We start from the raw sequence: 288,358 nt of genomic DNA, 5'->3' as shown, positions 1-288,358 counted from the left end.
GAAACATGGGATTTTAAAAGATTTACATGACTTTGGATTACGAGGCCGTTTGCCTCAATTTATATCCAACTTTTTAAATGACAGGTAATTTCAAGTCCGAGTGGGTTCAACCCTGTCTGACCATTACAATCAGGATCAGGGTGTCCCGCAAGGCAGTATTTTGTCTGTCATATTGTTTAAGTATCAAGATAAACAGTTTATCAAAGGTTTAAACGATTCAATTGATGGATCACTTTTTGTGGATGATTTTAATATTTCTTGTCGTGGTAAAACATGCATACTATTGAACGGCTATTGCAGTTGTGTTTAAATAAAATAAATAAATGGTGTCTTGAAAACGGCTTTAAATTTTCCAAGTCCAAACGTAATTGTCTACACTTTTGTAGAAAATATAAGCCGCATAAAGACCCAGAACTATCTGTAAATGGCACTCCCATCAAATTCTTGGGTCTAACTTTTTGCCGCATATTAAATCACTTAAAGCCAAATGCCTGAAGGCACTCGATTTGTTGAAGGTTGTTTCCAACTCAAAGTGGGGAGGGGATCAAGCTACCCTCGTCCACCTATATTGATCATTGGTCCGCTCGAAACTTGATTATGGCTCCATCGTATACGGTGGAGCCTGTAAAAGTAACCTAAACCTTTTAGATTCTGTCCACCACCAAGGCCTAAGACTTTGTCTTGGGTCTTTTCGAACTTCTCCTGTTGACAGTCTGTACGTTGAGGCAGATGAGCCATCTCTTGCACAACGCCGTATAAAACTATCTTTACAAAAGTATATTACAAAACTTTATTCCAGCAAATCAAACCCTGCATATAACTGCGTCTTTCATCCTCTTTTTGAAGGTTTATACAATAAGAAATCTTCTCTTGTTCCGCCTCTTGGGCAGAGAATTAAACCTTTTCTTTCTGCTGCCAGCATTGGTCTTGCAACTATATCTCCTTCCCGTCTTCTTTCTTCCCCGCCTTGGCAATTGGTGAGGCCACAAGTTGACCTAACATTAACCACATTTAAAAATCAGAAACAAATGAATTACAGTATAAACAAGAATTTAGTCAATTAAGAAATAAATATGATACATATAAATCCTTCTTTACACATGGGTCCAAGGACGGTGGCGCGGTTGCTTGTGCCACTGTCATTGGATCCAGAACAATATCTTCTAGATTACCAAATAACAGTTCTATTTTCACAGCAGAAGCTCACGCTATATTAACAGCTCTTAGATATATCAATAAACACCGTAAGTATAAACAATACATAATCTTTTCCGATTCTCTTTCGTGCCTTCAGGCCATTAAAAACCTTTCTTGTAAACATCCACTTTTATTAGAAATTATCGAATTGTATAATGAACTTGCTACTGGCCAATGCGACATCGTCTTTTGTTGGTTACCCAGTCGTGTTGGCATTTCTGGGAATACAATGGCTGATCTTGCTGCTAAGGTGACACCACTTCTTATTCCGTACTCTGATTACAAAGCTAGCATTAGAACCTACATCCGTGATCTGATGCAAAAGAAGTGGGACACCCAAGTAGGAATTAACAAATTACATGAAATAAAACCATATATTGGTTACACCTACTTGGGTTGTCAGTCCAGATTTGAAGAGGTCATCATGCGACGATGTCGCATAGGCCATACGAGGTATACTCATGAATGTTTGTTAAAAGGCGAAGATCCTCCGTTTTGCATTCCTTGTGATGAAAGAATCACGGTCAAGCATGTCCTGCTTGACTGTATTGATTTTTCCATCACAAGGGATAAATATTTCACTGTAAAAACTGTTAAGGATCTTTTTAGTACTGTTAATTTTCATTTAATTATTGAATTTTTAAAAGAAATAGAATTATTAGATAAATTTTGTTCAATAGTTTGTAAATAGATATATAAACTCTGTCAAAAAAGAAACGCAACCCCTGTATTTTAGAGATTTTGATCTGAAGTTTTAAGACGACACAGCATTTTTATTATTTAAGACAGAAGTCTGAAATTTGGCAGAATAATAACCAAGATGGGCATGTTTAAAATTGTCATTTCAAAAGTCATCTCACAGACACCAGTTTGTCACCAGGGGGGCGTCTTTCTCAGTATCTCGTATGAGCACCACGAGCTGCAATCACTGCACGGCATCTCCTTGGACAAGAACGGATAAGACGCCGGATTCTTTCCTGGGGAATGGCTTTCCACTCCTCCTGCAGTGCAACGCCGAGCTGTTGCAGCGTCTGTGGCGGCGGCTGACGTTGACGTACGCGTCGACCCAGAGTATCCACAGGTGTTCAATAGGGTTGAGGTCTGGTGATTTAGAGGGCTATGGCAAGACATTGACGTTGGAATTCTGCAGAAAGTTCATTGTTGCACGTGCAGTATGAGGCCGGGCGTTGTCTGGTTGAAAAATCTGTGTCTGTTGGTCAATAATCGGGAGAAGGTGAGGCTGTAATACGTGGTTGATGTAACGTTGGGCTGTCAGGTTCCCTTCAACGATCACCAAGTCTGATTTCTGGTTGTATGAGATGGATCCCCAAACCATAACGCTTTCTCCGCCAAATCTGTCCCCTGTCGGACGCAGATGGGCGCAAAACGTTCATGACGTCTCCTATACACGTTTTCTTCCGTCGTGATGTTGCAAAAGAAAACGGGATTCATCAGAAAACCAGATGCGCCTCCAGTTTTGTAAAGTCCATATCCTTACGTTGATGCACCACCTGAGTCGTCGGCGGAGATGTAGGGGCGTAGTACAGGTCCAACAACTGGTCTACAGGCACGTAAACCCGCTTCTTTCAGACGGTTCCTAATCGTTTGAGCTGACACTCTCCTCAAACCTGGTATTTGTGTGGCAGTCACGGTTGGTAGGGCATGCCGATTACGCAGGTGATGGACCCGGATGTACCGATCTTGAAGGGGGTCGTGATTCTTGGCCTTCCACTTCTCGGGCGATCGTTGGTCAAATTGAAGTTGTTGTAGCGGCTCCAAAGTCGGGATATCGTTGTTTTGTGAACATTTAGGTGCCGTGCAACAGTTCCAAAACTTTCTCCGGCTTGAACACGACCAATGGCGATATTTCGGTCGGCAGCACTCAATCGTGGCATTTTCACACAGCTTTTCATGCGACAAATGAATGAATATATTACGAAAGCACATGGGCTTTTATACACCCCTACATTAACTGCCATTTTCATGATTTGCATGTGTTTTTTTTGTGCGAAGTCACCATGAGGGTCATTTCATGCGTTGTGACGGAATAAGCAATAAAATACACTTATGCGTACAAATGCAGTTGTTTGGATGGTAATCTTCATTAATTACGTGTATAATTTCAATACATTCGAATAACATTTAGTTTGGAAGCAATAACTTCATTCAAACGAATTTTTCATATCTGAGGACAGGGGTTGCGTTTCTTTTTTGACAGAGTTTATGTTATTATTGGTAATTTGGATTAGTAACTGAGATTATGGGTGACTGTACCCTCAAAGGGGGTTGAAGTAGCGTAACATTATTGTCCTCCTGAGCGGGTACGGAAGTCCCAATATAGTTCAAAGTTAATATTTCAACATACCACTAATTTTAATCGTAGCATATATGTTATTTTAATGTAAATTTTCCAAAATTGTCAATAGCTGAAAGGATGGTGTAAATCCAGCTAGGGTCCATGCAGGAAGCAAATGTACTGTAAGTCCCCATGGTTCCTAGTATGGTGATCTACCTTCAGTTGTTGGCTATCTATGGCCCGTGTTTTATATTGTACTGTCTTCAATTAAAATGTTTTAGATTTACATTCTAGTTTTATATTCATATCTGTGATACTCTAGGATTTTTACTGTCCATCGTCGACAGATTTTACTCTTTATAATGTTGTCATTTATATTGTATAAATTGTTTTCGTCACCATATGGCTGAGATATTGCCGATGTGACGTTAAATACTAACTCACTCACTCACTTTTGGTAGTACTTAACTACGTATTGGTGAAAATGTATCTCAGTTACCTATTCCTTTTCAGAAAATCTTCCAGAAGAATTTGGTGCATATCCTCGTGCGATGCCTTTCTCTGATTTTCAGAAGGAAATCGGAATGTCCCCTGTAATAGCTGTTATGCAAGAAATAGAAGGTAGTATAGATGATTTTACAACCTGTACACATGTAGTGAGTGCTTGAAAGTGCTTGACCCGTTGTACTAATTCGAACCGTGGTTTAGCAGTTTGCGACAAACTATTCTAAACAAGTGAAGCAGCAAAAAGCTTTAAAATATATACTCGGCGTCATTAATGAAGGGTCAAGCTATTGGTAACACTATTTACACAGTTGTAAAATCTTCGTTTTTGTTTGAAATATATACAACTGAATGTTTTACTTTCTTTACAGTATGGAAAAACACATCAGGCCGTTCAAATTGTCAATATAGAAACCCACCTGGCGCTTAATGTCAGTGATTTGAACGTGCAAGTCGCTCTCTCCTTGGAAAGTGGAGGACAATACACATGCATTTATGCACTTTTCAGGTACTTGTTTGAAATCGCAGCTTTAAATGAGACGTTTTTTGACACCGAAAGCGGTCAGGCTATAGCCCTTTTGGCAGCTGGTCAAACTCTGGGGCCGGTTGCTATCCGCTTTAATGTGAGTCAGAGTGCTCTTGGTAGACTGTGGCAGAGATTTCAAGCCAATGGTTCCGTGGAATATGCACGTTGACCAGGTCGCCCCAGTCAGAACAGTCCGAGATGGTATGTACAAGATTAACACTGCGTTACGTAACAGATTCCTTAACGCAGCGGATCTTCAGACAGAAAACTTCAATGTTAACAATGTAAAGATATCCAGGAGCACCGTTCGTCGACGTTTAAGGGCAGCCGGACTCCACTGTAGGCGACCTGCAGTTCGTCCACCACTAACACCACGTCAGAGGCAGGTGCGTCTGATATGGAGTAGGCATCATGGAATCAACGTCAATGGTCTCGTGTGCTCTTCACAGATGAAAGCAGATTCAATTTGTCCTTCCATGATGGTCGGCAGAGGTTGTATCGTCACAATGGAGAGCGAATCACAGATGCGACTGTTGCCACACATAGCCGATTTGGCGGGGGGAGGGGGGGGATGGGCGGTCATGGTTTGGGCAGGGATAACTCCTACTGGACGTACTCCACTGCACGTGGTCGACGGTAATCTTACAGGACAGCGTTCTCGGGATGATATTCTGGCACCTTTAGCAGTACCATTCCCGCAAGCTATGCATAGCTTTTATGGTCGACCTTCTTTACTGTAAAATGACAATGCTAGGCATCACAGGGTCAGGATTGTCATGGAATCCCTCAGGCAGCAGGGTGTAGAGTGGGCATCATGCTCACCAGACCTCAACCCATTTCAGCATGCCTGGGATGAACTCACTCGACGTGTGTACACACGTCACCCAGCACCATTGGTTCACCCCGGACTCTGCAGAGCTCTAGTAGAGGAATTGAATGCGTTTCTGCAAGCTTTTTTATGAACTTGATAAGGAGCATGAGAACAAGGTGCACCTGTGTTTTGGACGCGCGAGGAGCGTACACAAGATATTGAATGACTGAGTTCTTCGTGTTTATCATTTTCATTTTGGGGTGTTGGTCTGCACAACTGATGTTTGCTTGTGCTGTTTGAACTTTTTGTCTGCATGTCACGATGTGTCACGTTTGTCAACACATTCAACATTATGATGACACTCTTATTTCTATTATTTCTGGGAAACGTTTTTTTACATGTGCTATAAATCATTTTACCCCTTATAAATGACGCCTAGTATATTTTAGTGGTCTATACTATGTATGCATGTGGTGAGTTTTTAAAAAAAGGAAGCATATTCCTTTACAAGATATTAAAACACGATATTTGAAATATTAACAATGATTTATTTCAGACAATAGGGTGCATACAATCATTCGATGTACCTCAGATGAAGGATTGTCCGTTATTTTGAACTTCGAAGATTTTCCAAAAACCATTACATCAATGATGAACACTGAGCAAGTTTCGGTTCTGCCGACCAGTAGATTTGGATTCAACTTCTTGATATTCTCAGATGTTGATGGACTATATTCAGTTTTGAACGAGGTAAAATTAAAATCGACATGTGGTCAAAAGTGTTGACTTGTTACTCTCTTTATTTCTGGTATAACAAATGTTCGACTACGAACAAAACTGTTATTCCGGCGCAGTAAGCAACGCTATGAGTACATGCTTTTCTGAATTGTTGACTCCATTTTCGGCTTGTTTAATGCAGCATAAAACTAAATATAAAATCACATGCAATAATCGTGAATACGATTTCAACTACACGTCACTTCACATCTATTTAAGAAAATGTCGGTCAATTGAATTGTTTCATCGTAATCAAATGAGATATTGAGTTAGCTTAAAACATTCAGCCTTGAGCCAATCCCCGTTATCCGGTATATCAGGTTTGATTCCGTTCCATTTAAGATGGCGAGGAATGTTTGAACCATTTTAGTCGCAGGCTCCTGAGGGCCAGGAACCCAGGATTACAATTACGAAGTCACTATTTAAAACTGCATACAAATCAAATTGGTTGCAGGTCCTTCAATGAAATGATGACCTTTTAACCACAGTTGATACATCTGTTACATAATGATTTAGTTAGTTTTATACACTTTATCTTAACTGATTGAACAAGCGTTGATTTCATGATAATGTTTACACAGGCTCATCAGATTGACCGACAGTTTGGAGCAGGCTCACTTCTCCGTCACTTCTCGAAATGGTTGATTGTGCTGACCCGTGGAGAGGTGGACTCACTGATACTTGACGATGTTCTGTTTGACAACGTGGCTGTGACGACATTACAGGCAATGGGAATGCCAGTGGAAATGGTTTGTTCTGAAAGCTTCCTCATAAGCTTTTGACAACTTCATTGTACTAGACAATGTGCTATTCCGTTACAACGTGTACGGCAGAATTGTCATTTCTTTGCGATTCCATAACTTGAACGATTTTGACTAAAACAAATGTACCTATAATAAAATGGACACACGAGATGTAATTCCTTGTTTGGTAGTTGCCGTGTCAGCTCTACACACTGATGTGGAAGAACAGTTCTCGACATCTACAGCAAGTTTCACGTTCACCCACTGAACAGATTCTTACTCGAGTCTTTCCAAACACAAAACATGGATTGAATGGCAGACTCTTGAAAGCTGCAGTTCTTCAGGTAGGCAGCATGCAATGCCTATTGACTACCAAATATATTTACCAAAGGCCCTGTAAATATAAACATTGCCCATACGATGTGCGATTTCCTTGTTGCAGTGGGAAACATGTGAGAAGAAAATCGTCAATGGAACATTCACCTATACCGGATTTTGTGACTACATCCTGTCTTACCTCTCTAGATCTATGAATTTCAGGTAAATATTTAAATTTTTGTGCAAAAGAAATGCAAATGAAGGTGTATTTATGATGTACCCCTTTAAACAAATTAACACAGTATATGCACACGTCCTTGCTGACTTCCAATGATTGGTCAGGAGTGTGTTTCATATTTCAGTTACACGTATATTGAACCAGAGGACAAATCCTGGGGCGTGCAGCATGAGGATGGCACGTGGGATGGAATAATAAGAATGCTCATCGATGGGGTAATGATTATAATATTGTCAATTTAAATACATCTTGAATACAGTTGTGTGTTGTAACTGGACATGTCTGTGTATGGATTAAGTTAAAGAATACAGTGGTGAAAGTGGAGGTTATTATTAAAGTAGAGTTTTAAAATTGCTGTTGCACCTGTCTATAGGTAGCATTATCTTATTGTTTGTTAATACTCCTTAGATGTCGTATTTTTTATTTACAATTGCGCATTGCTCCAGAAGGATATAGCGTCATTGTGTAGCGTTGTCTTTCAATAAAGGGAAGCTCTGCACAAGTGCCACTATTGTCTCTATCAAACGGTAGAGATGCACATACAAATACCACATTAACATTTTGAAGTGTATACGTTCATATTGCACATATTAGTCTGTAGAAGTAAATATCCCACATGCAATACCTTAAAACACGACTATAACGATCCGTACGTGTAAGTTACATATACAGTTTAACATGTATCTATTTTGCTTTCAATGCTGGTAATACTTTCATTGCGAATTTACATTAAATTTATCGAATGTTGTTTACTTACAGACAGCTGATTTATGCCCAGTTCAATATGAGTTTGACCATCAGATATCTCAGTACGTTACCTTTTTGCACGAATTTGGTATCTCTTCTACCAATATCATCTACAAGAAGCCAGAGTCACGGATAAACCGGACAGTTCTACTGGACTGCTTTCAGTGGCCGACATATGTGTGTGGACTCGTGGTATTTGTTGGGGTCAGTGTTCTGCTAGTCATCTTTAAGAGAGTTAGTGTATGGATACCTATGGAAAGCCATCGGAATACATTCCTGGACACAATCATGACGAACTCTGGTGTGCCGTTCAAACAAGGTTTGTACAACCTGCTGTTCCAATATGAATGGAAAGGACATGACATTTTCTTCATAAACATGTGCTTATGCATGTGCGTGATGATGATGATGATGATGATGATGATATATATCATATCAGTTTTCACATATTCGTTCCCAATCTGTTTTATACTCTTTGAAGCACAAACACAAACATAAAAAATTAGTTAGGTTTCTTTTACATACCTTGAAGACAGGATTCAGGTTTTAAATATTTATCTGTGCAGGATCGCCTACATTACCAGCCACAGACTCACAGCGTACCTTGCTATGTTTCTGGTGGATATTTTGCATCCTCATCACGTCTGTATACTGTGGGAACTTTGCTGCCTACCTGTCTGTTGCCAAAGAGGACATCCCCTTCACAGGGCTGGACGACCTGCTGGAAAGCGGATATGACGTGGGTGTTAGCAGTGGTGTTGTAGCAGAAGCAATATTTAAGGTAACATAAAACATGTAATCTTTAACCTAGTACACCACTTCGATATATGTCTTCTTAGAATCACCTGTATGATGTTTGTACAGAAACACTTTATACATGGAATAGGCATTCGTAACATTTTATTTAATGTCAAAACGATTTCAGGATTCCGATCTACCTCTCTACCGACGAATAGGGCAGAAAATTCGAGAGCATCAACGTGAGAACATGACACCTACTGAAGATTTCAAGTACCACTATGACAGGCTGATACAGGGTGACTATGCTCTCATAGCAACCACAATCCGCATCAGAGGATACACTGCTAATAGATGTGACATTGCGGCAACAGATAATCCCTTTTTCCAGAGATATCTATCATTTGTGATCCCTAAGTACTCACCTCTTGCTGGACTCTTAGATCAACGGTAAGTGCTGCATTCCCTTTGTTGTTTAAATTGGTCAGAATATCTTGGGTCATATATGAACCTTGCCTTTATAATTGAGAAAATTAATACAGGTGTTTCAAGGGGGCCACCTTTTGTTGGTTCCTCTTATCCTGAATGTGTTTTGTATTAAAAAGAAAGCAGAGGAGAGTTTGATAACTGTTCATCCATTTTCATGTCTTTTTCAGGATAATGTCCCTAGTAGAACTTGGCCTTGTTGATTACTGGAGGGATCTTGTTCTACCAGAAAAGAAGCAGTGTTCCCCATTGAAACAGAGGATTTTCAAAATTGATAATTTGTTCCTGGTTTTTGTGGTTTCTGGAATCGGAGTAACCATAGCGACAGCCATTCTTGTTTTGGAAATATTTGGAGTTTGCCGTTATTATTGAGAAAATACACAGAGTTAGTGGATTTATCAGTATTCCAGCAATAAAGACATGCAGGTGTGGACGTTTATCACGAATACTTGGTGCAGACAAACCTACATGTAAAAGTACAATCGGAACGACCGGAGATATTTGATTAGAAATAAAGTTACATTCGATGTATAAAAAACATAATCCTTTGAATGTATTATGTGCCACATTGACATGCTCAGTTTTCAGATTTCAGAACAATGCTCCTGACCTGATGGATTCACGTGCAACTTAGTATGCATGTTTGGTATTTTGAGTGGATTCACATTTTGTTCCAGGTTCAAGATATCATGATCTGGAATGAAAAAGGCTTCATTAGTTTGTAGGATGTTCTTTGGGGAAAGCATTTTCACAAACAAGTTTCAATATGGCCCCCACATGAGCCATATTGTAATTCTTTATCATTTAAAAACAAAACACAACAATTACGGAAATATCCTGAATAGCGTCTTGCAGACCAATAAAAAAGCGTTATTTTGTCTATATCACAACTACACATCACCATTTCTTAATCAAATCGCCTCGTGGCTAAAGCGTCCGCTCGTCACATATATGACAGGCACCGTTATCAACTACACAGAGTTCAACTCGTGCAGTTTCGGTAGCGATGACGTTAATGTAGTAACATAATACAAACTAGAGTCACACGTAAGTCTGTAGAGCTGTATCTTGTATTACTCTCCGACCCTCATACTCATTGCCAGTACTAGATAAACATGACATTTTCAATATAGCTGTCATAGCGGCCATGGGGCGGTGGCGCAGCCTAGTGGTTAAAGCCTTCGTTCGTCACGCCGAAGACCCGGGTTCAATTCCCCACATTTCCGGTTTTCTCAGCCGTGATATTGCTGGAATATTGCAAAAAGCTGCTTAAAACCTCACTCACTCACTCTCATACTTGGTGTAGGCAACATGTAATGTTATGCGTCTCAAGTGTGGGGTTCGCATAAAGGCAGATAGTATTGAACAAGTATTGCAGAAGAATGGTGTAAATGGATCAAATTTTGATGATGATTTGACATGATCAAATATTGGGGTAACATATTAGTCACGACAAACTTCTATAACATAGTTGTGCATTACTGTATGACAGAAGATATACAATGGGTCAGTGTATTAGGTCCCTATACCAAAGCCTGGCCGGGATCATACTGATCCATCTAATTACAGACCAATCTCTTTAACGAGTGGTGTCTGTAAAACCATGGAACGAATGGTAAACAATAGATTAACTTGGTATCTTGAAACCAATAACCTTATAACAAACATTCAATGTGGTTTCAGTAAAAATCGTAGTACCATTGGTCATTTGTTACGATTAGAATCCTTTGTTAAAATGTTTTAGTAAACAAACAACATGCAGTATCGATATTCTTTGATCTGGAGAAAGCATATGATACCACGTGGATTTTTTACATGACTTTGTAAAATATTGAGAGGTCGTTTACCTCTTTTTATATCACAGTTTTACCAGACACTCAATTTCAAGTCCGAGTGGTTTCGCTTTAACTTTGGCACTCCTCACAGGGACATTCAGTGGGAATGCTACCACATTTTTTAACAGACAGACAATTTCAAGTTCGTGTTGGATCAACCCTGTCTGACCATTATAATCAGGATTAGGGTGTACCACAAGGCAGTACTTTCTATGTCCAAAACTAATTGTCTACACTTCTGTAGAAAATATAAGCCGCATTTAACTTTTCTTCCGCATATCAAATCCCTAAAAATTAAATGACTGAAGGCATTTGATCGTTTCCAGTTGTAAGTGGGAAGGGGATCAATCTTCACTTGTTCCGTTTCTTGGGCTAAGAATTAAACCATTCATTTCTGCTGCCGGCATCGAGCTGGAAAATATATCTCCTTCCCGTCTTCTTTCTTCTCCTCCTTGGCAATTGGTTCGGCCAGAAGTCGACCTAACATTAACATCATTTAAAAAATCAGAAATTAATAACAATATAAACAAGAATTTAATCAATTATAAATCAATATAATACATACAAATCCTTATTTACAGATGGGTCCAAGGATGGTGGCGCAGTTGCGTGTGCCACTGTCATTGTATCCAGAACAATATTTTCTAGAATACCGGATAACAGCTTTATTTTTACAGCAGAAGCCAATGCCATATTAACTGCCCTAAAATATATTAATAAACACCCTAAATACGAACAATATATCCTCTTTTCCGACTCTCTTTCGTGTCTTCAGGCTATTAAAAACATTCCTGTAAACTTCCACTTTTAATAGAAATGATTGAATTATATACTAAGCAACAAAAGAAACGTCAGTTTGGAATTTTCCGTCGCAGAAACAGATAACTGTAAACTCATGTAATGTTTTGATCGTATATTTTTTACAACATCTCCAACTTTACCTGAGCAAAGACATTCCTTCCCAAACTCAGAATGGAACCCAAGAAATGGTATCAAAAACGCAACTGATGCTGCAGCCCTATAAAATGCACCCCCAAACCTGGTTTAAACATTCACATTACAACGTCAGCAGGATGCCGCGACTCGCGACAGCTCAGAGAAACCAGGCATTAGGAAGACTTGAAGCTGGCCACACTGCACAAGCCGTTGCCAATCACTTCCAGGTCAACGTTCGGACCATCTACAGGCTGCAGCAACGTTTCCGGCCACCAACACCACAAATGATCGCCCCCGTACTGGCAGACCAAGGGTGACCACAAGAAGACAAGACCGCCATGTTGTGCGACAGCATGATCAGAATGCCTTCATGCAGGCATCCGAAACAGCACGCCAGACAGTGGGTACACACGGAAGACCAATCAGTACAGTACGCCGACGTCTTAACAGCGGGAACCTCCATTGCTGTAGACCTTACCGTGGACCTATCTTCACCCCTCGTCATCGGCGTGAACGTCTACAGTTTGCCGTACAACACCAAAACTGGCGATACAGGTAATGGAGAACTGTTCTGCTCACAGATGAGAGTCGGTACAGCGTATCAACTGCAGATGGCAGAACAAGAATATGGCGACGACGTGGCCAGCGTTCCTCAGACCAATGTGTTATGGAAAGAGACTCATGGTGAGGTGCAAGCATCATGGTATGGGGTGGAATATGCCTGAACCAGAGAGTGGATCCTGTGGTGTTCCAGAATCTTGGTCCAGGGAGAGGAGGCGGCATCACAGCGGTGCGCTACATCGACCAAGCTCTCAGACCCCACGTCATACCACATTTCGCACGTCACCGGAACAACATTTTCCAGCATGATAACGCCCGGGCCCATACTGTCAGAGCTACACGGGACTTCCTACAGCAGAACGGTGTCAACATTATTCAGTGGCCAGCCCTTAGTCCTGATTTAAACCCAATTGAACATCTTTGGGATGAAATTCAGAGGAGTCTGAATAATGTCATACCAAGGCCGATTTATTGCGACAGGCCTTTCTCAGAGTGTGGTTCCAGGTGCCAATGGCCTTCATCAATCGATCGGTGCACTCCATGCATAGACGCTGTGCCGCAGTTATTGCCGCTCGTGGTGGTCACACTAGATACTGAAGTCAATAGTCTGAATGGACTGCAAACGTTCACGTAATGTCTTGAAATTGTGCTGAGATATTCATTAATGTGTCAAGATATTGTACACAAAAACTGTATTTGATCCGCTTATTATGTCCACTTCCGGAGAGCGGAAGGTCGCAGGTTCGATCCCCGACCGCGTCATACCAAAAGACGTTAAAATATGGTACTTGTTGGTCCCTGCCTGGCGTTCGGCATTAATGGGTACAACAAGGACTGGTTGGCTCGGAGTCAGTATAATGTGTCTGAGTGGGGTATTCATGCTTCACTGCTGCGTGGTATCTCAGTGGGCTAGCACTATAAAGCCAGCTTAAGTCTGGGCTAGTACAAGCAGCCGCACCTACACATACACATGCATGCACGTCGTCATATGAGCGAAATATTCTCAAGCACGACGTTAAACCCAATTTCGCCTCACCTCACATGCTCTAAATCCCTATATTGGATACACCTACTTGGGTTGTCAATCCAGATTTGAAGAGGTCATTATGCGACGATGTCGCAGGCCGACGAGTCTTTATAATACGTTTATTGTGTAAATACTTTTGTTTATTCGGCTGTCGAGCCGTGATAATACGGAATATAAGTTTGTGTGTACAGTACGATCATAAATTTGATTTACATGTAAATAACGGAGCTGTATTTCTGTTCACATTGAACTGAGGATTTGTTTTCCCTGCTATGTTGTATGGTACACTTCACATTTTGCATTTATGGCATGTTCAGTACATTAAAGGTTAAGCAGTAAACTTCCCAGTAAGGAGCCGTTGACTTCATTGGGAGAACACGGTCCAGTGTAATTTTCTTTCAAATGCAGTGTTTGACCTCTGGTTTAGTTGTCCGGCAACGGTACCGCATTTGATGATGTAATGTTGAAGTGAAGTTTGCGAGTTTTATTGTGTTTATGGAATGTTGCTTGTGTGTGTGGTACACCTCTTGTGAATAAGCTACCATGTGGCGACACTGCGACCGGGCCAATATTCATTTTCATGTTTGTTGTTGGTGTATGGGTATGTAATGTTATCATTGCATGGTGTGAACAGGAGAATGGTGGCGGATCTGGTGTTGGACCTTCTGACAGAAGTTCTCAAATAAAGGGCCTAAGTCCTTTGTGTTTGCATTTGACATTGTTATTGATTTCCATAATCTGTAGTCTGAAACATTCTATAGGTTCGACCTCTTTCAAAAACATTTTTTTCCGGAAAAAAACTCGAAAACATTGTTCGCTGCAAATCTTCGATGTTCGTTTCATTCAATCTTTCATAATCTAAAAAGACCTTTAGAACCGTGAAAAAAGTATACTCAACTAAAATTAGAAACTTGACTTATTGATAAGGGCAGCATTTTTCATGTGCTTCACTATGAAATTGAAATTTCACTACACACGATTGTTGATTACCTGGCTGTTCTACCCGCAAGTGGTCCCCCCCTTGTAGAAAATAGGGAAAAGTTACAACAAAAAGAATGATCGTTTGTTAAACAAATTTTTATTCTGGTGTCCAAAATTATGAGACAAATCATCAGAGTTGGTCTGTCGATTTCACGTGAATGTTCAAAACATTGTTTTGTTGCATTTATTAGATTTTGTGTGAATTCAAACCGACTGCAAGGGCGTCACATGTCACTCGAGACCCTTTCGTCAGAACGATTGTGTTAATAACGTCATCAAAATGCCTCTCGAGTTGGAGATTAGCTTCAGAGAGATACTGATGAGTGAGTGACTATTCATTATAAGCGGCACAGGTAGAACCTGCATGCCTGATCCACGTGTTATCCCACGATTGACGGACCGACACATCACTGTAAAAAGCGGCAACGTTAGACCGATCGTCATTGGGCAAACGTTATGTTTTCTGGTTAATCAATCTTAACGTGAGAGAGAACGATCATTTTGGGGTTTGTCAGTAATGATGTGGGGTGCGATTACTGTGACAAGCAGAAACTCTTTCATGTTGTTCACGGACGTGTCACAGGGCAGTACTATACTAGCCACATAAAGAAACTGTGCATTGTCAAAATATTATCCCAGTTGATAAGTACGATAACAATGTCACAGGTACATATAAACTTTAATGGAGGGATCATGAGACCATAACAAGTCGGGAGAATTTCCATTGAAAAGTCAATCACAATGACGTCACGAGTCCACAAGCGGGACAGGGGTCAAACGACTATGTCACAAGCTCAATAACGGGTATGTCCACCATCGGCATTGAGAACAGCAGTGCATCGACGACGCATAGAGCCTATCAAACGTGCAAGGAAGGCGTGTGGGATGTCACGCCAGATTCTCTCAAGTTCTGTTGCAAGGTCAAGGACGTTATTTGGCGGATGAGTAAGCAGCGTAGACGTTGATCCATCTCGTCCCAAACATGCTCTATCGGGGAGAGATCCGGTGAATTTGCAGGCCAAGGCAGTAAGTCAACGTTGTGGTGTTGCAAGAAATCCATAGCAACCCTTGCCGTATAGGGCGGGCATTGTCCTGTTGGAATGTTAACCCAGGGCCATGACGTTGCAGAAAAGGAATTGCCACAGGTCGAAGAATCTGATCCCTGTAGGCCACACCAGGTAAGTTGCCCTGAACAATCACCAAAGGAGTTCTATGACATGCTGTTATTCCACCCCATCACGGAACCACTACCAAAGCGATTCCTCTCCAAGACACAGGCCTGTGCATACCGTTCTCCCACGCGTCTATAGGCACGTTGACGTCAATCACTATGGGAAATGTTAAATCTGGACTGATCTGTAAAAACAACATTTCTCCACCAAAACAATGGTCTGCGGACATGATTTCGGCACCACATTCGGCGAGCTTGTCGATGACGTTGTGTTAGGATAGGCCGTATGGCGAGACGTCGTGGTCTGATCCCGTGATGACGTAAACGTTGTCGAACTGTGTTGGGGTGGATACGGCGAAGTCCAGGGATGGTTCGGGCAGTCATCACTGCTGTCTGAAACCTGTGACGAAGATGGGTCACCCTTATCCATATGTCCTGTCTTGGCGTTGTTACACGTGGACGTCCAGAACGTGCCCGATCGATGACGTCATTTGTGTTCTGGTAACGTCTCACCAGTGCAGAAATGGTGTTCCGGTGGCAGTGGAAATGTGCAGCCGCTTGTCGTTGAGACATTCCCCCACGGACCACCCCAATGGCCTCATGACATTGTGCACACGTGAGTTCTGGCATGCTATGCGTTTCAATAGCCGTTTAATTTTTTGAACGATCGTAAGGGCAGGGGGTTGAGCTTTCCAAAGTGACAGTATTGTGTGGCATTCATTTGCTCTGTTTCTCCTTCCCGGAATGCACGTGCAACAACGTATTGCACGTCTCAAGGACGAACCCACTGACATCACGGAACGTGGCACGTGCATGCATGTTGGATACATGTCACTAATCTCTGAGTTTAAATCCTTATGTGTCTACACAGGTTTGATAAATTTAGATTTTAAATTTTTGTATGCACAGTTTCTTTATGTGCCTAGTATACAATGGCAACTTTCTGGAGGTACACCATTTGCACGCTAATATGGACACAGTCGGGCTTCAGGAATATTGCTCAAAGCGGTATAAAAATCACTCACACAATCACTGTTTCACTGTTTAAGAATTCATTTCATTAACAGTATAAATGGCAATAGTTGGCACACCAGTACCCGTGAAGGTCCTGGTTAGAATATTGATCTTCAGTAACCATTTTTGTCGTAAGAGGCGACTAACAGGATCGGGTGGTCAGGCTCGCTGACTTGGTTGACACATGTCATCGCGTCCAATTGCGCAGATCGATGCTCATGTTGTTGATCACTGGATTGCCTGGTCCAGACTCGATTATTTACAGACCACCGCCTTATGGCTGGAATGTTGCTAAGTGCGGCGTAAAGCAAAACTCACTCTCTCACTGTCAAACCAGTTTATTGAATATACCCGTCTAAATAGCATTATTGTAATGTTTCAAAGGGAATAAAGATCATAGTTAATATATAGTCATGCGCTGTTGTGTTGAACATGCGGTTGCCTCCAAGTACGAAGTATACTGAACAGCAAAAGAAACGCACGTCGGGCTTTTTTGTCAATTTTTTTAATAGAAGACAACCAAAATCATGTCTAATCATTTATTCTATAGAAAACACTGTCAATTTAACAGTTGAAAGTTGCTGTTGACATTGAATTGCAATAAGTTCAAATTGATCACAGTCCATCAAATGGAGATACCCCTGAACGCGAAAAGTGACAGTCTCTTTAGTAGCGCGTAAAGCCACCTTGAGCTTGCACACAGGCCGTGCAACGTGGCCTCATTGAGTTCACTAGAGTCTGAAAGACTGCCTGCGGCAACTGGTTCCAGAATGTTCAAAGGGAGCCATATGCGGGAAAGAGACGGCCATGGAAAAATGTTAACGTTGTTCTGAGCCAGATGATCCATCAACACCTTTGCTGTGTGAGGGCTGCTGGCGTTGTTGACGTGTCAAAACTGGCCCCACATATGGCCGTCGGCAGTGGATTCCAGCAGCCCGAAGACGACGCCTAATCGTATCGCTGGACACTGCTCCACTTGACCCAAGAACTAAGGCTGCTGTTACTGTTTCTGCTTGAGTTCGGTTCTTTAGATGAGTGACCCGGATGAAGCGATCTTGCGTATGAGTTGTCACTCGTTGCCGTCCAGTACGGGGACGATCAGCAGCAACCCCGGTTTGCTGATGACGTTGAGCAAGTCGTGTAATGTGGTAAGATGACAGCCCAATTGCCTAGCTACAGCGGTTGCAGAGCTACCTCCGTGCAACGTTCCAATGGCCACTCCCCTCTGCTCAGTCGTTAGTCTAGGCATCGTTTGTGTGGCGTGTACATCTCCTATCGTCAATACTGAACTGTTTTTTGACACAAACCTTTTATAAAGAATACCTCAGAGTGAAATGCATGCTTTCCATCCAGAACCGTCGACGCACGTGCTAAAATTATGGTTTTGCTGCACTCTTGGTGTGTTTGTGCGAATGGTTCGTATGGACGTCAAATTGCATGACATCATCTCATCTGGGATCATTACGTCACTTTACCATGAATGTTCCATAAACATGAACACTTACCTTCATGAATTTCATTTTTCGAAACTTGCGTTTCTTTTGCTGTTCAGTATATTTACATAGGTGTCTTTAACTTTGCTTATACCATGTCCTTTTTCTGATTTGCAATAACACATAACTGTGCTACCTCTTAATGTCACTAAAGGATGACTGAGTGGTTAAATTTGATGTTATACAAATATATTTGTAATATATACCCGAACTCGGAGACATAAACATGGGAAAGTCAACACTTCAACCTTTTGTCTTAAATACGAATCACACGGCTGCACAAACCAAGCAATGTTTGGCATTTGTCAACCTGAACCATATGTAAGATCGGGTTTAATAATTGTTCAGCGACTATTGACTTCATCAATATACGGATATTTGTTGTGGATAAAAGTCGACATGAATCAATGTTCGTCAGTGTAACAAAACCTGGTAACAAACAATTCAAAGACACATTTAATCTGCTTGTAAATGAATAAACTCTATTCAAGTATCCAATGAGAAAATCTAGCTTTAACACAGACTTTCTATGATATGGGTTCTGCGGGTAATGTTCTCAGATCTTGAAGCCGTAGGGCACAACATACTGCATTTAGGTACGACCCCTTCCTGAGTGGTATTGATGTATAGCATACTCCAAACCTAAGACGACAGTTCCTAATGCTATACCGACACAGGACGTCACAAACACCAGGAACAAATCTTCTATTTGGATTCTGTCATGTCTTTCAGTCGCACATCGCTTTCTTTTGGATGTTGAAAGATAAAACCAATATCTTGATATACCCCTCTCCACCAGGGACATTATTCTGCAGGGAAAAGAAAAAATGAATTCTAAAATACCGTATATACAAACTGTGTCCTTGTTTTGTGTTTGTGAAAAGCTAGACTGGTCAAGTTATCTTTCTCTAAGACTGTAGTTCTTGTATAGGAAGACTAATCATAAGAGAACGATCCAATCACTGATAGACACATGAGAATTAACCGAACGTATGTAAGCAAAGAAATATATTCACTATCCAGGAGCCATCAACCACCGTCAAGCCAATATGGTTGTGAATAGTCACAAATGGGAATATAAAGATTAGAAGTTCAGGGCACTTACTCAGGATCAAACAAACCAACCAGAGTTGAATGTTTCGGAAAGGGAACCGACACATAGGTTGGGAACATTTTCTCTTCTGTTCTCACGATGTCACATCTTTTGGCCATATATTTGTGGATGTTATGCACACTTGTTATCAAGGCATATCCACCAGATTCCAGTTGATTGTTGTTGAAGGTTTCATCTTCAGAAACCGTCATATAGTTAGGTCTGTCTTCTAGTATCTTCCGCCATAGCCGTTTGTAAAGCGAGATATTTGAATTCTGAAAAAGCGGTTACATCCGTTACACAAATTCACTCACCATTACAGAATAGTTGATATAGTTTTCCTATTCCATTCCCGAAACCCAAATTGTATTACAGGTTAACAATAACAAGGTATACTTTTCTCAATTCCTCGGCCCTATAAAAGATAACATGTCAATTAACGTAAGCACCAAAACTTTCTGGAATCATAAGAAAGCGCCACTGAAAACACATCCTTGTACTCGTCGAACTATATCCTGAGCCTATGTTTATGTGAATATCTGTCTATAGGTGGTCTTTCAAGGTATTAGCGGAAATAAACATATTTGGTAGTTAGCAAGTTGATAACATGTACAGTATCGAATATTAATGCAATATACCTTCAACGTTGACTCTTGAAGACTTCCTGTATCTACTCCCAAATTGTACCCACTTTCCAGAACATCGCCCATCCCCGTGAATGGAACATTATCTTTGGCGGCAGCTCGATTGGCAATGAGGTTACCGGAATATACAGACGTGATGAGAATACAAAATATCCACCAGAAACTGAACAGGACACGGTGCGAGTCTGTTGATGGTAATACAGGCGAACCTGTAAGATATATAACCGATTCATAATAACGCCAGATAAGCATAATTTAGGTCGACATTCAGACATTCATAAATTTTGGACCCATCAACTGATATTTTTGTATGTGTGTGTACATACAGACTCGTTCTAGTACTTATCCTGACGCCAGAAGTCACAGATTTATCATCACTTCTAAAAAGCTTGCATTCAAATTGTTACAATGGCAACTTAAGCTATATGTAATGAATATTTGTACAACCCACGGACAAGTTGCTACCCTTAAATAGAAATTACAATATATAAATAGCTTTTTTCTACCTGAGATTGTATAAGATCTTTATTTCAATCTGGGTTTTCGATATATGGTGCAAAGATTTTGAATAAACGTTAACCTTTGTAGCAGTTGACAGATAATGAATTGTTTGTAAAAGAAAATCGTACTTACCCTGTTTTAAGGGAGCTCCGAAAATTATTGCAGCCTTTGATACAAACAGATTGTCTTTTTGCATGTCTACTTGGGGAAACCGACACTGGCTGGCCTTTTTTAAAATATGAAAAACAACAACAACCCAAACCATCACAACAAAGCCCAGCGCATATATCTGCCATTGGAAACAGAGCAGCAGAACACCCCACTTCATGCCGTTTACAGGTTTCTTGTAGATCATATCACTGTGAAAGTAGTCGAGTGGATGCAAAAAGGTCAGATCTATGGACCTTTCGTAGGATAGGGCATATGGAACCGGTGATAGGTCGGCATTCTGCAAACAAGATTATGAAAAGATGGTTGATGGATACTTCAATGAGAGTACAGGGGCAAGACTGTGTTGATATGTTCTTCACAACTCACACCGATGTATCTTAAGACATTCATATTCGTGAAAAGGAATCGAGTTCAAGCAAAATGATAACACATTAGACCAAGACTTACAATAACGTTTATGTTTTCTCTTTAAGGATAACTTCAGGTGTTCCAGTTCATGGGGCTGGTGATAATGTTACATGCACCAATCAACATCAATCAAAGACCAAAGAAATTGACTGAAAGTTTAAAGTTATATTAACTGGAGTCCAGTAGATTTCAGATGCATAGGGGCAATATTAATTCTCAAGTATGGTTTTCTATTCCCTGGTTACTGGTGTAAACAATACAATGACATAGTACTGAAAACATTAAATAACGAAAGGTACAGTAAAGTCTTCTCACAATCATAGCATGGATCATGAAGGGTCTCCATTGACCTATGTTACAGATTAGCTCACCATAGACCAATATGTCAGTGTATTATCAATTAAAAATGTTGCTCACTTGTTCCGTGAAGAAACGTATGCAAAAATAACAGGTTTTAAGCATTGCCCTTAATAACATGACCATACGAAAAATAGTAGTATAGACAATGGGGGTATTGGGACTCCGCCCATTACTTAGCATTTGCACACCAATTCCTACACTCACCACTAAAACAGGGTAAATTTGGTGGAACATATTTTGATGTCATCCACACATTAGTCTGACTGTATAGTAGTATAGCCACTGCCAATCGCATCATAGTGGATGTTTTCTCATGGTATTTCGTCCCCCCTGACAGTGTATAAAACTGAGATAAAACAGTATTAAACAGTGGGATGAGGGTACAAATGTTCCTCCTTTAATGTGTAGTCCGGACGAAAATGCAATTTTCAAAGAACTAGCTGTGTTGCTAGCTGAATTCTCAACCAACCAGTATGTGCTAAGGCTTGGCATACGGACCACAAATGTTGACCAACAATACAGAAGCAGTCGGAGAATAGATAATTTAAATTTAAGTCTAAAACAAACATACTTGGAGAATAGATAATTTAGGATCTTAAGGTGAACAAAATCTAAAACCAACCTTATCTATTACAGTACCATGACGTTTGCATGTGAAACCAACCTAAAGAAATAAAGAAATAACAACTAAGGAGTTATAATTTTACTTATTTAGCATTCTCGTTTCAGCATATGGAATATAGTGTTTGGGTACTTACACAAAAATTCAGCCCTGACTGTGATTCATGGGAGGAAAGTCTCAGCGAAAAATGATGTTATTTCTACCAAGAGTGAGCAAGATCAAATGAGAAATCTGTAATCAGAAACTAAGCTAATACTAAAAACTGACCAACCAGCTGTGTATGCTGTGTATAGCAACTGCTTGGCATACTGAACTCTAACAACCATTTATATATACTCAGGGGGAAATTATACCACTGAAGAAAATCAAACCAAACAAACAAACTTATCTCTGTGAAGCCATGGATGAGGATTCATTTATCAGGCATGGTTTCAGTGCAGTAATCTGTGAGCTTTACCATTGATGCTAAGTGTTCTTACCACAATTTACTGCTGCTATAATAACTGCCAAGTTCAGCCAATTAAAACATAAGTGCCCACCTAGTAAACGTCTACAACTTAAATCACCACTGTAACACCACAAGCTGTGGTGGTTCAACAATTAAAGATAGACCCCCATTTTATGTTATGAAATATGACTACTCAAGCTACAGACGGAAAAAAATGTTGGCAAACGCATATTATTCAGCAGTTGTGAGCAGGTTAACTAAAGGCTATGCTAAAATATATAAAATGATAACTAAAGCACAAGCCCCTAAGCTAGGTTTAATGGATAAGGCATGATGTCCAAGATGTATGCTTAGGCCACAAAAGATATGCTTATCAAGCAAGTATTTATCCCAGAAAACATAATGAAGTAATTAAACATTTGAGGCCTATGCTATAATTGTGGCCACAATTGCCAAAATGGTTGGTGGGGCTATTATTAATGCAATAGCTTTTTTGGATAGTTCTTATTTATTCTCTACATTGAGAAAAATGAATAGTAAACAGATTGAGGAGGAGTGCAAACACCACCATAAGGTTGTAGAACAAGTGAAAGCAGCCCAGTCTTAGTAGGCTGGGCAAAGAACGCAGAGTCTTGATTTTATAAATGATGAGTTTCATGGACAAAATCATGCAGTTCAAACTTTTAACAAAGTTAAATCTGCATGCATGAATGCTATATTATGTTTGGAAAGCTGCTTGATCCAATTGGTCCCAAGCCAACATCTAAGTTCTATACACCGTCAGACAGGCCATGATATAACATTCAGAGGAGTGGGATTAGCAGTGGTCACACTCATCACTATACAGTTTGACTAATCCAATGATATTCCACTACATTTATTCTGTTTTAGTGGGAGTGTAGGAACCGAAATGGGGTCAAAATGCTTAAGAATGGCAGGTGTCCCAGAACTCCCATTGTCTATACTACTGAAATTTTCAATACCCCATCTATCAGCATCCCAATTATTCCATCCCACGTGCCATTGGGATGTTGTATTCCCCAGGACTGGTCTGTTGGTTCCACATATGTATAACTGAAAGAACAAAACAATTTGCCAATTTCAATTCAAACATATTTTAAAAATCAGTTGTATGGAAAAATGTGTCAACCCAAATCAATTGAAAGTTTGTATACAATATCAGTCTAGAGAAAGAATACTGAATTTAACATGTTATATTTTAAACCAACATCAGAGAAACATTTTATCGGTACATCATCTGAAAGCTCTCAATGAGTTGTTATTACATTCTTACTCTACCCTCTTAGTTCCCTAGTTTTATGGATTGGTTTGTTGTTTAAAATATATGTCCATACTGGCCATGGATAAGAAACTTTGCATGATAACAACAAAGGGAAATCAATGATGGGAAATAGTTTCAACAACATTGTATTTCGGAGGTATGAGTCGTTTTTTTCAAAATCCGATGTTCAAAACGTATACATGTGTAGTCAAATTATCAAAACACATTACGAATATGGAAATCATTAAGAGTGGGTAAATATGAGCTGGATGTAACACCGATTTGAACAGTCTTCCAGTTATATCACAGGATATGTCTACTGTGGGAGGAAATCCCGATGTGATGTAAGTCGTAGACGTTTACCACTTTAGTGAAATTCACATGCACGAGGGTATGCATCTAGAAACATCAAACCGATCAAAGTTTCAAACTATGCACAGTGACTTGGGACGCCATACACGTCTGCCCACGTTTTAAATTGCAAAAATAGACAGATGTCTTTGACGATAATGAAATATGTACCTGAAATTAAAGGCTCTGGATAGGTGTTTGAGAAGATAATGACAAAATCCTGAATAGGTGAAGGTACCGTTGATGAATTTCTTTTCACACGTGGCCCACTGTAACAGAGAAGATATGCGTGTGGTGTCAAAAGAATTGTAGTAGTGATAATGTTAGCAATATCAGGGACGTGTACAAACGCCTCTACATCATATGTTTAACGCCGCACTTGGCAAATGTTCACCAATATGACGTTGGTCTGTAAATATTTTAATCCGGGTCATACAATCCAGTGATATGCATCATGAGCATCAATCTGAGCAACTGAAATACGATGACATCAACCAAGTCAGGGAATCTGACAGATAGTTATACAGATAGATTGTATAGGGAACAAAAGTAAATGGACATTACAACTTTAAACATAAACATTATTGTAGCCTGTTTCTATAGTTGTTAGAGCGTGAGATGCTTACGCTGAGAACTGCTGCCCTTAAGACTCTGCCATTCAATCCATGTCCTGTGTTCGGAAAGACCCGTGTAATGGCGTCTTCTGTCGGAGTCTGTGATACCTGTTGCAGTTTTCTCGAATCTTTCTCCCACATCAACGTATAAACCGAGGAGGTGATCTACGAACAAAGACAAATGGAGTCTTTGAATACAGAACAGCTTTGTTCAGTGTAATCAGTATACAATGTTATGAATTCTGGGCTGAAAACTTAAAGTATACACAGATTTATTATATTTTACACCTATTCTCACCAAAATGTGCACCAACTGATAACTGGAACTGATAAAAAAAAGTTGTTTTGTGTTAAATGATAATTCAGTTTATTGTAAGAACAACATGTATTATTCACAATATTCAAACTATCAAAAATCAGATGTCCTGGAGAAAACGAAGATCGCCAATCATGATTAGGTAAACTACTTTGCATAAATTGATCATCAAACTTATTATATTTGTGTTGTAGTACCTACACCGAAACGTCGCACTTATTGTAATAAAGAAGTTGACTATCCATAGAACTTGGTTTTCCTTCATCTATGCAACTTTTAAAATGCCTCTCAAAGAAGTTACATACGGCGGTTTTTTAAGTGTTACTGGAAATATATTTCACACAAGTTTTATTTGTATTGCATTGTGATAAACAACAAAACTTGGCCATTATACAACTTGAATACAAGTCTTGTTACTGTAACACTACCATATCTATATAGAAATTTACTGGTGAAATGTTGCTATACTATTACACAGAGTTACATTAAAAGATAGACAAGTGATTAACTGATTCTTCGTTTCATTCGTTATTTAAAGTACGGGCAGTTCAGAAGCACAGTGAAAATTCATCCAAACTGTAATCACGTTACCTGTTTAGTTTGATGTACAATATCAACAATGATAAGCCGATTAAAAGTAAATAATCATTTAATGTACAGAAGAGTTCATGCTATAACTTTAGATGAATGTAAAATGTCACTGGACAATCGTGCACATTTCATTCACGCCACTGAACAAAATGTCCGTCATGTCATGGGCTGGATGACTGCGCCAATATTAATTCTGGAACCAGTGGACGATCAGTGCCAAACGTACGCTTACTCTTGTGTGCATGCCGAGAAAAAGATGCTTTTTCCTTCTAAATGAGGTCACGTAGATTACATAACGTAGATTACAAAGTGTAAAGGAAGAGCATCTCCTTCATCAGTTATTACTACTGAATAGGTCCATTCATTTCAAAACCCTTTTGGTGACACTGGGTGTACAGTTTTTATCTTATGGTGGTCACGTAGGTTACGTCCTTAACAAATCTCTACAACTTTAAACCTGTGAAGCATCATGGCGATAAATCGGCTGAAATGTAGTGGCTATGAGACTGATATTGTATTGTCCCAATATAAAACTGTAAATAAGGCATAGAATCTAATGAATACATATAATGTTTAAAATAATTATATGGTCCTTTTCATGGGTAACCGTGGATTACACTTTTTGGGAGTCATCACATATTTAAACATAATTCTGAAAAAAATAAACCATATGAAGATATATTCTGGGTATGGACGATGGGGACAATACCTTATGTCGAAAATGTCATCTTTTTTGTTCACACTAGATGAATATTTACTTTTTGAAATATTCACTCAAAATGTTATACTATCATTGAAGACATGCACATTTTGGTGATTGTCACTCACGTGAATAACAGATCATTAACAATTTCTATGTCTCGGATACCTACCAAGCCTTCTCTTAATATAAACATGAAATGAACGGGTGAAATCAGAAAAAAAAAATTAATGCGGATACACGTATAATTACAAATGGTGCACATTTCGTCAGAATAGGTGTTAAGCACATGTGAAATTAAGCACTTAGACCTAAAATTTCATGTCCACGGTTGGTCTATGATTATGTATATTTTGACTGTGCTCGAAAATCGTACCAAATCCATTCGATGTGTGCAGTTCCCGAATTAAATCCCTCGGCATAACTATGGTATTATAATTTGATTACCAAAGGGATCATTTGTCAGTAATAAGCCCGGTATATAGTAAATGTCAGTATCATGGAATCGTAAAACAAATTATATGTAAAACTTATATAAATATATCTCTGAAACAATTTTGCCTAGGTGGCACCTGCATAATTGTTGTAACAGTGTAATTGTTGGAACAGTTGACACTAATGTGGAACTGAAGAACGCACCTTCTCCTCCGTGTAATTGCCACCTATATTTCCTTGGGACGTCACGGCCACGTTGTCCAGTAGGATGTCGTCCAGCATCAGGTCACCAGCATCCCCTCCGTCCGACAACACAATCAGCCATTTAGACATATGTCGGAGTAACGAGCCCCATCCATAATAACGGTCAAGGCGCTGAGCCTACAATGAATCACAAGCTACATCAAATGAGTGTAAGATGAGTTCAAGTATTCAGATGTGATGGTCTATTGTCATTACTCCATCCAGAAAGTTATTACATCTGACGTTAATGTTAGTGGTAGGATATGTATTAATAATCATAATAATTGAGTGCAGCAAAGACAGATGATCCTGGCACAATCATCAACTCAGGGCTTTTGCAGCCAAAGCAAATTCTCTCAGGAAGCGCTTCCTTGTCAAACCCACAAGACCTTCTCGGAGGATGTGGAGATCCCCTAACACTGCAGTCTTCTGCATTACTTAGTGTCAGAAGGGATGGGTTCCTGGCAGCAAACCCGGTACTCTTCCAATGTCAGAAAATAGATTGGTGTGTACCAAATCTAAGGCACCAAGGACAATGGGGATTTCGACATCTTGGAACTTTGGATGCAAGCCTTCATTTTCCTCAAACTTGACAATCACATTGCTATCATAAGGGACATATAATGCAGTGATGTGTATAATTTCATCACTTTTCATCAAAACGGCTGTTGTTCAGGTCGTGTCATTTTCTAGGTTAACGTTTGGTTCTCTGCTTTATTTGTTAACGTTCGCGATTCATCTTGGGTATCAACACTCAACAGAAGTACATACCTGGCCTAGTATCACATTGACACCATCAACATCTGAGAAAACCAAGAAGTTAAATCCACCCCCATTTGCAAGCCTCTTCCCATCTTGTCTTACTGTCCTCATCCGAGAAGCTATTGAACTTTGAAACTCTTCAAAGTTCACCACAACAGACATTCCCTTTTCTGAAAGGGATCTGATGATAGCATCAGTTCTGTAGTCTGAAATAAACACCAATGGCATTTCGTTATCTGATTTCAATAAAAAAGCGTGAATGTTAAGGTCCCATCTTAGTAAGTCCATAATAATCACTTTGTTTACATACCGGTCTTATTTGTCTGATGATCATTTCTGGTAATATCTTATAGTTAAATGTTGCAGTGGAGCACGATTTAAGATATCCTTGCCTGACATCCATTAATCATATTTTATTTAATATATTAAAGAGAATTAACTCCCTCACCTCCTTCATTTTGCTGGACAACAGTTAATGGGTACATTCCGATGTGCAGCTGGAAGTCGGAGAATAGCCCTGAGCACGTGCAAAGACAACAGTATAGTCTGAAATATGATCTGAGGCTAGACCAAGATAGTCGTATGTGCATATGAACGTAAGAAGGAACTAACAGCACCTGCGTTTGTGTGTGAGTGTCTTTGAGTGTATGTGTATGTGGTTGGTGCATGTGTGTATATATACGTCTGTATGTTCGTCTGCGTATATGTGTGTGTGCGTGCTTGCGCGTGTGTGTGCGTGCATGTTTGTGTGTTGTCTATGTGTGTGTATACATCTGGTGAATTTATGAGTTACTTATTTTCCTTTTTACGTTGAAGAAATGGCAATCTATTGGCAATTGGCAATCGCTAGGGTAACGGGGCATTTCACCCAAAACACGTTCACCCCAGCACAGTTTCTCCCCAAGTCGTTTCACTGGTTGTTTCACCTATACAGTTTCACACCGTTAAGAGGTTGTTTCGGCCCAGCAAAAAAATATTATTATCAACTATAAAATTGTTTTAATATTTTAATCATCTATGTATAGTGTCGAAACAGCATATTCAGATTGTTTCAATAATTATATCAGTTCATATTGGCTGTGTTGGATCGGGTGACGTCCTTCAGAGACGATAGCAAGTAGCTGCCTTAGACAGGAATGAACGAGTTCCTTGTCTGTGTACTGTGTGCAGGTGAAGAAGCTTCTCGTGGATATTTTTGATTTTCTGGGGGCTGTGTGGTAGCCCAGTGGTTAAAGCGTTGGCTCGTCACGCCGAAGACCCGGGTTCGAATCCCCACAGGGGTACAATGTGTGAAGCCCATTTCTGGTGTCCCCCGCCGTGATGTTGCTGGAATATTGCTAGCGCGGCGTAAAACCAAACTCAGTCAGTCAGTCAGTCAGTCAGTCTTGAATTACTGTCTATTGTCTCTTGATAGAAGACAATTCTGAACCAGGCGCAGTTGGGTTTTCACTTCTCAACTCTTAATTAGGGGTGAAACGACCCCTAATGTGGGATGAATTAGGGACACGTTGCTAACTTGGTTTGAAAGCTTCCTATCTAACAGAACTCAAAGAGTTGTCATTAACGGTCAGACATCCGATACTCAGTCTGTATTAGCTGGTGTACCCCAAGGCTCCATACTGGGTCCCCTTATGTTCCTTGTTTATATAAATGATTCACTCAATGGTATCTCAAGCAACATACATTTATTTGCTGATGATACCTCCCTTTACATAACAATAGGTAACCCCGCCGATGCAACAAGAATATTGAACAATGATGTTGCTAATCTGTCTGAGTGGACAAATGAATGGCAGGTATTGTTTAGTCCTGAAAAATCAGTGGCTATGTTATTCACTAAAAAAGTAATACCTAGTTCTAAAACAGATTTATTGATGAATGACGTAAAAATTAAAGAAGTCGACTATTATAAATATTTAGGGCTATGGTTTCAAAGCAATGGTAAATGGGATACGGAAATCGAATATCTAGTCAAACAAACTATAATAAACAGCTTACGGAGTCTTAAATATAAACTAAACAGAAACTGCTTAGAAAGACTGTATAAATCATTCATCCTTCCTATCTTTGACTACTGCGACTTCATTTGGGATAATTGCACCCAAGAACAAGGACTAATCCTAGAAAAATTACACCTTGATGCTCTTCGTACCATACGTGGGGCCGTCAGGGGTACCAGTCATTAAACAATATACGAAGGTACTGGTATACCATCTCTCTTTCAAAGAAGAAAGAATCATAAGTTGTGTATTTTTTATAAGATGGTATATGGCTTAACACCAGAGTACTTAACAAGATTAGCTTCACAAAACGTGGGCCACAAAACTCACTATTGCCTTCATAATGCCAGAGATATTCAGGCAGAAAAGAACTAGACTAGTACAACACTCTAAACCTTTTCTTCCATCAGTCACACAAGCCTGGAATAAGCTCGACGAATCTGTTAAATCGGCAGAATCATTGTCTAAATTGAAATTATATCTGACTAATTACACTCTTACTCCCAGAGCTATTAAAGTCTTTAACTTTGGCAAGCGCTTTTTCCAAATCATAATGTCCAAGCTGAGACTAGAATGTAGCGATTTAAACTTACACCAATTCGAAAGACATATAAAAGAAAATAGTTCATGCTAATGTGGCTTTTAAACAAAAGATATCTCACACTTCTTTATTTTTTGTCCGCTATATAGTCATATCAAACATAACCAGATCTTCTACGGGGAATATACCGCAATGGATTTTCTGTTGACGATATACTCTATGGCAAAGATAACTTATCCAATACTGAAAAAGAATTACTTCTTAAAACCATTTATCATTTCATAATTAACTCCAAACGTTTTGTTAATAACACATAAAATACAATAAGTACTAACTCGTTAGTTCGTTGTATGAATTTTATATCCTTTTTGCAATCTCTTAATTTTGTTTAATTCGATTAAGTCGTTTCCTCTCGGGAGGGGCATTAATATAGGCCTTGTTCGGCCTGTTTGCCAATCCGTTTTGTTCGTTTTGTATTGTCTTTCTAATGTATTGTCTTTATTTTGAATAAATACTGTTTAAACCGGATGGATTGACCTAGTTTGAAACTGGGAGGGAAAAACCCGGGTGAAACGACTTGGGGTGAGACAACCGGGAACCATTGCTAGTATGGCAATGGTAAGAGAATCAATTATTTTTTATATCGACAATTCACAAACTTCAGCAATTGAAACATTCACTTGGATGAATTATATGGATTGAAAAGGATCAACAACATACATGAATACGTACTATCAGAACGAACGACGTTCACTCCGTGGTTGGCCAGGACGATAAGGAAAATGCACATAGTGGCTTCTGCTATCATACCCGTGGCGTCAACCCAACGTTGTTCTTCGGCAATGTCCCTTACAGCAGTCCAATACCAAAACAAATACACATATCACTGACATGACACTAATGCATCATAAACCGCGCTGTTTCAGCACAGCATACGAGAGCATCGATCAGGGATTTCCACAGGCTGAACCACGGTGCTGACATATAGCCATGGAAAATATCACTGAAATCAATATTGAACAGTTTACTTTCAGGGCATGTCATCAAGTCCAGATCATGTTTTGGCAGCACAGTATCTGCAAAGACCAATAACGTGAAAACCATTGGTTTCATTTAAAATGCAATCGGAAATATATTTTTTGTTCTCAGTAGTACCAGAGTTTGTGTAAACAACGTATATGTATTAGAATGCTCACCTATTAGGAATGTTCACCTACGAGGTAAATTTGATTCATCACTACTGCTCTTCAGGTTGGCTATTGCATTAACTGAAATTAAAAGCCACACAAACAGTGCAAACGTTGTATAAATTCAAGGTAATGGGCGCGAATGTATGTATGCCATGCTTGATTAACGCATCCATAAATCACAGAAGTAGTCTCCCCACTTCTTTTTGCCAGTTTCAACCCTTGACGAATTAGGTTGGAAGTTTGGACCAACGATTCTAGGTATATTCTAGTCAAAATTACTTAACGATAACGACATCCGGTTTGTTAACTGCCCTGCAGTTTTCTGTCGATTGTGGGATTTTCAAAGCAGTAATCAATAGTTTTAGGTTTTACGCACCAGTTCGACTAATATAGTAAGTTAACACCCTCGCTGTTGAAGATGCACATAGGTATCGTACAGGCAGTCCAGGAATCGATATCTCATGGATTTTAGTTGACATGCGATCACCCGGAATCAAAACCTTGAAGAATCTCACAACCCGACCCATCTCGTGGTCTACCATTAACACTGAACTATTATAGTGCTCCGTCAATACAATAGTGGGAACAAAATACGTTCCTCCATCAGTCGTGTATACAAAGGACCGCACTGTGGTATAGCATGCATGGTTCCAGCGAGCAGACTGCTCACTTTACACCGCCTGCTTACATTTCTTGCTTGACATCGTGTGTTTCAAACATGTGTAATAGCCTTGTGCTCTCTGCTCAACCAATGACTACTCATTCTACAGAGCACACACCAACACCGTTTTATTTCACGCTTGACATCGCGTATAATATGTTAATGCTTCGTCGTCCTGTGGTATTGTGTCACAACAAGTTCCAGACACTACAATAAGCTGTAATACGTTTCCTTACCAATGAGGTATGCAAAGTAAAAGAAATCCATGATCGCATGTGTAAAGTGATGGGTAAGGATGCTCCTGATTATCCCATAGTCTGCCGTTGGTCTCTACAGTTTTATAAGGGGTAGGGAGTCCATAGACGATGACCCAAGCCTTCAGATGACACCCAACCAGAAACCATAGCCGCTATAGAAAGAAGAATCTTGTCTCTGAACTTTCTGAGGAATTCCAAATATCAGTTGGAACTGTTGAAACAGAGAGAGAGTCTTTATTTCCTCCAGGCGACCATCCGAAGATCAAGCATATTAAATACATGTAAATACAAGAAAGGAGGGAGTGTCACAACATTGATATAGATGAATATACAATTATTTAATCAAGATGTATACCTAAAGCTACAATTTACATAAGAACATACATTTACATGTGTATACAATTAATTTATACAAGAAACTTCCGAAAGTAGACATACATCATTATACATCTGCAGAGATCAATTAGTGTAACATTGTAGGAGATATCGTCATATTCGGTAAATGTATAAAGAAAATCGTAAAATGATTGTTTCCCATGTCCCTTGATCAACATTATCATTAAAAACAGTTTCACCCATCTGTGTTCTTCATAGCTATGTACAGATGTATTTACAATTTTTCGCCATTCGTACTTTGGACGGAATACACCTTCTTTAATATATTTTTCTATGTGTACATGTAAATTATAATTGTAGAGTACTGATAGTAGATCATCACAGATTGCTACACAAAATATGTTTTGGGCAAAATTATTACAAGAGATTTTGCATAGACATCCCAGAAAGATGAGTTTACATTTGTCGATTTAACCAATAAATATACACAATCCCAAATTTGCAATAGTAGAGTCTGTTGATGATCGTTTATCAAGCCCCTGCACAATACAAGCAAAATATCGTTGTGTAAGTTCAAGTGCATCGGCTTGTTGACCTCTAATGTAAGGTAATATTTCACAGCCATAGAGACACCTCCATATGTTGCTGATTCAGATCGGGGGATATGCGTATCACCAAGGCGGTATTGGAAGTTAGAATAAGTGCATTTTCTTTTGCTGAAGACAACTCTAGTACTTTTAGTTGGGTTGTAGGTCAAACGCCATTTAGAGGCATATGACGACACGATGTCTAATGATGACAGCAAGCAAGACTGCAGGAACATGCATACCGTATACACAAATACCTCAACTGGCTTCTCTGAGAGAAGTGATAAGGTCATTTATAAAAATAAGGAAGAACCAAGCTGAAATAACTCTTCCTTGGCCAACACCTTGCTTGACACAATATGTGTCTGATCTCTCACCCTGGTAACAAACAAAGGATTCGCTATGAGTAAAACAGTGATGTAAAAGATTCCAGGTATTACCGCTTATACCAATTTCATGTAATTTATAAAATAATCCACCGTGCCAGATTCTGTCAAAGTCTTTTTCGTTGTCAAGAAAGGCAGAGAAAACAGCAGAATTTTTATGCATATAAAATTGAATGCTTTCCATGAGTGGGAATACAGACATAATGGCTCCATGTTGGCGTCGAAAGCCAAATTGTAACACATCCGTAAAATCTGGCCTTGCTTTTGTTAATTTACGTTCGATTCCTTTAAGAAGGAGCTTTTCAAAAAGCTTACCGAGACAAGAGGTTAGGGTGATACCTCTGTAATTTCGTGGGTCACTTTTGTCTTTTTTGCCTTGATATATTGGTATAACCATACCGAGTCTATATTCCTTTGGGGCATATTGAGAGGTAGTGATAGCATTGAATAGTTTGCATAGGTGGGTGGTGATCAAGTCACCTGCAAAGATGATGTGTTCATTTGTAATTCTATCAGCGCCAGGTGATTTGTTTTTACTCAGAGATGTAATGGCATCTTTAACTTCACTGAAAGAGAAATCCTTTTCCAGTTCTTCATCATAGTCGTGATGGGATTTTTTTTAATATCAGTAACATGTTTAGATACATGATCTTTAAAGTCAGAATCAAATTTCTCTGACTCATGTGGTTGAGCTAAATCTGAGAAATATTTCCCCAAATTCTACAAATGTCAAGGGGTGTTGATCCACTCTCTTCCACATAGGTAAGAACAGGGACATAAGTAACAGTTGCTCTCTGTTTTCGAATATTTTTATAAAAAGAGTTCACATCCATTTCAGCTGAAACTTCGATTTCTTTCAGCATTTCAGTTCTATTATCCCTTTTGGATTGTCGGAAATGTCGCCGAAAGTTACGTTTTCCCTCTTTATAGGCTGAGCGTGATTGAGATGCTGGATCACGAGGTTTATCATTGTTTACCCATTCGCGTCGAGCAACGCGCATGCGGTAGTGAGCATCATTTAACCCGTCTGATTTCCAAAATGGTTTTAAGTATGGCTTATAACTGCTATGTGGTATGGTGTTGACACCTGCATGTAATAAGGCAGTGGTAATCATATCATTATACGTATCAATGGTGTTTTCCTGATGTTCGTCTACAAGGGAAGGATAATGATATTGTATGTAATATTCAATTAAATATTGATAGGAGCCTATATCATTTTCACTGGCTCTTCCTTATTTAGGAATACCGTAGTAATCTCCACTGCTGTACTGTTTAACTACGGGCAAGTCAATGGATATTAGGCAGGGTAGGTGGTCTGAAACACTGTAAGGACACGCATCAATGATTTGAACATCACTAATATAATCAGGCTTATACATGAGGAGACTAGTATATAGTCAATAATGCTGTGATGTAAGTTTTCTTTTGATCATTAGCTATATGTTGGTATGTAAAAACTGGTTGTGCCTAAAGCGTTTACGAGATTTCTCTCCGATAGCGCACTTTTTAAAATCGCCTCTCTTTGCGATAGAAGAGATTTACATACATCAGAGTTAAGGTCACCAAGTATAATTGTTGTTCTTATCTCAGATAAGTAATCAAACACATCAAATATTTCATTGAGAGCATTGCAGTAGGTAAACGGCAACCAATTACATAAACATCACAGTAGCCTTGTCTGATAAGTTTAACCGCTATTGCGTAATCCGAGTGGACTGTTAAGAGATTTCGCCCTCCACGGAGAGTGGGCATTTACTAAAATAGCAAGTCCGTGAGATCCACGAGAACACGTTGAGTTAGCTTTCATACAGTTATATGTTATTAGATTGACATTACTAAGACAGTGTAGATGATGTAACTTGTCTAGGGGAAGCCAGTGTTCTTGTAAGGCCACTACATTCTGAGGTATTATCTGATTGATGTATTCATTACCATAGAGAACACCGCGCACATTCCATGTTAATAACGAGAGAGTCATGATCACAGCTGTAAAGTTCATAACTAGTTGATTGTTGCTATTGGAGAGTTTGAACATGAAAGTTAATAGCTGTTGTGGTTGTCACCACTGTCACTTTATGTCCTCTTCCTGGTTATATAGTCTTTGACACGGATTCCTGGGGGCCAGAAATCTCTAACACCTGCCACATAATCTTCATAGTCATCAAGGTCAAGATTCACTTGCACTGTATAGGTGTCAGGGTAGTTTTTACGAAAGTTTTTCTTCATCAGTCTCACAAACGTTACTCGAACATTCTGATCACGGGTATAGTCACAGATTCTTTCGCACTGACATTATATAACACAAGACGTTTCGTTTTCACCCTGGGAACACCTTGTAGTGCGTGATACTGCTTAGAGAGGGACCTGATAGGATGAGCGATATCATTCTTTACCTTGTCAGTGTTGTTCGACCTCCGTGAAGAGGGGTGAGTGACTTTCTGCCAGGAGTTGGTGTCGTCTACTTGCTGAGATCGCAGGGAAGGAAAGTCGTTGTGGAAGTCGTTGTAACTGGGGTCGATGTCAGCGTATTTGGATGCAGTGTCTGTGCTGGTGTCGGATGTATTGTTGGTCTCTCCATGTTGTCCTGTTACCACTGTGATGTGGCGTGGTTCGCTGGATTCTGTCGACGTTGTCTCTCTCCCCGGCGTTGTTGTCTGTGACGGTGACGTTGACACATCATGCGTTATCTTTCTTTGCTGTGATGGGGCTCTGGGGTTGTCATTAGATTTGTTCATATCCTTAGAAGTACTGTAAGGTTAATTTCAATTGTCCTTAGTTTCGTATCAACTGAGAAGTTTGTTTTCAGAAGTAAATTTTCCAAGTGTAGGATACGATCCCGATATGACTTGTTATGCTGATTTGACAACTTTAATTCTGCCCTTAATTCTGACCTTCTTTCTTCTGATTCGGTTAGTTTCTTACCCTTTTCTTAAATAGTTTCATGCAGGCGTCTTATATCTTCTTTAAGTTTCTTTACAAGTTTCTCAAATCTTTGCTCTAATAGTTCTTGCCCATTATTAACAACTTGCTTTAGTTGAACAATATGGCTGAGCACCAATGATATAAAGTCATTTTGCTCACCTTGAGTAGTTGACGTAGTGGAGGTAGTAGAAGTGGTGGATGATGACGTGGTGTCGGAGGTCTCGGACGTGGTGGCATGCATGTTGACGTTGGCAGCCGATGGCGTAGACGGTGGCGGTGGAGTTGAGATCGATAGATGTCGAACACTAGCTCTGCTGAGTACTTTGTTCTGGAGTACATAGTCAGTAATAGAGCCTTTAATAAAGTAAAAAAGAGATAATACACATCCAGTGCGCAATTGTAGATCACTGAAGGTGTTGCTCCCTGTGTGTTCCTGCGCCTAACAAGCGAGCCTCGAGGAAAGTTGACACGCGTGTACTTTCCATAATCATATAAACTTTCTCTTATGTCGTTTATCTCTTGGATGTTGTAATTATAGATGTCTTGGATACTATCAATGAAGCGGACTTTGTCTTTTGACCCAATCTTTCTTTTGATTTCTAAATAGATAAGGAACACACTTTATGGATGAACAACTTTTTTATTCGGAAGATGCGTCGTTTCGATGCAGATTCTTGTATCGTTGTCAAGTAAGTATGGCACAGGTAAAACACAGGGCTACATATATATACAGTAAATAATTAACAAGAACAAGAAGAAGTAAATTAGATGTACAGTAACAATGTGATGATAAGGGATTACACGTGGAAGCCAGTGACAATGGATACATTTAGAAGCCCGTGGGCTGTACAGGGCGGGAGTGATAGAACATGTTTAAACAAGTATACAAGCAGTTAGGGGTGGTTGATGAGGTCATCGTATGCCGAGGGGATGAAATAACCTTGATCTCTGTTGATCTCTTTCGAACAGTTAAATCACCCACCCTAGCCCACAGCGACTATTTCCTCTTCAGGCAAATGTAATCTGCTCTACGTCCAAGAAGACCAGGCGTGGTTCATGGGCCAATCTGCGGATTTCTATAAAGTAGGCATTAACAACTTGAAGCACACTTGAGGTGAATGATGACTATATTGAAAATTATACGTGCGACTTGGCCTATAGCTTGTATTGAACGCTCATTGTAATTCACGCTTGACATCGTGTATAACATGCTAATGCTTCGTAGGCTTGTGGCATCTGCTCTTCCAATGACAGTTCTCTTTACATCGCACACGCAGTTATATTTCTCGCTGTTCCGTAGTCATGTGGTGTCTGCTCTTCACATTGCGTCAGTGTCAGCCAGTGAATGACATAGTTCGCATAAACGGAAGGACGTACCAACCTCCGTTTTAATACGGCTTCATTTTGTTATCTTGCTAGAACTTGTCATCAACAAATGAAGGTCTTTTTGGTTCGACTAACGGGATTAGGCGACGTTAGGCTCGCTAACGTTTCACTTTGACATTTGGTCGCGATGGGATAGCCTTGAGGTTAAAGTGTTCGCCCGTCACGCCGAAGACCTATTCCCCACATGTGTACAATGTTTGAAGCCCATTTCTGGTGTCCCCCGCCGCGATATTGCTGGAATGTGGCTAAAAGCGGCGTAAGGCAAAATTCACTCATTCACTCTTTCACATTCGAAGTATCGATGTGCTCAGAAACGAAAACAATACAGCTGGAAAACTGAGTGTTGTTGAACAGCAAACAAAGCCCAGTATTACCACGCGTGATGTAGGAAACATGTATGCGTAACCTGTGAATTCTGTCGATGATTACTGAGTCGCCGTGTTTCTAGCTACCAATAATCCCCGATAAGTTCGATCTTCGTGTGTTGATATTTAAACAACGGTTCCATCAAACTTGTGAAAACAATGTATCGTGTCTGGGGCAATTTAGCTGCAAACACTCGTTTAGAATATAACAGAATGCATAAATGATTGATAAGGCAGGGTGAATGGTTTAAATGAATTTCGACACTCCTTGTTTAACAAACATAAATATTCTAGTCGTATTCAGCTATTAGCATTCGAACCCAATTTATTTTTTCTCGCAGATTCGACTCTGCCCGGCGAATTGCGGCAACACGGAGGACGAGACGGACGAAGAGATCCTCCCGCGATACAATGGCGAATGTTCATCAGGGTTTATTGGCGTCACGTATGCAGCGGCCTGTTGATATCGTGTAAGTGTATTGACTGAATCGATACAGCTACAAGTGTTTTGAATACGCAAGCAGTGACTGAAACCCTCTACACGGTGCACAGAACAGTCCTCACCTTCCACAAATGCCTCGCTGCAGTACACATCAAACGATGTAACCATGACTCCAATTTGAACAATGATAATTATATCGACATTCCACTCAGTACTTTTTAGCTTGCTCTTACGGCGTTGGTCATCAACAAGGCTACACCCCCGATGGTCAAACCCAGTGATGCTCCGAAGGTGAACGGTGCCGCAATGAGACCGGCAACAGTGAGACCAGTGGCTACAATGCCAGTTGAAGCGAATGTCAGATTGGCGATTCTGGCCATGGTATTGAAGGAATGTTTATCGAGTTCATCAGCTAAGGCAGACAGTGACACGTTTCTTCTCCTCAGTGACCTTCTTTATAAGTGAGATCAGTACCTCGGACAAAGCTTCTGTATCACTCGAAGACATCTGGACTCGTTGACTTGGATGATTACAGAGTCAGGGTTAACCTAATGCGGTCAGATACTATTTGTTTGGTTGGTTGTTGTTTAACGATCCACTCAGACCTATATTCAAGCTATGTGGCGGCGGTCTGGAAATATCGAGTCTGGACCAGACAGTTGAGTGATCAACAACATGAGCATCGATCTAAGCAATTGGGATACGGTGACACGTGTCAACCAGCCGATCATGTTAGTCGCCTCTGGGTTGCAAGCATGGGTTGCTGAAAACCAGTAGTAATCCGGATCTTCACGGGTGTGGTCAATTACTAAATAGTCCAATTACTAAATAGCCAGGTCATACAAAGTCATACATCTTAACTGAAGCGGATGCAGTACCCTAACAACTGGAGATAACCTCTGTTTTATTTTGTACACCATAATCGATTATTCATAACAAAATACTCGTCTTTGTGATTGATATCTGCCATAAATGTGTTTGGTTAGTACCTTCTCAGACACCTCAGAAAAAATCCATCAGCAAACTCGACCAGTAATCAGCCATTTCTGGAAACATCAGCACGAAACAAATTATCATTTAGGAGGCTATCAACGTCCTGTCCACCATCAGCAACAAGGCAGCGACAACAGGACAACTGGAGGATACAACCAGCAATCAACCAGGGAACATACAAGCTTCGCCCTCAGCTTAAAGCGCACTTACTACCTTGCCATTCCTTTGTCACTAATTACCTGTCACTGCTTTATTTCCAATAGTGGATTTACTCCTGGCTTCCATTTGACAATACATGTACTTTATTACACCTAGGGGAATTCTTTTTACATTTGAAAGTGATCACATAATCAAATATTAAAAATGACATAAAGGTTAAGAACACACAAAACAACACTATAGACAAACAAAGCTTGATATTACCAATCAGCGCCAGTTAACAACTGCTTTCCTTTGAAAAGTGTCCATCTTTGTTATCTTCTCACTTTTTTCTATATTGATATAGATAAACCTGTTGCCTATCTTTCATTCACTTGATAAAGGAGTAAGAATATACTCTGAACGGTCGTGTATATTCAAACCTACCCCAACCCAATTTAAGCACATTATACCACATAGAGACCATTAAAGCGATTAAGTTGTAAGAAACTGTATATAAACCAGGCTGCGGATCACGAGCAAACCTAAGTTAGACTATGGGCTGAAGCAAATGTTACGATTACTGTAGCCGGTGGTAGTGCCGTACAATTATTTTACTTTACTTCAACATCCTCAAAGAGCTTCGCCCAATAACAATCTCAGTTACTTGTTAGACACTACCTATATATATATATATTATTCTAAACTTCTACATAAATTCATGCAACAAAAATCTATCATATAGACCGATATCTTTTTAAAAGTGTAATATGAAACGATGATTAACGTTATCACAAAACACGTCATTGATGTTTCCTTGATATATGTATTTTCAGATGGACAAATCACTATTGTCAAACACACTCTCTCTAGTCCTTTTATCTCGTACCTTCATACATATACCTTGACTGCAATAGAGAACATGATGCAAAACATTTGGGTAGAATCAATGTACTGTGTACAGAAACTGAGTGAAACCAATAAACATGAATTACCAATTTCCAAATTCTTGACATCTTGACATTCTAATCGTCCAATGATACTTCAAGGAGACGGTATCCGTGTAGGAAGACTGGGAAGTAGGTGAAGTTTAGTTTCATGGGCTAAATGGTCAAACATGAAAGCATATGTCATAGAAAACAATGTGTGAATTTCTGGACTCGTTGAATAAAATCGGTGTAAAATTTGAGGGTAGACAAGAATAGCATCCAAATGGACACCAATTGTGCTCCCATCAAAATAGCACTGATAAGTTATGATATCTGGAAAGGAAAGCTGTCAGTGGTGGTTTGGGACAGTGACTCCTGAATCTCGGTGATGACGATGTATGTAGACATCCGGTTTCCTTTAAAGAATCAGAAAGGGGAGGAGTATCATCAATGGAATTTTCAGCTCAATTCAGTACTTCCTAAGACAAAACGGCAAAGACATAAACAATTTTAGTGATTATAAATTTGCTGCTGTTCGCCGAATTTTGGGCCCAAAACTGAAATCCCTTTGCGCGAAGAGGCATTGGAATTCAGAAGCGGAAAGCTGATGTGTTGACGCGTAGCCAGGAGGAAATGCTATGGGAAATGGGGATCCTTGGCGAAGACATACCGCAAAAACTGCTAGACACAGTGTTCTAGCAAAATGGCATCTGTTTCTGTTCAAGGGGTGGAGCTGAGCACCATGATGTATCGGTAGGAGAATTAGGTAATTTTGAAATCGTTATGGAAAATGGTGCGAAGTATTTGAGGTATTTAGAAGTGTGACTAAGACCACCAACGGTGGATTGAAGCACAAGAATATCCCTAGGAAGTATGTCACAGTTGGACCCAATACAGAAAATCCTCTCAGATGTCCAGTCCGGCTTCATGAGAAGTACATGTCACTCAGGAAACTATTACATTAGCCGAACTGCACTTTGTGTATTTTGGCGATATGCTGACTCTGAAAAAAAATATCTAATTATGTATCTGTTATTCATTCTTGAAGATTAGAAATTATAACATATTTCTCATTGCAACCCTTTTTCAAACCAAATAGGGTCACGGGTGACATATTCGTCTAAGACGGCGCGTTGTGCTGTGCAGAGTTGCGTCCCTTGGGCACGCAAGAAACCAATGCCCGTGGTTTCGAATCCCGGATCGCCGCGATTATGGTTCTGAGTTTGTGGGTTCCACCAAAAAGGCAAACGTGAAAGACCTGCTTCACTCCGGGCTTTGTTTCTTCATTAAGCTGACAAAAGCGTTCAACTAGTTAAATCCAACTTAATTACTCGCTCACCCACTCAAAAGATTGAAAGCTGTTTAAAATAAGAGGGTGAACAAAAATGTATCTGGTACTGTTAGATATGTTAAGCCATGTGTCCTTAAATGTTTATCGTTTGACGCAGACCAGCAAATTGTAGCGCATTCTACCTACGACCCCTCAAGTACCAGACACCGGGTGTGTGGTAATGCGCCTCACCCACTGGCAGGCAGACGCTGGGAGGGACCCTGCGAAGACTAATTGCGGGATTTGAGGGCTACGATACTAATCATTCACTGCGAGCAACCACAGCAACTCGATTGTATGAGAGCGGGCTTGGTGAGCAGCTTATTGCCGAGCGGACAGGTCATCTGCTATCCGAGGGTGAGTGGGTATTTTGAATGTGAACTTATACTGTACAAACCCACATAACCTTAAGACAGTTGCACTACATTCTCTAGCTATCTACGAACGTTTAAATTGAAAACACAAATGTACAATACAGAAAACACTATAACAGCTTAAACGTGACGGCAAATGTGCACATCGCAATGATCGCTGTCAGTGTAAGATGTCAATGTCAGTGGCGTAATCTAGGTTTTCCCAAAACAATATTTAGGATAATTCACGTTTGGTGTGATGACGTCATATATCCATCGAGGGCGTCATCGTATTTCCGGTGATGTCATACTAGTTACAACGGATTAACAGCCCAGCCGCGCTGTCATTATATTTAAACAAAATAACTGTGAAATAACTACTGTCTAGTTGCTTTGGGAGGATAAATAAACGCTAAAGATTAGCCAGCATGTTTAACAAGGACGAATATACTTCATGTTCCCATGGATAAACGATAATCAAATGAATGTTTCAGGTACAAACGAATAAGGGAAGAAATACTAAAGGTTGTCGACGATGTCGTGCAGGGTAATGTGACTAATAATTCAGACACCTATCCTCTCGCACCGAAATTTGTTGTGGTCATCATCGACGTCCGTGACGGCAAAACGTTTCCCAGCGCTTCCCAACATCGGCGCCGTTGTCTCAGAAGTCGGTGGAACAGCGGAAAGTGCCGTTGGCGACATCTCGAACGCTCCTATTAGCTTCACCTTGGAAAGGCGCGGAGATAAAGTCACATTCCAGATGTAAACATCTGCTTGTAGTGACGGAGTAGAATACAAACTGAAATAACATCGTTGTGTTTTTCATGTTCGTGGGCATTCCACCTCCCCCATTTCAACACTCAGATAGTCTTAATCGACTAACTTCTGCAAATACAATAATGTCCAAAATAATGCAGATACTTGTACTTGAACCCCCGTTTAATGGATTATTTTGCATAACGCGGGCAAATTCACAACGGCCCCCATATGTCCTTTATGAAAAGTAGTCGGTCAATAGCTGCAAACAATTGCATGGTTTAAAAAAATATTGAAGGTCTTTTGGAATCTATTGACGATCCAGTTACGTAATGAAGATTCACTGATCTCCAACTAATGAAGCCTAATTTAGGTTTAAATGAATGGATAACTGACATTAGATGATGGCATCGGGTATTCGCGAAGAAGGAAGGCATGACCTGCTCTATAGGTAGCATCCGCCACTCAAACAAATATTTGTTTCCATTTTACCTATTCCTGTAGAAGAACAAATGTTTTCCTGTGAAGTCTCACTTTTTCGCCAATGCGTTAATCCCCTTTTGGTTTCCGTCCCACAATACTGACGAACACAAATATTAAGTAGTTGACAACAATCCAGTATAGACGTAATGCAGTATTATTTCTGGTGCATTGGACAAATATGGATGGCATACAACCACGTCTGATAATAGGACATGTGGGACTTTAATAAGTAGAGAAGAAAAGTTGGTCAGGGACGGTATCTATAAAATATCTTCAATAACCTTTGCTACGTTTAAAAGGTTTAAATGTGTATGGTATTTGTTTAACATAATATGTAAATATGTTAACTGTAAAAGCGTTCTACAGTGGACAAAACCAACAGCTGTATATAAAGCCAAAAGAATGTTGGTTAAGAGTGTTTTCCGGTGGTATGAGTCCATTAGGCAACCGGGAGTACATTAACTCGGGACAGAATAATACCAATTAACAAGAAGCTGAAGAAAAATCAATTATCTTGAATTTATTTGAAGTGTTGTAAGAACAAGATCGCTGGATCGATATCCACATTCATAATTTAGCGTGGGGCTTGGGGGTGTTGCGATCTTTACAGATGCATTTTGTGTTGAAGCAAGTGATACATCGGAGACTTCAATGAATAGTCTGTGAACTTCTGAGATGGAACTGCAGTGTGTTTTGTGTGTATTTATGTTCGTCCTAAAGGATTCTGGAACGAACTGCATGTTCCCCTTCAGAAGTAAGTAAGCAGTTTTATTATGCCATTTTCACTTTGACTGGAGATAGCCATGTACTATGTTGCATATCTCTATAATTGAAGATTTTCATTTTAAAATTTTGATTCCTTGTCAGTTCGCTTTCCTGATCATCAATCAGTCGTATCTGTCAGAAGCGAAGCCGATATAACGTCAAATTTGCGGCTATATAACAACCGGTATACGTCCCCAATTCGTCAAACACAGTACAGTTATCCCTATTCTAATTCAACTCGTAATACGCTGTTTTGTCTTGAAAGAAATTCATTATTTAAACCAGGTCAAAGTTCCTCTAGGTCAAATGTTAATCATACCACTCTTTAAACTTACACCACCGCCAGAAAAAGTTGTTCCTTTTCAAACTTCAACACGTTTATTATGTGCACACTGACTAAATCTGACAATGATGAATAAATCAAAGCGTTATAGGTAAAATGGCGGAAACCGCCCTCTAGTCCTTAGAAATGAGCAGGCCGCTGCAAATGATAATGGCCCTCTGATTCCTCAACTACGGGCCATTATCAGTTCTGTTGTCAAATGACGTCACAGCAGGTGAAGTCCCGCTTCATAATGACTTCATAAATCTTGTTTCATGATCTAACAGTGTTGGGTTACCGTTACAATTAAATTTATGATACTCTTTTGTCTTTTTTAACATAAATTCCATCCATTTTAGCGGGATAGGGGGGTTAATTGACCTAGGGCTTCTGCAAATGACAATGCCCTGAAAAAAGCCTTACCCCAATAGTGTAGGGATACATTCAAAGGTTTTGGTGAATCGGTTTCCAAATTGCGACCGTGTATGCTGATTATACGGTCGGAAATTTATAGCATTGACCAATCAGAACTCGTGTTACATACAAAGTTGAATTACAATTAATAAATAAAGATAGACATTGAGTCAAAAGTAGTTGATATTTAATCATATGTGGCCCCGGATACTATTTCACAGGTAACAAAATAAGGGATTCAAGGGGATTTCTTCTACTGAAACAATAGGAGTTGAGTAAGTGGGAAGACCCCAATTCTGCACTTAATTTACTTTCCACGACATTTTCGTGCAATCTTTAAAAATCAATGTATAAAACTTCAGAAGTTGCATGTGTGTAGTGTGCGAACATGAACATGTGACTAACATTGTTCGACCAAAAATCTTGCGTTTGTATTGAATTCTTCATAAACATACAGAATGAACATTCTCATTATCCCCTTTAAGAAGTGCATTATTGGACTTCTTTTGAAATCAGATATCTTGAAAATGATTATACCCAATGCCACCCAGAACAGAGCAGCTGAAATGCAAACTCAACTGAACATAGACGTTTTTGCAAGAAACAGATCAAATATATGGCGTTCTTTCTTTGAAGTTGTTCTTGACATTGGAACTATTTTTTATGATTATCTTTTCATGGTGTTTACAGAAAACCTGACAGAAGACGCTGGAGTAACTCCTCGTGCAACACCTTTCGCTGATTTCCAGAAAGAAATCGGGATGTCACCGGTAATAGCTGTCATGCAAAGAAAAGAAGGTAGCACAGATGATTTTACAATACGTACCCATGAAGTGCATGAGTATGACCATGAAGGCAAACACCTTTGTGTCGAAGTTCACGGGGACCAACGTTAAAGGTCACATGCAACGTAAAACACAACTTTGCAGATTCTGATACCTTTCGGTATGGACTTACCGAAACAAATCATCAAAAATGCAAATTCAACTTATAAAGTTAAAAAATAACGCGATGACAAAAACGCGCGAAATCGGAGTTCAAACGATTCACTAATTTTCCCCCAGCGCTTGGGGGAAAAGTGGTTTCAACAGCTGGGCTGCGCTGCGCTGGGCTGTGCCCATAGCGGTACCCTCATAGCACTTGCGCAGTGAAATAGGTTCGCGCAGCTTGGAAGCGGGTTGTCCGGTGAATAGTCGGTGAAGGCTTTGGTGTGAGCTATTTTTCTAATGTTTTGTTGATATTTCACAGGCGCGAGCTTTTTATATGTTATGACAGTAGATTACCGATATAACTGTTTATATAAATTTCATTTGTCTATTTCACCACACGTTCTTCTTACCGAGTCACTTTCTCAGTTCGATACTTAAAAGCAATGTCATTATTTAGCGTTGACAGAATTTCTAACTGTGATATAGATATGTCGTTGTCACAGACAAGCTCAATGTCTCTTTTATTGACACCTATGTGTCTGCCTGCCTGTCTGCTAATGACAATATTCAATACACAACTTCGATCACTGACCACATGCAATTTGAACTTAACACCTATCAGGCTATACACCATAAACAAAACGCATTGATTTATGGCCCGAGTTCGGTCTCTGTCACAGTATGTATTACACAGACAGGCAGGTGTGATACTTGTACACATGACATGTTATGATGTCTGTTGATTGCAAAATGTTATACACAAAAAATGAGCATGTATTTACAAACACCAACATCTCTATATGTACACACACAATGAGCCGTGAGGGCTTCTGCAAATGAACCCGCCGTTACACTTGAGTGCACACCCATCCGGTCTGACTGGGTTCGGTATCCCGGCTGCTTCGTTTCTAGGGAAGTAAACCCATGTAGAAAATATTACACTTTGCTTATAATTTTGTTTATATGTTTTTTCATAATCAGCAATGTATATTATATGTCATGAATAAGTGATAATTGTGTTTTAATTATGTTTGATTTTTTTGGTTGCATGTGGCCTTTAATACATCGAGTTATTCAAAACATAATAAACAGTGATGACTAAAGAAAGCATACGAAGGGAACAGGCTTTCACTTCGAGACAATCGCGATCACAATTCGAGAATCGACAGTACGACACATCAAAGTTCGACACAAAGGTGTTTGACTGTAATGTACTGACTTGGGCATTCGAATTCGGTACTGTGAGCCAACATGTACACTATACACATACACATGTATAGAGCAGTTGCATGACAAAAACATGATTCTTTTATATATTCTATATTTAAGATATCCGAATACAAGATAGTAAAACTCCCTTATTTCAGACAAAAGGGTGGATACAATCATTCAATGGATCTCACATGAAGTAATGTCCATCATTTTAAACTGTGAAGACTTTCCGAAAGCGATTTCTTCCATGGTGAACAGCATGGTGCAAGTCTCGGGATTGCCAACCAGTAAACTGGCACTCAACTTCTTGATTTTCTCGGATGTTGATGGACTCCGGGACATTTTAAACAAGGTAAACCTAAAGAGGACACCGACTCCAAAGTGTTATATTTCTGGATAGCTAGGGACCAACAGGGCTGGTATTCCATCATGAAGGTATATGATTGCTCTAATTAATGACACCATTTCTGGTTTTCCTAAGGCAGTACAACAATTGAACGGCAAGTTCACGCCTTCCTTGATTGGATGGTTGTGACCTGAAATTCGATATCAAACATATAGTCCAGGAGGAGAATCTCAAAAGGGGCCTAGAAATAGGATTTCGTAGCCTCCCCAGTACTGATTTTGTTTGACACAATTTTCAGTTAGTATGATGTCTTGGGCTCATGAAAAGGCCTGTAATACTCTCAGGTTGTGGGATCAGTTTTTTTTTTACAGGCCATTATATGTGGTGGGGGTCTGCGAGCATTTTCGTCACATTTGGTTTGCTGCCCGACAACACCTCAAAGTTAATCATTAATAGCTTTAATACTATCAATCTGATCACTTTCAATTTGACTGCTGTGTACTGCTAAAGGATGTAGAAATTATTTGACGTCATTTTGTTTTGAAAACAAAATCAAAATGGCCGCCATTTTGTTTTGTCGTGTTTTGCCTTTTCAGCACTTAAATCTACATAAATATGAACACCGAATGTTTCCATTTACATCCAAAGTTGATACTTTTGATGTGTTTTGACACTTGTTCCTCCTAGAGTGATGGCTTGGACACAAAACAAGTCATTTTGTATGGTCATATCGTGGTAATTTAATGTTTTACAGCTTATTCTTTGAGACAGGGGTATTTTTGCAATTCTCCGACTTTTCATGGAAATGTGTGTGAGTGATTTATTTAATGGCAGTTGACATTAGTTTTGTTACTAAAACAAGTTGTTTTTGTTTTTTGTTTACTTCAAGAGTGACGGAATGTTATTAGGGATTTTTATATATTACCCAGAATTCAAAATGGCCGCCATAGTAGTTTAACTACATATACTTAGTGGAGGACTAAATTTGTACTGATATGAAATCCAAGCAAATCATTTGGTGTCTAATTTTTAATACAGTATAGGAATAGAGCCAAATTTCAATGATAGGGTCAATCAAAGCTTCACAGTCCTAAATGTTGATGAATTAACATTATCCAAAAGTGTTTGAAAACTACGCTCCAGGGCCGATAACTACGTATAAGCTTTGGTTGTAGGCATTCAAATTGTTCTATCAGATAACTTTTAATCACTTTTCATACATCCATAAGCTTGCAATTAACCCTCCTTTTCACTTTCTTTCATTTCATATGTTACTTCATGTCAGAATCGGACCTGTGAAGGTCCGGGTTAGAATTGATCTTCAATAACCCATGCTTGTCGTAAGAGGCGACTAACGGGATCTGGTTGTCAGGCTCGCTGACTGGGTTTACACATGTCATCGTATCCCAATTGCACAGATTGATGTTCATGCTGTTGATCCCTGGATTGTCTGGTCCAGACTCGATTATTTACAGAAGACCGCCATATAGCTGGAATATTGCTGAGTGCGATGTAAAACTAAACTCACTCACTCACTCATGTCAGAATCGGAGTCATCTACTGGCAACAAGTCAAAGGTGTTCAGGCAACAATCATCTGCCATACAAAAAGACATGCCTATGGGCACACTATATCATTCTTTCTGCTGGCATGCTGACTTTTTTGCATTTACACGATGTCAGTTCAACCAATCCATGGGGAGCAGGATCTCTCGACATCAGAATAGGGATAAGCTGACCATCACAAATGCTCCAACCATGGTCAACTGGTGAAGGAATGTTCATGATTGGTTGCAGAAACTGTTTCCAAACATGGACTTTGTAGTTTACTCGTTCAATGTGATGTTTTAGACTGTTGGATGTTGGTGGGAGGTTTTCATTCAATATCTTGTGTCATCTACAGACATCACTGGATTATTTGGTACATACATAGAACTCACAAACTGGCCACAAGATGTAATGAGTGTTTCTTGAAGATCCAAATTGTCATCGATTTGTTGTGTGAAGCTTCTCATCCCTGGGCTTTACAGCCTTTTGGGAATCAATGTACAAAAGGTTTTCAGGTTCAGTCGATATAAAGGTGACCACAAGTTTGTCCTGGAAGAGTTCAATCGACTACTTATGAAGTTATCCCATTGCTCTGCCCCAAACTGTTCAACGTGCAAGAGGATGTGAATCATATCCTTTGGGACAACAACTCCACTTCCAATGTTCACAAGATGCAGACATCATTCATTTTGAAGATTGAATGGATTTGTCATCAACCTTGATGTGAACATGGACATTTCTAGTGTTCATTTTACAATGGCCCATTCAGATGGAACATTAAGAAAGAACATCAAAAGCGGATTGTTAAATGAACTTTAAAAGGAAGCTTTTGGTCCTTCGCTGCTTATACTAGCAGAAGAGAGAATGTTGCCAGTTCATATAGTTGATGGAATGGCAAAATTGCAAATGTTCAGAAAGGAGCTGCTTCCACATTTGGACACTTGGCTGATATGCATTGGGACAACTTCACTTCAATTCTGAATCGAACAGACTGCATTAGAGTTGATGTTGTTTGGGACAGGTATGCCAGACAAGAGTCAATCAAAGCAAGGGAGCAAATCAAAAGAGGATCGCCAACGGCGCTAGAAGTCAAGATTGTTGGCAAAAACAAACCACTGCCAAGACAATGGGACAAAAACCATGAGCAGTCCTGTCAACAAGTCTAGTCTTGTTGCATGTATGAACGAACGATGGTATTCTGTTGGTCCAGCCATGCTACCTGTTGGTAAAGCCTGAGTCACACCAATGTAGTTCTTAGGACGTCCTGCCCTGTCCAAACAATAACTGTAAAGTGACCTCGAACGGGATAGAACGTGTAACTTTTGTATAAATTACAATGCTAGTTTGATCATAAACAGTTCTCAGTACGTCTGTCTGGTCTTTACCCCGTCCCCAGACAGTTGGTGTTACGTTTAGAGTGGGTAAAATTGCCCGTTCACCCCATGTGGACAACGTTTTCAAGCAGTCCAATCCCGTCCATAGTCACTTTATATCCCTTCTGAACTAAACCTATCTCGTTCGTAATACGCACAACCCCGTTCTAACTCATTCTTCTAAACCAACTCAATTTCAGGCACTTCTTCCCGTTCTCACTACTTTCTCACTCCGTTTCTAGTGCGTGCAATCGTAATAGCAATCACTTCCTGGTTCGATTTGTATAAATACCCTGCCCATTCTTATTCCGTTCTCAGTTTCAAGGTGGAAACATTGACATCACCATGCCTTCAAGGAAGAAGAAGGGTGAACATCTAATGTATAAAGGGGTCAATGCGTTCAAGAAGTTCATCAAACATGGGAGGGGTGATTCTCAAGAAATTGTAGAAGGACTCATGATCATCAAGGCGGAGCTCCTCCATCAGTTGATGATAATGTCCCACAGCTATTCACCTCTCAGGTTTAAGCCAGTTCCTCACCCAACACGTTCTTGTGTTTTCCTTCTTTCTTGCTCTACCAACTCATTGTACCCTTGCTCTGCTTCTGATAAAAAATTGCAGGAAACCAGCATTCAATATTTTGACAGCTGCAAACTTGTTCATAGAAACTCTATCCCAAATGACGACCATGTTAAAAAACGCATGTATATGTACCCTACCTTGTCATATCGTAATGCACACAGAGTTGACATAGTAAGAACTGCATGAGAACTACATAAACATACTAACAACGAGTAGAAAGTGATGAGAACCCATTGCAAACTGTTAGAACCGTGTACTACAAGCTTCTTCAGAACGATTCATTTTGTTTTGAACATAATTGATTGGAATAGCGACTAACTAGAGTTCAGTAGAGTTCTGCAAACGGGATGGACCAGGTGGAATCTGCGTACAAACGTATTGCAATTGATGCCGGACTGCACTACGTCTGCACACGTACCCAATAAGATTGAAGCGCCGCGATTCCGTTCATAGCATGGCAATTCCGTTCTTAGTATGGCAATGCCATTTTAAGTACGTTATTACTCCGTCCCATTTTAGAACGTGTAGAACGTTCGACATGGGGAATTGACTTACAGAAGTCCTCTGAAAATCACCAACAAACATTGTCACAATTGGGTGACAATTTGGATGTTCAAGAAACACTCATAACATATTGTGGCCAGTTTGTGAGTTCTATGTATGTACCAAATAATCCAGTGATGTCTGTAGATGACACAAGATATTGAATGAAAACCTCCCACCAACATCCAACAGTCTAAAACATCACATTGAACGAGTAAACTACAAAGTCCATGTTTGGAAACAGTCTCTGCAACCAATCATGAACATTCCTTCACCAGTTGACCATGGTTGAAGCAGTTTTGTGATGGTCAGCTATTCTGATGTCGAGAGATCCTGCTCCCCGTTGATTGGTTGAACTGACATCGTGTAAATGCAAAAAGTCAACACGCCAGCAGAAAGAATGATATAGTGTGCACAGAGGCATGTCTATTTGTATGGCAGATGATTGTTGCCCGAACACCTTTGACTTGTTGCCAGTAGATGACTCCGATTCTGACATGAGTGAGTTTAATTTTACGCACTCGGTGATATTCTAGCTATATGGCGACAGTCTGTAAATAATCGAGTCTGGACCAGACAACCCAGGGATCAACAGCATGAACATCAATCTGTGCAATTGGGATACGATGACATGTGTCAACCCAGTTAGCGAGCCTGACAACCAGATCCCGTTAGTCGCCTCTTACGACAAGCATGGGTTATTGAAGATCAATTCTAACCCGGACCTTCACAGGTCCGATTCTGACATGAAGTAACATATGAAATGAAAGAAAGTGAAAAGGAGGGTTAATTGCAAGCTTATGGATGTATCAAAAGTGATTAAGAGTTATCTGATAGAATAATTTGGATGCCTACAACCAAAGTTTAGACGTAGTTATCGGCCATGAAGCATAGTTTTCAAACACTTTTGGATAATGTTATTTCATCAAATATTTTAAGAGTGTGAAGCTTTGATTGACCCTTTCATTGAAGTTTAGCTCTATTCCTATACTGTATTAAACATTAGACACCATATGAGTTGTTTGGATTTCATATCAGTACAAATTTAGTCCTCCACTAAGTATATGTAGTTAAACTACTATGGCGGCCATTTTGGCGGCCATTTTGAATTCTGGGTAATATATAAAAATCCCTAATAACATTCCGTCACTCTAGAAGTAAAGTGAAAACGAAACAACTTGTTTAGTAACAAAAATAATGTCAACTGCCATTGAATAAATCACTCACACACATTTCCATGAAAAGTCGGAGAATTGCAAAAATACCCCTGTCTCAAAGAATAAGCTGTAAAACATTAAATTACCACGATATGACCATACAAAATGACTTGTTTTGTGTCCAAGCCATCACTCTAGGAGGAACAAGTGTCAAAACACATCAAAAGTATCAACTTTGGATGTAAATGGAAACATTCGGTGTTCATTTTTATGTAGATTTAAGTGCTGAAAAGGCAAAACACGACAAAACAAAATGGCGGCCAAAATGGCGGCCATTTTGATTTTGTTTTCAAAACAAAATGATGTCTAATAATTTCTACATCCTTTAGCAGTACACAGCAGTCAAATTGAAAGTGATCAGATTGATAGTATTAAAACTATTAATGATTAACTTTGAGGTGTTGTCGGGCAGCAAACCAAATGTGACGAAAATGCTCGCAGACCCCCACCACATATAATGGCCTGTAAAAAAACCCTGATCCCACAATCTGAGAGTATTACAGGCCTTTTCATGAGCCCAAGACATCATACTAACTGAAAATTGTGTCAAACAAAATCAGTACTGGGGAGGCTACGATTTGAAATTTTTCAGCTGCCTCCTCCTGGACTAATAGGTTCAGTACCAATTGTTTCAACTCTCCCAGCATTTTACTTTAGACTTAGAGCTGTATCATAATGACAACAGAGGCCATTTATGGACGTTATCTTATAATATACGGTTATAGAAATCAAGTTAAGATCAAGCGGGACATCAACCCTAATGGTTTGAACTCCCGTTGGACAAGTATTGCGTGGGAGAGGACGTCATTAAGTTGGATAACTTGTGCCCAATCCTTTTCCTCAATGAATAAAATACGTTTAAATCAACAAGTATCTTCACGCCTTGGAACTTGGATTTAAGTGTTTGTCTAGTCACACGTATGTATCAGATCATTAGAGTTATATCAGAAATATCAAATTTGAGCAAACTTGATCATCATAGTTCTCTTAAGGGAAAAATGTTCCGCATCTTGTCGTTTTAGTGTATTTCCGGACCTTGCAGTTAGCAGTCATTTGGCAGCCTTGTATTTCTGTGATTATGTGATTCATTTGTCACATATGTCGCAGTTTTTTATTCGGAAATAACCCTCACTATATTGAGTGAGTGAGTTTAGTTTTACGCCGCTTTTAGCAATATTCCAGCAATATCACATTGTACCCATGTGGGGAATCGAACCCGGTCGTCGGCGCTCACTATATTGAAATAATATACATAATAATAAATAATGTACTGCCTTTTGTACATATACCTCATAATATTATTTACACAGGCTCATCAGATTGACCGACGCTTTGGAGCAGGTTCACTCCTCCGTCATTTCTCGAAATGGTTGATTGTGCTGACCCGTGGAGAGGTGGACTCACTGATACTTGACGATGTTCTGTTTGACAACGTGGCTGTGACAACATTACAGGCAATGAGAATGCCGGTGGAAATGGTTTGTTCTGAGAGCTCCCTCATAAGCTTGTGACAACTTCATTGTACTAGACAATGTGCTGTTCCGTTGCAACGTGTACAGCAGAATTGTCATTTCTTTGCGATTCCATAACTTGAACGATTTTGACTAAAACAAATGTACCTATAATAAAATGGACACACAACGAGATGTAATTCCTTGTTTGGTAGTTGCCGTGTCAGCTCTATACACTGATGTGGAAGAACAGTTCTCGACAACTACAGCAAGTTTCACGGTCACCTACTGAACAGATTCTTACTCGAGTCTTTCCAAACACAAAACGTGGATTGAATGGCAGACTCTTGAAAGCTGCAGTTCTTCAGGTAAGCACGATAAATTGACCCTTGATATATCTTGTGAGATTTACCCAAAGTGCTGTTTGTGATCATTTTGGTCATACGATTTACATTTTCTTTTTTCAGTGGGAAACATGTGAGAAACAAATTGTCAAGGGAACTTTCACCTATACAGGATTTTGTGACTACATGCTATCGCATCTGTCGCGATCAATGAACTTCAGGTAAATGTTTACACATTTACATGCATGAATATAAATATGGTTTGCCTTAATTATGTATCAAGGTTTAGCTCTTATACAGGGATATTGACACAGTGTAGTGATGGTTAAGCACTTTTACAGTCAATGATACCTTAAAATACTGCAGATGAGGGATTAGCAGTCATATTGGTTTTTATATTTCAGTTACACGTATATTGAACCAGAGGACAAATCCTGGGGCGTGCAGCATGAGGATGGCACATGGGACGGAATAATAAGAATGCTCATGGATGGGGTATGGTGATAATAGTATGTCACTGAAGTCCTTAATAAACTCCCAGACAAATTTAGTATACAATCAAGTTTAGTAGTTGCTATAAAGAAACAAACACGATTTTGTGATGTATTTGATCCTGGTAACGTGGATGTGTTTTGGACCTTAAGTTTGCTCTGTTTCGTTGTTTCAGCCTAGTAAAGCTTTGATGACAGGTTCTAAATATTATATAAAATTCAGTGGTGGTATACTTTCCATTGAGAGCTGAATGTAGATGTACAACTGATCATGTCATGTTGTTTTTTTTGTCCGGAGGTAACATTATTTTAGTGTTTGTTTGAACAACCTATTTGGCCAATGACGGGGAAGTAGCAACTGCCTAGTAAGTTGTGACTTTCAAAACGTCATCCATTTTCAACATATTTAGAATGTATTCATTAATTAAGGACCTATATCTTTAAATAATTGCATTTGGGCCTCTGCATAACAAGTAATGCCATGTATGAGTTCTGTAGTGGTTGTGTGAATTTTGTGTAGGGTCTGTTTTGTTTCCGTATTAACATTTCTCATGTGGTAGAGATACACAGATAACTACCAAACTGGAAAAACATTTTCACTTGTGTATACGTGTATATTGTTTAACCCTTTACAATATTTTGTCTTGAACACAGTGGCCAGAACACAGGTGCTCACGGATACATTTTACTATGTTTATAGTGTGTAGATGGTTAAAGCTAATAAACATTCCTTACCAATTTACAGATCAGTTATCCAATGCTATTTCCTTACAGACAGCTGATTTAAGTCCAGTTCCATATGTGATTAACTACCAGAGAGCTCAGTACGTGACCTTTTCGCACGAAGTTACCACCCTTTCAACCAATATCATCTACAAGAAACCAGAATCCAGCGTGATATGGACAGTTCTGTTAGACTGCTTTCAGTGGCCGACATATGTGTGTGGTTTTGTTGTATTTGTTGGGGTCAGTGTTTTGTCTGTCATCTTCAAAGAAGTCGCAGAACGGATACCTATTGAAAACCATCAGAAGACGTCAGTGGGAACATTCGTGACATTCGTTGGAGTGCCATTCAAACAAGGTTTGTATGACATATGAAGGCACTCGAACATTTCTTCTTATGCAATGTGTAGGGAAAGAGCAAAGAGTTAAATTTGGGCGGAGTGATCTTAGAGACTGGAAATCCATCATGTAAGTGTTTCAAAAGACACATTTTCATGTTTGGAAGATGGAGCTAGACGGCACTGACAACTAATTGTTTCAGAACGCCTAGCAAGCATGATTCTAGTTTGGAAATATGTCGCGAAACATATTTTACTGCATTGTCCCTAGCATATTTTTGCCTGAGGGTGTAAGGTATAACTGGGGGTATATCCTAGCATTCACTTAATTTTAGCCATTTGGATCTATGACCTTCAGAGCAAGATGAATGTGTCCACTTGATGGAAACAGCGTGTTTAGTATCTGCACCCCTTGTTCTTCCCTTATTGTCAAGCCTTTTTGAAAGCTGGGTACGTTAAAGAGAGGGTCTCATATTTTAAATCTGACATATCTTACCTATGCAGGATCCCCATCATTACCAGCCACAGACTCACAACGTACCTTGCTCTGTTTCTGGTGGATATTTTGCATCCTCATCACGTCTGTATACTGTGGTAACTTTGTTGCCTACCTATCTGGTGCCAAAGAGGTTATTCCAATCACAGGGCTGGACGACCTGCTGGAAAGCGGATATGACGTGGGTGTTAGCAGTGGTGTTTTACTAGAAGCAACAATTAAGGTAACATAAAACAAATATTCCCTTGACCTGAAAAAACCCACTTCAATCTGTACCTTTATAGAAGCTTGTTCCAGACATCTCTCTGTCCATCTATTTTCATGAATCGAATGACTCTCTGCATTTTTTCATTGACCCTCAAAGAAAGTACAATTTTCGCAGACCGTTGTATCAAGGAACAAGTCATGCATATGTGTAGTACATAATTATTTTTGTAAACATGTCCGAAGAAGTGGTATCTTTTGTAAATACAATTAAAACGTGATTACTCTGTGCATTATTTCCATGACATTGACCCACGAACGTTCAATTTCCGCTGAGTGTTTTGTTAAGGTAAGTGTTATTCAGAATACACTTCCAACAATTTCAAAAACTGTCAAACCTATTCCAGGGTTCTAATCTATCCCTCTACCGACGAATATGGCTGAAAATTAGAGAGCATCAACCTGAGAACATGTCACCTACTGAAGATGACAAGTACCACTATGACAGGCTGATACAGGGTGACTATGCGCTCATGACAACCTCAGACCGCATCAGAAGATACGCTGCCAACAGATGTGACATTGCAACAACACATATTCCCTATTTTCAGAGATTTGCATCGTTTCTGCTTCCTAAAAATTCACCTCTTGCTAGTCCAATAGATCATGAGTAAGTGCTGCATTCTTCGTTGTATTTGTTTGAGACAGAACACCCGAGGTCATATCATAGCATAAGTCCGTGTAATATAAAGTCAGGGATATTCCAATGATGATGTCGTTTTTGTCTTTGGCACTCCAGTAGGGATATTTAATGGGAATTTCGCTTTATCTTTGGCACTCCTTACAGGGATATTCAATGGGAATTTCGCTTTAACTTTGGCACTCCTCACAGGGATATTCAGTGGGAAGGCTACCACAGATTTTAACAGACAGACAATTTCAAGTTCGTGTTGGATCAACCCTGTCTGACCATTATAATCAGAATCAGGAGGTTCCACAAGGCAGTATTTTGTCTGTCGATTTGTTTAGTATAAAAATAAATAATCTCCCAAAAGTATTAAATGCCTCAATAGACAGGTCATTGTTTGTGGATGATTTTAAAGTTCATGTCGTAGTATAAATACAAATGGTCACTTGAGAAGACCAACAGTATATATTTCTCTCGAAAATATAGGCCACATAAAGACCCCGAATTATTTTAATTGGTGATCCAATTATGGTTGTGAAGAAAGCTAAGTTTTTGGGCTTGATTTTCGACCATCATTTGATATTTTTGCCACATATAAAATATTTGAATACCAAATGCCTGAAAGCCTAAGATATGTTAAAAGTCGTCTCAACCTCAAAATGGGTAGGGAATCAGACAAACCTCTGATTCGTTCTTACTTAGACTAGGGGTCCATTGTATATGTTGGAGCCTGCAAAGAGTAATTCAAAGAAACTAAACACAATCCACCACCAAGGACTCAGACTATGTCTGGGTGCCTTTCGAACATCTCCCGTTAATAGCCTTTATGTTGAAGCAAACGAGCCTTCTATAAAACAGCGTCGCATTCAATTATCTGTCCAATATATTGCTAAGTTACGTGTCAATCCCTCCAATCCTGCATTCTGTTTTTAAGCCTCCTCATGAAGAACTGTTTTACAGGAATCCCAAGCTGGTTTCCCCCTCTTGGGATTCGGATCAAACAGCATATTGTGGCTGCAATTATTAATTTTGATATCTTCTCTCCATACCGACTTCTGCCAACTCCCCACTGGTAGCTACTCCGACCAGTGATAGACCTTTCCCTAACAAATCTGAAACAAACAAATTTATCAGCAGTAATACTTACAATTGCGGTGTAAATACAATCTTCACCGTGCGATTTATACCAATGGATCCAAGGACGGTGACAAAGTAGCTAGTGCTGCTGTCATTGGGACAAAACAATTATCTTCCAGACTACCACACAAGAGCTCAACTTTTACCGCTGAATCTCATGATATCCTTACTGCCTTGTTATACATTCAAAGTCTGTGTATAAACAGTTTGTAATACTTTCTGAGTCTGAGAATCTCTTTCATGTCTTCAGGCATTATGTAATGTGTCTTCAACTCATCCACTTATTTTAGAAATTTTAGAGCTATATACTGACCTTTTAACTGGCCAATGCGTTATTGTCATTTGTTGGTTACCTAGTCTTGTTGGCCTAGTGGGTAATACAATGGCTGCTGCTGCAAAGACAGCTCTTACCAAATCTTTGACACCACTTCGTATCCAATACAGTGATTACAGACCAGTCATCAGATGTTAAACTCGGGGACATCCAAGTAGGTATCAATAAATTACAAGACATAACTCCAACTATCGGTTACACCTACTTGGGTTGTCAGTCGAGATTTGAAGGGGCCATATTAAGACGATGTCCTATTGGCCATTCCAGATATGCTTATGAATATTTGTTGAGAGCTGAGGATCCTCCATTTTGTTTCCTGTGTGATGAAATAATGTTTTGCTTGACTGTATTCATTTTTCCATTACAAGGGGTAACTGTTTCAAGGTTTCATCCATGAAGGATCTATTTTTTAAAAAGAAATTGACTTAATTGATGAATTTTGATAAGAATACTATAATGTAAATAGGAAATAAATGTTTTAATTGGGACGAATGAATACATAACTTTGATTGTTAAAGGTGAGGTGAGGTGAGGTGAAATTGGATTTAACGTCTTCCTTGAGAATATTTCGCTTATATGACAACGTGCATGTGAGTGTATGTGTATGTGCGGCTGCTTGTACTAGCCCAGACTTAAGCTGGTTTTATAGTGCTAGCCCACTGAGATACCATGCCGCAATGAAGCATGAATACCCCACTCAGACACATTATACTGGCTCCGAGCCGACCAGTCCTTGTTGTACCCTTTAATGCCGAGCGCAAGGCAGGGACCAACAAGTACCATATTTTAACGTCTTTTGGTATGATACGGTCGGGGATCGAACCCGTGATCTTCCGCTCTCCGGGCGGACGCTCTAACAACTACACCACGGAGGCGGTCCGATTGTTAAAGGTTGTACCTTCAATGGGGGATGAAGCAGCATAAAACAATGGTCCACCAGAGAAGGTACTTACCTCCCATGACATTGATAGTACTTTTCATCCTCCGTGTTCTTAATCGTAGCATTTCTGGTAGTTTTAACTGTTCACCGTCTACAAATCGCCAGTAGCCAGATGGGTGGTGCAAATCCAACTGGGAACTATGCAGGTTTGCAGAAGTATCGAAAGCCCCCCATGGTCCCTGGTTTGGTGGCCTTACTTTGGCTCCTGATGATCTCTATCTCAGTTTTAGATTGTACTGCTGTGAGCAGTCACCTTTTTATGTTTACATACAAGTTTTAGATCTGTATCTGTGATCATCTAGTTATTTTACTGAACTTTGTTTTACTTTGAAATTATATAACTTGATCAAGTCACAACATGCAGAGACACCGCCGACGTGACTTAAATCAAACTCACTCACTCAATGGGAAATTCGCTTACAGGGATATGCAATGGGAATTTCGCTTTAATGTTGGCACTCCTTTCGGGGATATTCAATTGGTATGCTTAGTCTTTGGTAGTTCTTAAAAGTTCAGTTTTAGTTCACTCAGCGTGAGTTCATTTCATTTATCCTGTACAATATGGATGAAAGAAATGGGAGGAGAGATTTAAAGAACTGCTGAGCCCCTCTGCATGTCTTTTCACAGGATAATATCCCTTGTGGACCGGGGCCTTCCTGCCTACTGGATGGATCTGGTCTTACCACAACAGAAGCAGTGTTCCTCTTCAAAACTGAGGATATTCAAAGTGGAAAATATGTTCTTGGTCCTCGTCGTTTCTGGAATTGCAATAACAATAGCAGCAGTCATTCTTGCGTTGGAGAAATGTGGAGTTTGCCCTTATTAACGAGAAATAGTGACTTCGTGGTATACAAAATCCGAGTCCTTGGAACTTACCAATGTATCTTGCTCAGATGCAATGTTTAACAATGCTCCTCAGCTGGTACAAACTGACAACATTGACCCCAAAGATCAATGATATTAACGCCGGAGAGGCTGTCCTTAATTGTATTGTAACAAAGAAATTGGTAGGGCTTCATTGTCTGAAACACTTCCACTTGAAATTGTGTGTGGATGTTTGGTTTATGTAAAGGGCGGTGGGGTTCGATTCCCAACATAGGAACAATGTGTGAAGCCCATTTCTGGTATCCCTCGCCGTGATATAGCTAGAAAATTGCTAAAAGGGTGTAAAACTAAACTCACTCACTCGAGTATGCCATAAATTTGAAACGGTTTACGACTGACGTTTTGACTATTTTCCCTTCTTTGTTCAATCAGACTGGTTCAAGATTTGAAGACTAACGCAAAAGCATATAACATTTCTTTTACATGTTTCATATTTAAATATATAGTTTGTTCAATAAGTTCGAATCCACGACAGCAATTTCGAAAATGCTTTCGAGGGCCGTTATGATAAAAAACCAAGAGATGTAACAGAAGTGCACTCAGTAGTGAATATATTTCTTTACACTGAATCTTTCTGCCGACAATATATTTCTTTACGCTGAATCTTTCTGCCAACCATACTCTGAAAATAAGGCAAGGGAAAGGAATGATGATCGAGTAACCAGAGACAAAAGATATTCTTTGAAATTGGAAAGCTATTTTTTATCTTACGTCATACATTTGTGTAATACATAGTTATTTAATGTAAACATGTCTGAAGAAGCGGATCCATTTCCAGATACTTGTACTGTAAGTCCCCATGGACCCTAGTATGGTGATCTACCTTCAGTCGTTGGCAATCTATAGCCTGTTTTTATATTGTATTGTCATTTATAGATCCAATATTTTAGATTTAATTACTAGTTTTAAATGGATATCTGTGATATATTAGTAGTTTTACTGTTCTTCGTCAACAGGGTTTTAATTTCTAACCATATTGATCTTTCATATAAATATAAACTGTTCTCGTCACGATATGGCTGAAATATTGCCAATGTAACGATAAATATTAACTCACTCATTCACTCAGTCATTTCTAGATACAATTAAACCGTTACACTGTGCATTACATGTACTGATTTTGGTCTGAATGTAAAAATATTGGTGGATATAAATAAATATATACTCTTCAAAAAGTATGGGAACTTCAATTTAATTTACGATTGAAAAATTGGGAGTCTATCAAAGCTGATATGAAAATAATGAATGTTTTGAGAGTGCATCACCACTTGCACTTCCCTATGGCCATAGCTGGTTTGTACAGTAATCACTCACTAAAACTGATTGGTGTATTACGTGAATTTTCATGTGTACGATTTTCATTTTCAGACAAACAAAAAAAACGGCTAGAAACAAACACTAACACTAACTGTGTGATGCAAGATGATTGTCAAAATTAATGATCTACAGTGATTTATCGACCTCCTTGAAAAATCGTCAAAATCAAGAATGAAACCTCAATGGCAACCCCAGGCTTGTACCTGCTGTCATTTTCAAGTAACACTGGACCTCGGACCAGTTACTTCACTGACGCCCTGTACAGCAATGGATCTGGTTTAAACTCCTCTGTTTTGCCTTTAAATGCCATTCACAAACGGCTTCAACACATTTGTCAGATCTTCTTCAGCTTTAGGTTCAAGGCAGCCTCCGTGGTGTAGCGGTTAGAGCGTCCGCCCGGAGAGCGGAAGGTCGCGTTTTCGATCCCCGACCGCGTCATACCAAAAGACGTTAAAATATGGTACTTGTTGGTCCCTGTCTGGCGCTCGGCATTAATGGGTACAACAAGGACTGGTCGGCTCGGAGTCAGTATAATGTGTCTGAGTGGGGTATTCATGATTCACTGTGGCATGGTATCTCAGTGGGCTAGCACTATAAAACCAGCTTAAGTCTGGGCTAGTACAAGCAGCCGCACATACACATACACGCGCATGCACATCGTCATATGAGCGAAATATTCTCAAGTACGACGTTAAACCCAATTTCACCTCACCTCACCTTTAGGTTCAATCCAGATCGCTTCGTTCAGAGTCCAAGCACCTGTTTCTTATACCAAAAGTGAAACAAATCAGTTATGGGCAGATGTTTATCCTTCACAACATCATGCCATTGAAACAGTCTCCCCCTTGAACTCAACCTATTCCTACTTTAGAACTGCACTCAGACAAACAAACTGGCCATTATTAGTATGTTGATGTTGCAATATATGGGAGGCTAACAGACAGATGATGCAATGTTCATCTATGGTTCACAATACGCATGATTCCAATGTGAAACTGAACTCATAGTACTGTATATTGAGGTAACTAGACATAGATGTTACTTATAACAAACACTGTTGACGATTACTTATGTGTTCCACGTGTGCATAAGGTCCGTCTATCACAGAGTTAGTGAGTGAGTGAGTTGGGTTTTACGCCTCTGTAAGCAATATTCTGGCAATATCACGGCGGGGGACACCAGCAATGGGCTTCACAGATTGTACCCATGTGGGGAATCGTACCTGGGACTTCGGCGTGACAAGCGAACGCTTTAACCACTATTCTACCCTTCCGCCCTTTCTGTTACAGAAATACATGTTCTGTTGAACAGTCCATTGGACAAAAGAAACTTTCTTAGTTTTCAGATACCTTCTGTGTCAGTCTGTGTATATAACTATTAATATTGAACTCTTCAGTGGTTTGGTGGCATGTATCACATTCTTTAAAACTGTGGATCCGCTTCTTTACTTCACATGTAATTTATTCGATATCCTAAAGTAAGGTTTCACAAATATACAGCTATCCCTTGAGCTGGTTAGAAACCTAGAATTGACTGAAGAGACTATCCTCCAAAGGTGTGTCTCGTTTTACTTGTGCCTATATAGATGTAGAGGTTGTGAAAGGTATTTGGTTTGGAAGGTTGATTTTGGCGATGAGGGTTACCGTTATCAGCTGAAACATCCTTCAACTGTACATAAAGGTTTTGAATGACTTCAATCATATTTAGGACTTTTAACGTACCGCGCCCAAGTCCCAATTATATTATTAACCTAGAGACATTTATGACATGATAGTACGAGATAACACGACACAATACGACAGCATATTGTCGCTGACAGAGCTAACAACTCACTTCACCAGAGATGCTTATGTTTGCCATCACTTGACAATTTTTTGTTCTTGTGTAACTCATGTAAATATTAGACCATTTAGCCCGCTAACTGAAATGGATTACTTATTTAGAACGGAGTATCTAAGTGCAATATTGATATATCAAAATAATGATATTGACAAAGAAATGTACAATAGTTTGACTACACTGACTCCTCAATACAAGGATTGCAGAGTAGATATGGAAGGTAAACAACATTCGCGCTCAACTGTCATGGTCTTAATGAGGTTTGAGTAATGTGGTCTCGACATCAGTAGAAATTAAATCGAAGGTAATGGTATTCCTGAAAGTGGAAAACTACTGGAAAGGGCAAATTACATAAGCGTTTTAGGGCATTTGTTTTCAGCTGTTATTTCTTGAAATTTCAAGACACTCAGTTGAAATATCAAGGTAATAAGCTACCTGGAAATATATTTGTATAGTGCACACATTTTGTTGCTTTGTTACATTAATTTCATTACAGATCTTAAACCTTCAACTTTGTATCTTACATTTTTTATTAAATAATTTAAAAAAATAAACAAAGCAAAACAAACTGCCTTTCAAGGCTTCCGTAGTGGATCCCAAGAGACAACAAGTGTTGTAACCAGAGGTATTGAGGACTATATCCTCAATACCTCTGGTTACAACAAACAAGGAAAGTTGGCAAGTTCAACTATCCAGAGACTTCATACTAGCAACATTTCTGTGTGGTTGGTTGGTTGTTTATTGCCGCACTCAGCAATATTCAAGCTATATGGCGCCGGTCTGTAAATAATCAAGTCTGGACCAGACAATCCAATGATCAACATCATGATCATCGATCTTGCAGCTGAATATTGCAGCCGGAAGTAAACAAATCTCAGGCTACAAACCGGCACCGAATAGTAAAGCGAGTGTCTGATTGGATAGCGTCTTCTATTATTCCCACCTCTTTTAACGTGCAACTATATTATCCAATCAGAGACTCGCTCTACCATTCGGTGTGGGTCTGTAACCTGAGATTTGTTTACTTCCGGGCATATGTCCTGACTTCGTGCGAGTATGGACGGCAAAATTATTGAAAGCTTTAAATGGGAATAAAATAACCAGGTTTGTGATACGCAAGGTACTTTACAGAGGTCAACTGAGTATAAATTGTGCAGTTTATTCAACGGTCAAAGCGATGGAAGCGTTTGTCAGGACGAAACAGAGCCGAGCCGAGCCGGGCCGCCATTTTGTTTCGATTTACTGACACACCTTTCTTATATCTGATACATATAGGTCATACTTATAAATATATCAGAGTCGGGCGCCTATGAGATAAGCAATATAGCATGAGTTAGGATAAGGAAAAATAAGACATTATGACCTCAGTAGTACACAGAAGAGTCCCTGCAGGTGCTTGACACTTTGTTTGAGAATGGTTGTCGAGCTTAAAATGTTGAATTAAACATATTATACGTGAGTAATTATTAAATATGAGGTTGGAAATCTGAGAGCACAACCCTGTGAGGAAATGGGTGTTTACCTTTGATGGGGCCATATCTTATTTTTGATAGTAAAATATTTTTTCAAACCGAAGCGAGGGAAGTACGTTGCCAACCTTTCCTTGCTTCGCTCGCACATAGAAAGACTGGTCGTTTTTCTCTCTGTTGCGCAGCCCTATTTGCGCTACAGTTTGCCTGTGGTACAACACATCGAACGATATGTTGCCATGACTCCAATTTGAACAATGATGTTCAAACCAAGTGATGCTCGAAGGTGAACGGTGCCGCAATGAGACCGGCAACAGTGAGACCAATGGCTACGATCCCGGTTGAAGCGAGGTCAAGTTGAAGATTGTGGTATTAAAGGAACGTTTATTGAGTTCATCAGCCAACGCAGACAGAGTACTGGTGACACGTTTCTTCTCCTCAGCTTCCTTCCTTTTAAGTGAGATCAGTACCTCCGACAACACTTCTGCATCACTCAAAGATGACGTCCGGAATCACATCGAGACATTTCATTAAAACATTACATGGTTAGTGTTCCCTCATTTTAGGGTGTTTTTGTGTGTGATGTTTTGAAGTTGTTTTTGTTTTGTTTTCCTTCTTTATAAGTGATATCAGTACCTCGGACAAAGCTTCTGCATCACTCAAAGACATCTGGACTCGGTGACTTGGATGTCTACATGGCATTTAACAAAGATATAACTACACAAGACGGGACAACATGCATTTGCATACTTTTGCTTTATTGATAAAATCAATGATTACAGAATGCGGTCAATTACTATATATTTGGTTGTTTGTTGTTTAACGCTTCACTCAGCAATATTAAAGCTATGTGGTGGCGGTCTGTAAATAATCGAGTTTGGACCAGACAATCCAGTGGTCAACAGTATGAGCATCGATCTACGCAATTGGGATACGATGACATGTGTCAACCAAGTCAGCGAACCCGACCACCCGATCCCTTCAGCCGTCTCCTACGGCAAGCATGGGTTGCTGAAAACCAGCTGTGATCCGGATCTTCACGGGTGGGGTCAATTACTAAATAGTCCATTGGTGCAGAACAGGTCATACAAAGTCATACATCTAAACTGAAGCGGATGCAGTACCCTAACAACTGGCGATCACCTCTGTTTTATTTTGTACACAATAATCTGGTTATTCATAGCATAATACTCGTCTTTGTGATTGATATCTGCCATAAATGTGTTTAGTTAGTACCTTCAAAGGCGCCTCAGAAAAATCCGTCAGCAAACTCGACCAGAAGTCAGCCATTTCTGGAAACATCAGCAAGAAACAAAACCATAATTTAGGAGGCTTCCAACGTCCTGTCCACCATCAGCAACAGGGCAGCGACAACAGGACAACTGGAGGATACGACCAGCCATCAACCAGGGAACATACAAGCTTCGCCCTCAGCGTAACTGTGCCATTCGCTTTTGTATCACCATTATCACCAATCAGTGGTATTTTCACGCACGCACGCACGCACGCACGCACGCACGCACGCACGCACGCACACGCACACATACGACTTTTCATTCCTTTGTCACTAATTACCAGTCAGTGCTTTATTGCCCACAGTGGATATACTCCTGGTTTCCATTTGACAATACTTTAGTACCCCAAGGGTAATTCTTTTAACATTTGAAAGTGATTACATAATTAAAAATTAAAAAAGACATAAAGGTTAAGAAAACACAAAACAACACTATAGTGAGTGAGTGAGTATGGTTTTACGCCGCTTGTAGAAATGTTCCAGTAATATCACGTTGGGGGTCATCAGAAATCGGCTTCACACATTATACCCAGGAGAAACACATTGTACTTAGCGTAATATTGCACATTGGACTGACGATGATATAATTGTGTAACTGAATATAGGTGATGACATCAGATGTTGGCGAAAAAGAAGAGCATGACTTGCTCTACATCGGCCACTCACACAAGTATTTGTTTACAATTTGGTCAGGGGCGGTACCAAGAAAAAAACTCCAATAACCTTTGCTACGTTTAAAAGGTGTGAATGTGTTTTGTATTTGTTTAACAAAATATGTAAATATATAAAATGTAAAAGCCTTCTACATTTGTCATAAACAAATAGTGCAAACCCAACAGCTGAATATAGAGCCAAAAGAAAGTTGGTTAACCCTTATCCCACCAAGCGTTCTTCATATCCATTACCGCCAAGTGGGCCTGTGAGGCCCGGTCACCCCCTTTTGATTTATATAAAAGGACCTGACAGGATATTACGTTCTTCTTTACTATTAGAACAGTCACTGCTGTCACTAACACTTTCTTCAAAGGGAGGTTCGAACTCAGAATCTGATCCACTGTCAGAAGGGAGTGAATCAGCACCACTACCATCATCATCTGCAGCGGCAGGTGGGAGCAAAACATCGCGAAAATTGCTTCTCAAACTTCCTTAAGTAGAAGCTGGTATGATGAAGAGGAACACTTTTTATAGATAGACAACTTCTTTATTGCAGTGGATGCGACGTGTCGGTGTAGATCCTAGCACCGTTATCTAGCAAATGATACACAGCATCTGCACAAGGAGAAATATATACATGAAGGGTATTTGGGTTTATACAACAGGTTGATGTGTGTTGACATGAGGCTTGTTGTGATAAGAAATGATTGAAGCCAGTAGACAAAGGGTGGGTTATTCTTGATTAGTTGATCATAATCTGTAGGGATGTAATAACGTTGATCTCTGTTGATTGTCGGGTTGAGCCGTTTGATGTTGATCTATTCACCAATGTACCAAGAGACGAAGCCCTACCCATCATTAGAAGAAAAGTTGAAGACATCCGCGCTAAACCCTAAACACCCATCTCATAGTAGAAAGCATAATCCGCCTCATCCATTCCTGTTTAGGTTCAACATACTTCACCCGTACTGATAAAATCTACCAACAAACCCATGGTCTACCTATGGGATCACCTCTCTCCCCTATCATCACCGGGATCTACATGACAGAACCCTGAAGACAAGACCCTCCTCACCTTACCCGCCACACCAATATGCTGGTTCCGGAAAGAAGACACTTTTGTCATAGTCAACCCAACCGATGATCCCATCTGTCTTCTCAAACACCTTAAGGCCCAACATCCACGCATGAAATTCGACGTCCAAGTAGAAAAAGACAACAACCAACTCCAAACAACTGTCTACAGGAAACCAACCCAAACAGACCAATATCTTCATTTCTCATCTAATCATCCACTGCAAGTCAAGAGAGGTATAATCGCCACCCTAGCCAGAAGAGCAAAGAACATCAGCTCCACAACCTAAGGCCTTGAAGTCGAGTTAGAACACCTTCGCCATGTCTTCATAAACCTTAATCAGTACCCAGCTAATCTAGTCAACAGAACCATCAAGACCATCCTCAACCCAAAAGACAAACCACCACGTCAACGTTCATCACCTGTATACCATATGTCGATACAACCAGCCACCATATCCTCAGATTACTAAAGAAGCAAGCCAACATAGATGCCGTGTTCCAGAGAGGAACATCAATTCAGCATATCCTACAAGCCAACAGTAAACCAGCTACAAGCAGCAAAGAAGACCCTTCAGGCGTTGTCTACTACATTCAATGTAAATGTGGAGATTCGTACATATAAACCCAAATACCCTTCATGTATATATTTCTCCTTGTGCATATGTTGTGTGTCATTTGCTTGATAACGGTGTTAGGATGTACACAGAAACGTCGCATCCACTGCAGTAAAGAATTTGTCTATTCATAAAATGTGTTCTTCTCAAACGTGCTCGACGATTCATCTTTGACTGGCAGTTACTATGCAATGTATTCATAAGGAAGCTTTATCAAGGGTGTTGACTGGAAGCTGAGGGGTGGGGTGGGGTGGGGTGGTTGAAGCAGTTTATGCAATAATATTTGCTTTTTAAAATTAATGTTAATTATTTTTAAATAATTAAACTGAAACTCTTTCACAGCAATCAGTATTGTAATTTTCAGGAATACAATGAATACTGAACATTTATATAAAGAACTGAAGTTTTGGCATACCATCAAAGTGCACTTCAGGCCTCAAATGACCCAATTGGTGGGATAAGGGTTAAGAGTGTTTTCCGGTGGTATGAGTCCATCAGACAACCGGGCGTACATTAACAGGGGACAGAATAATACCAATTAACAAGAAGCTGAAAAAAAATCAATTTTCCTGAACATATTTGGAGAGTTGTTAAAACAAGATGTTATATCGATCCAGAGATATCCACATCCATAAGTGTCGAGGTTGGGGGCGTGGGGTGGGGCTTGCGGCTGTTGTGATCTTTACAGATGCATCTGGGGTTGAAGCAAGGGATACATCGGAGACTTAAATGAATAGTCTGTGAACTTCTGAGATGGAACTGCAGTGTGTTTTGTGTTTATTTATGTTTGTCGTAAAGGATTCTGGAACGAACTGCATGTTCCCCTTCAGAAGTAAGTAAGCAGTTTTATTATGCCATTTTCACTTTGACTGGAGATAGCCATGGACTATATTGCATATCTCTATAATTGATGATTTTCCTTGTCTGTTCACTTTCCTGATGATCAATTAGTCATATCTATCAGCAAGCCCCGAGGTATATATTTTCAAATATAATACACAATCATTTGTGAAATAAGTTTACGAAATGTCAATTTTGCATATTCGAAGGTAATCACCTAAAAGTTTTACCTCTAACTTTGAAGTGTTTGGCATCATCAATATGACGTCATAGCCACGTTAGGTGACGTCACTTTACAATTGTCAACTCTAGACGTTTCTTGATGCTTGATTCTTGCTCATTTTGTACTATACGAAAACATTCCGTAAGAGCTAGAGTTTTGGGTGATTTGTAACTTTTGAATCAAACTCAAATTCGTTATGTAGTTTGCGAGAATTTATGCCAGCGAAATAGCTCGTAAAAGTTTCAGTTAAAATAAGAAGGCGTATCTCAATGTTTGGTTTGCCGAAACGGAAAATATTCAAATAAAACCCTCAAAAAGACTTTCCACATCTATAAGAAATCTCTGCAAAAAAGTTGTACAAGTATTCCTCTCGTAAACACAAGGGAAAAAACATTCAAACTTTGAAAACCTTGAACTTTCTGAGTACAGTGTTGCTCCATCGTGTGTTGTTATCGATATAAACATACCAATACTGGGACAAATACCACTTTTCTTGGTCAAATTCCCCAAGTCAACACAAGTATGACACAGTGTTGACTGAATTTTGAATTTGAATTGTCACGGCACACGAGTGTCAAAACTTACACGTGAAGTCTACACTTAATTTCCTTTCCACTTCACTTTCGTGCAATCTTATAAAAATCGATGTATAAAACTTCAGTGGCCGTATGCACAAGTTGGGCGTAGCTAACGTCAGGCGTAACACACTACGTCGGGCTTAGCTGCGCCCTCCTCTTACACGTCATGCACAACGCCGGTTAGCCTAGGCGTTCCTACGCCCGACTTAACGGATTTACTATGAGACGCAGTGTGCTTTTTTCAGATTTTCAAACGTTTTTAAACCACCGGTAAAACTTCGCGGTACATCCCTTTCAGCCGTAATCATGGAAAGCCAAAGAAAACCGAGAAAACCCAATTTTACCGATGGATCCTGGTGGAAAAATAACATGGACTTTCAAAATAAGCTTAATCATAAATGTCGCCACTTTTGACACATTACGAAATCACGATTCACAGCGTTATTTGGTGTATGTTTTGAAATGTTCAAATCGGATAAGGCACCCATGAAGGGCCACCTCCTCGTGGTGGGTGCTGGGTAACGCTAAGCGCCCTTCAACCCCCCGTTGTGGACCCGGGGGGATATTTGGTCCACCAACCCGTTTGCCGTGGGTTGCGCCCCTGTGTCGGTGGAGGACGGTAGTCTGGTGGTTGAGGGCAGTAGGATCCTGGAACCGTGTTCCTGTTGCCCAACACACCACCTTGGCCCTTACTTCACCTAGACGGGTGGTAGAACTGGCCCGGTTCTATCAATCGGCTGGTCACGCCGTGCCCTGTGCATGGAAACATTCATATTGAAATTAATGTGCATTTTTGGAATGCTACTACTGAATGTTATAATTTTGAAATTATATGATACATTTTTGCCTAGAGTCCTATGCCAGAAGGCGGTGGCTCATGGGCCAATCTGGTGATGTTGACCGCTGAATTCTGTATGTTTCTAAGTTATTGTTATGGGCCGAACCAGCCTGACAGTGAACTTAGTGGACAAATATAGCTATCCATGTCATATTTGCTGGAGTATATCCGCCCTGTATCCCTGGTGTTTGCGTCTTGGATATCCGATGCAATTTTGCACTGTCCTTGTTGACACTCCGTGGTGGGTGGGGGGCAGGGTTGCTGAATGTTTTTTCTTTCACTATGGCTTTCAATCAATCTGGTTCAAAAAGAAGACATTTAGAATCAAGTTCATCTGATGACACTAGTCCAACTGTTGATTCCTGGGCTCGATTCCTGGTGATCGAGGCAAAAGGCCATCTTCCTATTAGACTAAACCCATTTGCCATATCAAAAGCTATTCATGGGTATTGTGGTGAAGTAAAAAATGTCACCCGACTTCGTTCTGGTGCCCTTCTTGTAGAGTGTGTGAGGAAACAACAGTCCATAAACCTGTTATCAATCCATCAATTTGCCAATGTTGAGGTGGTTGTTTCGGAACACCGGACACTTAATTCCTGCAGAGGCATTGTTCGTGACAGGACCCGTTCCTTGTCCGACATGTCAGAACAAGAAATTGCAGTAGAGTTACAAAATCAAGGGGTTTCATCTGTGAAACGTTTCACACGAAAGAAGGAGGATTCAACTATTGAACCCACACACACGTGCCTGTTCACTTTTGCGCTCTCTAAATTACCAGAGTCTATCAAAGCTGGCTATGTAAACATCGGAGTGGAGGTGTATGTCCCCAATCCACTCCGATGTTTTAAATGTCAAAAATTTGGCCATGGTTCTAAGACCTGTACACGCTCAATGGTTTGTCAACGTTGCGGTGACAACCATGACAATCCTGACTGCCAACAGGTCATGAAATGTATCAACTGTGATGGCCAGCATATGGCATCCTCTAAACTCTGTCCTGTTTGGCAAACAGAATCGAAAATTCTTAGACTGAAGTGCGAGAGAAATATCACATTTGGAGAAGCCAGAAAACTCTTAAACTCTCAATCGGCTACAGCACCTACACGTACTTATTCTGCTGTTGTTTCGAGACCAACTCAGACTTCATCTGTTTCATGCCAGACTGAGCTGACATGGGTCAAATCTGTTCAACCCTTGTCAACTGAACCAGTCATCGAGCTTGACCTAATTAAGGCATCAGCTTCAACACCAGCCTCAACATCATGTACAGCGAGTCAGACACAGTCAACACCAATCTCTGAGCAATCGTCCGCAACAAATCTTGCAAAAGAAAAGAAAGAAAGAAAAAAAGTTTTAAAAAAAACACCTCAAGACTCTCACTCAGTCAGAGGTGCCTGTCCAGAACTTTTTATAGTGCTCTGGACATGGAAGTCACTCCTTCATCACAGAGTTCTGTGAAGAGTGCTTCGTCGTCACGTTCGCGTGTACTCACACCTATTGACCCACCATGAATCATTTATCAAATCTAATTCAGTGGAATTGCAGAGGACTTAGAAATAATTTTAATGAGATACAGTTGATAGCTCAAGACTTTAAACCGTCAGCATTATGCCTACAGGAGACTTATCTTAAATTTAATGATACATTTGATCTAAGGCAGTACACATGTCACCATTCATTTTCTCCTAAAGGGGACAAAGCAACTGGGGGTGCTTCTATATTAGTCAGAAATAATGTCATTCATAGTGACATTCCCCTGAATACTAATCTTCAAGCCGTAGCTATCCGCATTACTTTGCACATAGCATTTACCTTGTGCTCACTGTACATTCCACCTTCATCTGCTCTTCAACAATCTGATCTTCAGAATCTGTATGATCAACTACCTAAGCCCTGTATCATCATGGGCGATTTGAACGGGCACAACCCTCTATGGGGCAGTACCAGTATAAACAATAAAGGTAAGGCAATTGAAAATTTTATTTCTGATAATAATTTATGTGTGTTTAATGATGAATCAAGCACCTATTTGCACCCTGCTACAGGAACCTATTCTTCACTTGATCTGTCCCTCGAAGATGCGAATGTTTACAACGAGTTTGAATGGTCTGTTCATGATGACCTTTGTGGAAGCGATCACTTCCCTACTGTCCTGAAAGCTATCAGACCGGATGATGATTCCCCCTTCATCACGGTGGAATTTCTCGAAGGCCAACTGGTCCTTATTTGAAATAATGTGTGTGAACAAAATAATACCGGACAGCTTTAATAATGTATCAGATCCAATACAGCTGTTTTCCGCTGAACTGAATGAAATTGCTGACCAAACACTTCCTAAGTCCTCTGCAAATCCTCACATTCGTAAACCATGGTTTAACAACGAATGCAAACAAGCCAGGAAATGTAGGAAGAAGGCAGAAAAATATTTTCGCCGACACCCTACTGTTCATAATTTGAACAATGTTAAAATTACCAGTGCCAAGGCACGAAGGGCATATAAGCAAAACAAGCGCCTTTCTTGGAGAAACTATGTCTCCAAAATTAATTCGCGCACACCTATGTCTAAGGTGTGGAACATGGTCCAGAGAATAAAAGGCAAAGGCTCCAAATCTGCTGTTCATCATCTTAAAGATGGTGACAATTTAATAACTGATAAATGCAACATTGCAAATAAAATTGGCGAAACCCTTGCCAAAAATTCATCATCGGCAAATTATGTCCCTGAGTTTCAGAGATATCAGAAACAACAGGAAAAGAAAAAACTTAATTTCGACTCAAATAACGGTGAAGATTATAATGAAGTGTTTTCATTACATGACCTACATACTGCTCTTGAGCAAGCTCATGACACTGCAGCGGGTGATGATAATATACATTACCAGCTATTGAAACACTTACCAGAACCATGTCTGATGACACTTTTAGATATATTTGACAAAATATGGACGTCTGGGGAATTTCCTCCTTCATGGCGTAATGCCATTGTAGTCCCAATACCAAAACCTGGCAAGGATCATACTGATCCGTCAAATTATAGACCGATCTCTCTAACTAGCTGTGTCTGTAAAACCATTGAACGTATGGTGAATAATAGATTAACTTGGTATCTTGAAACCAATAACCTCATAACAAATATTCAATGTGGTTTCAGGAAAAATCGTAGTACCATTGATCATTTGGTACGCTTAGAATCCTTTGTTAAAAATGCAATCGTAAATAAACAACATGCTGTATCAATTTTCTTTGATCTTGAGAAAGCTTATGATACAACCTGGAAGCATGGCATTTTGAAGGATTTACATGATTTTGGTTTAAGGGGTCGTTTACCTCTTTTTTATTTCACAGTTTTTAACCGACAGGCAATTTCAAGTCCGAGTGGGTTCAACCCTGTCTGACCATTACAATCAGGATCAGGGTGTCCCACAAGGCAGTATTTTGTCTGTCATTTTATTTAGCATTAAGATTAACAGCTTATCCAAGGTTTTAAACGATTCAATTGTTGGATCACTTTTTGTGGATGATTTTAACATTTCTTGTCGCGGTAAGAATATGCATACTATTGAACGGCAACTACAGTTGTGTTTAAATAAAATACATCAATGGTGTCTTGAAAACGGCTTTAAATTTTCTAAATCCAAAACTAATTGCATACACTTCTGCCGTAAATATAAACCACATAAAGACCCAGAACTGTTTTAAATGGCACTCCCATCAAGGTTGTAAAAGAGGCCAAGTTCTTAGGTCTCATTTTCGACTCCCATTTAACTTTTCTTCCGCATATCAAATCTCTCAAAACTAAATGCCTGAAGGCACTTGATTTATTGAAAGTCGTGTCTAATTCAAGGTGGGGAGGGGATCAAGCTACGCTCCTACACCTTTACAGATCACTTGTCCGCTCGAAGCTTGATTATGGCTCCATCGTTTATGGTGGAGCCTGCAAAAGCAACCTAAAACTCTTAGATTCAGTCCACTATCAAGGTCTGAGACTTTGTCTTGGGTCCTTCAGAACATCTCCTGTTGACAGTCTCTACGTCGAGGCAGATGAGCCTTCTCTTACCCAACGCCGTATAAAATTATCATTACAGTATATTACGAAGCTATATTCTAACGAGTCTAATCCTGCGTTTCACTGCATCTTCACTCCTCTTTATGAGGATTTGTATAACAAAAAGCCTTCTCTTGTTCCGCCTCTTGGGCACAGAATTAAACCATTCCTTTCTGCTGCCGGCATTGAGCTGGAGAATATATCTCCTTCTCGTCTTCTTTCTTCTCCTCCTTGGCAATTGGTGAGGCCAGACGTTGACTTAACATTAACCACATTTAAAAAATCCGAAACTAATGATTTACAGTATAAACAAGAATTTAGTCAATTAAGAAATAAATATAATACCTATAAATCCTTATATACAGATGGATCCAAGGATGGTGGCGCGGTTGCTTGTGCCACTGTCATTGGGTCCAAAACAATATCTTCCAGACTACCCAATGACAGTTCAATTTTCACAGCAGAAGCAAACGCGATACTAACAGCTCTTAAATATATTAATAAACACCGTAAATATAAACAATATATCATCTTTTCAGATTCTCTTTCGTGTCTTCAGGCTATTAAAAATCTTTCTTGCAAACATCCACTTTTATTAGAAATTATTGAATTGTATAATGAGCTTGCTACTGGCCAATGCGACATCGTCTTTTGTTGGTTACCCAGCCACGTTGGCATTTCTGGGAACACGATGGCTGATATTGCTGCTAAGGCTGCACTCAACAAATCTGTGACACCACTTCTGCTCCCATACTCTGATTACAAAGCTTGCATTAGATCTTACATCCGTGATCTGATGCAAAAGAAGTGGGACACCCAAGTAGGTATCAATAAATTACATGCAATAAAACCCTATATCGGTTACACTTACTTGGGTTGTCAGTCCAGATTTGAAGAGGTCATCATACGACGATGTCGTATTGGCCACACAAGATATACGCATGAGTACCTATTGAAAGGTGAGGATCCTCCGTTTTGTATCCCTTGTGATGAACGAATCACGGTCAAGCATGTCTTGCTTGACTGTGTTGAGTACTCCATCACAAGGGATATTTATTTCAAAGTAAAAAACTATGAAGGATATTTTTAGTCATATAAGTTCTCATTTAATTATTGCCTTTTTAAAAAAATTAGACTTGCTAACTGATTTGTAAATAGATATATATTTTATTATTGGTAGTTTAAATTAGTAACTGAGATTGTTAGTGGCTGTACCCTCAAAGGGGGTTGAAGTAGCGTAACATTATTGTCCTCCTGAGAGGGTACGTAAGTCCAAAACATTTAGTCAATTTAAGTGTACCAGGTTTTTTAATCGTAGAATATGTGTACTTTTAATTTATGGCTAGGTTTCTCTTCTATCGCCAATGGCTGAAGGGATGGTGTAAATCCAGCTAGGGTCCATGCAGGAAGCAAATGTACTGTAAGTCCCCATGGTCCCTAGTATGGTGATCTACCTTCAGTTGTTGGCGATCAATAGCCTGTTTTTTATATTGTATCGTCTTGTATAGTTCAAATGTTTTAGATTTAGTTACTAGTTTTATATCTATATCTGTGATAATCTAGTTATTTTACTGTCCTTCGTCGGCAGAATTTTATAATTTCACGTAAATTGTTGATATATTTATAACTTGCTTTAGTCACGATATGGCTGAAATATTGCCGATGTGACTTAAAATCTTAACTCACTCACTCACTCAAATCGGATAATTACTACTCAGAAGTATTGAATTTTAAAGAATAGCATATTAATGATCACTGATATCAGGTTTTCATGAAATCACTAATGATAATTCTGAAAATACACTTATACTTACGCCCGGACTAGAATTTACGCCCGACATATGCATACGGCCACAGAAGTTAAAAACAGTTGCATTTGTGCACTGTGCAAACATGACTAACATCGTTCGATCAAAATCTTGCGTTTGTATTGAATTTTTCATAAATTTACAGAATGAACATTCTCATTATCTCCTTTTTGAAGTGCATTATTGGATTTCTTTTGAAATCACATATCTGAAAATTTATAATACCCAATGCCACCCAGAATAGAGCAGCTGAAATACAGACTCAATATATGGCGTTCTTTCTTTGAAGTTGTCCATGACGTAGGAACTATGTTTTTTAATTATCTTTTCATGGTGTTTACAGAAAACCTGACAGAAGACGCTGGAGTATCTCCTCGTGCAACACCTTTCGCTGATTTCCAGAAGGAAATCGGGATGTCACCAGTAATAGTTGTTATGCAAGGAATAGAAGGTAGCACAGATGATTTTACAATATGTACCCATGAAGTGCATGAGTATGACCATGAATGCAAACACCTTTGTGTCGAAGTTCACGGGGACCTACGTTAATACATCGAGGTATTCAAAACACAATAAACAATGATCACTAAAGAAAGCATACGAAGGGAACAAGCTTTCACTTCGAGACAATCGCGATCGCAATTAGATAATCGACATTATTACCCACATTGTCAACGTATGGGTAGTTCTCGTACGTTACACGACTGTCGTATCGCGTTGACCTGTGCCGTTGCGACTTGACCTGACCTTCTAACGATTTGATTGGATAGCCGATGACCTCTCAGTTATGGAACTACTTTCTCATTCAACACGTGAATTCAATCATTCTACAACTTATAATACACGTTACAACAGATCAGGGCAAAAGAGTACTTTATTACGCTATACATGGGAGTAGAGCGAACCGTATTTCGTTTCTAAGATGCCAAATGATATACATGTTTTAGACGATAAATCTAAGGCAGAAAACAAAAAGAACAGCTTTGGTGTCGGTGACCTAAATTAACAATTCTCGTTCAGGGATAACTGACGCGCCGTTATATTGACTCGTGTGCACGTTATAATAGATCAGGGCAAAAGTGTACTTTATTACACTATACATGGGAGTAGAGAGAACCGTATTTCGTTTCTAAGACGCCAAATGTTACACGATAAATCAAAGGCAGAAAACAAAAAGAAAAGCGACGGTGTCGGCGACCTAAATTAACAATCCTCGTTCAGGGATAACTGAACTATTGACGCGTGTGCACGTTATAATAGATCAGGGCAAAAGAGTACTTTATTACACTATACATTGGAGTAGATCGAACCGTATTTCGTTTCTAAGATGCCAAATGATATACACATTTTCAGACGATAAATCCAAGGCAGAAAACAAACAGAAAGCGACGGTGTCGGTGACCTAAATTAACAGTTCGGTAGTGTGAGCCAATATGTAAGTACACAACTACACATACACATATAAGGACCAGTAACATGACTAATCTTAAAAGTTTTATTGTGATCCAAATACATCAGATAAAAACATGATTCTTTTATATATTTTATATTTAAGATATCCGAATACAAGATAGGTAAACTCCATTATTTCAGACAAAATGGTGGAGACAATAATTCGATGGATCTCCGATAAAGTATTGTCCATCATTGTAAAATCTGAAGACTTTCCGGAAGCCATTTCACCCATGGTGAACAGCATGATGCACGTCTCGGGATCGCCGACCAGTAAACTGGGACTCAACTTCTTGATTTTGTCTGATGTCGGTGGACTCCATAACATTTTAAACAAGGTAACCTTGTGTCAAAGGTGTGGATTCAATTATATACTTATGTTTCTGGACCAACAAAACTGGTATTCCAGCATGAGGTTATATATACTGAGTCAAAAAAAAGAAACTTCACATTCTTTTTTCAGGGCACTATCAAAGAAAAAGAGATGGTAAGATGGTTAAATTGTTATTATTTCATTGCTGAGATCTGTGTGATGTACTCGATACACTGACAGTGCCTTAATCAGTTCCATTAGGCTACACCGCCGTTCCAAAACATGGGTATACAGAATGTCAAGTCACAAGAATAAAAATGCAAAATTTCTCAGTTCAATATCGTGTATGGCCGCCCCGCGCATTCACCACTGCCAAACACCGTCTCCTCATCGACTGCCTGATGCTTGTGAACACGTGGTTGGGGATTCTGCGCCATTGCTCTTGCAAGGCAGCGCCAAGTTCCTGCAAATTCTGAGGTTGGTTCCTAAGACCACGAAGCCTTCTCCAAAGTGCATCCCAAACGTGCTCTATTGGATTAAGCTCGGGGGACCTCGATGGCCAGTCCATGACGTTGATTCCAGCATTTTGAAGGAAATTTCGTGTCAACATCGCGATATGCGGCCGAGCATTATCATGCTGGAACTGTAGACCTGGGCCATGAGCCGCCATGAAAGGAACGAGTTCAGGGGTGAGCACCTGGTCGCGGTAAGCAGCAGCTGTGAGGTTTCTACGGATGACCAGAAGTCGGGAACGGTTGTTCCCACAGAAAGCACCCCACACCATGCAACTTCCGCCCCCGAATCTGTCGACTTCCTGTACACAACACTGGGCATACCGTTCATGACGTCGTCTCCAGACTCTATGCCTGCCGTCCGCGAATCTGAGGGTAAACCTGGATTCATCGCTAAAACGACTCGATTCCAGTCTCTCTGGGTCCATCGGAGGTGACGTTGGGCCCACAGCAGACGTTGACGTTGATGAAACGGCGTCAATATTGGCCCACGATATGGACGTCGAGAATGGAGATTGGCAGCCCGCAACCGATTATGAATGGTCTGTGAGGACAGTCGACCTCTAAACATCTCAGCCCTGGTTCGTGTAGCCGGCAATCAGAAGTGGTGCCAGTTTGTTGTAGACGACCTCGCAAGTCATACACAGTACGACGGCTGCATCCCATTGCGACGTCAATAACTGATCTTCCCTCTTGCAACATGCCAACGGCACGTTCACGTTGCACATTTGACAATCGTAGCATTTCAAGTACCGTTAGAACTGTGGTTTAAAAGTGTTTTTTCAATTCTTGAGGCCAATGCAAACACGTCCATATGAAGAAAACTTCGATGCGAAGATCACGTGATCGACTGCACGTGCAAAACCTGATTTGGCACTAACGTCATTTGCACGACGAATGGATGGGTTTGAGTGGGTTTTGCTCACGTTTTTCTAGAGTCGAAAGATAGGGATCCCATTTCGGATACATAGATGTATCATCAGAGAAAAATTATTCATTATTTTTCAAATTACATTTTGTGAAGTTTCTTTTTTGACTCAGTATATTAGTCACAAGCCTTCCCTGATTGGATGGTAGTGTACGCAGAGATTATTTCACAAGTGTCTGTCACATACCATTTACTTCACAACCAGAGCTAAGAGTAACACGTGTTTTTTGACAACGTGATTATATCTGACTTACACTCGTGTAATAATCTGTTTCTTACACACCCAAGAATCGCACCGTTTTAACATCGAATCGACAAACGTTTTGTCTATTCTCATAATTCCAGTGGCGCATTAATATCACACAATTGTCATTTGTGACGTCGTGTTGCCTGCTATTGACTACTCATATCTAGTGTGACCCTTGACACTAACCAGTCGGTTGTCAAGGTGACAGTGAAAACGTGGTAAGACCTTAGAACATTTATCGAAATTCAACCCGAGAATTGATCTTCAGTAACCTAATATGCTTGTCGTAAGAGGCGACAAACGGGATCGGGTGGTCAGGCTCGCTGGCTTGGTTGACACATATCATTGTATCCCAGTTGCGCAGATCGATGCTCATGCTGTTGATCACTGGATTGTCTGGTCCAGACTCGATTATTTACAGACCACCGCCATTTAGCTGGAATATTGCTGAGTGCGGCGTAAAACTAAACTCACTCACTCACTGTCAATATTCAAAACCCATAAAGTGTTGACTCAAATGTAAGTGAGTTCGACAAAGGCAGGACTAATTTATCACTATCCTTCATTATCAGACCTTGGATTGAGGGGCCTGGAATCCCATCTCAAACAAAGGTTCAATACCACGTATTTAACTTGGTTTTTCTCCCTCAACTGTGAGAAACTTGTGATTTATATTCGATCGTAGAAATCATGCTGAGATCAAACGGAATACTTTGATAAAACATGTTATCAGCCCTAATCATTTGAACTCCCATGGGAACTGAAGACCAGAAAATATCACGTGAACAAGTTTTTTCACACCTTGGATCTTGACTTTAAGTGTTTGTCTTGTCACACCGTAGGTATCAGATCATTAGAATTATATCAGAAATAGCAAATTTGAGCAAACCTTGAATCAGCTGTTGAAGGGAAATGTTCATGCGCAAAATCAAAACATCTTGCATACATAGTTTATCCTGAAAAATGTTCCGCGTCTGGTACTTCCGGACCTACATGTAGCACCACGACAATAATAAAACACTGTGACAATGTAGCAGTATTTGTTTTACCTGTATTTCTGTGACCCATTTGTCACATATGCACCCTCTCATTTTAAATTTGGACCAACCTTACATTGAAATATTCCCGGCTGTGCCTCTCGTACATATATACGTCAGAATGTTATTTACAAAGGCCCATCAGACTGACCAACACCTTGGAGCAGGTTCACTCCTCCGTCATTTCTCGAAATGGTTGATTGTGCTGACCCGTGGAGAGGTGGACTCACTGATACTTGACGATGTTCTTTTTGACAACGTGGCTGTGACGACATTACAGGCAATGGGAATGCCAGTGGAAATGGTTTGTTCTGAAAGAGATTCCTCATAAACGTTTGACAACTTAATTAAAGGTAAAGCGATGTTTCGTTACAACGTGTAGAGCTACATTGTAATTTCTTTGCAATATCATTACTTTAACTTATTTGGTTAAAACAAATGCTCTTGTAATGAAATGGCAAAGGACATACTACGAAATCTAATTCCTTGTTTGGTAGTTGCCGTGTCAGCTCTACACACTGATGTGGAAGAACAGTTCTCGACAACTACAGCAAGTTTCACGGTCACCTACTGAACAGATTCTTACACGAGTCTTTCCAAACACAAAACATGGATTGAATGGGAGACTTTTGAAAGCTGCAGTACTTCAGGTAAGCACGATAAAAAAGACCCTTGATATATCTTGTGAGATTTACCCAAAGTGCTGTTTGTGATCATTTTGGTCATACGATTTACATTTTCTTTTTCAGTGGGAAACATGTGAGAAACAAATTGTCAATGGAACTTTCACCTATACAGGATTTTGTGACTACATGCTATCGTATCTGTCACGATCAATGAACTTCAGGTAAATGTTTACACATTTTCATGCATGAATATAAATAATGGTTTGCCTTAATTATTTATCAAGGTTTAGTTTTTATCCATTTAGGCATATTGGCACAGTGTAATGATGATTAAGCACTTTTTACTGTCAATGGTACCTTAAAATACTGCAGATGGGAGATCAGGGGTCATATTGGTTTTCATATTTCAGTTACACATATATTGAACCAGAGGACAAATCCTGGGGCGTGCAGCATGAGGATGGCACGTGGGATGGAATAATAAGAATGCTCATGGATGGGGTATGGTGATAATAGTATGTCATTGAAGTCCTGGTAAATAAACTCCCAGACACATTAAAGTATACAATCAAGTTTAATAGTGGCCAGAAAGAAACAAACAAGACTTTGTGATGTATTTGATCCTGGTAACGTGGATGTGTTTTGGACCTTAAGTTTGTAGTGTTTCGGCGACTGTTGTCAGCCTAGTAAAGCGTTGGTTACGTTTGTATGGTTTTTTTTCTCAAATCTAGTTTTAAGTGTATATTTTATTTTGCCTGGCAATTTATATATTTGTCCTTCATGCAGTTCATACCGTAATGGGACAGTTTCTAAATATTGAATAAAATTCAGTGGTGGTATACTTTCCATTGAGAGCTGAATGTAGATGTGTAACTGATCATGTCATGTTGGGTTTTTGTCCGGAGGTAACATTATTTTAGTGGGGCTTTTTTAACTATCTATTTGGCCAATGCCATATCAAACATCATCCTAGTGAGTAGCAACTGCCTAGTAAGTTGTGATTTTTAAAATGTTATCCATTTAGAAAGATTTATTCATTAATTAAGGATCTATATGCTTGAATAATTGCATTTGGGCCTCTGCATAACGCGTACCAGTGACTGGGCATGACACGTCGTCACGTTTCAAGACCACGTAATGTCGTGTATGAGTTCTGTAGTGGTTGTGTGAATTTTGGTGAGGCTCTATTAACTTTTCTCATGTGGTTGATATATACAATTACCATGGAAAAACACTCTGACTTGTGTGTACGTGTATATTGTTTAACCCTATATGGCATATTCAATTAACTTTAACTTCTATTTATAATATTATGTCAGATGACTTGAACACAGTGGCCAACGGGCAGGTGCCCACAGATACATTGACTATGTTTATATTGTAACAATGGTTTAAAGGCTAGTAAACTTCCTTACCAATTTACAGACACTGTATTCAGTGCTATTTGCTTACAGACAGCTGATTTAAGCCCAGTTCCATATGTGATTAACTACCAGAGAGCTCAGTACGTGACCTTTTTGCACGAAGTTACCACCCTTTCAACCAATATCATCTACAAGAAACCAGAATCCAGCGTGATATGGACAATTCTGTTAGACTGCTTTCAGTGGCCGACATATGTGTGTGGTTTTGTTGTATTTGTTGGGGTCAGTGTTTTGTCTGTCATCTTCAAAGAAGTCGCAGAACGGATACCTATTGAAAGCCATCAGAAGACGTCAGTGGGTACATTCGTGACATTCGTTGGAGTGCCATTCAAACAAGGTTTGTATGACATATGAAGGCACTCGAACATTTCTTCTTATGCAATGTGTAGGGAAAGAGCAAAGAGTTAAATTTGGGCGGATTGATCTTAGAGACTGGAAATCCATCATGTAAGTGTTTCAAAAGACACATTTTAGAAGATGGACCTAGACATTTTATCGGGTCTGACAACTAACTGTTTCATGGCGTCCAGCAAGCATCATTCGAGTTTGGAAATATGTCGCGAAACATATTTTACTGTATTGTCCCCAGCATATCTTAGCCTGGGGATGTAAGGTATAATTGGAGATATATCCTACCAATCACTTGATTTAAGCCATTTGGATCTATGACCTTCAGGGCAAGATGAATGTGTCCACTGGATGCGAATGGTCTGCATCCAATGTTCTTTCCTCGTTGTCAAGCCTTTTTGAAAGTTGAGTACGTTAAAGAGAGGGTTCGTGTTCTAAATCTGACATATCTTACCTACGCAGGATCCCCATCATTACCAGCCACAGACTCACAACGTACCTTGCTCTCTTTCTGGTGGTTATTTTGCATCCTCGTCACGTCTGTATACTGTGGAAACTTTGTTGCCTACCTGTCTGTTACCAGAGAGGACATCCCCTTCACAGGATTGGACGACCTGTTGGAAAGTGGATATGACGTTGGAGTCAGCAGTGGCTTTTTAGAAGCAACATTTAGGGTAACACAATTCAAATATTCCCTTACCCTGAAAAAAAATTCGATCTATATCTACAATAAGCCAGTTGAATATGTCTTCGTTTCCATCATTTTCCATGCCATTGATCCACGAAGAAAGTTCAATTTCCGCAGACTGTTGCATCAAGGAACATGATTATCAGATACAATTTCAAAAACTTTTACACCTATTCCAGGGTTCTAATCTGTCCCTCTACCGACGAATATGGCAGAAAATTAGAGAGCACCAGCCTGAGAACATGTCTCCTATTGAAGATGACAAGTACCACTATGACAGACTGATACAGGGTGACTATGCGCTCATGACAACCTCAGACCGCTTCAGAAGATACACAGCTTATAGATGTGACATTGCAACAACACATATTCCCTATTTTCAGAGATTTGCATCGTTTCTGCTTCCTAAAAACTCACCTCTTGCTGGTCCAATAGATCATGAGTAAGTGCCGCGTTCTTCGTTGTATTTGTTTGAGACAGAACACCTGAGCTCAAGTCCGTGTAATATGAAGTCAGGGGTATTCCAATGATGATGTCGTTTCTGTTCTTGGCACTCCTTATAGGAATAGTCAATGGGAATATGGTGTTTGTCCTTGGCACTCCTTACAGGGATAGTCAATGGGAATATCGTTTGTTTTGTTTTTTTATTTGGCGCTCCTTACAGGGATAGTCAATGGGAATATCGCGTTTGTCCTTGGCGCTCCTTACAGGGATAGTCAATGGGAATATCGCGTTTGTCCTTGGCGCTCCTTACAGGGATAGTCAATGGGAATATCGCGTTTGTCCTTGGCACCCCTTACAGGGATAGTCAATGGGAATATCGCGTTTGTCCTTGGCGCTCCTTACAGGGATAGTCAATGGGAATATCGCGTTTGTCGTTGGCACTCCTTACAGGGATAGTCAATGGGAATATCGCGTTTGTCCTTGGCACTCCTTACAGGATAGTCAATGGGAATATCGCGTTTGTCCTTGGCACTCCTTACAGGGATAGTCAATGGGAATATCGCGTTTGTTCTTGGCACTCCTTACAGGGATAGTCAATGGGAATATCACGTTTGTCCTTGGCACTCCTTACAGGGATAGTCATTAGGAATATCGCGTTTGTCCTTGGCACCCCTTACAGGGATAGTCAATGGGAATATCGCGTTTGTCCTTGGCACTCCTTACAGGGATAGTCAATGGGAATATCGCGTTTGTCTTTGGCACTCCTTACAGGGATATTCAATGGGAATATCTTTGGTACTCGTCAAAGGGATATTCAATTGGTATTTCCTAAAGGCTCGTTTTTGTCTTTGGTACTCATAAAAAGTTCAGCGTGAGTCGATTGTTTTCATCCTGTACATATTGTATGAAAGAAATGGGAGGGGAGATGTACATAACTGCTAAGCCCCTTTGCATGTCTTTTCACAGGATAATATCCCTCGTGGACCGGGGCCTCCCTGCCTACTGGATGGATCTGGTTTTACCACAACAGAAGCAGTGTTCCTCTTCGAAACCGGGAATATTCAAATTGGAAAACATGTTCTTGGTCCTCGTCGTTTCTGGAATTGCAATAACCATAGCAACAATCATTCTTGCGTTGGAAAAATGTGGAGTTTGCCCTTATTAACGAGAAATAGTGACAACGTCCTTGGAACTTACCAATGAATCTTGTTCAGAAGCAGTTTTTAACAGTGCCCCTCAACTAGTACAAACTGATAGCACTGGCCTCAAGGGTCAATGATATCAACGCCAGAGAGACTATACTTGTTTTTTTCATGTATTGAAAAAAAGAAATTACTACAGTTAGGCATCACTGTCTGAAACCAGTACGACTTGCAATTTTGTGTGGATGTTTCGTGTATGTATAAGTATGCTATCAATTTTGAAACGGTTTACAACAGACGTTTTGACTACTTTCCCTTCTTTGTTCAATCAGACTGGTTCAAAATGTGAAGACTAACGCAAAAGCACGGAACATTTCCTTTACATGTTTCATATTGAAATAAAGTTTGTTCAGTAAGTTCGAATCCACGACAGACATTTCGAAAATGCTTTCGAGGGCCGTTATGATAAAAAACCAAGAGATGTAACAGAAGTGCACTTAGTAGTGAGAATATTTTTTTTCACACAGAATCTTTCTGCCGACCATAGTCTGAAATTAAGGCAAGGGTAAGGAATGATGATTGAGTACCAGATCCAAAAGAGATTCTTTGAAATTGGAAAGCTAATTTTTATCTCACGTCATACATTTGTGTAATACATATTTATTTAATGTAAACACATCTGAAGAAGTGGTATCATTCGTAGATACAATTAAAACGTTACACTGACATGTACTGATTTGGTCTGAATGTAAGAATAATGGTGGATACAGATAAATATAAATATGGTCCAAACCCCAGGCTTGCACATGCTGTCATATTCAAGAAACACTGGACCTGAAGCCAGTGGCTTCACTGACTTGCTGCAAGGTGGGCCGAGTACAGAAGAGATAGCATGGGAAATGTGAGTATATAAGGTGAATGTCAGGTGTAGTAAGTGCACACATGAGAGAGCACATTTGCAGTATGGCTGGTTCAAGGACGTATATACGTCTTTGGCTGGTTGAAGAAGTGTCTGGTTATGTAGAAATTGCGAAGTATACCTCGGCGTCATTAATGAAGGGTGGGTGGTTGTATGGTGTTGGAATCAGTGAAAGGCATCCATGGTGGTGCAAGGTGGGCCGAGTACAGAAGAGAAAGCATGGGAAATGTGACTATATAAGTGAGTGAGCAAGTGAGTGAGTTGGGTTTTACGCCGCTTCTAGCAAATGTTCCAGCAATATCACGGCGGGGGAACACCAGAAGTGACTATAAGGTGAATGTCAGATGTAATAAGTGCAGTCATGAGAGAGCACACTTGCATTATAGCTGGTTGAAGAAGTGTCTGCTTGTATCTCATTACGTGAGATTATTTGTAAATGTTTATAATTATGTACCGCGTTGCTTTATAATGTTCCATAATTATAGGTATGTATAGATAGTTGTGTTGTATAGTTAATTATCAAATGCAGTAGCACTTATGTGTAAATCTCACCATTGAATTGCTGTACAGTTGGCAGTCGTACAAGTATGTACGTGTACTACATGGTAGTGACAATGATGTATTCAGATGGTTATTAGCATAATTACTTGTCTGTGTGTTGAATAACGTTCGTTATTCTGAGTGAAATGTAATACTGTAACCATTCTGTAAAGTGTAATGATTCTGAGTATGTAATATGTTGCAACTCGTGTGTTTATCTGTTGCCAGTTTGTTGCAACTTCGAAGTCAATTTAACTCTACCAAACTTTTAATCATAGAATATTTGTTATATTTAATACTGACTAAAACACAGCACAATCGCCAGCAACTGAAGGGATGGTGTAAATCCAGCTAGGGTCCATGCAGTCTTCAGTTGTTGGTGATGTATAGCCCGTTTTTATGTTGTACTGTCTATAGTGATTAAAATTTATGATAGCGGACTAGTTTTAAATTTATATCTGTGATACTCTAGTATTTTTACTGTCCTTCGAATGTTTTCTACGTTCTAAATTTATTGATTTTAATATTGATATAAATGAAATTGTTCTCGTCACGATATGGCTGAACTATTGCCGATGTGACGCTATATATTAACTCACTATTTGGTGTTTGGTATTTGGTTTGGAAGTTACACCAGGATTTTGGCGATGAGGGTTACCCTTATCCGTTGAAACATCCATCAATTGTCCATTAACTAACAAAGAGGTGTCTTTTATATACACATGGAAATTAATTAAGTGACACCCGATACATTTTGTAATAATTTTGTACCTTCTAAATATTGCGATGTTTAGATTGCGTGCAGATTTTGAATGGCGTTTCCTTTAACGCATGTTCAGTTTGGGGATTACACCCATCGTGCGAACACAACATGACATGCATGGAATTCAATGTAACAAATGCCCCGCAAAAAGCACTCTCAATCGGATTTGCCAAAAGGTATAAAATGAGAAAACTTCGTGATAATTAACTCAGAACTTATCAGTACTGCACGGCGGCGATATTCACAAACGAGGAGATGGGAAATTATTGGCATGCATAAACAGGAATGTCCGCCAGAGCGATTGGTCGTCAGATGAACATTAATCACTCTATCAATAGCAGACTTGTGAGAAAATTCATCGCCATCGACCATGTGAGGGATCGTCCAAAGCCAGGCCGACCCAGGAAGACTACCATTAGAAGATAATGCCCTGGCACGTCTTGTGCGACGTCAACCCTTCACCACAAGTGGCGTATTGAAAACCCGTTGACTTCCAAACACAGCTGTGTAAACGCCGCACCCAGCAGTATTCAAGCTAAGCTATATGAAGGCCGTGTGCAAATAATCGAGTCTGGACCAGACAGTCCAGTGATTGACATCATGAACATCGATCTACGCGATGACATGTGTCAACCAAATTAGCGAGCGTGACCACCTGATCCCGTTAGTCGCCTCTTACAAGCATGGGTTACTAACCCGGATCTTGTGCTTAGCAGTAAGGAAATATACCAGGGACTGCACTTGGGAATAATGATGCAAAAGGCCCCAGCAGTCAAGAAGCCATTATATTTTTTCTGTAAGACATGTTTGGAGACTTTTTTCTATTATTTCTAGGTTCACTGATATAATCCCTGTGTTACTCTCTGAACAGTACTCGTTAAATTGTACACTTTATAGTTTCACCGACTGAATGCAATTTCGTGTGCATGTTTCTATGGAACCCCTACATAAACAGCGATATCAATATGACAACAATTTTGAACTTGCCAGGAGGGTCGCTGACATGAGGGTGCAGCCCCCGACGAGCCTGAGAGGAGCCGCCTCCGGTGCAGATCTTGGTGGTAGCAGCCATTGGTAATCAAACCAATTCTAGACGATCAGTATCTATGGTAACACCCAACAGAAATGGCCTAAATTTTTATTACTCTTTCTCAGTAAACTACAGATGTCTGTATTTTTTGTGGTTGGGTCCCGTCCGGATTCGAACCTACAAACTGAGAGTTAGGTAACTAACCGCCAACACACAAAATCAGTAATCTAACCCACTCGGCTACCGTTGCTTCCACAAAAAATGGAAGTCTGACAACTGGTGGTCTTGATCACGGACTTTGTGTACCCAGGGGCTGTGGGGTAGCCTAGTGGTTAAAGAGTTTGCTCGTCATGCCTGGGTTCGATTCCCACATGAGCGCAATATGTGAACCCAAATCTGCGGTAATTTTGCTAGAATATTGCTAAAAACGGCATAAAACCTGATTCACTCACTTTGTGTACCCCCCTGACAAGTGTAAATTGGCATGGTTTCCACGCAGGAAGGTTATGAATACACAATGCCATTTAGTGGTCAAATGTAACATGTCATTTGGGATTACACTTCCTCCATAAAGTACAAATTCTAGTTCTTCTTTACACTTGTCACCGTCGGTGATTAGGCTCGTGTGTTATATTATGAAACATGAATCAACCAAAGTTTTTGTTCAAAACATGATTAGCTGTGAAATCAATATGTTGCCCAACAGCAAATACTTTCGAGTTTGACAGGATTATTTTTTTGTTGATCACCATCAAACAGAAAATGTAAGGAAGGATACATGTGTTTACTTTCATACATTATGTCAATAACACCGTAACCCTATTTCCTTAGTTACATATTGTCAGTGTCAGTAGTCAGTCAGGTAATCTCACAACACAGCCACATCTCATCAAGATGGCGACTACCAGGATCGGGTGGTCAGACATCTTTCTCACCACCTCACCCAGACCTGTGAAGATCTGGGTTAGAATTGGTCTTCAGCAACCCATGCTTGTCGCGAAGGGGCGACTAACGGGATCAGGTGGTCAGGTTCGCTGACTTGGTTGACACATGTCATCATATCCCAGCTGCATAGATCAATGCTTATGCTGTTGATCACCGGATTGTCTGGTGCAGACTTGATGATTTACAGACCGCCACCATATAGCTGGAATATTGCGGAGTCCGGCATTAAACAACAAACAAACAAACCCTACAACACGATGGAGATGGAGTAAGGGTGTGACCAGGCCAAGTATTACAAGAACCTGGAAACTTTGTTTCAGGGCTTCCACTCCACGGTTTAAAGAACAAAGGGAAGTGCATAACAGAACAAAGGGAAGTGCATAACAGAACAAAGGGAAGTGCATAACAGAACAAAGGATAAACATTATAAATATACCATTTATGGCTAAATTTTCACTTTTTACCAAACAGAGAGAAATAAAGATTCCTCCAATTTTTTAACTGTTCCATAAGTTTAAGTAACTTTACAAACATTACACAGGATCACATTTTGAAGGACTTCAGTAGATGGAACAGATTCAATCAAACACATACACAGCTTTTAGCTGTGAGCCAGACCTCTGGTGTCTGTCATGACCAGAATTGCTGTACATTAATGTTTAACATTTAACTTAAATCTTAAGTCCATATTTGCCCTGGCCCATTCCCTCCTCTAGATTACATTACAATCTGACATGCTCAGAAAGGCAACTACTGAATTGTATACACAGTCTGACATGAAATATATATCGACAGCTGGTGCTTCAAGTGTCTATTACCCCTCCACAGCCCTCATGGCTATCCAGTTCTCAGTATATTCCAGGAGCAGAGTTAGGTTTGGCCTGGAATCAACCTAATGAGCTGGCTCAAGTCATCAAAAAATCACTGCTCAGTCTCTCTTGCTTCTTCTTCATCTTCCGCACCTGCCTCTGTATACAGAGCCTCTTGCCCGGCCCAGAGACTGGCCGTTTCTTGGGTCCTGCAGCAGCTGGTCTAGAAGACTTCACTGTAAGACCCCTCGCTGTCCGAGCCTTCACCGTCCTTGGCATCACCGCCAGCCTCACTTTGGTTGTCCATTTCCTGAAGGAGGAAGTAACAAAGTGGTTCATCAAGAAGAAAAGATTGCTGTCAATAAGTACTCCTCAGTTACCTCACAATAGTTTATTTGAACTGAGCAAGAACACATATGAAAAATATGGAAAAATTCAAAGATAATAGTTGGAGTAAAATTATTAACTGAATTGAAACCCTCTGAATTTTGCCTGACCACTGCTGAGATTCGTATTCGCGTATAAGGGGCAATCATTCCATGCCCATGATTTGTTCAAGTATAATTGGTAATCTGGGTGATTAAATTTGATGTTCTTTGAGGACTAACAGGCTTTCCATGTCCCCTAACAGCAGTCAACACTTTCATACATGACATACCACATACTGAATAAGAAAGGCATTGCTAACTTAAAGACTTATGACATATATATACGGGGGGAAAGGTGAAAACTCCCAGCGATCTGCGAGAGACAAATATGAGGCAAATAACTCTAAAATAGAGGAGGAAGTCCAATGAAACAGTTTTTCCCTTGCATTATAATATCAAAGAATACAGGAAACTGCTGTTGTATCAAGATTAGAAATAATTTACAAAACTGTTAACATACTTTGAAACAGTTGCAATAATTTTAACTAATCTGTGTCCAGTAACCCAGTCCAGGGTCACAATCCACAAAACGTTCGTAGAGCTACGACATTTGTAAGCCTATGATAAACTATAGACTTACGACAGGTCGTAACGTTACGAACGCTTTGTGGATCGAGACTCTGTATACTATTAAACCTTTAAGAATCTGCATAATAAAATAATATTGCAATTATGATTTTACAATAGAGACTAGCATTGAATCTTGCATATTGTTCTGTTTGAACCAGGATTTGTGTTAGTATGGCGTGAACAAAAATATTTCAAGGTTTATTTCTTTAAGGAGTTATCAGGCATTGTAAGGCTGGACTTGCAAACCTACTGTATGAAGATTGTTGAATGTACAGTGAAAACACTGTACAAGTGCTTCCATTTGTTACCCCAATGAAATGATTGTCACCTACCACGTCACTTTCCTCATCTTCATCAGCAGGGACTGCATCGCCATCTTCTTCATCACTGTCATTCGTCGCTACAGAGGCTTGGGACAGGATTTCTTGTCCCTGAGAAATAAACCATATACTATTACATGTCAAGTTCTACATCTGAACCACTTGGTTATCTCATGACCAGCTTGCACCATGTCATTGTGGGTAAAGCATATCTCCTGCAAAGATTACCTCACACATATCTTCTTCCTATACAGTTTCGATATTTGTAACCTTACCTGAATATTTCTTTGAACTTCATATTTATTACTGTTTAATAAATGGTACAGTTTCCTGTAAATTGTAGTTTGTTTGTTTGTTTATTTGTTTATCGATCTACAATGACTTGTCAACAAAGTCAGTGAGTCTGACCACCCGATCCCATTAGTTGCCTCTTACGACAAGCAAGGGTTGCTGAAGACCAATACTAACCCAAGTCTGTAAATATTGAGAGAGCGAGTAATTGTAGATGCATTTGCAGGTGGTGATATTCCTTCCATATCACTGTGGTCTGTAAATATACAGCACCAACGATAGGATGACACACAATCAGCTCAGCTACCAGATCCTAATCTGTAATATGTCACCAGTACTGGCATCAAAGTTATACCTGCAGATCCCTGTTCTTGAGGTTACCCATCCAGAATGCTTCCAGACACTTGTTGACAGTCAACATGGCCTTCACTTGGTAGACAAACGCTTCCAGTCCTCGTTTCAACATGGGCACCTGGTTCGTCAGGGAGATGTCACGAATAATCTGCAATCAATATAACAAAAAGAATGCAATTTGCATATTACAAAAATATTGCAGAATTATTTTATTACCTTTAGAACTGAAGTCTTCAGCCAATATGATGAAATACACAGTGAAAACCACCAGGAAAATGATACAAATGCCATCCATATATGTGATCAAACAAGATTGACACTTCTTGTTCTACTAAGTGTTTACTATTGAGGGTCCTTTGAGAATATAGGGGTGACTTAAGATGGAACTCAAGACCGTAACTATGACAACAGTCTTGTAAGCATTGATTCCTGTTGTCATATGGGATGTTTTTACATACCAGTTCATATGAGAAACTGAGCTAAATCTTTAATCAAAGGATACCAGTGAGTGAGTATTTCAGAGATATACATACTGTGTTTTCAGTGTGGAGCTAGGTTATATGTAGAATTATCGACAGTTTGCACCCAAGTCACAGTGACTGGATACATTAGGGAGAAGCACTTTACTAGGTACTACAGACTGCACCCTTACTGCGTATAAGAGAAGGTAGGCTGTCTCGCATACATGGTTCATCTTTGACTGTATGAGGCAGCCATTGACAGCATGTATTACTACAATAAAACAGCTAAAAGAGGCATCTTTATATGAAATTACAAAGAACAGGCTAGACTGAATTCTGCAATACACTTCACTACTATGGCATTACTATGATATCAACGACCATCAATCATGTGCCCCTGTACAATTACATGACAGTTTGTGTTTATGAACCAAACAGCCTCCTATTCATCACAAGAAGCGTCCCTGACCTTGGAGTGGCTGGACGCATGGTGGAGGGCCCGGGTGCTCATCTGGAAGCTCTTGAGGAGATTCTGGACATCCTCCCTGTTGGTCTTGAACATACAGTCCAGCAGCGGCATGCCCTGTCTGAGGAACACCTCCAGGAACATCCTCCCGTACTGCCGACAGTAGACGGTGAAAGGCAGGTAATATAACATACAGGGTAATAGTCCCGTCCTTAAATCAAAGGCAGTCTTAATAGTCACATCCGCCCGTACTGACGACAGTAGACGGTGAAAGGCAGGTAATATAACATACAGGGTAATAGTCCTTACATAAGAGAGTCTTAAGCACATTTCTTTTGCTTTTTGTAAAGTTATACCATAAATGTCCTGAAATTTAAGCCAGAATTCACAATGTGACCTCTTGTGACCATGACCTTTACTGGGAAGTTGTCCATTATGGAGCTGAGATCCCACTTTGTAAGAGCAGTAAGTTTTGTCAAATTTCAATCATAAATACTCTTTTCAAATAATACCAAGTAAAAAAGCTTATTTGATTCACACCAAAGAATCTTCACCTTAAATGTCGAGAATATTGGCATGGTCATAATTAGGAATTATGTTTAACAAATGCAATAATTATATAATGAAAATGAATAGAAATATCAGCTCAACAGAACCCTAACATCAAACTCTTACCTTCAAAGCGGTACCCATGTTGGATCTGCCATCGAATGTCTGAAAACAGGTTTACAGCTTTAGTTTGCTTGTTTAATTGTTCTTTACTAACATAATAAGCATCAGTTTACGCAGTTGGGAAACAATGCCATCAACCAAGTCAGTGAGCCTGACCAACCAATCCAGTTAGTCGCCTTTTTCCAAAAAGCATGGGTTGCTGAAGACCAGTTCTAACCCAGATCTTCACAGGTTTTTACATCTTTAGATCTTTCTTCCAATATCGAACAAACTTTATGGCTCAATATCTTTTTATTCTTATGATTGGGGTTATTAGATTCTTGTGAGTGAGTGAAGCATAATAAAGTTTGTTCTATTGTACTTTTAGCTAATATTCCAAAGAAATCTTTATTCTTTCGTCACTAAAAGGCTCGTATATCTTGCATGCTTATCATTGGGGTTATTAAGTTCACATTATTCCAAATCACTGTTTAATTAAGTCATTGGAGATATCATCTGTAACAACAACATCTTGTCATTAAGATTTTCCGGAACATGACTATTTGAAACATCATTCACTGCTTTATATGACAAGCACTGTTGTACCCGGATGAGGTTGACGAAGATGTGCAGGATCTTGACAGCCGAGTTCCACCGCAGCAACCTCTCCACTTTCAGCTGTGGAACATCAACAAAGGTGCACCATTACATGCTCTGAACATCAGGGTGTCATGTGAATAATCTAATCCTACAATGCCATTGCTTGACTATATCTAACTTGTCTCGAACAAACACATTTTACATTTAACAGTTACACAGTGCAACAACCGCACGATCCCATTAGCCAAGGTTAGTGAAAATATACTATGTAGGGTACCACACAGTCCCTATTTTAAACCAATGAATCAGGTAAAATCCTGATCCGAGCAAGAGGATCCAGTGGCACATGAAAGCTCAGATTACAATGTACATCAATATTAATGGTTCTTGCTTGACAACATCTGCCTTACATACTGCCTGTCTGGCAGTGGGAAGGGTTTGGACAATGTTCATGCATAGAGTGGTTGCTGTCTCTGAGTTATAACAACTGTGTTTAATTTTTATCTCAATAACCTACATCTCTTGACTCATTAAGCTTCCCAGCTGGGAGTCGCTTGATGACCTCAATCAGCTCACTGAACAGCACTCGGTAGTACACAGAGAAAGAGTGCCTGAAACAAGACATGATGATGTCAGCAGAACACAGAACAAGACATTGTGAATTCAGTCGTAAACAGTAGAAATCCTGCAGTTACTTGACGCCTTGTTTGAGAATGGTTGTAACGCACTTTAGCTCACCTTGTTCTGGAGGGGTTCACATATTCTGCAAGTCAGAACGTCTGAAAGTGGATCTCACATACTGTAGCTCACCTTATCTGAAAGTGGTTCTCATATACTGTAGCTCACCTTGTCTGAAAGGGGTTCTCATATATTGTAGCTGACCTTTCCTGAACGTGGTTCTCATATATTGTAGCTCACCTTACCTGAAAGTGGTTCTCATATACTCTAGCTCACCTTATCTGAAAGCGGTTGTCATATACTGTAGCTCACCTTGTCTGAAAGTGGTTCTCATATACTCTAGCTTACCTTATTTGAAAGTGGTTATGATATACTGTAGCTCACCTTGTCTGAATGTGGTTCTCATATACTGTAGCTCACCTTGTCTGAAAGTGGTTCTCATATACTATAGCTCACCTTATCTGAAAGTGGTTCTCATATACTGTGGCTCACCTTGTCTAAAAGTGGTTCTCATATAGTGTAGGTCACCTTATCCGAAACTGGTTCTCATATTCTGTGGCTCACCTTAATGTGGTCTCATATACTGTAGCTGATCTTATCGGAAAGAGGTTCGAATATACTGTAGCTCACCTTGTTAGAGAGGGGTAGGAATTGGAGCATCCATTCTTGCCTGCCTCAATCAGCTCCCGACATCCTATTGTTAGTTCCTCAATGGCCTCCACTGGATCAGCCGAGTACACCAGGAACATCCTAGAAACGCAAGATGTTGCATACTCACTGCTGATCCTTCACCACACACATCCAGGCATCAATATACAGGGACGGGAATGTTCAGGCTTGATGATAAAAGATAAGGTGACAAGGTGACATTTTACAATATATCCATGTTTTGTTTTGTCGTCTTACTTGATGACAATCTGTAGCTGTTCGTTGTGTTTGGCTCCCTTCTCTCTCTGTCCATCTGGCCCTAACCATTCCGCTTCAGAAACTCCTCAGCAAGAACAGCTGTTTTCAGGTGAAAGAGGCGAGACATTGTTAACTCTATAATGTAAAGTCATGTTTATGCATGCTGGAATAACCCTTGATGTTAAACATAACAATGACACTAGATTATCATATCCATATAAGCAATTACCATATTTTTTTCTATCTTTCTAATCGAACTGAACATTTTCATCTTTGGTTTTGTGATTTTATAAAAGAATTCTGGTCATTGTACTTTCAAGCAAATAAATCCAAGTGTTCTCACCAACTTTCCCTTTAAGCTCTGGTAAGGTTGTCTTCTCCACCAGTGTCGTCAACAGTCTCAGCAGTGTCACTGCTGTAGGGAGATTCGACACTGTAGCTGCAAAGTTCTGGCAGTAGTTGAAGGCTCCCCTGTAACAGAGGTTTTGTACAATCAAGTCTACGCTTCAAGACATAAAGGAGGCAGTGGGGTAGCTTATAGTGGTTAAAGTGTGCACTTGTCATGCCGAAGACCCAGGTTCGATTCCCCAAGTGGGTACAATGTGTGAAGCCCATTTCTGGTGTCCCTGCCATGATATTGCCGGAATATTGATAAAAAGCGGCGAACAAATTAAACTCACTCACTCATTCATGACATAAAAATAGTTACATATGTATATTATAGATGCGATGCTGTCTCTCGTGATGAAAGGAAAGGAAATCTGCCTCAGCAGACATTTCTATACAATATACTACACACAAGTGAGTTATCACATAACACTTTCCAGGGTTCCTACAGATTATCAGATATCAAATTTAAGGCCATTTTAGATCCTTTTTCAAGGGCCATTCAATAATTTTAAGTCCAAAAAGAAACATATAATTAGGGGTGACTATTGAGGGGAAACAACTATTGCGATAGCGACAGTCCATTGCAACATACTATTGCGATAGCGATAGTGTATTGCGACCCATTATTGCAATAGTTTTTCACTCCTTTAATTGTCTCATTTGAAGTGATTTCCAAAATGAATGTATAGTTTATATTAAATAAAAACAAGATGAAGTAGTATCAGTCTCTCTTAATAGCTGACAAGAAACTTGAAGCCCAGATCAAGTAAACAGTTAAAAACATAAACTCAATGAAGCTGTAGGTCTTCATTATGTATCATTACACGACATATTTACACAAACACAAACAGGTAAATGACATCCATCCATCCCTCCTTCCTTCATCCATCCATCCCTCCATCCATCCATCCTCTCCCTTCCCATCCATCAATTCCTGTCGCTCCTTCCCTATCCCTCCACCCCCTCCCTATCCATACATCCATTCCCCTCCTACCCCATCCATCCATCCCTCCACCCCACTACCTCCCCATCCATCCCCTCTCCCAATCCATCCATCCATTCCCCTCCTTTCCCATCCATCCATCCCTCCACCCCACTACCTCCCCACATCCATCCATCCCTCCATCCATTCCCTCTTCCTCCCTCCCCCATCTCTCCCTCCCATCCATCCATCCATAAATGTTCACCATTCATAACTACTCGCCTCTTTCCATGACCTACAAGAAGACTCGTACCTGTATAGTACGCCATTATTGTCAAGAATCGTGGCAAACCAATTAAATCACACATAAGGAAATGTGAAATACGGTCAAATAGTTTCCTTGCAATTATCGATTTTCATTATCATTTCCATGATTATAAAATCATCTTGTTACTGATATTTGTTAATGACATAAGAAACTTAAAGTGACTTTCGTGTTGGTGTTTTCTAGGAGTAGCCATGTTTGGAATTTCAGAGTTATCCTTCCTTAGAAACAGTCCAAGACTATTTTCATCTCTGTATTCGTTTGCGCTTACAAAAGGCCCAGTCGTGAACATGGCCAGGGGTACGAGTTGCCATCCGGCTTGCCAGAATGACACGAGTAGTTACGGATGAAATGTTCACCTGACAAGGTCATGGAAGGAGGACTGTGAGCTGCTGCTGGACTTGATGCGGGACACCAGGGCATTCAGGCCATCCTTCAACAGCTGCCGGTTCTCAGCCATCACAAAACCATTCCTGGAAGCAGAACATACCTCTCATAGCTGCATCTGTATTGGTAAATCAACATACTATTTCCAACCAACTGCCAAAACACTTCTACTGAAACAAAACCAGTTTATCAGATGATATTTGTGTCTTTTAGTTTCCATTATCGAAGACAAAAGCCCCAATTGAAATATAAACTAAACCTAGTCTTAATCATAAAAAAAATGAAAGTTACTAACAACTTATTAAACGATTGTGGATCATCTATATCGCATACTGTAGCTGGAAAAAAAAAAACAGATAAAAAAATATTCTGTAGTAAATATGTGTAAACGTTAGTTTAAAGAAAAAAGATTATACGGTACGAAGATGTATTTTTTTAACTTCATCTGGGTTGACTCCATAGGACTTTCCAACCATACATAGGAACCCAGTAGGAATGTAGGGTTACCATGAGAACAGAGACAGCAGTGACTGCAGCAGGAGCTTGAAGCAAGATCCCATCAACACGGCCTCTGGGGAGTTGCTGCCCGGGGCCGTCTAGCATGCCGTCGTTCTCGGATATCAGGGTCTGTACACATAAACATCAGGACTGGAATAAGTTACACATGCTCCACTCTGAAATCTGGACACATGGAATTCAGAATATCAAATTACATTCTACCATGACATTTAAGTATGCTCGTTTTTGATTGGCTGTTACTAAAAAATTAGAAGTGAAAAAATTTCAATAGCTACTTCTGAGAGCCAGTTCACCTAGCGTAGTGTCAAAATACTATGCAAGGGTAATGAGTGCATATTTACAACATGTTTTATTCATGGTGCATATGTCATGGTAGAATGGAGATAATCCTATTGCGTTTACATTTTGGAAGTGATTATAGTTGGTTGAACGCTGCTAAATGTCATTTAAAACCGAACGCGTTAGCGGCCCAAAACGTAATAATAGGATTATCTCCTAATTGATCATCAGTCGGGATTGGTCCAATTCCACAAAACAACTGGTAACACATTGGTGTCCCCTTCCCTAAGTTAACCAGAGCTGAAGAGTGCATTTTTGTCCCTCCCTTCAGTTGACCTACCTGGAAGAAAGCACTGGTGCCCTCCAGGTGCTCACACAGTGGCGGCAGCAGGTGGATCATGTTGGTGGTGATCTCAGTGGCTGTGTACTGGTCCAGGTGGGAGAACCCAACACTCTTGTCAGCCTTGGTCTATAACACAAGAAGTTATTCTCTTCTTCCACTACCTACAAATAATGTCAGTGAGTGAGTTGGTTTTACACTGCTTGTGGCAATATTCCAGCAATATCACGACAGGGGACACAAGAAAGGGCTTCACAAATTGTACCCATTTGGGGAATCGAACCCTGGTCTTCGGCGTGACGAGCGAACGCTTTAACCACTAGGCTACCCCACAGCCCCCCTACAAAGAATGACACCCAAGGACATTCATCATTGACTACCACATGTATCTCTATAGCACTGTGTTGTGCCCTTGGTGTCAGTGAGTAGCTGTTTGACAGTCAGCAAGAGAGTATAACAATGACCATTATTTCCCTAACTGTTATAATCTATACAGCAATACATATAAACAACTCTCATAGCATGATTATTTTGATATAGTCATATCTTTTCCAGCCATATGGCAGCATCATAAACTAGTGGCTGATACAATGAACATCATGGTCCGGTTGACACACACTCATCTGACTCAAAGCAGGGATACACACATTGAGGAAAGTCCTGCGTTTGGCAGCTGAGGCCAGTAGTGAGTGGTCCAGTTTTCTGGTCAAGTCCTTCAACAGGAACTCCAACTGTGGCGGCTGAATCTGCAGATTCTCAGTGGCCTGCAACACCATGCACAATGTCAGCTATATATGTCAATAAGGGTCATGTTTCCAATGAAGGCTTACATATGATGAAATTAACCTTTGAACAACTATTTATTGTTGATGATGACCCACACTCAACTCTGTTGAGAAAAAGTGACCACAGCCAATGTACCACTTTTATCAGCCATTGTTGCCACCAAATCCCCATTTCAGCTGCCTCTACCCACAAGGGTGAGGTGGTTTGTTTGTTTGCAATATTCCAGCTATATGGCAGTGGTCAGTAAATAACAGTCTGGACCAGACAATCCAGTGGTCAACAGCAAGAGCACTGATCTACGTAATTGGGATATGATGACGTGTCAACCAAGTCAGCAAGCCTGACCACACAATCGGGTTAGTCGCCTCTTGTGACAAGCAAGGGTTGCTGAAGATCTTCACAGGTCTGGGTGAGGTGGTAGGAATGATATATCTGCCACAGAAATCTTGAAAACAAATGCAACAGGTGTTTGCCACTGATATGGCAATGTCCCCCTGCCGCTAAAGAATGGAATATTAATAATACATTTACTCCTTTTCTTTTGGTCACATACAAGATGCTTGAAATGAATGGTGTCTGCATAATCACCCAATGTAGGCTGTCGACATACTTGAAGACATTGGGTACAACAGTTCATGAGATATTGCTTTAACAAGAAACGGGACGTATGTAGGGATGCCACTAAATACATACAGTGCACTCTGTCTAATTCGGATTGGTTTGGGACCGACTAAAAAGTCCGAATTAGACAGCAGTCCGAAGTACACAGATATTAATGGAGTTATCTCCCTTTGACGTGCATACGCTTGTGCATGAAGCACATATTACATGACTGACTGAGTTTAGGTTTACGCCGCTTTTAGCAATATTCCAGCAATATCACGGCGGGGGACACCAGAAATGGGCTTAACACACTGTGCCCATATGGGGAATCGAACCCGGGCCTTCGGCGTGACGAGCCAACGCTTTAACCACTAGGCTACCCCACCGCCCCTACATATTACATGAATGCGTATAAAGACGAAAGACTTACTGACAAAGTACATGTACATTTGTTTATTACATATGTGCATATAAAAGCTTTAGTTTGTGAAGAAATCAGTCATCAAAGACTGTGACTGACTTTTAAGTGAGTGTTTTAGGATCATAGTTTCTGTACTGGCTTCGAGTGTAGCCACAGGATTCAACAGTTCAGGTGAGTTTTGCACCATGGCAAAATGTTTTATTTCCCTCAGCATCTCTAGAACCTTTGGATATGTGAGGTTGGTAGTCAGTGAATCACTTCTGAATAGCTCAAGATTCATTGATAAGATTTATCTTGGTTACAAGTGACAATTCAGTACGCGGGCGTTTTCGTGGTCACTCAGACATTTTGACCTGATTTGATATCACACTGTGTGTGAAGGCCTCTTAAATGCATAGTGACATTGACACTGAGTTTACATGATTATAGTTTACAAATTAGTGTTAATCGCATCAAAGGTAAATACGCGTTCACTGCTAGACCAAGTGGTCTTGGCCAAGCAGACTTCCTGCTCAGTAAATAAGACAAAATACACAAACCAATCAACGGATTGTTTATTCAAGGTTTATTGGCCAGCGGACTTCCTGCTCAGTCCGGATTATAAAGCAATGTTTTTACGTGTAACTACCTTTTTGGGCCGACACTTTGGTCCGAAATCCGAAATAATGAGAGTCCGAGATACAGAACTTTTTGATTATGACAACAAAGAAGGATTACTTCAGGGCCCCGTTCCTCACAACGATCGTAGCACTAAGGTGATCGTAACTCCCATACCTTAACATAGACTTACGACTGTCGTAGCGCTAAGATCGCTTTGAGGAACGGGGCCCAGGACCGTAAGTTCAGTCCGGTTTATACAGCAATCCGAGAAAGACAGAGTCCGAGTTTGACAGAGTGCACTGTAGTCCCCCCAATAAATGTAAAACTGATCAACCTGTACCTTTGTGTTCATCTCGGAGTCAAGAGCAGCCTTGGTGATGAGGCCAGCGTTCAGGATGGTGAACACGCTCACATCTAACTCCCTACAAGGAAAACAAGACAAGTGGTGATTGTGAGTTTTCAGGAGCAGACATGATTCACATTACATCAAAGCTGGCCAATTGAAGAAGACTTAACTCAATCAGGCATATTGTAAAACCCCACCAAAACACTGCATGCAGAAAGCTAGACTGACCTAAAGTACTGAATGAATACTGAACTGCAAAACAAACACTCGGATGCCAATTTCAGAGTGTTTAATTTCGAAATATGATGACCACAAACTGAGAAATAAGAAACAGTTATGACCAGTACATGTCAAAGAATGTTGTGAAATATTCTCAGTAACAAAATCACCACAACAGATAAGAACATGCAAACTCAAAAGAGTCTTGTGTAACTATGGACAACGATTACAGACATTCTTCTCCTCTACATGGAGTATAGGGCTCACACACTGAGAAACACCTGAGCAGCTGTGAACCCATTGCCTGTTCTCCGACCTTAGTTCCTGGAACACTAATGGATCAACTTTCTGACTGAGATCAACTGCACCCAACACCATGATCCTTGAAAGAGCCCAAGAATCTCTTTTCATCACACAGACATCTGAATATAGTTCCCCATGTCTATATTACTCTCTGCCATCTGCCCTCAAAACATAGTACAGTGGAAGCCCTCTAAACCGGCATTTGGTTTGTCCAGCAAAAAATGCTGGTATAGAGGGCATGCTGGTTTAGAGAACGTTTCCCTTTTCGACCTGAGAATGATCTTCCGTGTACTGCTTTGAACTGCTTGATGTCGTATCGTGTCTTCCATCGTGCCACCCAACCATCTGATGCCTTAAACTCATTGATATTTAATTCTGAAGCAAACTGAATAGCATTCTCTTTCAAAATTGGGCCAGAAATGGGCATATTTTTACTGCGGGCAGTCAAAAACCTATCATGCGTCAGTGTGTTAATTTTGTCAAATTTATTGTTTTCATTCACACAATTAATTTATAATCTACAATCAGCCAATCAACAGGAGAGCAGAGATATCGGATGCCGGTTTGGAGAGCATTAATTACTGTACAAACAGTCAATTGGGAGGTCCTTTGTTGTGCCGAAATACGGAATATAGACTAACGCCGGATTAGAGGGAGTGTAATGATCATAAATTAACTAACTTCTGCCTGAACCAAATTCAAGTGCCGATATTGACAGCATGCCGGATTGGAGGGCTGCCGGTTTAGAGGGCTTCCACTGTATAGGCTTTCAATCATGAAAAGGTGATTTTCTACAAACGGAAGCTCCAATATGATCATGTTTCATGGTCCACTGTAGTCGGTCAAGTCTGACAAGGTGTTAGAATTTGCCCTGATAGAGTCTCATCATGCAGATTGGCCAGCTTCCTAAAGTCTAGTTTTTCTAATTCCATGCAAGTCTTGGCACTGAGCTAGTATCGATTCAAGCTGGATCTGCGTATTATGGTGCCTTAAAAATGTATTGATAGATTCATGGAAACTTTCTTGAACTACAATTTAGAGGCTATTTGCAGTTCAGTCCCTATTGGCGGACAGACTGACCTGAAGTACTGCATGTAGGTGGACAGACTAACCATCTTCTCCTCCTTGTCCCCCTCCTTCAGCTGGGTCCCTGACTGGCTCGGCTTCTGGGACTCCTGGGGATAAACTCTCAGCTTCAGCAGAACATTGCAACACTATGTCACTATACAACAGCATAAAGTACTCTGTGCAGAATGGAAACTCCTGTTTCTACAAGCAAGGACATTGTGACTATGACTAAAGACATACAAAAATGTCTAAGTAAATCATACAATCAAGAAATCAGGCAAATATATAGTGATGCGGAGAGGTCAGCATCCAGTTAAGTGTCGGATGTCTCCAAGCAGTGTCAGATAATCTGAACCATGTTATATTGTTTGTAAACCACCATCGCTGAATACCACAACATGCCACACAATTGCGATGATGTACCATCACAATATACTCACAGACTGTGTGGAATCTCGGCTGTTCTCGTCCATGTCTGCAGAAATATTCTCCTTCTCGGACTGTTTCCTGTTACACATCAATGGGTGTCACTCATTTCAAACAACACAGAGTACAAGAGATGGAGACAACTGGACTGTCATGTACAAAATCAAAAACCCAGGTATTCGAGATGAGTGATCCATGACCAAATCCATAACTATCTGTCCGCAGTCATCATCATTACCAATACATGCAAACAACGATTCAACTATACTTAAGCAGAAGAAATCAAATGTTTCCTTCACTTCACAATATGACTACCTACAGGTCACCAGTCTACAAACTTGGTGATGGCCTGCAGTCTGTTTGCTGTTATTAAAACACCAAGAATTACATGATCGCTTGAAAAACAACTCTTTCCCTTTAAGTTATGATGACGAGTATACATAGGAAAATAAACAATTTCCATGCAATTTAAGACAAGCTGCTGCTTTCAGATGGATATTTCATTGGCACAATTTTGCAGCAAATGGACTGAATATCAGACTGTTTTGTTTAATCCTTACTGAGCTGTTTCAATCACATAAAATCAAGTCTTACTTCTTTCCTGGTTTTCTCCCCTTCTTCTTGCCCTCTGCTCCACGAGAACCACCACTAGAGGGCTCCACCTGCTGGGTCTCTTCAAGGTCAAAGTTTGCAACTGGAGGTCGGAACCCTGGAGTAACTGTCAATCACAAGTTAGAGACAATTACAGATGTTTTTCCAGCACAGAAAAATTAAATGTCAGTCAAGTGACAGGGAAAAAATATATCATTTGACATCGTTCATTAAGACCTTCTTTTCTGAAAGTTTTATGTATTTAGCCTTGTACATTAAACAATATTGTAAAACAAGATATTAAATTCATTTCCTTGACAAGAGTGAGTGAGTTAATATTTAACGTCACATCGGCAATATTTCAGCCATATTGTGACCCTTGACAAGATCCTGATAACGCGTGACATACAAGTCCCATTTGTGAAGCTAAAACAATTATGTATTGGCATAAACTATTGAATTGTGAATATTAGTTTCAATCGCAGAATTACAAAAAAACATTTGCTGTGGATCCAATGCTGAACATCATCCTAGAAGAAACCTTGATTACCACACAATGTCATTATGGACTATATACAATCTGTATGACACCCACAGAACTGTACGTACCTGCCAGCAGTCTCTCCAGGGTGTTCTGCACTTCCGTGATGTTCTGCAGCCTTACGATGACCTTGCCCTTCATCTCCGGCATAGTCTGCTTGGCGAAGCAGTTGGCCAGCTGACCAGGGAAACAAAAGTTTAGGGTGGACACAGGTATATCTACATACATATTCTTTTTCAGAGAGATCGTCCTTGGGGTACATATTATGCATTTTCCGGCTGAAAAATGTCCTGTGACAGTTGTATCAATGTTTTTTGAATAAAAAGATTGTACAATAAATAAACTCTTTTATTTATTATACGGACCCTACCTCACGGAGTTACCTCCCTTAGCGCATGCGCACCAACTGGGTAGGCTCCTAGACCCGTATCATCATTCCTTCTGCTGTCACGGCCGTGAACAGACGTGTTTTGATAACCCATTCATGAGCCGTACGGCGCTGTTAAAAGAGACTATGTCTGAGACACCACCTGTATGTATGGTCTTTATTTGTCTAAAACAAGAACAGTAAAGCTTTACAGTTGGTTGTTTCATAATTGTGACTTTGTATTAATACAAAATCTGTGAACTTTCCGTGGTTACATGCGTGTTGCTCTGCCATGGCGGGAAGTTTAGCGTGCCATGTGGTCGTAATATTGGTATTAAAACCAACTATTACTTTCCGTGGTAACCTTCACGTAGTTTTTCAATGTTTTCTACGTGTTTATATGCTGCTGGCCGCCGTTAACTAACATGTTTGGCGTGTTTGTTTCAGGCCTTTTCATGCTGTTCGGTCTGTGAGGGTATCCCCGGGCCGACAGTCATACCTGTTCTGCGTGGCCTGTCTGGAGAAGACAGGCCATGAGGCTGACTCCTGCCCTATTTGTCTGGCCTTTTCCCCCAGGCCCAGAAGAGGCGGCTGCCGACACCTTGTTCTATCGCTGAAATCGTGGCGTGGCGGGAGGGACCTGGCGCAGGTTCCCCGTCTAAGTCCAAGCGTGTGTCAAAAAGGGAAAAAATCCCGTGGCCCTTCCCCTCTCCTGCCACTTCGGTGGTTTTGACATGTCACTGATGGAGTCTATGTTTCAGCAGCAGATGGACTCGATGAAGTCCTTCGTTCGGTGAGTCGGTTGGAGGTCTCCGGCAGGAGTTCCTCACCCACTCCGGACGGGGCGGAGAGTCGGGGGTGGGATCGCCGGCTCGGCTCGATCCCTCAGCCTTGAGGCGTCTGTAGATCCGTTGCCTCTGGCTTCGATCCGGACGCCTCGGCTGCTGCTCGGAGAGGAGGTGCTCCCAGTCCCCTCTCGGAGCTCTCGCTGCGAGGGCCGTTGAGTATTCCTGGTATTCCGGTCCTTGCGCACACCGCCGCCCCATGAGGCCCGGAGGCACCAGTTCTGCCTGGCCTGCCTCCAGCGTCTGGGACCGGGTCCACGCGCGCCGGCTGGCGCTGGCGACGGAGCAGTCTGTCTGTTCTTCCTTCCTGTGGTTCCTAGCGTTAGGCAGTCCACCGGGTCGGGGTTAGGGTCCTCTTACGCAGGAGACCCAGCCTCTGACTCGGGCTCGGGACGCCGAGCAATGGAGCTTGGGGAGGTCGAGGAGCATGACGGCTGCTTCCGTTTTGCTTCGGCCTTGCGGGAGTCCGGCAGAAATTGCCGAGGGCCTACCCCAGGCAGCGGTGCCTGCTGGTTGCGTGGACTCGACTGAGTTCCGCTTGCCTGGCGAGGCGTTTGCCCTAGGCAACCCTCACAGACGCAGCTCCGCATTCTGCCATCGTTGGTCTCGGACGTGGTCGATCCCTCTTGTCTGGTGCCCGAGTAAGGTTTGACTTACCTGAACTCGTCGGCGGCGCTACCAGCTTGGGGAGGATTCCTGTTCGTTGTACCGATTGTTGACGAATGTGTTTTCACTTCCGTCGCCCTGGGGGCTCGGCTTCCTCGGAGCAGCTCGGCTGCTCGGCAAGGGCGCCCCCTAACTCCACCTTTTGCCCTTTCGCTGGAGCCTTCTGCAGCACGCGCGTGCCCGGACCTCTGAGGAGGTCTACCGAACGCCGATGCAGCAGGTGCGGGTGGTGGTCCATGAGAGCCTACCTCTCCTCGGTTCAGAGGTCGGCCCTGGAGGCGGGGCATGCTGGCGGCGCGTGTCGCCGCGCATGTCGTGCTGCTCCGTCAGCTTTCGAAGTGCAGGCTCACCTCGCCGACTCTTTGCGGTCTGCTGCGTCGACGGTGATGTGCGCAGTCATGGGGATGCGCCGGCTGTGGCTGTCGGCGTCTAGGTACTTCGGCAGCAACACAGCAGACCTTGCTGGCCCTCCTTTCCGTCTGGGAGCGACCCTCTTTCCAGGGGCCCAGCAGGTCATACGGGAGGCTGCCGCTGCAGCTACCTCCTTCAAGGACTCTAAGGCCTTGTTGGAGCACCCGCTGGTGTCTCGCCCCCCGGCTCCGTGCCACCTTCCTCCGCCGGGTGCAGCCTACACCGAAGTCTGCCGGGCTGGCCCGGCCGCTTGGTAGGGGTAGGCGGAGGAACAGGTCCGCCAAGGGTAGGGGCAAGGAGCAGTCCTCGACTAGCTCCCAGCCTTTCGCTGGCTGGAGGTCTGCCCGACCTCCCGTTAACCCATCAGGCTGCCGCTCAAGCCGTGTGTCACGCCCAGTCAGCTCCGCTACCGGTACTACACGTGTGCTCCTACCCATATCCCAGTGGGAGGCGCTTCTCTCTATTCCTGCCGGAATGGGAGAAGGCTACCAACAACGGCTGGGAGCTGGCCACGGTCAGCATAGGCCATCTCCCACTGTGGAAGCGAGGTCCGCCCGTTTCACCGGCATACGCCGCACTCGGTGCCGTCATGTCAAGCCAGGGCGGACATATTGCCGCGACGTTCAGGCTCTGCTGGACAAGTCCGCAATCGAGCGCGCATTCCACCGGAGAGGAACAGGCGGGATTTTATTCCACGCATTTCTTCCTCGTCGAAGAAAGACGGCGGGTTCCGTCCGATTCTCAACCTCAAGGGGTTGAATCGCATGCTCGAAGTACCATCCTTCAAGATGGAGACACTGCGCCGGTGATCTCATCTGTTCAGCCCGGCGATTGGCTCCGTCAATCGACCTAAAGGATGCGTGATCTGCATGTACCCATACATCCATCGTTCAAGCAGTACCTTCGGTTCTCTTACGACGGGATGTATTACCAATTCAGGGTGCTCCCCTTCGGCATATCGACTGCCCCAAGGGTGTTCACCAAGCTCATGTTAGTCCCAGCTACCCTAGCTCGCCGCTAAGGAAGGCGTTGTTACCCTTACCTAGACGACTGGTTGCTCGAGCACTAACACAGCCAGCGAAGTCAAGATGCTACTCACACAGTGATAGACATTCTAACTTCGACTGGGGTGGATCATCAACCTCAAGAAATCCGACCTGGTACCCACCCAGGACTTGGTTTTCTTGGAGCGGCGATTCAAGCGAACAAGGATCTCGTTTCCTTGTCGCCCCGACCGGGTCACCAGAGTTCGGAGATGGTCTCTTCATTCCTCTCCCAGCCCCAGGCACCAGCACGGACTTGGCTCCGTCTACTGGGCCATATGGCGGCGACGATCTCTGTAGTGTGGCGGCGCGGTTGAGGATGCGTCCCATACAGCAAGCTTTGGCTGGGCTGTGGACTCACACGGAGGATCTGGAACGCAGTCTCACAGTCCCCAGTGGTTGACACCTCACCTTCAGTGGTGGACAAATGTCGGGAATCTCACCAGGGGTTCCCTTGGAAATCCCGGCGCCAGCTCTCACAGTTCAGACAGATGCGTCCCTCACGGGCTGGGGGCGTTCTGGGCAGTCTGTCGGCTTCGGACTCTGGTCCGGCCGAAGCTCACCTTCACATCAACGTGTTGGAACTGAGAGCTGTGCGGTTGGTATTCGAAATGCTTCAGAGAGCATGTCCGTGGCCAGGTAGTCCGTCTTCAGTTAGACAACCAGGCGGCCATGTCGTACATCCTGAAGCAGGGAGGCACGGTGTCCCCAGCTCCTCGGGGAAGCGTGGGACTTTCTCCTCTGGAGCGACCAGTACGATTGTCAGGTACTCCCTGTTTATCTCCGGGCTGGAGAGCGTCGCGAGCAGATGCGCTCTCGCGGATCCTGGCCCCGCACGAAAGTGGATGCTCGACAGGCAGATATTCACAGTAATCTCCCAGTTGTATGCGGTCGTTCGAGGTGGATCTGTTTGCGCCCCGGGCGGACGCATCAGACACCCGCGTGTTCTGCTCTCGATACCGGACCCAGGGCGTTGGCTGCGCCTTCCTGCTGGATTGGGCGGGCAAAGTGCTCTGGGCGTTCCGCCGTTACCACTCATTCCCCGTGTCCTTTCACAGCTGTCCACCCAGCCAGCTCGGCTACTTGTGCTACTGGCACCGCTTTGGCCGTCACAGAGCTGGTTTCGGTAATTCTCAGGTTTCTGGCTCAGCCTCCTGTTCTATTACCTTTGGCGACCGGACATTCTCACTCAGAGCGGGCGCCCCACCCAAATCCACGGATTCAGTGGGTGGCTTGGCCTCTGTCAGGTCTAACCTCGAGGCACGCGGAATTCCTGCAGCAGTTGCAGACACAATTCTGGCTTCGAGGGGATTCGACAAACGCTCAGTACGAGGATAGGTGGTCCCGCTATGCGCCGCTGGTGTTCAGATAAGGGGATTGCAGATCCCTTTTCTGCGGATTTAGTCCGGTATTGGAGTTTTTAAAGCTCGTTTGGAAGAAGGCCTGGCGGCCCGACCATTGGCGGCTACTCCACGCTATTTCCACTTTTCACACCCCTGTCGATGGTGCTCTTCTGGGGCAGCACCCTCTCGTGCAAGCGCTTTCTGGCTGGCGGAACGGATTCGACCTGCTCTCAGGCGAACCAGTCCACCTTTGGGATTTGTCGATCGTGCTTTCGATTGGCTGTCCGGTCCCACTTTCTCACACCTATCGGCTATTTCCATTCAGTTGTTGACCTGGAAAGCTGTTTTTCTGGTGGCGGTAACATCTGGTCGAAGGGTCGGCGATTTACATGCTATGTCGTCCGACCGGCGCTGACTGTGTTTCACACGGATCGTGTCAGTATTAAGCCTCCCAGATACTTTACCGACCGAAGGTCGATCACGCTTTCCATGTGACAGCTCCTATCGAACTTCCTACTCTTACCCAGCCTTCCACATCGGGGACCACTCCTCGAGCACTCACCCGTTGGATGTCCGTAAAGGCGCTCAAAGTCTATCTCAAACGAACGCAGGGGATCCGTCACGGGTACCCAGCTGTTCTGTTGTTACGGTGGCGGGAAGGCTGGTCTGCCAGCGAGCAAGCAGACTTTGTCTCGCTGGCTAGTATCGTGTATTTGTGCCGCTTATCAGGCTAAGGGCAAGCCTCCCCTGAGGGTTGAAGGCTCACTTTCGGTCAGGGCAGTAGCAGCATCAAAAGCTTTTGCATCGGCACTCCCATTGAAGAGATCTGCTCACCGCTATTTGGAGCCGACCAAAGCACGTTATATCGCCATTATCAGCTCGTCGCATTCCGTAATCGTGCAAACTTTGGCGTTACTGTTCTCTCCAGTGGACAGTGTCCTGCCACCCTGACCGAGTGAGTCTTGGTTTATTGGTTTGTTTTGACGCTACTGTACAATAAGATTCCATTATTGACATGTCTGCTAATGTGAGCTCACTCAGAGAACCTGTACCCCTTCGATTCTCTCACGGAGTTACTGTATCGTTAGTGAGTGGTATTTTGTTTTCCCCTCACGGTGCTCTCATGAAAGAAGCCACTTAGTGGGTCGGATTTAGTTGATATTAGCACTACGTGCAATGTCTCATTATGCTAGAGGTCGTCTTTGAGCACAAATCCTCCCTGTCAGTTCCCCTCCCATAATGCCTCTCGCGGAAGCGCAACTGGGTCAAGTGACAGGTGAGTGTTATGGCGTCTGTTCAATTTTTTCCCTGATACGATCACTATATTTGAGTGTGTGCTTGGACAGAATTCCCTCCTCCCTGGCCTCCGGTCTTTGGGAGTCTGTGTTTATGCATAATATGTACCCCAAGGACGATCTCTCTGAAAAAGAATTAACCAAACCTGCAGAGGTTTTCAATTCTTTGAAGAGAGTAGTCCTTGGGGTAGGGCCTCCCACCTCCCCGCAATTCTGTTCACTGATAAGAATTCAGCAGAAGGAATGATGATACGGGTCTAGGAGCCTACCCAGTTGGTGCGCATGCGCTAAGGGAGGTAACTCCGTGAGGTAGGGTCCGTATAATAAATAAAAGAGTTTATTTATTGTACAATCTTTTTATTCAAAAAACATTGATACAACTGTCACAGGACATTTTTCAGCCGGAAAATGCATAATATGTACCCCAAGGACGACTCTCTTCAAAGAATTGAAAACCTCTGCAGGTTTGGTTAAGTTTCACACTGTCTTAAAACATTCCAAGCATAATACTTGTTAATACTGGGCCACCTAAGAGGTACAGCAATAATTAAGTAAAAAATTAAGGTACAAAAAGATTAATAGAGATACATGATAAATCTACAAAGAGAAATCTTAGTGATTCAGTCTTCTGTCAAAGTTGAAGAGACACAATGCTGTTTGGTGTTAACATATCCTGTTTATAGCATATGGTTTCAGATACTCTGTCTAAGAATCATCCTCCCTATCTATATTTATAATATGCAAATACCAGGCAGGGGCAGAAGTTGGAAGAACTTATCCCACAATTCTATTCACGTCTTGTGAATAAAAATGTATGTATCAACATTTAAACTGACTAGGGTGAAACAAAAACAACAATTAACTTGCACAGCTAAACACAATTTCTACTTTGGTTGGTATAATGTTGTTTGCATTGTTCATGTGAGAAACTGAAAACACATTTAAATCACACAAAAAAAATTCTAATGCCCCAAAAGTCCATACAAAACTTACATCAGAACATGTATCAGGAACCATTCTGATGTCACCAAAACAGTGACAGCTGATGTCACACATGCCAAATACATTAGAACTGTGAAAAAGTGTTTGCCACTGATATGTTAATCTCCCAATGTAGTCTGTCATTAAATGTGAAGACATTGGGTACAACAGTGCATGAGATATCACATTAACAACAGTTTGAAAAGTGGTCACGGTTTCGTGGTGACCTTGAAAAAAGGTCAAGGTCACACAAAGGAAACAGTGTCTGCGTAATCTCCTAATATAGGCTGTCACCAAATTTGAAGACATTGAGTACAACAGTTCATGAGATATTGCGTTTACAAGAGTTTCAAAAGTGGTCCAATTGTCGTGGTGACCTTGAAAATAAGGTCAAGGTCACCCAAATCGACTGGTGTCTGGGTAATCCCCTATGTAGGCTGTCACCAAATTTGAAGACATTGGGTACAACAGATGTACGTACGTACGGGCGCCGCTGAATACATAGTCCCCTGTTCCGCGTTGCGGCGGGGGACAAAAAGCATGTGCCTATGGCTGAAATACTAATCTGGAATATTTTGTGTTCGTATCTGTATGTGTACAATAAGCATGTATCTGAATTAATAAGATAATTAGATTTCATGGTAATACACATACAACAAAGCACTGTTCTGGTCACTGATCCTTCAACGTTTTGAGACACTGTTCTTGACTCACCTCACGGAACCAGTTCAGGCTGTGGAAGAGAGTGGTGCAGATCACATCTTTCTCCTTGTGAGACAGGGACTCGTACTTCTCGTACACCTCCTCCTTGACTGTATACAGGGGGCAGCCTAACACAAACACATGGTTGTCAGTACAGACTACAGTGAGACTCGTGACACCTCCCTCCTTGACTGTACACACCTTCCAGACTACAGTTCGTACACCTCTCCTTGACTGTATACAGGGGGCAGCCTACCAAACACATGGGTTGTCGACCAGACTACACCTCCATTACACCTCCTCCTTGACTGTATACAGGGGCAGCCTACCACAAACACATGGTTGTCAATTACTACAGGTCTTGGAGACCACATTCTGTTGACTTACAATGCCTTGGCACCTCTTTTGTCCAAAATTCCTAGTTACTCATGCACCAGATCTCGCTCTGTTTTCTTTTCACACAGTTACTCATACATCACACAAGGTTGTTATGACCACTCATCCTAGTTACTCATGCACCACTTCCTAGTTACTCATGCACCACTTCCTATTACTCGCATGCACCACTTCCTAAGTTACTCATTCCTAGTTACTCATGCACCACTTCCTAGTTACTCACTACACCACTTCCAAGTTACTCATGCACCACTTCCTAGTTACTCATGCACCACTTCCTAGTTACTCATGCACCACTTCCTAGTTACTCATACCACTTCCTAGTTACTCATACACCACTTCCTAGTTACTCATGCACCACACCACTTCCTAGTTACTCATAGTTACTCATGCACCACTTCCTAGTTACTCATGCACCACTTCCTAGTTACACCACTTCATACACCACTTCCTAGTTACTCATACACCACTAGTTACTCACACACCACTTCCTAGTTACTTCCTAGTTATGCACCACACACCACTTCCCTAGTTACTCATTTCCTTACTCATGCACCACTCATGCACCGCACCACTTCCTAGTTACTCATACACCACTTCCTAGTTACTCATACACCACTTCTAGTTACTCACACACACCCTAGTTACTCATGCTGCCACTTCCTAGTTACTACGCTCTCCTAGCTCATGCACCACTTCCTAGTTACTCATGCACCACTTCCTAGTTACTCATACACCACTTCCTAGTTACTCATACACCACTTCCTAGTTACTCATACACCACTTCCTAGTTACTCATGCACCACTTCCTAGTTACTCATGCACCACTTCCTAGTTACTCATACACCACTTCCTAGTTACTCATACACCACTTCCTAGTTACTCATGCACCACTTCCTAGTTACTCATACACCACTTCCTAGTTACTCATGCACCACTTCCTAGTTACTCATGCACCACTTCCTAGTTACTCATACACCACTTCCTAGTTACTCATACACCACTTCCTAGTTACTCATACACCACTTCCTAGTTACTCATGCACCACTTCCTAGTTACTCATACACCACTTCCTAGTTACTCATGCACCACTTCCTAGTTACTCATACACCACTTCCTAGTTACTCATACACCACTTCCTAGTTACTCATACACCACTTCCTAGTTACTCATCCACTTCCTAGTTACTAGTTACTCATGCACCACTTCCTAGTTACTCATACACCACTTCCCTAGTTACTCATACACCACTTCCTAGTTACTCATACCTAGTTACCACACCACTTCCTAGTTACTCATGCACCACTTCCTAGTTACTCATACACCACTTCCTAGTTACTCATAAAGCTACCCTAGGGTACTTCCTAGTACCACTTCCTAGTTACTCATGCACCACTTCCTAGTTACTCATACACCACTTCCTAGTTACTCATACACCACTTCCTAGTTACTCATGCACCACTTCCTAGTTACTCATGCACCACTTCCTAGTTACTCATAGTGGACTCATATACTTCCTAGTTACTCATAGTTGTAATACACTTCCTAGTTACTCATGCACCACTTCCTAGTTCTTATTGGATACCCATGTTTTGGCACAAACTGTTCATGTTCCTAGTTACTCATACACCACTTCTAAAGCACCACTTCCTAGTTACTCATGCACCACTTCCTAGTTACTCATACACCACTTCCTAGTTACTCATACACCACTGTCCTAGTTACACACACCACTTCCTAGTTACTCATAACTAATCACTTCCTAGTTACTCATGCACCACTTCCTAGGTAACTCTATCTTGTCTCATACACGAGAGTGCTCCCCCTTTGTTTAGTTGTCATAGCCACTCCATATTTTAAATCTTACATTGACAATAACAGTTTTGTGAAAATTTTGCCGATTTTCATTAAATTTAAACAGCTTTAGCATCGAAATACACACAAATATTCAGTCATATGGCATGAACATACCACACATCGTATCCAGACAGGTCACACTACAGTTATTATTCACATCTTGACCTTCACCTTCACGTATCATCATTGTTACACTGACATTTATTGTTGTTCAGTTGTTGCCACATGAAGATCTGAGTTAGAATTGATCTTCAGCAACCCATGCTTGTCGTAAGAGGCGACTATCACGTGGTCAGACATACTGACTTTGATGATGCATGTCATCTTATCCCAATTGTGTGGTTCGATGTTCATGATGTCAATCACTGGATTGTCTGGTTTTCTTTACAGACCACCACCACACATCTAGAATATTGCTGCAAGTGGCAATAAATAACAAACAAACAAAACTGACAGTTGTTACTGAGATTTATATACACATCCTGCACTTACTGTTGAATGAAGCTTTCTTCCACGTCCACCACAAAATCATCCTGGAAATCTGCTATCATGTTCTCAGAAATCCAGTTCTGAAATAGGAATGCCGCCACTCAGGTCTTTGACACACAAAGAAACAAAGAATAGGTGTGAATCACAGGATTTAAAGTTGGGAATGTGGGCCTATGGCTACAGCACATACCATCTATTGCCTCCATTTATACATATAAGCAGGATAAGAGCTACTGACATCTTATTCCTGGTTCATGAACTGAGATGCTTATATGTTCTTATTATGTTTAATTCATGTCACACTGACAGCAGAACATATTAAATTACAAATTTGTGGGACAAATGTGCAACTTGGTTCTGTGTGGTGCAACTTGGTTTTCATGTCTCATGTACGGGTGCAAGTCAAATAAAGTCAAATTGAGCCCTGCATGTTCTGATATAAGTCTGAACCCACTGATGTGACGATAACCTGTAACCTACCACAACTTTGGGGTCGACATTGCCTTTACTGATGACAGACGACAGTTCATCCAGAAACAAGCAGGTGGCCTCGGGGCTCCCGTTGCTACTGGTTCGAACCAGTTGCAGCAGGTGCAACACCTCCTTCAGCTTGTCATCACTGATGGTGCTCACAGACTGCTCGGAGCTGCAAGAGAAACAGACTGATAATGTTGTATGTTGGCTACCTCGACAAATTTAAACAAACAAACGAAACTGTATTGTATTAGAAAGACAACCAAATTTCATGTTGGGAATGTTGTATTATTCTTGAAGCTCAAAAAAGTCTAAACATTGCTGGTACATCAGGAGTGTTATATTATGTGATGATGATGATGATGAGTCAAAGAGACAATATGTCCTAGTACTAGTCACTAGTATTACTAATTCAAATTTCATTCTCAGCTCCCTGGGAGTATACCACAACAACTCCCCTATAAGGTTCTAGGGTTTCCATCACAATCTAATCCTGCCGTACTTCTGCCATTAATGTTGGATCATTAATGTTGGACTCTTCTAAACTACCATGATGATGGTAGAGAAACACAGAAGATGGGGATGAGTGAGTGAGTGAGTTTAGTTTTACGCCGCACTCAGCAATATTCCAACCATATGGCAGCGGTCTGTAAATAATCGAGTCTGGACCAGACAATCCAGTGATAAACATCAGGAGCATCAATATGCGCAACTGGGAACCGATGACATGTGTCAACCAAGTCAGCGAGTCTGACCACCCGATCCCGCTAGTTGCCTCTTACGACAAGCATGAAGATCTGTATTCTAACCCAGACCTTCACGGGTCAGATGTGGATGAAAATCTGTGGTTCAGAATGCATGAACTACACTTAACTTTCATATAGATTAGATGAAAGGGTAAGCACTAATTGACACTACAATCAGCACTATAACAATGGCTTATCGATAGATCTAGACAAACCAGTGGTTGATACCGTGAGCATCAATCCATGATGCCCACAGTACCCTTGCATGGCGGGTCTAAACTCCACTCTGTGTACACTTACGGGATGTATGATGATGTAGATCCTTTAAACCGTTTGTCACTATTCCTACCAATACTAGTACATGACAAACCAGTGGTTGATACCATGACCATCAATCCCTGCTGGCAACAACACCAGTCAACACAACCACCCAACCCCACTCTGTGTACACTTACGGGATGTCTGCAATACTCTTGACAACCATGATGGCGCCGATCACTCCCATGCGTTTATACCTGAAAAGAACATGACAAGAAAGTTAAATTAACACAGCAACCACAATCAACGTGACATCATGGCATGGAGCCGATTCTCAACACACAATTTGCCAGTACCTACAATTGTAGCCTAGGATTGAATCTCAGATTTGCTCTAATATCAGCGACACACCAATGCTCCTGGGTGTGATCAAAATCGAAAAGTCATACACCCACACAATGCTGACACTGTAAGATAGATTTTGTTTGTCGTGTATTGCTGTATATATTCCAGCTATATGACACCAGTCTGTAAATAATCGAGTCTGGGCCAAACAATCCAGTGATCGAAAGCATGAGCATCAATACACAATTGGGATATGATGACACGTGTCAACTAAGACAGCAAGTCTGACACTCCTCCAAGATAGGACTGAAACAGTGTTCTAACCTCCCAATCCATTTACAATATCAGCTACAAGAAACATCTGGGATTAGCCACGTTTCACTCACTTGAGGCTGCTGTTGTACAACTGTTTCCTGATGATGATATGAAGGTCATCCTGGAATTGTGGAAAGACTTATATTGACTTGGAATAATCAACACATGTAGGTACGTGTTTTGAATAACATTTTTCATTAGTAGGCACTTCATCACCAGTTCAGTATTTGTAGAGTTGAGAATATTCTGGACATATACTGAAGGACAATTTGTTAGCAATTCAGGATATATAGAGCTGATAATATTCAGGACATTAGCAATTCAGGATATATAGAGCTGATCATATTCAGGACATTAGCAATTCAGGATATATAGACTTGAGAATATTCAGGACATTATCACTTCAGGATATATAGACTTGAGAATATTCAGGACATATACAGAAGGGTACTTAAATTACATTTGTGACTTCATTTCATTGTCTGCTCGCTCCATTACTATTCAGGAATGGAGTGATGTGTACCAATTTTATATTAAAGACTTCATTTTATCATTTTGACACTTAAGTTTGTTAACAGAAATATTCCCAATACTTTGAATGTAATTTAAGTAGGGTAATATCCTCGTAACTCTCCGGGGCCTCTGCTCCATTATTTTTAAGGAATGGAGAGTTACTTGGACATTCCCCTCTACTTTATTATCAATTCAGGATATATAGACTTGAGATAGACTTGAGAATATTCAGGATATATACTGGGGGGTACTTCATTATCAATTAGGGATATGTTGATATGTCATGATATTCAGGATATGTATTGGTGGGATATCAAATCAGCATATGTAAAAGTTTGTAAATAATGACCTGTATAAGTCCACCATCATCTGGGTTGTGGAAAGCTAGACGGCTCAACATGGCATAAAGTTTACGGATCTGCGTCATTGAACGGTTGTCAAAGTAGTCAAGAAATCCCTGAAATTACACAAAGAATGGTTTAGGCATTTGTTTGAATGTAACATATATATTTCAACAGCAGGTGTATAAATTAACACATATTCAGATAGTACCAGGGTATATTTTCAGACATTTGTAGTTTCCTATAGTCCGTTTGGCTCAAAAGCGGACCGATGAATTGCAATCTAACTCGAAAACTAATAAACATAAAATACTCAATGAAACACTGATCATAATCAAAACGTCAGACCAACTCTGTGAGGTTTTTGCAGAATTTATGTCCTGAAAATAAAAAAGTTGTTTAACAAACTATCATTAAAATATTGACACAGTTCACTATTTGTTACAAGGGAGGAGTGCAGAGAAAGGGACAGCCAGGTGTGCGAGAAAGGATGGAGACGGCACAGCACAAGTTAATGAATCAATAACTTTGTCGGCACTTGTGCATGTGCTTCTCTAACACCTGGTTGTCCCTTTTCTCTGCACTCCTTCCTCTTAACAAATAGTGAACTGTGTCAATATTTTAATGATAGTTTTTTAAACAACCTTTTTAATTTTAGGACATAAATTCTGCAAACAAATCACAGAGTTGTTCTGATGTTTTGATTATGATCAGCGTTTCATTGAGTATTATATGTTTATTAGTTTTCGAGTTAGATTGCAGTTCATCGGTCCACTTTTTCACCAAACGCACTATAAAAGTTTATGTTAGATACTGTTTTCATTACTTGATATTTCAAAACTTATCTATCAAGTGAGAGCAAGATACATTTTGAAATTCACTGTTAACAGTTCAGTATTTACTGAGACTAATGGTAGTAATAATTCAGCCATAGGCTGTTCTCTGTAACCTGGCCATTAATGGAACAGCTAGCCCAGATGATTTCATTGGGAACAGTCCAGATTAAAGAGGTTTCACAGTTTCAAGCTGTCTCTTCTACCTTGACAAAGATGGCGAAGGGGGCCATGCTGGAGAGGTGGTGGTGTACCAAGTCAGAGAGAATGTCCAAAGAGCTGTCGATCTCACCCGCAAAACCACTCCCGATGTGTGTCACCAGGTTCCCGACAATCTCCTGCAGAGGAAACACACATAGTTAGATCCACATATGATCATCAATGTTTTTGAAAAATAAAAATATCAGTGGGTCTCTGTTTGATGAGTACTTACAGTTTGGAATGAGTTACCTCCCCTTGGACAACACATTGAAAAGTACTCCCCAGTACTGTTTTGCTTCAAACATCATATATACTTACACAAAAATTTATTTTCACAACATTTGTGAATAAATGCAGCTAAACCAGGAATTTTTAAAATCCCCTGAAGTTCAAATTGTGGTTACTTGCTTCTTCTGTTAAAGCGTGCAGATACAATGTGACATCAGCACCTCACCATAGACATGTGGCTATTGATAGCTTTGAAGGCTATGATTACCTGTTTACAGTAGCTGTCGAACACAGCGAAGGCATGTCGATACATAGCAGAGGCAAAGTAGCTGATCCCTGGCTCTGGGGATCTCAGTAACACCTCGGCTAGAGACAACACAGACGGGAAGTACCCACGGAGGATCTGGAGATGACAGTACGCATGTACACAGGAACAGGACATCTCATACTGGTTATCAGGAACGTGACCACTAGCAGTGTACCCCTAGCAACATGGGATAATGTATCCCATATGTTGAAGTTGTAATGGGATGAGGTGTTGTTTGAAAACACAAACCCTCCAGCAGTGAAAAGCCCGAAGGACAAAGATTCTTCCCTCACTCAAGGTATTACATTTAACCCGAAACCTAGGAGTGTTATTTTAACTTATTTACGAACAATCTAATGTTAGAAATGCCAGAAAGATCAAGAAATCAACATTATACATTGCCGTGAATTCAAAACTATACATTATACAACAAAAATACCGAAAAACATGTGCAGCATGCATACAACATTTGATGCATATTAAAAGGCTGTTTATTCAATTTATCAGTAAAGGCTAGGTTGTACAATCCAAATGGAAAACCTCTTGCCAGGTCATACAATTCAAATGTAACATTGACAGTTTATACCAAGGAATCAACATTGTCAATACTTTGGGGCCCATTCAACATAGGGGTTACATTCAGACATAAATCTAAAAACAAAATATGGAATAATGTAGGTTATTAGAATATTCCCATACACTGACAAAGAACTGCATGGCTGTCAAACGGCAGCACTGCCTGCCCCTGATTCAGTACAGAGTAACATCCACACAACAACTTCTGTGCTCAGTTACATCAAGGAAAACATCACGGGATGCAGGTCTCAGATGTTTAACGTTACCATAACCCACCTGAGCATGGTCAGTGAAAGCGGACTGCAGCAGAGGCTCAGTAAACGCTCCAGAACGGATCTTGTTCCTGAAGAGACTCTCCACTGGCTTCTTTCGGTTTGTTGAGTGTAGGATCAGCAGAACAAAGATGTCAATCACCTTGTGATCCGCTGGGTCCTTCAGGTTGTCAATCGCCTGAAATATACAACAAACAAGCCTGCAATCTCAAACTGGGTGTGGTTACTTCTACTACACAAAACAGCCAGCTAACTCTCAGTTACTGGAACCTACATATGTATCTACAGATATCTTATGGGTGTGCAGGGCTGCAACGATTCGATTCAATTCATCGAAAATCAAATCTGACACATTAGTTTCAATTTTTGATAACCACTATCACTATTTTGATTTGATATTTGAAGATCTATTTCAATTGTTTCCACACAGCGAGAACATAATGTTTAATCCAACTCTAGCAGTTTTGAGCGCTGAATAAGGCAAAGCATGAGTTGTTGCCGGGCTATTTATCCAATGTACATTGTCGTTAGTAGACATCGCCAAGTTCACAATGGATTTCACGCTAAAATGCCAACTCACTTAAACTCGGAGAGTTAAATGAAATCTGATGTTTTTACTTGTATGAAGAATCAAAATGATCAAGGGTCCAATATCGAAATTCAAATCAAATTGAGGTCTGGGTGAATTGTTGCAACCCTATGGGTGCGACATATGCATTCTTAGCCAGAACATGACTAGATGCAAATCTGAAGCAACCTGAGACAGCATGTTAAACTGGATAACTTTGAAGTATCTACTCACTGGTTTGAAGAAGATCTAAAAGATCAAGGAAGTAAAATCATATTGAAAAAAGAAAGAAAGAAAATTAAAAAATACCAAATGAAAATATTACAAGAGCATGAACTCAACATTCTTAATGGTAACAAAACATATCTGAAACACTCAGTCACAAATTTCTCCCTGGCAATTCCATTGCTGAGTACATCAAATTATTACAGATAATGTTAACTATCAGGTCTGGGCCAGGTACACCGATGGTTTGCAGCATCAGCCGTGATCCACATCATCCCGGGACAATGCCACACATTCATCCACCTCACACACTGCAAGCACCATATTCTCATTAGTCGGCTCTCATTACAATCACAGAACACCTCTACCAGGGATCTACCTCACACACTGCAAGCACCATATTCTCATTAGTCGGCTCTCATTACAATCACAGAACACCTCTACCAGGGATCTACCTCACACACTGCAAGCACCATATTCTCATTAGTCGGCTCTCATTACAATCACAGAACACCTCTACCAGGGATCTACCTCACACACTGCAAGCACCATATTCTCATTAGTCGGCTCTCATTACAATCACAGGACACCTCTACCAGGGATCTACCTCACACACTGCAAGCACCATATTCTCATTAGTCGGCACTCATTACTATCACAGGACACCTCCACCAGGGATCTACCTCAGATACAGAACTATGTGGCAAATTGGGAAAATGATTAAGATATAGTTCATTATTGGATTAAATTTTCGTATTTTGCTAAACCAGGAATAGGGAATATTTTAATGCAAATTAGGAGTTTGTACTGCCATTTGCTGCGGACTTGGGTCTGAATATCCCCTTCTGAGCAGGTCAAGATGACTTCCCACACACTGACCGAGAACCCTAGCGCATCACTAGTATTATATACTTGTGAGATGCAACCACCACATCACTGGTAGATCAGCCCTTGCGACTAACATTGCAGTGGTCACCAACACAGAGACAGAATCCTCACAGGTCCCTAGTATCACATGCTTATTGTAAGAGTCAATGAAAATGGGGACAGTTGTCTTGTCATCTGTCAGAAAGTTTTTCACTGTATACCAACATCGAAGATCACCATTAGCTCATGCTGACTAAATACACAATCCACATGCTTACCGAGCTTATCTTAATCATCCAACTACAGACTACCAAGGAAACAGGGAGATATGCTCACCATATTTACCACAGGTTTGTATCTCACTGTACCTCCAAACATTCCCTGAAATATGCAACACAACATGTCATATACGGCATTACCTTTATCCAGGCTTCAGACACGGTTTTCTGGAAGCGAATCCCAGACTTGATGGCATCCAATGTCAGCGCTTCGTTCCCCTTCTCTACGCTGTCATCAGAGGCTGTCCTACAACACAGCACAACAGGAAGGGTCAGCTGTGTCTTACAAGTGATTACAGACACCATAACACATCCGTCCCTTCTCCACCAATCCTCATTCAACATGTGTATTTCATGTGATCAACACCTTGGACAATAAACCACCACAGCTACTCTCTTAAATAACTTATGGCATAGAAATTCTCCTTGTCATGAGTAACCAATGCTCACCATTCACATTACTTGCCTCTGATGTAAGAGTTATCTCCCCTTTCCCAGGTGTTGGCATTGCTTGTTTGTCATTAATTTTAATCAGTTTTTATGAAAACTAGTAAGCATCATTGTCAAAATGTACGTAGGACTCAAGCAAGTACTACTTGAAAATGATCCTTTTCATCATGATTAAGTTGTTTCAGTCTTGGATGAAGACATACCTGGTACATATTTGGGTCTTAGCTCGATAAAGAGGACATATCTCACCGTTTCTTTGTCTTGTCTTTTTTAATGGATTTGCCTTGGGCAGCAGGTAAGGGTTTAAAATCAATGCTTGCTCGAATTTCCGTAACAATCTGTTGAAAGATTGAAAAATGGATGTGAATTCACTTTGCAATATATCCAAACCTTGTGAAACTAGATATGAATATTCATAATCAATATATTAAGTAAGCCCTGAATAATTTGGTGTGTGCCTGCTCACAAATAAACATGTCTGTTAAACCTAGTGAATCCAACAGCATGATTATCTTCACATAACTGAACACAGCTGCTGCGTCTTCCAAATCCTATGGTGTGACTGCCTGCATACAACTGAACACTTGTTTTACATCTAGTGAATCCTACAGCATGACTATCTCCACATCACTGAACACAGCTGCTGCCTCTTCCAAATCCTATGGTGTGACTGTCCATACAACTGAACACTTGTTTTACATCTAGTGAATCCAACAGCATGATTATCTTCACATAACTGAACACAGCTGCTGCGTCTTCCAAATCCTATGGTGTGACTGCCTGCATACAACTGAACACTTGTTTTACATCTAGTGAATCCTACAGCATGACTATCTCCACACAGCCAAACATGTCTGCTACCTCTAATGAATCCTGCGGTGTGACTGTCTGGAGCAGAAACTTGACCACCACTGGCAGATCATCCATCTCGACAGAGGACAAGGTCTGCAGGACAGACCCTCGCACCTACAAAAACAAACACCATACTGAGAACAGGTATGAGTGAGTGAGTGAGTTTAGTTTTAAGCCACACTCAGCAATATTCTAGCTATATGGTGGCAGTTTGTAAATAATCGAGTCTGGACCAGACAATCCAGTGATCAACAGCATGGGCATCGATCTGCGCAATTGGGAACCGATGATATGTGTCAACCAAGTCAGTGAGCCCGATTACCCAATCCTTAGTCGTCTCTTACAACAAGCATGGGTTACTGATGATCAATATTCTAGCCCGGACCTTCACGGGTCGAGAACAGGTATGAAGTTATTTTTTACATATAATTTAAACAGATTCAAAATTTAAATACATTTTATAAAAGAGTTTGTGTGTTCCTTGAGTCATGATTCAATCACAGATCAAGTTTATTATTATCGAGTATATTGATTTAAATATTTCATGTAATACTTGAAGGGAATGAAATGAAATCTTTTAATTCTGTCAGTAAAATGTTCCAGCTATACCACAGGAGTCTGTAATTACTGGGGTCTCACTCTGACAAACCAGTGACTGACAGCATGAGCAACCATCCACTCCATCAGGATACAGTGACACACAGTCAGTCACAGAGCCTGATCATCAGTTCGTCGCTCTTCCCAGGACAGATACTGGGTATCTTTTCTTCCCTGTATCTCAAAGAGAGTTTAATTTTTGGTAAATTTCGTCATTTTATAATTGGAAGCCATACCTCAGCTAGAAGTTCTGGTTTTAAGGCCAGGTTGGATAAGGCATCAAGAATTGGAACTGTCATCCGGTTGCCTTGTAGAAGAATATCACTGAAAGTATCAACATTTAACCATGAAGATATCATAATCTTACATCTCAACAATCTCACTTATCCTTAAATATTGTCCCCATTAGCAACATTTTGAATGTTTGATACAAACACAGAATCTAAACATTTTGAGTTTAAATATTTACAGTCGACAGTAACTGGTCTGAACCCTAGTCCCCATATAATTCTGATAAAACAATGCAAACAGACAAATTAGGGCAAATTGACTATTTACGTATTCAGTATTCTCTGATATGTGCTGAAGCGATGTTTCCATTCAGGTGTAAATATACTTGTCCACAGGTAAGGAAGCACTTGAAATAAGCCAAATAACACTACATTTGATATTTTGGACAGATTGGGTCAACTTTTCTGGTACAAGGCTTATTTAACACGTAAATTACTGTCAATTGTGAATGGACAGAAGTACTTAAGGAGTGGGAATCTTCACTAAATGTCCAGGGTAGAACTCCTACCTGAGAGCTTTAGCCACATCGCCATGTTCAGTGTCTTCCACCACCTCAGGCAGACACAGGATTATCTCCCTTTGTACATCAGGCGAGCTGATGTCTATCATTTCTAACATCTTAGTAGTCAGCTCCTGAAAATGAAAAGAATTGAAGATCAATTTTAAACAAAGAGTGAAATAATCAGTATCATATATATCAAGATAAAAATATCATTGTATACATTATTTTACATTTTAATAGAAGAAATAGGAAATATTCACAAAACACTGTTATAATTTCAATCTGTTCTCTTCAGTTGGATTCTGAAGCATTGGTAACTGAACTAAAGATTTATCTAAGATTATTAGATATTATCAGATTATTCCCCTTTGTAGGCAAAACTGGGAATATATTGTGATATTGTTACAACTGAATATTCTTAATCTTCCGGGTTGGGTGTTTATATCCTGATAATTCGGAAATTCTTTATTCATTTCTCTAAACAACTGTTAGAAGATCAGCACGGTAGTAGGAGCATTGTTAAATAATCTTCCATTAGTTTGTAACACAAAGAGACACTAGATTCAGATCAAAACAGACAGCATAAGATAGAATCAAGCAACATCAAAGTTTATAGTGTCTGTTACTTACAGAGACAATGTCTCAATGTCACACGTCACCAACTATGTGTAGATCGGGACTGGAGTTAAAGTACTGTCAGAAATAGAAAAAAAACTGTTTTTTCACATTTAAATCCACAATTTATGTAGTTAATATGTGAAAGTGTGAAATATCTGTTAAACTAAGTTCGGCCTAACTACAGTCTCAGTGGTAGGGAGATAGGAAACGTAGAAAAATGACTTTACTGAGGAGAGATTAGTGCAGAAATGTGCATTTAGGGTTTTTTTCTAAGACCAAGTCGACTTATTTGGAACAGACCTCGGCTTTATGCAAATTAGTGTGTGATGATATTGTATTACACAGGACACTTTTTAAATGTCCACCTTGAAATTAGACTTAGCTTCATTAGAAATGATAGCTGCCGTACAAAATAATATTTTGACTTGTGAAACTGTTAAAGATGTAGCTACCATGGAGTCTCACTGCCACTATAAAACAGACACGGGGAGTCTCAAAAAGCAAAACCAGGTCGGGTGTCGCAGACGATTTGAGGCTGGGGATAAAGATATCAGCTAAGACCTTTAGGGGAATTAAACTGGGGCATATAACAATTTACATAAATATCCTGTCATGTCGATCTTCACCATGGAGACATTTAATACGATGGCTGATTTAAGCCTTTCTATGGGTATCATACTGTTTTACAAATCTCAACATAAACTCTATGTAAAAAAGACACGTTAGATGTTCATCAATATTTGAGACATATTCAACACACAAGAAAACACATAGTATATCTTTGAGATGACCCCTTATGCCTGTAGGCAGCACGTGCATTTCATGCTCGGTGTGTCGACGGTCCGTCATCATACCTGGCCAAGCGACCTAATTGTCATCTATAGTCTGATCTATTGTTTTAAGCAGCTATTCGTATCTTTTCTAAGTTTTGCCCGATTTTACAAGTAACCATGCTTTTCTGGATATCCTATTATGCTTCACACTAAACGCCCAGTGGGTTATTTTGACATATGCTATTTGCAATTGTGTAAATTTTAGGGATACAGAGTAACAGCCAAAAAACAAGTTTTTTTTCTATTTCTGACAGTACTTAAGTTGTACACATTTCCACTGAAATATACAGCATGAGGCAGTGACAAACAACATGTTATTTATAGCTGTCAGTTTGTTATAAGCATGTTTGTATATACATAGCTTACTGTACTTACACAAGTTATAGAAGAACCAAGCCCTACCTTACAGTTGACGATTCTGTCCAGCCACCGGAACTGACTGAGGAGGACCCGCGGGATGAATATCTTCTCTCCATTCTCAAACAAAAAACTGTAATAGGACAGAGTGAATAAAATAAAGGAGCATACAACTTTGTGCATAAAACTTCTTGCTTATTGTATAGAGCAACATTTTGATGTATTCTTACACCGTTATAAAACATAGTTCCATGCAATACACAAGGCGCTGTTGTCATTAGTTACAGGTATCTGCCTCCTTACTCACTCAATAACTTCCGGAATGCCAAACAATCAATCACCGTCATTAGAAGTGGAACTTTTGGAAGCCAAGAATTGGAAGGATCTTGAATAATTATCTTCTCAATACAGAAACACTAGATTTTTGGACAAAATGATCTAACACTGGGATCATTCAATTACACATACCGCTCTCAAGCACTTGAGTACGTTTAATAAACATGACATGTTATAGTTTGGATTACACTTTCTCAGTTACAAATGTTTTATTTGATTAACAGTTGGAATACTTTGGTGGGAGAAAGCTGTATAATGACAGTTCCTATCAGCACCGACTCAACAGTTGAAACAAATCAAAGATTTTGGCTTTTGAAAATATGTAGGCAGTATTCAAATAAACTATTAAAATACTCGTTCCTGATTTCCAGTTTTTGATGATTCCTCATCAAACCATGAAGAGATTTTCAAGGGTGTACGCACAGTAAAATACATACATGTATATTCTCATTGTAAATGTATTAAGACTTTTTCAAAACCTGACAACTGAAAACACCATTCTTGCCAAAGTCCACAGAGTTTGGTAAAAACTGTGCTACACAGTGACTGGACACTAGGGATGTCACGATACATAAGTTTCATGAATCGATACGTATCACGATACCCATGTCACGATTGGAAACGTATCACAATAACTATTTTCATGGCATTATTGTGTAAATTTAGTTACATTTTGAACATTAATATTTCATATTTTATAATTGTCCATGAAAAGATCAACATTTTTGATTCTCAGAATAAGTTCTAATTTCCCATCTCTGTGCATGAAAAATAATCATTTATAACTCTCATAACATCAAAAAAACATGATACAATAGCAAAATGTAAACGATGCATAAACATATTTAAACCGATACTTTCAAAACTAAATATCGATACAGTTTTGAATGTATTGATAATTGTATCATCTTAGAAAAAGTATCGATGTATCGATGTATCGTGGCATCCCTACTGGACACAACATGCTCACTCCTCATCCCCCATGAACAGCGGAAGCTTCTCCAGCAGCAGCTTCATCACCTTCGACTGCAACATCAACATCAGATCTTACACTCAGCACTGCTACTAAAAGTGCTGTTCATTAGGGCTATTCTGTTTTATTTGATTTAGATTTGCATTAGAATTCCATTTGCCTGGTCTCCATTACACAAAGCAATCTTATTTGTAAGTATATGTTAAAGTATGGGAGATACGATCCCTTTAGCGCTGAGATCATTTTGTGAACAGGACCCAGTTTAGCATATATATATTGCTGTCATCAGCATTCCACTAAAAACATATCAGGGATAGAAATACTTTTTTTTCTAAGTGTGCCTTAGGGCACCAGGCAAATATTTTAGGTGTGCCTTTCAGAAATCAAGTGTGCCCACATGTTTTTAGAATAAATGACTGTAGCAAGGATGATGATCTTTTGAAATTTATTGTCAGAAAACAACAAATGTAACCAGTTTTCTGTTATCACTGATATGTCTTCTGTTTAAGCTGGCTTTCTTATGTTTCATTTGTTATGCTTTCACAACACCTTTAATAGCTTGCGCCTCCGTGGTGTAGTGGTTAGAGCGTCCGCCCGGAGAGCGGAAGGTCGCCGGTTCGACATATACACGCATGCACGTCGTCATATGAGCGAAATATTCTCAAGCACGACGTTAAACCCAATTTCACCTCACCTCACCTTTAATAGCTAAGAATTGTGTTTTTGCTTGTTTGTCATTTGCATAAGTGTTTTGTTTGGTTATTTAATGACTAAAGGTCTGTTATGTCCCTGAAAAATTAGGTGTGCCATAAGGGCACCGAGAACATTTTTTATCCGTGCCATTTTGATATTTACTGTGCCATGGCACACTAATATATGGGGCATTTCGAACCCTGCATATGAAGAGGTGCTCCCATAGAAGTGTCATAATCTGATGATGAAATATCTGTTAATGTGTGAAATTATCAAGCATACCAACCTGCAAAATATCAATTCCTAAAAGAATTTTAACCATGCTGTCTTGTACAGGATATCTCGCACTGAAAGTACAAAAAGCATTATCACAGAAATCATGTATTATCTTGTGAAACCTTTTCCTCACTATACAATGACTTCAATAAATGTCATCAATGAAAACATATTCTGCAGTGGAACAGGGAAGTATCAATACCACTGTTTACAATTTGTGAAACCTTGATAAGTATCTACACCGACCCACCTGTCACACTCCTTCGCTGTGTGTGTCGCCATGACACTCTTGCTCAATCTGAAAGCAAACAGTCAGTTGATAGTAGATCACATTCATCATGAGCGGTGTCTGTTTTTGTTTGTTTTTTAACACCGTACTCAACAATATTCCAGCTACATGATCTATAAATAATCGAGTCTGGCTAAGACAGTCCCGTGGTTGACATCATGACCACCAACCTCTACAAATACGATGACATGTATCAACCACGTCAGCGAGCATGACCACCTGATCCCGTATATCGCATCTTATGACAAGCATGGGTTGCTGAAGACCAATCCTAGCCTTCTGGAGCAGTCTTCACAGGCCCATCAGTGGTGCAGAAGAAAGAAACTGGACTCTCACATTCTCTTCCCACAGAGGTTACTTGTCATATCTACCCATGAAGGTCCGGGTTAGAATGAACCTTCAGTAACCCATGCTTGTCGTAAGAGGCGACTATCAGGATCAGGTGGGTCAGGCTTGCTGACTTGGTTGACACATGTCATCGGTTCCCAACTGCTAGATCGACGCTCATGCTGTTGATCACTTGATTGTCTGGTCCAGACTCAATTATTTACAGACCGCCGCCATATAGCTGGAATATTGCTGAGTGCGACGTAAAACTAAACTCACTCACTCACTCACTTGTCATATCTTCATACGAACCTCTGTTCTAATATGGCCCCTTTATGGTGCGAGTGTTCAGCATACGTGATTGGTTGCAATCAGATTTAGTTTAGTCAGCGACGCCGTTGTTTCAAAAGTGATCATTAGCAAGGCCTCAATAATTTCTGTATGCTTCGAGAAAGCTAGTCATGTAATGGCAGATCAATGGCGTCTCCATCGCCCTCGTTGACAACGGACACGATAGCCATTAAATGATATTTGTGGCCCCATATTTGCTTGCATTAGCTGGATCTAAGTCGATGTAACACGTGTTCTGAATTGATAGAAAGAAGGGAGATAACTTGTGTTGCAATTTTTTGCCGCTAGGGGATTGTGGCCATATTAGAACAGAGGTTCGTAGGAAGATATGACAAGTAACCTCTGTGGAAAGAGAATGTTTCAACATGTAGAAGTGAGTAGGATGAGTTTAATATTGCTTTGATCAGAAGTGACATCAAGACATGGAAGCTCGATGTAGGAGGAAAGTCCAAGGTGATGCAGGTCCCAGACATGTACCATTTTGGTGAAACCCACAAGCACGGGAATGGTGCTAACAAACCCGGAAAAATAATCAAGGTGAACCAGGATTTGAACACAGTCACAAGTTCCTGGCATGACCAAGGGACACAACTCTGTATATGAAATAGCAGTGCTTTAGATGACCGAGCCACACATACCCCAAAGTCTAAACATGACTATTCCACATATCTTGATACGGTAGTTTGTCTTATATCTCCATGGCAACAGTTTATTGGCAATTCATAGATTCACTTGTAACATTAGCCTTTCAGTGGTAACAATTCTGAACAAGTTCATCATGTATGTAAACTGGATTTTTCTTATATAAAGTTTTGTAGACCAATCGTATTTCACTACTTGTACGTAATTTACTGCCTGTAACATGATTCGCTGTTTGGATCACTAATTACTAGTTATTGCAACATCTGTATAAAGTATATGTATAACTCCAATGTATATGGGACGGAGGCCTTTTGTACAATAATAATCTCTGACTTTGACTTGGTAACAATTTTGTTCAAGTTCATGATGTATGTAAACTGGATTTTTCTAAGGTTTCAAGTGTTCAATTTACACACAAGTCATATTCATATCTGGCAATTATCTAAGTTAACAGAGGCAGTAACATATACCTGGTAGTTTTAAGGTGAAAAATGTGTCACAAATCTATCCAGGCATTTGTTATAGCCCATCAACTTCAGGTGTGTTTTTAAAAAAGACGTGAAACATATAACAGTAAACTAAGAAAGCCCTGATGATAATCAGACAAAATAAAATCATACACAGAGATACCTTTAAAGGCAGTCCCTACTTACGGTCTGTACTACATGTGAGACAAACTACAGAGTTTTCTATAAGACAATTACAAGGATCAAATTACGATTGCATTTACAAAGCATTTGAACAATAATCAGCGTGAACATATCTGATACTGACCTTTGGGGCTCTTCAGTGTAAGTCTCGAATCCTTCCAAGAAGTCCTCCACAACCTGAAAATAGTGAAACAGGAGTGGGTTTTCAGCTGAGGGAGAATATTTCCAAACATTTCATACATCGGATTTTGTTTGTAAGCAGTCAATGTAATGATTGCTGGCCTGATTGAATTCGTAACTACTAAGAAATGCATTATGTACAGTACAACCAGAAATTATTGAGAATTGAAAGATTGTAATTTTTTTTATTTTCTCACTCATTACTCACGTATTAATTTAATGTGAATATTAGCAGAACATAACTCAAGATTCAAAGACAGGTGAACAGTTAGTATTTTGTCAAGACACCATGGGCAGCAATGCAGGCTTCAATGCGGCGGGGCATACTACTGATCAAAGAAGTTAGAAAGTCATGGTCCATGCTGTCCCAATATCGGACCACCTCTTCTTTCATTTCAGCAATATTTGTCAGATTTTTCTTATTGACACTTTCCTTCATAAGTCCCCAAACATTTTCTATTGGATTTAGGTCAGGGCTATAGCTTGGCCAATCTAATAATGTCATATTTTGGGTCCGAAACCAGGCCTGTGAATGCTTTGAACGATGTTTTGGGTCGTTGTCCTGCTGGAAAATCCAAAAATGTCCATAGAACACATGAGCAGATGGAAGTAAATGTCCCTCGGGAATATCTGTGTACCGCTCACTGTTCATATTCCCTTCAAATACAGTTAGTTGCCCCTAACACAGATATGCCACCCCACACGTTAAATTTCGGACTGTACTTTGGGCGCTCATACAAAGGTTTTTCAGTTTGTTTGGTCCAGAATTTCAGTGTATTAGGAAACAGCCACACAGAACTTTCATCTGAGAAAATCACTTTGTCCCAGTTAAAATTTCTATGCTGTAAGCACCACTTCAACCTTCGCTCCTTTTGTTCAGGTTTCATGATCGGTGATGGAATTCCTCGACTTTTCTGCCAACCCATTGCACGCAGCTCAGTTCTAATTGTCTCCTTACAGACAGCCACAGTTCCTCTATCAATCATATCCAGCCTTAAGTTTTCTAAACTCCTTCGTTTGTTTTTAGAAACAAGAATACCAAGCCGCCTCCTGTCACCGACAGCCATTTTTCTGGGCCTACCTGCGCCTACCTGGTGCTCAATGCCATATCCATTTGCAATATTTTTCAAAACACGATAAACAGTGGACAAAGGGATGCCTGTTCTACTTGAAATCACTTTAGCTGATCTGATGTCCTTGTTATAATACTCTAAACTCAACTTCCTCTTCTCTAAATCATCCATACTGAGGATCACTAAAAATGTCGTCTGCTAGCAAGTAAACAAAGGGGGATAACTCTTCACAAACTAATGAAAAAGGATTAACGGAGATGTCTCTCTTGAATGAAACCAAGCACTTGATAGCTGGTCAAGGTTGTTTATACTAGAAATCCAATTAAACATATTCCTAAAATTCTCAATAATTTCTGGACATACTATATACTCTTCAGAGTGTTACAGAATTACTCCAACCTACCGATGGGTAGTCATTGTGCCTCTTGATGCTCAGCAACAAATCTCTCTGGAAAACAGCCTGGTCCACGGCTGGAACAAAACAAGAAATATCATAGTCCCTATGATAACATGTCTGTTGGGGTACCATACATTTCACCAACACATCCGAACAATATTTTATCACTGAAGGATACGTCCGATATGCAGGTTTTGCTCCCTCGAGAAATGCAAACAAAGTTATTTCACCAAGTCTTCTATACATTCGTTTCAAAATCTTGAACTGAATTGTTTTTCAAGTTCAAATAAAGTTCAAATACTATTTATTATATATTAATGTAGATAAGCAAAATTCTGAGAACAAAAAAAGCAGTCTGTAGAAGGAGATCGGCTTATCTACAGGTTACACTTTTATCAAACTTATCAGGGGGTATAACAACATTATATCGCTTCGCGTAAACGAACAAGAGAAGACGACTTTGTCAGTAAAGACGTCAATTTTTCATGCCTAAATGCAGCTAAATATCCATTTAACCTGTTAATTCAACAGGGGTGACAATGTTTTGTGAGTTGATTTTTTTTAAATGGGAAGTTGGGATTGGAGGACTAACAGATTTATGAGCAGATTGTAATATCACAAAAGTGGCCCTTGACATAATCAATCCACTAAATTGTACAGATCTTTTGAAAACTCTCCATCCCTGATAAGAGCAAGGGAATGTTTTCAATCAGCTGTTACCAATCTACAAGCACATAATGGGGCACCAAGCATATGTAACATACTACAGTCTGAATGAGGACTCACTAAGTTCGTTGTTGGAATGGCCATCTTTCAGAATAAATCCAGCATTCACTATCAGTTCTGTGAACACAGATTTCTCTGTGTAGACATCTGTTGATTTCTTCTTCTTGCTCGACTGAACTGAAAAATCAAATGAATGATTTATAACTTGATGACATAGTGAGCACTATCAGGTATCTGAGTGAGTGAGTAAGTTTAGTTTTACGCCACACTCAGCAACATTCCAGCTATATGGCTGCAGTCTGTAAATAATCAAGTCTGGGCCAGACAATCCAGTGATCAACAGCATGAGAATCGATCTGCGCAATTGGGAACCTATGACATGTGTCAACCAAGTCAGCGAGCCTGACCACCCGATCCTGTTAGTCGCCTCTTACGACAACCATTGTCACCTTTTGTGGCGAGCATGGGTTGCTGAAGACCTCTTCTACCCCGGATCTTCACGTGTCGATCAGGTATCTGAATGAATCATAGCACTGTATCATGATCATAGTGCAAAAGTAAACTAATTCAGGGGGTTGTATTGGAACTCGCAGTAATATTCCAGCTATATGCTGGTGGTCTGTATTTGAATCTGGACCAAACAATCCAGTGATCAACAGCAGTAGTCACTGGTATGTCAATGTGTGTATGGAAGTAAATTATTGTACAAACTCAACTTTATGAAGGTAACTAACGGGTGGTCAGACTCAGTGGGCTGGGCTGATGCTTATCATCAAATCCCATTCGAGTAGGCTGATGCTCATGATGTCCATCACTGGATTGTCTGGTCCAGGCTCAACTATTTACAGACCACCATCACATAGTTGGAATACTGCTGGTTGTGGTGGTAAACACAAATATACCAATGTATAAACTACAAAAAAACTAGAGAAATAAAGGTCCATTCGTTAATTTATTGTCGTGGAAAGTAATGTTCCAGCTATAAGAAGGCATCGACCAATGACTGATATTATGAGCAATGTTGAGTACAATGACCACCAAATACATGTCATCTACTCTCTAGACAAGTATAGGTAGCTGTGGACAATCCTAACTAAGCCCATAGTATGTAGGTGAGGTGAGGTGAGGTGAAATTTGGTTTAACATTGTGCTTGAGAATATTTCGCTCAAATGACGACGTGCATGCGTGTGTATGTGTATGTGCGGCTGCTTGTACTAGCCCAGACTTAAGCTGGTTTTATAGTGCTAGCCCACTGAGATACCATGCCGCAGTGAAGCATGAATACCCCACTCAGACACATTATACTGACTCCGAGCCGACCAGTCCTTGTTGTACTCATTAATGCCGAGCGCCAGGCAGGGACCAACAAGTACCATATTTTAACGTCTTTTGGTATGAGGATCGAACTCGCAACCTTCCGGGCGGACGCTCTAACCACTACACCACAGAGGTGGTCCCATACTATGTAGATGCATATTCATTACATCCATTGGAACTATACAAAGGGAAACAAATAAGGGAAAACATGAAAATACAAGTATTTGTTTATACTTTTCCATGTATATTCACAACCTGTTGGCACTGTGGGTGAAAATCTGAGAATAAATACAGAACACTGCTATGAAGTGGTGTTCCATTATTTGTTTCTCTGAGTTGCTGTAAGGGTTAGTAGGGGATAGAAACATGATATAAAACACTTTATAAATTAACTAAACAAATACTAGTCAAGATGTTTTCCATTCATTAAAACAAGAAGATGACTACTACATTACCGATGGTCAGAAAGCTACAGATTTTACCTGAGGGATCACTGTTTTTCCTTTTTCCTTTCTGCATATTGCTTGTTCATTAAAGTGCACACAACTCAAGATGGATGAGAGTTGAACCTACAAAATTAGAATAAATGAGTGAGTGAGTGAGTGTGTGTGTTGGGTTTTATGCCACTTTTAGCAGTATTCCATCAATATCACAGCAGGAAACACCAGAAATGGGCTTCACAATACAAAATGTGGGGAATCGAACCAGGGCCTTTAGCATGACAAGCAAACGCTGTAACTGCCCCCAGAACATGGTAATTTCATGATTGCCTGTAATTTACATATTGTATGAGAATTGGGTGAATGAGGTTAACTGAAATTAAAAATATTATACGTATTCAATTTAGACAAATTATACATACAGCTATGTCTTATTTCACAACCAGTTTGCTCAAATGCTACAATTGAATTGACAAATGTCAAACAGCTTTGAAATTATCTCCCTTGGATACAAGAAACAATCATTTTATTTGTACAAACATGATGAATGTAGAATACAAAAGATGCTTTAGGTTATTTTAGATTTCTAAACATACTATTTATTGTGCATGGTTACTGTATCTTTAATTTTTATCATGACGAGTTGTTCCAGCTTAATATATAGATAACACATATAGATCCTCACGTTTAAACATAATGATTGTAAAGGGGTGCGTTATCATAACGACCATAAAAGGTGTTTGATCGGAATAGAGTATCTATACCTTCTGATGGTAAAGGGTTGCTTGGACGGAAAGGGGATCCATGGGCTGAGGGTGGAGTTCAAATAACATTCCCAAACCCCTTCTGAACTAACCCAACGATTATCCTAGTCTGTCATAACTGTAACCCATGTAAGTCAAGAATATTGGCAAGCCTAGATCACCACAGTTTCTAGAAGAAACTCTTTGGGCTCCTTATTAGTATGTTTTGCGAACATAATTCATGAACTGACTGGGTGCAGGCTAAAACGGAACCGCGTCAAAACGGTACCAAAAACCAATTGGCGAAAACGGAATCACTCTGGCGAAAACGGAACCAATTTTCTCTGGCGAAAACGGAACCACATTATTAAAAAAACACCAAAACACTACTAGTTTTTTTGGTTTTTATTTAACACGATCAGTTTATCTCATCAATAACAGTTCATCACGTTCTGCATCACGTTTTCATTGGATGACTGGTCCGTGGATCATGGCACACCTGGAGAGCAGCTGGCTGAGTGTCAGGTCTGTTCGTTTGTACATTCTCCAGACGGCAAAGATCTCTTCCTGACGTGCTGTTGCAGCTTTCCTTAGGTAAGACCTGAGTCTCCCCTCCAAGATTAGGCGTGTCTGGATCTGCAGGAGGGCAGCTTCTCGGTGTAGCTCTGGTATAAGTCTATAAATACCCAGAGCTTGCTCCCCAACCTTGCCATTCATCCGTCGGTGCCATCCTGAAATAATATGGGATACTGTATAAATAAAACTATACAATTCAAGTTTTTATTACAAAATCTTATTTTAATATATAATACTATAATACTACTATTACTAATAATAATATACCTTCGACGTGGTTGTTGGTGCGGATGGTCACGCGGTAAGCACTCCACGTAGATGGCTCGAAAACTTGATGCTCCATCCACTGACGCCTGAAATATATGATCAGCTGATTCAGTGGTCCATGTCTCTCCACCCGGTCCGCAATCTTGGCAAACATCCTCGGAATGTGTTCCGAAGGCAAAAACGGCAGGGCCATGAGTTTCCTAACAAACTTGTGTACGGCATCATCCTTCTGGTAGGCAATCTGGAAAAATAAGGGAAAACAATTTAGGGAAAATATGTATAAATACATAATAAATAAAAAGTGATAAGTATAAATAAAAACACAATTTACCTGCAGACCAAATTCCTGGCATTTTCTCCAGACCGCTTGGGTTAGGTGGAAAAGGCATCCACGAAGACGGACGGCAGGTAGAACCTTCGCAAGAGCTTTCCACGTTGCTAGCTCAAAATCCAAGATGACAGTCTTCACCTCAGGTTCCCTTGGTAATATGGCCAGCAAACGACGAAACACCTTCACGTAATCTTATGTACGTCGACGATAGACGTGAATGGAAGAGTCAACCATGTCAACAGCAAGTATCCATTTTAAATCATTATCGTTGAGCACTTAGTTAACGTAAAGTTTTATTTATACATTTAATTTAGAGCTAAAATTTTATGGTTCCGTTTTCGCCAAGTCAAGGTTCCGTTTTCGCTAAGTCAAGGTTCCGTTGTCGCCAAGTCAAAGTTCCGTCTTCGCCAATTTGGTTCCGTTTTGGTTAGTACCGTTTTGGCGTGGTGCCGTTTTAGCTATAACCCAACTGACTTTATTCTTTTAAAATATGTCCATTTTTTCAGACTGGACAAGATGTTAGTCAAAAAGCAACGAAGATGCTCGTAGCAAATCAAAGGCCTAAACCAATCAGCGCTGTGGCAAGCTGCGCCCGGTAAACTGCATTGTTATACTGCCTTGTACTGATCACCTTTTGTTGGTAAGGTAACAATGTATGACTGACAGCAGAGGGTTGTGTTGAGCTGTCCACCATATATGAGCTTGCCCGGTAACTTACGATCAGCTGCAATGGGCGCTTAAGTTTAGACGGTGTGTGGGATCCCTCCTACAGATCTATGAGCATCGTTAAAGGATTTATGTTCATGATAACGGTTTCAAAATACATTGGCGAAGATTACAGTTGGAATGTCATCAAACTTACTCTTTATATTTACACACGCTGTGTCACCGGAAAGTGTCTATTTCACTAGTGTTGAATTCTTATTTCCCGCCATGTTTGTTTACGAAACACTTGCTATAGTATACCCCTAACAACTAATAATTTAAGAGCAACTTCGCCAGTCTTCTGTTGGTATGTATGAAGCGCTCGTTACAGCTCAAGTGAACAAACGTCGAAAATGGCTGCTATAGTTGTTTGTTAGTGGTAGATGAGGTATACTTTATTAGTGAAGATCGATGCACTTTTGAATCCTCTCAGTATACGGACGACATTGTACCAAACCAAAACGGAACCGGAACGGAAATTGATACACCTAAACCGACAAAGTATTTACGTAGCTAAAATATAATTTATGCTATTCAAAAGGCATTTATCAATAAAAAATACACTCTCTGCTAGTTAGGAGAAATTAAGAAGTTTTTGTGAAAGTATTCTGATACAAAACGCTAAGTTTACAAAATATTGCATAGCATTATTTGCAGATTCATATAGATCTATACCCTTTTTAAAACATGTAACAGTAGTATTTGTGTACAGTGTGCGAAATAGTTTCCACATTCTGTTAGCCAGTCGGGCTAGCTATGCCTGAAAGTTACGAGCCCACAAAATAATTCACTTGCTCGAAATTTGAATGTCGACACGGGTTTCATCATCAAGCTGCTAATACGATGAACATTTTTATCAGGCCATAATCGTGCATGATTTAAAAATGTATTATAACTTAACAAGTCGGAGAGAGTGATATATTTACAAAATGATCCCGTGAACATTCACTAGTCAGTCGGGCCTGTAACTGTGGAGATTTACTGGCCTGACTGGATTTGTTCTAGCAACGGGCTAGCGGGTCAGTGTCTATTTCGCACACTGTTTGTGTAATCACTATATTCATCATGATACATGCAATTTTAGAAAAAAAAGTCAAATGTAACATATTTGTAAAATAATAATTTAGCTACAGTAATGTTCTCAGTGTACGTGTATTTATATGCAGCGCTGATGTTACATGCCCTGTACCTGTATAATTGGCCGGTGGTCCCTTTACCTGAATAAAGCATGATATTTTTTAGGAACACTTTTTAGCAAAGTAGAATTTCTAGTACGGTTTGGGATTGAGTCCCATTCAGGACTTTCAGAGGTGGCACCTGATCGCTCACACACAGTCAGCCATATAACACGTCACATTTTACCATTTCCTATAAGACATTGTGTGTTTACAGTTTTCGGTCCATCCTGGTTCCCGGGCCTCTCATTAGTTTATATAGATATATACTAATGATCGAGAGGCCCGGGAACCAGGAAGTGAAGTCCTTTTCTGGTGTCCCCCGCCGTGATATTGTTGGAAAATTGCTAAATGCGGCGTTAAACTAAACTCACTCACTCGGATTGTCAGAGTATGAGTTTTAGAATAAATGTATGACTGAAATAAATTCATTTAACAAAATTCTAACACATTTAATTGAAATGTTACTATATTTAATGGTCAGAGCGTACTTCAATAAACACATATCATGACAATTAAACAAAGAGTCATTATCGATAAACCCCAAAGTTACATTATACAGACCCAAAGTCGATAACTCGATGGTAGACGATACCGATACTGTCTCCAAAGTTGATTTCAATATTATCGACGCAAACGCAAGTATCATCTATTATGATGAAAGTATTTTCTACGTGAAAGTATCTTCTACCAGTAAATATCATCTACGTACATGATAATTGTCTCTGGTTCCTGGTTCCCCCTCGCGGTCAACGATCACTGTCTTCACTGCCCTTGTTCTCTGATTCTCATCTGTCTACATGCGCTGGGTGGACCGTGTGCTCAAACCAATCAAACCAATTATCGTCGGAACACCTGAATGTCTCAGTACCAATTAAGCAATCAAGCTTATCCACGAGCAAGCTTATAACAAACAATGGTGGTCGTGATCAGTCAATTACTTTCAATATTACTCTCGTCCAAATTGACTAACAGTGGTCCGTTTGGACCAGAGAAACCACAAACTCGGCTGGTCCGTTTATATTTGCCAGTTACCTTAGTCTTTATTTTATTGTAAGATTTGACTTTAGAAAAAGCTTGACACCTGCCTAAAAATGCTTTATCTTTCGTTTATCAGCGAGTAGGTGTGTGGGTAATGGGAATTCTTCTTTATTTTGAGTAGAGTTTATATAATGACTACTTAATCAATAACTGGCATGTTTGATTTAATTCATATTCAACGAAGCGAAAAATTCAAACCACGTGTCTTGACACTGAGGGGTTTTCACAACGACAATATGTCCTTTCTGTTTTAAAGTAAATATTTTGCCATTACCTGTTTCCCTCAGTACATTGAATTACTCAACCTACGTGTGTAACATAAAAACTCCAAGAGCAAAAGATGAACAATAGAGTAAAAGAGATGGAATCGATCATTCAAACCAGGGAGACTATATAATGTAGAGTATCCCTGTTCAAACCAATAGTCCCGTAAAAATCAACAGAAGACTTTGAAATCATTTTTTTACATAAGTAGTTTTGCTGAAAGCAGTATTATTTAAAACCTTTCTGGGAAGTACCTCCAGCCAATGATTACTCAGTACGATGACCTCACCTTTGAACTTTCAGGTCACAACAAGAAATGTCAGCATGCGGGAAAAGATTCTTGTTCGCCTTGAAAATATTTTGAAATGTTATCTATTTCTTGAGCTTTTCGAAGCAAATTGACGCCCTGTGCGTATATGCTCTCATCATCTCCATACTGCACTGAATGAAAAGACTTGTCAAGGGGTAAGTTATATTTATCAAGAAAACACTTGTTGACAGCACAAAGTTTCTGACACAGAGTTTTCTCCGAGTCATGTGGTATATAAGTGATTATGTTTTCGTTTGTTTTTTTAATGTAGGGCTTTGATTCAGTCTTTTGTGGGAACCTTAACTGAGTCATATATTTTCCTAGCATGTGATGTCTTTGTAGTTTATCTTTACCCAGAGACATGAAATCAGTGCAAAACTTCAAGCACTAAACTTAACTCGTTCAAAAGCATTCATGCAGCCTTTCCCTGTTTGTAAATATAATTCTTTATAATTCAGATAGACACTGTTTTCAAAAATATATAAGCTTATCAGTGCAGTCATTTGTAGATTGTATCGAAATTTGTGTAGGTATAACTGGGATGCTTGACAACCTTCACAAGAGCCATCGTTCATATAAATTTATGAATGTAAATTTAAATGTCGGATGAGGTATAATTAGGAGCACCTATATAGTGATATGTGTTGTTAATGCCACTCTCAGCACTGCTGTGGCAATATGACAACATCCTATAGATAATAAAAATATGAAGCAGGCCCTAAAGTAGTCATCATCATCATCATCATCATCATCATCATCATCATCATCATCCCTCACTTATCCTGATGCAAGTTTAGGCTGAAATGTGAAATACCCTTGGGCTACAGATTTTAAGACTTAACAAACATCATGTTAGATAAATGATATTAATTCACAAAACAATTTGCATTTGGTTGTTGTGTTAAATTTTCTCCAAACCATATTGCCAAATATTTTTTTTTAACAACTGTACATGTTTAGGATGCTTCCAAGAGAGCAGGCATTCTCCTCACCACTTTGGATCCACCAGTTTACCCAGTCCACAAATTTACAGATACTGATCAATGAAGTCGCTTCACTGTGAGGATAAGTTAGTCTGTCTCACAGTCCCTGAACCACAATATTTTCCATTCCGCCTATCCCTTTCTACAAACCCATGAAGGTCCGATTACAATATTGATCTTCAGTAACCCATGCTTGTCGTAAGAGACGACTAACGGTATCGGGTGGTCAGGCTCGCTGACATGTCATCGATTCCCAATTGCGCAGATCGATGCTCATGCTGTTGATCATTGGATTGTATGGCCCAGACTTGATTATTTACAGATTGGCGCCAAATAGCTGGAATATTGCTGAGTGCGGCGTAAAACTAAACTCACTCACTCCCTTCCTGCAATGCTGAAGCCCTAAATATAGCAAGTCTAGATTTCCACAGGTTCAATAATCTCACTTCCCACTGGGGCTCCTTATCAATTTAAAAGGAATTGTTTGTTTCTATCAAAAGTATATATATTCAGAGACTAAGCATTAGTCTAAGGACAAGTATATGTTACTGAGTATTCTAACCCAGGGCCCCACCAGGGCAATTAAAAAAATGTTATCTGGGCCATCTTTTTGAAAACATAGCCAGTTTGTAGTTCAAGAAAGTGCTTTTCCCTTTCATTGCTGGAATTTACGTTTTTATATGTTTTTCAGAAAATTAACCAATAACAGCATGTGTTAATACATCCCAAATCCCAAGTGTAAATGCAGATTGGGCTCCAGATTAACATATCAAGTTACTTCTTCAGCTTCAACACCCGGGATGAATCATCCATCCACTTTCTCAATGTCTGGAGATTATCAGATAAGCCTAGCCACTCTCAAGTGCTCTCTTTACAAGGGTTCAGCTAATGCTCATTCCTACAACATGTGTGAGGTCCCTATATGTGATAGGAGAGATGCTGATTCATATGTTTGAGGGCTTGTTTCCATAACAAGGATGTTGTGTGTTTGCTGAGTGAGCAGGTCTGTAGCGGATATAATGTGGAGGTGGAATGTGTGTGTGTGCTGGATCCCAGACACTGGCTACTTGATATCAATGGACATACAGGGATTTACACAACGCGAATTCCTGCGTCCTATACGCATGAACATTGACAATGGACGCAACCAAATTTATTAGCGCGTCCACAAGGACTCAGAAAAAAGTCCAAATACTTTTTGTAAAAATTCCAATCAAGTGACAATAAGTTATCATTGAGTTTGCTACTAGCTGGGTTATGGTATTATTTACAATTTAATTACTGTAACAATGTGCTGATCATGATACACAATACAATAACAGTATTAGTAATAATATTAGTTTGTCATACAGACCCTGAAGCAAATATATCCAAGAAAGCCCACGCAAGTCTAGAAAATGTGGCAAGTCTAGATTTCCTCAGCTTCTGAAAATGAAGAAAGTCTCAAGGCTCCTTTTCATTATTTTTTTTATTTTTTTTACTATGAACTTTTTTCAGTAAAATATGTTCATTTCAGAGACAAGTTGTTAGTCTATAATAATATTTAAGTGTCTGGGACCCCCATTTTGTAGTCCAGGACCCCTGAAAATTAAATTAAGAGTATGAGTCTCAGGGACCCTCAAATACAGGACTCCATGTAAATCCCTGGACATGTCTACTGTAGGTACTGTAGGTTAATGTAGCATGTGCTGGTCAGTTTGGAATGTGGCTTGATACTGTTCCAGTGGACATTCAGTATGTCCTCTCAATAGTCCTGTATGTTTTACTCTTGGTTCTGGGATGGTGGAGTAGCCTTATGGTTAAAGTGTTTGCTCGTCACACTGAAGACCTGGGTTTGATTCCCCATATGGGTACAATGTGTGAAGCCCATTTCTGGTGTTCCCCACCTTTTATTGCTGGAATATTTGCCAAAAGCTGCGTAAAACTACCCTCACTCACTCACTCACTCACGCTATCTCTCTTTCTCTCATTCTCACTCACTCACTCACTCACTCACTCACCCTCACTCATCACTCACTCACTCACTCACTCACTCACTCACTCACTCACTCACTCACTCACTCACTCACTCACTCACTCAGAACTAACAGAAGGCCAAAGTCTTTTATAGGAATTTCAAATTTTGAAGACCATAAAGGCATGAAAGAGTTTATGCATAATAACGTCTGTATTTTTTATGACAACATTTCAGGGATACTTATTTATCCCTTTATCACTGAATGAAAAATAAGAGCAGCTAGGAAAAGATTCATTTTAAATGCCTGCAACCAAATAAGATATATAGCATCCTCATCTTCTGACAGTTACTTGATTCATAAGTTGATAACTTAATCATCTCTGATTGGGCATGAGATAAGTGTGGATAATACAATGAGGCCTTGATTACAGCTCAGCCCAACAGAGGCTGTTATGTAATGTCAGTGCCTGTAGGCAGTGATTAGGCCGCTACTATCTGGCTGTGTAATTGATTTAGATAGCATCGTCAGTGCCTGCTGTAGGGTTACATCTTCATCCATTGACCCCCTTTCTTCAGCTTCATTGCTTAACTGGATGTTAAAGTGACCAAAAAATATGTTAGAGATTTTCTAATTAAATGACCATTTCTTTTCGAAATGAAAGTGAGGATAATTGGGTTTTTAAAAAATCTTTCATTCTTTTTCCCAACAAACTGTTCCAGAAATTTGTGTACTTTCAGTGAATGATGGATCAAAATCTGATAATTTAGATTTAAATGAATTTCATTGACAATAGATTTATATTCAGGCTAGGTTCTTTTTGTTTCTGAGTTTAACGATATGTTTCTTTGAAACAGAGCTTCAGTTTTTTACAGGTCCTTGTGAGAATTATAGTTATAAGTTGATTTATTGATAATAGATGATAAATCTGTATTAAGAAAAGAAAGATGTTGAGTTCTGAACCTGGTCAGGGCCTCCAGTCCAATTTCTCTTACTCCTGTTATTTCCACCATTGTGTTATTATGTACATTGTGGCGTGTGTATGTATATTCGGCTCTCCCTTGCAGAAACTATTTTAATCCTTCCTGAATTGTCTCCAGATCATCATAAATCCAGATGATGAGTAGATTCTGGTGGTAAGAATAGCTTATCTTGGACTACAAATATGTTCATTTTGCTCTGGGAAAACACTTAGTGTCGGTCAGCCTGCCATTCCTCATCTCAGTCTTACAGTCAATATCATTTATGATTTGTTAAATCAACAATTAATCACCAAAATTGTCAGAATATCTTTATGCTTCTATTTAATAGTCGATATGGGAACATACGCTAAGGGAGATAAGTTTAATGTGTGATGGGACTGTGGTTCAGCTGTGATATGGCTCCACCATGCAGTGTGGGCCGGTGATTGTGGACAGTAGAGGGTGATTGTGGACAGTGCATGGGCTGTCTGTATCTGTGTCCAGGAGCACAGACAGACGGAAATGACCCTTGTCCAGATCTGGAGATTACTGACCATTCAGGATGTTAATCACCTACTTGTCATGTACCAGAAATTACACTTTGGAAATAAATCCTTGGAAGATACAAAATGAAGACACTGGCATTTTGTGCCACACACAAGTATGCGGACTAATGCTTAGTTACTTATAATATGTAAATATGATAGAAACAAATAACCATTGTATTTGAAAAGGAGCACCAGTGAGATGTGAGATTCAGTCTGACCTTGATGAAGATCTAGACTTGCTTCATTTAGATAATGTGTTACAGAGAGTCACTAAAAATATTTTAAAATTGATAGAAACCAATAACCATTCAAACTGAATAGGAGCCCCAGTGAAATGGGAGTTTCAGGGTCTGATCTTGATGAAAATCTAGACTTGCTTCATCTTGATAATTTATTAGAGAGGGTCACTAAAAATATGTTGAAAAATGATAGAAACCAATAACCATTTAAATTGAAAAGGAGCCCAAGTGAAATGGGAGAATCAGAGGCATATCCTGATGAAAGTCTAGACTTGCTTCATTTAGATACTGTATTACAGAGATGGCAGGGCAAGGGAAATTAATACGGTTCAGGGATAGAAGGCAGACTATGGAACATGGAACTCGTTGACATTTGTACTGGTTTGTCAGAACAATTGACTTTTGTATTCGTCGAGTATAAAAAAAATAGGTGAAGTTGATGTTGTGAACTGAAAGGATGAATGTTTAAGTAGAATCAGTCATGTGGTTTTAATTATGCCAAAAGCTTGTATTACCAAACTTTGGTTCATTTGGTTCATCTGATGCCTAGAGAACATTGTGGACATATGATATATATAATAATCATGATGATAATAAGGCATTGTGGAGCGCAGTAGGGCAGTGGTAAGGTGTCTGCCTATCACGCTGAAGGTCCAGGTTCGATCCCCGGTGGAGGCACCTCAGTTCGGGTCCTGAGGTGGGTACATTTGCGTAGTATCCTTGGACAAGATACTTAGATCCACATTGTCTCAGTTCACCCAGCTGTAAAATATGTACCCGTGAGGACTTGCTGGCAATGTGAGTGTTTAGTTCATTGCGCCTAACAGGCAGCATGGCTGTATGATCCCCAGGGAGTTGAAAAAGTATCGGGAAGTACAAAAGTGTCTTATGACCGGAGATAGTAATGTACATTGCGCCGTGAGCTGGCAATGTTCCTGGATATGAGCGCCATATAAGCGGACTATTACTATTACATTGTAATTGAGTTAAAGCTGTTACCACCCCGTCATATAGCTGGAAAATTGTTGAGTATGTCATTAAACGTAAAGCTGTTAGCACCCTGTCATATACATAGTAGCGGGAAAATTGCTGTGTGTCATTAAGCACCAGACACGTAAAGCTGGTGCAATACACCATTTTATTGCTGTGATGGAATTTGAAATATGAATCCCCCAAAAAGACTAACGGAACAATGTCTTTACAATGTCTTTAGCAATATGTATAATGACATGCAGGTGTCAGAGGTATGAAACAGAGATTTTATTTTGATAACTGCTTGTAATTCTAGAATAATTGGGTTAGAATATTGATCTTCAGTAACCCATGCTTGTCGTAAGAGGCGACTAACGGGATCGGGTGGTCAAGCTTGCTGACTTGGTTGACACATGCCATCGGTTCCCAATCGCACAGAACGATGCTCATGCAGTTGATAACTGGATTGTCTGGTCCAGACTCGATTATTTACAGACCGCCGCCATAAAGCTGGAATATTGTTGAGTGCGGCGTAAAACTAAACTCACTCACTCTTCATGAGCTTTTCAATGGTTTATCTCATAGTTGATGGTGTATCCTCACTCCAGAACAGCACTATCTGTGGTGCTCATATTATCAATCACTGTTTTGGCCAGTCCAGGCTTGAATGTTTACATTGTGAATATTTCACCACCATAGCAGCAATATACTGGGCCAGCTGACAACAACTCAACATTTACTCACTGTAGGCTCAGTTCAGAGCCCAAGTGTTCCATCACTGGCTAAGTATGTGAGTATGGTTTTACGCCGCTGTCAGCAATTTCCCAGCAGTATTACAACAGAAGATGCCAGAAATGGGCTTCACATATTCCATCAGTGTATGAAATAAGCCAGAAACACAGCCAGACATCAGGGCTGGTAACTTCAAAATGTTACAGACCGCCTCCGTGGTGTAGTGGTTAGAGCATCCGCCCGGCGAGCGGAAGGTCGCGGGTTCGATCCCCGACCGCGTCATACCAAATGACGTTAAAATATGGTACTTGTTGGTCCCTGCCTGGCTCTCGGCATTAATGGGTACAACAAGGACTGGTTGGCTCGGAGTCAGTATACTGTGTCTGAGTGGGGTATTCATGCTTCACTGCAGCATGGTATCTCAGTGGGCTAGCACTATAAAACCAGCTTCAGTCTGGGCTAGTACAAGCAGCCGCACATACACATACACACGCATGCACGTCGTCATATTAGTGAAATATTCTCAAGCACGATGTTAAACCCAATTTCACCTCACCTCACCTCACCTCAAAATGTTACCAGCCCAAATGTAATTTAACCAGACCTGACACCAAGATGTGGTGAATTTACTCAGATGTATGGGACATATACATGTTTTACCAGAGCATTGGGCTTGCTAGCTTTAAATTTTGACCCTCCGTCAGAAATCTAGCCTGTCTTGGGCAGTCGGACAGGCCTTATTTCATACACTGATTCCAGCAATATCATTACTGGGGACCCCAGAAATGGGCTTCACACTTTGTACTGACATGGAGAATTGAACCCAAGTTTTGGTATGACGAGTGAATGCTATAACCACTAGCCTCCCAACCGCATCTCATTGACTGAAATATCCATTTTTCTGCACGATATTATATCTTGAATACTAGTATCTTTATGATTGAAAGAATCGAGATACAACACATTGGACAATTGATGATACTGAATTTTCAGCCCTGCAAACTTCTTCCTGTAAATATGGAAACCAGTTCTTACCCAGAACTTCAGTTGCGTGCAAAAAAAATCAAACAAATATTTCCAATCTATTCACTGTTTAGAGTTATAAACATCTGCTGTTTGAACATGCTAATTAAGGTTCATTCCGGTCGGTTATTGTGTGTACACAAGTAGTTTCCCTCCGTCCAGCCTTCCACAATAGCCACAAACATTGCTCCATTTCAACAAGAAACATACCAAATGCTAAGAAAAATTTGAGGCAATATTTGAGTTCCTCGAAAACTGCAATGAGGGAGTGTGCTGTTGTAAGCATTATCCACAAATCCCGCCGCAAATAGAAATGGCGAAAAACTACTAAATCTCTACATAGCTGAATTTAATTTTGGCTGATATAGCCTCCGCTTGGCCTGTCATTAAACAGCTAAGGAATAAAACATGCATTGTTAATTCGCTTTGAATTTGGGAGTGCAAATAGCGGTGTTTAGTCAGGAGATTACAACATTAGAATGGGAGGATGAGGGTGTTCTGGGTCTGTGAACCTCCCGTGGAACTCCAACACTGTTTGTTTGTGTCTGCGTTCTGTGACTTGCTGACAGTCAAAATGGTGTCGGGATGCATACCTATCAATATTTATTCGAGCACTGGAAGACCCAGGGCATCCACAAAGCTATCCTAATACCCCTGTAAGTCTATGTAGAGAGGAATATCTGAGGAACTCTCCATAATTTTAAAATAATTGAGCCGAGGTCTGGCAGGGGATGAGGCTCATTATTTAAAGGATGGAGTGTTACGAGGATATTCCCCTACTAAATGATATTTTGCATGATTTGGTATAACGTGTCTTAATACATTTCCTATATCCTAGTGCAGGAGTGTGATATCAATACTTCAAAATTATCATGAAAATGTATGAGATATTTTACAATAATAACTGTTAGAAGTAGCCCCTGATTAAGAGACTGTTGCTTGTTCCCGCTTAACATGTACACTGCATGTGAGTGAGTGAGTGAGTGAGTATGGTTTTACTCTGTTTTTAGAAATATTCCAACTATGGCAGTGGATACCATGGGCTTCACACTTTGTACCCATGTAGTGCTGTCCTGAAAACTACTCATGATTTCTGCAGGATGAGAGGAACCTGACCTGAAGTAGCAGGGTCATGCATGTTTGTTGTGAGTCTGATGACCTTGCTAGGGTGGAGGTCGACCTGGGAAAAGTTCCCTTGATCCTGGGGCAGACTGACACCATATGGATAAATAAATTGTACTTCGACACTTTAACCTGGAAATAAACATGTTTGAGACCTAAGCCTGGCATCTACTGCCCCTAAATATGTCTACACAGGATGTCAATTAAGGCAGACAGTTGTAGTGTAAAAATATGGTGATCTTTTTGGCACGTCCTGAATCGAGGGAGTCAACATGAAAAGCTGATGTTTTCGCAATTTTTAGTTAGTAGTAGCACAAAGTTGTAGCTCCAATACTGTAACACCGAGTTACGACAGTCGTAGCTCTCACTTTGTGACATAGACTTACATTAATTATAGCACAGAGACAGTTGTAGCTCTCAGATTGTGACATAGACTTACGATAGTGTAGCCGAAAGACAGTGGTAGTTCCTGTCCTGTAACACCGAGTTACGATTGTTGTAGCACAAAGAGAGCTGTAGCTCTTACACTGTGACATAGACTTACGTTAGTCGTAGGCAAAGACAGTGGCAGCTCCCATACTGTAACACCGAGTTTTGATAATTGTAGCACAAAGATTGCTGTAGCTCTTACACTGTGACATAGACTTACGTTAGTCATAGCCAAAGACAGTGGTAGCTCCCATACTGTAACACCGAGTTATGATAATTGTAGCACAAAGACAGTGGTAGCTCCCATACTGTAACCCCGAGTTACGATAATTGTAGCACAAAGACAGTGGTAGCTCCCATACTGTAACCCGAAGTTACGATAATTGTAGCACAAAGACAGTGGTAGCTCCCATACTGTAACCCCGAGTTACGATAATTGTAGCACAAAGACAGTGGTAGCTCCCATATGGTAACATCGAGTTACGATAATTGTAGCACAAAGAGAGCTGTAGCTCTGATACAATGATTTACGATATCTTTGCGCTATGATCGCATTAAAGATTGAGGTCCTGGTGCTGATCCCGCAGAATTACTCCTTCTCTCAACACACCTTAGTAGCCACAGACAAATGCTCCTACGACTGACATGCCCCTCCCACAGAATTATGTTTTCTGTCCAAACACTGTCCCTTCCGAAATACACCCTGCTATCACTGACATACTTCACCCACAAAATTAACCCTTCTGTCCACACCATCACCCACAAACACACCCCTGCCGTAACTGACACCCTCAGGATTAACCCTTCTGTCCACGCCCGATCAACCCACAGACACACCCTTGCTGTAACTGACACCCTCAGGATTAACCCTTCTGTCCACGCCCGATCAACCCACAGACACATCCCTGCTGTAACTGACACCCTCAGGATTAACCCTTCTGTCCACGCCCGATCAACCCACAGACACATCCCTGCTGTAACTGACACCCTCAGGATTAACCCTTCTGTCCACGCCCGATCAACCTACAGACACATCCCTGCTGTAACTGACACCCTCAGGATTAACCCTTCTGTCCACGCCAGATCAACCCACAGACACACCCTCCTTATAATGGCTGACCCACAGCATAATGTCAATGACTGAGTGAGTGTGATTTTATGCCGCTCTTAGCAAGAGTCCAGCAATATTGCAGCAGGGGACTCCAGAAATGCCAGGGCTTCAAACATTGTGCAGATTTGGTGAATCAAACCACGGTCCGTTTCACAAAGCTCTCATAAGCCTAAGATCTCGTAACTTTTCTCGTAGCATTCATATCTCCTATAGTGTAACAGACTTACGACAGTCGTAGCGCTACGATAGCTTTGTGAAACAGAGCCCTGGATCTTTGGCGTGACGAGAGATCGCTTTAACCACTAGACTAAACCACGCCCATACAACAGAAGGATTTACATGTTTCACTAGCAAGCTGCTAGGGACATTCTTGAGGTGAATGGTCCAGCATGAACACTACAAGACCAAATGAACACTGCAAGACCAAATGAACACTACAAGACCAAATGAACACTACAAGACCAAATGAACACTACAAGACCAAATGACCACTACAAGACCAAATGAACACTACAAGACCAAATGAACACTGCAAGACCAAATGACCAATGGCAGAAGGTTAGACACTAAATGTAAACTCGTAAAATTCTGTAACACCTCTTTCTCTTTTTCCATTTGTTATCATTTTTTTTTGAGTGGCACATAATAACATCAAGTATTAACATGACGTTAGATATCAAATATTCAATGACACAAAATTTATAGTAGTCAATTCTAGAAGTTATAATTAGCTTTCCTGAACATTTTGAAAGGACTTTGTATAATTCTACAAATAATTTTTGAAGAGTTTATGCAAGAACTGAAAAGTTAGTATATGTTATGTGAGTTTGCATTTATGTATTTATAATCAGTTGCAAAAAAATGAGAGAAGTGAGAATTTATAGTAGTCAATTCTAGAAGTTATAATTAGCTTTCCTGAACATTTTGAAAGGACTTTGTATAATTCTACAAATAATTTTTGAAGAGTTTATGCAAGAACTGAAAAGTTAGTATATGTTATGTGAGTTTGCATTTATGTATTTATAATCAGTTGCAAAAAAATGAGAGAAGTGAGATCTTTAAGAAGTATTTGCTTGGAAGTTGTCTTTTGCAGGCTGGTGACTGACCAATCACATAGTCTAGTTATTTCTGTAAGAGTTTTGCTTCTGTCCTAGCCAAGGGGTGGTGGAGTAGTCTAGTGGTTAAGGCGTTTGCTCATTATGCTGAAGACCCAGGTTCGGTTCCCCACATGGGTAAAATGTGTGAAGCCCATTTCTGGTGCTCCCACCATGGCATTGCTGGAATATTGCTAAAAGCGGAGTACAACTAAACTCACTCACTCACTCACTCCTACAGGTGAAGATGCTGAAGCCGTACCTCCTGACTCCTCCCAGCTTCATCAATGGTTCACACAAGGTGCTCTCTCTGTTTTAATGTGATAAATTAGGGTCACATATTCTATATATATTTTATATTTTTCAGATTTAGCTACCACTCAGTTTTGGTTGCTCAATATTGCATGAAGATGCTTGGATGGGTCAGTTCAGAACTTATCATCAATACTTATCGATTGTGTATTACCTATTTGGCTGGTTTCTGCAAGCTGTGGGCTAGAATTGGTCTTCAATAACCCATGCTTGTCGTAAGAGGCGACTAATGGGATTGGACGGTTAAGCTCGCTTACTGTTCACACATATTATCGTAATCCAATTGCGTAGATTGATGTTCATGCTGTTAATCACTGGATTGTTTACAGACCATATAGCTTGAATTTTGCTGAGTGTGGTGTTAAATAACAAACTAGCCATCAGACTATTACTGCTGGATGTGTACTGTATCGTCTGCCCTTTCTGCAATGATATTAAAGCCCGAAATGAAGCAAGTCTAAATTTCTCAGGCTCTGAATCTCCCATCTCACTGGGGCTCCTTTTCAATTTAAGAGGAATTATTGTTTCCAAAATTATATATATTCAGAGACTACCAGTATACGTTAGTGACCGCCTCCTTGGTGTAGTGGTTAGAGCGTCCGCCCGCGTCATACCAAAAGACTTTAAAATATGGTACTTGTTGGTCCCTGCCTGGCTCTCGGCATTAATGGGTACAACAAGGACTGGTCGGCTCGGAGTTAGTATAATGTGTCTGAGTGGGGTATTCATGCTTCACTGCGGCATGGTATCTCATTGGGCTAGCACTATAAAACCAGCTTAAGTCTGGGCTAGTACAAGCAGCCGCACATACACATACATACACACGCATGCACGTTGTCATATGAGCGAAATATTCTCAAGTACGACATTAAACCCAATTTCACCTCACCTCACTAGCTTCTGAGAAGGATTTGTTTTATAGTGAGGAGTTAAAATGTTGTCAGAGAACATGTATAGTGCATATGGACAAAGAAATTACTATAAACAAGGGTTATCATGGACACAAAGTGACCAGGACCAACAAATAGTTTGCTACATCCATCAGTTTGTTTTCAGCGTGTTTTTTATCAACCTAGTTTACTGTAGTTTATTTTGTATTGTTATGTTGGATTTCTTATTTTAATTCATTAAAGAAGGAACAGTCATAAAAATATAAAGTATAAAGTAATCATTTTCATTTGTTTTTCGGTCTGTGTAAATTGTCTTTATAAACTGAAACACTGTTACCAGACCATATAACACAGATTATTATATAGTCTCTGCTGTTAACTAAAAGACACAAGACAAATTAGTGCAGAAGTCACTAGAATCTTTCGTTTTCCTTTTGAATCATTTCCTCATCATGTCACAGCCACCTCCTCCCCCTCCAGGGGCGGTGGGGTAGCCTAGTGGTTAAAGCGTTGGCTCGTCACGCCGAAGACCCGGGTTCGATTCCCCACATGGGCACAATGTGTTAAGCCCATTTCTGGTGTCCCCCGCCGTGATATTGCTGGAATATTGCTAAAAGCGGCGTAAAACTAAACTCAGTCAGTCAGTCCTCCCCCTCCATAGTTCCTGGTCCCCCCTCCTGCAAGGTACCTGCTCTCCCCTTCCTCCTGCAAGGTGCCTGATGGGTCCCTCCTCCTGCAAGGTGCCTGATGGTCCCTCCCTCCTCCTGCAAGGTGCTTGATGGTCCCCCCAGAGGTTCAGTAGCCCAGTGCACCAGAGGCGTGGGTAATCCTTGACCGGCTCTGTGATCATGTGTGATGTACCTCGTAGCTCTGACAGCCCCACCAAGGGGGAAGTGATACAATAGCAGGTCGGGGGTGATCTCGGGGTCATGCACAGACAACCAGGGAGACAGACAACTTTTGCTGTGAATCTAGCTTCTCTCTCTCTCTCACTGTGGAAGCAGTTTCTAAGAACCGAGTATCAGCAGACTGAGCTGATAAAGACTGTATTCCTTTCCAAGGTGGTGGCAGGATTTATTCTCGCATTTGAAAGTGTGTTTGTATTGATAAGTGGACAAACTGAACTTTGTTGTTGGATCTGGTGAGTTGACTGTTTGCAGATTTATCATTTTCACTATAGCTTCTTTGTGAGTTCTTTGAGACATGATTTTTTGTGTATCCAAACGTTCAATGATTTGTTGTTTATGGCGAAAGGTTGTGTCTCAGCGTTGTAATTTGAAACTTGGGATCAACTTGTTGTGTTTATAAACTTACTTTCCTTGCTGAATGTGTCCGTTTCTTACGGCTTTTCTTACGGCTGGGAACGGAAATCGTGAGGGGATAGCTTGTGAGATTGTTGGGAAGTTGAAACTCTTTATTGATGTGTGTCAACTTAACTCTGGATATCTAAGTGAATCATACATATCTAAGATGTTTGCCTTCTTCATGTCTGTCTGTGATACCAGGAATCACATCACCAGGTTCAACGTACATTCAAGACTTCAGCAGTTTGGAACTTGTGCAGGCAATGTTTTACCAAAATAGCTATGTAAGCCTGAACAATTTTAGTTGTTTTATTGTTTTCCCTGCCAACTTGTACGATAGCTGAAAAATAAATAAAGAGTATTGATGTCAGTACTCGGCATTTTGACTAGTCAGGTAAGAGAAAATGGTATCAATGTCAACATAAATGCCGAAAAACTTTGGTTCCTATTTTGAAACTGCTTCCTATTAAAAAGGATTATTAGCACATTGTTTTTTTAAAACTTCTCAAAGTTAGGCCAGACCAATTTTATTTCTTGTTTTATGGATCCGCCGGTCATATTGTTTTCAAGAATAAGAAAAAATAAAAACTAATTTTCCCAGCTCAAAAAATTAAATCCTAATGTTTTTATTGGCCCAAAATGTTAAATTGGTCTGGCGTAAGTATCATAGCAAAACATTTTAATTTCACAAATGAAAGTTTATGAAGATACTTTTCATGTGTTTTTTTCCTCACTAGTAAGGAAATAAATATTGTGTTTCTAAAGTTATGACATCTAATACCGCAAGATAATATTGATTGGCATATCATACGAAACCTGTCAGACAATCGTCTGATAACAAGAGAATGTTTTGTACGCCACGTACAAGTCACCAACAGACTACGAGTTCATAGTACCCACAGAAACTTATCTCAACTGTAAACCTCCAAATCCTTATTGAAGCATGTTCCTATTCTTCCATTGTACTGTCCAGCCCCGTAATGATCCCTATTGTCCCCAGGGAGGGTGGCAAACCCTAAACCCTGTCCATTGTGCTCCCCCATATTTAGCCTCTATACGAGAGCCTTCCTGATCTTCAGGAGGGTCGGACATACAAACAATGAATTATGTCCAAGGAGGGAACAAACTTAACCTGAGATATGCCGATTCTGACAACGACATGCTAAGCTCTCCGTGGTAATACTGGGAAATGTTTGAGTTAGATATTGAAGTCAACAAGTCATGTTTCATGTTGTTTTGTTGTTATGTTAATGATTTGGTTGAGCTTTATGACTGAGTTGTTGCTTTGATAGACTTTTTCTTCTTAAGCTTAATGTACATTGGCTACAGAATATAGATAGTTTGATTTTCAGAGATTATGCCCTCATTTTTTGTGAAGTGATGGCTTGTTGTTCAGATTGTTTTTGTTTCTTGCAGATTTAAATTTGAAACGAAATTTAAAATTAATTATTTTATTTGTAATACACTACAGGAGTATTCTGTGTTTAATAGTTGTAATAATCACGAGCATGGAAACTGAAGCCTTTGTATAGATGACATCAGGTGAGACACACACTTATCTGTGACCTTTGTGTGGAATAGGTCATGCTTGATGTAAGAGTCAACATTACCAGTTGATTACAGAGATTACAGGGGCACATTGGTCCTTGGTCTGGCACCCTTGGGTCCAGTGGTGAGTCTTAACATTGTCTTTGTGTAAGGAGGAATGTCATGGTATAATGAGTGCTGTCATGGAGAAACTAGGGTTGTCATGGGGTTATAAGGGTTTATGATACAGTAACTGAGGTTTTCATGGAGTAATTAGGGTTGTCATGAAGTAATTAGGACTTTAATGGAGTAATTAGGGTTGTCATGGAGTAATTAGGACTTTCATGGAGTAATTAGGAATGTCATGGTTTTACAAGGGTTGTCATGGAGTAATTAGGGTTGTCATGGTGTTACAAGGGTTGTCATGGAGTAATTAGGACTGTCATTGGGTAATTAGGGTTGTCATGGTGTAATCACTCACTCACTCACTCTGAACTAATTTGAGTGATATGTCTGAATACTGAAAGTTCAATCAGTTTGAATCATATTATTACTTGGCTACCTTACCGGAATATTTTATTTCATAACATTGCTAAAAATACTAGAAATATAATCTATCCTTATCTCAACAACTCAACCCAATTTAAATTTTACTCTTGACAGTGGTGTGAAGTTAGAAAACATTTACTGACTGTTTCTGCACTGTAATATTTCAAAGTTGTCAATGTTGATATGCTGGTATCTTTACTGGCCATTAAAACCAAATGATTCGAGAATATGCATCTATCTACGTACCCATAAAAGTAGATAGGTCCAAAATATCAGAAGGCAGTGGATGTAAATAGTTATCTCCTTGAAAATGGTTATCTACCTTTATAATTTGTTCTATGTTGTGGTGTTCCTGTAATTCTTGAAAATAGTTCAGATTTCTGAGAGAAAATGTTTAGCCTCGTTATCTTGCCACTCTGGGAAAATCGCCACAAACTTGACTGGTGTTTATTGCGCTATAAATGCCAAAGGCTGGTTATAAGATTGCAAACAGGTTGAAAGATGGGCTGTGTTTGCAAAAGTGATAGCGCAAATTGGCATGTTTCCATGTTGAATTCAACTGCTCTTAAAAGATTGGTTAATTGGAAGTGCACAGAGGTGTATATATGGCATTGACCCCACTGCCAACAGGTTAATGTAAAGAAGCAGGTTGTCTGTTAGTGTGAAAGCAGGTTTTTCTTTGAAGTCTCTATTATGCCATAAGAGTTGATCGGCAAGATTGACTGGTGAAACTGATGATGGATCTGTAAATTTGTTGACTATATGGCGCACGTTAAGTGTAAACTGTGGAGAAATTCTTGAGAAGACATGGAATAAATTGGGTAAAAAGTCCAGGATTGTTTGGTTTTGAGAAAACCACATGCAGAGTTACACATGTTGAGCTGGATGTTTATCCTGGATGAAGAAAGAATTTGGCACGCCCATGCAACAGCAGCTTCTAATGGGAAATGTTAAACTGGGAAACCACAAAAGAATGTTCTCATTTCATATTTACTTGAACCTCGCTGGTTTGGTCCTCCCTAATACAGAAACCTCTCTAATACAAAAACCTCAACATTGTAGTCACAATAAGAGTGAGTGAGTGAGTTTAGTTTTACTCAGCACTCAGCAATATTCCAGCTATATGGCGGCAGCCTGTAAATAATCAAGTTAGTCGCCTCTTACAACAAGCATGGGTTACTGAAGACTAATTCTAACCCGGATCTTCACGGGCCAGTCACAATAAGAGCCTTGAGTTAGTCATTTTATAGGTGACATTCTTATATTTGTAGGAATTTAATTCATCCAGTTTTGTTTTTCAAAGATGAGAACAAAAGAAACACATGTTAATTTGAGTTAAATATAAGAGGAATGCTATTTGTTTTGTCCTCAACACTTTTTAATACTTATTGTTCCAAATTGCTGAAACTGTGCTAAATTGTGCTGGTCATATATTCTTCTCAAATGTCAAATCCTTTGTGCAAATTCACAAGAAAGAAAGAAAGCCAGGCATATATGCTGTATTGTAAGAACAGCAAGATAATTTGCAAAAACAGTTCTGCATGTTTGAAGTTTCCAAGGAACCAAATCTTTTAGAGAGAAAATATCTGACATATTCTGAATTAGTAAATAGGATGTGAAAACACTTGCTGATGAAATATCTAGTCTGTTGACCTGTACAATCTCATTCTCAGTACCAGAACTGTATCATCTGTATGTGAGACGGTGTGTTGAACAGAGGTCGACCTCTATCTGCAACACAACTCTCACACCATTCTGCACACCAGTCAAGAGCAGTCAGGGTGCACACAGCTTTGTGGGGAACAGATACTAGTTATCAGTGTGTTCCGGAGATATATACAATAGGGAAGTTCCCCAAGATTCAACTCAGGCCAATAAGAGTTGAATTTATTGCAGTCAGCCAAGTAGATAAGGAGAAATAATTGGAAGAAATACAACTCAAGTGTAGAATGATTTGGCAAGATCAGGAAAAATTAAAATTTGTTCTGGACTTCTTTTGAATTTTATTTTATTTCTTTTTATATATTCCAGGGGTGGATACAAACCACCCCCACCATAATCATTATCACCCCCACATTACTAAGCATCATTTTCACAATCGTCGTCATCATCATCATCATCATCATCATCATCATCATCATCATCATAAGGTCAAAGTGCAATTGAGGAGGGCCCTGATGATGATAGTGGGGATGACAGGTGTGATGGAGGACATCTACATGTGAGCCATGCATGATATGTCAATTTCACCCGATATTGACACATGCCTTAATCTCAAACTGTCAGTGTCAACCTGCTAACGGTCAATTAAAGCCACACAGTGAAAATCTGGCATGTTACAATGTGACCTGTTTTCAAAAATAACCCGGCTAATTGAAATAAAGATAGAATATTGCCATTTTGATTAACTCTATCAATGTCAACAATTCCCAAACTGCCTATTCCTTATGTCTGAATGGGCGAAAAGAATGTTGAGCCAAAACCCCCAGCTGGACAGTGGTCAGCCAAGTGTCCAGAAGCAGTGGGTGGTCTTGCTCCACTGTTGGTAAACTAATCCCCTCGCTTTCCACTCCAATGGGTTGCTATCCCCCTCCTTGCAATTAACGAGGTCGTGAATCAGCTGATAGCTGAGGTATGGTTGGTATTTATGCTCTTTGATCTCCGGTCACTGATTGCCATTGACCTGCTCTATCAACATTTGGTGACTTCCTGTATGGAGACTAATTAGGGAGGTCATCTGCGTCTTGTCATCTTACAACACATCTTGTCCCAGCAACGATTTAGGGGGGACGGTCTGCTGCAGTTGACTTTGGTCAGACCACTTAATAGATCACCTTTAGTCTCATTCAAAGATATACTGAGGGTCAGTCACAGTGACTATAAACTGAAACCATTCAACTCGTAAACTACTACCCCTGAAGATCCCGGTTAGAATTGGTCTTCAGAAACCCATGCTTGTTGTAAGAGGTGACTACCAGTAATAGGATCAGGTGATCAGGCTCACTGAGTTCGTGGACACATATGTCATCGTATCCCAGTTGCGTAGGTCGGTGCTTATGCTGTTGATCACTGGATTGTGTGGTTCAGTCTCGATTATTTACAGGCCGCTGCCATATAGCTGGAATATTGCTGTGTGTGGCATAAAACAACAAATCAAACTACTACTGCTTCTGCTGCTGTTGCTGCTGCTACTGCTACTTCTACTACTACTACTACTACTACTAGACCGCCTCCGTGGTGTAGTGGTTAGAGCGTCTGCCCGGAGAGCGGAAGGTCGCAGGTTCGATCCCCGACCGCGTCATACCAAAAGACGTTAAAATATGGTGCTTGTTGGTCCCTGCCTAGCTCTCGGCATTAATGGGTACAACAAGGACTGGTCGACTCGGAGTCAGTATAATGTGTCTGAGTGGGGTATTCATGCTTCACTGCGGCATGGTATCTCAGTGGGCTAGCACTATAAAACCAGCTTCAGTCTGGGCTAGTACAAGCAGCCACACATACACATACACTCACATGCACGTCGTCATATGAGCGAAATATTCTCAAGCACGACGTTAAACTCAATTTCACCTCACCTCACCACTGCTACTACTACTACTTATACATCTACTACAACTGCTGCTGTTACAGCTCATGAATTGTGGTTCACTTTCTAGTTTAGTGAAATAGTTGGTATTCAAAAACTGATACTTTGTTCAGAATAAGCTATGTGGTCTTTTCAAATTATTTTAAGCTGTCACTTTTGAATTTAAAAGAACCATCTCTATTTGTACTGAATATTGTTCAAACAGTGTTTACAGAGGTTTACCTGTTTTTACAACCTGGAGTTTTTTTCTTGGATATTTGTATCTTTTCATCTTTTCTTGTTGGCTGCAGTCCTAATTCTTTAAGATTGTGCTTTTTCATGTGGTTTTGGAGATTGTTTACCCAAAAAAGTTATATGTTTGTTTTACTGATAGGTCTTCACAATGATTATTGACAAACCAATTTCAAATACTGTTGCATAATCTTGTCCACACAAAAAGACAACAGTTATATCATAAGTACTTGTGAAGATCCGGATCAGAATAGTTCTTCAGCAACCCATGCTCTTGTTGTAAGAGGCGATGAACGGGATCAGATGGTCAGACTCACTGATTGTTTACACATGTCAGCATATCCAAATTGATCGATGAATTAGATCGATGCTCATGATGTCAGTCACTGGATTGTCTGGTCCAGACTTGATTATTTACAGAGAGCTGTCATATGGCTGAAATGCTGCTGACTGTGGCATTAAACAATCTACAAACAAACAAAGTTACGTTTATATAATTCCCCTAAAAATGCTCTACTTTAATCTCAAATGCAGTACTTTTTTTCAATTGTTTGTTTTCAATTTTCCACCAATATGCAATGTTTAAATGATATTGGCCATTGGTGTGAATTAAAACAGTCACATTAATTCATACTGAATCAGTTGAAGCTGATATGAAATTTTAAATCACTTATGAAATAAAGAAAACATTTCTTTATCCTGTTAAATTGCGGAATGCTGACGTCCATGTTATTTTCTTAACCTCGATCTTGTGATTACTTCAATCATACACTTCCGTGGAATCTTAACTCTAAGGCAGATTTGAAAAGTTGTGAAATCGTTATTGTTTACCTGGTCCATTAAACCATCATGATTCAGTTGACATCTGATTCAGGACAGAAGGAAAAAACACAGTTTGTAAATAGCAACAGTTTCATTATAGCTGTGTATCCGCGACATCTCAACTAGGACCCCCAAAAATCAACATGTTTGGTCTCAACATCTTGAAATAACCCTGTCTTTTTCGCTGCGCTTGTCTCCAAGCCTTTGTTTAATGTGTATCGCCCTGCTGTGACGAACACTTCACAAATAGCTGGCGTTTAACGGTCGATGTTGTAATCTCCCAGGTTTTCATTGACTCAGCTAACTAGTTAAATCAGTGGAAAACTTGACGTTTGTTGTTTTGTGTGTTGTGGTGTTTGTTTGGGCATCTGTGACAGGATGAACTGTCTGTATCTGGCCCTCTCTGTTACCAGATGCAGGGATTTCGCTGCTATGCCGGTATCTTGACACTGCATAGAAGTGTTAGGAGAAGAAAGCAAAAAGTGGTTGTCAGCTGTTTCTACTCTTGAAATGAATGTGACAGGAAATGAAGAGCTTGAAATCCATGTTTGAAAAAATATATAAAATATCATTTTTGTGTTATTTGATATTAATCACAGAAAAATATCTATTACAATATCAGAATGTATTATGCTGTAGGTAGGTGCTACGTCTAGCTGTTGGGCTGAAATTAATCCTATTCTATGACACTGGTAATAACAAGAGTAAATGAATTAACGTAATACTCTGTTGTCAGAACAAGTTCAGAATGGCAGCAGCATACATGGTAATACATCCTACACTTCACATGTGATGTATATGTCACTAGATTAGACGTCCATTTCACTGTGTATGGATGCCAAGGTTTCCTGCCCACCAGAATAATACTAGCCCTAGGGCAAGTCTGGTAGGTCTTCATGTAAATGTCAAGTCATTATACTGTAGAGCCATGTTTCCCCGAGCTCTGATGATTACTGTTCAGTCTGAATTCCACCTGTGTGCTGGCTACCAGACCTAATTGTGTTTCCAGCTTTCCTATTAATTGATTTTCATTTCATAATGTCAATATTTCTTACAACTGAAATATAATTTTATGGTTCTTTTTAAAACAGAATTTGTAATTAGTTCTATAAGATTTTATTTGTGCTTGGATTTTAATTATTGATCTGGGTTGTTTTTTCTGTTAATAAAATGTATGTTCAGTTTTTGTAATTGATTTTTGGCATTTATATTAGTATCAGCTGTGCTTGAAATGTAATAATTGGTCTGGTTGTTGGCTTAAAATATTTGTATCAATATGAAGAATCTTATTCATATTTGGGTTTGTAATCAAGGATTAAGTAAAGCCTTGTCATAAGGATGTGGATTAGATTATACATAAAAATTATTTCGGATGAGTTAAAATTCATTGATATTGGTAAAGATTTCATGTTTGATGAATGTCATTGTATCTGGTTACTCCCTTTGATGAAGGACAGATATCAGTGGTCTTGTCTCATTCCTCAGTGTCACTAGATATTGTTTTACTTAGGTGAGTGCTAGAGTGGGCTAAATAATTAGCCTCATACAATATGATGAAGACACTTGAATGAATAAAGTTATTTGTTTCAACAACTGTGCATTGCAACTGTTTGGGTTCATCATTGGCAGGTTTGATTCCAAGAAGCATGGAGGTTTGGTCAACTGAAAAAGTCCAGTTTTTCCACTTTCCTAGTCTGTCTCACAGTCCCTGAACCACATTTGAAGCAAAGGCATGTGAAATGAGAGGTGAAATCTGATTGGTTGATAGGAAGGACATGCAAGGGCCATAACTCATAGGATATTTAACAATTGTTGAATCATATCAGACAATTGATACACATGAAACTTAAATTCAACTTCTTGGACAAATTCCTTGTTTAAGTTTGTCAGTAAGTATAACACCCTTCCTCCCTCCCTCCCTCCATCACTCACCTCACCTCACTGATTAAAATTGCCTCACTCACTCACATACTCAACTTGCCTCACTCACTCATAACCTATATGAAAGGTGAATTCTGACCTGGCAGCTGCCAAGACCAATCTTCATCGGCAACTAATGCAATGGAGAAGTAACAATTAATTTCCATCTTGATGTTGTCTATTTCATCTAAAGCTTGTCTATTTCATCTAAATCTTGTCCATTTCCTCTTGTAAGCCAGACCAGCTATGCACCGAGAGTCCGTGCATATGTACTCAGATTTCAGTGATAAAACTAGAAGGCTCTCCATCATACTATCATACTTGAAGTTAAACACTTTAACAGGCAGCTTCACAACTTTGACCATAAAACTTGTTCACAATTTGTACAAAAAGTGAAACAAATTTTATCGACAATTTTTAAAACCTTGCTTTCCAGCTATTGAAGTTTGGACAAGTGCAGGAAGTAATATTTTTCAGAATTCAACATTATTTGGTCTTTTAGCTCATCTTACACAAGTAGGTTGGAAATTTTGCTCTGCTCACAGTTTGATGAAGGAGTTGGACCATCTCTCAAAGTGTATTTATGACCATAGGTAAGACAACGTGATATTTATTCTTTCGCAACACCCTAGATAGGTTTATAGTAGGATGGTTGCCAGAGACAAATAAATCACGTTGATGTCTTGTCGCATCGCAACAGGAAGTGACTTCAGCTGACAAATGTGTGTGTTTAGTTACCATTATCTGCTGTACATGTAGGATTTATGTCCTCCACCAAAAGGTGTGGAGACATACTGTTTTCTGTCTTGCTCCCTTTCTATTGAAGGTTGTTTAGTGTTTTTCAAAGAGTCTTGGTATATGCATGAATGTGTGAAGCCCATTTCTGGTGTCCCCTGCCATTATATTCCTGGAATATTGCAAACAGCGAAGTGAAACCGTACTCACTCACTCACTCACTCACTCACTCACTCACTCACTCACTCACTCACTCACTCACTCACTCACTCACTCACTCACTCACTCACCACCCACACCCACTCACCCACCCACGCACGCACGCGCACGCACGCACGCACGCACGTACTCTCACTCACTCACTCTTTTATGGATCATGACAGTGTATACACAGGCCTTGAACAGTTTGTTTAAAACATTATTTAAGGAAAAAATGCCTCTTGTATTACATTTTAAATAATTTTGAATCAAAATCTTATAATCAATTCATTGCAGCCTAAGCAAGTCTTTTGAAATAGACTTTTTGCTCTTTTACTTCCAAACTGGACGGGATCGGATGGTCAGGCTCGCTGACTTGGTTGACACATGTCATCGGTTCCCAGTTGCACAGATCGATGCTCATGCTGTTGATCACTGGATTGTCTGGTCCAGACTGGAATATTGCTGAGTGCGGCGTAAAACTAAACTCACTCACTCACTCCAAACTGGAATTATTACACTGAATTTTACTCAGATTTGTATTGTAAATTTAAAATGTATTGTGACCAAGTGAAGCACCAAGATCAGCAGTTTGAACAGAGTATACAGACTTTGGTGTACATTTCCACCCTAATTGACAGTTGTCATTCTCAGTCACATGATATGTGTGGAACCGCCCAGCCTGTCCTGGTTGAGGGAGGAAAGAGTAACCTGAGATGTATGTATTCTACACCCTCTCTGATATCAGAGACAAGCTGGCATGACATTAGTTTGTCTACAATGGTTTCAGAAACTGTATCCTGTAAAGTGAAGAATTTAGCGCCAGCGTGAGGATACTGGTAATTAATAATTGCTGCCATGTCTTGTGGTCATTATGATATCCGCCATGAGATCAGCTGACAGACCCGTGATTGATGTACATTTCATGTTGCTGCAACCCCTCATAACGGGATCACCTTTCCGCGATGCTCGGGAAGCCAGGTGATGAGACCCCAATTGTGTTGTGATTGCTTGTGTCTATTACAGTCTCTGTCAATTTTAATGTTGCTGGCACCAGGCTGCTGAAATTGAGCACGTCTTAATCCTGTATATGATGTCTGGACGTGATATTGACGTCGACATCCGCAACCTGTCAGTGCCATGTGGCCAGGAGCTGCATCCATTGATGCATTGTGTAGGTTATTGATTTCTAATGTAGGTCCATTCTTGAGGATCAAATGATAATTAGATCCTTAGTTTGTGATTGTACAATAGGGCCCCCTCTGTGGGCCAGTGGAGAGAGTGTCTGCCTTGAGTGGACAATCGGTGGTTTGGTCTCCAGTCAGAGTAAAGAAAAGATGGGAGATGAAGAAGGATTTGATGGCCTCTGAGTCAGTATAATGTGTGTGAGTAGGGCATCCATATTGAGCAGGGTACCAGGGTATCACGATAAACACACATGCTCACAGATGGACAGACACAATGACACACATGGTATATCTCATGATAAACACACATGCACACAGATGGACAGACACAATAACACACATGGTATATCTCACGATAAACACACATGCACACAAGTCAAACACAGTAACACTCAGGATATTATATCACTATAAACACACATGCACACAGGTCAAACACAATAACAGGGTATATCTCACTATAAACACACATACACACAGATCAGACACAATAACACACACCCTGGGTATATCTCACTATAAACACAGGTACACACACATACATATACACAGACTGGCAGACACAATAACACACATATACACACACAGAGGAGATATATTCCGTGCATAAGCACACAGTCATGATGTTACATATATATGCACTCAAATTTTGATAACATGGGTTTTCAAATCTGGCTTATTACTGATACTGATTCACCAAACTTCGCCCTTTGTGTTGGACAAGGAGAAGCTTCAGTTAATCATATAGCTAAGAATGGTATACTTTCAGTCAATGTTAATGTTTGTCTTTGAAAGTTGAAACTCTGTAATGCCCTTTGACTGGGGCTCAGTGCCTGGTTCGGACAACACAGCCTGCCAATACGAATATTGTGGTTGATCTCAGCTGGTTATGTGATAACTAGGATATATACACCAATAGCCACTTGAGACTGACCAGCCGTGACGTGCATGTTCATTTCACTGGTGGAGTTGTACATAGCAGAAAGTAGTGGAAATTTGTGAGCTATATTTCTGTGCATATATAGTGACTTATTCCTCTAAGAATAAAATATGTTCAAAAGTGGAATTTGTAGCTTCATGAGCCTTTCACAGATATGAAACATACACACTAATTTGTATAAATGTTATGTCACTGGAGCTTAATGGTGCTTCATGGGTGTTTAACGTGTGAGGAACCATTTTAGAATTGATCTTCAGCAACCCATGCTTGTTGTAAGAAGTGACTAACAGGATCAGGTGGTGAGGCACACTGACTTAATTGGCTTATGCCCGCCATCCCAATTATGTAGATTGATACTTATGATGTTAATCACTGGATTGTCTGGTCCAGACTCAATTGTTTTCAGATTGTTGTCATATAGCGAAGTCCAAGTGAACTGTGGTGTTAAACAACAAACAATCATAGAAGCTTATTTAGTTTTTATCTCAAATACTTAGATTTGATGCTAATGATGCCAGTCACTGGATTATCTGGTCCATCATGTTTGATGGAATAAGAAGGCATGAAAAAGAAACACACTATTCTAGCGTTCAACAACTAACCCATAAAATATGTACATTATTTGGTTTTAAGTTTGTTGACTCAACCACTTTGTCTTATGATTGATTTGTTTAGTTAATCCTTTACTAACATCAAAATCATTTTATTTCTTAGAAGTTAAGTGAACAGTGTCCTTCAATCCAAGCAATACCCTGAAGTAACAATTATTTTCATGTCATGAAACTCGGAGATGAGGTTGAGTTGCTTAATTTATACTGGAAATGAAAAGTAAGTTGGTTTAAAGATGTGCAGTTGATTTGTTTAACATTCTGAGGAAGGAACCATTTAGGACAAGGATTACTGAGATAATCATTCAGAATTGTAGCCTCACAAGGGACTCGAATTTAATTTTTCGTTTTCTCATCTGTGTTATGCAGTATAACAAGGTTTTCCTGTCAGCTCGCTCATATGTTTTCATTTGGGCAAACACATTTGCAAGTAACGATTTTGACTTTATAAACCTTTCAAGAATGTATACTGTAGATCAGCGCATGGCTTATCAAAACACACAGTGAAGACGTCAGTTACCAAGCACCCATTGTCAGTTGCACCTGGAGTGCCACAGTTCAGCACCCAGATATAGGACACACATGTCATAGAGGCGTTGATAACTGCTTCCTGTCGTTCATTGCTGAAGATGAGTGACAGGTGGAGGATGGAAGATTATGTGCAACTTTCAACTGTCAAAATGTTCAATTCCCAAATGTAATTGTCAACATTGAGATTACATGTTCTCATGGTCGTGTTGAAATGTGGGTCACCGACATGTCTTGATATTAGATTTCATGACGCTGTGCAAATACTTCAGATTAAAACAGGAGCGGTATAACATTAAATCAATGATCTGGACAGATTTTTATCCAAGAGAAGAATATTGACAGTCAGTAGCAGTCTATAAGTTTGATTGATAGTGTAGAAAAAGCCAGTAAAAACTTTGAGAGAAGTTCCTGAAAACATGGACCAGAATAATGGAATGAGGAACACAGGAACAGGATGAGGAGAACAGGATGAGGAATGGGTTTATGTTCATCATTGTGATCAGGACTCAGCTATGAAATGATGAACACAGGATTTGTGGACACTCTTTGGTATTTTGTGCTCACTGGAATGGAGAAACCTGTGTAATTTATAGAACCAGTCCCTATTCAGGGCCCTTTCTGTCATAGAAGCAGCCCCTATTTGGAGCCCTTTTTGTCATAGATCCAGCCCCTATTTCAGCTCTTTTTGTCATAGAACCAGACCCTATTTGGAGCCATTTGTGTCATAGAACCAGACCCTATTTGGAGCCTTTTATATCACTGAACCAGCCCTTATTTGGAGCCCTTTTTGTCATAGAACCATCCCCTATTTGGAGCCCTTTTTGTCATAGAACCAGACCCTATTTGGAGCCCTTTTTATCCCCCGCAACGCGTTTTTCGGGGGGTATTAAAATGGACTCCGTCCGTGCGTGCGTCCGTGCGTGCGTCCGTCCGTGCACATTTGTCTTTTCCGGAGCAGAACTCTAAAAGCATTCTATATTTCTTCACCAAACTTGGCACATACATTGATCTGGTGGTGTACTGGTGCCTTTTGGTAGTTTTGGAATTTTGAATAAAATATATTTGGCGTTTCCATGGCAACAAGTTCGACTTAGACTGAAATTGGTGGTAGTGCTCTTTTCCGGAGCAGAACTCTAAAAGCATTCAATATTTCTCCACCAAACTTGGCACATAGATTGATCTGGTGGTGTACTGGTGCCTTTTGGTAGTTTTGGAATTCTGAATAAAATATTTTTGGCGTTTCTATGGCAACAAGTTCGACTTAGACTGAAATTGGTGGTAGTGCTCTTTTCCGGAGCAGAACTCTAAAACCGTTCACTATCTCTTCACCAAACTTGGCACATAGATTGGTCTGGTGGTGTACTGGTGCCTTTTGGTAGTTTTGGAATTCTGATTAAAATATTTTTGGCGTTTCCATGGCAACAAGTTCGACTTAGACTGAAATTGGTGGTAGTGCTCTTTTCCGGAGCAGAACTCTAAAACCATTCGCTATTTCTTCACCAAACTTGGCACATAGATTGGTCTGGTGGTGTACTGGTGCCTTTTGGTAGTTTTGGAATTCTGAATAAAATATTTTTGGCGTTTCCATGGCAACAAGTTTGACTGAGACTGAAATTGGTGATAGTGCTCCTTTCAATGCTCTCCTTCCACTTTTCTATATACACACCTAAATATTTGACATAATCATAACTCGTAGACATAATCATGAAGAGTATTTTGCCATTGCGGGGGATATTGATGACTTTGTCTTCTTGTTGTCATAGAACCAGACCCTATTTGGAACCCTTTTTGTCATAGAACCAGACCCTATTTGGAACCCTTTTTATCATAGAACCAGACCCTATTTGGAACCCTTTTTGTCATAGAACCAGACCCTATTTGGAACCCTTTTTGTCATAGAACCAGACCCTATTTGGAACCCTTTTTTTTATCATAGAACCAGACCCTATTTGGAACCCTTTTTGTCATAGAACCAGACCCTATTTGGAACCCTTTTTCATAGAACCAGACCCTATTTGTCATAGAACCAGACCCTATTTGGAACCCTTTTTATCATAGAACCAGACCCTATTTGGAACCCTTTTTGTCATAGAACCAGACCCTATTTGGAACCCTTTTTATCATAGAACCAGACCCTATTTGGAACCCTTTTTGTCATAGAACCAGACCCTATTTGGAACCCTTTTTATCATAGAACCAGACCCTATTTGGAACCCTTTTTGTCATAGAACCAGACCCTATTTCATAGAACCAGACCCTTTTTGTCATAGAACCAGACCCTATTTGGAACCCTTTTTATCATAGAACCAGACCCTATTTGGAACCCTTTTTGTCATAGAACCAGACCCTATTTGGAACCCTTTTTGTCATAGAACCAGACCCTATTTGGAACCCTTTTTGTCATAGAACCAGCCCCTATTTGGAACCCTTTTTATCACAGAACTAGCCCCTATTTGGAGCTCTTTTTGTCATAGTACGAGCCCCTATTTGTAGCTCTTTTTCTCATAGAACAAAACCCTACTTGGTGCCCTTTTCGTCATAGAACCAGCCCCTATTTGGTGCCCTTTTCGTCATAGAACCAGACCGTATTTGGAGCCCATTTTGTGACAGAACCAGACTCTATATTTGGAGCCCCTTTTTGTCATAGATACAGCCCCTATTTGGAGCCCTTTTTGTCATAGAACCAGCCCCTATTTGGAGCCCATTTTATCATAGAACCAGCCCCTATTTGGTGCCCTTTTCACTCCCAAAGCAGGGTATAGCAGTGGTCATTGCCTCAAGCCACTGACCGCTGGAATCCACCTTCTTAGGTGCCTGTGTCTGACAATACGGACACTTTCCATCATTTGGGTTGATCTGTAGGTCAAACTCTTGTAGACTTAGGGAATTGTTCAATGTTTGGACAAGACAAGGAAATGAGAGGATTTGAGAAGCTTTCCTTTTTTTGTCACTAGGAAATCAATACTTTTAATTACAGATGTCAGATTCTCAGACAGTGTTACCGAACAGCGTCCCTGTTACGCAATCGATGTCAACCCGTCGTCGTCAATATACATCTCATGCACATTTCAACTCACATCAACATGAAAGTCCATTTCAAGTTTACATTTATCCTGAGTATTTGGAAGAAGTTATTTGGAAACGATGTTGATTTCAGGCTTGATGTTTTGGTTAGACTACATAATGAGATGTACAGCCATTGATTTCAGGGTACGTCAATAGCGCAGTGTCAATCACAACTCTCCGCCAGAATTGAAATGAATTGTATGAATGAGAATGTAAAGTTAACCTGAATATCGACGTAATCAGATGAAGTCAACCCATGAGAATTGTACATTGTAAAAATATTTGAAATGGTCTTTTGAGGATGTACTGAAGATAAAAAATTCCAAGATTTAGAAAAAAATAATCTTGGAAACATGTTTGCCTTGTGCAAATCTGTGTAAAATGGATTTTGTGTCAGTTCTACTGGGATCAACTGCAGTTATAGTGATTGAGTGAGTTTAGTGTTATGCCACACTCAGCAATTTTTACAGCTGTATGGTGGTGGTCTGTAAATAATCGAGTCTGGACCAGACAGTCCATTGATCAATACCATGAGCATCGATCTGCGCAATTGGGAACCAATGACGTGTCAACCAAGCCAGCGAGCCTGACCACCCGATCCCGTTAGTCGCCTCTTACGACAAGCATGGGTTGCTGAAGATCAATTCTAACCTGGATCTTCATGGGTCTGTGGTCTTCAGACAATACACAGTCTGGCAATGCAAATGTCTCTCACATTTCCAACAATCCAAGGGGCAGTGGGGTAGCCTAGTGGTTAAAGCGTTGGCTTGTCACGCTGAAGACCCGGGTTCGAATCCCCACATGGGTACAATGTGTGAAGCCCATTTCTGGTGTCCCCCGCCATGATGTTGCTGTAATATTGCTAAAAGCGGCATAAAACCAATCTCAGTCAGTCAGTCCAACAATCCACTTTTCATCAGGGGCGGTGGGGTAGCCTAGTGGTTAAAGTTTTCTCGCATCACGCCAAAGGCCCGGGTTCGATTCCCTACATGGGTACAATGTGTGAAGCCCATTTCGTAGCGCTACAAACGTTTTGTGGATTGGCTCTAGTTCAGTTCTGTTGTGCCCACCGTGATATTGTTGGAATATTGCTAAAAGCGGCGTAAAACCATACTCAATCACTAAGATTTCCAGATAGTAGATAACTACTACTAACAAAAGATTTTATAAAGAGAAAAGTCAGAGACAAGACCAATTCTAAACTGGATCTTCACGGGTGAGTGAGTGAGTCAACCGTCACTTCAGTGAGTAAGTCAGTCAGTCAGATGGGTTTTACACAATTTGGACAGTATTACAGTTACATCACAATAGCTTCATCCCACTTTTCCGGTCGACTGAAGGGATTATTGGTTAGGGTACAATACTCTGCTGGCTATAGTCTGTTATAACTAAGTACCTCTCAGCCCCCGCTGTCCGGCAGTTATAAATATACCACTTCCCATATCATCTGTGTAGATTGGATTATATGTTAGTTAAAAGGTGAGAATTTATGGATGTCAACTTATTTATTATGTGGAACATGATGTTCATCTGATGAAGGAGGTGAGGTGAGATGAAATGGGGTTTAACATTGTACTTGGCTGATATGACGATGTGCATGCATGTGTATGTGTGGCTGCTTGTACTAGCCCAGACTGAAGCTGGAGTGCTAGCCCACAGAGATATCATGCCGCAGTGAAGCATGAATACCACACGCAGACACATTATACTGACTCCGAGCCGATCAGTCCTTGTTGTACCCATTAATGTGCCAGGCAGAGACCAACAAGTACCATATTTGGTACTTTTGGTATGACGTGGCCGGGGATCGAACCTGTGACCTCCTGCTCTCCGGGCTCTCCACGCTCTCTGACGATGTAACCACTAAACCTCTGAGGCAGTCTGATGAAGGAGGGGCGGTAGGGTAGACTAGTGGTTACAGCATTCACTTGTCATGCCGAAGACTCGGGTTCGATTCCCGCCATGGTTTCCATGTGTGAAGCCCATTTCTGGTGTCCCCCAACGTGATATTGCTAGAATATGGCTAAAAGCAACATAAAACTCAATTCACTCACTCATCCGATGAAGGAGTAAGAATATGCTCTGAAACATATATTCTTACTCCTTTGTCAGGTGAACATTCCCCTATGATAAAGAAATTGACATCCTTAAATTCCCACCTTTTATGTGTATCACTTTTACATGTTGTTCAAAGACTTTATATGTTAATTCACTGAGCTCTCTAGTAGCTGACCCGTGAAGATCCGGGGTAGAATAGGTCTACATCAACCCATGCTTGCCACAAAAGGCGACTATGCTTGTCTTAAGAGGCGACTAACGGGTTCGGATGGTCAGGCTCGCTGACTTGGTTGACACATGTCATTTGTTTGTCAATTACGCAGATCGATGCTCATGCTGTTGATCACTGGATTGTCTGATCCAGACTCGATTATTTACAGACCGCCACCATATAGCTTGAATATTGCTGAGTGCAGAGTAAAACTAAACTCACTCACTCACTCTCTAGTAGCCATAAGTATATCACTTCCTTCATAATCGGAGTAATTTTGAAGGCATAATCATAGGTATCAATAAAATTGAACTTCACAGTAACATGTGATAGACTTTAGTTAATTGTGGGACAAGCTTTAACCTCCATAGCATTGACCTGAACACATTTTCTAGCAGTGAGAAAGTTGTGAATCTGTTGGACAAAATGGCTGCAGTAAATGGACTTGAGACAGTCAGGGAAGACTGGCTTTCAGTCACAGAGTTGTTCAGACTGCTTGGCTGATATTTTCATTATTCTACAAAATTGTCAAATTTTGTACCGTGAAACAACGATTCCATTTCCCTGGTGACATTTTGATAAAGGAAGGCTCAATTTCATGCCTCATACTTAAGCACATGAAAAGGTATATGAGTTATTGTATGAGAGTTTATCCTTGAGGGTACTGAGACATTGTATTTACAGGAATGTACTGAAATGTAATTTGATTTAAAAAGTTAATCCAAGGAAATAACTAGATTCCCGTTGAATATTTCAACTGATCTCGACCTTGGTCTCCGCAATGAAACTGTGACTGTGTTGTACATTGCAATCCATCATATTCTATTTCATGTCTATTTCGGGATTCTATAAGTTACATAGAAACCTTTGAGATAAATTTCAAAGGGTGTTATCAGCTAGCCTCCATCATATAAAGGTCTATATTTTAAGTGGTGTATCTCTCAACGTGTGGTTGTACTTGCCATTAGTGGAATCTCAAAAGCTTTTTTAAGATTGTAAATTTAACCCCCTTTATCTTATCACAGATGCCTCTCATTTCAGATCTGTGCATGATAAACAGATTAAATCACACAAGAAACATGTTGTTGCCTTTTAAGACAGCTGATCAGCTGTTTCTTGTTGATAGCCACTTAGTTGCTGATATCAATTCATCAAATTAGTAATCAACGTGATTGATGACAATGATGACAAGATGTATATTTCACTCAGGGAATACTTCATGTCTGTAAACGCTGTTGGAGGTATTTGAGTAATGGGTTATTATTTCCTGCAAGTAACAAATATTTAGATGGTATGGAATGACAAATTTCTTTGATCATTGCTTATCTAAGAGTGGAAATTCATGTTTTCATTGTTATTGATCAAACTTTCAGATTTGATATGAATATCAATATTTTCAATTGCAATAAAGAAATCGATCTGAAACTTAAAACAAGACAAATTCTTATGGATAACAACTTCTTGATTTATTTTTCACAATGTTGTCAAAAATAAATCAAGAAGTTGTTATCCATAAGATTTGTCTTGTATTACTACACCAACTTCTAAATGCCTTTGAAGAAGGTCTGAAACCTATTTCTTCCACTGAAAATATATCATCATTAAGCATTTCTTTTGCAATGTCTATAAAAACAAATATACTTAGGTTAAATTATTAGTGTTAAACTCAATATCACTTTTGGGGCTTAAACATATGTAAATCTGATTCAGGGTTGGTGAAAGGTCTCACAGTGGCCCATATTATGCATAATGTATGAATATCTATTCAGCATATAAGAATCATATGATTCTGTGATGTATATTCTAACATGCATACTTTTCCTCAGGTGAATTTGACTTTCAAAAGTAGAAGTGTTACAGCCTCTGTCAGAACAAGGAAACATTCTGATCTATTGACTGATATGTAGAACAGGTAGTATGTTATTATATTCAGCATGTTTATCAGTGTGTCAGTTCAAGGAATCCTGGTACTGGCCAGGGTCATGTGTAAAACCACACAACGTGCCTATACTGACAAGTATGACCGATATTTCCTTCTTGGAGTGGCTTTTCCTTTAGATGTTTCCGTTCTTAGCAAGTGTCACTTGCTGGTAATGTGAGTATGAGATACACCTATTGTAATGGATCTGTGTAGTGTGTGTTTGTTGACGATATGCTCTGCCGTGTCAGTAGGTTTCAGATGCAAGGGTTCTGATATGTTTCTATTTCTGATATGTCCCTGTCTCTGATATGTCCCTGTCTCTGATATGTCCTGTCTCTGATATGTTCCTGTCTATGATATGTCCCTGTCTCTGATATGTCCCTGTCTCTGATATGTCTCTGATATGTTCCTGTCTCTGATATGTCCCTGTCTCTGATATGTTGATATGTCTCTGATATGTCTCCTGTCTCTGATATGTCCCTGTCTCTGATATGTCTCTGATATGTCCCTGTCTCTGATATGTCTCTGATATGTTCCTGTCTCTGATATGTCCCTGTCACTGATATGTCTCTGATATGTCCCTGTCTCTGATATGTCCCTGTCTCTGATATGTCCCTGTCTCTGATATGTCTCTGATATGTTCCTGTCTCTGATATGTCCCTGTCTCTGATATGTCCCTGTCTCTGATATGTCTCTGATATGTCCCTGTCTCTGATATGTCTCTGATATGTTCCTGTCTCTGATATGTCCCTGTCACTGATATGTCTCTGATATGTCCCTGTCTCTGATATGTCCCTGTCTCTGATATGTCCCTGTCTCTGATATGTCCCTGTCTCTGATATGTCTCTGATATGTCCCTGTCTCTTATATGTCCCTGTCTCTGATATGTCCCTGTCTCTGATATGTCTCTGATATGTTCCTGTCTCTGATATGTCTCTGTCTCTGATATGTCTCTGATATGTCCCTGTCTCTGATATGTCTCTGATATGTTCCTGTCTCTGATATGTCCCTGTCTCTGATATGTCTCTGATATGTCCCTGTCTCTGATATGTCTCTGATATGTCCCTGTCTCTGATATGTCTCTGATATGTCCCTGTCTCTGATATGTCCCTGTCTCTGATATGTTCCTGTCTCTGATATGTCCCTGTCTCTGATATGTCCCTGTCTCTGATATGTCTCTGATATGTTCCTGTCTCTGATATGTCCCTGTCTCTGATATGTCCCTGTCTCTGATATGTCTCTGATATGTCCCTGTCTCTGATATGTCTCTGATATGTTCCTGTCTCTGATATGTCCCTGTCACTGATATGTCTCTGATATGTCCCTGTCTCTGATATGTCCCTGTCTCTGATATGTCCCTGTCTCTGATATGTCCCTGTCTCTGATATGTCCCTGTCTCTTATATGTCCCTGTCTCTGATATGTCCCTGTCTCTGATATGTCTCTGATATGTTCCTGTCTCTGATATGTCTCTGTCTCTGATATGTCTCTGATATGTCCCTGTCTCTGATATGTCTCTGATATGTTCCTGTCTCTGATATGTCCCTGTCTCTGATATGTCTCTGATATGTCCCTGTCTCTGATATGTCTCTGATATGTCCCTGTCTCTGATATGTCTCTGATATGTCCCTGTCTCTGATATGTCCCTGTCTCTGATATGTCCCTGTCTCTGATATGTCCCTGTCTCTGATATGTCTCTGATATGTCCCTGTCTCTGATATGTCCCTGTCTCTGATATGTCTCTGATATGTTCCTGTCTCTGATATGTCCTGTTTTCACACTCACTCACTCACCCATACACCTGTTCTCAGTTACTCATTCACTCACCCACTCACCTGTTCTTGCTCACCTGTTCTCTGATATGTTCCTATTTCTGATATGTCCCTGTTTCTGAGATGTCCCTGTTTCCGAGATGTTTCTGTTTCTGATATGTTTCTATTTCTGATATGTCCCTGTTTCTGAGATGTCCCTGTTTCCGAGATGTTTCTGTTTCTGATATGTTTCTGATATGTCCCTGTTTCCGAGATGTCCCTGTTTCCGAGATGTTTCTGTTTCTGATATGTTTCTATTTCTGATATGTCCCTGTTTCCGAGATGTCCCTGTTTCTGAGATGTTTCTGTTTCCGAGATGTTTCTGTTTCTGATATGTTTCTATTTCTGATATGTCCCTGTTTCTGAGATGTCCCCTGTTTCTGAGATGTTTCTGTTTCCGAGATGTTTCTGTTTCTGATATGTTTCTATTTCTGATATGTCCCTGTTTCTGAGATGTCCCTGTTTCCGAGATGGTTCTGTTTCTGATATGTTTCTGTTTTTGATATGTCCCTGTTTCCGAGATGTCCCTGTTTCCGAGATGTTTCTGTTTCTGATATGTTTCTATTTCTGATATGTCCCTGTTTCCGAGATGTCCCTGTTTCTGAAATGTTTCTGTTTCCGAGATGTTTCTGTTTTTGATATGTCCCTGTTTCCGAGATGTCCCTGTTTCCGAGATGTTTCTGTTTCTGAGATGTTTCTATTTCTGATATGTCCCTGTTTCTTAGATGTCCCTGTTTCTGATATGTTTCTATTTCTGATATGTCCCTGTTTCCGAGATGCCTTGATTCTGAGATGTTTCTATTTCTGATATGTCCCTGTTTCCGTGATGTCCGAGATGTCCCTGTTTCTGAGATGTCCCTGTTTCCGAGATGTCCCTGTTTCTGATAAGTCCCTGTTTCCGAGATGTTTCTGTTTCCGAGATGTTTCTGTTTCTTCATTTGACCATTATCAGAGTATGTAGCATCTCCTCTTCCCCATCTGAGGCTATACTGTGGCATCCTGCTACAATGGTACCAATAATGGGAATAGTATCAGAAGATCTGTTCTAGTAGGGAGTATGAAGCTTGAGTCTGCCAGCTGAAATAGGAATATGATAAACAATCAAGCTGGTATGACTGACTGACTGAGTTTGGTTTTACGCCGCTTTTAGCAATATTCCAGCAACATCTCGGTGGGGGACACCAGAAATGGGCTTCATACAATGTGCCCATGTGGGGATTCAAACCCGGGTCTTCGGCGTGACGAGCCAACGCTTTAACCGTTAGGCTACCCCACCGCCCCTCAAGCTGGTATGAAAGTCAATTGGTTGGAGTATATCAGACCTCTGGTTCATGTTACTTGTATGTTTTAATATAGAGAGGGTTGTGCTTCATACCTATTGCAGTGTAATACCTCACTCACTCACTCACCTGTTTTCAGGTATTCATTCATTCACTCATTCACTCATTCACTCACTCACTCTCACCCTCACACCCACTCACCTGTTTTCACACTCACTCACCCACCCACACACCTGTTCTCAGTTACTCATTCACTCACCCACTCACCTGTTCTTGCTCACCTGTTCTCACTCACGCACCCACTCACCTGTTCTTGCTCACCTAATCTCACTCACTCACACTGTGGGTCACATTTTTACATGTTCTAATAGTCAGAGTAATTGTCTGCATTTGTATGAAGTAATATCCTCACTACTCTTTGTGGACAATGGGCGGTGGGGTAGCCTAGTGGTGAAAGCGTCCGCTCGTCACGCTGAAGGCCCGGGTTCGATTCCCCACATGGGTACAATATGTGAAGCCCATTTCTGGTGTCCCCCGCCGTGATGTTGCTGGAATATTGCTGGAATATTGCTAAAAGCGGAGTAACAATAATAGCGGAGTAATAAATCCACAACTATTGACAATCAATATCTGGACTGACAGGCACTTTCTACAGTAATGTATATATCTACTTCAGTGTCTGTAGGACACATTTTATAATCAGCTTTCAGTGATTGGCTAATTGATTAATGCTCCCAAATACCTTATTATGAAAGGTTTATTGGCAACTTCAGAAATCACCCTTGTCCTGTCTAACATGTCGGCCATTTTGTCATCCTGTGCCACGTATTATTACACACCGTCATTGTGGTTTTTGTCAGACATGTTTATCTAATGATGATATTTACATCTATCTGTTGTGAACAATCTACAATAAATGTTACTTGAGCAAACATATGCCCACATCATCTCTCTTTTTTTCTGGCGCAATTAAGATGGTTGTATGTGTGTCAGCTTGTGGAAACGGAAGTTACAAGTATCAGGTGATACATCCTTTGAGGTATAAAATGGCGATATAAAAATCATGCCATTAACTCTTACTTTGTGTGGGGTTATTAAAGTATGAATGTTCATAACGAGGGCCAAACTGTATTCACATTTGAGCTTGCGATGATGTTAATACAGTTTGAATTCAGGGGTATATCTTGTCTGTGAAGCTTCTTAAGAATTGTACTGATTTAATATCTTCTTGGGGTGGTGGGGTAGCCTAGTGGTTAAAGCTTTTCGCTCGTCATGTCGAAGACCTGGGTTTGATTCCCTGAATGGGTGCAATGTGTGAAGTCCATTTCTGGTGTCCACTGTGTAATATTACTGGAATATTGGTAAAAGCATCGTAAAACCATACCCGCTCACTTACTTAATATCTTCTGGTAAAGAGTTCCAAAGTTCTACAGTAATATTTAGGAAATATTTTGTGTAAGATGATGCCCTTGCTTGAATGGGTTTCAATTCTAAAGAATTTCTTCTGTTGTAAGGGATGCTCACTGAAACATAATCTGTGAGTGAGTTTATATGTCTGCTGCTTTTAGCAATATTCCAGCAATATCATGGCGAGGAACACCAGATATGGGCTTCACACATTGTACCCATGTGGGGAATTGAACCCAGGTCTTCAGTGTGACGAGCAAACGCTTTAACCACTAGGCTACCCTACAACCCTGAATGTAATCAGGCACCATTCTGTTAAAATGTTCTGACATCGGTGTCCTTTCTTTTCTTACAGGGGTATAAAATTAATTGTCCAGGATTGGTCAGTGGGGTAGCCTAGTGGTTAAAGTGTTCGTTTGTCACATCCGGGTTTGATTCCCCTCAGGGTACAATGTGTGAAGCCCATTTCTGGTGTCCAATGCATGATATTGCTGGAATATTGCTAAAAGCGGCGTAAAACTAAACTCACTCCCTAGTTGTTCAGCATACAGCTTATTGTGTCTTGTACCCCAAGATGTGGTTCCATGTCTGTACCAGTCTCTGTGTATACACAGAATAACTCACGAATGCGGTCCAGCAATACGTCAAATGATTGATAATCAGTTCTTCATGCTAGATCAGATCAAATGACCCTTTTGCTGTTATTTCTATGAGTTAAGCTATGAATTACTCCCACCACTGTTTGTGTTCTTTGTGAGAGCTCCAAATATTACCTTATATGGTGAAGTGAATTTTTACTGTTCGTATGGAGGAAGTAGGCTGTCGACTGTATAATATGACTACATAGCTGGAAAGTATCGTCTAAACAGGGAACAATAGCACAGCATTAGTTAGGTCTTTGATGTTGAAGCAGGAAGGGTAATGGTGATGTTTTGAAAACATATTGCTTGTAGGTATTTGTTTCCTGTACTAAGAAGTCTATTTGGTAGGTTATTTACAGCTTGTATGAGTGAGTGAATGTCACTCACTCACTCACTCACTCACTCACTCACTCACTCACTCACTCACTCACCACACATCACACAATTAGATTGTGAAACAAAATTTCCCTGAAACTATCACAAAATAAGTCCAATCTAAAACAAGACAATGTCTCATTTGGCCAGTGATAATGAATTGATAAATGAAGTACAGCAGAAGTCTTTACTTGCTGTAACTTCGAACCCTGATGAACAAAGCAAAATCACTTTACATGATGCGAATGTAAATAAAACGACTATCACCCACCCCAGCCCAGAAACCCCTGCAATGACAAAACATGATACAAGTGACTAAATAGTGATATAATATTAACTTACATGCTCGTTTTAATTCTGTGATATACCAGTTGTTTTACAGCTGCTTGCGATCAGATTGTATTTTCAATGGTTTGTTATTATCAATGTACACCTTGCCTTAGTCACAATATGGCTGAGATATTGCCATACGTGACTAGAACTTTCAACTCCCTCATTCATAAGGTTCCTCTGATGATGTACATACCGCCTCCGTGGTGTAGTGGTTAGAGCATCCGAACGGAGAGCGGGTTCGATCCCCGACCGCATCATACCAAAAGACGTTAAAATATGGTACTTGTTGGTCCCTGCCTGGCACTCGGCATTAATGGGTACAACAAGAACTGATCGGCTCGGAGTCAGTATAATGTGTCTGAGTGTGGTATTCATGCTTCACTGCAGCGTGGTATCTCAGTGGGCTAGCACTATAAAACCAGCTTAAGCCTGGGCTAGTACAAGCAGCCGCACATACCCATACACACGCATGCACATCGTCATATGAGCGAAATATTCTCAAGCACGACGTTAAACCCAATTTCACCTCACCTCACCTCTGATGATGTACAGTGTATTAGTCTACAGTCTAGCTCCTCACAGAGTGTTTCACTTCTCTAATGTGTGAGTATTGTGTTTGTAATCGTGTGTAAACCTATGATAACCCTAACAGTCCAACACTACAGCTTGGAGTGTTCCACTTCACCTGTTAAGCTCCACAACTTGTAGACTTACTTGAAATAATCTATGGAGGATTATTATCCAAGTTTATGATCTGAGATAATTGGAAAAGAAGGTTATTGCTGATTTTATGTTTTTCAACCACTATCTAATGTACTTAACACTGGACATCTGTTATTTGCTCGTACAAATATTTTCACAGTCTTCGTCCTCAATATTCTGGTGTCCCCGGCTGTGATATTGCTGGAATATTGCTAAAAGCAACTCACTCACTACCCCCTGCTACACTTGGTCTTTATTGTTTGTGAAGAAAAATATTTGTTGTTAACAAAAGCACAACTTTCGAGTTATGTATGCATTAACAATTTAATAATTTTACAAGAAACATTTTAGTGCAGTGTTTGTGCTTCATCAGAACTAATTTCCATTCAAATGTAATAGATTGTTCTTAAAATCAAAGAGATTAAGACAAAAGACTGTTCAGATAAACCATGTTCGGATATGTAATGATGAACTATAAGTGTTGTTGTTTCTAATACAGATCCAGGGCTCGATTTAGTGCTTTGTTACTCTCACTGGTGCAACCCATAATTACAAAGTGCAACCTAGTTATTAGTCTAACTTGCACCAGTTGCATGTCAATTTTTGAGTGGGTAAACTTCGGAATAGAAATCTAATTAAATTTACCATATATCTTTCATTACATGTACATTGCAATAAAAGCAGTGCACCTGGAATTTGGCTGGTGCAACTAGGTCTTTATCTTAGGTTGCACCTGGTGCAAGTAGTTTAACATCTCTTAAATCGATCCCTGAGATCATGACTCAAAATATGGGAAAATAACAGGCAGGTTTTGGTTTCGGGTGGTGGGGTAGCCTAGTGGTTAAAGTGTTCACTCGTCACACTGAAGACCCAGGTTCAAATCCCTACATGGGTACAATGTGTGAAGCCCATTTCGAGTGTCCCCTGCTGTGATATTGCTGGAGTATTGCTAAAAGCAGCATATCACTCACTTGGTTTCAGAGTGTCAGAAAAGAACATTTTTCTGCTCCTCTCCATCTATATAAAAACCCAAATTAACAGGGCCTAGATTTTTCAAGCTCTCTTAGCTCTTAGATAGTTGTAAGTTAATGTTAATGACTATCTCAGTGCTAAGAGAGCTCCGAAAATCTAGGCCCAGGTCTTTAAGAAATGTCACTGCAGAGTCTAACCTTGATGAAATATTGTTTAGATATAGGTTAACCTGTCAAAAAAACAACACAGAACTGTAATTGTGTAATCATCTTCAAAGAAACCTCAAACCAAGTTACAAAGAATGTTTTGTCAAAAACACTATTTCATACTGGAAATATTAAAGATTACTTGGCAAAAGACAAAGTTCTATTATTCCAAAAATACCACACGTCACAAGATAACACAGCCCTGGTTTTAGTCTGATAAGTCTGCTGCAGTAACAGAGACACAAAAACTCTACATCCAATTTCAAGAACAGGTCAACCATTAATATCACGTATGTTGCGGTCAAATCAAAGATCTCATGAGAAAGATCATCTGTAGTCAGGAAATTAGCATCCTGATGGAGACCGTGGGGGGCAGGAATTGTGCAGGGGGTGGAGCATGGAATGGCAAAGACTCTAACCACCTGTATAGTTGAGATTGTCTTTCCATGTCTACCGAGCTCTGCTGCCTTGACCTTGGCTTCCAAGGAAGTATGCTGGATGCTTGTAGTGAATATGGTAGATAGGTCACACTTGCTCAGCCTGCAGGGAATTCTCAGCAAGCTCCGAGCCAGTGCTGCAGACATAATAGAATGCTCTGTGATGTCATGAACGAGTACATCACAGCCCATATGTATTACCAATTAGGCCTAAACAAGCTGATTTTTTGTTGATCGTAATCACTCGTACCTTTTTGTTTGCATTGGCAAGTACAATAATTTTGTGATTATTATTCTGTTGTGAATATCAGTTTTGCTAGGTATGATTTCTAGAAAGGCTGTGTACAGTACACTTCCCAAACAAACTACTAGCGGGCAAGTCATGCATGCTTATCATCAGGTGAATTGCATAGTCTCAGTAAGTTACAGCGTCTTGCTACTATCAAATGTATCTAGTGATGCTTATAAGGTAGCATCCATTATATTTTGCTATTGAGTATTTACAATGATGTTTATGACTCCACGCCATGGCAAGCAGCTGCTCTGATTGACGACACTCCAGAATCAGAAAGGGTTCAGTTGCAACTCAAACATCAGTTATAAGAAATCTAACAGATTGGCTATTTCTTCTAAAATAATCTACAAAAATAACATTACCATTATTGTTGTAATATGAAACGACCTTTGATTTGAATTTGACTTTCACATCTGTAACTCAGTTACTAATATCTTCTTTTGGTACCCTATTAATCACCTGCTTAGGTGACCCTTGAATTCCATCAACATGTTTTAAATTTGGTGCTATGACATTTTGTCTTTGTGAATAATAGTGTAATGAAGAAGCATGTATTTTAAGAAACTCATTTAAACGTAGTAATTAAAATGTATATATGTGCAGATTTGGTCTCATCGCCATCGCGAAACAATGCCAATGTGACGTAAAACTTCAACTCATTCACTCACTCACTCATCACAAATAATTATTGGTCCTGTTCCACACAATGGATGCCTGTCAGGGATTAATCTCTTGAGAAGAAAATTGAAGCCATCTTCTATCGTGTTCCTAATTCTTGGCGTAAGTTGTGGATGTGGTAATCCGACTGATGAGCAGACAGAAAACTCTTGTAATGTGATTACAAAGTCCCGAGGTGAAAGTGGGCAGACTCGGCACCTGCCCAATCATTGAACTTGTGAAAATGCCACTAAGCAAGAACCAGTTTTAAACCCAGTGGCAGATTTCTTTCAGAAGATTTAGCCTTTCACTTTTTAACATCCTCGCTTCTGTTTTTTCAAATTTGATTTCAGTCAAGCTTTTTGTGATTAAGCATACCCTTAAGTATTAAAATCTGCAAAGCTGCTTTATTTACTGCACTTGTACCAAAAGATTAACATTAAACAGCAAACACACTTTGTGGAGTTTTTTTAGCTTTAGATACTTGCAACAGTACACAGATTTGTGGCAGGGTATCTGCTAGTGAGGGCAACAGTACACAGATTTGTGGCAGGGCATCTGCTAGTGAGGGCAACAGTACACAGATTTGTGGCAGGGTATCTGCTAGTGGGGGCGGTGGGGTAGCCTAATGGTTAAAGCGTTGGCTCGTCACGCCGAAGACCCGGGTTCAAATCCCCACATGGGCACAATGTGTGAAGCCCATTTCTGGTGTCCCCGGCCGTGATGTTGCTGGAATATTGCTAAAAGCGGCGTAAAACCAAACTCAGTCAGTCAGTCAGTATCTGCTAGTGAGGGCAACAGTACACAGATTTGTAGCAGGGCATCTGCTAGTGAGGACAACAGTACACAGATTTGTGGCAGGGCATCTGCTAGTGAGGAGGAGCCTTATCTAAACCAACCATCTTCATTGAATTGGTTATCAAATTCCTGTCTGAAATGTGGAAAACTAGTTAACGTTAGTTAATGCTTTACCTTTCTAGAAAGTTTATTTAGTGGTGTAACAAATGTTATATTTGGGATTACTTTGGGAATCTCCTACTTTGAGGGTATGGGTTTGAATCCCAGATGGGACTCAACCTAACATAATACTAGAATCTGTACTTTACGGAGAAAGTGTAATCCCAAATGTAACATTTGTAACATTTTAGCAGTTTCTAAATTGCTACATTGCATTGTGTATTCATAATTTGGTTGCGTTCTCTTTTCTATTGCTTTCGTTCTACAAACCCTTAACCCTTGTAAGGGGCTATGGGGAAGCCTAGTGGTTAAAGCATTCACTCGTCAAACTAAGCTCTTTCACTCACTCACTCACTCACTCACTCACTCACTCACTCACCTAGTGCTTGTGACAGTTTGTATGACAACTGCTTATGGGATATTAATCTGTATTCATTGTAGTATATTTAAACCTTTCTTGTTTTTGCAATATGATTTATTTATGTTTGAGGTCAAACTGAGTTTTGTTTAAATGCTGTATGACGAAACCTGAGCATATTGACTTTATCTCCTCTCTGTCTATACCTCGAGGATGTAACAATTCCAGCCATATTAGATAGCGAAGTCATAGATGTTTCCTTTGAAGCTTCTGATATTGATCTTCAAATGGATTGTCTCAGAAGATACTTGCAGGGCAACATATTAAAAAGTATCAAATTTGATACTTACTGGCAAACTTCTGTGAGTCTTATACCCACAGGCACTGGTTTCATTGGCTTCCCTTGATATTCTTGACATGTGCAATGGGGGACATGTTTGATCTGTCATGCCCGACTTCTCTGTCGAAAATATCCTGCCAATGAAATTTGGGCGTTCATTGAGGTTACAAACGGTTAGTAGGAAATCAGTCCCAGAATAGGAATCAGCAGTAATTGTAATTGTGTCGAACGTTCAGATGTTTTGAAGTAAATGGATTGATTCCTTCTTTAGTCATCATTTTGCATTTGTATCGAACTTCAGGTAATTTGAACTATTTATGTAGGCTTCTTCAACTTCGACACAAAGTTGTTTGACTGTATGTGAAAAATGTTCAATTTTAATAGGAATGTTATCTGTTTCAGATAGTTCCAACCAGTCTCCATATAGAAGGTGATAGAAGAGGTCAAGGCCATTGTATAGAAGAGGTCAAGGCCATTGTCATAGAAGGGGTCAAGGCCATTGTGTCACTGGATATGACAAGTGATGGTGAGTAGCGAACGTCAGACTGTGACCAGCAATAAAGAAGTTGACTATCCATAGAACTTGGTTTTCCTTCATCGATACAACTTCTAAAACGCCTCTCAAAGAAGCTGGTTGTGTGTCATCAATCCATGATTGATTGAGCCGTTGCTCACACCATCAACCACTGGTTTGTATGTCAGTGAGGAGTTCCGTGAAGGCTCACCATCTCGCTCTGCCTTAATGCAAACATCAGAAACTAAAGATTCGTCAATAGTTTCACTGATGACCTTTAATATGATAGACAGTAAGTGGTAACAGGAAGATCCTACTTGAAAAGCATTTCTAAGTATCACTGACAGAGATTAGGAAATATATCAAAGGATGTATATTGTATTCACCAACAAATGTCAGGTTTACTGTGATAGAAACAATGCTGGAACGTCTTGTCTGAGTGCAGACTTTAAAGTTGTCTACTTTAACTTTGTAACACCGACAAATGGATGTATAGATTGGAAAGTAATCAATCGAATGTATGATTTGTTTGTTTGTTGGTTATGGCCGCACTCACCCGTGAAGATCCGGGTTAGGAGTGATCTTCAGTAACCAATGCTTGTCGTAAGAGGCGACTAACGGGATCGGGTGGTCATGCTAGCTGACTGGGTTGACACATGTCATCGATTCCCAATTGCACAGATCGATGCTCATGCTGTTGATCACTGGATTGTCTGGTCCAGACTCGATTATTTACAGACTGCTGTCATATAGCTGGACTATTGCTGAGTGCGGTGTAAAACTAAACTCACTCACTCACTATGTCCGCTTTCAGCAATATTTCAGCTATATGGCAGCGGTCTGTAAATAATCAGGTATGAAGAGTGATCAATCTGATATCACTGGGCATGGCAAGAACAAACATTGTGCTGCTGCTGCTGATGATGATGATGTTGATGATGATGATGATGATGATGATGATGATCTCTGAGGCTACTTGTGTAAGCTTAAGCATGCTCTACAGTTGGAGTGACCTCTCAAGAGAAACTTGATATTTTTGGATTGGTTAAAAGTTTGTTTTGTAGTTCACCTGTGAATTTTTCAATCCGTTCTAACTTTATTAGGGTCACTGATGTAAATATCCAGTGAGCTTTGTGACATTACTTTCCATATTATTCGTCTCCATTCAAAGTAATACAACCAAGTCAGTCTGATTTTAGGTACAAAAATATTGAATTGATGTTTAAATTAAACACTCAATTTGTTGTGAAGCATTTGAGACAGGAGAGTTCTATTGATATAGAAACAGTGCTACGTTTTAAGAAGGTAGCAATTCCACAAGCCAGTTTGCCAATGATTTTAAGCACACACAGGAATGCGTTTTAGCTCCCATCTGTTGTTGGCACATGGATGACGACAAACAATAGTAATTGTTCTCTCGTCTTTAGAGAGCATGGAAAAGTCAACTTCTAAGAGATCTCATCTATTTCTGACTGTTAAATGCAGAGAGGTCACAGGGTATGATGGTTTTCTCTCTTTCGATCTATCACCGCTTTAAAAGTAGAGAAAGTTTAATAAATGAATTTCTTAAAGCTTCTTTTTCATTTGACATTTGAACGTGAAATTATCTGGAGGAAATGGAATTTAGATTTGAGATGTGCATGGAATTGAGATCCCTTTGTCAATGATAGGCTTGTTACTTGCAAAGAATATATCACGTTGTTATGTGGGGTTTCTTTTTACCCAATTGTTTTTGGTCCAGAATAGAATTAATTCAAGATGTAAAGGCGGTTCATTTTTTACTTGCAGCTGGTATTTCATTGTTGTTAAGTTGCATTTAAAAGCTGATAATAACAAACACAGGAATACACCTCATAATACAGTTTGTTTGTTTGTTTAATGCCACACTCAGTAGTATTCCAGTTATATGGCGGCGGTCTGTAAATAATCGGGGCCGGTGGGGTAGCCCAGTGGTTAAAGCGTTGGCACGTCACGCCGAAGACCCGGGTTCAAATCCCCACATGGGTACAATTTGTGAAGCCCATTTCTGGTGTCCCCCGCCGTGATGTTGCTGGAATATTGCTAAAAGCGGCGTAAAACCAAATTCAGTCAGTGAGTGTAAATAATCGAGTCTGGTCCAGACAATCCAGTGATCAACAGCATGAGCATCGACATACAGTTATACGATACGATGTGTCAACCAAGACAGCGATCCTGACCACCTGATCCTGTTAGTTGCCTCTTACAAGCAAGGGTTGTTGCTTCTTCCCATTTTACACTCACTCACTCACTCACTCACTCACATAAACCCACCCAATCCCCAAGCACTATTGACTCACTCACTCACTCACCCACTCTCACTCAGTTAGCAACTCTAAGATTGGTAATTTCATAAACTGTGTAAAAGATGTTGTAACACCCATGTAGATCAGTCAACACTTGTATACAGATATCCCTGGACTGTTTAGGATATAATTTGTCCATGTTTAACGTGTATCATATTCATGTCCTCTTACTCGCTCTTTTTACTGACCTAAGGATATTTCTTGGTAATAAGAGAAATATCTATTTGTCAATTTGTCAAACTGTTTACAAAACAAAAAGGTTTGCGTGCATTCACTTGATGGAAATAGTGTGAGCTTTCAGATTGGCCATGTGCATCGCATCAGTCTGCAGCCATTAATCTGCATAAACACTCTCCGGTCCTGGAAGAGGCCTGTAGTGGTGAAACCAGGAGTATTGGGTCCATTAAGACGGAGATATTTACAGGTCAAGGTCATTTCTCATGCAGGCTCTTATCGACTTCACAGGCTTTTCATGAATGTAGTCTTTATGTTACACTGGAAGAAAAACTGCAATATTTTATGGGTGTAGATAAAATAGCTGAAGAAATCAAATTTGAATTCTTTTCATGTTTGCTTGGTTTACAAACCAAATATTTATCAAAACTAAAAATATTTAATATTTTGAACAAGCTAAACTTCATTCATGGTAGGGGCAATGGGATAGCCTAATGGTTAAAGCGTCTGCACATTACGCAAAAGACCCGTGTTCGATTCCCCACATGGGTACAATGTGTGAATCCCATTTCTGGTGTCCCACATCTTTATATTGCTGGAATAGTGCTAAAAGTGGCGTTAAAACAAGTCACTCACTCACTCACTCCTGTTAGTTGTTTTAATCCTTAGGTAATAGAATAGGTAATAATTTTGGTAAGTTATCCTCAAGGAGATGAATCAAAGGTGTCATGGCAAGTAAAATTGATTCTGTGACCAGTTGCTTGTCATGATGATGGTGATGATTTTCTAACCTTTGAAGTAGAACCCTTAAGTACCTTCACCAAACTACCTGTACGTCAGATAAAGCCTAGAAAAGCATGTCCGTGATGCATAGCTAATATTTTTATATATGTCTTTCAGTTTTACCGACACAAAGCTTCTGTTGTGACTACAAACATATTGTATCCATACTTTGTCACTTGATTGTTTTAAGATCTTAATTTGACTTGGTAAATTGCTTGGACATTTGCTCATGATTTAACCACTGGTTTGGTCTGTATTTTCTTATATTTCTAGACCCGTGAAGATACAGGTTAGAATTGGTCTTCAGCAACCCATGCTTGTCGTAAGAGGCGACTAACAGGATTAGGAGGTCGGGCTCGCTGACTTGGTTGACACATGCCATCGGTTCCCAATTGCGTGGATCGATGATCATGCTTTTGATCACTCGATTGTCTGGTGCAGACTTGTTTATTTACAGACTTTCGTCAATATATAGCTGGACTATTGCTGAGTGAGGCGTTGAACACCAAACAAACCAAATCTTATATTTCTCGGTATGGGGTAAAACACAATGAAAAGATCAACATACACTGGCTCTCAAATCTACTTACATAGTGAAATCAGCAATAATAAAAATATGATTGACCAGTCCTAAGGCCACAATGAAGGTTTTGTCCACCTTCTTAAATTATGCAGAGGATATGTTTTTCAACATGAAAGTGTTTCATTTATCAATTTATCTAAACATATACAAACGCATGTAACGATAATCGCTATTAAATTCAAGCTCAATCCATAAGTACACAAACAGAAATGAATAAAGTTTATTTTTATAATTCAAAATGTTGTAAAAACATGCCTACAGGGCTGAAACGTCTCTACAAATAGACGTAAAACATGTCTGCCATCTCAAGTGCATATACAACAGAAACACGAACTGGTGTAACTGATTCAGCAACTGATAGAACCCATCAGTTTCATAACCACCTCCCACGGTAGCACATCTCTGTCAAAGGCGTCTCAGATACACTCTGCAACCGCAGATATGCTACTCGTGTGAAAACTTGTTATGAATTTAATCACTGCTGTATAATACTACATGTGTGAAAACTGACTATCATTGAGATTGATGTTTATGGGCCTGAGATGGTTGCTTCAGGGAGTGGATTGTGGATACATTGATGGTGAGGGATTTCTGGATGTGGAATTGGTGAGTTGAATGATGTGTCAATGGGAATATTGTGCTGCTTAATCTAGGCTGTTGTGGAGCAGCTTGATGTAAGATATAGATCATTTATTCTTTGAGTGAACAAGCCTGTGGGATTCTGAACAAGAATAGGTCTCAATTTACCGCTGCTTGAAGGGAAAGCTTACTATGATGAGCAGACGTCGATTCAGGATTTTGCACACACGTCATGAAATGGAGGAAAGCATTTGCTCTGTTGATGTGCGAGGTGTTCATAAGGGTGCAACCCTCTTCATCCCCCTCATGGGGTGGTGGGGTAGCCTAGTAATTAAAGTGTTCGCTGATCATGCCAAAGTCCCCACATGGGTACAATGTGTAAAGACCATTCCTGGTGTCCCCTGACATGATATTGCTGGAATATTGCTAAAAGTAGCAAAAAACTCAACTCACTGACTTACCCCCCTCTACACCCCTTCTGTATCCTCCATGATTATTGGTCAATGAGGATGACTTGTACATTGATCATCATCAGCTGGGAGTGGTCGGATGTTTTATTGTGTGTCATTATAACACGTGGAAGCTCTTGGCAGCCATTGTGGCCACCTCATTCTTTAAACAGGTTGAAAACAGAACAGACTCTTAGACAACAGTGTTAGAAAGGGTTATTAGTAAGGGTTTTCCTGATTTTTTCCTGCTGAAGTTTATGAATCTAGAGGAATAAAGATGATGATAAGGATCCCTTGAGTTGGATGCTATACCTTTAACACTGACATCCGTATGTGCCTCTTTACACTGAGATTCATCTCAATGCCTTTTCAGTCACAGCGTAATTCACGAAAAGAAAATACAGTTCTTTTTGTTGAAGTGAACTTGTTAAAGAACATGGTTGCTGCAGGTGGTCTGATCAGAATCTGAAATTCTTTCGTAATTTCTAAATGCCATACAATTTGTATAAAAACAAATAGGAGGACTTATAAGCAAAATCCAGTTGCTGCATGACGTCTATCTATAAATGTGTACGTTTGGCATTTAAACAAACATTTTATCAACAAACCAATCTTTAAAATTGCTCTGCTCTTTACATTCCTGACATTACGTCGAAATATGAAACATTCAGACTGCTGATGTCATAATGCTAAAAAAGAAGCCACCCAATAGCTTTAGCCTTTCCTTATCAGTACCTGTCAATCAGAAGGTGATGTATGTGCAATGTACAAGCTCCTGGGGCAGTATACATGTGTGTGGAGTCAGTACACAGGATGTACAGCAGCTGGACATAGCACACCGATGTCATATCCTCTATGTTGATTAGGGTTTGTATTGTGGCCTACGTCATATGTCCATGTACTGCCAAATGGAATATTTCCTTGACAGTAGAACACTTCATCTGTCTCACAGTCCCTGAACCACATTATTTTCCTTTCGCCCATCCCTCCCTGCAATGCTAAAGCCCAGAATGAAGCAAGTCTAGATTTCCTCAGGTTCTGACTGAATCTCCAGTCTCTCCAGTCTTCAAGATAAAACAGTTGATAAATCAAAATTGGAATAATTTTATATTACTCAAAAAAACTTTAAGATCATATGTCATGATACAACAGAAACAGGTTCTATGTGCCCCTTAGAGCCGCTCATGTTAAATCAGTATGAGACTCATGCTCCTACAACAATCTCTATGTATCTCTTCCTCTGAATCCATCACCTTCATTATCTCTCCTGAAATATGGATCACCCAAGGTTGGTCCTCATCCTCAGCTAATTCTGATCATCAATAATTTTTTAAACATTTTTACATTTTTTACTTGTGGATATTGTTTCCAACCTTTGAACTTAATCAAAAGGACTTGTTATCCAAATTTATGCATATTCATAACCTAAATCACCCTTCAAGACCAAAGGAAAGGAATGAAGATTAATGGAACAATCATGAAAAGCTTACAATGTCCAAAATAAATACCGGTACTTTTGTCTTGAAGGATGGTCAAGATGATGAACGTGCATGAATTGTGCCGTAACATTCTATCGATGTAATTGAGTCGGGACCAGAAAATCCTGTGATTAATATCATGAGCATTGATGAACACAACTGTGATATGGTGGCATGCATTAACCAAGTCGGGGAGCCTGACCACCTTCTCATGTCAGTTGCTTTATATAACAAGCATAGGTTTTTGAAGATGCGGATCTTCACAGGTCTTAGTCACATAGAGGATATTAGCTTGGCATTACATATACCCACCTGAAAATGTAGTATTTTTTTATGTTGTACAACATGTGGCATATAAATAAAAATCATCTTCTACAGCAATAAAACATCTGATTTGTTGAACACTCTTACTCTTTGCTCTGTTGACGACCCACTTTTTATTCCTGATTCAACCCCAAAAAACACCTGCATGACCGATTTCATTAAGAACCCACACAGCTTCCTAGGAGGGCATTTTTGAAAATTCGTTCTGCAAATGAAAACCACTTCAGGTCAGCTTAGATTGCGTTGTTTGAACACTCCCATACACAAACTGTTGTAGGTTTAGAAAATTGTAGCAGCAGCCTAAATATTTCCTTATCAAGTTTTGTATATGTCAATCATCACAGACGTGTTTTGATATGTTTTCTTTCCTCATTTTATCAGTTTGCTGTAAAAAATACTTTTTTTGTAACTGGTAAATACGTTTTTGTCAACAAGTTCTTTAGTATTTAGGTCAGATAATTTTGAAGTAACTCTCAGCATGTTTTCGACCACTGAGTGCTTCTTTATGTCTTTGTTATTACCAGCAAGCCATGATACTACATAGAAGCCCTTCATTGTCGACTTGACGTATATGAATGTACTAAATGTATTGTAGGTTGTTGTCTCCTCATCAATCACAGCACACTCCACATCTCCTCCCCATCAGCAGATGTAGATGTCATTAATACCCACACCTGTATTGTGCCTGTGTAATAAAAACACTTATAAATATCTTGTATCTGACAAACAGGTGACCCAGTAAAGGGTTCGTCAATTTCGTGTCAATTTCGAGTCAATTTCAGCTATGTATGAAATGTACATGGTGGTGATACCTAGTGAGGAAGTACCTGCATGATGTCACCAACAGGCCTGGGGGTAGACACAGGGCCCATTGACCCACATGTCAGCTGGGGTGGGGGGTCCCTGTTTGATGGATGGGTATCATGGATGACAGGCACATGTGAAATGTACATTGCGGGCATATACAGTGTGTTTACTTGAGTGGAATGAAGGTTGAAAAGCCTGGATTGCAGATGGAATTTATATGTTTAACTGTAAGTATAACTTAACTGAATTCTTTGAAGTAAGACGCCAATATAATTTAAATGGTGCAATATTATCAGTGTCAATATCAGTATAGATGTAGGTCATGGATGTATGTCACATCTTGATGTAATGACTATAAGAAGATATTCCAGCCATTAGAGTTCCTTATAGCAACGCTGTGATAGGTACTGGTAACAGATCAGATATCACGGCTCTATTGAGCCTAGTACCAATTTGTCTCGTCTTTTAGCTTACTGTATACATTTATTGTCTGATTTACTGGCTTACTGGTAACCATCTATTGTCTGATCTACTGGTTTACTGGTACCCATCTGTTGTCTGCTCTACTGGTTTACTGGTACCCGTCCATTGTCTGATCTCCTAGCTTACTGGTACCCATCTATTGTCTGATCTACTGGCTTTCTGGTACTCATCTATTGCCTGATCTAGTGGCTTACTGGTACCCATCTCTTGTCTAATCTCCAAGCTTACTGGTACCTATTTATGGTCTGATCTAGTGGCTTACTGGTACCCTTCTATTGTTTGATCTACTGGCTTACTGGTACCCATCCATTGTCTGATCTCCTAGCTTACTGGTACCAATCTATTGTCTTATTTACTGGTTTATTGGTATCCATCTATTGTCTGATCTTCAAGCTTACTGGCACCCATCTATTGTCTGATCTTCTGGCTTACTGGCACCTATCTATTGTCTGATCTCTTAGCTTAGTGGTGCTCATCTGTTGTCTGTAAGGTTTACTAGCTCACAGCCAAATGGATGTCCCGTTAATTACATATTAGGTTTAATGAATATTTATGAGCATATCAGATGCTTTCCCAAGTTGAATGCAAAGAAAAGTTATTGATTATGTTTATGTTTTGCTATGTCCATGACATGTTTTCTATGATCAAATGTTATGTCTGTCATACAAAACCTCCTGACTTTCTGTTATGGGTGGTTAAAGCATTGGCGCCTCACACCAAAGACCCAGGTTTGATGCCCAGCATGGGTACACAATGTGTGAATCCCACTGCCTTGTTATTGCTGGAATATGGGTCAAAGCAACTCACTCACACTGTTCATTAAGGTCATGGATGCACATCTCCACTGCATCTCCTTCTGATGCAGTGTCAGTGTAGCCATGTGTGTCCTGGTGACCTAGTGTAACGTCATACCCACACGGACTGGTTTGATGCTGGTCAACTATGGTTTATATGTGCCAACTCTTATTCAGACATAAGGTATCCAATTGCATTCTGTCATGTTATGTACAGTGTTGTTGTGTTCAATTTGGAGGTGACAGATCCTTGGTTTAGGCATGGCAGATCTCTCTTCATAGTTGTCTCCCTTTACTAGGACTGTGTGTGGGACAAATGTACTTGAACATGCTTTCAGTCATCACAAGGCTGGTTGGTTCGTTGTTTAACGCTGCACTCAGCAATATTCAAGCTAAATAATCGAGTTTGGACTAGACAATCCAGTGATCAACATCATGAGCATCGATCTATGCAATTGGGATACGATGGCATGTGTCAACCAAGTCAGCAAGCATGACCACCGATCCTGTTAGTCACTTCTTACAACATGCATGGGTTGCTGAAGATCAGTTCTAACCTGGATCTTCACGGGTCTCATCACAAAGCCTATAGTTACAATTTTCACAAAGATGTTGTGTGAACCATGTTACCAAAAGTAATAATTTTATTGTTAAAGCTTGATTAATGAATTAATTAGTATCATCAATTTGAAACAACAAAGTGGGAAAATCTAACTTTCGCCATTGTCTCCCCAGGACTTAATCTGTTTACACCACACCAATCACCCTCTGCCACTTACAATAATAGACATGCTATAAACGCTGTATCGCCTGGCCATCTAACAGCAGCTTCTTTCCTAACACAGCAAGGCACATGCAATTGATTATAGTCTTGTACGCTCATAGCGATTCCCAAGCAATAACATTAATGGCAATATCACTTGTAATCCAGGGAGGAAACATGCTGCGTTTACTTCTAATGTTGTTCTTCATCGCATGAAACACTTCCTGTATTTCGTACAACTGCCAGGATATCGAACAAAGTCGTGCTGGTCTGTGTTACAACTTGGGCTGTCAAAGATGTGATCAGCTGAGTTTGAGATACACCAGAAATATACCTCGGTTTCCTTTGACATGAAAGAGACCTGTTTCTGCCAGATAATCTGGTTCCTGGATGGAACTGGAAATAATTGTGCTTGAGTCTGTGATACTTGTACATGTGTGACTTATGTAAACAGTCTTTGATGCCAGATGAGAAAAAAATGGTCTTCGGTGTTGTTGCGAGAATACCCCATTGTTTCCGTTTCATCTCATATTGTTTGCTGAAATGTTTTTTGTTTCAACTTCTGTTTTCCATTTTTTTTCTTTTTTTACATTTTGATTGCCTTTTTGAAGATCATTTCTATTGTTCTTTGTTTAGCGAGGGTGGTTGGGTAGCCTTGTGGTCAAAGTGTTCTTTCATCATACTGAAGACCTGGGTTTGATTCCTCACATGGGTTCAATGTGTGATGCCTGTGATGTGTTCTCAGCCATGATAAAGCAAAAATATTGCTAAAAGCGGCATAAATCTAGACTTACTCACTCTTTGTTTAGTGATTGGAGGATAATAGTTTGAAGTGAGAACTGGTGTAGATGGAATAGTGAATGATATGGAAATATGCATATTACTTAAAATGATTATTGTTATTTTATGATAATATTATTTTCAATTTTTCTTCTTTTTTTTTAGGAAATTATTTCATAAATATTTTTGGTTGGTGTTGGAAACAGTTTTCATTGGCGGCAATATTTTGCTAATCTGAGATCAATGCACAAATGGGATCTCATTTTCAGCTGCTTGAGACAAATGTTTAGCTGATCCAACTTTTTGCATTCTCAGCGTGTGTTAGTGCCTGAAAAGATGGAACATGGCAACGGATGGTTGTCATTTAGATCACATGAAGTACAATTATAACCGATAATGTGTTCCAACAAATACACTTTGTCCATCAGTGCTGCTAGAGATGTCTGTATGAGGTTTACACAGATGCCAGAGCCATGGATTTGAGGGGAAGGTGAAAAGCAGCATTCCTGCAAACTGTTCACAAGCTACACAGATATGCTATTCATGGAACTCAAGTATTTGGCTTTGGTCTGAAAATGATAGAGGACACTACTTTATCAGGACAAACTGGAACTATCCCAAACCATATTTCATCCACTGTCACTTGTCTTCCATCTATCACGTGATATCATTTAGTTAGACCGATGATGTAAAACACAGTGGTGGAGCTGATGTAAACGTGGAGGTCGAATGACACTGGATGTACTGAACCAACCTGTAAAATGATATCATTGGCACACTGGTTCCTCCGAATGATATCATCTGATTATGTAGTCTCTCAAATGTCACTGGGTTTTTTGGTCCATATGATGATTGCATGATGTCTGATTTCAATATGAACTCTATATTAACTCTGAACTTTAAAATTGCTAGTGTACTCCGGTACAGTGGCACAAGTAAAATCACTTGCCCTGATAATTTTTCCACTATACTGGCAGATTTTCTTGTTGATTTTTTTAAATAAACAACATAATTAACACTGGAAAGTAAACTGGACACTGGTACAGTGTGATATACAAATTTGCTTGCCCGACAGAAAAAAACACTGGACTCGGGCGTCGGGCAATGGGTTATTTCCGCCCCTGCTGAACATCATTTTCCAGTATTGAGGTTCTTGGTTACATTTTATTTAATTATTTCATAGGTCACAAGACAACCAGGATAATACACAAATTTGCAATGCGTAGATAGTGAGGATTTGTACACTGAGAATAATAAAACTGGCAAATTCTAAATTTTTATGTTCTTTTAATGTGATATACTGGTACACATTATACCGGTTTCATATTTTAAACAAAACATGTGGATATGCATGTGTCCACATAAAATTTGATTGGGACACGTGTATATAATTGTTGGTGAATACTGTTTTTAATCAATTCATACTGAGGACAAAACATTGTAACACGATATTCATCTTCCACATCATGTTGACAAGGAGCAAAACCTCAGATCATATTACAACTGAGTCCATTTGAATGTTAATACAATACTGTATGTTGAGACAGTACTGGGAGTACTGTTAGTACTTTAGAACAGACATGGTTTCAAATAACAAATGTATTTGTGACAAGCTCACTTATAAACTCCATGACAATCTCCAAACTGGTAGTTTGATTATTGGCAGTTCCCACCTGACCCGAACTGAATCTGAAGGCTATCAAATTAGTCAGCCCATCTGACCGGATCTTAATGTTTCAGCCTGCTGATAGTCCACTCCGATATTCTCCAGATGGGGCCAATAAAGGGGATAAAAACCCTTATGAGGCATAAACCATATCAATTTGTTATCACTGGTTCCGACAGTTGAGTGAGGGATCTTTAGTATCTGAGGGGGGTCTCCACATCACTGATCCAGTAGGGCAAAATGTTTTCACATTGAAAATTGAAAGTACCGTATAATCAAAACATAATTTTGAATTCTACCGATCTGGACAATAGAATGGAATTGCACTGCAAGTTTAACGTTTATTTTGCATCACAAAGTTATTGATAAATAGGATTCATTTGTCATAGGTTCTATATTATAGAATAGGGTAGATCTAATATTCCAATAGTCATTGTGAAAATGACTTTGGATAGCAGTCTGTTGTTGATCCTACTGAACGTTTTCTTGTGTCTTCAAACGGTCCTAAGCTGTTCTTTACCTGTATCAACAAGGTATTTTCCTCGGTTAACTTGCTTCCAAATACCTCCAATTCTTTGCGGATGGAAAGCCCGTGTTAGTTCACAGTCTGTGTGAGTTGGCTGTGGGGAACTTTCTTTCATTACAGCCGAGAATCCATCCAGATTTAGGTGTCAACTGACAGCCGACACTCACCTGATGAAATGGACATTGTTCCACTGCGGGCTCCAACAGCGTCTATTTCAAGCATACTTACAACTGATTAACATATGACTGTGAAATTTTAAGCTTGGTTGATTTTTTGTTTAACCTGGAAACACCTGAGCTCTTCACCTGTAATTAGTAATGACAAGTCACCCAACTAGGTGTCAAACATGATGAAGCGCTCCAGCAAATATTTCACGTTGATTTCACGCTCATGTCTTGTCTATTGCGTTGTGGATCCTGGCTTCGATGGACTAACTCTGTATTTAGCAGTCCAGGGACTCATGATTAGGGATTCAATTTGACTGGGCCGTTGTGAAGGTATGCTTGAATGGTTTTGACTGTAATCACGTCAGTTTCTGTCTGTATAGATAGTAAAAGCAGAGAAGAAACAATTGTGTATGTGCTTCCAGTGAGGCTGAAGGTGTTATAGGTGGACTCTGGACTCACATATGTCCTTGTCCATGCAGGAACACATTCACACTTGAATTTGAAGACGTTTTCCTTTTTACTATCATGAAAAAGGTGTTTTTAAAAGGATTTTTGTTCCTGATGGATTTTTGTAAGGAATTATTTGAAATTATTTCTGGATGAAGGAATGAATCTTAATCTTGTAACATATGTTATATTTGGGATTACACTTTTTCAGTAAAGTACAGATTATAGTACTTTTGTTGGGTTGAGTCCCATCCGAGAAACGAACCCACACCCTCAGAGTCAGGCACCTAATCACCAGCACACAAAGTCAGCTGCCTAACCCACTCAGCTACCCTGGTTTCAACTTTACTGAGAAAGTATAATCTCAAATATAACATATGTTACATTTGACTACTTTCTAAATGGCATAGTGTATTCAATCTTAATCTTATTTTATGTATTTTGAACAGGCTTCGATAAAATTGCTTACAAAAGGTATACACTTATATCAACTAAATTGTACCTTCGAATAATCAAAATATGTCTTATCAATTTTGTATCTTCACAAAAAGAAACAAATATTTTAAAGGATGAATTTTAGCCAGTTGTGAAGGATATTCATTGATTGAAAGGGCTTGAAGGCCATGTGATGAAAGTTACAACACATGTCAATATCAGGGCTGCCCATCAAGTGGCCATGTGGCCAGACTTGGACATTGTGCATCCCTCATTATCCCAAAGTTAGGGCAGCCTGCATCATGTAGATAGCCAGTGTTACACAATGTTACAGGGCTTTAATCCCCAGTGAGGAGAGGCTGTGAGTCAACTGACACCAGCCAACACTGGCCTATCTATCCCAGTCACGGCAGCAGCCTAGTACTGCAGCCTTATGTCACTTTCATACTCACATACACACAGCAGCGTTCATTTCACTGAGTGGGTGATCAGTCGTGAATGTGCACCCTCGATGTGTAAGTAATCGTGTGATGACTCTGGTATTCTCTCCATTCCAGTCACTTGGATTTTACGATTGTTGCCAGAATTTGTGGCTCCCGTTCTAGGAGTATTTGTGAATCAGTTTTGTGTGTGGAGTACTGCAGTGGTATGTGATTCACAAGGGATGATGGACGGAGAGACGTAAGTAACACATGTACATTTCATGGCTGTGGATCTGTGTCGTATATTTCACTTGTTTGTTGTAAAGGTTGTATATTTCACTCAGGATGATGTTCAGATCGGTTTCATTTGCCTACTGACATCACTTGTTGCTTGTGGCTAGGGTTTGTTTGTAGTAGTGATGTTGGACATACTTGTTTATTTCACATTCTGGCTTGTATATTTCACATGCTGTTCCACAAGATTTAATAGCTTTCTTTCTAAATTGTTTGCTATTCACAGATTAATGTGGCTAGGGTTTGATTGTGGTAGTGAAGTTGGACATGCTTGTATATTTCACATTCTGGCTAGTTTATTTCACATGCTGGTCTAAAACATGAATGGCTTTCTTTCTTTAGTGTTTGCTATTCACAGATTAATGTGGCTATAGGATTGCTTGTGGTAGTGATGTTGGACATGTTTGTGTATTTTCATTCTGGCTAGTTTATTTCACATGCTGGTCCAAAATATGAATACCTTTCTATATTTCGTAATTGTTTGCTATTCAGAGATTATTGTTTTAGGTGACTTCAATGTCTTAATTAAGTTGTCTATATCACCTGCATTTGTATCTGAATCAAAGGAAAACACAAATTTTGAAAGATTTGAGTTCTGAGGACGACAGTGGAATTGTCAGTTTCATTTTGAGTTGCGTGAGGAGGGGATTGTGTGAGTCACAGAGAAACAAATATGATCTGTATGTCGGTTAACTTACCCATCAAAGTCCACAGCATTCATTTTCCTGTATTTTGTCAATGATGACAGGTTAGGATTTGTTTATTTACTGTCTCTGCATATGATAAACACCTGGAGGCCAGATGTGTGTTTACTTGTTTATTCGACTTGAGTGGAGATCAGACCCTCGCAGTTTGCAAATGGGAAAATTGAATATTCAGGGTATGTTAAGGATGTGAGGAGAGGGATGAAGAGCAGTTCATTATGTAAGACTGCCCTCGGGTCAGACTTATAATTACTGGCTGTGATCATTGGTGTCCATTGAAGTCTTTGTCCACTGGTCATCAGCATTCATCACTATTGAGCCATGTAATGTATATCTTTGTCACAAAATATGTACACATTGTGTTTTGAGGAGCTGATGTAAAGTGGGTTAGAATCGTTATGTCATGTGCATTTTCAAAGCTACAGCTGATAAGTCCCTAGCCTGTCATGGACTTATGTTTTATTGCGGTCAACTGTTGGCATTTTTACGATCCAGTGAGGTGAGGGAGGAGACAGAGGGGTCAGGACTGACCAGGGTTTGTCTGCTGGGCTTTGTCCCATGAATAACCAGGCTCCATTTGTTTCATTCATTACAGTGTTTGAGAAATTGAACAAACTGCTGCAATGGATGTGAAATATGATATACTAAAAGTATACTTGACTTTCATTAACTGTTTTGAGAAGTGTTGGTGTCTTGATTCACACACAGGTTATTATCATAATTATTCAAGTTCCAGTTATATCCAGTTATAAAGTATTTGACATGTTATTGTGTTTCTGTTTGGACTCCAGCGAGGATCGGTAGGATGGTAGGTTTGAAGCTTGTATTGGATTGGAAAGGTACTAGAAGTAGAATCTGTAAATTACTCAAAAAGTGTAATCCTTTCTACACAAAGTGAGTGAATTTAGTTTTATCGCCACTTTTAGCAATATTCCAGCAACATCACGGCGGGGAACACCAGAAATAGGCTTCACACGTTGTACCCATGTGGGGAATCGAACCCGGGTCTTCAGCGTGACGAGTGAACACATTAACCACTAGACTACCCCACTGCCCTATCTACACAAAGGAATCATTTGGAAATAATATCAATATCACACTTCTGACCAGTTGGAATGTTACAACAGTGCTACAACAGTAAGCAAGACAGTATATGGCTTGATCTGTACATCTCCCAGCTGCATCCATCATCTTGTGGATGGAGCGTCTTCCTGGAGAACAGATGTACATCTATGCTTTGTCTCAGAATATATATAATTTTGACAGAAACTATTAATTAAATTCCTTTTAAATTAAAAAGGAGTCTCAATGGGATGGGAGATGAGGAAATCCTTGACTAACATTTATTCTCTGAAATGAACATATTTTACAACAAAAAACAATTCCTAAATTATAATAATAAAATATAATTAAAAGGAGCCCAGAGACTTTCTTCATTTCCTGAAACTGTGGAAATCTAGACTTGTCACATAATTTAGACCTGCATGAACTTTCTTGGATATGTTTGTTTCAGCATCTGTATGGCAGACTAAGGGAATCTACACTTGCTTCATTGAGGGCTTTAGCACTCCAGAAAGGTCTGGGTGAAAGGGGAAATAATGTGGTTCAGGGACTGTGAGAGAGACTAGCATCACACCAAAAGATGTGAAAAGATGGTGTTTGTTGTCACCTTGCTAGGCTGTATTAAGGAACACTCACTCATTCGCTCACACAAAACACACTCACTCACACACTCACTCACACAAAACACACTCACTCACACAAAACCCACTGTTCGATCCCCGGTCGCGTTATACCAAAAGACGTTAAAATATGGTACTTGTTGGTCCCTGCCTGGCTCTCGGCATTAATGCGTACAACAAGGACTGGTCGGCTCGGAGTCAGTATAATGTGTCTGAGTGGGGTATTCATGCTTCACTGCGGCATGGTATCTCAGTGGGCTAGCACTCTAAAACCAGCTTAAGTCTGGGCTAGTACAAGCAGCCACACATACACATACACACGCAAGCATGTCGTCATATGAGCGAAATATTCTCAAGTACGACCCAATTTCACCTCACCTCACCTCACAAAACCCACTCACTCACTCACTCAAAAGAAACAAACAAAGACACATGCACATTGCACTGAAGGTGCAATAATCTCAAACATCACATTTTGACCCTGAACATAAATATATATAAAGGGGGGGACCTCAAGTTTGATCCCCGATTTAGCACAAGAACGGTAAAATCCTAAAATAATGTTTATCCTTAACACCTGACAGATAAAACTGACCTTAAATATTTTTCCCTCCCTTGTAGAAGGCACCGTAATGATCTCAATACTTGCCATGTAAACGAGGTGCAACTGTTGACCAATGATAGAGACGATGTTTGTGTATTTACATGTTGATCTTCAGCATTGATGTACATAGCCGCTCTGTTTGTCACAGGTTGTTGGGATCAGGGCATATTTGGTGGACATGCCTTTGAAATTGACAGCCAGGTGCAATGTCGATTTCAGACAAGATGTATATTTTCGATGTACATTTCACATATCATGTACTTGTTTGTTTTAACAAGATGAAATCCTGCATGTCTTTAGGTCAGTCTCTTCCTTTAATCATTCCAGAAATAATCGAGGTATTTGTGTAAGAAAATGCCGTGTTGCAACAAACCACCTTGACAGTATGTATGGCATTTATCTCTAAAGAAAAGAATTAGATAAAAATGAATCAGGTGTTAATTTGTGAAATGTGACACCTTTGATGAAGATAAGATTACAGACTGGATGGTATTTCAAGCAGCCACACAAAGCAGTAGGGCAGCCATGTTTCAGGGTTGTAAATGGGCCATGACTCCTTTAGCTATTACAAACTCTGCTGGATGACAGGATGTTCATTGCAGATGGCAAACGAACCACATTACTTTAATTAATTCCCCTAATTACAAAAACCTGCTGCAATGTTTTTATTGTTGCTTGATAATTTGATGATGTGTCTTACATGTTACACAAAATTGGTGGAGAGTTTTCTACTTTACTTATGTACCACTTATGTTAAATTAGTAATGAGGAGAATAATTTAAGGCTAAGAAACTAAAGAAGGATGTTATCTTATTGCTCCAACTTCTAAATGTCTCTCAAAGAAGGCTTAGAAATGTTTAGGAGCATTTTGGGTGTATGACTTTTCTTAATTTTTAGATTTGAGTATTAATGGGAATCTGATGCAAAAAAAATTTGGCATTCTGAACTGATGCTTTTGAAATGTCCTTGCTTTGATTACTCCATAACATAATTACTATTTGATACCCAGAAATATCATTGGAACCAGTTCTACCTAAATGTTTCGATTTTATGCCATCTTTCCAGCTTTATCAAAACATGTCAGGTTGATTTGGGTGAAAGGTCCTTAGTCAGGGATTTACCTTGAGTCCTGTATTTGAGGGTCACTGGGACTCATGCTTAGATTATTCTGGGGTCCTGGACAACACAATGGGGTCCCAGACACTTAAATATTATTATTAATACCATGTTGCAATGTTGTTGTAATTCAGTTACTGTTATTGTATTGTGTATCATGATCATCACATTGTTACAGTAATTAAATTGCAAATGATACCATAACCCGGCTATTAGCAGACTCAGTCATAACTTATTGTTACTTGATCGACATTAAAAAAAAATTATTTGGACTTTTTCTGTGTCCCTGTGGGCGCGCTAATTAATTTTGTTGTGTCCGTTGTAAATTTTTATGCATATAAGATGCAGGAATTCGCATCTTGTAAATCCCTGGTTCTTAGTGATGCAGGCCTCTGATGTTCACCACTCTTGTGAAACCAATAAGCGTGGGTATGGTGCAGACAAAGCTGAAACACAATTGGTATGATCCGAGAATCAAACCCACCATTACTATGAGGTTCCTGTTATGTCCAAGATGTGTAACTCTGTTCAGCAAATTGCAGTGTCTCGGACAACTTTGCCACCCTTGACTCCATTCTGCAAATGCTGAACTTTATTGAAAGTTTCTCTGTGAAGAAAAGTGATTCTCAAGAAAAAATCCAGATAATTTCTTGACTTAAAACTTTTTACAGCTGATCAGATTGCTGTGCACTCTCCAGTTTATTTTACAATTATTGTTACAACTTTTAAAACTGCATCTCCAATCTTCAAGTACTGACAGAATGCTTCAAGTGTTCAAGGACAGTTAAATGACAATAATCAGCACAAAAAAGGTTTGAAATGAAGATCCTTGATTTGAAATGTAACCAATTTGAAATGGCTCCATGTTGGGTTCAGTATGACGCCAGACAGATCGGGAGGATCACACATGCAGTCTCACCTGTCACTTTACCAGCACATCAGTTACAACTCTGTTATATATAGCAGGTAATGATGTATAGTAATCACATAGTTCTGATGGGGCTTCAGACACTGGTGGATGTATCAGCTGATTGATGTTTGTCTCTTAGTTTATTGGCACATTAGTCAGTTGGATATCAGTGTTATTAAGTGGTGTGTGTTTCACGAGGAGATCTACTACTGTGAAATGTAGTATATGTGATATGTATGTAATTGATGGGGTCAAGCTATTTGTGGAGAGGGTGAAGCACGTTTCTAATTGACTTGAAGATCTGTGTTACAGGTGGGTGTTGTGTATGTATTGGCTCTCTAAATATTGATTCTTTTATCAAGGGCAGTATGGATAATGATCAGCAACATGGATTATGATGATTGTTATGTGATAAGCAACATGGATTATGATGATTATTGATTATTATGAATAATGATCAGCAACATGGATTATGATGATTGTTATGTGATAAGCAACATGGATTATGATGATTATTGATTATTATGAATAATGATCAGCAACATGGATTATGATGATTATTGATTATTATGAATGATTATTGATTATTATGAATAATGATCAGCAACATGGATTATGATGATTATTGATTATTATGAATAATGATCAGCAACATGGATTATGATGATTGTTATGTGATAAGCAACATGGATTATGATGATTGTTATGTGATAAGCAACATGGATTATGATGATTATTGATTATTATGAATAATGATCAGCAACATGGATTATGATGATTATTAAGTGATAAGCAACATGGATTATGATGATTATTATGTGATCAGCAACATGGGATTATGATGATTGTTATGATGATAAGCAACATGGATTTATGATGATTGATCAGCAACATGGATTATGATGATTGATAAGATCAGCAACATGGATTATGATGATTGTTATGTGATAAGCAACATGGATTATGATGATTATTGATTATTATGAATAATGATCATTATGATGATTGTGGATTATGATGATTATTGATTATGTGGATTATGATGATAATTATGATAATGATCAAACATGGACATGGATTATGATGATTGTTATGTGATAAGCAACATGGATTATGATGATTGTTATGAATGATTGATGATTATGGATATTGATGAATAATGATTGATTATTATGAATAATGATCAGGGATTATGATTTATTATGAATAATGATGGATTATGATGATTATTGATTATGGATAACGATGACAGATTATCAGGGGCTGCTGTGATTTTGCAAGAATGTGAGCAACATATGTCAATTACTCAGTGTCCTGTCATTTGTGTCAGCAAACTGAATGTCCAGGGTCTGATGAACACGAAGCTTCAGCTTGTGAAATCCTGTACAGACAGCTATCAACAAAATAGTATTCTGTCAAAATATACATGTATGGCAATTAGCTCTATCTTATGTATCTGTCTGACATGTATACTATCTGACAATGGTTATGTGACAAGCTACTGATGACAGTCTTATGTTATGATCCTGTAAATGCCAGTGTTTGCCGGCTTGGTTGATGCATGTTACCATGGAAATGAGTAGATTGATGTTCATGATGTCACTCACTAGTGGTCTGGATCAGACTTCATTATTTACAGACCGCCACCACTCAGCTGGAATATTGTGTAGCTTTAAACACCATTCAACAAAACCAAAGGTTGATCAACGGACATGTGTTTGGTTATAGAAGTGGGCAACTGGCCAATCAGATGGCTGAAGTTTTTAACGAGTAATGGTAATAGGTCTGACTTTGACATAAAACAACCCTATATCTTACACTTGAACACATCTGCACTATCAGCTCTAGACTTACGTTTCGTCCCTGAATATATATAATTTTGATAGTAACAAATAAACCCATTTAAATTGAAAAGGAGCCCCGATGAGATGGAAAATACCTGAGGAAATCTAGACTTGCTTCATTATAGGGCTTTAGCATTGCAGGGTGGGCTGGGCAGAAGGGAATATAATGTGGTTCAGGGATTGCGAGACTGACTACATCAACTCGAAAGGGTTTATCAATGATAAGCTTACTGCTTGCTAACATTTACACCAGCCTCTGAAGGCTACACACATGGAGGAATGTGTCTACATGGTTGCAGCCAAATGTTAGATGTACTCCGTGTAGCCCACAGCGGTCATGACTTCAACATCTCTGAATCACCCATAAGTTTATGAGCCTGTGATCATGTTTTCGTGGCATATGACATCACCTTACCAACTGGTTTATGACCATACCAATATGGCGCCTATAACAGTAAATGTCAGTATTAAAACACCAGCTTGTTGAGGAATCAGTAGCTGGTTATATAGCCAGTGGAGTGATTCTGCATTGATGGTCTTTTCGTGTGTGAAGCTTAGTAGAGTGAGTGAGTGAGTTTGGTTTTACAATGCTTTTGCCATTATTCTAGCAATATCACAGCAGGGGACACCAGAAATGGGCTTCACAGATTGTACCCATGTGGGGAATCGAACCCGTGTCTTCGGCGTGACGAGCGAACGCTTTAACCACTAGACTACCCCACTGCCCCCTTAGTGGGGCAATGGGGTAGACAGCTAGTTACAATCTTGACATATCATGGATCTGGGATCGATCCCCACATGGGTAAAATGTATAAAACCAATTCCTGTTGTACCCAGTGTGATATTGCTGGAATGTGAAAATAAGCATAAAACCATATGCCTCACTCACTCATTTGAGAGTATAGACCAGTTGTATTCTGTTTTGTCGGTGTTTAAGGACCAAAATCATTAGATATACATGACATATGATTAGTGATCTGGAGAAAAAGTATATGATTATCAATTAACTTTTTCCATACTTAACAATGATTTTCTTAATTAGTGTTTTAATTAATCTTTCATAGTATAATTAATTTACTTATTTCTTTGAGGAAACATGGTTAAAGATAATTTTATTTTGAAATGCATTTTTTTCCCAGAAAACATCAGGTAACAAGCTGTTGCAAAACTGATGTTAAATTGATTGTGTTTATGTTAACAGCATTTAAATCATGGTGTTGATAACACTTGAAACCATATGTGTGGCAAGTTTTCCTGCTAGTCAGTCAGTTTCTGTGCTTGAATAAATATTTACTGTTGAAATTTTATTCACAATGTCAAGCCAAATAATAAGGTTTCATTTTCCAATTTCCAAATAATGAACACTTATTTCATCTCTGCACGCTACTAGAGGTTGATCTTTGATATTTGAAAATGTAGAAATCATCGATTGCCTCATTTATCAAAGCTTGTCCGAATTGTAATCTTAGGAACTTGAAACTCCGACTGCTTGTCTTAGAATGACATGTGCATGTTTGTTGAAATAGCCCAGGATCAGGCCCATTTCATGTGTCAATCACTTTCACATGCCCTGAGTGGTAAAACCAACATGACCCCTAAGTACCAAACACTGTTGTCCATTTCAGAATGACAGTTTCATAAGGAAGGATATATATTGTATGTCACGTTAATTTCTTTCTGAAATTGACAGCAAGGATATGTCATTGTCCACATGTCATCTAGGCATGTGCTTGAGTCCAGGTGGAAGAATGGTGTTCATTTCATCGTCAATTTCGATTGATGGACAGGAGCATATTGCTCTATTAGTGTACATGGCAGAGTTAGTTAAGGAAGACCGTCATGGTCTGGTTCTCGGTAGATGGGCCTTGAGGGATTCATATTGTCAACACAGGTGCTGAGAAGGGATTCAACTGCTATTTGTGATGTCATGAGGGCATGTGGTGTCTTGACTGCAAGGCAGGTAACTCACACAGCAACTCAGAGCTTACTTACCTGGGAGCACTGTTAATTCAACGACTGTTACAGAATGTATATATCACTCATCAGTGACTGTCGATCTCAACGATATGATACGACATACAGTGGAACATGATTGTTTGATAGCTCATCCAGGTAGGACATAGGTAGGTAGCGCAGCAAATTTTGATTGCTTAACATCACTGGGCTCCAGATAAGGGTCGTATCGGCGTATGTACGGATAAAACATATGCAAGATACGGTAGAAATAATTTAGAAAGTGTAACAGATACGCGCCACAGCAATGGTGTACGGTCTTAGAATCATTTACAGACATATTTATCTGAAAAAAGTATTGTTTTATTGTTTATTGACCTGTTTACACAAGAGTAGCAATGTTGTGGTGCATATATGAAACGAAGATTACTGATACTCCATTAAATTCCATTCAGTACTCTAAATGTACTCTTATTGTTTTCCAGTACTCCTATATTGAAAAAATAAGGAGTATGTACTCCTGATCATGAAAAATTATCTGGAGCCCTGTTAACATAATATAATGCACCACTGCTAGCTTCTAGAAGTAGAATATTGATGTGTAAGGTACCAATAGACTTTAAGGATGATATATTTTGGGAAAGAGATTTATGTATAGTTTCACATATTTATTACCTGAATTACTTTTTGAATTTATCAAGAGATTCATATTTAGTTCCACATATTATTACCTGAAACACCCTATGAATTTATTAAGAGATTCATATAGAGTTCCCCACATAATACAATAAGGAAAATTCACATTAAGTTAAGTTTGTTTATATCCCACTGTACAAATTTTGGGATTATCTTCAAGCCTAAGTGTAGTTTAGTTTTCAGTTTATCTTTATTTACTTATTTGAGTCCAATTTTTCTATAACTGTTTCATGTTATGTAATGGATTCTGTGATTTATGCTGACCATTTATTAGAATATGATGGCTAGTCAACCCATGTTTGATTCTGTGAGGACTCCCTGGCTGTTTGGGTGTGGTCTGCTCCAGGTTGTGGTATGCTCCACGGGCATGGTCTGTTCACTTTCTATGGGTTGTCTTGTCCAGAATTTACAGGAATCCAAGGGAATCATTCCTTACATTCACTCATTCAAATGTCTTAGGACAATTAGGACAATTTTCCAAGTTGTGTGTAAATTTTGATAAGCTGTTCTCTACTATTACAAAAACTGAAAAAATATCCAAGGATATTATCAGGAACATTCAGTGTCCTAGAAAATGAACCTATAGGAAAGCCTGCGTTTATGTGCTGTGTCACGCTGTTGAAACACTCCCTGTGATGACATAGGACATTATGCTAAACATCTTCCTGGTACATCCTGAACCCCCACGTTCAAACACACATAAACACACTGAATCCCCACTTGATAACACCCATTAACACCCTGAAGCCCCACTTGATAACATCCATTAACACCCTGAAACCCCATTTGATAACACCCATTTAACAACTTGAAATCCCACTTGAATAACAACCATTAATATCTTGAATCCCCTCTTGATAACACCCATTAACACACTGAATCCCCACTTGAATAACATCCATTACCATCCTGAAACCCCACTTAAATAACATCCATTAACATCCTGAATCCCCACTTGATAACACTCATTAACACCCTGTATCCCCACTTGATAATACTCATTTAACAACTTGAAATCCCACTTGATAATACTCATTTAACAACTTGAAATCCCACTTGAATAACATAATTAACATCCTAAATCCCCACTTGATAACACTCATTAACACCCTGAATCCCCACTTGATAACACTCATTAACATCCTGAATCCCCACTTGATAACACTCATTAACACCCTGAATCCCCACTTGATAACACTCATTAACACCCTGAATCCCCACTTGATAACACTCATTAACATCCTGAATCCCACTTGATAATACTCATTAACACCCTGAATACCCACTTGATAACACTCATTAACATCCTGAATCCCCTTGATAACATCCATTAACACCCTGAATCCCCACTTGATAACACTCATTAACATCCTGAATCCCCACTCTTGATAACACTCATTAACACCCTGAATCCCCACTTGATAACACCCATTAACATCCTGAATCCCCACTTGATAACACTCATTAACACCCTGAATCCCCACTTGATAATACTCATTTAACAACTTGAAATCCCACTTAAATAACATAATTAACATCCTAAATCCCCACTTGATAACACTCATTAACACCCTGAATCCCCACTTGATAACACTCATTAACATCCTGAATCCCCACTTGATAACACTCATTAACGGCCTGAATCCCCACTTGATAATACTCATTTAACAACTTGAAATCCCACTTGAATAGCATAATTAACATCCTAAATCCCCACTTGATAACACTCATTAACACCCTGAATCCCCACTTGATAACACTCATTAACATCCTGAATCCCCACTTGATAAATAACACTCATTAACACCTCTGAATCCCCACTTGATAACACTCATTAACACCCTGAATCCCCACTTGATAACACTCATTAACATCCTGAATCCCCACTTGATAACACTCATTAACACCCTGAATCCCCACTTGATAACACTCATTAACACCCTGAATCCCCACTTGATAACACTCATTAACATCCTGAATCCCCACTTGATAACACTCATTAACACCCTGAATCCCCACTTGATAATACTCATTTAACAACTTGAAACCCCACTTGATAATACTCATTTAACAACTTGAAACCCCACTTGATAATACTCATTTAACAACTTGAAACCCCACTTGATAATACTCATTTAACAACTTGAAATCCCACTTGAATAACATAATTAACATCCTAAATCCCCACTTGATAACACTCATTAACACCCTGAATCCCCACTTGATAATACTCATTTAACAACTTGAAACCCCACTTGATAATACTCATTTAACAACTTGAAACCCCACTTGATAATACTCATTTAACAACTTGAAACCCCACTTGATAATACTCATTTAACAACTTGAAATCCCACTTGAATAACATCATTAACATCCTGAATCCCCACTTGATAACACTCATTAACACCCTGAATCCCCACTTGATAACACTCATTAACACCCTGAATCCCCACTTGATAACACTCATTAACATCCTGAATCCCCACTTGATAACACTCCATTAACACCCTGAATCCCCACTTGATAATACTCACCCCACTTGATAATACTCATTTAACAACTTGAAACCCCACTTGATAATACTCATTTAACAACTTGAAACCCCACTTGATAATACTCATTTAACAACTTGAAATCCCACTTGAATAACATAATTAACATCCTAAATCCCCACTTGATAACACTCATTAACACCCTGAATCCCCACTTGATAACACTCATTAACACCCTGAAACCCCACTTGATAATACTCATTTAACAACTTGAAACCCCACTTGATAATACTCATTTAACAACTTGAAACCCCACTTGATAATACTCATTTAACAACTTGAAACCCCACTTGATAATACTCATTTAACAACTTGAAATCCCACTTGAATAACATAATTAACATCCTAAATCCCCACTTGATAACACTCATTAACACCCTGAATCCCCACTTGATAATACTCATTTAACAACTTGAAACCCCACTTGATAATACTCATTTAACAACTTGAAACCCCACTTGATAATACTCATTTAACAACTTGAAACCCCACTTGATAATACTCATTTAACAACTTGAAATCCCACTTGAATAACATCATTAACATCCTGAATCCCCACTTGATAACACTCATTAACACCCTGAATCCCCACTTGATAACACTCATTAACACCCTGAATCCCCACTTGATAACACTCATTAACACCCTGAATCCCCACTTGATAATACTCATTTAACTTGAAACCCCACTTGATAATACTCATTTAACAACTTGAAACCCCACTTGATAATACTCATTTAACAACTTGAAATCCCACTTGAATAACATAATTAACATCCTAAATCCCCACTTGATAACACTCATTAACACCCTGAATCCCCACTTGATAACACTCATTTAACAACTTGAAATCCCACTTGAATAACATCATTAACATCCTGAATCCCCACTTGATAACATCCATTAATGCCCTGAACCCCAACTGAAAACACCTATTAAGCCATGAATCCCTTCTTGAATAACACCCATTCATGCACTGAATCCCAACTTGAAAACACCATGATTCCACACTTGAATAACACCCATTAACACCTGAATCAACACTTGAATAACACCCATTAACACCTGAATCAACACTTGAATAACATCCATTAAACCCTGAATCCCCACTTGATAACATCTATTAACACCTTCAATCCCCACTCGAAAAACACCCATTAACACCTTGAATCCCCTGGAGAGTCACTGGCAAAGCATATATCCTGAAATGAGAAAATATATTTGAAATGTTTAATATTTATATTAACTGACTTGTTGTTTGCCGACTCCCTTCACTTTAAACCAACAAACCTTGAGGCACTGATTTATATTTAACTGCCTTTGACCTGTTTCTGTCAAAACAAACATTTGTAATTTGATGAGATTTGTTAAAAAATGAAGAAATATGAAGTCATTGCTCTGCCCTGACATTTCATAATGAGGCCTGGATATTTTTTGAGTGGTGAGATTTGTCACTAAGTTGAATCATTGCCTGTCATGGCATTTCCCAGTGAGACATTAACGTATCTTGTTCCAATGAAACTGAAGCAGGAGACAAGCCTTTATGTAGAATGACGTAGATGTACCCAGTGATAAGTGTAAACTGTCTATTGGAGGGAAGCAGTAGTCACGCCTGGCTTGTCAGGGATGTGCTCATGCAATGTACACCGAAAAATGTTAGCAGTGCTACATACATTGATTTATTGAATGTCAGCGTGGGGAAGGGCAGAGAATAAACCGCGTGCTCCTCATTACAAGGGGAATACTCGCACTAAACTGCCACAATCACAGTATCTGTGGAATCACGGACCGTCTACCGCCACGCTCATCAAGTGGTTGAAATCAGACCATTAGATTGGTGATATTGACGAGATTCTGAATGATACTGACAAGTGTTGGCGTGATATCGACGAAGATCAGACAGATATTGGCGATACAGATTTAGTGAGGTTTACTTGAGCTTAATGTTGTTTTTTCTGTGGATTACCATAAAGCTTATTGGCCATCGGGGGATTTGTGTGCTCGTGCAAATGATGGGCAATAAAGCCTTTCATTGTGGATGAAAGAAGTTATTGATGGTGAGAAGTCGAAGGTGACCATCTATGGGATTATAGTGTGATGACAGTCATTGGTATTCATTTGCTGTTTTATTGTTGATTTAGATTCTAAGGAGAATTTGTGTTTTGTCTGTGGGAATACATATCTTTATTCAGATTTATTTGATTTGATTAAATTAATATAAAATGTGTATAGGTATTTATTACGTATGTGTTTATTGATTCAAAAGTTCAGTATTTTGATTACGAAGCTTTGATTATGTTGTATATATTGACACAGCTTTTTGGTGTGGAACTTGGAGTAATTATTCTATTTGTGATAAAACTGTTTGGTATGAATTCGAGAATAATTTTGGTTCATTTTATACCAGGATTAGTTGGTTGTTTGTTTGTCTGTCTGTCTGTCTGTCTGTCTGTCTGTCTGTCTGTCTGTCTGTCTGTTTGTTTGTTGTTCAGTGCCGCACTCAGCAATATTCCAACTGTATGGTGGCGGTCTGTAAATAAATGAGTCTGGGCTTGACAATCCAGTGATCAACACCATGAGCATCGATCTATGCAACTGGGATATGATGACATGTGTCAACAATCATTTGCAATCAAGATTGTGCTCTGATAGTGCATATATAATTGACCTACAAAGTCAGTGTGTGATGATGGTTTGTTTTCATGTTTTAGTAAATTAACGCTTATATTGTACCAAATGAACTTGTCATTCCCCATCACAATGGCGGGAGCACCTGATCCATCTTAATCACTACACTTTCACCATTTTCTGGGTCTTTATGTAAAACAGTACAGTTATTTTTCCATGAGTGACACAAATGGCATTCCGAAGTTAGAAATAGTCTTTCCATTTCTGGAAGTTTGCAGAACTCCGACAATGTAATTAGGTTCAGAATGACAGGCAGCATTGTATCTTATTAAATAGCTTTTAAGGTGCAATTTCTTACAATTGTGTTTTGTCTCTTTTAGGTGAAACAAGAGCCTATTGAAAGCTGGTGTCTGGCACAACGGATGTACATGCCTGGTGTAGAACAACTCTGACAGATGACTGTGGTTAAGTTGTCAAGATGAAGACAAAGTCTAGTGGTATCCCCAATAACTGTGCCCACAATCCGTGAAGTGATGTCTCCCACTATTGCCAGTCATGAAGACCAACATATCTGTTGTGGTATTCTTCTGTGTGTTAACCTGCTGGAGTGATCACAGTGGTGCTTTTGAGTTGAAAAATGGAGACGACTTGAAATTTGTTGGTGTGAGAAAAACTCCACATGGTCGTCCTCAGGCTAAATGGATTAATTCTGGGAGAGGTTTTGTGGATGTTCTCCACTCATATAAGCACAATGGGTACCAGACCGTTGATAAAGACTTGAACGAAGATGGATTGAAATTTAAGAGTGTCGGGCTGTCTGGACAGAACCCTAGGAAAGGGTCGACTCAAGATGGCCGTGTTTCAGCAGACAGGAAACAGAATGTCCCAGTTATAACAGCAAGTGAATATGTGTTGAAATTTAAGCCACAAACCACATGGGGACATATAAGAAACGTTTTGGTAACAAGGTCGAATGGCGAGTGGTATGATGGATCTATTTTCACCAACAAAGACTTAGTTACCACATCCAGGCTAAAATCAATATCAGCGCAGCAGTTCAGCAGGTCCTCGGGGAAAAGTGATGTGAAAGACTTAAGTTTTCTGTATGTGAAGGATTCTGTGAGAGACTCATATAGAAACCGTTATCACGAAACCAAGTCGAACAAAGGCCAAGTTTCTCCTTCTTTAGCCAGGAGCAAATTCTTCGATGGTCTAAGTGGTCATAACAAGGGCAGGGGGGTGGAGAGGATAAGCCATGGCAATACCAGGAGACACAATGAGACTTCTATCAACTCTGCTGCTTCAAAACGGACAAATTTGATTTCCTTATCTCGACAGAAGCGTAGCATTGATAGTGTGCAGGATGGCGGCGTTGATTCTTCAAGTGTTTCAGAGGGTCAGTCAAGTGTAGGTAAACTGGGTCTGAGCACTGGCCATTCTGATCAGAATTCATGGCCAGACAGGACCAGAAACTCTGGTCTGTACACATCACCCCCATTTGAAAAGGAATCGATCAACACAGATACGTTTCTCACTAGTAGTAGCACGAGTGTAACAGGGTCTGAAACTAAACAAAGCACTGAATTACCACAGGGCATTAGTTTGGATACGACCACAAATCGCACAGGTACCATTCCAGTTTCATCACCAACAAACATTCCTATAATTGACCCCAGTACTGCTCCTACTACTGCTAGGAACACCAGTGGGCTTAATGGTGTGGGTTCAGAATCTCCAGAAATCCTGACAAAATCTCACTCTCAAGTGTCCTCATCATCTCTGGGTATGACAAGTCTATCTTCAACTAAGCTGCCTGACCCTGCTATACCCTTCAATCTCAAAATACCTCCAGAAGAGACCTCTTCAGAATTTCAAATTGCTGCAAATAGTGATGTCAGTGGATTATATTCTACAACACTGAGTTCGATTTCTCTAAGTGCTTCCACTTCAGTTATTAATGATGGTTCAGTGTCCACACTCCCAACAGTCAGTAAATCCAGGGATGGATCCTCCACAGAAGCTTATTCAAATTTTGATGCAAAGGATGCATTTGTGAGTGAAACTTCTCCAACACAAATTTTCACAACTGCTCAAACCCTGCTGCCAATAGCTGAGACATCTCCTGAACCTGTTGCTGAGACGTCTGCTGTACCCATTGCTGAGACGTCTGTCAAACCTATTCCTGAAACATCACCAGAAACAACACCACAAACATCACCAGAAACCTCCCCTGAGACATCACCAGAAACCTCCCCTGAGACATCACCAGAAACCTCCCCTGAGACATCACCAGAAACCTCCCCTGAAACATCACCAGAAACCTCCCCTGAGACATCACCACAAACCTCCCCTGAGACATCACCACAAACCTCCCCTGAGACATCACCACAAACATCACCAAAAGAACCCTGAGACATCACCACAAACATCACCAGAAACCACCCCTGAGACATCACCAAAAACCTCCCCTGAGACATCACCAGAAACCTCCCCTGAGACATCACCAGAACCCTCCCCTGAGACATCACCACAAACATCACCAGAAACCTCCCTGAGACATCACCACAAACATCTCCGGAAACCTCCCCTGAGACATCACCAAAAACATCCCCTGAGACATCACCAGAAACCTCCCCTGAGATATCACCAGAACCCTCCCCTGAGACATCACCACAAACATCACCAGAAACCTCCCCTGAGACATCACCACAAACATCACCACAAACCACCCCTGAGACATCACCAGAAACCACGCCTGAGACATCACCACAAACATCACCAGAAACCATCCCTGAGACATCACCTGAGATACCACCACCAACAACACACCCACAGCCAAAAGCAGAACCAGGTAGCACTGTAACTCGTCTTCCAATGATATATGTACCCCAAGCTGCGGAAACAGCAACAGATGAAATCACCAAGATAACTAGTTCCAAGACATCTGTGACTTCCACCCCAGAACCATCCAGCACAACATCAGAGCCTGTGCCTGAGGCACACTCACCATCCAGCACCCAGGCAACTCATGACAGCAATCCTGAGGAAGGAGAGGGTGAGGCAGAGCCCGAGGGTGAAGCCACACCCAGCTCTACCTCCGGTTCCTCCACAACCATCCCCATAGCTGAACCAGGCCCTGACTGGGTAGATGCCAAAAAGAAATGGAACATTGCTTGGGAGATCCATCTGTACATGTTAGGGGGAATATTTGCAGCAATATCTTTTTACACTGTCACCAGTATGATCAAACTGTACCAGATCAACAGGCTTCTGAGCAAGAAATACTTCATCACCCTCAACCTCCTCATCTTCATGTTGTGTACCGTTCGAGCTGTCTTCCTTCTTGTTGATGGCTACAATTCCAATCAAACGTTTCATCCAGTGCTCAACTATCTCCTCTACAGCTCAGCCTTCCCTTGTTTGACATCAGCCTTCAGCATCCTGCTTTATGCTCTGCTACAAGCAACACAAATGAGACTTGTCCCACCCCGAGTTCAAAAGATCCAAATCCTAATCACCGTCATCTTATTTCATTTTGTTCTCCAGATCACAACAGATGTTCTTGTGGGAACCTATGCTGGAATGAACATCATGCTATTTGTGTGCCAACTGTTTTACATCTGCTGGGGATTGTTCTTATTCTTTGGATATGCTTACATATTCCGATACCTGTACTCCTCGGCAGTGAAACGACAAAAGAACTACCAGTACATGCTTACTGGAAAGACTTACCCAAGTGGATCCGAAAGTTATAAACACAAGTTCACCTTGAGCTTAGCAGTCAAGGTCACATTCATGGGGTCCATATTAGGTCTTGTGACCATCGGGCTGGAAATATACGCCATAATAGGTGTATATGGTGTTTTCTCAGACAAAAAGCCAGAACCCTGGCCTTGGTGGTTGTACCACACTGCTTTACGACTTGTTGAGTGCTTAATGTGTATTATCATGGCCTACGTGGCTTCGCAGCCATTTCGCTATACAGAACTAAAGACATGCAGTTTCTTGTGTGGTCCGTGTATGGAGATATGTCAGTGTGGAGGTAAAGGCGATCAGAGTGATAAGCTGGGCTGGAGTGAGTATGATCGCTTGTACATGACAACCAACAAAAGAAGCAACGGACATACAAATGGGAAGAAGAAGAAAATATATTTGAATGAAGGCACAGATATTGTTCCCATTGTGATACAGCCCAGTACAACTGATGAGTCACGACCTCCATCCATGTTGATTATTGAGGATGGATATGTTCGATTCCAGGCGGAGACGGACATCAATAAAATTGTGGATACTTACACTAAGACACATGAAACAGAGATGTCAACGTTTAAAAACTTTGATGGAATTGTAAATGGTGCTTATATTCGCTCAATGGAGGATACCGTTCGCTTTCAGGGCGATCTGGCATCAACCGATGGCTACATTAGAAAAAGTCGCAAAAGCAGTTTGGCAAGCAGTGGATTTTTCCGACCACCTTCATCTATCAGTCTTGCTGATAGCATGGAGTCTGAAATCGACAAAGCCTTTCGAAGTATGCGACAGGACAGTTTGTCAAAATTACGTGCTTCAACTCATAGCTTACCTTCGCAAAGCATGTATAGTGGTGACGATAACTTTCAGGGACCGGCAATTGATGCCTACTTGGAACAACAAGTAGGTCAACCTAAAGCTGGTCTTCGAAGGTCAAGGTCAGCATTAGGGGACTTGAATATTCAAAAGCCAGAAACCTGGCGGCACAAACTGTTCAGAAGCAGAAGTGATAACTCTGCTTGTATCCGAACCAAAGATTTAGACAGTATGAGATATTTGTCCTTGCTTGACCTTGAAAAGCAGCAGGATAAAAATGCAGACAGTGCATCTGGTGATTCGAGTTCCAAGACAGCTGACAGTTCCGATGATAGCTATCGAGAGCATCATCAATCAACTGATAACCTAACCGCAAACCGTGAGGTTGTGAAAAGGTTATTACAAAAAGAAAACTCTGATCCAGAAGAAATTGATGTGTGATGTTCAAACTTTGGGTCAATTCTTTCAGCTGGAAAGGATTTAAGTGACATTTTTGTAAAATCATATATCATTCTTTAGAAATACATAAATGTGTCTCTGAGATTAATATTGATTTGAAGGTATTGTTATTGTTTTTGAGATTATCAGTTTCTATGATTTTCAAGATTCATTCATTTATGACAATGATTAAGTTTGAGAGAATGCTAAAAAATTAAACAAGGCCATGATTAATCTCTAAACTTTGTATGTTCTGCTAGCTTGATAGACGTAGATTTGATTTGAGAAAGAATTGGGGCCTCAGCTGGCTTTGTTTTAAAAAATATTTCATCAGCGTAGACAATGATTCTGTGTAGCAATAAATTAATATTTTATGATCATTTGGACTACTCAATTAAGGCAAGGATTTATTGACAGATTTGTGATAAAGATACTGCCCTTTATTGAGGATTTGATTTTTGACTCTTACATCGATTAACTTGAATATTTTGTATATCATCAATAACTTTTATATCAATTCATCCCATCTGTTTGCCTTGAAATCCCATGTACCCATTTTCATCCTGTGATCTGAACATATGGCTGATAGGTCTGAGGATCACCATGTTTGTTTACAGAGAAATCAGAAAAGAGTTTTTCAAGATTACAAATAATTGATCACTTTTCTTTTTGGACTAGCCTCATCTTTCATTGTCTGTTAGTATTCGAAACAAATCATGATATCATTGCAAGTATAAAAGGAAAATTTATTTATTGTCTCAAAACCAAAAAATCACATGAAATGCAAGAATAATTTAGAATGACAGATGTTGTGGACAGTTAACGATAAATTCATGTGAATTTGAGACATTCATTGACCATTGACAACATTTCGATTACACTTATTCCTTGAAGCAAGAATATGTTGTATATTTTGTAAATATCATTTTGTATGTTACCATGGTTACCGAGCTAGTACTCACGACTAGTCATATCAGAACTCCCCACCATCTCAGTGCAATCAATCCTTTACTTTTATTTCAACTTTTTTGTATAAACTTCATATCATGCGATTCTTTGCTAATCAGCAGTTATTTATTCTTTTTTACAGTTTTCTGTATTGTCAATACTCAGGAGGAGTGGAAAAATATTAACTCACATATGCCAAAATATCATTTTGCCATAGTGAAAAATAAAATAAATCCAAATTCACAAGTGTATTGGAGATATTCATCCATGGAACGTTTTTAGTCGAGTCTTTTCATAAAACAGGATTTAGACAGAGGCTGATCTGTAGTAGTAGTGTTTTACATTAATTATACCACTTTTTCCAGGACATAACTGTGATGTAATTATTATTTATTAAAGAGATTTAATTACTCCTTTTAATTACCCCTTGTATAGATTTTCCTATCATTTTTCAGCCATTCCTCATCGGAAATTGACAGTGACGTTTTTATCTCTTCCAATCACTCTTGCAATGAATACACTTAAACAGGGAGAATTTAACCCCAATCAATGAACCCCCAAAAGATGATTGTGTGTTAAAAACAAGACAAATGGGGAAATATGACCCTTGATTTTTTATTTAAATAGTGAATCAAGCTTGTCTGGCCTTACTTAATATACTGACGCACATTGAAAATGCATAATCATGTTTTCAAGCATTGGAATGTCGGTTTCAACACACATCGTTTGAGATTCAGACCCAAACAACAACAAAATTTGTGTTTGATTACCTCATGCCTCAATACACAGAACAACTTTGATTTTTTTGCTAATTTTCCAAATTTTGCAAAAATCTGAATATGAGTTTTCAAAGTGTTTCAGTAAATAGGGACATTTTTCTTTTCTTTTGTGATATTGTTTAAAGGGATCAAAGAGAAATGATTTGATTTTAGATGATTCTGATATGGTCTGAGTAAACCCAATGGTCTTAAGACTAAAGACAAAAATATCATTTGTTTGAACAATGGGTAAAATCTACCACATATGCAATTCCATTCTCAAGATTTGTTTTGTATAATTTTGTTGTTTTCCGTATATGGCTTGAACATTTGGTTCAAATGATCTGTTTCCAAGTGAACTAAGTATGTTCAGGGTCTCTGTAAGGGTCTTATCGCGTAAAGGTCTTTTGCAAAAGGGTCTTAAGCGCAAGGGTCTTGTGCCTAAGTGTCTTAACCGTAAGGGTATTATGCATAAATGTCTAATGCGCAAGGATCTTATACGTAAGGGTCTTATACGTAAGGGTCTAATGCATAAGGGTCTTATGCAAAAGGGTCTTAACCGTAAGGGTCTTATGCCTAAGTGTCTTAACCGTAAGGGTCTTATACATAAGGGTCTTATGCATAAATGTCTAATGCACAAGGCACTTATACGGAAGGGTCTTATGCTCAAGGATCTTATATGTAAGGGTCTTATACATAAGGGTCTTATGAGTAAAGGTCTTAAGCGTAAGTTTCTTATACGTAAAGGTATTGTGCGGAAGAGTCTTATGCGTAAGGTCTTACTTCTTTATGTCATTTCTTGTATGTACGCAAGTCTTTCTTTGTTAAAATGTTATTGACACGTGATACATCTCATGCCAGTTTCATATTTCAATTTTCATAAAGTAATCGTTGATTCCCCAAACTGCAGAAAATACTGTTGGTGTGAATTACATGTATATTTTTGTATCGACAAGTTGACAGCGATGTTGTTATTTCTTGTCAAAACATCAAAGATGTAGTTGATTCAGGGAACAATGCTCTATCGAAGCCATGTACATAACTTGTACATTGCTGTCAGTCAAATGATGCTTGTTTGTTGTTTGGACAATTGTTTGTACAATGAAAACAATGTTATGTGAGTTTTGACTGTTTTCACTCTGAAGTCATGCAGGTTATTTCCTTTGTGTCTTGTTTTTAAGTGTCACTTGTTTTTACATTGATTAAGAAAACAAATGTACTGTGTTTGACATATTTGACATGCTGTACACTTACTTGATGAAATTGTGATTGACTGGTTTGTTGTTTAACACCGCACTCAGCAATATTCCAGCTGTATGATGGCGGTCTGTAAATTATCGAGTCTGGACCAGACAGTCCAGTGATCAACAGCATGAGCATCGATCTACACAACTGGGACACAATGATATGTGTCAACCAAGTCAGTGACACATGTCATCCTGTCCCAATTCTGCAGATAGATGCTCATGACATCAATCACAGGATTGTCTGATCCAGACTCAAATATTTACAGACTGACACCATATAGCTGGAATATTGCTGAGTGCGGCGTTTAACAACAACATAAAACTGAGGAGCTTTACTGTGTTTAAATTCAGTTTCCAGATATGTAATGGTTGGTTGAGCATTTCATATTATTCCCCTCATTGTGAGATCAGTTTGATGATTGTCAAGTCAATTAATTGAGTCCCTTCACTTTGGTATCTTTGCTAAATCACTACACACTAAACGCACTCAATGTTCTGATTATTTCAATTCTTGTGACAGATTGGATATTTATCTTCATGAAGAGATTGATTGGGTTATGTATGCTAGGTGTACAGCACTGTTATTATGTAAAAATGCAGTAAATCAGATACTTGTCAAAAACATTATGCTACCGGTCAATACAGATGAATTCAGAAGATCTAATTTGGATGAATATGAGAAAAAAAACATTATCATTTCAGAATTATCAGGTCAATCAAACAGTATACTAATTAATTATTAATTAAACTATGCATTGAATAGCATTGTATGTTCTTAACATTCATACATTGTAGCAGATGAAAATGATAGCAGCTTATTAGTTCAGTTACTCACCCAGGACAGGATACAAACATTATTTGCCATGAAAGACCTGTGGTGTAAACAGGATACTTGACGTGTACATTTCTTGATTTCTCATTTCAGCAACTCTATGTTTCTGTGTTTGTTGGTCTCCATCTGTTACCTGAGTATCATACCTACCTGTGCTGACAATTAATCATCAAATAAATCAAAATTCAAATTTAACATGACTTTGAATTCTTTGTTTTGAAGTTAGTTTATTATGATTGGGATAAACAATTGGATAGATTCCTGGGTACATTCATGAGGAAAATAGCTTATGAATGAATGATTGACAAAGGTGAGAGTTATGTCCCTTTATCTGTCACAGACTGATCTAATGTTGGACCAAATTTATACTGAATCTATGTTGTTTTGTTTTCTGCACTTAACCCAATGATGGTGTGATGTATATATTCAAGTCTGAACCAGACAATCCAGTGAGTGATATTAGGAGCAACAATCCACACCATCATGACAAGATTATGTAAAAACCAACTCAAAAAGTCTGACCATCCAATCCTTTTACGACCAGGGCCCCGTTCCTCAAAGCGATTGTAGCGCTACGACAGCCGTAACTCCCATACTTTAACATAGACTTACGACTGTCGTAGCGCTACGATCGCTTTGAGGAACGGGGCCCTGGATAAGATGCTGGGTTCCCAGAATAGGCTGCTATTTTGTTAATATTCTGAAAGGAAATGTTAAGGCCACCCAGTTTTTATCTTTCTTGAGTGACATTACAGATTTAACTAAGGTCGAAGTGGCTGGTCAACACTGGTCATTCACTTCTTCTTCTTGTATGTAACCGTAGCCCATATCAGAGGTAGTCATTGGATGATGTAATACACGCCAATGTAAGGGGTGCAAGTATCACCCCCACAATATATTAGGATCATCTTGCTTTACCCCCACAGATTTCTCTTCAACCTAAGGGTCGGTGGGGTAGCCTAGTGGTTAAAGCGTTCACTCGTCACGCCAAAGGTAAGGGTTCGATTCCCCACAGGGGTACAATGTGTGGAGCCCATTTCTGGTGTTCCCCGCCTTGATATTGCTGGAATATTGCTAATAGCAGCATAAAACTAAACTCACTCACTCTCTTCCACCTGACCTCAATTCCTGAGTTTTGAGACTGGTTTGAATGACATACAGTTAAATACTGCTCAAAAGAGCATCATACCTCACTCACACCAATATTTTGATTCTAGGTTTGTGATTATATTAAGCAGCTTGATGTGCAGTTTACAAATATTAAAACCGCCTGTGGCCTAGTGGATACAGCATCTACCATGGTGGTTCAATACCCTGATCGTGTCGACCGCCTCCCTGGTGTAGTGGTTAGAGCGTCCGCCCGGAGAGCGGAAGGTCGCAGGTTCAATCCCCGACCGCGTCATACCAAAAGACGTTAAAATATGGTACTTGTTGGTCCCTGCCTGGCGCTCTGCAATAATGGGTACAACAAGGACTGGTCGGCTCGGAGTCAGTATAATGTGTCTGAGTGGGGTATTCATGCTTCGATACGGCATGGTATCTCAGTGGGCTAGCACTATAAAACCAGCTTCAGTCTGGGCTAGTACAAGCAGCCGCACACACACGCATGCACGTCGTCATATGAGCGAAATATTCTGGAAGCACGACGTTAAACCCAATTTCACCTCACCTCACCTGATCCTGTCCACCAAAAGTTAAAAGATGGTACTTGTTATTACCCTGCCTCGCACGCAGCATCAAAGGGAAGTAACAAGCACTGATCAGTGGTAATGTACAGTGTTGGAGTGGGCAATCAATGTTAAACTGTGGAGTGAGTGAGTTTGGTTTTACGCAGCTTTAAGCAAATTCGCAATATCACAGCCGGGAACACCAGAAATGGGCTTCACACGTTGTACCCAGGTGGTGAATCGAACCCGGGTCTTCGGCGTGACGAGCGAACGCTTTAACCACTAGGCTACCCGACCGCCCCTTAAACTGTGGAAATGTATTTAATATGAGCACAGTAATCTATAATCTGGCATTAAACCCAGTTTTACTTGCCTACAAATTTTAAATTGAAACATTATCAAAATCAGACAGTTTTTGTGTAGGAGCAAAATTACGATAAAACAAAAATTATAGTAATTTTAATCACATTTTTGTCTTTATGCATTTTGAGTCTGGTATAAATGTCAATAAGAAATGAGTTGCCTGATTTGGTCAACTTAATTGCTTAATATGCTGTATAGTTGAACATTTCAAATGGAAACTCATAATGGGCATAATTTCTCTTAACGAAGTAAATTGTCCAAATAACTTGTCATGAAATTGACAAATGTGAATGTGAAGAATGTTGGTTTTCTCTAAATTCCTTCAGTCATTAATTTGCTGAAAGGCACTTTGCATTCCTGGTATAAAGTACTTCATATATAATATGTTGACAAGGGATTAATATGTTAAGAATGTTGAACTGACTCATGTCCATTACTATCTGACCTTCCTGATGGAGACTAATTGACCAGCGATTAACCAATGAAATAATGAGAGATCATTCACTGCTGCCCACAGCTGATTACTTCCTGCTGTGTACATAGCACCTGTCTATCATTCTCCTTGGTTGTATATATCATGTATTGACAGGTGTGCAATGTATCATGTTCTGAAGTGTAGGGGATAATGACATTTCAGGTTGTATATTTATCATTAAATGACTCAAAGGTTTTGATCAGACAATCACAGCAGTCATTGGCGGGACATTTTTAATAATATTTTCAAGGTAACAGCATCCTTGAAAACTCACCCCAAGAAACCACATCTTTCACTCTACATGGAATCCAAAGGCATAAACAACATCAGCACATAAACAAAACAAGGTTTAGGTGAAAGTACACACATTTGGGAGCTTCAAGTCAATGGATACATTGGTAGCGCACTATTACAATGTTTGAAACTGGATTTTTATACAGAATATTATATCCACAAAGGGCAAATACACAGATTACAAAAGAAAAGAATGAGTATGGTTTTACATCGCTTTTGGCAATGTTCCAGCTATATCACTGCGGGGTACATCAGAAATGGACTTCACACATTGTACCATGTAGGGAATTGCACTGGGTCTCCAGCCTGACCAGCGGACGCTTTTAACCATTAGGCTACCCCACTGCCCAAAGAAAAGACGACTTGTATTTATTTATTGATCATGCATTTAGAGACAAACTACATTTTCCTGAAAATATATACCTGGCATTTTACTAGAAATGTCAAATGTCCTCTATTTTATCTAGAGCTACTCCCCACATGACAATACGTCAAAGTACTGGCGACATTTCTTTTCATCCATATCCCGGTGCATGGCCACCTCCAGCGTTGTCCCGATTCTGGTGCCCAGAAGTGATTGTTGATTACATGACATTTCTACAAGGTCACAGGAGGACACAAATTCCCATTCGTTGTCTCGCTGCAGGCGAAATATTCAGACCAACATATATGCTGATCACGCAAACCTACATTTACCATAGATTCCTGATTAAACTAACCAGAATCGTGTTTGTTGTTCGTGTACCCCATAACTTGAGTTGGTGAATTTTTTTATATATTTCCAAACAAACGCAAACTGCACAAATCAGTGAGTCCACTTGCAGGGACACGTGAAGACGCGTGCTTGAATATGCCCCGAGCAATCTGTTGCTGCTTGAGGAACATCTCCCTGTCGTCTGGCGCTGCAAATCACTGAGCAGAGTTGCGTCCCTTGGACGTGCAAGCAGCACTACTGAGTGAGTGAGTTTAGTTTTACGCCACATTTAGCAATATTCCAGCAATATCACGAGGGAACAACAGAAATGGGCTTCACACATTGCAGCCATGTCGGGAATCGAACCTGTGCACATGTCTTTGGTGTGACGAGCGAACGCTCTTACCACCTGGCTACTCCCGCTGCCCCCAGAGCATTATGATCATGGGTTCATACCGCCGCAAATACCGTAACCCTGCTCTTTGGGGTTCAAAGTGATAAGAATATTGTATGACCTTCATCACTTCCGGTGTTCATCACGCTGACAGGTTGCGACATAACTGAAACACTTTTCAAAGCCTCGTGAAATCTCATTCATTCGCTTGTGGGTATAAGAAGCGACTCAAATGTATCGACCTGGCTCAGTGGCTAATTTATCCTAACTACCCCGGACGTTACCCATCGTATCGTATCAACCACTGGTTTGCCAGCCCATGCAGACTCCATCACTTTCAGGCCATGATTATAATAACCTGAATATTACTCGCGGACGGATTATAATCAAAGCAAAAATTTCTAATTTCAAATAACTTTGATTCTTTCATGCACCCAAAGGCAATCAATTATAATTAAATCAGACATTTTTCAAGCAGTAATTGAAATTTTAAATGAAAAATGCCAGGCTACCATCGCACCCACGCACTTGAGAAGGTGCACTAAACTCTCCAGGCCACTGGGGCGATGGGGTAGCCCAGTGGTTAAAGCATTCGCTCGTCACGTCGAGGGCCCGGGTTCGATTCCCCACAGGGGTTCAATATGTGAAGCCCATTCCTGATGTCACTCGCCCTAATATTGCTGGAATATTGCTAAAAGTGGCGTAAAATCCAACTCACTCATTTAACACACCAAATACCCCAAACCCAAAAGGTTGTAACTTATGACAAATAAATCCCCTTGTAGTAAATTACGTACATTTACAGAGGGCCATAACGACGCATGCGCATTTAAAACTGACCTGACACAAAATCTACATGCCACTGACCTACGGGCAAACGTTTATTTCGAACACTGTATTGAAGACAATACGGTACATCAGCAACCTCCAACTCCATCAAATCTGCGTCTTCTGTCAGACTGACGACATTACCACGAGACATGTACAATGTACTTATCTCCAGAAAGCTAATGTCGATGGCGGTATACGATGAATTATGCATGGGGGTAATCATTATATACCACGACACCATTAACGTCGTGAGACGGGCACCCCAACCACGTTATGCCCTGTGGTGACCACTACAAAATGTACACACGATCGGGAGAATGATTTATACAGACCCGAGAAAACGTTAGCCATGTCTGTCTGTCAAATGGTCATTTGCTACATCTCAAATCTGATATTGGAGTTATTTTCGATTAATTCGCGTGACCTCGTTCACTCACTGCCTGGGGCTGACTGTCATTTAGCACCCATGATCGTTCTTACAATCTACATTAATATTATTAAACTGATCTGATTAAGATCGACAGGAAATCATGGCACAGTTTTGCGCGTCAGTTCCGTTGGGGAAGAAAAGTGAGTGAGTGAGTTTAGTTTTACACCGCTTTTAGCAATATTTCAGCAATATCACGGCGGTGAACACCAGGAATGGGCTTCACACATTGTTCCCATGTAGGGAATCGGACCAGGGTCTTCAGCGTGACGAGGGAGCGCTCTAACCACTAGGCTACCCCACCGCCCCTCGTTGAGTAAGAATAGACAGATATACGCGAACACACAAAGGTGTCTAGCCAGCTAAACAAATATAAAATATGGAGTGAGTGAGTGAGTTTAGTCTTACGACGCACTCAGTAATATTCCCGCTATATATGGCGACGGTCTGTAAATAATCGAGTCTGGACCAGACAATCCAGTGATCAACAGCATGAGCATCGATCTACGCAATTGGGATACGATTACATGTGTCAACGAAGTAGGCGAGCCTGACCACCAGATCCCGTTAGTCGCCTCTTATGACAAGCATGGATTACTGTAGACCAATTCTAACCCGGATCTTCACGGGTTAAAAAATGTGGAAAATTACAAAACATTATGACATTCCTATTCATACGACACAATCAAAACGGCTCTAATGTGACATGAAAAGTGTGCCTATCAACTGAAACTTTTAAACATTGAAAGCATTTTGAAACATGTTAAACACGCCATTTCTTTTGTTTGTCATGGGGGTTTACATGAAAACATCTGGGGATTTACAGTGACGAAACAAGAAGCGGACATAAAATGTAGAATCATTAACACTGTCCCAGTATAAAACAGACGTGTGGAAAATCTGCCCCTAAGCTACTGAGTATGGTTTTACGTCGATTCTACTGATTATTTCAGAAATATCAAGGCGAGGGACACGGGAAATGTGCTTCACAAATTGTACCATGTGGGGAATAGAACCGGGGCTTCAACGTGATGAGCGGGGGCTTTAATCACAAGAATACCCCACCAACCCGAAAACCTGCCCGAACTGTCGCAGTACGCGAAACTTTTTTAAAACATTGCCAAAACTGTATAAAGATATACATAACATACTCTTTACATATTAAACAGTATTGGGAGTTTTGTGGAAAACAAAACAAAACCACACTGACACTAGTGTGTCATACAGCCCCTGATACAAATACAACCAAATAGACAACCAAATCAAGAACATGTGGACAGTCTAAATCACCACCGTTTCATTTTATGAAAACAAAGAAACCATTTTTTTCTGAAATATATGTGGGGCGGTGGGGTAGCCTAGTGGTTAAAGCGTTCGCTCTGTCGCCGAAGACCCCGGTTCGGTTCCCCACATGGGTACAATATGTGAAGCCCATTTCTGGTGTCCCCCGCCTTGATATTGCTGGAATATTGCTAAAAGCGGCGTAAAACCATACTCACTAACCCATTGCAATATATGTCTATAAATAGATGTTTGTCTACGTATATGCTGCCACCGACGAGACCTCATGTACAAATGGCGGACCCTACGACTGTGCTATTCGTGGTTACATCAATGGTGTTTACGCTATGGTATGTATGACTGACTAACCCAAAGCACATCAGTCAAGACGAGTTAAGTGTAAAGCTGATTTGGATTGATCTAACAAGCGATGTGGGACTCATTGGACGCGTCCGCGCCTTAATGAACATTCGAGACCTTAATGGGACTGTGGCCATGGGGCTGGCTCGGACAATCAGTGACCACTAGTCTGGTTAATGCAACGATCCAGCCGAACAGTGGTCAAACTGAATGTATTCATGAGAATTTGTCGTGTTCCTTGTTATACGCTATAACATTGAAACATTGATTTTCTTGTAACACTGGCCGTCATATTCAAGCGCTTATATAAGTGCGTCCTTTTGGTATTCCATGAAATGGCTTCTCAATTATGTCTGTTGGCATTGGCGAAAGTGGATCTAAACATCTCTTAACTTGATGTCTTTGCTATTGTGATTTAGTTATATTTCTGTAGTTGTTGCTTAAGTTTGCACTCAGAAACGCCAAGATGAAGATGACTGTGGACTGGAACTAATCGAATCTGTACCAGACAAAGTAGTGATTGATATAGTGAGCATCAATGCATGTCATTAAAGTACCCTCTATTTGGAGGTGCATAAAGAAATGTTGCCCTATTAATAAAGGTACCTGTGAAGATCCGGTTAGAATTGGTCTTCAGCAATCCATGACTGTCGGAAGAGGCGACTAACTGGATGGGGTGGTTAGGCTTGCTGACTTGGTTGGCACATGTCAATTATTGCGTAGATCAATGCTCATGATGCTGATCACTGGATTGTCTGGTCCAGACTCGATTATTTACAGACTTCTGTCATATAGACTGCTGTAATGTACTTATAAATAACTTGGCCACTTTTAAAACCAATCTCAAGACCCACCTTTTCTCAAAAGACATAGGCCTAGACTGAGTGGACATTGGTGATACATGTGACATGCATCCTCTCAAAGCACTTTTGAGCAGTTATACTGACTGGATTCTTGCCCTACATAAGTTCATAGTTGATGATGATGATGATGATGATGATGATGATAGCTGGAATCTTGCTAAGTGTGGGTAAAACAGCAAACAAACTTATCATTAAAAGATACATTTGGAATAAATGGACCCTAAACCACTTTTCAGAAAGAAAATCCTACATGGACTCTCAAGTGCTGATTTAGGCAAAAACTTTAAGAACAAAAAGTGGTATCGTAATGCTTAAGAGAAACACACATAAAATACCAAAGTAATGTACACCAGTATTGTATTCACTCTATTACATGCTCTGGTTTGTTTGTTTGTTTGTTTGTTTATTGTTTAACACTGCGCTCATCAAATGTTTCTGACCAATTGCAAATTACATCAATGGATATCTCATTCTGTATAGGTAACAAAAAGGCTTGTGAGATTAATATGTGAATATATCTTACAAAAAATCCTTAAATGAAGAAATATCAAAACACATTTTAAAAATGAGACACATGTAATGAAATAAACATATATGGAAGTGGCTGAACGATGATATCACCTAGACACTAAATTACAGGGGATGAATAAATAACTGAACTACAGTTGAGGTACTGATATATTTAATAGATATCATTAACATTATCATTGTTTCATATAACCAATAACTGTTGAAAATGTCCAAAATTGAATATCCAAAAGGTTTGTCCGAAAGTTCCTGAAAGGGATCGACACAGTACACCCAGTGTCGACCATATTAGTAGGTGCATTTTCACCTAACACACAGTGAAGATACTCTTGAGAAAACTAAACAAGGATGGCACACATGATCGTGGCTGTTTCAAGGCATCTTCGTCCACAAGAACAATCTCCATGTAGGCAGTGCTTTTAGGGGTTGGGACAGAGGTCAGGGGGTTGGGCAGGACAGACAGGGGGTTGATGTGGACCATCCACTCAGTATTGGGGCACTTAAGAGGGGAGACAGAAACCAGTCTTTAAGTCATAAAACAAAGGACCATAGAGGCAGAAAAAGCACTCAATGTACCATGTAAACTACAAAACTACATAGGACAATTATCTTTTAGTGAAAGAATTATATAATTGAACAATAATAAGTTACAATTCAAGGTGTTCATGGATGTAGGGAGCCTTGTGGTGTTTTCAAGTAGTCACTACATACAACCTACTGGATGAGGGACAGGAGTGTAGGTAGGGATGGAGGCAGGGGCGGAGGCAGGAGTGGAGGCAGGAGCAGAGGTAGGGGAGACCATCTGCACAGGAGATACTTTCTTGTGGAGCTTGACTTGACCTGCGGAAGGAAAATAAGCAATTAAGAATATTGGAAATACAGAGATTCATGACAAGTCTAGACATACACAGGTACCATAAACCCAGTCCTTTGAAATTGTCAGGGGCGACAACATCAAAAACAGGCACCCATTACCATCTGATTGTCTATGTAATGGGCTATTGGGATTACACTTTCTTACGAAGGTACAGATTTTAGTAGTTTTTGGCTGAGTCCCATCTTACACACACAGAATGAGGCACCAAGACTTTACAAAAAATGAAAGTCGGACAACCGGTAGTCTAAATCACATACTTTGTGTACCTCTCTGACATGTAATTGTGTATCTTAGCATGGCTCTCATGGCTGAAAGCTACGCTAACATGTATTACAGAAGAGAGGTTTCCAACAGGAACGGGGTATTCTGATTCAATTGATTAATAGTGTTTGGAATTGGTTGAACTCTCACAATTAATCATTGGTTCATTACCAGCGTGCAATCACCGAAAAAAATGGTTAGCGTCATTGGGTTGCAGATGTTCGTGTTCAGGTTGTTAATGCACATAAGTATACAGAAAAAAACACGAGATTTTCTGTTGTGTTTTGTTTTATATTTAGAAATTGCGCAAATTCCACATCCAATGTAAACTGATGCAATTTGCCTATTAAAAGGGATGACTAACATATCATGAACACAAACCTCCCAGAGTCCTCAAGAAATATTCAGTCCGACTTTTCAGTAATTGAAGTGAGTTTTCTAAAGATTAAAACACGTTTTCAGGCCCTGACAACTTCTGAGATATGTTCCATCGTCAACACAGTAGAATCTAGTTCCAAAGTCGTTTGTGTTCGATTATGAGAAAATGTGATCGATTGCGTGGTCGTTTGGTCACTGCGACCAATCCTCGATTATTTCAATTAGTCGGACCACCACTACTGATTAACAAACATTGCAGTTTATACAGAAGACAAGTTCAGGGAATCACTTATTATCTTTTGTGACCCTAGGCTAGACTAGAACATTGGAATTCAAAGCATAAACAAAGAAAACGGAGGATATAAAGAACACAGAAATATACCTTGGTGGTAAACCCTGGCAGCATTAGCATACATGATGCACAATTCACCAGATGTGAGGAACACAGAGCGAAATGACAGCAGAGTCGTGAGATTTGCGTCAGCAATAAACAACAAGATGGCGTCGTTTGTGTTAGACAACGGTTGTTATGGAGACGCTGCTAATCTCGCAACATTTCGTGCTGTCTTAGACTGGTTCGCGCATGTTCCTACGATGGATTGGAAGAGATCACAAAAATACGTTCAGATTCCGGTCTAACGTTCGAGTGGATTCTTAAAATAGTGCTAGGATGTTTCTGCGCAGTGTTAACTTGCGATTTGCACAAACGGAGCCCAGTTCAGAAGATGATTTCTGAGGATATTTATTTGACTTTCTTACTAAATTGTCTTTACATGCACTGGTATCACATCAGTATCATTTAATTTCCTTCGTCCTTCTTAAGTGTGATTAAACACTTGATTTATATGTAAAATTGTTTTTAACCAATAACCCTCGTATTTGGGTGTTTTGGGCGATTAAAAAGTCGACCATAAGTACGACGTTTGACCGAGCTTTCGAGATTTGTGTTTAGTTGAGAGTAATCTCCCTTGGTCTTTGGAGGTCTCTTTCAACGTATGGCGTGAAACAGCCTTTCCTTTTGCTTGCTAGCACTGCCGCCCACTCTTCCAGTAGGTACACTGCGTGCCGTGTTAAAGGCACTTGTGAACTAGAGGTAGTTGTTCCTTATAAAATATATTTACCACTTGAAATTGTATGCCATCGAATGTTGTTTTACGCATGGTGTTTGTACCTTCCGGCTTTTACAATGTGAATGAAACCTTTCTGCAACATTGCATCTGCAATACATATTATCTTGATTGGTGTCTAAATTACTTAAGAATGCATTTTCGGTGAAAAATGAAATAGAATATCGTACATCTGATATACATATGCGCGCTTGTCCCAACATATAATGCTGAAGGGTTTTTTTTAGCCAGTGTTATGCAGTCGAATGTAATATTATATAGCATGAATATAACTATTGTTGATATGGTAATGACTGTAATGAGCGGGGGAGTCACAGAGTAAATAAGTGGGCGGATGAAAGGGAGATTCAGTAAATGAGTGAGTGAGTGAGTGATATTTAACGTCACTTTGAACAATGTTATACTTGTTTCACGGCGTGTCAGCCTAATCTGTCAGGAACATTTTGTTGTAAGTATTTGACTTTTATCACTTTGGGAAACTCACGAGCACGGTCATGGTAGTTCCAATAGAATAAGGACAACTTGAGGACTCAGTGAGTAATTAAGTTTGGTTTTACTACGTTTTTAGCAATATTCCATCAATATCACGGCGGGGGACACCAGATATGGGCTTCACACATTGTACCCATGTGGGGAATCGAACCCGGGTCTTCATCGTAACGAGCGGACGCTATAACCACCAAGCTACCCAACCGCCCTACTTGAGGATTCAACCCACGATCACAGTTTGCTTAAAGCGGCGTTTACACGACAAACTAAAGTTTGACAACACAACTCGCCACCAACACCAATTTCAGAGTTGTCAAACTGTTGTCGAGAAAAAGGATCGGTCTCTATTCTCACCAACTTTTCCATCAAACTTTCGGCGTTGTCAAACTCGAGTTTGACGTGTAAAGTGTTGTCAAACTCGTGTTGATCAGAAACAACCAATCGCAGTCAACCAAATTGTCACCTGACCGCACCGATAGAGACATGGCGCTCAAATGACACAAAAGTTTGACAACATGCGTTTGACGTGTGAAAACGCGAGTTTGACAACTTTTAAAATTTCAACTAACATGTGTTGTCAAACGTTAGTGTGCCATGCGAAGGCCGCTTAATGGATGCAACTCTGCACAGCGGCGCCTTCGACAACGAAAGACTATTACTATAATAAAATATTGCATAATAAAAACAACTAACAATGTAAATTTGAAGAATACCAGAATGGGCAATTCAGGAATGAACGCAGTTCGTTTTAAGGCCTTGGTCAGCAATTCACATCCCAGCTAACTGTTGTGGACACATAACCAATGGCAGATATCATGAGAAACGGTGACACGCAATAACCACCAGATTCATATCAGTGGGCTCTTACGACAAGCATGGAGTTATGAGGACTTCTATATAATTCTTATCATTCATGTCTGTATAAATGATTTTCCTGGCCACTGAGTGAGTGAGTTTAGTTTTACGCCGCACTCAGCAATATTCCAGCTCTATGACGGCGGCCTGTAAATACTCGATTCTGGACCAGACAATCCAGTGATCAACAGCATGAGCATAGATCTACACAATTGGGATGAAAAGACATGTGTCAACCAAGTCAGCGAGCCTGACCACCCGATCGCGTTATTCGCCTCTTACGACAAGCATGGGTTACTGGATAACAATTCTAACCAGGGCCTTCACGGGTTCCAAACACTGACTTGAGTACATCCGTTCTTAATTCCTTCATCTAATTTAACCCAATTTAGATTATAACATACCAATAGATTTAGGTGGTATATTACCCACATGCAATACAAAAAAGACTGGCAGACTACATGCACATAAACATAAGTCTGACTGACTGCATGGAGCCGGGAGCAACACTGATCCCACTTCAGTGACGACGACGACAACATCCCCAATAACTCAAGGCGCAATTTAGTCCCCCGCCCACATCTCCCATCCAATGCCGACATTCATTTACTAGTGTCAACTGAGCGGACATGCGGGGCATATATCTCGATAATGTTATCATAGTATCAGACATGATTTATTTTCCAATAAAGGAAGCGTTTACTTTGAGAAGGTTCTTGTCTCGCTTCACGCAGACATCTTGTAGTTGCACTGCCAGCATTTAGCGTATATAATATGGTCTATTGAAAGGTACTTTCGTTAAGTTGACAATGATTTGGTGTGGGTCCCTTCAATGATTGTAGGAGAATGCCATTTAAATTTAATCAATCTAAATTGTTAAATTAGATAAATACAGCATGCCCACCAAGTGAACTCGACCTTCAGTTTCCAAGAGGTAGGCTACCGCCTGCATCTTAGATACTGACTGTTTAACTGTCGTCGCCATTTATAGTCATTGAGTGAGTGAGGTTTGAGTTTTCCGCCGCTTTTTAGCAATTTATTCACAGCAATACATATATCACGGCGGGGGACACCAAAATGAAATGTTTAGGTGCTTCAATCATTGTACCCTATGTGGTCTGTAATAAATCGAGTATCGACAACCCGGGTCTTCAGCGTGACGAGCAAACGCTTTCACCTACTTATGCTGACCCCACCGCCCCTTACGCCATTTATTCGTGTTACATACATACTCTCCCCAAAAGTCATACTGATCGGTCATCAGAAAGATATAACAGTTTTAACAGGACCAAAACCTAACACATCAACACACCCGAAACATTATTCGAGGGCCATATCATTATTAATCCCCGTGTGTCCTCTTGTCCAACGTAGGTCACTCTTGATAACACAACGAGACGAAAGAGCTTATTCCACCCAACCTTCCGCCCAAAAAGTGCTGGACACCAGCAATGGCAATGGCCGTCACACCTTGTACCCATTTGGGGAATCAAACCCGGGTTTTCAGTGTAACGAGTAATCGCTAACAAATAGCCTACCCCAACACCCCTACAATGGATTTGAAATGCCAGCTAGGTAACGCTAATTACATCATTTTCATCGATAACGGTACCTGATCTAGGCAATCTATTGCATTCAGACTTCCTGGGACAGTTTGCAGTCTTATGCCCGGGGCACATGTACCTCATGTTTCAAAGGTCTGATTACGCAATGCCATTTAGAAAGTGGTCAAATGTAACATACGTTATATTTGGGATTACAATTTCTTAGTAAAGTAAATTCACTTATAAAATTATTGAACTGCAGTGATGTTTGTTTATTTTTTCCCTCTGTAACTCTGCCCTTATTGAACTGGCCGTATTCGGGACGACGCAACAGCTAAGGCCGGATCAACCACCGCCGTTGACGCTGCTCCAGTCTTGTCACCCTCTTTTCTTCCTGCAACAACGCTGCTAGAATGACATTCTGACGGTGTCGGGCTCTGGCATACTCCATACAGAGCCAGTCTCAGCAAGTGTGGGGCTCTGGCATACTCCATACAGAGCCGGGCCAGTCTCAGCAAGTGTGGTGGGTCAGGCATCCTGATATACTGCTCAACCCATTCAGATCATTATTTATACCCCGGACCAGGCACGTCAAGATTCCCAGTGTCTAAAGGATACCCGTGCGGCGCCTGCTCGATGCATGTCCAGACTATGGTTGGTCACCTTCCGATTGGTTTATTCGCACGGACAACGAACAGGAACAATCCGAGTAGTGATCGATTCCCGACAGAATCGGTCTTTCCAATGTCAAAAACAGCCGATGATCGTCCAGTTCCCGTCGGGTATCTCTCAATTTTGCCGATTTTCAGCCCGACCGGGCATCGTAAACTTATCTTTCATGGTAAAAATGGATATGTGACCTAGGCATAAGCAATATCAGTACTGAGTACGAATGTACTTTTGGATGTTTCAGAGCTCTACTATAAACACGTACGTAAATTTATGATGGGATTTTTCAACAAAACTCCGGGCTAGAAGAAGCATTTCTACAAAATCAGCAAACTCGAAACCGTGTCATTGGATTGTCTGCTTCGTCACTTGATAGTCTCATACCCGTGAAGATCTGGGTTAGAATTGATCTTCAGTAGCCTAACCCATGCTTGTCGTAAGAGCGACTAACGGGATCAGGTGGTCTGGCTCGCAGACTTGGTTGACACGTCATTGTATCCCATTTGGGTAGTTCGATGCTCATGCTGTTGATCACTGGATTTTATTGTCCAGACTCTATTATTTACAGACCAGCACCTTATAGTTATTGCGTTCAACAAAAACGACGACGTGTGGTTTAGAGTGAAAAACATATACCCAGAGCATATAGTGGTCCAACGCTCAACTCAGTCATCAACCAGCCCTCCTACAGTCGATCCAAGTTTTATAACCAGAACAAGGCCGTTTCATCATAGGCTTCTTGTCCACCGTGAACCAGTGAGACTGTAGGGCACGTGCTGCACGAAATTCATATGCACATATGAAACGTCAAACGACACATTGGGTGATGCGGTACGGCAGTGGCCGCTTAGCGATCTACATGAATAGGCTACAGTCGGAAACAATGTCGAATACACTGGTTAGATCGTGAAAACGCCACCAAACAGCATCTAAAAACCGTTTCCTTTTGGAAGTTGCTGCATAAGAGGTGCAATTCTATTTTTGTTTTAATGATTTATGGTATCAAATGTAGGCACCACGAGGCTTCCGTAAATCAACTTAAAGTACAATTTTGAAAAACGCTATCAATTATCTACCTTATGATCAAGCTTTGTATTCACATATTCTCAAACATAATGCCATTAGATTAACGATCTTTCTATACATGGTCATTGAAATGCAAGTCGCCCATATTGTGTCTGGTGCTAATAGTCCAGGAGGAGGCAGCTGAATAATTTGAAATCGTAGCCAGTACTGATTTTGTTTGACACTATTATCAGTCAGTATGATCTCTTGGGCTCATAAAAAGGCCTGTAATACTCTCAGATTGTGGTATCAATTAATTTTTTTAGTGTGTGTTAGTGTGTGTTAGTGTGTGTGTTAGTGTGTTAGTGTGTGTGTGTGCGTGTGTGCGTGTGTTAGTGTGTGTGTGTGTATATAGTGTGTGTGTGTTAGTGTGTGCGTGTGTAGTGTGTGTGTGTGTGTGTGTGTGTGTGTGTGTGTTTGGGGCTTGCGAGCATTTTCGTCACATTTGGTTTGCTGCCCGTCAACACCTCAAAGTTCATCATGGATAGTTTTACTACTATCAATCTGAGCACTTTAATTTTGATTTCTGTGTATTGCTAATGGATGTAACAATTATTCGACATATTTTTGTTTTGGAAAAAAAATCAAAATGGCCGCCATTTTGTTTTGTTGTGTTATAACAGGGAGACTATATAAGGTTGTAGAGTATCCCTGGTTATAAGTACCTTTGTAATGAGTACTTGAACTTATACTTACAATCAGTTGACCTCCTTCATTCAGGTTTAATGGCCATGAACTACGAAAATACGAATAACATCCTCCTCAATATCACCCCATTACCGAAACCATTGATTTGTAAAAGTTAATATTTATCTAGCAGCGAAAGAAATTTACACAAGCCCCAAAACCCAAATCAGATGTCGAATGTTGAATAAAGCGAAATGAATAATTATCTGTTTCGGGTCAGGTTTCAAACCGTTTGACGTCATGCAGTCATGTCTAAAACCGATTATTCAAAACAGCCGTGAACAATTTACCAGACAGCTTACAACAGTAATACCCCTGTGTCAGAATTAGCTTTCTTTCCTTTATGCTCACAGTTTGATCTGGTCGAGCATACTAAAATATATACGGTGAAATTTGTTGTTCTACAAATCCATTTTGCTCCTTTCAAAGCGTTTTGCTCTGCCATGTAGAGCTCTCTAGACTATTCATAATCTATATAGATTGCTCAGAATGTCTGTGACAATTCAGTTTGGGTATATGTTGTTAATATATTTTTAACATGCAAAATAGAGAAAGGGCTAATTCAACGTGCTTGCAAGGATGTACATAAAAGTAGGGAGGTAACCGCATGGTGAATGAATAGGTTACACGGTTCATTTTCTGTAGAGTGAGTGAGATTAGTTTTACGCCGCGTTTAGCAATATTCCAGCAATATCACTGCGAGGGACACCAGAAATGGGCTTCACACATTGTGCCGATCGATGTGCGGAATCGAACCCGGGTCGTCAGCGTGACGAGCGAACGCTTTAACCACTAAACTACCCCATCGCCCCCATTTTGTGTGGAGCTTCCGCGTTCATCAAATTCAGTATATAATGGGTGTGTGTAATCAAAAAATGGAAAACTGAAACTTATTGTATTTAAACATTCTTGTGTTGATTAAACAAATGGGGAAATTTATGCCAGTTGTCAGTCTGTATTTGCATGTCATGGAATACTATCACATACTCATCTTCAGTGTCGCCGCCATATTGCTGGAATATTGCTGAGTGCGGCGTAAAACTAAACTCACTCACTCATCCTCAGTGCGCAATGGCTAACAAGGAAAAAACTCTGAAAAAACAACAATAGCTGAATGACCAGTGACTATTGTCTGCCCAAAAAGAGGGGCGGTGGGGTAGCCTAGTGGTTAAAGCGTTCGCTCGTTATGCCAAAACCCCGGGTTCGATTCCCCACTTGGATACAATGTATGGATTTCTGGTGTTCCCCGCCTTGATATTCCTGGAATATTGCTAAAAGCGGCGCAAAACCCAGCTCACTCACTCAGTGTAAAGTGACCAACAAGAAAAAACAAGGTGAGGTGAGGTGAAATTGGGTTTAACGTCGCGCTGGAGAATAATTCGCTCATATGACGACGTGCATGCGTGTGTACGTGTATGTGGGGCTGCTTGTACAATCCCAGACTGAAGCTGGTTTTATAGTGTTCGCCCACTGAGATACCATGCCGCAGTGAAGCATTAATACCCCACTCAGACACATTATACTGACTCCGAGCCGACCAGTCCTTGTTGTTCCCATTAATGCCGAGCGCCAGGCAGGGACCAACAAGTACCATATTTTAACGTTTTTTGGTATGACGCGGTCGGGGACCTCCGGGCGGTCGCTCTAACCACTACACCACGGAGGCGGTCAAGAAAAAACCCAAAACAACAAAACAAATAGTTTCAACAGGTTAAACAGGTTCCATTGGGTGTAATAGGCACAGGTGCGATGCTTATATGGATGAATCAGTGAAAAACACAGACTCCAGGTATTTCGTTGTTGCCTCAAGCTACAATGCAGTACTCCCGCCATACGACGACGGCTTTGTGACCAGACTGTCAAGTAAGTGAGTGAGTGAGTGAGTGAGCGAGTTTAGGTTTAAGCCATACTCAGCAATATTCCAGCTAAATGGCAGCAGTCTGTAAATAGTCTGGACCAAACAAACCAGTGATCAAACACCATGAGCATCGATCTACGCAGTTGGAATATGATGACACGTTTCAACCAAGTCAGCGAGCCTGACCACCCGATCCCGTTAGTCGCCTCTTACGCCAAGCATGGGTTACTGAAGATGTATTCTACCCCGGATCTTCACGGGTATGAGACTACCAAATGACGGAGACGATCCAATGACACGGTAGCGAGTTTGCTGATTTTGTAGAAATGCTTCTTCTAGCCCGGATATTCACGGGTAATGAGTTTTGTTGAAAAATCCCATCATAAATTTACGTACGTGTTTTTAACTGATTCTAAAATTCCGTTTTGTGTTACATAGGAATAAATGTACACTTCCCCTTTCAATGAACGCTTTAACCACTGATCTATACCTTACCACCTTCGTATCTCTTAGGACAGTATCTTAAGTGTTCACGTGAAAGTGATGTGGCCTTTACCAAACTTCATAGCAATAACTAAAAAAAGAAGTATTCCAGTAGTATTCTTTCTATACACCTTCTGTATTATAACATTTCCCCTGAACTGTCCATCTTCCTGTGTCTGTTTCTAATAATTGTTTGTGATGTAATTAGTTATTGTAAATATCTTTGGAGAGGGGTTTCATAAGTTGTAAGGACTTATCCCCGATCCTTTTCACATTGTGCATAAAATATGTTTAAACTAAAACTAAACTAAAACAAGTGTTTACTGAACATGTCCCCAATGCGTAAAATTGAAGGGATAATGTGAGCAAATATTTGATCAAAGCTGAGTTTTCCAGTGCAATTATTTTACAATAGGATTAATTGTTTCTTTCAGTGACTACTAAACATATGTTGTCATCTTAATCTCACTGGTCTTCTTACACATTCACTCAGTCAAATCACTTAACGTTAGGCATGCACGTATTGGTGCATGAAGGGGAATAACTCTGGTTGGCATATCTAATATTCCTTGTTGGTTAGTTGTTACTTGCCTATGTTGTTGTTTGTTCTGTTTTTGGCGTTCATTTTAACAGAATCGATCTTCAGGAACACATTCTTGTCGAATGGCGACAATGGAACTTGGCGGTCTCCGTCGCTGGCGTTGTTGACACGTCATCATATCCAAGTGTAGAGATGGATGCTCATGATGTCAATCACTTGATTGTGTGGTAGCGACACGATTATTTACAGAGCGTCGTCATATGACTGGGATGCTGTCGCATGCAGCGTTGAACAACAGAACAACATGAAAGTTGTAAGCATCATCTACGTAGATGTTAAAAAGAATTTAGACTGTGGCACTCATAGACTTGGGATGTCGTATTTTGCGTTGCGTCATCTTTATTATGTGTACAGGCGCGTCTTTTACGAATGTATGAGCAACTGCAGCGGAACTATTATTACATAAACTGGGGACAGCTTATATTGCTTTGCGTGGTCTTTAAAATACCCAGAACCAGAGACGGTTTTTTCGCGAATGCATAAGGCGCTGCTATGGATGCACATGCTAATACCTCTCCCGGTCAAGACAAATCGTTTCGAAGCAAAACATCTGATGTCAATTCGATTGTTCTTATCAGCCGGAATAGTGGAATATGTGTTTTTCTTTACCATCCAGTAACATGGCACATGGCACTTCTTTGAGAGGCATTTAGAACTTGGAGCAGTAAGGAAGGATAACGATATAGGGATGAACCACTTCTTTATTACAGTATAGGGATGAACAACTTCTATATTACAGTATAGGGATGAACAACTTCTATATTACAGTATAGGGATGAACAACTTCTATATTACAGTATAGGGATGAACAACTTCTTTATTACAGTATAGGGATGAACAACTTCTATATTACAGTATAGGGATGAACAACTTCTATATTACAGTATAGGGATGAACAACTTCTATATTACGGTATAGGGATGAACAACTTCTATATTACAGTATAGGGATGAACAACTTCTATATTACAGTATAGGGATGAACAACTTCTATATTACAGTATAGGGATGAACAACTTCTATATTACAGTATAGGGATGAACAACAACTATATTACAGTATAGGGATGAACAACTTCTATATTACAGTATAGGGATGAACAAACTTCTTTATTATCTTTCCTTATGGAACAGGTCCTTTTAACAAAACATGTTTGACGATTTATTGACCAATCCGTAATCAAACAGAAGAATGGAACCGGAGAATGCATCATATCACAAAACGACTTACTGCAGCTGTCCATAGCAAAAAAACCCATACAAACATATAGCAGCGCACAGGCTACATCATTAGGGCCTGGTTTTCTCTATATCCCTTCGCCAAAATACTCACTGTCACATCAGAGCACCAACGGTGCCAATAATAGCCGTAATGCGAGATACAAGACCCTGTAACCAGACGGAGTGAACTATATGACTTGTTAATAGCTGCCGAGTGGGTGAGCTCAAGTGATCCCAGAACGGAATCAAAGAGCTCAAAGTGGCTTGATCCTGCCCCCGAAGGGCGTTGAAGACGGCGGAGAGTTTGGCCTGTGTGAGTTTAACAGCTGAGTGCTATATTTAGGGACTAAATCGGACTTAAGCAGAAATGAAGGATGCGTCATTAGTGTGATTATTTTCATACATGCTTCATATATGCATGATCTTCTCATACACTAAACGCCAACAGAAACGTTACCCTCCTTCCTTAATGACGGAGATACCTATCTTTAGCTGGCGTTGTGATGCGTGGACGTCCACTTCTTGGTCTGTCTACGGTGACCCCAGTCTGTCTGAAGCCCTAAATAAGTCTTATAACCGTGATACGGTGGCATCCGAGGGCGTTGGCAACAGCATTGTATGTCGACCCCATCTGCACCATCCCAATGGTTCTTTCTCTCCCTTCAGCTATTAATTGTGGCATATTTCTCGTACTTGTGTATCATATCATGTATTCTGGGCTCTCTTTATACCCTATAGAATCATTCCACGTCTGAAATGGATGTAAATACTGCTTGAATATTGCTGCGTTTTGAATATTGCAAGTTACATTGCAAGCAAAAATATTAACAAAGATAATTTTTGATGTTCCTAAACATTTTTCACAATATCAAAGACACGTTTTACTTGTTTTCACTAATGCAAATCAGTAGAAAATGTTTTAAAAGACTGAAATCATAGCAATGATTATTTTACAATTTTACACACTCTACAACAGTTGTTTCTTGTTATAGTAGTTGAAAAATGGTGACTTTAAATGGTTTATCATTGTCCCAAAGCAGAATTATATTTCAACCTTTCTTTTGGACATCAAAATCACTATTATAGGTTTATTTCAGCATGGACGAATATAGGACAATTTAACTCTTCTGAAAAAGATGCATTTTACCCAAATATGAATGCATTTTAGAATTTTACTTCGTGATTTGCATAAGCTGTGTTGTTAAGGTTTCTTGTAAACTAAAACCTTCTGACATATCTTTGATAGTTTTTCAGTAATTCATAAAGGTAGGAGGGTAACGTTTGTTTTGGCGTCTAGTGTATATACTTATATGAAATATTTACTTGAATTTTTTTCATAAACATACTGCCAACATAAAATTTGTTAAGTAACTTATGTGTAACACTGATGGTTCTCGAGTCTGCCACCATGAAGGGACGGGATCCGGAGTGGGCGGGGTGAGAAGTGCTATGCACATGTGCACATGTTGAATTACTATTGAATGTGATTGACCTTTGGTCTAAATAAACATTCATCATCTTAAATGTATAAAGATATTCACCATAAACAATGATTTACATGATGGGAACTGGTCAAGTTAAGACTGACTGACTGACTGAGTTTGGTTTTAAGCCGCTTGTAGCAATATTCCAGCAATATCATATCACGGCGGGGAACACCAGAAATGGGCTTCACACATTGTACCCACATGGGGATTCGAACCCGGGTCTTCGGCGTGCCGATCCAACGCTTTAACCACTAGGCTACCCCACCGCCCCGGTCCAGCTAAGAAAAGGTAGGTAATATCACAGCCGCAAATTAGATTTTGCATTTAATTCATATGACATGTTGAAACAGAATACACTTTTTTGTCAGTCTAAGATAATTTTTGTTACCAGTGTTTTATACACCCAAAGCAAGAAAATATGTAAATCGTTATTCGTAAACTCCGGTTCGTTCCTTTATGAATTTGTATTAAGTAAAAAGTAACTAAACACAAACATGTTGTGTTTATTATAAGAATTATTGTGCATTTGATTATATTGATGTCGTGAATTAGTGCTCTATATTTCTAATCGTCAGCCATATCTCACTGCAACCTGTTGAAATAAGCTGTAGCGTGACTTTTGCGTGACTTTTGAGTTTCTTTTAAGTATATCTGGTCCATTTCAGTGAATACAAACACGTGTCAGAATGAAGCGTAATCACTATGTTCTCAGCCGTGCAAATACATATTTGCTGCAATGATCATTTTACGGAACATCGATCTGATTCACAGGTTCGTGTTTGTTTGTTTCATATATAATATGGCGAGGTGATGATGATAACCTCTATTAATAACACAGTCCCAAAATAGTTTTCCCCACGGCTTTTTTTGGTCTGGTGTTTTATAAGCTGCTTCTTGGTGATTGCACACTAAAATCTGTTGACTAAATGTCCAGGTTATTGGTAGTTCTAGACAAATTCTAAGGTCAGAATTCTTTACGGAATTCTTTACGGAATTAGCTTACGAGCCACAACTTGCTGCCTTTAATGTACCTATAAGGGCAGGTTCTGACTTCTGTGCTGCGGTGTTTGTTGGTCAGTAAATGTTATGAGTATTTTGCTGAATTGAGAAGTGGGCTGTACCGTCGTAGCATAGATCTCCAATGTCCTTCGACGTCAGCTTCCTCACGCAGAGAAATTCATTTTAAAGACCAGGCTCTCTTTGCTGAGCCCTTCTCTAAAGATATAGGCATATCCTTCATCCCTTTGAGCTTCTGTTGGAGCATCAGCTTGGGCCAATTAGGGAGTTCAAGCTCCAGAAGTGCCCACATTCAAGAAAACATTCAGTTTAAATCTCGTTTAAAGAAAATTAGATCAAAGCTACAAATACCTGTGCTGTGTCTGTCCTTGAAGAGGTTGATTGTACGAAATAAGATATGTGGAGTCTTAACCAGCTCACTAGGATCATGTCTAACGAAGGAGCTCACCACTATCATTCTTCTCTCAATCAATGAAAATAAGTTTATGAAGTCGGCCTGTAAAATTCTTTGAAGACTGCCAGCCAATGAACTTGGTCCAGCTCAAGTTTGAGAAAGCCGGGATTTTTATTTATGCAACTAGAAAATACCCTCAAATCCTTTTCCCCATCCTTGCAAATCATCTCCGCCAGAACTGCCTCATCAACACACTAAATAATTCGTGAAGATCTTGGTTAAACCCGTGAAGTCTTTTGTATCCCATGCTTGTCGTAAGAGGCGACTAATGGGATCGGGTGGTCAGGCTCGCTGACTTGGTTGACACATGTCATCGGTTCCCAATTGCATAGTACGATGCTCATGATGTTGATTACTGGATTGCCTGGTCCAGACTCGATTATTTATAGACCGCCGCCATAGAGCTGGAATATTGCTGAGTGTGGTGTTAAACAACAAACGAACCAACCAAGCCTCATCAACTATGAAAACGGCTGAAGAACGTCATAACCTGTGATCACATCCACCGTTATCACAAGAAGGCTGTCGTCACGTTTAAGCATATTATCCTACATTACCATACATTTCAATAATTTTCATAATCCACAGTTGTCCTCCGTGTAACGACAGATCTCGTCACCATGTATCAGTACCTCGGTATAGCAATGTTAAATGAGAACAGCCAGGATGGTCTCTGAACCTCTAGGTGTATAACACACTTAGGCATTTCGTGGTAAATCTCAGTAAAACCGCTAATCCACTGACGTCCCACCTAACACAGTCAGCTGGAATGGTTACCGGAGATTGTTCTGGCATTGATTGAGTTGGTCGGATGTCTGGTCCTTGTCACGAAGAACGAAGCTGAAAAGAAGCTGGTGGACAATAGATTGTCTATCTTAGTACACAAACAGTCGTCAAACTGTCTGAACAAATATAGTACAATCTTGCATGTGACGTGCAGTATTAAAGTAAAACACATCCGTGATGTTATTCTTTTGTTTTAATGCTCTATTATTTTGCTAATTATACCTAATTTTGAACAATCATCTCAAACAATTTACTCTTGAAAAAGACGAAACTATAATTTTTCATATTATCTGAATGATTTCATATTTCGGCGCCAGCTGTTTTTTCGTTTGAGGACATCATCTTCAACCTCAGCTACGACGACACATAACGGTACAGGCGGAGTATGTCTAACACAGCCTGCCATCATACCATAAACATGTGTATTTTTGTCTCCCCTGCCGTTAGCCATGTTATCACGTTCAAGTATGATTTCTCGATCACACTACATAACTGTTATACCCGTGAGGATCAGGGTTAGAATTGGTCTTCAGTAACACATGCTTGTCGTAAGAGGCGACTAACGGGATCGGGTGGTCAGGCTCGCTGACTTGGTTGACACATGTCATCGTATCCCAATTGCTTAGATTGATGCTCATGCTGCTGATCACTGGATTGTCTGTACTCGATTATTTTCAGAGCCCCGCCAAATAGCTGGAATATTGCTGAGTGCCGCGTTAAGCAACAAACCAACCAACCAAAAATATTGCTGATACTGCTCGCAACATATTGACAGCACGCTCACTGTTTCATGAAGACTTCTTTCAAATCCGGAATGGCCATGACTTCCATCCATGTTTACGACAGCTTGTTGAAAGAAGGAGATGTTTAAACCAACGTGTAAAACGAATCTGAATCTTGTTTTTAAATACTACTTAACATACCATAACTCAATTCCACCTATCCACTGAAACATTTCATGAAAATATAAGTTTAGATTTCTTTGTGTTCATTAACTGTGCACATACTCTTGCCTGAGGAGAATTTCAACAGCGTTATTTTCATTTCATTTTTTGAGCCTGTGCTAGGCAACAAATGAATGCCCGAAGGTCGGGATTCGCTGCATCAATTAGATCCATCCTGCACATTGTGGTTTCTTACCCAATTACCCTGCTCTTATATTCGAGAATTAACACAAGAAGTACGGATCATGAATTTACACATTTTATGAAATTGATTTTGATCGACACTTGTTTTTAGACTCCTTTACGAGCACAGTGTTGGAATTTAATAAGAGCGTTGCAAGTATCCAACACCAGCCCTTTAGATATGACGTAGAAATTTTGGCTTGTGTCAGTTCATTTCAAAAACATTTTTATGATATACCAATCATCCTACTTTTAGTTGAATGGGGAATTACACAACAGTGTCTCCTATGCATAATGAAGGGTTTACAGGAATGATCTTCATGTTTAAATTACCACGATCTTCAGTTGGCCTATTTATTGGCATGGTCAAGCATGCCGGCTGACGGAGAAGCAGCTCTTCTTGTATAAAGTGAGTTCTGAATATTGACTCGGTTTCTGAAATTATAGAAGACTGAAAAAGGGCAAAGAACAAAAATTCTGGTTTGTTTTCTCGTTAAAAGCTTCAATAACAAGTCTCCTTGAGTTGCCTGGGGGACAGCTTGACACTCTGGAGAACCTTAATGAGCTGAGGACGATTTATAGAAGGTGGGTGATTAGAACGCAACCCTCGACCAAGGACATCCCAACGATGCTCTACTGGTGTCAGATCCGACGAGTAAGCTGGTCTCTGCATCCTTACAATATTATGTTGGTTTATCATCCCCCGCCTCATAGTTGGTAGTATACGAACAGAGATCAATGGGGATTTTCTCAGTAACTATTTAAGTAAGATAATTAACATTGTTACTTGTCATGATCTAAATGAGTTTAACAATTGGTGTCTGAAATTCCTTTTACGCAGTTAAGGTGCTTGCTCCATGCTTTTCAACTTTGTGCACACTGTGTGAAATGGTGATTCAGAAACTACGATGCTAGTTTAACTAAGACATCAATACAATGGGAGTGGCCTCCCCTTGTGCTATCAACGTCTGACGTGAGCCAGGAACCAAAGACTTATTTACCGTCCCCATTTCGCGACGTTTAACGTGACAATCATTTAATTCTTTTCTGTATTTTAGCTTCTGAATGAAACACAAGTAGCCATACTGTTCTCTTATGGATGTAAATATTATTCCCCGTGCTGAATGATTTCTTTTTTCTTCGTGAAACAAATGCTGAAAACTTTGAACAGATGAAACTTTAGTTGCCAAACTCTAGTGTTAATGCTACAATAGTATATATGGCGACATGAATTTGTGTACTGTGAAGATTTAATGGCATTCAGCTGTAAAACAGATTACTTGGTTGGTGGCCTTTCTTCTCTAAACATTTAAAATATTGATATTCCGAATAATATTGTATAAAAATACATACTATTTTGTCAAAATCTGATTTTATTACAACAAATAATAGATTTGCCTAAAAGAGTTTGTCGGCTGGGAAGGTTTTGCGGCATTGAACTGTTAATACTAGGCTGGCAACCCGTCTAGCGTTGCTAGCGTCTGCACAGCAGCGGCCGAGGACCAGTCTAAACGATCCAGTATATGCTACCCAGTTTACGGAAAGGGACGAGAGGCGACGGTCGCTGAGACGGATCTCCATGGAGACCTTCACACACAAACGACGCCATTTTGGTTGTTGATTCTGCACTTTGTTTCCACGTCTGTGTTGACATTTTGCTCTTTATCCCGCACGTATCTCACGTTCTGCACGATGTATGCTTCAGTTGCTTTGGCCTATCATCAAGGTATCTAGTAGTGGTGTCTGTGTTAAATTGTTTGTGCTTTTTACCTTTTATTTCGTAGAATTCGTAGATGAATTTTGGCGGATTGTATCCCAAAGTAGAATCGTGTGGTGAAGCTTTGGTAACACTAACTCTGTCTAAGGAAATGACTGACAGACGCAGTAAGAGACACTCCATGTACTTCGTCGGTTCCTCGTCTACTTTCAAGGACTAGATCATTTTCTTTGTGTTTGTCTGTGAAGTGAATGTGTGTATGTCGCTTCTATTTTTGCAAAAGGCTTCTAAACTGCATTTTTGATTATCTAGGTGAAGTAACTTCTGTTATTAATTTTAGTTCTATCCTGTGAAAAAGCATGTAAGTGATAATTGTGATGAATGATGGGAAATAACACTACATGCAGATCTATGTCTCCCTTTCCCATGTCTATGGGATCTACCCAAGATTAACTGACATGTAACAAGATGTTTTGAGGATAGAGTGTCCATTATAAAAGAAAGTACAACAGTATTCATTGGAGTATTTTTTTATACTTTCTTATTCACTCTGGTGTCAAGGGGAGGAAAAGGAGTTTTTTCTGCCCACATATATTTAAAAATACCACATTGAATAAATTCACTGACACTTAACCCTATGTCGTTGGGATAATTTGATTAGACTCTTCAAAACAAATAGCATTAACGAACAACAAGAATCCTCATGATTCTTACATTTAAACTCAGGTCTCCATTTGCGGCAATAGCTAATAGTCAATTTGTCTGTTGTATTTGCTCTGTTCATTGAGCATTTACCTGCTACTATGTTGATCCATGTGTATATTTATATATCTCTTTTTTAATTCCATTCCAGCTCTGGACGATATCCACAGGTTTAGGACCTACCCGGCCCCTGTCTCCCAAAAGACTCTCCCAGTCCCTGATCCTGTAGGTCATCTTTAGGTTCAAGTTGTTCGAGTTTGTCCTATTAGCTAGAACATATAACAAATATCGACAACCAGTTTCATGGAAATTATGTTATTAAGACGATTATGGAATAGAGTTTTGATAAAAAAAAGACACAAAGTTTAAAATCATATAATAAATGTAACTCAACAGACCACATACATATCTATAATATCTAACATTTCCAAATCCCGATCCATACTAATGTTCCAAGACATTACCAGTTCATATTCCACTGACAGTAATATGTCATATTCCTTATTGAAACACACACATTTCATGAAATGTGCTCACTATAGCAATTCTATATTCGATTATTGTACTAACCTTCACAATGTTCCAGCACGTTTTTGCTATCCTAACACCAGAACACTAAAGTTATTATCCATAAGTATGCATTGTAACATGTATGTATGGTATTGTGTAATCTATTCTGTAAACTTATTGTTTGTCTACTCCAAAAACATTGTCCACTTTCCCAGTTCTCTTAATGCAAGCCGTCTGACTAAACTGTCCATCAATACTGGTTTCAGTGATTTAGAAATTATGTTTCCTCTCTATAAGCGCCCCGGTGTCTTCACGATCACCGTCAACCCCCTCTACTCCCTGCCCGACACCCTGCCCTCCTTCCCCGTCCTTGCCCCCAGAGCCCGTCCTCAAGTTGTGGAGATCGATCTTGGTGAAGAATCCAAGCAGCCCCAGTCGTGCTCGGCTGTCCTTGTGTCCTGTGTGAAACACATGTTCCAGAGTTTCTTCACACAGAGATAGACTTGGATGTGTTTGTTGTGCCAGTGTTGTGTGAACTGATAGCTTTTGGACCTTTCGGACAAACATTTTGGACTTATTTGGCTATAATATACATATTGTTTCATACATGATTAAAAATCATATGATAATATACTTTCGATGTGTATGGTAAACATTGTTCTTTCAAGAAAGCGTGTGTGTTTTCATATTTTACTCCAGGAAGAGACAATTTGATACAATGATGTGGGGGTACAGATCGGGGCTGTTTTTGTGTTAAAATTGTCTGGTGTGTGCAGCGAAAAATAAAACATCCCAGTCCTCATTTCCCACCCGTTGTCCGAATATTAGGTAATCGTGTCCCTAATTTTGAAGATTATTAGACATTATTACACACATGCGGATCTGTGACAATTGCTGTTGAGCGCTACCGAACGAGTGTTTCGTTTGTTCCGAAGTCTGACTCTGTGTACACTTGCTAAGACAACCATCATGACAGATTTGCACCGAACCGTTTGGCACCATGACTTCTAGATGTAAGGTTAGATCTATGCATGATTCGCCTCGACTCTTTAACTGCACGGAGAACGCACCAACGATTTAAAGTGGCAGATCATACATTTACTTCTTGTGTACCCAGATCGGTTCTACTTTTGGTTTGCGCAGCATGCTATGCGCACTTGCAGACAACTGTAGACAGGAGTCAAGTTTATGAAATTCGTGCCTCCACCGTCGAAGATGCCGATCTTAGCTGCAATCGCGATCTTAAATCCATGTCGTCTTACAATCGCTTCTGTGCAAGTGGAGTAGGATATTTGTATGATGATTGTACTACCATGACTATGGTTCAGTGTGCATTCGGACTTTATTTTCAGCTCCCTGGTGAGTATACAACCAAGGTTAATAATAACATTCCCAAATCTGCCTACCGGGTATCCATTCACCGCTGTGTGAACAGCCCACAAAGTCAGCCGTTTAACCCACCCAGCCACCGTGGCTTCCACAAGTGGGTTACACGGCTGGGTGTGTTAGGAGGCTGACTTTGTGTGCTGGCCAGTAGGTGCCTGACTCGGAGGATGTGGGTTCGAATCCCAGATGGGACTGAACCCAATAAATAAGTACTAGAATCTGCACTTTACAAAGAAAGTTACACATGTTATATTTGGGATTACACTTTCTTAACCCTAACCTGCTCAGCCACCGCGACTTCCACAGGTGCCTGACTCTGTGGGTTCGAATCCCGGATGGGACTCAACCCCCAAAAGTACTAGAATCTGTACTTTGCTAAAGAAAGTGTAATCCCAAATATAACATTTGTTACATTTGACCACTTTATAAATGGAATTGTGAATTCCATACATATTTGGAAAACTGAACGCTCTGCGAGAGTTGCGGTCACTCTAACTTTGCAATTTAACGGAATAATTTTGTGTTCAATTTTCTAACTCATATTGTTTAAGATTCAATACCGGTTTGAAAATCAAAGAGTGCTAAATGTCCAAGTTTGTGTCCACATAAACCTGTAAATATAACCACGTTTTATGGTACATCGATAAAATACCGCTACGGCTTTATGTAAACTGTAAGCGAACTAAATACTGCCTATTATCTGAGCGACATGATGACATATAAATGTTAGATTCGTATGGTCATGTTTAACTTGAACTTAACGTGAATTTTCCCCCATAACGTCAAAATACGGCGGAGAGGTCAACCCGTACAAAGACAAAGGGGGCATAACTCTGCTATGCTTAAACGTTATCCTTTATGTCCAACCCACGCCCTACAAAAAAAACTATATGCCAGAATATATCCCAAAAGGACATCCCAAAGATGCTTTATTGGTGTCAGAATCGGTGAGTAAGCAGCTCTCTGAATCCTTACAATATTATGTTGGTTTATCATCCCCCCGCCTCATAGTTGGTAGTATACGAACAGAGATCAATGGGGGTTTTCTCAGTAACTATTTAAGTAAGATATTTAACATTGCTACTTGTCATGATCTAAATGATCTAAACAATTGGTGTCTGAAATTCCTTTTACGCGGTTAAGGTGCTTGCTCCATGCTTTTCAACTTGGTGCTCACTGTGTGAAATGGTGATTCAGAAACTACGATGCTAGTTTAACTAAGACATCAGTACAATGGGAGTGGCCTCCCCTTGTGCTATCACCGTCTGACGTGAGCCAGGAACCAAAGACTTATTTACCGTCCCCATTTTACGTGACAATCATTTAATTCTTTTCTGTTTTTTAGCTTCTGAATGAAACACAAAGAGCCATGCTGTTCTTTTATGGATGTAAATATTATTCCCCGTGCTGAATGATTTCTTTTTTCTTCGTGAAACAAATGCTGAAAACTTTGAACAGATGGAACTTTAGTTGCCAAACTCTAGTGTTAATGCTACAATAGTATATATGGCGACATCAGTTTGTGTACTGTGAAGATTTAATGGCATTCAGCTGTAAAACAGATTACTTGGTTGGTGGCCTTTCTTCTCTAAACATTTAAAATATTGATATTCCGAATAATATTGTATAAAAATACATACTATGCTGTCAAAATCTGATTTTATTACAACAAATAATAGATTTGCCCAAAAGAGTTTGTCGGTTGGGAAGGTTTTGCGGCATTGAACTGTTAATACTTGGCTGGCAACCCGTCTAGCGTTGCTAGCGACTGCACAGCAGCGGCCGAGGACCAGTCTAAACGATCTAGTATATGCTACCCAGTTTACGGAAAGGGACGCGAGGCGACGGTCGCTGAGACGGATCTCCATGGAGACCTTCACACACAAACGACGCCATTTTGGTTGTTGATGCTGCACTTTGTTTCCACGTCTGTGTTGACATTTTGCTCTTTATCCCGCACGTATCTCACGTTCTGCACGATGTATGCTTCAGTTGCTTTGGCCTATCATCAAGGTATCTAGTAGTGGTGTCTGTGTTAAATTGTTTGTGCTTTTTACCTTTTATTTCGTAGAATTCGTAGATGAATTTTGACGGATTTTATCCCAAAGTAGAATCGTGTGGTGAAGCTTTGGTAACACTAACCCTGTCTAAGGAAATGACTGACAGACGCAGTAAGAGACACCCCATGTACTTCGTCGGTTCCTCGTCTCCTTTCAAGTGCTAGATCATTTTCTTTGTGTTTGTCTGTGAAGTGAATGTGTGTATGTCGCTTCTATTTTAGCAAAAGGCTTCTAAACTGCATTTTTGATTATCTAGGTGAAGTAACTTCTGTTATTAATTTTAGTTCTATCCTGTGAAAAAGCATGTAAGTGATAATTGTGATGAATGATGGGAAATAACACTACATGCAGATCTATGTCTCCCTTTCCCATGTCTATGGGATCTACCCAAGATTAACTGACATGTAACAAGATGTTTTGAGAATAGAGCGTCCATTATAAAAGAAAGTACAACAGTATTCATTGGAGTATTTTTTTATACTTTCTTATTCACTCTGGTGTCAAGGGGAGGAAAAGGGTTTTTTCTGCCCCAATACATCAAAATACCACATTGAATAAATTCACTGACACTTAACCCTATGACGTTGGGATAATTTGATTAGACTCTTCAAAACAAATAGCATTAACGAACAACAAGAATCCTCATGATTCTTACATTTAAACTCAGGTCTCCATTTGCGGCAATAGCTAATAGTCAATTTGTCTGTTGTATTTGCTCTGTTCATTGAGCATTTACCTGCTACTATGTTGATCCATGTGTATATTTATATATATATTTCTTTTTAATTCCATTCCAGCTCTGGACGATCTCCACAGGTTTAGGACCTACCTGGCCCTGTCTCCCAAAAAGACTCTCCCAGTCCCTGATCCTGTAGGTCATCTTTAGGTTCAAGTTGTTCGAGTTTGTCCTATTAGCTAGAACATATATAACAAATATCGACAACCAGTTTCATGGAAATTATGTTATTAAGACGATTATGGAATAGAGTTTTGATAAAAAAAAGACACAAAGTTTAAAATCATATAATAAATGTAACTCAACAGACCACATACATATCTATAATATCTAACATTTCCAAATCCCGATCCATACTAATTTTCCAAGACATTACCAGTTCATATTCTACTGACAGTAATATGTCATATTCCTTATTGAAACACACACATTTCATGAAATGTGCTCACTATAGCAATTCTATATTCGATTATTGTACTAACCTTCACAATGTTCCAGCACGTTTTTGCTATCCTAACACCAGAACACTAAAGTTATTATCCATAAGTATGCATTGTAACATGTATGTATGGTATTGTGTAATCTATTCTGTAAACTTATTGTTTGTCTACTCCAAAAAACATTGTCCACTTTCCCAGATCTCTTAATGCAAGCCGTCTGACTAAACTGTCCATCAATACTGGTTTCAGTGATTTAGAAATTATGTTTCCTCTCTATAAGCGCCCCGGTGTCTTCACGATCACCGTCAACCCCTCTACTCCCTGCCCGACACCCTGCCCTCCTTCCCCGTCCTTGCCCCAGAGCCCGTCCTCAAGTTGTGGAGATCGATCTTGGTGAAGAATCCAAGCAGCCCCAGTCGTGCTCGGCTGTCCTTGTGTCCTGTGTGAAACACATGTTCCAGAGTTTCTTCACACAGAGATAGACTTGGATGTGTTTGATGTGCCCGTGTTGTGTGAACTGATAGCTTTTGGACCTTTCGGACAAACATTTTGGACTATTTTGGCTATAATATACATATTGTTTCATACATGATTAAAAATCATATGATAATATACTTTCGATGTGTATGGTAAACATTGTTCTTTCAAGAAAGCGTGTGTGTTTTCATATTTTACTCCAGGAAGAGACAATTTGATACAATCATGTGGGGGTACAGATCAGGCTGTTTTCGTGTAAAAATTGTCTGGTGTGTGCAGCGAAAAATAAAACATCCCAGTCCTCATTTCCCACCCGTTCTCCGAATATTAGGTAATCGCGTCCCTAATTTTGAAGATCATTAGACATTATTACACACATGCGGATCTGTGACAATTGCTGTTGAGTGCTACCGAACGAGTGTTTCGTTTGTTCCGAAGTCTGACTCTGTGTACACTTGCTAAGACAACCATCATGACAGATTTGCACCGAACCGTTTGGTACCATGACTTCTAGATGTAAGGTTAGATCTATGCATGATTCGCCTCAACTCTTTTAACTACACGGAGAACGCACCACGGATTTAAAGTGGCAGATCATACATTTACTTCTTGTGTACCCAGATCGGTTCTACTTTTGGTTTGCGCAACATGCTATGCGCATTTGCAGACAACTGTAGACAGGAGTCAGGTTTATGAAATTCGTGCCTCCACCGTCGAAGATGCCGATCTTAGCTGCAATCGCGATCTTAAATCCATGTCGTCTTACAATCGCTTCTGTGCAAGTGGAGTAGGATATTTGTATGATGATTGTACTACCATGACTATGGTTCAGTGTGCATTCGGTCTTTATTTTCAGCTCCCTGGTGAGTATACAACCAAGGTTAATAATAACATTCCCAAATCTGCCTACCGGGTACCCATTCACCGCTGTGTGAACAGCCCACAAAGTCAGCCGTTTAACCTACCCAACCACCGTGGCTTCCACAAGTGGGTTACACGACTGGGTGTGTTAGGAGGCTGACTTTGTGTGCTGGCCAGTAGGTGCCTGACTCGGAGGATGTGGGTTCGAATCCCAGATGGGACTCAACCCAATAAATAAGTACTAGAATCGGCACTTTACAAAGAAAGTTACACATGTTATATTTGGGATTACACTTTCTTAACCCTAACCTGCTCAGCCACCGCGACTTCTACAGGTGCCTGACTCTGTGGGTGTGGGTTCGAATCCCGGATGGGACTCAACCCCCCCAAAAGTACTAGAATCTGTACTTTACTAAAGAAAGTGTAATCCCAAATATAACATTTGTAACATTTGACCACTTTATAAATGGAATTCATACATATTTGGAAAACTGAATTCATACATATTTGGAAAACTGAACGCTCTGCGAGAGTTGCGGTCACTCTGACTTTGCAATTTAACGGAATAATTTTGTGTTCAATTTTCTAACTCATTGTTTAAGATTCAATACCGGTTTGAAAATCAAAGAGTGCTAAATGTCCACGTTTGTGTACACATAAACCTGTAAAATATAACCACGTTTTATGGTACATCGATAAAATACCGCTACGGCTTTATGTAAACTGTAAGCGAACTAAATACTGCCTATTATCTGAGCGACATGATGACATATAAATGTTAGATTCGTATGGTCATGTTTAACTTTGAAGGGTTGAAGTGAATTTTCCGCCATAACGTCAAAATACGGCGGAGAGGTCAACCCGTACAAAGACAAAGGGGGCATAACTCTGCTATGCTTAAACGTTATCCTTCATGTCCTACCGACGGCCTACAAAAAACCCCAAAATGCCAGAATATATCAATGTGTAAATTTGCTATTGTTGACATTAATACATTCCAGCAGGTATTCATTCATATGTATCCAGATTGTTCCCACAATAGATACCAAAGGTTTTAACATGTTCATTTTGTAATGCATTTACTGACTCATAAGAAATTTCCAGAAGAAATACCTATAATATATACGTTCATAGTAAGAAAAGTTCGATTAAAAGGAAAGAATGTCAGTATTTATGGCGGGGAACACTCATTTTGCTGTTCGACACTTCCATCAACGGTATCGATTAATGTCAGCATATACTTTTTATTATCTCAATATAAAATGTGCTAACTTTATATTATCTCAATATAAAGGGGCTAAATATATATCCATTTTCCATTATGAATATTTCATATTCTCCCAAGGAAATGGGTATATGTTGCAAATTGAATGTTAATTTCTTCGTACAGTCAAAAAGCTAAATATCAAAGGTCTCATAAATTTTAGGTCCATATAAATTTTTATTACATGTATGTTGTTAATATTTATCAGTAATGGAAACATATACGTTATCAGAATCAGTCTGACATCAATGTATTTCATATCGTCGTGGTGCACATTTGAGTTAATCTGAGCTCATGTTATACAACATCCCAACATTCAGTCGTAAGTTCACCGAGGGTTATTAGTTTTAATGTCTATTTCAAAAGTAGAGCGTAAACCACAATACAGAAGAAGCAATTTGAATATGATAGTGAGTGTGTGAGTTGGTCTTAACGTCTTTTCGAACAGTATTCCAGTTGTATTACGGTTAGTCGGAGTATCATGGAAAGAAAAACCGAAAGTTGCAGGTTGCTGACATTAATCACGTTGTTGCCGTGACGGCACGGGTATGGTGCTGGCAAGCCTAAAACAGGGTGTAACACCTCACCAGGAACAAGACAACGGAAACACCAGGGATCAGACAACACACACCCTTTCCCCGTCCTTTCTCCCCACCTTGACCCCCTACCCTTTCCCTCATCCTTTCCCCCTACCCTTTACCCATCCTTTCCCCTACCCTTTACCCAAGCCTTTCCCTACCTTTGCCCCTACCCTTTACCCATCCTTTCCCCTTCTCTTTCCCCATCCTTTCCCCAAGCCTTTCCCTACCTTTGCCCCTATCACTCAGAAATGTTTCATCAACTCAGAAGACTCAGAACATGACTCACATCATAACAGGTAGCAACATCACATCCAATGTTGTCAGATGAAAGCATATTATTCTACATTACCATACATTTCAATACATCTTCATAATTTCTCGTCTCCCCGTGTAACGACAGATCACGTCACCATGTATCAATCAGTACGTGGGTACAGCAATGATAATTGTGAACAGTTAGGATAATCTCTGAACCACTCGGTGGTTAACACACGCAGACATTTCGTGGTAAATCCGCTAATCCACTGACGTCTCACCTAACACAGTCAGTTTGGATGGTTACCGGAGATTGTTCTGGCATTGATTGAGTTGGTCGTAACGCTACGAAGGCTTAGTCACTGGCCCTTATTCTCGAAACGTTCGTAGCGCTAAGAATTCTTAACTTTGATCGTAGCCAATGTTTTAAGAATGGGCTTAAGAAGTTCGTAGGGCTACGAATGTTTCGAGAATAGGTAGCCTGGTCCTTGTCACGAAGCTGGAAAGAAGCTGGTGGACAATAGATTGTCTGTCTTGGTAGACAAAGAGTCGTCAAACCATCTGAACAAATGTTGCACAATCTTGCATATGACCTGCAGTATTAAAGTAAAACACATTCGTGACGTTATTCTTTTGTTTAAATGCTCTGTTATTTTTCAATAATGGAGATCATTATGTTAATTATACCTAATTTTGAACCATCATTTCAATCAATTGACTCTTAAAAAAGACGGAACTATTATATTTCATATTAACTGAATGATTTCATAATTATATTTCGTCGCCAGCGGGTTTTTCGTTTGAGGACAGCATCTTCAACCTCAGCTCCGACGACACATAACGGTACAGGCCTGTACGCCTACGGCTCCACTATTATAAGTAATGGTAGCAGTTTTTGGCTCAAGTCACTAATTCGAATGTTGTGCCGTAAAACTCGAGCTGGAGAAAGCTGCTTTCTGACTGGCTAATTTCGACTTCGGAAACGTCATTTGTCGGTCAATGTTCACTGTAATGGCATATCCTTAGATATTTGTCTAGCATTATAGCGAGAAATGAAATCGGGAATCGAAGATTTTTTTGCAGTGGGTCAAATCTGAACAGTCTGTTCTCACGGTTTGAAGATAATATCCTGGTGAGATGTAGCGATTATTGTGCCAGTGAAATGGTATTCAAGACCACATTTTTCAAAGTGTTTTATTCCTCAAATTTTAGTCGCAGCATATTTTTTAATTTATAACTCACACACTCTGGCTATGGTGAAAGAGGTATTTTATTACTTGGTTTACGGATCCGCCGACTGTAATTTTTGCTGAAGTGGAAAAAAAAATACAAATTCAGTTTTGCCATTTTTAAAATACTGCCGATAAATAAAATCCAAACAAATAATTTAAAAATCTATTTTATTGAAATCGATTTTCTATTACGAATTTAGCATCAGTGCAAAAGAAAAGTGTAAATATTGAAACACATAAAATCCCCGAATTAACGTTTACCGAGTGAAAATGCTGTTTTTTAAAACCTATTATGGTAGGAAATAAAACAATGGCTAATGGCATATTCTATTACTTTTTAAACAGCCTACTTGTGGTGAAAGCCACTGGGGGGTGGGTAGGTGGGGAATTCTGAAATAGCATTTTTTTACCGCCAACCGACAGGAATATTGCTGTGAAAAATCCGTAAAGCAAGTAATAAAGAAGTGTGGCCTCAGCATCTCTGTGTGGCTGGTTACAGATCGTCTAGTTGATCATGTGCTTTGTGAGCATGTGCTTTGAATTCACCTGTAACTTAGGACATCCACATTTCTTTTCGAGCCTCAGTGACGGTTTGCCCCGTCAGGAAATACGATAACTAGACCATTTGTTTTATCTTCTCAAAGAACAGGATTATCATCCTCGATATTCGAGTATTTTATATCTCCATTTTGTGAAATTAAAATCCCTTGACCTTTTGCAACAATACCTTCCTTTTGTAAGCTACGCAAGTTTTCCTGTTTTAAAATTTCACACAGATTGTGTCTCGTGATGTGATTAGACAACCGTTTGTATCATCGCGTATCTTAAATCGGACTGGAAGTTACAAGCATGGTGGCAACGGTTGAAAGAGTATTTGTTAAACTGCCCCGGAATATAAAGGATGCTCTTCGACTGTCACGGTAGACTTAATATTTGCATGCGTTACTGTATGAAAATATCAAGTGTGTAAGTCACTCGAAGGCAAAGGAATGTGACCGAGACGATTAATCAAAATATAGACAATGTATTTGAAATGGTATGTTGAAAAATATTACATTCGTACAAATTAAAAGAGGGCCAAAATGACACCAATAGTCATTAGATGATAGATAATATCTCAGACGAATCACTAACTATTAAATCATTTAAACATCAATGTCTTTGTGTATATGTGTTTCAGGGAGATTGCCACTTAAGTTTGATCATTTAGTCTCACCCTACAGACCATATTATTTCAACAAAATATATTCAAACAAAGATATGAGTAACGGAATCTACCAGTAATGTGAAAGCTTGCGTTATTGATCATCCAGAAAATGTCAACCAGTTACTTGGCTCCGGGGAACAGACGCTTCTTCAAGTACACTTGCAGCCGATGGCAAAAAGGGTAACGGTGTTCAGAGAAAAAGCCCTTGATAGGTCAAGTGGCAGGAGACGATGAAAACCTCCAGCCTGGTCGTGTATATTCCTCTGCATTTCTTATACAATGTTCAGTCAAGCCGATTAAGACGAACAAGACGACATACACTCGTGTCCCATGAGACATCGAGACATCATTCTTTTTCCGTTGATACCTAATTTTTCAAGTCGACTGTCGCTGCACGATCAAAGGTCAAGGACTTCTCAAGTCTGGTCTCTAGGCGACTTGGCTGCTTCTGATGTCGACAAGGTGCAAAAGAAGGACAAGGAACTCGTGCTTGTGTAAGTCGATACCCGGTAAACAGACCATCTGTAATGAGTACGTGATGTTGTGGCTTGGCTGCGGGCGGGGACCATTTGCAGAGACTGCGCTGGAGATTGGAACCATGAAGAGTCGTGAGAAGAAATTGCTTTGACGAGTCAAGGTTGATAGTATGTTAGATGGCAACTTCAAATCTGCATCCCCTGAGGGTAATTTCGTCTTCTTGAGAAGAAAGCTTGATGTTCATATTATTTTCATGAGCGGATATTAGTGGCACAGCAGAAGGTTAACTCTGAATGCTTATGACACAGCGGTTTTGGTGGTGAGAAATGTGGATTGTTTGGCACAGCAAGTAACAGTTTGACATTTTAGTTTATTGGTTGTCGATAAAAGTGATGACTTTATTATTATGTTTGGAAACGTACTGGTTGTAACATTATGATTTGAAGTGTATTGTTTACAAACGTAACAAACCTATGAAGATCCGGGTTAGAATTGGTCTTCAGTAACCCATGCTTGTCGTAAGAGGCGACTTGCGTGATCGGGTGGTCAGGCTCGCTGACTTGGTTGACACATGTCATCGTATCCATATTGCGTAGATCAATGCTCTTGATATTGATCACTGGATGGTCCAGATTATTATACAGATACCATACAGCTGTAATATTGCTAAGTGTGTCGTTAAACAACAAACAAACAAAACAGACACAACCGTTCATTACATTTGAAATACACAATTCCTGTCGGCACTTTCTACTCCCACCGAATGTTTACCTTCGTCTGTGTACATGTGTGTGTGAGAGAGAGAAACAGATAGAGATAGAGAGATAAAGTACTACTTAACACAACTCATCTCCACCGTCACCATGAAAACCCCGTGCACCAAGCCAATTATCCACTGAAAAATTAGATGAAAATATAACATCAGATTTCTTCGTGTTCATTTACTGTTGAAGAGGTATGCATGTATTCTTGCCTAAGGAGGAATTACAACAGCGTTATTTTCTTGAGCCTGTGCTCGGCAACAAATGAATGCCCAAAGGTCTCGATTCGCTGCATCAGTTAGATCCATCCTACACAGTGCGGCTTCTTACCCAATTACCCAGCTCTTATATTCAGAAATATCGATAATACAAGAAGTACGGATCATGAATTTACACATTTTATGAAATACATGTAAATTTGGTCGACACTTGTTTTTGGACTCCTTAACGAGCATAGTGTAGGAATTTAAAAAGAGCGTTGCAAGAATCCAACATGAACCCTTTTGGATATGACGTAGAACACTTGTGTGTGTGATACCTAGTCACATAAGTTGGCACTTAGTTAAATGGGGAATATACATCAGTGTCAGCTATGCATAAATGAAGGGTTACAAGGGAATTATCTTCACGTTTACATTACCACAATCTTCAGTTGGCTTATTAGTGCCATGGTCAAGTAAGTGTGGTTTAGGAGGAAGCAACTCGTCTTCTTTAAGGTGAATTGAGAATCGTGGCTCGGCTTCTGAAATAAGAGATGACTGAGAAAGGGCAAAGAACGAAAATTCATACCGAGTCTGGTTTGTTTTCTCGTTAAAAGCTTCAATAACAAGTCTCCTTGAGTTGCCTGGGGGACAGCTTGCCACTCTGGAGAACCTGAGCTGAGGACGATTTATAGAAGGTGGATGATTAGAACGCAACCCTCGACCAAGGACATCCCAACGATGCTCTACTGGTGTCAGAATCGGTGAGTAAACAGCTCTCTGCATCCTTACAATATTATGTTGGTTTATCATCCCCCGCCTCATAGTTGGCAGTAGACGAACAGAGGTCAATGGGGGTTTTCTCAGTAACTATTTAAGTAAGATAATTAACATTGTTACTTGTCATGATCTAAATGAGTTTAACAATTGGTGTCTGAAATTCCTTTTACGCAGTTAAGGTGCTTGCTCTATGCTTTTCAACTTGGTGCATACTGTGTGAAATGGTGATTCAGAAGCTACGATGCTAGTTTAACTAAGACATCAGTACAATGGGAGTGGCCTCCCCTTGTGCTATCACCGTCTGACGCGAGCCAGGAACCAAAGACTTATTTACCGTCCCCATTTCCCGACGTTTAACGTGACAATCATTTAATTCTTTTCTGTTTTTTAGCTTCTGAATGAAACACAAAGAGCCATGCTGTTCTTTTATGGATGTAAATATTATTCCCCGTGCTGAATGATTTCTTTTTTCTTCGTGAAACAAATGCTGAAAACTTTGAACAGATGAAACTTTAGTTGCCAAACTCTAGTGTTAATGCTACAATAGTATATATGGCGACATCAGTCTGTGTACTGTGAAGATTTTATGGCATTCAGCTGTAAAACAGATTACTTGGTTGGTGGCCTTTCTTCTCTAAACATTTAAAATATTGATATTCCGAATAATATTGTATAAAAATACATACTATGCTGTCAAAATCTGATTTTATTACAACAAATAATAGATTTGCCTAAAAGAGTTTGTCGGTTGGGAAGGTTTTGCGGCATTGAACTGTTAATACTTGGCTGGCAACCCCGTCTAGCGTTGCTAGCGTCTGCACAGCAGCGGCCGAGGACCAGTCTAAACGTGCTACCCAGTTTACGGAAAGGGACGAGAGGCGACGGTGCTGAGACGAATCTCCATGGAGACCTTAACACAAAAACGACGCCATTTTGGTTGTTGATTCTGCACTTTGTTTCCACGTCTGTGTTGACATTTTGCTCTTTATCCCGCACGTATCTCACGTTCTGCACGATGTATGCCTCTGTTGCTTTGGCCTATCATCAAGGTATCTAGTAGTGGTGTCTATGTTAAATTGTTAGTGCTTTTTACCTTTTATTTCGTAGATTTCATTTTGATGAATTTTGACGGATTGTATCCCAAAGTTGAATCGTGTGGTGAAGCTTTGGTAACACTAACCCTGTCTAAGGAAATGACTGACAGACGCAGTAAGAGACACCCCATGTACTTCGTAGGTTCCTCGTCTACTTTCAAGTGCTAGATCATTTTCTTTTTGTCTGTCTGTGAAGTGAATGTGTGTATGTCGCTTCTATTTTGCAAAGGCTTCTAAAATGCATTTTTTGATGATCTCGGTGAAGTAACTTCTTCATGCAGATCTATATCTCCCTTTCCCATGTCTATGGGATCTATCCAAGATTAACTGAAATGTAACAAGATGTTTTGAGAATAGAGCGTCCATTATAAAAGAAAGTACAACAGTATTCATTGGAAGTATTTTTAGTTTCTTATTCACTCTGGTGTCAAGGCGAGGAAAAGGGGTTTTTTTCTGCCCCAATATATCAAAATACCACATTGAATAAATTCACTGACACTTAACCCTGTGAAGTTAGGATGATTGATTAGACTCTTCAAAACAAATAGCATTAACGAACAACAAAAATCCTCATGATTCTTACATTTAAACTCAGGTCTCCATTTGCGGCGATAGCTAATAGTCAATTTGTCTGTTGTATTTGCTCTGTTCATTGAGCATTTACCTGCTACTATGTTGATCCATGTGTATATTTATATATTTCTTTTTAATTCCATTCCAGCTCTGGACGATCTCCACAGGTTTAGGACCTACCCGGCCCCCGTCTCCCAAAAGACTCTCCCAGTCCCTGATCTTGTAGGTCATCTTCAGGTTCAAGTTGTTCGAGTTTGTCCCATTAGCTAGAGCAATATAACAAATATCGACAACCAGTTTCATGGAATTATGTTATTAAGACGATTATGGAATAGAGTTTTGATAAAAAAAAGACACAAAGTTTAAAATCATATTATCAATAACTCAACAGACCACATACATATCTAACATTTCCAAATCCCGATCAATACTAATTTTCCAAGACATTACCAGTTTATATTCCACTGACAGTAATATGTCATATTCCTTATTGAAACACACACATTTCATGAAATGTGCTCACTATAGCAATTCTATATTCGATTATTGTACTAACCTTCACAATGTTCCAGCACGTTTTTGCTATCCTAACACCAGAACCCTAAAGTTATTATCCATAAGTATGCATTGTAACATGTATGTATGGTATTGTGTAATCTATTCTGTAAACTTATTGTTTGTCTACTCCAAAAAACATTGTCCACTTTCCCAGATCTCTTAATGCAAGCCGTCTGACTAAACTGTCCATCAATACTGGTTTCAGTGATTTAGAAATTATGTTTCCTCTCTATAAGCGCCCCGGTGTCTTCACGATCACCGTCAACCCCCTCTACTCCCTGCCCGACACCCTGCCCTCCTTCCCGTCCTTGCCCCAGAGCCCGTCCTCAAGTTGTGGAGATCGATCTTGGTGAAGAATCCAAGCAGCCCCAGTCGTGCTCGGCTGTCCTTGTGTCCTGTGTGAAACACATGTTCCAGAGTTTCTTCACACAGAGATAGACTTGGATGTGTTTGTTGTGCCAGTGCTGTGTGAACTGATAGCTTTTGGACCTTTCGGACAAATCATTTGGACTATTTTGGCTATAATATACGTATTGTTTCATACATGATTAAAAATCATATGATAATATACTTTCGATGTGTATGGTAAACATTGTTCTTCCAAGAAAGCGTGTGTGTTTTCATATTTTACTCCAGGAAGAGACAATTTGATACAATCATGTGGGGGTACAGATCGGGGCTGTTTTCGTGTAAAAATTGTCTGGTGTGTGCAGCGAAAAATAAAACATCCCAGTCCTCATTTCCCACCCGTTGTCCGAATATTAGGTAATCGCGTCCCTAAGTTTGGAGATTATTATTACACACATGCGGATCTGTGACAATTGCTGTTGAGCGCTACCGAACGAGTGTTTCGTTTGTTCCAAAGTCTGACTCTGTGTACACTTGCTAAGACAACCATCATGACAGATTTGCACCGAACCGTTTGACACCATGACTTCTAGATGTAAGGTTAGATCTATGCATGATTCGCCTCGACTGTTTTAACTGCACGGAGAACGCACCAACGATTTAAAGTGGCAGATCATACATTTACTTCTTGTGAACCCAGATCGGTTCTACTTTTAGTTTGCGCAGCATGCTATGCCCACTTGCAGACAACTGTAGACAGGAGTCAAGTTTATGAAATTGGTGCCTCCACCGTCGAAGATGCCGATCTTAGCTGCGATCGCGATCTTAAATCCATGTCGTCTTACAATCGCTTCTGTACAAGTGGAGTAGGATATTTGTATGATGATTGTACTACCATAACTATGGTTCAGTGTGCATTCGGACTTTATTTTCAGCTCCCTGGTGAGTATACAACCAAGGTTAATAATAACATTCCCAAATCTGCCTACCGGGTATCCATTCACCGCTGTGTGAACAGCCCACAAAGTCAGCCGTCTAACCTACCCAACCACCGTGGCTTCCACAAGTGGGTTACACGGCTGGTTGTGTTAGGAGGCTGACTTTGTGTGCTGGCCAGTAGGTGCCTGACTCGGAGGATGTGGGTTCGAATCCCAGATGGGACTCAACCCAATAAATAAGTACTAGAATCTGCACTTTACAAAGAAAGTTACACATGTTATATTTGGGATTACACTTTCTTAACCCTAACCTGCTCAGCCACCGCGACTTCTACAGGTGCCTGACTCTGAGGGTGTGGGTTCGAATCCCGGATGGGACTCAACCCCCCAAAAGTACTAGAATCTGTACTTTACTAAAGAAAGTGTAATCCCAAATATAACATTTGTTACATTTGACCACTTTATAAATGGAATTGTGAATTCATACATATTTGGAAAACTGAACGCTCCGCGAGAGTTGCGGTCACTGTAACTTTGCAATTTAACGGAATAATTTTGTGTTCAATTTTCTAACTCATTGTTTAAGATTCAATACCGGTTTGAAAATCCGAGAGTGCTAAATGTCCAAGTTTGTGTACACATAAACCTGTTAATATAACCACGTTTTATGGTACATCGATAAAATACCGCTACGGCTTTATGTAAACTGTAAGCGAACTAAATACTGCCTATTATCTGAGCGACATGATGACATATAAATGTTAGATTCGTATGGTCATGTTAACTTTGAAGGGTTGAAGTGAATTTTCCCCCATAACGTCAAAATACGGCGGAGAGGTCAACCCGTACAAAGACAAAGGGGGCATAACTCTGCTATGCATAAACGTTATCCTTCATGTCCGAACCACGCCCTACAAAAACCCCAAAATGCCAGAATATATCAATGTGTTTATTTGCTACGGTTGACATTAATACAGTCCAGCAGCTATTTATTCATATGTATCCAGACTGTTCCCACATTACAGATACCAAAGGTTTTTAATATGTTCATTTTGTAATGCATTTACTGACTCATAAGAAAATTCCAGAAGAAATATCTATAATATATACTTTCATAGTAAGGCAAGTTCGATTAAAAGGAAAGAATGTCAGTATTTATGAACACTCATATTCTGTTCACACTTCCATCAGGTATACAAATGTGCATATACTTTATATTATCTCAAGATAAAGGGGCTTAATATAGCTATTTATATCCATTTTCCATTATGAATATTTCATATTCTCCCAAGGAATGTGTATACATGTATGTTGCAAATTGAATGTTAATTTTTTCGTATAGTCAAAAAGCTAAAACTCATAAATTTTATTACATGTATGTTGTTAATATTTATCAGTCATAGAAACATATACCTGTACATAAACCGCGGCAGTGAAATTTACTAAGTGAAAAGATTTTCATGGATATTCAAGTTCAAATTGAAGATTGAAAGTCATCACCCTCATCTCCCTTGCCGTGGTGTTCAGAGTAGGGATTTCATATAAAAGTGAGTCAAGTAGGTTACGTTATCAGAATCAGTCTGACATCAATGTGTTTCTATTTCCGTTTATGTGTCCATTCTATCCTTGACTACGTGGAAAGATACACGGATACTGACGTCAGTGTGTATGATGTTGCGTCAGTTATGGCGTTGACCTTTTCTCTGTGCTAAAATATCTATTAATTCCTCAGTTATTGCAACAATTACCGTCGGGTGCATATTTGAGTTAATCTGAGCTCATGTTATACAACATCCCAACATTCAGTCGGAAGTTCACCGAGGGTTATTAGTTTTAATGTCTATTTCAAAAGTAGAGCGTAAACCACAATACAGAAGAAGCAATTTGAATATGATAGTGAGTGAGTGAGTGAGTTGGTCTTAACGTCTTTTCGAACAGTATCCCAGTTGTATTACGGTTTGTCGGAGTATCATGGAAAGAAAAACCGAAAGATGCAGGTTGCTGACATTAATCACGTTGTTGCCGTGACAGCACGGGTATGGTGCTGGCAAGCCTAAAACACGGTTTGACACCCCACCAGGAACAAGACAACGGAAACACCAGGGATCAGACAACACACACCCTTTCCCCGTCCTTTCTCCCAACCTTGACGCCTACCCTTTCCCTCATCCTTTCCCCCTACCCTTTCCCCATCCTTTCCCCCGACTCTTTCTCCAAGTCTTTCCCTACCTTTGCCCCTACCCTTTACCCATCCTTTCCCCTACTCTTTCCCCAACATTTCCCCCTACCCATCTTTTCCCCTACTCTTTCCCGATCGTTTCACAAGCCTTTACCCTTCCTTTTCCCTCATCCTTTCCCCCTACCCTTTACCCATCCTTTCCCCTATTCTTTTCCCAAGCCTTTCCCCAAGCCTTTCCCTACCTTTGCCCCTATCACTCAGAAATGTTTCATCAACTCAGAAAACTCATAACAGGTAGCAACATCACATCCAATGTTGTCAGATGAAAGTATATTATTCTACATTACCATACATTTCAATACATCTTCATAATTTCTCGTCACCATGTATCAATCAGTAACTGGGTACAGCAATGTTAATTGTAAACAGTTCGTGGTAAATCTCGGTAAATCCGCTAATCCACTGACGTCCCACCTAGCACAGTCAGTTTGGACGGTTACCGGAGATTGTTCTGGCATTGATTGAGTTGGTCGTAACGCTACGAAGGCTTAGTCACTGGCCCATATTCTCGAAACGTTCGTAGCGCTAAGAATTCAATGTTTTAAGAATGGGCTTAAGAAGTTCGTAGGGCTACGAATGTTTCGAGAATAGGTAGCCTGGTCCTTGTCACGAAGCTGGAAAGAAGCTGGTGGACAATAGATTGTCTGTCTTGGTAAACAAAGAGTCGTCAAACCATCTGAAGAAATGTTGCACAATCTTGCATATGACTTGCAGTATTAAAGTAAAACACATTCGTGACGTTATTCTTTTGTTTAAATGCTCTGTTATTTTTCAATAATGGAGATCATTTTGTTAATTATACCTAATTTTGAACCATCATTTCAATCAATTTACTCTTGAAAAAGACGGAACTATTATTTTTCATATTAACTGAATGATTTCTTATTTCGTCGCCAGCGGTTTTTTTTATAGACGATGTATTTGAAATGGTATGTTGAAAAACATTACATTCGTACAAATTAAAGAGGGCCAAAATGACACCAATAGTTATTAGATGATAGATAATATCTCAGACGAATCACTAACTATTAAATCATTTAAACATCAATGTCATTGATCATTTAGTCTCATCCTACAGACTATATTTATTTCAACAAAATATATTCAAACAAAGATATGAGTAACGGAATCTACCAGTAATGTGAAAGCTGGCGTTATTGACCATCCAGAAAATGTCAACCAGTTCCTTGGCTCCGGGGAACAGACGCTTCTTCAAGTACACTTGCAGCCGATGGCAAAAAGGGTAACGGTGTTCAGAGAAAAAGCCCTTGATAGGTCAAGTGGCAGGAGACGATGAAAACCTCCAGCTTGGTCGTGTATATTCCTCTGCATTTCTTATACAATGTTCAGTCAAGCCGATTAAGACGAACAAGACGACATACACTCGTGTCCCATGAGACATCGAGACATCATTCCTTTTCCGTTGATACCTAATTTTTCAAGTCGACTGTCGCTGCACGATCAAAGGTCAAGGACTTCTCAAGTTTGGTCTCTAGGCGACTTGGCTGCTTCTCATGTTGACAAGGTGCAAAAGAAGGACAGCGAACTCGTGCTTGTGTAAGTCGATACCCGGTAAACAGACCATCTGTAATAAGTACGTGATGTTGTGGCTTGGCTCAGGGCGGGGACCATTTGCAGAGACTGCGCTGGAGATTGGAACTATTAAGAGCCAGAGAAGAAATTGCTTTGAAGAGTCAAGGTTGATAGTATGTTAGATGGCAACTTCAAATCTGTATCCCCTGAGGGTAATTTCGTCTTCTTGAGAAGAAAGCTTGATGTTCATATTATTTTCATGAATGGATATTAGTGGCACAGCAGAAGGTTAACTCTGAATGCTTATGACACAGCGGTTTTGGTGGCTAGAATTGTGGATTGTTTGGCACAGCAAGTAACAGTTTGACATATTAGTTTATGGTTGTCGATGAAAGTGATGACTTTATTATTATGTTTGGAAACGTACTGGTTGTAACATTATGATTTGAAGTGTATTGTTTACAAACGTAACAAACCTATGAAGATTCGAGTTAGAATTGGTCTTCAGTAACCCATGCTTGTCCTAAGAGGCGACTTGCGTGATCGGGTGGTCAGGCTCGCTGACTTTGTTGACACATGTCATCGTATCCATATTGCGTAGATTAATGCTCATGCTGTTGATCACTGGATTGTCTGGTCCAGATTATTTACAGACAGATACCATACAGCTGTGATATTGCTGAGTGTGTCGTTAAACAACAAACAAACAAAACAGACGCAGCCGTTATTTACATTTGAAATACACAATTCCTGTCGGCACCTTTTACTCCCACCGAATGTTTACCTGCGTCTGTGTACATGTGTGTGTGTGAGAGAGAAACAGATAGAGATAGATAGATAAAGTACTACTTAACATAACTCATCTCCACCTACACCATGAAAACCCCGTGCACCAAGCCAATTATCCACTGAAAATATAACATCAGATTTCTTCGTGTTCATTTACTGTTGAAGAGGTATGCATGTATTCTTGCCTAAGGAGGAATTACAACAGCGTTATTTTCTTGAGCCTGTGCTCGGCAACAAATGAATGCCCGAAGGTCTCGATTCGCTGCATCAGTTAGATCCATCCTACACAGTGCGGCTTCTTACCCAATTACCCAGCTCTTATATTCAGAAATATCGATAATACAAAAAGTACGGATCATGAATTTACACATGTAAATTTGGTCGACACTTCTTTTGGACTCCTTAACGAGCATAGTGTAGGAATTTAAAAAGAGCGTTGCAAGAATCCAACATCAACCCTTTTGGATATGACGTAGAGTGAGTGAGTGAGTTAAAATTTAACGTCACATCGGCAATATTTCAGCCATATCGTGACGAGAACAATTAATTTTATGCATAGTAAGAAATGGTAAACTATCAAAACCTGTCAACGAAGGACAGTAAAATAACTAGATTATCACAGATTCGAATTTAAAACTAGCAATCAAATCTAAAACAGTCCAACTATAGATGACAATACAAGGTAAAAACAGGCTATATATTGCCAACAGCTGAAGGTAGATCACCATACTAGGGACCATGGGGACTTACAGTACATTTGCTTCCTGCATGGACCCTAGCTGGATTTACACCATCCCCTCAGCTATTAGCAATGTTAGATAATCTAGCCATAAATTAAACGGACATATATTCTACGATTAAAATAGTAGTAGGTTTAAATTTACTTTGAATGTTTTGGGACTTACGTACCCTCTCAGGAGGACAATAATTTTACACTACTTCAACCCCCTTTGAGGGCACTGCCACTAACAATCTAAGTTACTAATCAAATCTACCAATAATTAAAATACATATATGTACAGAGCATATTATTCAAAATTCATTCATTAAATCAATTTCTTTTAAAAAGCCTATAATTAAATGAAAATTAACAGTGTTAAAAAGATCCTTAACTGTTTTCACATTGAAGTATTTATCCCTTATGATGGAGAATTCAACACAGTCAAGCAGGACATGCTTGACCGTGGTTCTCTCATCACAAGGGATACAAAACGGAGGATCTTCACCTTTTAACAAATTATTGTGAGTGTACCTTGTATGGCCAATACGACATCGTCGCATGATGACCTCTTCAAATCTGGACTGACAACCCAAGTAGGTGTAACCAATATAGGGTTTTATTTTATGTAATTTATTAATTAGTTGCCAAGGAGGAGAAGAAAGAAGACGGGAAGGAGCTATATTTTCCAGCTCAATGCCGGCAGCAGAAATGAATGGCTTAATTCTGTGCCCAAGAGGCGGAACAAGAAAAGACTTTTTGTTGTATAAATCCTCATAAAGGGGATTGAAAACACAGTTAAATGCAGGATTAGACTCGTTAGAGGATATGACGTAGGACACTTATGTGTGTGATAACTAATCACATAAGTTGGCACTTAGTTAAATGGGGAATACACATCAGTGTCAGCTATGCATAAATGAAGGGTAACAAGGGAATTATCTTCACGTTTACATTACCACAATCTTCAGTTGGCTTATTAGTGCCATGGTCAAGTAGGTGTGGTTTAGGAGGAAGCAACTCGTCTTCTTTAAGGTGAATTGAGAATCGTGGCTCGGCTTCTGAAATAAGAGATGACTGAGAAAGGGCAAAGAACGAAAACTCATACCGAGTCTGGTTTGTTTTCTCGTTAAAAGCTTCAATAACAAGTCTCCTTGAGTTGCCTGGGGGACAGCTTGCCACTCTGGAGAACCTTAATGAGCTGAGGACGATTTATAGAAGGTGGGTGATTAGAACGCAACCCTCGACCAAGGACATCCCAACGATGCTCTACTGGTGTCAGATCCGACGAGTAAGCTGGTCTCTGCATCCTTACAATACTATTTTGGTTATTATCCTATTTTAGAAGTTGGTCGGGAAGTATAGGGACGAAACTCTATGAGAACAACTTTCCCAGTAACTATTTAAGTCAGATAATTAAAATTGTACTCTGTTGATGTTACTGCTCAGTCTTAAATGTATTTGACAATTGGGGTCTGAAAGTCATTTTATGGAGTAATGGTACTTGCTCCATCCTTTTCAACTTCGCGCAAACTGTGTGAAATAATGACACGGGGTTTTGTCTAGAGACCACTGGACTGACATGAATGCAACTATGCTACACTTTCAAGGTGTGTCAGCTTAGCGGAGTAGGGGCTTAATTCCTTTGTTGTTGAAGTTGGGAGTATAGGAACAGACTTCGTTCCTCCTCTCAAAGAGAATTGTCTCAGTAATATTTAAGTCAGACAATTAACATTGTTACTGCTCATGATCTAAAATGAGTTGAGGTGTCTGAAATTCCTTTTTAACGGAATTAAGCAACTTGCTCCATGCTTTTCAACTTAGTGCATACTGTGTGAAATGGGCGCACGTTTTTGTTTAGTAACCACTAGAGTGACATGAATGGAACAATTCTAGTTTATGTAAGAAAGCAATACAATGGGAGTGGTCTCCCCTTGTGTTATCACCATCACACGTAGGCCAGGAATCTAATACTGATTTACTGTCCCTCTTTCCCGACGGAATATGTATATTTTCATGATAATTGCCCCTTGTTGGGCGTAATACTACGGTTGTTGTTATTTCAGATATACACAGAATTTCTATGTGAGTTATACAAGATGATTGTATCTTAAGGTAGCTGCGATAGCCATGTTGAAATCAGGCAGCACGAAAATACTCTTTCCACCGTCCAACCATATAATTCTTTTCAGTTTACTGCTTCAGAATGCATCATTTGTAACCGTAAACATATTAACACTAAGGTGGCACCCTTGCCCCTCGCTTGCGGTTGCACAACAGAGTCCTCGGACTAGTGTAAACATTCAGGTAACTGCTACCCAGTTTACGGAAAGGGACGAGAGGCGACGGTCGCTGAGACGGATCTCCATGGAGACCTTCACACACAAACGACGCCATTTTGGTTGTTGATGCTGCACTTTGTTTCCACGTCTGTGTTGACATTTTGCTCTTTATCCCGCACGTATCCCAAGTTCTGCACGATGTATGCCTCTGTTGCTTCGGTCTATCATCAAGGTATCTAGTTGTGGTATCTGAATTAAATTATTTTTGCTTTTTACCTTTTATTTCGTAGATTTCATTTTGATGAATTTTGACGGATTGTATCCCAAAGCTGAATCGTGCCCTGAAGACAATAAAATGTCTAAGGAAACGACTGACAGACGCAGGAAGAGACAAGCCATGCACAATGCGGGTTCCTCGTCTATTTTCATGAACTATATCATTTTCTCAATGTATTTGTCACATTTGAAGTGAAAGTGCATGAATTTGAATGTGTGGATAATGTCGCTTCTTTTTGTTTTCTATTTAGGCTTGTAAAATGCCTTTTTGATTTCACAGCTATCTGATATATGTTATTAATTCATATTCTTCAATTCAGATTCCAGTGATAAAGCATAATAATAATCTTTTTTTTATAAATAATGGGAATAACACTACATGTCTCCCTTTCCCATGTCTATGGGATCTATCCAATGCTTACCCAAAGTTGTTTTGGAGAATAGAAACTCCATCATGAAATAACGTATTCACTGGGGTTTTCAGAGTTTACAGACACTTTTTATTCGTTCTGGTGTCGAGGAACTCGTGTCTTTTCTGCCCCAATATCATGTCAAAATACCTCATTACCTCGACAACGGCACCGAACCCAGTAAGGTTGGCATAATTTGATTGAATAAGGTCGTCAAAAATGAGGATCCACCTTAACAGCTGTCACCATGTCGATTGATGTGTGCATTTATATATTTCCGTTTTTGTTCCATTCCAGCTCAGGACGATCTCCACAGGTTTAGGACCTACCCGGCCCCCGTCTCCGCACAGACACCCCCAGTCCCTGATCCTGTAGGTCATGGATAGGTTCAAGTTGTTTGAATGTGTCCTGTTGGTTTTAATAACACACCAAACTGTCGAAATATCGACAGCCAGTTAGAGGCAGATACTGTTTACAGTTAAAAATACAATATGGATTTTAGTAGCGTGTTATGAAAGTTAAATGCAACTCAGACACATTCAAATCTAACATTTCTGAACCTCTACCAAATTTCCAAGAAATTAACAGCTCATATTCCATTGACAGAAATATGTTGTTCCTTTTGTAAATACACACTTTTAAGAATGGGCTTAAGAAGTTCGTAGGGCTACGAATGTTTCGAGAATAGGTAGCCTGGTCCTTGTCACGAAGCTAGAAAGAAGCTGGTGGACAATAGAGTGTCTGTCTTGGTAAACAAAGAGTCGTCAAACCATCTGAAGAAATGTTGCACAATCTTGCATATGACTTGCAGTATTCAAGTAAAACACATTCGTGACGTTATTCTTTTTGTTTAAATGCTCTGTTATTTTTCAATAATGGAGATCATTTTATTAATTATACCTAATTTTGAACCATCATTTCAATCAATTTACTCTTGAAAAAGACGGAACTATTATTTTCATATTAACTTTGAATGATTTCTTATTTCGTCGCCAGCGTTTTTTTTATAGACGATGTATTTGAAATGGTATGTTGAAAACATTACATTCGTTTTATAAAATTAAAAGAGGGCCAAATGACACCAATAGTTATTAGATGATAGATAATATCTCAGACGAATCACTAACTATTAAATCATTTTAAACATCAATGTCATTGATCATTTAGTCTCATCCTACAGACTATATTTATTTCCAACAAAAACAAAATACATTCAAACAAAGATATGAGTAACGGAATCTACCAGTAATGTGAAAGCTGGCGTTATTGACCATCCAGAAAATGCTCAACCAGTTCCTTGGCTCCGGGGAACAGACGCTTCTTCAAGTACAATTTGCAGCCGATGGCAAAAGGGTAACGGTGTTCAGAGAAAAGCCCTTGATAGGTCAAGAGTGGCAGGAGACGATGAAAACCTCCAGCTTGGTCGTGTATATTCCTCTGCATTTTCTTATACAATGTTCAGTCAAGCCGATTAAGACGAACAAGACGACATACACTCGTGTCCCATGGAGACATCGAGACATCATTCCTTTTCCGTTGATACCTAATTTTTCAAGTCGACTGTCGCTGCACGATCAAAGGTCAAGGACTTCTCAAGTTTGGTCTCTAGGCGACTTGGCTGCACTTCTCATGTTGACATGGTGCAAAAGAAGGACAGCGAACTCGTGCTTGTGTAAGTCGATACCCGGTAAACAGACCATCTGTAATAAGTACGTGATGTTGTGGCTTGGCTCAGGGCGGGGACCATTTGCAGAGACTGCGCTGGAGATTGAACCATAAAGAGCCAGAGAAGAAATTGCTTTGAAGAGTCAAGGTTGATAGTATGTTAGATGGCAACTTCAAATCTGTATCCCCTGAGGGTAATTTCGTCTTCTTGAGAAGAAAAGCTTGATGTTCATATTATTTTCATGAATGGATATTAGTGGCACAGCAGAAGGTTAACTCTGAATGCTTATGACACAGCGGTTTTGGTGGCTAGAATTGTGGATTGTTTGGCACAGCAAGTAACAGTTTGACATATTAGTTTATTGGTTGTCGATGAAAGTGATGACTTTATTATTATGTTTGGAAACGTACTGGTTGTAACATTATGATTTGAAGTGTATTGTTTACAAACGTAACAAACCTATGAAGATCCGGGTTAGAATTGGTCTTCAGTAACCCATGCTTGTCGTAAGAGGCGACTTGCGGGATCGGGTGGTCAGGCTCGCTGACTTGGTTGACACATGTCATCGTATCCATATTGCGTAGATTAATGCTCATGCTGTTGATCACTGGATTGTCTGGTCCAGATTATTTACAGACAGATACCATACAGCTGTAATATTGCTGGAGTGTGTCGTTAAACAACAAACAAACAAAACAGACGCAGCCGTTATTTACATTTGAAATACACAATTCCTGTCGGCACCTTTTACTCCCACCGAATGTTTACCTGCGTCTGTGTATGTGTGTGTGTGAGAGAGAAACAGATAGAGATAGATAGATAAAGTACTACTTAACATAACTCATCTCCACCTACACCATGAAAACCCCGTGCACCAAGCCAATTATCCACTGAAAATATAACATCAGATTTCTTCGTGTTCATTTACTGTTGAAGAGGTATGCATGTATTCTTGCCTAAGGAGGAATTACAACAGCGTTATTTTCTTGAGCCTGTGCTCGGCAACAAATGAATGCCCGAAGGTCTCGATTCGCTGCATCAGTTAGATCCATCCTACACAGTGCGGCTTCTTACCCAATTACCCAGCTCTTATATTCAGAAATATCGATAATACAAGAAGTACGGATCATGAATTTACACATTTTATGAAATACATGTAAATTTGGTCGACACTTCTTTTGGACTCCTTAACGAGCATAGTGTAGGAATTTAAAAAGAGCGTTGCAAGAATCCAACATCAACCCTTTTGGATATGACGTAGAGTGAGTGAGTGAGTTAAAATTTAACGTCACATCGGCAATATTTCAGCCATATCGTGACGAGAACAATTAATTTTATGCATAGTAAGAAATGGTAAACTATCAAAACCTGTCAACGAAGGACAGTAAAATAACTAGATTATCACAGATTCGAATTTAAAACTAGCAATCAAATCTAAAACAGTCCAACTATAGATGACAATACAAGGTAAAAACAGGCTATATATTGCCAACAGCTGAAGGTAGATCACCATACTAGGGACCATGGGGACTTACAGTACATTTGCTTCCTGCATGGACCCTAGCTGGATTTACACCATCCCTCAGCTATTAGCAATGTTAGATAATCTAGCCATAAATTAAACGGACATATATTCTACGATTAAAATAGTAGTAGGTTTAAATTTACTTTGAATGTTTTGGGACTTACGTACCCTCTCAGGAGGACAATAATTTTACACTACTTCAACCCCCTTTGAGGGCACTGCCACTAACAATCTAAGTTACTAATCAAATCTACCAATAATTAAAATACATATATGTACAGAACATATTATTCAAAATTCATTCATTAAATCAATTTCTTTTAAAAAGCCAATAATTAAATGAAAATTAACAGTGTTAAAAGATCCTTAACTGTTTTCACATTGAGTATTTATCCCTTATGATGGAGAATTCAACACAGTCAAGCAGGACATGCTTGACCGTGGTTCTCTCATCACAAGGGATACAAAACGGAGGATCTTCACCTTTAACAAATATTTGTGAGTGTACCTTGTATGGCCAATACGACATCGTCGCATGATGACCTCTTCAAATCTGACTGACAACCCAAGTAGGTGTAACCAATATAGGGTTTTATTTTATGTAATTTATTAATTAGTCCCACTGCCTGCATCAGAGGATGAAGTTCTAAAGAAGACGGGTGTCAAGGAGCTATATTTTCCAGCTCCAATGCCGGCAGCAGAAATGTCGTATTGGCCATGGCTTTAATTCAATAATTTCAATAAAAGCCCAAGAGCCTGAAGAACAAGAAATCAGAAAATATTATGTATTCTTTATATTTACGGCGTTTATTAATATATTTAAGAGCTGTAATAAAGCCTCTGCTGTGAAAATAGAGCTGTTTGGTAGTCGAGAAGATATTGTTCGGGAAAACAGTGGCAGTTCCTTTGACCCATCTGTATGGATTTGTATGTATTATATTTATTTTTAATTGACTCGTTAGAGGATATGACGTTGCCAAGGAGGAGACACTTATTTTCCATCAATGCCGGCAGCAGAAATGAATGTGATAAAATCATAATCACAGTTAAGCAGGATTAGACTCGGACATATGACGTTAGTTAAATGGGCACTTAGAATACACATCAGTGTCAGCTATGCATAAATGAAGGGTAACAAGGGAATTATCTTCACGTTTACATTACCACAATCTTCAGTTGGCTTATTAGTGCCATGGTCAAGTAGGTGTGGTTTAGGAGGAAGCAACTCGTCTTCTTTAAGGTGAATTGAGAATCGTGGCTCGGCTTCTGAAATAAGAGATGACTGAGAAAGGGCAAAGAATGAAAACTCATACCGAGTCTGGTTTGTTTTCTCGTTAAAAGCTTCAATAACAAGTCTCCTTGAGTTGCCTGGGGGACAGCTTGCCACTCTGGAGAACCTTAATGAGCTGATTATGATTTATAGAAGGTGGGTGATTAAACGCAACCCTCGACCAAGGACATCCCAACGATGCTTTATTGGTGCCAGCTCCGACGAGTAAGCTGGTCTCTGCATCCTTACAATACTATTTTAGTTATTATCCTATTTTAGAAGTTGGTCGGGAAGTGTAGGGACGAAACTCTATGAGAACAACTTTCCCAGTAACTATTTAAGTCAGATAATTAAAATTGTACTCTGTTGATGTTACTTCTCAGTCTTAAATGTATTTGACAATTGGGGTCTGAAAGTCATTTTATGGAGTAATGGTACTTGCTCCATCCTTTTCAACTTCGCGCAAACTGTGTGAAATAATGACACGGGGTTTTGTCTAGAGACCACTGGACTGACATGAATGCAACTATGCTACACTTTCAAGGTGTGTCAGCTTAGCGGAGTAGGGGCTTAATTCCTTTGTTGTTGAAGTTGGGAGTATAGGAACAGACTTCGTTCCTCCTCTCAAAGAGAATTGTCTCAGTAATATTTAAGTCAGACAATTAACATTGTTACTGCTCATGATCTAAAATGAGTTGAGGTGTCTGAAATTCCTTTTTAACGGAATTAAGCAACTTGCTCCATGCTTTTCAACTTAGTGCATACTGTGTGAAATGGGCGCACGTTTTTGTTTAGTAACCACTAGAGTGACATGAATGGAACAATTCTAGTTTATGTAAGAAAGCAATACAATGGGAGTGGTCTCCCTTGTGTTATCACCATCACACGTAGGCCAGGAATCTAATACTGATTTACTGTCCCTCTTTCCCGACGGAATATGTATATTTTCATGATAATTGCCCCTTGTTGGGCGTAATACTACGGTTGTTGTTATTTCAGATATACACAGAATTTCTATGTGAGTTATACAAGATGATTGTATCTTAAGGTAGCTGCGATAGCCATGTTGAAATCAGGCAGCACGAAAATACTCTTTCCACCGTCCAACCATATAATTCTTTTCAGTTTACTGCTTCAGAATGCATCATTTGTAACCGTAAACATATTAACACTAAGGTGGCACCCTTGCCCCTCGCTTGCGGTTGCACAACAGAGTCCTCGGACTAGTGTAAACATTCAGGTAACTGCTACCCAGTTTACGGAAAGGGACGAGAGGCGACGGTCGCTGAGACGGATCTCCATGGAGACCTTCACACACAAACGACGCCATTTTGGTTGTTGATGCTGCACTTTGTTTCCACGTCTGTGTTGACATTTTGCTCTTTATCCCGCACGTATCCCAAGTTCTGCACGATGTATGCCTCTGTTGCTTCGGTCTATCATCAAGGTATCTAGTTGTGGTATCTGAATTCAATTATTTTTGCTTTTTACCTTTTATTTCGTAGATTTCATTTTGATGAATTTTGACGGATGGTATCCCAAAGCTGAATCGTGCCCTGAAGACAATAAAATGTCTAAGGAAACGACTGACAGACGCAGGAAGAGACAAGCCATGCACAATGCGGGTTCCTCGTCTGTTTTCATGAACTATATCATTTTCTCAATGTATTTGTCACATTTGAAGTGAAAGTGCATGAATTTGAATGTGTGGATAATGTCGCTTCTTTTTGTTTTCTATTTAGGCTTGTAAAATGCCTTTTTGATTTCACAGCTGTCTGATATATGTTATTAATTCATATTCTTCAATTCAGATTCCAGTGATAAAGCATAATAATAATCTTTTTTTTATAAATAATGGGAATAACACTACATGTCTCCCTTTCCCATGTCTATGGGATCTATCCAATGCTTACCCAAAGTTGTTTTGGAGAATAGAAACTCCATCATGAAATAACGTATTCACTGGGGTTTTCAGAGTTTACAGACACTTCTTATTCGTTCTGGTGTCGAGGAACTCGTGTCTTTTCTGCCCCAATATCATGTCAAAATACCTCATTACCTCGACAACGGCACCGAACCCAGTAAGGTTGGCATAATTTGATTGAATAAGGTCGTCAAAAATGAGGATCCACCTTAACAGCTGTCACCATGTCGATTGATGTGTGCATTTATATATTTCCGTTTTTGTTCCATTCCAGCTCTGGACGATCTCCACAGGTTTAGGACCTACCCGGCCCCCGTCTCCCAACAGACACCCCCAGTCCCTGATCCTGTAGGTCATGGATAGGTTCAAGCTGTTTGAATGTGTCCTGTTGGTTTTAATAACACACCAAAATGTCGAAATATCCACAGCCAGTTAGAGGCAGATACTGTTTACAGTTAAAAATACAATATGGATTTTAGTAGCGTGTTATGAAAGTTAAATGCAACCCAGAGACATTCAAATCTAACATTTCTGAACCTCTACCAAATTTCCAAGAAATTAACAGCTCATATTCCATTGACAGAAATATGTTGTTCCTTTGTAAATACACACTTGTCATGAAATATGGACACTATGGCAATTTCGATTGCTGGACTAACATTCACAACGCCAGAGTTATTAAACATATGTATGCTTTGTAACTCTATTTAGAATATTCCGTAAACTTATTGTTTGGCTACTCCAGAACTATTATTACAGGAAAATATTAAATATTCGATAAGCTTCAAATAAATCAGCACCCATTTCAAGCAAAGAAAATCCTGGCATTATTTTACATGCTTTTAACATAGGGGAATCATTCAGTGAACTCTGTTTTATTAGTGATTTCTTATAATTTTGGAAATGATTTTGTCTTTTCTATTTATATGTTTTGGAAGATGGTATAATTTTATTTACTTTTTGTTTAAATACCCAGATACAACAGAGTGCAAATGTCTAAAATTGTCGACTTTCCCATATTTTCTTAATACAAGCTATTTAATTGAAATATCGATAAATACTTGTTTCATTGATTCAAAAAAATCTTCTTCCTCTCTATAAGCGGCCCGGTGTCTTCACGATCACCGTCAACCCCCTCTACTCCCTGCCCGACACCCTGCCCTCCTTCCCCGTCCTTGCCCCCAGAGCCCGTCCTCAAGTTGTGGAGATCGATCTTGGTGAAGAATCCAAGCAGCCCCAGTCGTGCTCGGCTGTCCTTGTGTCCTGTGTGAAACACATGTTCCAGAGTTTCTTCACACAGAGATAGACTTGGATGTGTTTGCTGTGCCAGTGTTGTGTGAACTATCATCAGGTATATCTTTCAATATTATTCAAAAGTCTTGCGGTCGAACCGTCGGTGTTTTCTTCTTTTCACTGTAGGGTTAAGCAGGGTGCTGTCCTGAGGCATTCCAATAATGTGCTGAAAGTGCCTTTCGCTGCAAAACCAGATATTTTCTGGATGTACAATGCATGCGTCTGTTGTGTTTGTCAATTTCCATCTTCTTTTAACACTCATATTATGTTTTCATACATATTTTGGATCAAATTATATATTTAATATCATATTTCTGATTTCTATTTGATCATGGTTGCTTAATCTTGTCAATAAGCGTTTCGTGTTTGGCTTATCCACCATGTACGGTTCCATAAAGACCTTCTTGAGTTAATGGAGAGAAATTTCGAGATCGAAACGGCGATGAAAGGATTAATACAACGAGTGGTCTCCCCTTGCGATAACATCGTCTGACATGAGCCAGGACCAACGACGGATTTGTTTGAGACTGTCGAGAAAACAAAGACTTAGCTGTTATTTTAGACATACACAGTGTTTCACTATGAGTTACAGACCCAGGTTCGATTCCACACATGGGTACAATGTGTGAGATCCATTTCAACCCGGTGTCCCCGCAGTTATATCGCTTCTGAAATATTGCAAGCGGACTTAAAACCATTCTAAATACTTTCACTCTCGAAAGGCGATTTGAGGGTCGGAACTGTAACGAAAACTCACTCACTCACTCACTCACTCAAAGCTGATTGTTGTTAATAAAAGATTATCTGCTACTTGCTGCTGCGTCTTGGCAACGTTTGCGGTCACCGTATGTCAAAATCAAAATCAAGCAGCACATAAATTGATATATGCTTATCAGCCAACAGCGTCCAGCAATGTTATTCTTTCTATATTTTGCTGTAAGCTATAAGTGGTCAAAATTGATCTTTTCAGAAGCTTAGATGAAGAGCCAAATATTATTCCCGAGTGTTGAATCCACTTTTTTATGGAGTGAAACAAACGCTGAAAACGTTAAAAGAAACAGGTTCAGAATATAATTCTTCGTGCATATGGTGCTGCGCCAGCCGAAATCAAGATTAACACTACAATTGTACATTTGGCGAAAATCCATTTGTGGACTGAGAAGGTTTCGCTGGCATTTTACTGTAAAATTCAGGGCCCACTCTGCTGGTGTCCCACCCTTCGCTAGCGGCTGCACAGTAAGAGGCCGATCGCGAGGCCAGTCTGATTGAGCTGCCCAGTTTACGGAAGGGGCGAAATGCAGCGGTTTACAGGCGGATCTCCATGGAGACCTATGTTCTAAAACGACGCCATTTTTGGTTGTTGCTGCTTTGTACCCAGTGGTTTGCATTTCGCTCTTTTATACCGCACGCATCTCACGTTCTGCACGATGTATGCTTCTGTTGCTTTGGCCCATCAAACAAGGTATCATAGAAGTGGTGTCTGTGTTGATATTTTTTGCTTTTTCATCGTAGATTTCGGCTAGCGATGCCTTTAAATAGTTGCTTTCCAAAAGTTGAATCGTGTCCTGAAGATTTGGTAACGATTGAGTTATTAGTGACTGACTCATTAGCAGAACACTTTATGTACTTCTCCGATTTGCAGTCGATAGGGAATGAGTGACATATTCATTTAGAAAGAGGTAAAGGTGATTTTCGTTATTGATATTAATTGTAACCATGTTATTTTTCATGAATAACTATGATAAATGATGGAAATGGGCCAGGTACATGGAAATCCATGTCTCTCCAGATCTCCTACCCAAGATAATCACCTGCATGGGTTATGAGAGGAACATCTCCCTAGTACAAAACTTCCCCTACTATTTGCACTTCACTTTGAAGTCGGAATAAGGTTCAAACTATATCACGTACACAAATACACTTCAAAGTATTTTAATTTGTTGGGACATTTCCTGTCGCCATTTTTGACAATTTACAAAACTATGATTCACGTCGCTATTTCATTGTATGTATTGAAAATGTGAAAATCAGATAATTACTAGGAATTTCAAAACTAGCGTTTTTAGTGGATCACTGTTATCAGTTTTTCTTCAAATCACCAATGTAAACCGATGATTTTGAAATACACCAACGACAAAAGTGAGC

At 39.9% G+C, this 288,358-nt stretch overlaps 7 protein-coding genes and 2 long non-coding RNA genes across 15 annotated transcripts; 4 read left to right on the top strand and 5 right to left on the bottom strand.

Annotated features, from left to right (window-relative positions):
• The first annotated feature begins 6,680 nt into the window (after nucleotides 1-6,680).
• On the top strand, nucleotides 6,681-10,074 carry LOC124254115 (ionotropic receptor 93a-like). Its single transcript, XM_046687992.1, has 6 exons — nucleotides 6,681-6,860; nucleotides 7,297-7,394; nucleotides 7,535-7,587; nucleotides 8,724-8,938; nucleotides 9,083-9,345; nucleotides 10,059-10,074. The coding sequence occupies exons 1-6, from the start codon at nucleotides 6,681-6,683 to the stop codon at nucleotides 10,072-10,074; spliced, it is 825 nt and encodes a 274-aa protein (XP_046543948.1).
• A 24,511-nt stretch (nucleotides 10,075-34,585) lies between these two features.
• LOC124254121 lies at nucleotides 34,586-41,093 on the bottom strand. Its single transcript, XR_006892395.1, has 3 exons — nucleotides 41,082-41,093; nucleotides 39,522-39,528; nucleotides 34,586-34,692 (listed from the first exon to the last, which is right to left on the bottom strand). It is a non-coding gene; the product is annotated as an uncharacterized LOC124254121 (long non-coding RNA).
• A 50,561-nt stretch (nucleotides 41,094-91,654) lies between these two features.
• LOC124254114 (Fanconi anemia group D2 protein-like) lies at nucleotides 91,655-140,608 on the bottom strand. Its single transcript, XM_046687991.1, is given in 44 exon segments — nucleotides 91,655-92,355; nucleotides 93,376-93,474; nucleotides 94,010-94,156; nucleotides 94,939-95,088; nucleotides 95,611-95,649; nucleotides 96,193-96,264; nucleotides 96,704-96,797; nucleotides 97,495-97,614; nucleotides 97,771-97,843; nucleotides 97,846-97,869; nucleotides 98,114-98,241; nucleotides 99,767-99,880; nucleotides 100,302-100,384; nucleotides 100,386-100,421; nucleotides 100,933-101,061; nucleotides 101,580-101,696; nucleotides 103,683-103,764; nucleotides 105,291-105,385; nucleotides 105,719-105,785; nucleotides 106,299-106,422; nucleotides 106,905-107,013; nucleotides 114,502-114,718; nucleotides 117,235-117,311; nucleotides 117,712-117,877; nucleotides 118,907-118,966; nucleotides 119,441-119,490; nucleotides 120,232-120,339; nucleotides 121,263-121,394; nucleotides 121,754-121,888; nucleotides 122,645-122,818; nucleotides 124,720-124,825; nucleotides 125,278-125,366; nucleotides 125,890-125,994; nucleotides 126,714-126,801; nucleotides 127,277-127,401; nucleotides 129,124-129,211; nucleotides 130,385-130,440; nucleotides 131,367-131,427; nucleotides 131,607-131,654; nucleotides 133,740-133,792; nucleotides 135,272-135,339; nucleotides 136,052-136,168; nucleotides 137,792-137,878; nucleotides 140,529-140,608. Coding segments are annotated over 43 exon segments (4,149 nt in total). The 5' UTR covers nucleotides 137,829-137,878; nucleotides 140,529-140,608; the 3' UTR covers nucleotides 91,655-92,268.
• On the bottom strand, nucleotides 138,883-185,237 carry LOC124254108. The gene is made up of 4 exons (XM_046687981.1): nucleotides 185,108-185,237; nucleotides 139,667-139,857; nucleotides 139,336-139,576; nucleotides 138,883-139,223 (listed from the first exon to the last, which is right to left on the bottom strand). Exons 1-4 carry the CDS (start codon nucleotides 185,235-185,237, stop codon nucleotides 138,958-138,960), a joined length of 828 nt encoding a protein of 275 aa, XP_046543937.1. The 3' UTR covers nucleotides 138,883-138,957.
• LOC124254110 (mucin-5AC-like) lies at nucleotides 143,185-219,962 on the top strand. Of its 6 annotated transcripts, none has more exons than XM_046687985.1 (3): nucleotides 143,185-143,316; nucleotides 188,100-188,223; nucleotides 217,562-219,962. In XM_046687985.1, the coding sequence occupies exon 3, from the start codon at nucleotides 217,737-217,739 to the stop codon at nucleotides 219,591-219,593; it is 1,857 nt and encodes a 618-aa protein (XP_046543941.1). In that variant the 5' UTR covers nucleotides 143,185-143,316; nucleotides 188,100-188,223; nucleotides 217,562-217,736; the 3' UTR covers nucleotides 219,594-219,962. The 6 variants fall into 6 exon arrangements, with proteins under 6 accessions (XP_046543941.1, XP_046543942.1, XP_046543940.1 ...); XM_046687986.1 differs by lacking the exon at nucleotides 143,185-143,316 and adding an exon at nucleotides 156,418-156,674; XM_046687984.1 differs by lacking the exons at nucleotides 143,185-143,316; nucleotides 188,100-188,223 and adding an exon at nucleotides 202,091-202,454.
• LOC124254112 lies at nucleotides 197,898-211,699 on the bottom strand. Its single transcript, XR_006892391.1, has 3 exons — nucleotides 211,505-211,699; nucleotides 208,979-208,981; nucleotides 197,898-197,908 (listed from the first exon to the last, which is right to left on the bottom strand). It is a non-coding gene; the product is annotated as an uncharacterized LOC124254112 (long non-coding RNA).
• Nucleotides 219,963-220,045: 83 nt separating the features above from the next.
• LOC124254109 lies at nucleotides 220,046-224,881 on the top strand. Of its 2 annotated transcripts, none has more exons than XM_046687982.1 (2): nucleotides 220,046-224,398; nucleotides 224,609-224,881. In XM_046687982.1, exon 1 carries the CDS (start codon nucleotides 220,056-220,058, stop codon nucleotides 222,186-222,188), a length of 2,133 nt encoding a protein of 710 aa, XP_046543938.1. In that variant the 5' UTR covers nucleotides 220,046-220,055; the 3' UTR covers nucleotides 222,189-224,398; nucleotides 224,609-224,881. The 2 variants fall into 2 exon arrangements, with proteins under 2 accessions (XP_046543938.1, XP_046543939.1); XM_046687983.1 differs by having other exon boundaries at nucleotides 220,046-224,413.
• A 9,413-nt stretch (nucleotides 224,882-234,294) lies between these two features.
• On the bottom strand, nucleotides 234,295-236,170 carry LOC124254122 (WW domain-containing adapter protein with coiled-coil-like). Its single transcript, XM_046687997.1, has 3 exons — nucleotides 236,046-236,170; nucleotides 234,866-234,987; nucleotides 234,295-234,646 (listed from the first exon to the last, which is right to left on the bottom strand). The coding sequence occupies exons 1-3, from the start codon at nucleotides 236,077-236,079 to the stop codon at nucleotides 234,455-234,457; spliced, it is 348 nt and encodes a 115-aa protein (XP_046543953.1). The 5' UTR covers nucleotides 236,080-236,170; the 3' UTR covers nucleotides 234,295-234,454.
• A 16,573-nt stretch (nucleotides 236,171-252,743) lies between these two features.
• LOC124254107 lies at nucleotides 252,744-254,615 on the top strand. The gene is made up of 3 exons (XM_046687979.1): nucleotides 252,744-252,857; nucleotides 253,702-253,775; nucleotides 254,358-254,615. Exons 1-3 carry the CDS (start codon nucleotides 252,824-252,826, stop codon nucleotides 254,559-254,561), a joined length of 312 nt encoding a protein of 103 aa, XP_046543935.1. The 5' UTR covers nucleotides 252,744-252,823; the 3' UTR covers nucleotides 254,562-254,615.
• Nucleotides 254,616-288,358: the final 33,743 nt, after the last annotated feature.

Source organism: Haliotis rubra, unplaced genomic scaffold (assembly GCF_003918875.1).
Source record: "Haliotis rubra isolate DU_JTF1 unplaced genomic scaffold, ASM391887v1 Scf564, whole genome shotgun sequence".
Classification (NCBI taxonomy): domain Eukaryota; kingdom Metazoa; phylum Mollusca; class Gastropoda; order Lepetellida; family Haliotidae; genus Haliotis; species Haliotis rubra.
The sequence above is the reverse complement of the archived record's forward strand: the minus strand, read 5'-3'. Positions and strand labels throughout refer to the sequence as shown.

Excerpts from the sequence above, each read along its gene's own strand:
- LOC124254110 (XM_046687985.1), top strand. The coding sequence starts at position 217,737 with ATGAAGACCAACATATCTGTTGTGGTATTCTTCTGTGTGTTAACCTGC.
- LOC124254109 (XM_046687982.1), top strand. The coding sequence starts at position 220,056 with ATGATATATGTACCCCAAGCTGCGGAAACAGCAACAGATGAAATCACC.
- LOC124254122 (XM_046687997.1), bottom strand. The coding sequence starts at position 236,079 with ATGTATGCTAATGCTGCCAGGGTTTACCACCAAG. Across the intron at positions 234,988-236,045 it reads TGCCAGGGTTTACCACCAAG|GTCAAGTCAAGCTCCACAAG; the intron begins GTATATTTCTGT and ends TTCCTTCCGCAG. Across the intron at positions 234,647-234,865 it reads ACACTCCTGTCCCTCATCCA|TGCCCCAATACTGAGTGGAT; the intron begins GTAGGTTGTATG and ends TCCCCTCTTAAG.
- LOC124254107 (XM_046687979.1), top strand. The coding sequence starts at position 252,824 with ATGTATGCTTCAGTTGCTTTGGCCTATCATCAAG. Across the intron at positions 252,858-253,701 it reads TGCTTTGGCCTATCATCAAG|CTCTGGACGATATCCACAGG; the intron begins GTATCTAGTAGT and ends ATTCCATTCCAG. Across the intron at positions 253,776-254,357 it reads CTCTCCCAGTCCCTGATCCT|CGCCCCGGTGTCTTCACGAT; the intron begins GTAGGTCATCTT and ends CCTCTCTATAAG.
- LOC124254108 (XM_046687981.1), bottom strand. The coding sequence starts at position 185,237 with ATGTCTGCAGCACTGGCTCGGAGCTTGCTGAGAATTCCCTGCAGGCTG. Across the intron at positions 139,858-185,107 it reads GGTCAAGGCAGCAGAGCTCG|ATTACGTGAAGGTGTTTCGT; the intron begins GTAGACATGGAA and ends GACGTACATAAG. Across the intron at positions 139,577-139,666 it reads GCCAGGAATTTGGTCTGCAG|ATTGCCTACCAGAAGGATGA; the intron begins GTAAATTGTGTT and ends TTATTTTTCCAG.
- LOC124254115 (XM_046687992.1), top strand. The coding sequence starts at position 6,681 with ATGTTTACACAGGCTCATCAGATTGACCGACAGTTTGGAGCAGGCTCA. Across the intron at positions 6,861-7,296 it reads TGGGAATGCCAGTGGAAATG|TGGGAAACATGTGAGAAGAA; the intron begins GTTTGTTCTGAA and ends TCCTTGTTGCAG. Across the intron at positions 8,939-9,082 it reads TAGCAGAAGCAATATTTAAG|GATTCCGATCTACCTCTCTA; the intron begins GTAACATAAAAC and ends AAACGATTTCAG.